At 55.6% G+C, this 232,660-nt stretch overlaps 1 protein-coding gene across 14 annotated transcripts; it reads left to right on the forward strand.

Moving 5' to 3' along the window:
• The first annotated feature begins 29,841 nt into the window (after positions 1 to 29,841).
• Positions 29,842 to 185,944, forward strand: ARHGEF10L (Rho guanine nucleotide exchange factor 10 like). 14 transcript variants are annotated; one of them, XM_059134833.1, is made up of 30 exons: positions 29,842 to 29,970; positions 84,170 to 84,249; positions 90,358 to 90,546; positions 91,345 to 91,378; positions 102,989 to 103,080; positions 104,666 to 104,749; positions 108,690 to 108,859; positions 114,658 to 114,774; positions 117,496 to 117,604; positions 120,086 to 120,192; positions 122,250 to 122,327; positions 123,260 to 123,439; positions 124,452 to 124,568; positions 125,119 to 125,211; positions 125,931 to 126,104; positions 129,811 to 129,956; positions 131,536 to 131,550; positions 131,797 to 131,978; positions 135,229 to 135,344; positions 135,895 to 136,022; positions 137,437 to 137,537; positions 145,079 to 145,200; positions 149,873 to 149,959; positions 151,529 to 151,749; positions 152,156 to 152,310; positions 155,845 to 156,030; positions 156,553 to 156,701; positions 176,636 to 176,810; positions 183,550 to 183,672; positions 184,888 to 185,944. In XM_059134833.1, the coding sequence occupies exons 2-30, from the start codon at positions 84,213 to 84,215 to the stop codon at positions 185,427 to 185,429; spliced, it is 4,029 nt and encodes a 1,342-aa protein (XP_058990816.1). In that variant the 5' UTR covers positions 29,842 to 29,970; positions 84,170 to 84,212; the 3' UTR covers positions 185,430 to 185,944. The 14 variants fall into 14 exon arrangements, with proteins under 14 accessions (XP_058990816.1, XP_058990813.1, XP_058990821.1 ...); XM_059134830.1 differs by lacking the exon at positions 29,842 to 29,970 and adding an exon at positions 48,499 to 48,633; XM_059134832.1 differs by lacking the exon at positions 29,842 to 29,970 and adding an exon at positions 57,802 to 58,075.
• The last annotated feature ends 46,716 nt before the right edge of the window (positions 185,945 to 232,660 follow it).

Genomic DNA, 232,660 nt, shown 5'->3' on the forward strand with positions numbered 1-232,660 from the left:
AGTGGGGAGCCTGCTTCTCCCTCCCCCTACTCATTCTATCTCTGTCTCTCTCTCTCAAATAAATAAATATAATCTTAAAAACAAAAAGGATGGTTTTTATATTTGAACCTCAGTTAAACAAAAATGTTACGCCCTCCCCGAGGAACTTCACTCTGCTTTCTCGTAGACCCGTGGTACAAACAAATTCTCCTCGATGATAAATGTAGGGTTTGACAACAAATGGAAGCATTTATGAAAATTCATTTTATCCCTTGTTATGTAAGCAGCCACATGGTGCCTGCAAGTGGGGCTCTTGGCTGGCCCAGCCTGGAAGATTTACTGTCTGGGCCTTTACAGAGGTTTGCGGTCTCCAGGTCTAAGAGGGAGGGACATCGGAACTCACTGCAAGTGTTGGGGGTGACGGGAGGGCATCCGGACAAAGCAGTAAAGACGCGGGTGGCAGGTCTTATGCCCCTGGGCAGGGGAGGATGGCGTGGCCAGGAGGAGGCGAGCAGCAGTGGCAGGAGGGAAGACATTGCCCCATTCCCAAAGACCGTACATGGTGACTGACATTTACAAAGCACCCGCCACAGGCCAGGGGCTTTCTACAGACACCTGCCAGGCTATGAGAGGGTTGTTCTACTCTGCTTTCCCATGAAGAAACTAAGGCCAGAGAAAGTTCTCTCAGCCAGTAGGAGGCAGCGCTAGAACTCCGTGATGGTTAATTTTTTTTTTTTTAAGATTTTATTTATTTATTTGACAGACAGAGATCACAAGTAGGCAGAGAGGCAGGCAGAGAGAGGAAGGGAAGCAGGTTCCCTGCTGAGCAGAGAACCTGATGCGGGGCTCGATCCCAAAATCCCGGGATCATGACCTGAGCTGAAGGCAGAGGCTTTAACCCACTGAGCCACCCAGGCGCCCCCGTGATGGTTAATTTTATGTGTCCACTTAAACTGGGCTGAGGCCTGCAGATAGCTGGTAAAACATCATTTCTAGAGATTTCTGGGAGCACAGTTCTGGGGAAGATTCGCATTTGAGTAGGTAAACTGAGTAAAGAAGGGGACCCTCCCCAGTACAGCTGGGCATCATCTAAACCCTAGAGAGCACGGGTTGAATGGAAGGCAGAAGAAGGGTGAATTTTCTCTCTATTGGAGCTGGGACACCTGTCTTCTCCCGCCTTCAGTGATCAGGGCTCCTGGTTCTCAGGCCTCAGGACTTGGACCGGGACTTACACAGCTGGTCCCCTAGTTCTCAGCCTTTGGGTCTGGACACTATCCTACTGGCTTTTCCAGCACACAGTTGGCAGATGACAGTGCTTCTCAGCCTCTGTGATCGCGTGAGTCAACCCTTCACAATAAATCTCTTTATTGTTCCTATATTGAACCTATTGGTTCTGTTTCTCTGGAGAAGCTCATATAGATGGTTCAATCCAAGGCTGACCAACATCTGAGCCCATCTCTCTCCTGGACACCAGGATGTCCCCAGAAAGTGGGGCTGACCCCCCAACACCCCCAATCCTGCAGAACCTCCTCTGCTCTATTTTGCAACCACAAATACTTCTTAGGTACCCGCCTTGTGCCCAAAATTATTTTGAGTCCTCAAACTCCTATTCACCCTTCAAAGCCTTTTTCAAGGTCACATCTTTCCAAAAGCATTCTCCATATACCAGTGATAACGTTGATGATGGTGGTGTAAGAAGCAGGCCCCGTGTTTTCCGAGTATTTTTGCATTTAATGCCCACAGCAGCCCTTTTGACCAGACACTGTCATCACCAACCTGTTTAAGGTCGAGGAAACTGAAGCCCAGAGAGGTTAAGGAAGTACTCCAAGGTTGAACAGCCGGTAATGCAGGATCCAAGCATAGTTCCCGGTGATTCCAGAGTCAGCGGTCTCAATCACACACACACTCTACTGCTTCTAGAGTAAGAATGAATCCTTTCCTGCCTCTGTGTTCAAAAGTTCCAAATCCCTACCAGAGTCTTCACCAATTACGTGTGCTGTGCTCTTCATAACGATCTGAGGGGCAGGTCTTCTCACTGTTACCCTTGGAATTTTGTTGGTGCTCAGAGAGGTGAGCAAGATGCCCAGAAATCACTCAGGTGGACAGATCCCAGATGGCACAGCTGCTTCTGGGGCCCCCAAGAAAACTCCCGGGGAGAGTTCTCCAGAGTAAAGCACCCCCACCGCCGCCGGAGTCCTCCCCACCAACAAGGTGGCTCCTGGGATTACCCCATCCTCTGCAGCCCATCAGCTTTCCTGGGGCCGTGTGCTCCTCCTGCCCAGCTCAGCCAGGACACTTTGGGTCCTGGCCCCTGAGAGTTGCGTGGGCTGTGCCTTCAAGAGTGCAAGGGAGGGGCCTTTGGACAGGCACCAAGTTCAAACCTGCTTTGCCTGACATGACCCTCCTTGGGCGGCCCCGGCTTCCCAGCTGCCAGCCTGGCCGTGCCAGGGCCCAAAGAGGATGCTTCGGGCAAAACCCCCTGCACGAGGGGGCCGAGCTTTTGGAAGGTGTGCCCCAGAGGGGTGGACGGCCGAGGGCTCTTCTTTTGGCCGGCAGCTCTGTCCAGAGAAGGCCAGAAAATCTCTGTCCTCGCATTCATCTTGAAACACGAACCTCAACCCCCAATGTGGACGTCCTTCAACCTGGCCACGAATCCTTACTACACCTTGCGTCAGAGAAAAGCGCCTGTCCAACGCTTTTCATGCACGTATTAAAAATGGCTTCTTTTTTTCTTTCTTTTTTTTTTTAAAAGAATTTATTTGACAGAGAATGAGAGAAGGAGAGAGAGCACAAGCAGGGGGAGCAGCAGAGGGAGAGGGGGAAGCAGGCTCCCTGCTCAGCTGATGCGGGACTCAATCCCAGGACCCCAGGACCAGGACCTGAGCTGAAGGCAGAGGCTTGACCCACTGAGCCATCCAGGCATCCCTCTTTTTTTTTTTTTTAAGATTTTATTTATTCATTTGAGAGAGAAAGAGAGAGAATGCACACAAGCGGGCGGGGGTGGCAGTGGGAGAGGGAGAAGCAAGCTTCCGCTTGAGCAGAGAGCCTGAGATGTGGGGCTCCATTCAGGGACCCTGGGATCATGACTGAGCTGAAGGCAGAGGCTTAACCCACTGAGCCATCCAGGCGCCCCTAAAAACAGCTTCTGAAGCAAGGAGTGAACAAACCACAGAACTTTTTGTCTTTAAGAGTATTGTACCTGGGGCGCCTGGGTGGCTCAGTGGGTTAAGCCTCTGTCTTTGGCTCAGGTCATGATCCCGGGGTCCTGGGATGGAGCCCCACATCGGGCTCTCTGCCTAGCAGGGAGCCTGCTTTCCCCTCTCTCTCTGCCTGCCTCTCTGCCTACTTGTGATCTCTCTCTGTCAAGTATTAAAAAAAAAAAAAAAAAAAATCCCAAGCAGACTCTGCATGGAGGGTAGAGCCCGATGCGGGGCTCGATCTCACGACCCTGAGGTCATGACCCTGAGATCATGACCTGAGCCCAAATCAAGAGTCGGACGCTTTTCCCATGGAGCCACCCAGGGACCCTGCCATTCATATCGCTTTGGTGCCAAAATTCAGTGGCAGCCATGGCCACCGTTCACCTCCAGAACATTGTCAGTTTCCCGCAGGGAAACTCAGAACCCATGAACGCAGCCTCCTGCTCCCCCTCCTCCACCCCTGGGCAGCCACCTTGCTCCCTTCCGTGAGTCTGCCTGCTCTAAGCACCTTACAGACGTGAGCGTGCTTATGTTTCCTGAACATCTATTGGAAAATGAGGGTCCCTGAAGGAAAAGTAGAGAAATTCAGGAAAGGAGGGGAAAGAACATCCAATGACGCATTACTTTGTAGAAAAAATTTTTTTTCCCATTTATAGCAGAACTTTCTGGGAACCTTCAAAGCCAGCTGCTGGGTTTGCTTCTCAGCCAGGGGCTCTAGCTAGCTGAGGCAGATAAATGATCATGGGGCACTGGGATGGCCAGGACCCAGATGCTAAGGAGAACTAAACCAAGCCACGTTCCTGATCAGTGAACAGTGGGGGTTTGTTCGAGTGTCAGAATTCAGACCTGGGGCCTCACGCGCGCCTCTCTGGGGCACTGGCTTCCCAGGAGATCCGCTTTCCAGCCCTGAACGCCCCCGACTCTGCTTTGATCAGGGACCCTGGATGTGCTTCTCTGTGGCCCTGCCTTCTGTGGCCTCCCCCTTCTAGTTCCTCAGCCAGGCAATGTTTTCTCTTGGGTGGCCTTTAATTATTTATTTTTAACACAACCAGTTATTGTTTTGGTGGATTCTGCCGAGGAGGTGGGGACCTTTAGGGGCAGATCACCTTAAATGGGGGTTATCATAGCCCTGGGGCTGGGCCCTTGGCAAACAATTTAGTCCCTGCCCCCAAGGAATCTAAAAGCTAACCCTGGGTGGGTTTTTTTGGCCAGAGAGGAAGCTGGCATCAAAGCTTGAAGAAATCACCATGATGAGAGTTAGCCTTTTTTGTGCTTTTACTAGGGGCACTTGTGTACTTAACACACATTATTTTATTCCTTCTCAGGGGGGGAGTGGGCATTGCTAACCTTCCTCCGTGGAAATCTCAGAGCCGTGAAAGGATTAGCTTTACTCCCACAGCTGGTCTGTGGTAAAGCTAGATAATGCCAGTTTATTACTATTATTATTATTATTTATTATACGTAGCATGTATCAAGCATTCAGTAGGTGCTGGCAAAGATTTATGCACTCTAGGTATATCTTATTTTATGTAATTCTTGTTATAGTCCCATGAGGTGAGGGGGGGGGTCTTTCAAGATCATTCCCTTTCTACGGATGACAAAACTGAGGAACATTCTCTCATGGAGCCTAGCCCGTCCATGGGGGAGGGCGGACTTGAACCCAGGGCTTCCACACCAGTCATTAACCTTTAGCTCACCCTGACCCCTGACCTCTGACCAGCTGGCTGACTCACAGCTGCCCTGTACACGGAAGACATTAGTAATTTCATTACAGGCAGACTTGGGGGCTGGGGTTTGAAATATTCCCATCTGATCTTGGAGGAGAGGGAGGCTTGGAGACGGGGAACCTTTGGGATGCGTCTTTGATCCCTGCAGACCAGGTCACCGCTCCTGAGAAAGGCAGTGGCCCCGCCCACCCCGCCCGGCCCCTCCCCTCCCCTCCCCCCACTCCCCTCCAGGGGACTCATTATCTCTTGGCAGAGTCTTCGAGATTGTGTGCGCTTAGTTCACAGGCATTTGCAAGTTTGGCCACAATCTCTGTTCGGGACTGGTGAAAACACAGGCCCCCATATGTGAATTTTATGTCTGCTTTCTCATTAAGAGAAGTTTTAGCTCTTTTTGGAAAGAGCTTTTTCTACCTTCCCATTCCTTCAGGCTGGCTGTGAAGTTAACCCTTTATTCTACCCATCCTTTTTTTTTTTTTTTTTTTTTAAGATTTTATTAATTTAAGAGAGACAGAGGGCAAGCACAAGCAGGGGGAGGGGCAGAGGCCGAAGGAGAAGTAGGCTCCCTGTTGACTTGATCTCAGGATGGGTCAGGACTTTGACATCACGACCTGAGCTGAAAGCAGCTGCTTAACGGGCTGAATCACCTGAATCGCCCCTCTGCCCATCCCTCTTAAAATGGAATCTTTCTTTGGTCCCCACCGCCCCCCATATTTTTTTCTTAAGATTTCATTGAGGTGTAATTTGCATACAATGAAACTCACCAGAGACCTTCAGCCCTACAGCTCAGTGCCTGGCCCTGGGATGGGCACCCCCCAGGCAGAGGGACACCCCATCCTGGCCTTCACGGAGTCAGCCGGCTAAAGGCAGAGTCAGGAGGGAACAGGTCATTTCCCTGGGTGGGGACATGGGTCACGAGACAGACTGCTCTGACAGACGGAAGTAACCCGCGGAGGGCCTTCCCGGGGACGGGGGAGGTGGTTGAGAAGGACCGGACTGTGCATGTGTCTGTAAATCCCAACCCGGACGCGGGGCGCTCTTAAAGATAAAACGATGGTTCCTGACGCTGGTTAAAAGCTGCAGGGAAGGTTATTCAAGATGATTGCAGTTGGGGAGAGACTGTCGCAGGAGGAGGGAGAGAATCGGCTGAGCTCCCCATACACCACGGGGCAGTTGGGGATTTTCAGCGGGAGCGAGGGGTGAGGGGGGTGAATGGCGTTGCTTTATCAGCGCTCTGGCTAGGAGGCAGCCGCTCGCCTGATTTATTCCTGACTTCTGTTTGCACGTTTATGTGCCCAGGGCCAGATGGGGAGACAGATATAGCACATTCTTACAAACGGGGGAACGGATGGCCCCATTTGTACACTGTTTTTTTGGGGGGAAGCTGGTAGGCAATGATGGGGGGAAGGGACAGTAGAGGGCAAAACCCACAGTTTCCCCTTCAGGGTGAAAGTGACTCTCTCAGAATGAACTCCGTCTTGCTTTCCTTCAGATACCCCCGCCCTAATGTTCTGTTCTTCCAAAGAGCCCCCTTTTGGAAGTTTTCCTTTTACAAATATTTATGGAGTGTTCGGTGAGCCAGGGACTCTTCCTGGTACTGGGGCTATGGCAGGGACCAGTTCAGACTCAGATCCTACCCTTCCAGGGCTTCCATTCTATTGTACGGAGATGCTCATTAAGCCAGACGAGGAGGTGAATGGTGGCTTGCGTCAGGGAAGGGTGCCATAGCAGGGGAGGGGAGAGGGTATGCCCACTGGATGGTTTGCAGTTGCTAACAGGGGGTAGGTAGGTTCGCTGGGAAGGAGGCATTCTGACTAGGGAGCTAGCTGGGAGACAGGAGTATATCTGGAGTAAAAACACTGGGCAGTGAGAAAAGCAGGTGCAAAGGCCCTGAGGTAGGCAAATGCTGACTATATTAAGGATCCACAGGGAGGGAGGCTGGTGGGTTAGAATGGGGGAGAGAGGTGAGGAAATAAGGTGGGACAGGTAAGGGGTGTAGGGGAGATCATACTGGGCTTCAGTTGGAACCCTGAGGGCACCCAATAGACGAGGGACACTTCTTACTTTTTTAAAAACTTTGCTCAGCTCTGTTGAGAAAGGGCCAAGGGAGGCAGTGGGGAGATCATTTGGGATTCCAATGTGACAATCCAAGTGAGAAACGAGCATGGGGCAGGTGGTGAGGAATGGTTACATTCAGGTAAATTCTGAAGGCAAGGCCATTGGATTCATCGATCATGGGTGTGGGAGCAAAAACAAAAAGCTGACTCTAATTTTCAGCCGAAGCAAATGGTAGCACGGAGGACAGTGGAGACCCACTGGGTCTAAGGAGGTTGGCATGGAGGGACAGGTCAGCCCATGAGAAGAGGGGGCCAAACCACTTGGGAGCTCCGTCTGGGACAGGGGGACATGAGAAGGCACTGGAGATCCATGTGGAGGTGGGGAGCAGGCAGCCGGCTTTGCATCTGGAGTTGGGAAGAGGTCTGGCTTGGAGGTAGAATTATGTGAGTCAGCTGCTTGGGGCAAACATGTGATTAGAGCCTCAAAACCACACAGGATCTTCTGGGGGAACAGCATCTTGAAGAGCTGCTCGCAGCTCTGCCCGTTCAGGGCTCACATTTCACAGGAGAAAAAGCGAGGTCCAGAGACGGGAGGTTTCCACTCCAAGGTCTCACAGCCCGCTGATGGCAAAATTAGGAATAAGACCTCGATGTCCCGGTCGGCAAGGTCAGCATCCTTTTCTCATCTGGCTTCTTAGTGCCTTTTTACGATGAATAAGGCTCGTAGGGCTCTAACGCTTGGTCATCTGGCTCCCATGGCAAGCTCATGGGGTCACTGGAGAGCTGGGGTGGCTTGCCCCAAGCCACATGGCCTTTCATTTGTCTTCTGCCCCTCTCACCAGGCTCTGGGCTCTGGGTCTTTGCCACTTTGTGTCGTACCGCCCAGAGGTCAGCCCCTGGCTGTGACAAAGAGTCTCGCCTTGCCCAGACTCTATTTAGTCTCCCCTGAACCCTCTTCTACATGAGGCCTTGACCTCTGGGTTCTCCCATGTTGGTCTCTGTATTGCACATTCTCTGCAAGAATCCGGCTGAGCTGACTCAGCCAGGAGCCCCCGTCCTCCATATCTGATCACCCCCCTGCCCCCTGATGTCATCCAATAGGCTTCCTCATCCCTCACCCCCCACCACCAGGTGATGTCTGGTCACCCTGGCCTGCCTTCAGTGGGGCTCCTTCTTGGCAGGTGTGATGGTGCAACATATAGTAAGAAATGTTGGGACACCTGCCTGGCTCTGTTGGAAGAGTGTGCGGCTCTTCTTGATCTCAGGGTTGCGAGTTCGAGCCCCACACTGGGTGTAGAGATGGCTTAAGAAAAAAAAAAAAAGAAATGTATTTGGTTTTCCTCTGGTTCAGGCTCAGAGACTCTGAAACTCTTGCGATTTCTTATGTAAGCCATAAAAGGGGAATCTTCTTTTGTTGTTGTGATATTTACTTCTGTCCTTGGCTCCTGAGGTGGCTCTGGAAGAATACAGGTGAAATGGGGTCTTCTAGCCACACCCGAGTTTATGTTAATGAGGGGGCTGGTTGCTGGGGAAACCAACCCAGAGTTGGAACTTTCAGCCCCGCCCCCACAACCTCAGGGAGGGGAGAAGGACTGGAGATGGAGTTCAGACCTGATGCTGTCAGCCATCCCCCCTGGTAATGAAGCCTCTGTGAAATTCCCAAAGGACAGGGGTGCAGGGTTCAGGGGGTTCAGAGAGCTTCTGGGTCGGTGGGTTTGGAGGTGCTGGTTTGGTGACTTTGGGGAGAGGGACCCCTTCCTACACATCCTGCCCTGTGCACCCCTCTGATCTGGTTCTTCTTTTTTTTTTTTTTTAAAGATTTTATTTATTTATTTGACAGAGAGAGATCACAAGTAGGCAGAGAGGCAGGCAGAGAGAGAGAGAGGAGGAAGCAGACTCCCCGCCGAGCAGAGAGCCTGACGCGGGACTCGATCCCAGGACCCTGAGATCATGACCTGAGCCGAAGGCAGCGGCTTAACCCACTGAGCCACCCAGGCGCCCCTGATCTGGTTCTTCTGAGCCGCATCCTGGTACAATAACTCCATGATCATGTAAGTCCCATTCTGTGGGTCCCATGAGCCGCTCTAGTCAATGAACCCCAGCTAAGGTGGGGGCAGTGAGCATCTCCGATCTCCAACCGGTCAGGTCAGGAGCACAAATGACAACCTGGCCTGTTGTTTCATTGGCTTCTGAAGTGGGGGCGGTCTTGTAGGATGGAGCCCTTCACCCCTGGGAGGCGAAGCCATCCCGGTAGACAGCGTCAGAACCCAGTTACAATGGCAGGACATAGAGCAGGCAGAGTGGCTTGGTATGGGGAAAATCCCACACATTTGGTGTGCCCAGAGCACAGAAGTGTTCCGGTATTGTGTGGGAAGGAAAACAAGTGTGTGTGCTTTCTTCACGGTGACTTTAGCCGGAACCCCCATCTCCCCAGCCCCCCATGCTTCCTCTTGGAAATTCTCCATCTGTCCACACCCACCCTGCGCTTTGTCTATGCCTGTCTACCTTCCCTTGCTGTGTCAGAGTTGAGGCCATTATCTGTCCCCCATGGCAGAGACCCTGTTCCGGGCCGTCCATTCAAGGCAGGAGTGTCCCGAATAAAGTCTGGCTTGCTGCTCTTTGATGAACACCGTGAGTAATTTTTTTCTCTTACAGGAGAAACCACCTTGTAGGACGGGTGTTTCTCCGTGACCATCTTTTTGCAGGAATAACCTCCAGGGCTGTGGTGGTGGTGGTGGGGGGGGGAGTGATGTACGTGCTTTGCCATTTCTGTCAATGGTGCCCGGCCAAGCCCAGCACCAGGGACGTGCAAGTGACCCAGGAGGATTTGGAAGGTGACAGGTGGATGGCCGCGACCTGTCAGATCTCATGCCACATCTGTAGCTGAAGGGAAAGGAGGCGATGTCCACTGGATTTCCCCAACCCCAAGGTCAAGGTGTGGGTTAGGGTAGGGATTTGAGCCTCTTCCTGTGGATAAACCCAGATAAGCTTGTCTTCATTCAAAACTATTCTCTTTTGCTAAGGATGTTTCCTCCCCACTTAGCTCCTGAAAATTACCATCTTTCCTGGGCGTGCAAACAGCCCAAACTCATGGGCCTGGGCGATGCAGGGTTTGGGGGCCCTATGGACCATGGGGGCTGGGCGAGCCTTCATTGTGGGGGCCTCCCCTGGCCTCCACCCGCTAGACGCCGCCGGTAGCACCTCCCTCTCCCACTTAGGACGGCCGGAACATCTCCAAATGTTGCCAGATGTTCCCTGAGAGCTGACCCGCCTCCAGGATTGTTTTCATCTGCGGCAGCAGGAGGGGGTGTTGGCGAGGGGCCCCTCTAGGGGAGGTGACCAGAACCAGATGTACAACTTTGATCCCTACACTGAAGCCTACTTTATGGCCACGTGTTTCCTATCTAGAGGGGCCCCAGAGACAGCTTTTCTTCACTGTTACACACTGTCCTGCGGTGGGACCTGGCTCCCTCCGTGCAGGGAAAGGTGATGACATGGAAGTGCTGTCTTGGTAGACGGAGAAAGAGCCAAATCTGCCAAGGGAAGAGGAAAGACGGGCGAGTCTGGAATCTAATCCTGGCCCGGAGGTGGAAGGATGGCTGTGTGACCTCAAGCTGGCCCCTTGACTTCTCTGGGTAGCGGGGAGCCCACGCACTTGGGGGTGGGAGGTGCCCGCAGGGCAGTGGGTGTGGCCTGCAGTTGGCTCCTCCCCAGCGAATGCAAATTATCCCTTTTAACTTTGGTCGTGATGCTGAGAGCATGACCACAAGTCTAACCACCCCCCAATGGGAACTCTGGAAAGAAAAAAACCAAACGTCAAGATCACCCAGCCCGTGCTGGACGTGAGGGCAAACGGATGTCAGGTAGTTACGCTGAGCGGGGCCGCCCTGGGGCCGGGACGGCGCCTATTTCTGGAAGGAAGACGAAGCAAAGTGTTAGAATCCGGAGAGGTTCTTCGGTGCCTGGTTGCCCCGTGCTGGACTGGCTCCAGGGTTCTTGGAAAGCTGGATCTTTTCCCACAAATGTCTGGGGAAGATTAAACACGCACGCGCACGAACGCACACGCGGTGGCTTTTAAAAAGAAAGGAGCTTAAGGGCCGCTTTGTGCATCCTTTCCTTAACAATGCCCGCGCAGGGTCCGTCCCCCCCCCCCGGGGGGGCCCTGAAAACCAGTCTTGGGGGTGGGGTGGGAGTATCACACCCAGATTTGCAGGTGGCACAATGACCCCAGAAAAGAGGGGACGTTGCTTTGAACGAGTACCCAAGCGAGAAAAAGTTAGGTCTCAGCTTGACTGATACTGACTAAGACAAGGGAGCCAGACCCACGGAGACAATAGCCCCCCCCCCCCCCAGGGCTGGTCTACCTGAGGCCGCTTCTCCTTTGGGCTCTGAGAAATGGCCCAATGTTCTAGTTTATTCTGGAAGAGAATGGATGTGAAGATCTGAAGAGTGAAATTTTTCCTTCCTTCCTTCCTCCCCTCCCCTCCCCGCCCCCGTGCTCCCCCCTTCCTGCCTCCCTCTTCCCGTTCCCTCCCGCCTCCCCTCCTTTCCTTTCATCCACCGGTCCGTCTGTCCATCCGTCCAGGTATGATCCAGGCAAACCCCCCGCTACTGAACCTAGTCGCTCCTGTCCAACTTCTTTGCAGATGAACCTTGAAATCAGTTGCATCCCCCGGACACAATTTACATTTCAGTGTATGAGTTATCTCTGTTATGAGAGAGCTGTCAGCCGCCTTAGAGGCCAGGAAGGTGGAGGTAGGCAGCTAGTCAAGACTGCCAGGATTTCAGTCTTTTGTGACTTTTCCCCCTTTATTCCTATTTTCCCTCTTCCCCAAGCCTGCTCACTCGGTCCCAGCCACGCGGCCTCCTTCTGTCCCTTATGCAGATTAAAACTTCTGCCTCAAAGCTTGCTGTCCTGCCTGAACGTGCTGCTCCCAGGACCCCTGAGCTCCTGGGATTCCTCATCTTCCTTGGTCTCTGTTCCGACATCACCGCCTCCAGGCAGCCCACACAACATAGCCACTCCCACCTGTTCCCTTGCCTGCTGTGTCTTTTTCTCCAGCCCTTACCAATAGCGGGCACACTCTGCATTTCCTTGTTGACCGTGTCAGCCTGTCTCTTGCTCTGCACGCTGTGGAGGGAAGGATGGAGGGACTTCTAGGTCTCGGCAGTAGGACTCACACTATTTTTAGAACTGGAAGTGGGTTTAAGATCTTTCTGGCATCCCATCAGCACAAGGATGAAGAAACCAAGAGCAGGGGAGAAAAGAGCTCGTCGCCATCGTACAGTTCCCTCACCCGGTTCAGGGCTGGGTGGCAGGAAGTCATGGGGAGGGCTGTGTTCTAGAACCTGCTGTTGGACTCAGTGACACTGGGCTGAGTTCCTCCAGCTCGGTGAGTCCCTGTCTCCTGGTCTGGAAAGCAGGTGCTTGGTGAGGGGAAAGGGAGAAAATGTTCAGCACAGTGACACTGGTATTAAGAACCCACAAAACCATGAAATAGGGGCGCCTGGGTGGCTAAGTGGGTTAAAGCCTCTGCCTTCGGCTGAAGTCATGATCCCAGCGTCCTGTTTCGGGCTCTCTGCTCAGCGGGGAGCCTGCTTCCTCCTCTCTCTCTGTCTGCCTCTCTGCCTACTTGTGATCTCTGTCTGTCAAATAAATAAATAAATAATCTTAAAACAAACAAACAAACCATGAAATAGGGCCACGTGGTTCTCAGAATACGGACAGGTTGTGTTCTCTGGAGCTCACCTGCTCATTCACTCAGTCATTCATTCATTCAGTTTTTTTTTTCATTCATTCACTTTTAAGTAGGCTCCACACCCAGTGCGGGGCTTGAACTCATGACCCAGAGATCAAGAGAGGTAGACTCCCCCCACTGAGCCGGCTCTTGGAGGGAACTAGCAGAGAACTGGTGTGTGGGAGTCTGGGGCAGAGCAGGACTCTCAGGGATGACTCAGAGCAGTGGTGCTCAACTTGGAAGAGCACCTGGGGGTTCGATGCTCTGCATTTCTAACAAGCTCCCCAGTGGCCAGAGGTGAGCAGCCACCTAGCTCCCAGCCTAACACTGACTTCTCTGTCTCCACCTGTGCTGACTTCAGAGGCTCCAACTCAGGGTTCCAGTTTCAACCTGCTCAGCCTGTCAGCCCCTCCTTCTACCCTCCCCCACCTGACCCGGGTTTCCTCTTTTGTACTCCTGCTTCTTTACACATGGGGTTCTTCTCACCTTTCTGGCCCCACTAATACATTCTTGTTCTTGTCCCTCTTTTTTTTTTAAGACTTTATTTATTTGTCAGAGAGAGAGAGAGAGCGAGCGCACAAGTGGAGGGAGCGGCAGGCAGAGGGTGAAGCAGGCAGAGGGAAAAGCAGGCTCTCTGCTGAGCAGGGAGCCCAATGGAGAACCTGATCCCAGGACCCTTGGGATTATGACCTGATCTGAAGGCAGAGTCTTCACCAGCTGAGCAATTCAGGCGCACCTGCCTTCTCGTTCTTTAACAGCAAGGACAACATTCTTGACTTCTCACGGTGGCCCTTGCCAATTGTTCTGGCCACTCAAACCTAAATTGTTTTGGCTTCCGTGAACTGAACTCCCTTCTCATCAGGCTATCCATCTCCATGCAGAGCACCTCCTCCAGGAAGCCTTCCCGGACCACCCAAGCTTGGTCAGGTATTTCTCCTGAGCCCTGTAGCTTACCCCTCTCACAGTCCATTTCCTGTGAAGGGACTGTGAGCCCTTCAGAAACAGATGTCTTAGCCTGTCACTCAGTGTCCCCAATCCTCTTGGTGTCCTTTTCACTGTAGCCAGCAGAGGGCGCCTCAGCTCCATGGTTCAGCCTTTGGGGTGCAGCGCCCCTACCCTCCTGCCCTCAGGATGCCTCTGGACAAAACGAGGCTTCTCTTATTCTTTGAGAATCAGGTCACCTGTGGTTAAGAGCCCATGACCCGAACATTCCTAACTGTGTGATCTTGAGCTTGGTGATCTGCCCATCAGACCCTCAATTTTCTCTTCTATAAATTGGCCATCATAATGCCTCTTAGGAATTTGCGTTCAATAAAGGGACCACATCCAAGCCTTAGATGAGCCTGGCTCGGATTAGTGCATCCACCACGGACTAGCTGCGTGACCGTGAACCAATGATTCCACCTCTCTGTGCCTCAGTTTCCTTATCTGTGACATGAGGATAATTTTAACCACTTCCTCTCAGGGCTTTTGTGAAAATTGAGTTAATAAGATCAGAACACTAGGAACAGTGCCACGTGTGTGGCTGTGCTATATGATTGTTTCCCCTTATTATTATTATTACTTGGTGATGAACAACTCTGCTTTTCATTTGTCACATTCTAGCTGATTGTGGGTCCAGAGGAAAGGCAGCCTCTACCTTGTGTTCCTAAGCTTCCCCAGAGCTCCTGGTGGGGCTGGGATCTGTGTCCCAACTTTTTCTGTGATGGGTTGGTTGAATCTTTTGGCCTGAGCTGCGGTGCCAGGTGGCCTCTGGAAACTTGGCTCCTGTGGGCCAGGCTGTAGCTCATTGCAGGAGTGGGAGTCTGGGGTGCTCCCAGGAGGCCCCCATGCCTACCCTCCTAGAAACCAAGGCTGCCCTGGATTCCTGAGCAAGCTCTGCTCTCTGTGTTAGGAAGGGAAGGCAGCAAGCAGCAGGTGGTGGTCAGGCTGGTGGTCAGGCCAGCCTTACAGCCAAACTGGGGAATGGGGGTGGGGCTGGACTCCCGCTCTCTCTCCATCCACATAACGGGGACAAAAAAAAAAAAAAAAAAAAATCCCACTTATCTCCTCTTTACCCTTCAGGGCAGACTGGTAATGTGACATCTCCATTGCCTAGATGTAGGCAAAAAAAATCCGTGTTTTAGAGCCTGATGGTCCGGCCTTGAACTTAAACTCCTGTCTTTACTTCCGACCAACTGTGGGACATCAGGCAAGTGACTGAACTTCTCTGAACCTCGGGGATGCAGGGAGGATTGAAATTGTTACATATAAGTGCGTTTTACTCTTGCTGTTGTTTTACATGGTAGAAGCCAAACGGGCTTCTGTGTTATCTTTAGGTAAACAAGACGAGATTATGGTCGACTCTTGAACTGACTCCCTGCTCAGTGGAAAATCTGAGTGTAACTTTTGACACCCCCACCCACCGCACTTAACTCCTAATCGCCTCCTATTAGCCAGTAGCCTTGCTGATAACATAAACGGTCGATGCACGTGTATTTTCTACGTCATATGCACTGTATACTGTATTCTTATGATAAAGTTAGCCAGAGAAAAGAAAAAGTTAAGGAAATCGTAAGGAAGTGGAGGGGCCGTGGACAGGCTGCCCCGAGAGGGACCATTTTGGCTTGAGGAGTATTTTGAGCTGAAGGCACCTGAGACCTTACAGGCTCAAGAGAAATTCTGCCCTTCCCTTAACTACACAGAAGAATCTAAGTTGGGATTTTTTCCCAGAATAAGGGCCATTAGCAGAGATAAATTTTCTCTCGGTGACGCATCTGTACAGCGGGACAGACATTCACTTACCAAACACCTGCTGTGGAGTGAATTCCTTTCCTCCGAAATCCCAGACCCCCAACCCCTTCTCCGTGGTTCGGAATGACACGGATACCTCATTTCACCTGTTTTTGGAATTTCCATGTCCGTGTGGATTCCCCGTATGCCCTCTATTACATTTGATTTTCTCCTGTTAATCTTCCTCATGTCAGTTTGATTCTTCGTCCGGCTGGAAGGACTCTTGAAGGGGGACCGGAGTTCTTGCTACCCGACAGAAGAAAAAAAATACATTTCTAGTCCTGGACTGTATTTATTAAAAAAAAAAAAAAAACACTTTTAAGTGGACCTGTGCAGTTCAAATCCATATTGTTCAGGGTCCACTGTATATTCTCCAGGCCAGCGCCCCGATGCTAGCTCTGGACCTGACCCTGAGCTTCACGTGCTCCTGTCCCTGAGTGGAGAGGTGGTTTACTGCCCTCGGGATGAAGGGGAGGCACTTGGATCATGAACGCTTTGCCCCTGTGGCTTCAGTCATTCCACAGAGCAACCGGGAGAGATGGCAGCATTATCCCAGTTTACAGGCGAGAAAACTGAGGCCCCAGGAGGTGCTGTGACTTGTTCAAGATCCCCATTTTCGAGACCAGGTGGCTCAGAAGCTGCCTCTGGGATGGAGGTGGGGCAGGAGAATGTGAGCTGTCTTCACCCTTGACACTGCCTGCCGCCCCGACGTGCTGCTCAGTGTACAACACCAGGGGGTGCTGTGGGCGCTATAGAGCCCTCCTGCGGATCCCTGGCTCCCTGGGGCTGTCCTTCCCAGCTGCTACTGCTGCTGTGTCTGACTCCTGATGTCCGTGAAGACAGTTTTGTGAGGACAGCGCTGTAGCTGGTAATGACCAATTATGTCCATCACTGGCCTCTTGGGAATCGGGCCCCCCTCCAAGCCTTTGGCTCCAGCACCCCCTCCAACTTGCTTTCTGTTTCTGCCGTGTCTTGAGCGTGTCCCAGCTGTTTGTGCTGTGAATTTAATTCCCAGGATGGCCTGAGCTTGGCGGAAGTCAGGCCCTTTAAGAACCTAATAAGTGTGTGGGTGGCCGGGCAACTTGATGTAAATAAGTCGTTTCTCCGAACCTCTCAGCGAGGCATCTCAGTCTCAGAATACTGACTGTTTCGGGGCCTGAGCTGGAAAAGGAAGAGGTTCAAGTTCAATCCCAAACGAGCATCAGTGATTTCAGCTGGGACGAGAGATTTGGAGGCCGTGATAGTGAAGGGACAGGCCTGTGTTCAAATCCCGGCCCAACTACTGTATAAGTGACCGAAACAGCCTTCGTGCTTCGTTCCTCCCAGTCTCGCGGGGTCTGTTTTTCCACTGTTTTGACCGGAAGAACATGCTGGAAGCCAGGACATGCGACTTCTACCTTAGGCTGTCAGGAGGCCTTGCCCACTTGTATTTTCTTTCAGACCTTTCTAGCATCTTGTGCCCCGAGTCTGTGCTAAGCACTAGCCGGTGAGCGCCACGTGGGGGACAGGGTTCCCGACAAGTGCATCCTATCCTAAACCAGTAGACGGCAGCCTCATGAACAGGCCAAGTCCAGGGGAGGTCACCTTCGTGTGGTTCCGGCCAGGGGAACCACACAGCTGACCGTGGACTATAATAGAGGCTTCTTGGGGCCCCTGGGTGGCTCAGTGGGTTAAAGCCTCTGCCTTCGGCTCAGGTCATGATCTCAGGGTCCTGGGATCGAGCCCCGCATCGGGCTCTCTGCTCAGCAGGGAGTCTGCTCCCTCCACACCGCCTCTGCCTACTTGTGATCTCTATCAAATCAATAAATAAAATCTTAAAAAAAAAATAGAGACTTCTTGCCTCAAGTCATGAGTGTGGGTGTGCCCTCCAGGTGGCAATCATTTGTTGACACGGCCTTTTACAGTTAAATGCTGCTCCTTTCTGAGCCTCACTTTGTTTTTCTGCAAATGGGCCTGAGAACAGCCTCTGTCTCAGAGGACCCACGTGCGGCATGCACATACATAACAGACCTCAGGTGCCCTGCACGAGGACTGACACAGAGAACTCGTCTGGAAGAGGGGCTTTCGTGCTGTCATAGAATCAATTCCCAAATCTGTTTTTTAATATTTTTGAAAGAGAGAGAGTGTGCATGCATGTGCAGGGAGAGGGGCAGAGGGAGAGGAAGAGAGAGGATCCCAACCCGGCTCCACGTTCAGTGCCAGGTCTCACATATGGAACCATCCCACGACCCCCAAGATCATGACCCAAGCAGACATCAAGAGTCAGACGCCTTGGGGCTTCTGGGTGGCTCAGTGGGTTAAAGCCTCTGCCTTTGGTTCAGGTCATGATCTCAGGGTCCTGGGATCGAGCCCCACATCGGGCTCTCTGCTCAGCAGGGAGCCTGCTTCCTCTTCTCTCTCTCTCTGCCTACTTGGGATCTCTGTCTGTCAAATAAATAAATAAATCTTTAAAAAAAAAAAAAAGAGTCAGACGCCCAACCGACTGAGCCACCCAGGCACCCCTTCCCCAACCCCCCCAGTCTTAATGACTGAAACCACAAAGGTCTGCTTCCTGCCCTTGCCACTTGTCGATGGCAGGTGGGTTGGGGGCTCCGCTCATTGTGTCTGGGAGGAGTCCCGGGCTGGTGACTGAGTGGTATGCCGGAGGGCGGGAGAGACCACCAGGAGGGGACTTCTCCTGGCAATGGGTGCTTTAACTTGGCAGTGACATACACAGCTCTTCCCTTCACAGCTTGCTGCCTCGCCCACCTGCCCGGGCGTCGGGAACGCCATCCTTCAGGCCTGGAGAGCGCTGGAAATAACAAGGGAAGGGCATGTACACATGTGAGCTCTTCTGCTTCTCAAGTCCACGAGCAGGAAACCCAGACAATAATGAGAGCCACGCTGATGGAAGGGGGACAGCATTTGCTGAGCACCTGCTCTGTGTCTGAACCCTTCGCTCCGTTTGCCAGGGGATGTGGCGGAGAGCTCCAGGACCTGGCTTGTGTCCCCAGGTTGGTGGCAGAGCCAGAGCCGGACTGGGCTTTCCGTTAACAGGGCCCACCCGTCAAGGCCAAGACTACACACTCCCGTCAGCTACAGTCGCTGTCTGTCCTTGGCACTTTCCATTCCCTGCCCCTCCGGTTTCATAACAGAACTTTCCCTGGAAAGATTCCAGTGTGGTCGGAGGTGAGCCTGGAGGTTAGGGCCCTTCCCCTTCACAGAGCCATTGGCGACCATCCCCGCCGCTGACCGAGCTCTCGCCGGAGTATACACGCCTACATACACGAGGGGCTTCCTGAGCATTTTCTTACGGAAAGCTCTGCACGGCCCTCTGGTGTCATCCCCATTTTACGCAGGTGGCGACAGATGTGCAGAGAAGTTAAGTGTCCTGTCCAAGGGCACACAGCAGGTGAGGACATGGGACCATAGCCCAGGGAGCCTGGCCCTGGGTCTTCGTGTGTAACCTCTGCACTATAAAGGGCTTTTACACCCTTGAGCCTGTCTGATCTTCCCCCCAACACACACACACACACGTGCACAGGCACACACACATCTCCCCCCACCGCCAAATGTGAGGGATGAGCAGAGCAGACTTCTTCCTCCAGCTGTGCAAGTGTGGAGTCTGAGGTCTGGGGACAAGTTCCGGGTCATAGGACTGGTCACCTGTATTTTTTTTTTTTAAAGATTTTATTTATTAATTTATTTGACAGAGATCACAAATAGGCAGAGAGGCAGGCAGAGAGTGAGGAGGAAGCAAGCTCCCTGCTGAGCGGAGAGCCTGATGTGGGGCTCGATCTCAGGACCCTGGGATCATGACCTGAGCCGAAATTCAGAAGCTTTAACCCACTGAGCCACCCCGGTGTCCCTGGTCACCTGGTTTTAAGAACAGTGCCCTTTCCACACCTGGGGGCTCAGGGGGAAACTAAGGACCAGTCACCTCTTGCTCCCTAACCAACCGCCCCCAACACGTCTTCTTTGGGAGGCTACTAGACTCCGGAATGGGACAAGGTAGAGCGGGGCTGCTCCTCTCTGCTCTGTCATGTCTGGGGCCTCAGGGGCCAGAAGATGCAAAGCTGGGGGTGACTCCACAGTTGGGCCCCGGGATCACTCGGAGGCATCGTTCCTTCCCATCTAGCACTCAGTGCCAGCCTCGGCTGGACTCGGTGGGACTGTTGATCAGAACACCTGCCAATGGCCCCTTCCCATAGCCTGGGCTTCCTCGTGTCCTGGTGGCCTCGGGGTCGTCGGGTCTTACAGGACGGCTTGGCAGGTGGTGTCCCAGCCAGCAAGACGGAGGTCACGTGGCCTGTTCTGAACTCAGCAGTATCTCTCTGCGGCAATTCTGCCACGAAGAACCAGCCTGGAGCCTGCCCAGATTCAGGCCTGGCCCTCTCCCACCATGAGAAGAGAAAATCTGTGGACATGGATACAAACTGCCCAGGGCCAGGAAATGGTGGGACAGAGTATGCAGCCCTAATGGGGCTGGGCAGAGGCTCCAATTAGCATTTTATTTTATTTTTTTAAGATTTTATTTGTCAGAGAGAGAGATGGAGAACACAAGCGGACAGAGCAGCAGGCAGAGACAGAGAGAGAAGCAGGCTCCCTGCTGAGCAAGGACCCGATGCGGGACTCCATCCCAGGATCCTGGGATCATGACCTGAGCCGAAGGCAACAGCTTAACCAACTTAGCCACACAGGTGTCCCTCCAGTTAACATTTAAAAAAAGATTTTATTTTATTTATTTGAGAGAGAGAAAGAATGAGCAGTAGGGAGGGGCAGAGGGGAGAGAGAGAGAGGAGCAGACTCCCCGCTGAGCAGGGCACAAGGCTCGATCCCAGGACCTGGAGATCCTGACCTGAGCTGGAGGCTGACTGAGCCACTCAGGAGCCCCTCCCATTAGCACTGACCCCCGGCATCCCATCACCCCCTCTTGGCAAAGCTCTGGGTCTGTGTGATTTCCCAGGAGTACATCTAGGAGGACGTGCTCCTGGTGGCCAGCAGGGGGCGCCCAGTACCTCTTGACATCCCTAGGTTAGGCCTGGAGGAGGCAAGAGGACACAGTCGCCCTCCACTGCCCAGCAGGGGCCTCCAGCTGGGTCCACACTGCATTGGCCCCATCCCCAGCCTCCATAATAGTCTCTCATGGCTCTGTGGCTTTTCCCTAGATGTGACAGTCCCGCAGCACCCCCTGGGGGAGCACCGTGGGCGGGGGTGGGGCACGGTGGATGGCACGGGCTTCCAGGGGTGGACACATGGTAAGGCTGGGCAAACCCCCAGTCTGCACTTGGGATTTCCTAGAGACAGAGGAAAGGGGTTGCACTGTAAGATCCTCTGGTTCCCAGGGAGCACTTGGATTTCTCTAGAAGCGAGGCTCCTGGAAATACCCCTTGTCTCCACTCCCCTGAGGCCCCTGCCCGAGGCCCCCTGCTAGGCATGTGGGTGCCAGGTTGGATTGTAGCTGTTGGCGGGCTTCAGGCCTGGGTCCACGCGAGGCCCTGGGGTCCACAGAGCAGGTCGGGACTTCTCAGAGGAGCCACAAGGGCAACCCCTTGCGGGAATGAACACCTGCTATGTGCCAGGCTCCTCGCTCCCCCCGTGGGGAGGCCCTGCCGTCCGGTTTCGGAGAGAGGACGTGGAGGTCACACGGCCTTTCCTCTGGTCCTCTCCGCTCTTCACTGCTTGGCCACACAGGAGCGGTGGTCACTGCTGCCTCATCCCCTCACTTCCTTCCCCGCTCCCCGGCGGGGACCCCACCAGCCGGCCTTACTCACCTTCCTGTCTCCTGCCTTCCCTCAGCCTCCCCCCTGCCATGTGATGGCCGGTGCAGCGCCCCAGGAGCACTGATGCCCCCAGGAGCATTGACTTGACATGACTAGCTGGTCGACATTTGTCTCGAGGGTGGGGTGCGGGACAGAGCGTCCCGAGGCCCCACCCAAGAACTTGCTTGGCGATAGAAACCACTTAATCCTTATTTATTTATTTTTTTAGGATTTTTTAAGATTTTATTTATTTATTTACAGACAGAGATCACAACTAGGTAGGCAGAGAGCGAGAGGGGGGAAGCAGGCTCCCCGCTGAGCAGACAGCCTGATATGGGGTCTCGATCCCAGGGCCCTGGGATCATGACCTGAGCCGAAGGCAGAGGCTTTAACCCACTGAGCCACCCAGGCGCCCCAGAAGCCACTTAATCGTTTTTAAACATTCCTTCGTCTTGGGTTTGATCTGTGATCATGGGGCCTGATTGGAAGTCTTTGAAGAAGCCACATGACTTCTTGGAAGCCCAGCCCGGCACAGCCATGAGGACACGCGGGATTCAGAGGGCCGGGTGAGGGGAGGGTGGGGCCTCCGGGAGTGGGGTGTCTGGAAGGAAATATTCTTCAGCGAATCAGCATTTAAACTTTCCAGGACTGCAGGGAGCTTTGCCTTTGGTGTAGCTACGGTGCCTGATGTCAGGGTACCTTTAGGCTCTGGGGCCAAGTGCTGCCTGACGCCAGGGGCACCATCAGACAGGCTATGTGTGTGGCACCCCTTAAATTGGGCACTGTGGAAGCCTCCCCTCCCCCGTCCCCGCCCCCTGCCCATGATCTACTGGTGCTGGTCTGGCCCGTGTGTGTGGCAAGTCTCTGCTTTCCAGTGACAGGGAGGAAGGACCCTCCATGTCTCTCTTGCCTTAGCTGTCCTATGTACCTGAGTGCCTGCCTCAGTTTTTCTGGGTTGGGCCCCGATACCCTGCTTGTCTCTTGTTGCAGAGAGCGGCTGGATCCTCTTTCCTGCCGGCAGCTGGGGAGATGGCCCCAAATCACAGTGCCACCAGTGCCACCAGCCCACCTCTTCGCTGCCATGGAGACCTCAGTCAGGGATGGACCTCTCATGGACTGACATTTGCCCCAGCCTGGTCCAAGCTAGAACAGAACAGAAGCTTCAAATCCCTGCTGTGCCTCTTTCTCTCTGCGTGATGGCAGGCATGCTTCTCAAATCCTTCTGAACCTCAGTTTTCTCATCTGCAAAATGGGCAGAATACTAATACAGCTCTACTGAGTCCGTGGGTGTGTCACCGGGATGGAGGAGGCAGATGGCAGTTGTCCTATTCTCTTTCCCCTTGGAGCCTTATTCTTCAAGGTGAGTTCTCCCCTATCTCCATGGCAACCTAGGCCTTAACTTCTCTCTTCCTCAGCTTGGGATGGTCAGTGTAGACAGGGCCCCCGAAATCCCGAGCTGCCAGGGGACCGTTTAATCTCTGCTGCACATTTTTTAATGAATGGACTTGGCCTGGTAGAGGTTTTCAGGGGATGTGTTTAAAAGATGGATAAGATCACTTGCCATTAGCCTGTCATTAACGTAAATGGAGGTTCCATTGGTGTTCCCTTTCGCTTTCTTAAATTTCCGACATTCATTTACTCATTCGGTACCTGTTAGTTATAAGCCTACTATGTGCCGGTCACTGGGTTGGGTCCTGAAGATCCTGGTGAATCAGGAAGGTCGGTTTGGCTGTTGCTGGGGTTTAGACACACTTGAGGGCACAGATAAAATCCGAGCAAACACACGGACTTATTACATAATTACAAATTGTGTAAGTCCTTTGGAGGAAACAAAATCATTTGCTTATTATAGCCTAAATGATACAAAGGTAAGTTTCAGCCCAAGCCCATGGCATCTGAGGTTTTTCTGGGATAGAGAAATGAAAATAAATGGCCACGGGACAGTCTCCGTAGGTCGCAATGGCCTGCTAAGACTGTGTATAAAAACAAGGGCCTTTATAAAGGAGCTCATTCACGTCTTACAACAGTCCTCAGAACTGAGCGTCATCATCTCCATTTTACAGATGAGCACACAGAGGTCAAGAGGCCAAGTGACTTTCCCGAGGTCACACGGCTTGCTAAGGAAGCTGGATTTGAACTTGGGTTTGTTTGATCTGGGCTGGCTGTAATTACAGACCTCCTCGGAGCCGTGTGGCCGGGCTCATGCCGCAGCGTCTGTTATGTTGGGAAGCCCCAGGTTGGGCTCTCAAAGTGGGTGACTAGAGGCCTGAGGGAGAGCAGTAGTAGAGAACCCCCTGGGGATGAGGCTTTCCATCTGAGCTAGAAGAGGGAAGGGGGGTGGTTTCTGAGACCCAGGGCTGCAGGAGCTAATGCCCAGGCCCAGGGCAGAGGCCTGTCTCATAACAGATGGGGGCCAATGGTGTCTGTGTCCAGGATACAAGCAGGCTTGCTTGGAAAAGGGCCTCTTGCCTCCACCTGTTTGCCAAAGTTGAATGAAGGTGATGGGTATGGATGGGGGCCCCCACTCTGTCTCCACCCAGCACCTGATGGCCACCGTGTCTCATGGCCTTGACTGTTCACACATTCTGGACTGGATGCAGGTGGCTTAGGAGGTTGGAATCCCTGCGCCCCGGATCTGGACTCCCTGCTCCAGTCCACCCGCGACCGGCAGCCCCAGTCCTATTCTCCGCGTGGGTTTGAGTCTGGACTCTGGAAACGAAGGGACCTAGATCCCAATTCCAGCTTTCCCACTTTCTAGGTGTATGATTTCGGGCAAGTTCCTTACTTCTCTGAGCCTCCGTTCCTCCTCTTTTCAAGTGGGTCTGATAAGATCTGCTTCTCAGGTCCTGGGAGAGGAAACAGGTGATCACTGAGACCGTGGCACCCGGCTCCGGGATGACTATACGGTGTCAGCCGATGAGCATGACGTCAGATCCTAGTCTTCCCAGAACTTGGGGTGACTGCCTCTCCCCCAGGGATGGAGAGCATCTGCAAGAGGAAGTGTGACGGGCAGATGCACTCTCTCTGATTTTGTTCTAAAGGCACAGGTGCTTATCTGTGTGAGACCATTGTCCCTCGACGGCGTCACCGATTGGGAGGTTCTTTCTCGAACTTGGCTTTGAACGTGCTCCGTGGAAGGGCTTCATGCTCCGAAGGTGGATCCGGAGTTTGGAATCAGCGAGAAATCTTCTGGACCCTAGACAGCTGACACGGGGGTTGGGGGGAGGGTTTGTGCTGGGCCACGCAAACAAAGGAGAGAGGATTACAAGGCAGTCGGGAGGGTGGGGACAGGTTTTCTGCCATGGAGGGCTCTGGAGCAGTTGTCACGTCGATGTGTGGAGCATGGTTCCATCGTGGGCTAGGAAGAGAAGCTTGGGCCATCGAGGCACGCAGCCTCCTTGGAGGCTGACCTTGGGCAGAGGGTGATGCCCTCCCAGACAGCCCATTGAGATCATTTCATCTGCAGGACAGAGCCCTGCTTGAGTCCATTTAAGCCAAAAGGGGAATCTAACTCAAGGATTCAGGCGTGTTTCAGAGACCTGGAGGGCCGCCCTGGCCTCAGGAGCCATCTCAGATGCTGGGCAAGGGCTGGGGACCCAGGCATTACGGGCCAGCTTGCCTTTCACTATTCCCCTGGCCTTTCTCTCTCTCTTTTGAATTGTGGTAAAATACACATTACATAAAATCTGTTATTGTAACCATCTTTAAGGGTATAGGTCAGCAGCATTCAGGGCATTCACCATGTTGTGTATCTATTTCCAAGAACACGGTCATCACCCCAAACATACTCTGTGCACCCATTACGCAGGCCCCCATGTCCCCTCCCCTAGGCCCTGGGTGACACCATCGGCTCCGTCTCTCTGAATTTCATACGTCTCTCTCCACCTAGCAGAATGTTGTCAAAGTTCATCTATGCTGTAGCGTGTATCAGATTATGGCTCCTTTTTTTTTAAGGGCTGAATGCCACGCTGTGGGGCGCGTTTCCTTACCCGCTCCTCCGCCTGTGGACATTGGCCTCGTGTCTGTCTTTTGGCTGCTGCGTCCAACACCGATGGCATTATTCTATCTCTGCTTCTCTCTTTGCATCTGGGACAGACTTCTTGGCCTTTCCAGGCACGTGGCAGAAGGTGGCCAGCCTGTGGCTTTGGGGTTCCAAGTGGTCAGTTTCAGCCACCAGTCCAGTCCCAATTCCACAGTTTTGAGGGTGAGTCCGTGACTGTGAGATGTGCGCATGTTGGCACATGTGCGGGTCCTTTTGACTGCTGGGCTCCATCACTGGGAGTTGGGGGGATGCTTCTTAGAAAGGCAAAAGTTGTGGCACCTGGATGGCTCAGTGGGTTGAAGCCTCTGACTTCAGCTCAGATCATGATCCCAGGGTCCTGGGATCAAGCTCCACATCAGGGTCTCTGCTCCGCGGGGAGCCTGCTTTCTCTTCCCTCTCTCTGCCTACTTGTGATCTCTGTCAAACAGACAAAATAAAATCGTAAAAAAAAAAAAAAAAAGGCAAAAGTAGTCGTTTGGTATGGAGAACCTTCTCCCTCATTTGGAAGCCAAGCCAGGGGGACCTGGGTGGCTCAGTCTGTTAAGCGTCTGCCTTCGGCTCAGGTCATGATCTCAGGGTTCTGGGATCCAGTCTCCTGTCAGCCTCCCTGCTTAGTGGGGAGTCTGCTTCTTCTTCTCCCTCTGCTGTTCCCCCTGCTTGTGCTCCGTCTCCCCCTACCTCTCTCGAATAAGTATAGAAATAAAATCCTTTTTTTTTTTTTTTTTTTTTAGGATTTATTTATTTATTCGATGGAGAGAGAGAGACGGCGAGAGACGGAACACGAGCAGGGGAGTGGGAGAAGGAGGCGTAGGCTTCCTGCCCATCAGGGAGCCGGATCCTAGGACTCAGGGATCATGACCGAAGTTGAAGGCTGACGCTTAACTGGCTAAGCCACCCAGGTGCCCCAAATAAATAAAATCTTAAAAAAAAAAAAAAAAAAAGAAAAGAAGAAGCTAAGCCAGGCCACCCTCAGATGGAAATACTCCCACTCTGATGAACCTATCTGGAAGGTTTCGGGCAGAAGGCTCAGAAAGATGCTATTTTATTATTTAAAAATTTTTAGGAAAAATCTTTTTGTATTTGCGTGTGGTTGACACACCGTGTCCCGTGAGTTTCACGTGTACACACAGTGATTCAGCTTCTCTACATTATGCCTTGACCTTCTGCCACCACGCAATGCTACTGCAGCATCATTGACCGTGTTCCCTATGCTGTGCCTTTTCCTCCTGTGACTTGTTCATTCCGTAACTGGAAGCTTGGACCTCCTACTCCCCTTCTCCCATGTTGCCCATCCTCCCCCTACTTCGAAAGATGCTATCTGTTTTAATTTCAACATACATGCATGCCTTGTGCCCTCTGGCTTCTTGTTTTTGAGGTCTAAGTTGGGGGGAAGACCGACAAGTCATCCTAGGCCCTTGATCTGGTGTGGGGACCTGTTAGCTTTGGGGGGCAGTGAGCTGGAGGTGCGGGAGGAGGGAGTGTCAGCCAGCTGCTGCTTCCAGAGCCTCAGGAACCCGAGGTCCTGGTCCAGCCCTGCCTCCGCCCCCAGCGTGCTCCCTGATCCTTCCGGGCCCTCGTTACAGTCACGGGTACCTTTTCCAGCTTCTGTTTTGTGAGTATGAGCCACTACCCATGTGACTTGGGACACTCTCTTGATATCACCAAATCCCAGCTTCTTACGGATAAAACGGCTGGGGATACCCACTCTGCTTTCTTTAGTAAGTTGGTGAGGTGGTCCCATGACGCTGATGACTGTAGAGCAGGGGTTCTCAGCGGGGGCAGCTTTGACCCCCAGGGGACATGCAGCAAGGTTCGCAGTCATTTTCCGTTGACACAGCCGGGACGGGTGGGGGCTACTGCATTAAGGGGCGGAGGCCGGGGATGTTGCTAAACGTGCTGGGGGGAGCGGGATGGCCCCACCACCAGAGGTACTGGGTCCAAAGTGTCCGCAGTGCCGAGGGAAGAGAGGTCGGTCCTGACCAGTGTGGGAGAGTCATACCCTCCGCACATCTTCACTGGGCATCTATTGGCGCTGGCTGGGGTTACAGTGGGGGTTGGTAAGGACCCAGCCCCTTCCTATAATGGGGCGTGCAACAGGGTCTAGCATAGGGTGCGCATGTCCATACTCTTTCTACATCAAAGTTTAGCCTTCGTTGGTGGACAGCCTGGCATGCCGCTGTGGCCAGATCCCGCTCAGAAAGTGCAGTGCATGGGGGCTCTTTGGGGCACGGGCTCAGCGAGTAACTGAACACGTGGCCTTGGGTGGGCACAGCCTCTCCTGGCAAACAGGTGTTTCCAATATGCTTGGGGGGCGTGGTCCCTGCTGCCTCCCCCAGCAGATGTTCCGGCCACCAGGTGCGTCCTTTGAATGGGGGAAAAGCAGGCTGGGCTGACCTCTTAGCGGGATCAATGGTTTGGGAACAAGGAGAGGAGGCAGATTTACCAAGTTTTTTTTTTTTTTTTTTTTTTTTCCTGAACTCATGGCTTCTCAGCTAGTGTTTGCCTCCCGTGCCACCTGGGCCTTGGGGTTGGGTGAGAAAAGGAGGGGCCAGAGAAGAGAAGATCCCAGAGAGCAGGAGGGGAGATTCCAGATGCCTTCATACTTGCAGAGGATGGGGGCGTGGGGGCTGGTCCGGGTTTCCAAAGAAAAGCACCAAGGGTGACCCCAGCCCCTCCTGACCTCCTTCTCTGACTACTTGAGCTCAGCTTTCTCTGGGGGTGGAAAGCCCAGGCCAGCCCTTCTGGGTGGGTGAGATGTGAAAGGCAGAGTCCCCCTGGGGTGGGGCTTTGGGGACGGGACTGCATCCTCCCCATAGTGGCAGCCCCTCTCCTGGCCTGGGCTAAGGGAAGGTGCTAGATAACAGCGAAGGAGGCTGTAGTGGACGGGCATGTCTTTGAACAAGGCCCTGGAACCCAAAGCCAGCCTTCCCGCCCCTGGGGCAGGCCCTCTTATCGGAAGAGCTCTCCCCATTGCTATTTCTGCAGGTGGTGGGGGCCCTTCTCTGGCCTCCTTCCTCTTGGTTCCCCCTTCCAGCCCTAATGATAAAGCCCAGGAAGCGTTCGCAAGCAGAGGTCTTCCTGCCATGGTCAGCGACGCTCTTCCAGGGGATTTCCATCTCATTTAATCCTCCTGTGCTCCTCCTGTCCCATGTCCCAGCTGACTCTGGGTCGGTGGCCCTTTGGGCAGGCATGCAGTCCATCAGGTCTGTGTTTACTTTCTCCGGGGGTACAGAAACTTCGGTCCTACTGGGGTGCCCTGAACCACGGTGCCCCAGCCTGTGTGCTCACTCGGGTAACTAGTGGAACCCGAGGCTTTGATTTCCCTCAGCCCTTAACTCAAAATAGCCATCTAGTGCACGCTCAATGTGACCTCGGGCAAGTGTCTTATCTCTCTGAAACCTGTTTCCCTCTTTGTAAAATGGCTTAGGTGAAGTTATGCATGGAGAATTTTTAGTGGATAGAACCTCTGAGAGCCCAAACCCAGGATTATCACCAGCACCAGCACCACCATCAGCACCACCATCATCATCAGAAAAGACCACAGTCAGCAAATATTTTTGGTTTGGCGGCCCTTACGGTCAGACTGTCACTACTAAATTTCGCTATTGTCTCTCCAAAGCGGGCAATAAGCAAATGGGTGTGTTTGCGTTTCAATAAAACTTTATTTACAAAAACAGGTGATGGGCCAGAATTGGCCTGCAGGCTGCCAGTTGGCTGACCCCTGATGTAAGATCCTGAGGCCTGATTTCCAATGCCCTGGGGCAGAATGAGGAGTGGGGCCCAGGCCAGGTTTAAGGTGAAACCCAAGCGTCCTTGTGCAATCAGCTGTCTGCGTGTATTTTGAGGGCAAAACTTTTGAGACCCATCCCTGGGTTCTCAGGGGTGCACAGTGAGGACAGAGTAGGTATTTGTGGGTGCATGACTTTTCCTGATGACCGGGCACTAAGGATCTTAATCAATTCAGCAGATACTTGGCTACAATATGGGGGCAATTAACACAGACAGTAAGAATCCTAGCAGGCCTTTTCCACATGGGCTCATTAATTCTCACGAGAACCGATCTGATCGGGACAACTGTTGTTACTCTAGAGGAGCAAGGGGGAAACCAAGGCTCAGAGAGATGAGGTCACATGGCTGGAAGAGGCAGGGATTCAAACTTGAAATTTTTTGACTTCAAAGCATCTTTTCCACCTTCCCGGGTTAAAAGAATCCCATCCCGTGGATAAGCCTCGAACCCTCTGTTGTGCCCATGCCCTGCGCCCTGTACCGGGCTGGGGGGTGGGGGTGGGGCGGGCCGCTGTCCATGGTGCACCCTTCTGCTTGCACCCCCTTGAGGCCCCCACCCTTGTTCATCCTCCTTCTCCCTTCCCCACCCTAGCAACTTCCTGGTCCTCCCAGGCGGATGACTGATTGCCGGCCTGGCCTGGCACAGCCCTGCCCAGCCTGCTGGGCCTGACTCAGGCCAGTCCTTCCTTGGGGGCGGCTAGGGCCGCCTCCTGTCCTGCAACCCACCCGCCTGGCAGGTCTGGCAGGTGAGTGACTCACAAGCCTGAGCTCTCTGCACACCCGGCTCAGGGAGCCAGTGTACCTGACCCCTGGGCTCCTGCCTGCCCTGCCAGCTGCTGCGACAGACAGGACCCTTCCCTGCCCGTGGCACCCGACCCTCCCCTCTGCGCGTCCTTCCCCGAGGGCCGGGACTGGACCACACGGAATCCAGGTCAGATCTGGGGTTTTTATACATCTCTGTCTCTTACTGAGTTGGAGGAGGATCCTTTGGAGGTCGCGGGGTGTGTGTGGGGTTTCTGCTCTCGTTGACACCCTTGGGCTCCAGGCCCAGGGACACCCTGCTCCCTCTCGGTTGGTGGCGGGGCTCGGGGTTGCCTGGGGCCAGGCTCCGCAAGGAGAGCTCTGCCGGGAGCCTCCGTGGACACGGCCCTGACCCTGGTGGCCACCTGCGGCGCAGGTCAGGGGCATGTGGGGTGAGGAATGCAGAGGGAGCCTGGCAGGGGTGTGGGTGCGGCGGGAACTTTCTCTGACTCCCTTCTCAGGGTCACAGAGTTTGATTGTTGCTGCCTACTATGACCTTACAAGACACTCAGTTCAAGGGCATTGTTTCAAAGCTGGGGAAACTGAGGCTTGGGGCACAGGTCACAGTGCGAATCGGTGGCAGAGCAGGGGCTGGAAACCTCACCCGGCTGCTTCCTCCTGGCCCAGGGTCTGTCCTGTTGCTGCCCCCAGTGCCTGCTGCTGTATCTCCCCCCATAGCCCACTCCCACCTCCTCCTCTCCTGGCCGTGTCGGAGGGAGGAAGGTCCCATACACCATTTCACAGGTGGCAGCATTTTAAAGGTCACCCTGGCAGGCCTGGCAGTGAGTCCCCGACAGGTGGCTGTTCAGCCACAGCTTGACTGTCTAAGCTTGCTGCTTTCCGAGACAGCCTCTTTCATCTGCAGGGCCGCCGGGGTCTGGCTACAGTGACGTAATGCTTGCCAGGTCCTTACTGAGCGCCCAGTGCTTGGCTAACAAAGCGCAGTCCCCTGGGTTAACTCATTTGGTCCTCCCTGCGCCTTGGGAGGTAAGTCTTATTATCATTGTCATTCTCATTTGTAGCGGAGGAAACAGGCTCAGAGAGGTTAAGTAACTTACTCAAGATTCCACAGCTTGGAAAAGGGGAGCTTAGATTTGAGGCCAGATAAGCCCTTGGCTGCCTCACTTTCTGCCACTATGAGATGCTGAGGCTTAGCGGGGTGGGGGTCTGGGCGGCCATTTCGATGCTTGTGTGTTCCTCTGGAGGCCTCCCTGGGTCCAGTCACTGCTGAAGCTTCTGTCCTCCCCCTCATTTCGGCTCCGTGGCAGGTCACTGTGGGCCTCACGCAGCCCCCCAGTTGCAGAGTCCTGCACAAATGATTTTAGTGACTTCCGGGGTGGACCGTGTGGAGGGAAGAGCAAGTGTTAAGAGCAACTGGTCGGGATTTCAGCCCCGAACACCACTGTCGTTGGGGCTTTGCCTAGAGCCCGATGAGGGCAAGGGAGGCAGGAGGCGTGGGTGGGCGTGGCAGAGGGAGCAGGAGGGGCTGGTCCTGGGTCCCGGTCCTTCTTCCTATTATGATCTTCCAGGGGGCCTCTGCTATGCTACACGCCTGGCTTTGTCTGTGGAGGGTCCTTCCTTTGGTGATTAACAGGGGCAGTGGAAGTCTGCGTCTGTTGTCCTGATGGGTCACCCACCAGCCTGGGGTGCTGGGCAGGCAGGACTGATGATCCTTGTGCTTGAGGGACAGAGGCTCAGAGAGGTGAGACAACCTGCTTAAGGCACACAGCTAACAGAGGGCAGAGTCAGGCCCTCTCTCCTGGCTCCTAACAGAGTGTGCTAACACCAGGCTGGCCTCTCCTCCTGGCTTTTCTTCTGGAGGATCCTGGTACACCTGGGACAGAAGCTTCCAAGGCAAGGCCACCTCCCCAGGGTTTGGCCCATGAATCAGGACCTCTCCAGACTCTCCTGGGGACCACCACCTCTCTTCTGTCCCTTTGAGGGCTGGGTTCCTCTGGCAGCCGTGGCGGCAGTCCTTACCCCGGGGTCTCCTCTGTCGGTGAGACTCTGGGGTCTTCAGGGGAGGTGACTGGTCTGGCCTCATTCACATCCCTACCACCCAGAAGGCAACAAGAGTCCCTGATGCCACCATCCGGCACGTCCTCTTTAGGACAATCACGTGGGTGGGAGGTTCCCAGGCTGATTCCGTTCTGTCCTCTTTCCCTCCTAGTACTAATTAATACTAATGATAATCAGGATAATAATACTAACAGCCATGTTGACGACTAGTAACACCCCCGTGACTGTGTTTCCGTTTACTGGGTGCTTACCAAGTGTCCAGCTCTATGCCAGGTGTCCTGCACGCCCTAGCTCGTTTCATCCTCTGACAGCCAGCATTTCACAGATGAGAAGGCTGAGGCTCAGAGAGGTGCAGTCACTGGCCCAGGGTCACACAGCTGACCAAAGGCACGGAAATCGTCACTCAGAATGTTGAAAGCTTGCACCTCCCAAAGTCACGTGCTACGTTCCTGGTGCAGCCACGACTGGGGCCTGGCTTGGTTGCCTCTGGATTTTAAGCTCTTCTCACTCTGTGCCTCTGGGCTGGGCCGGGCTGCATGGGAACTTGAGAACTACGGGGTCTGGTTGTTCTGCCTGTCCATGCTATGGGACTTTGGACCTGCTGCTTACCCTCTTGGGGCCTGGGTCACCCCATGTGGGTGCAGGGGCTGACAGTTTCTTCCCTGTGATCTATCTGAGGGCTGTGAGTTATAGTCATAGCTGGGAATGCCTGTAAAAACCTCCTTGACATGGTCTGGACGCAGAGAATTAGCGCGGAGAGAGTAATTACCCAAGCGGCGTCGCCAGTCCCCTCTGTGCCTGGGACAGCCTTGACATTTAATCCCCACAATTAGCTTGGGATGAGGGAACTTGAGCTGAGCTCTGCAGCGCGGAAGCTGAGACTCGGGGAAGCCAAGTGGCTCGTTCAAGGTCACAGGTAGGAGATGGCGAAGCAGGGATTTGAACCTGGTCTGTTTGTGCCCCAAAGTAATCACCACCACCCCCCCAACCCTGGCGAGAGACAGCTCCCTGGGGGTGGAGGTTCCCAAGCAAATTCAAGGTGGGGATACTCATGGGAGCAGGTCCCCAGGAGCTTAGCAGGTGGGTCCGAGGCAGGTGGAGTGAGTTCCCAGCTGCCCTGTTCAAGCCTGCTCCCGCTTTGCCCTTCCGCGGAATGAGAGAGAACTTCCTCCCCCACCATTCCTTGTCTCAAAGACAGAGGCAGCTCTTGTTCTGAGAGGAGCAGGAAAAGAGGGAGTTCTGGCGGTGCTGGGACCTGCTCTGCAGGTAACTGTGACCTCTCCTCCCGGACCAGCCAAGCCCAGCTTGGCTCAGCCACTGGGCAGGGACTTCTGATGCCCCAGCAGCGCGAGGGAGGAAACGGGGCTAGGTAGCACCCCGACCTCCTCCCACCTCCCCATCTTACCCGATTCCCTGGGTCTTCAGAACATCGTCATAATTAAATCTGACAACCATTCATTCTATCTGATAGAAGGGCTTCCAGTGTCATGGCTTGAGATAGGCGGAGGCTGGGAAGGGGACCTTGGGCTACAGCCAAGAGGCTGCCTCTGCTCTTGTTCCATTCGTCGTGCCCTGTGTGACCTTGAGCCAATCCTTTGTCCTCTCTGGGCCTCAGTTACCCGTCTGTGGATGGAGGGGGCTGGCTTGCATCATTCTTAAAGGCCCTTTCAGCTCTGAAAGTCTCTGAATCGCTCAAATGGAAGGTCCCAAGGTGCCGTCTGGGCTCTTTGCCAGCCGTCCCTCCTCCCATGGGGCCACAGGGCCCCGGAACATAGGAATGTGGGGAGGCTCGAGCGTGCTTCTGATGCGTGGCCGACTGGCAAGGACGGGAGTGACCGCCATTAAAAACCCATTCCTATTCGGTCTGGTCCATTCTGGAATAGATCTGGGATGCCTGTGTTTGGCCAGCTGCAGAGAGAGCCCTCCCGAGGTCCTATCCACCTTGTTGTTAAGGGGGAAAACTATGGAGACGTTGGGGGTCAGACTGAGTTCAAATCCCAGCCGTGTCCGTTCTGATGGGTGAACTTGGGTGCTTCACTTGGTTTCGGCTAATGCGTATGAAAGAGCAGATAATAATCTCGGACTCACGGAAGTGTTGTACAGGCTCCATGTTATCCCAGGCAGATCACTGGGCCTGGCGCACAGGAAGTGCTCAGCGAAAGGAGGTTCCCGCCTCTGACCCCAGTGCCTTCCCAATCCCCAATTTCCAACAAACTACATGGGGCTCCAGAATGGCAGGACGCCTCACTGTGCTTTCCAGAACCTCAGTGCCGTGTTCCATGTGGACAAGCAGGTGCAGCCAGGTGTGTTTTATGATGATGATGATGATGCAGTGCTTTATGGTCATTTCTTCTCCTCTTTCTTAAAATTTCTCTGGAAACTACAAAACTGGGCCACATGCCTCAGTGGCCGCTCTCTTGAGATGGCTGGGTTCTTCGTCTGTGAGTCTTGCTTCCCCCACAGGAAACTGGAAGCCCTAGGCTCTGGCCAATGCCGTGGGGGCAGGAGAGAAGCCTGCTTCCCATGGATCTCGGCCTGGAATCCAACTGGCTGGCTCTAGCCACTGATGAGAATTCACAGCATATGGGGATTGGTGGGGGAGTGTGAGATCTCTCCAATTAACTACAGAACGAGACTCCTAAAGCTTAAGGGTCCCGACGGGGGTTCCGGAATTCTGAGGTGGCACCCAGGGGTTGGCTCTGACCAGACCCCAGGGTCTGGCACAGCTCTATTCCTGGGCCCAGTCCTGGAGCCAAAGGTCAGGGAGTTTACTACACTGGGCACATTTTGTGGTTGCCCCTGATTCAGAGACCTGCGGTTTGGGGAGGGAGAAGATGAAATTCCCTGCAGAGTGGTAGTTTCTGGGAAGGGAGAACATGCTTGATCAGACAATGCGCTGCTGCTTTTGTTAAGCTGTCACAAAGCTCATCACCACATGGAGCTTCTTTTTTCCTTTCCCTAAAAATCAGTGTACTGTTCTCTGCTGTCCCTGGACTCCTGGCCAGGGAATTTTTCAGTTAGCAGAGGAACTGCATCCAGCTTCCTCCTGCTTCACTGATTGGGAGAGGTATTGTCCCCTGGTTCTTTTTTTCTTGTTTTTCAGTTGTATTCATCCATCCATCCATCATCCATCTATCCATCATTCATCATCTATCAGCTACCCATCCATCACCTATCCATCCATCCATCCATCCATCCATCCATCTATTCATCCATTCATCTATCATCCATCATCTACCCATCCATCCATCCATCCATCCATTCATCCATTCACCCATCATCCACCCATCCATCACCTATCCATCCATCCATCCATCCATCCATTCATCCATCCATCCACCCATCCATCCACTCATCAATGACCCAGTCATCCAGCATTCATCCACCCACCCATCATCCAAGGACCCATCCATCCATCATTCATTCATCCATACGTCCATCCATCTATACATGTGTCCGTCCATCCAACCATCACCCATCATCCAACCATCTATCCATCCGTTTGTCTGTCTATCCATTCTTCCATCCATATACCCATCCATCTACCTACAGACTGTTTAATGAGCATCTACTCTGTTCCAGGCACTGTACCTGGAGATAACAGCTCTGTGCAAAACAGACATGATCCTGCAGATTGTAAGATATCAGGGGAGACAGACTTTTAACAAACAAAACAGTACTTTGTGCTCCAGACTTAAAGCCTCTGTTTATCAGTTTTCTTATGTGGTGCATGGGATGATGGCAGTGACTATTTTGTGGGATTATTGTGACAATTTGATGAGATAGTATGGGTAAAGTGTTGGCCCAGTGCCTGGCATGTAGTAAGTGCTCAATAAATGTTAGCTGTGATGATAACGATGTCCATGGCCATGATGAAGATGATGATGAAGGTCACCTACACCAGTGCCTCTGGCACTAACCAAGCACGCATAGGTATCCCTGAGCTGGGCAGCCTGGCTTTCCTTAGCAGTGGCAGAAGGCGAGGAAGGGGAGGCCCCATGCCAGATTCTCAGGGTGGGGCATTGGTGCTGCTGCTGTGCCATCTGGAGGCAGGTGATATGAGGTCTGAGGCCTTCTTGGGGGAACCTGAGCCAACCTAGCTGTCTGGCTGGTTTGCCCAGTTGGCAATTGGTTGTGAACTTTCTCAGGGCAAAATAAACCATGCCACCAGGAGCAGCAGATTGCCTGACGCCTCCATTTACCAGCTCTGGGGGATGGTGGATCAGATACTTCCCCTTTCTGAGCCTCAGTTTCCCTATCTGCAAATAAGGTTTGCAATATCGACTTTGAGTCTTGTTGTGTAGATGGGAAATGGTGAAGGGCTTAGAAGGTACCCAGTAAGAAGCACCTGCCTTTGTCGTCATCCATGTATCTGGGGTGACATCCAGAGTTGTGAGCCAGGACTGTGGGACTGGGCTGATGCAGACTGAGTATCTGCCAAACCCCAAGTTGGAAGTTGTGGGGAGGGGTGGTGGGATAGAGTCAGATAGACCTGGCATCCGTTCCTTACTTGCTGTGTGACCTTAGGTAAGCTATTTACCTCCCTGTGCCTCTGTTCCACCTGTCAAAAAGGATCTTGTTTTTTGTTTTTTAAAGATTTTATTTATTTATTTGAGAGAGAGAGAGTGCGAGAGGGAACACAAGTGGGGAGCGGCAAAGGGAGAGGGAGACTCAGACTCCCTGCTGAGCAGGGAGCCCAACATGGGGCTCGATCCTGGCACTCCAGGATTAGGACCTGAGCTGAAGGCAGATGCTTAACCAACTGAACAATCCAGGCGCCCCTCAGAAAAGGGATCTTAAAAGTAGCCATTCTATAGAGCTCTTGCAAGAGTAAACGGGATCATGCATGAAGAGCACAGGTCCTTGTGTGTTGTGCATATTCAGTAAAGGGGGGTTATCATCACCAAGGGAAGGGGCTCTTTCCTTGATATGCTGGGGCTCCCTTCCAACGTGACCCATTGCAGTATGTCTCCGCTGACACTGGGTAGGTCCCAGAAGATGCTTATTTCCAGGAGGAAACCTTGGGAAATCAGGCCTTAACCTCTTAGTTTCCATGGGGCAGGACTTGAGTGATCATAATTGAGGGGCTACACGGTTATGGGGGAAGGAACACAGACTTTAGCTTTAAAACCCAGCTTCTCCACTCTCCTACTGTGTGACCGTGGTCATATCACCTAACCTCTCTGGGTCTTTTTCTTTAGTCATAAAATGACAAAGCGCCCTTCCTTGCGGGGTTTCCTGGAGGCCGAGCACACAGTGGGCCTCTGTAATGGCAATGACTTGTGCAGGCTCCTTGGAGGGCGAGGCAGTAGATGTTAATGAACGCTGGGGCTGGTCCAACAATGCAGTCTATAAAGCTCCCGCCTGCAGCTTCTGGTGCGTTGCTAATGGGAGTTTATGTGAAGGACACAGTGGGATAAGGGCCCATTGTTCTGAGTGGGGACGGTTTTATGACTCTTAGAAAGCGTCTTTCATCTGGGAGATCAGGGAGCTTATGGAACCTCCCAGCCCTGGGCGGTGAAACTGGGGGACGCTGAAGGTTTCTGGGGCTGATGCCAGGCTGCAGCCATGGCCAGGCCCTCTTGCTACAGCTGGGGCACTTGGCGGGGGCTGAGCCCACCCCCTTCCCCGAGTGTCACTGCAGCGCGTCCCTTTCCCTAGGCCCAGGACCTTCCCCTCCTGGAGATCTGTCCAGCCAGGCCAGGTCTTTTGGCAAGGCTGGAGGCTCACTGTGTCCCCTTGGGGGTTCCCCGCCTGCTCCCCCTCCTCAGCAGCCAGTGCCACGTCCCTTTCAACCTTCCAGAATGGGCCTTGGGCCCTCTTTGCTGTCAGCTGACCAGCAACTCTCATGCCTGGGAACGTCGCCTGGCACCCTGAGCCTTGGATCGGGGCCGTCACCTGACGCCAGGAAGCGAAGACCTTGTCTCCTTGTCCTTTCTGGCTCCTTGGCCCGGCCCCAAACAGTGAAATCCAACCTCCCCTTGGCTCAGCAGATGGCCCCAAGCCTTCTGTCTGTTTATCCCCAGTGGAAGCAGCAGAGGCCCTGAGGAATGGATGAGGCTGGAGTGCTCGTGTAGACTGGCTGGTGCACAGGGCCCGTGGGGTCTGGGCTGATGGGCAGAGGATCACTGCGCCGACACACATGCATTCGATGCCCCCGACCCAGTTTCTCCCAGGCTGTGACTACCTCTATCCCTCCTCTTTTCTGCTTTGGGAGGTACAAAAAGGCTAGAGCAGGATGTTGGTGGTACCTTGTGGCTTGATTGGCCCCAGAATCCCCTTCACCCTGTAGCGAGACCATAGTCATGGCCAGTGAACTCTGCCTGAATAGTAATCCCTCACAGTCTTCTCGGCTTTCAAGGAATATTATCCACTCGCAACTGCAACTGAGGGGGCTTGTAAAAACACACTGGGCCACTTGGATGGACATTCAAGGCTTTGGGCCTCAGTTTCCTCATCTTTAAAATGGGGTTATGTATGTACTTTTACGTAAGATTTTATTTATTTATTTATTTATTTACATGTACTTTTAAGTAAGATTTTATTTATTTATTTATTTAGAAAGCATGAGCTGGGGGTGGGGCAGGGGGGAGGAAGAGAGAGAGAGAGAGAATGTCCAGCAGATTCCATGCTGAGCGGGGAGCCTGATGTCGGGCTGGATCACATGACCCCAAGATCATGACCTGAGCAGAAATCAATAGTCGGATGCCCAATTGACTGAGCCCGTCAGGCCCTCCTCAAAGTGCCTACTTTATAAAGTTGCTATAAGGATAAAATGAGTAAGGTGTAAGGTAAGACAGAGCCTGCTGTGGAAAGTGGTATATGAGTATTTGCTCTTATTATCACTCTTGTTTTTATTGTGAGCATCTTCTAGATCTACATGTCTCTCTGCCTCACTTTTATGCTATACTCCTGAATTAATTTCTTTCTTTTTTTTCTTTTTTTGGCTTTCCTATGACACTTCCGGTCTCCCTGGAACCTGGATTTGAACGTGGCTGTGGTTTGTGAAGGCTGGCAGGGGCCCTGCGCGATCTTCCGGGCTCCAGGTCCACGGTCCTTTGACTGTCTCTCACCTCGCCAAGTTCAAATTCCTGAGAGAAACGTGCTGATTGATTGGGTTTCAGTCAGATGTTCATCATCTCACCCAATCAGCTGTGCTGGGGAGGAGCCTGCTGCCAGGGCTCATGGGGGTGGAGGGAGGCATATCCTGGCAGGTCTACCCCAGGTTCTCCCGGGGTACAATCAGAGAGGCAGAAGAACTGCAAACAGTGGTTTGGTGCTTCCCCCCCCACCCCACCAGTCCACAGGGGCATTCCCAAGGGGTGTTTCCAAGCCATCAGGACAAGCTTTCAGAACTGCTGCTGCTGGCACTTGGTTCACAAATTATTGGCCCATTTATAATTTGAAATAGTTGTCAGTATTAAAAATCAAGGGATTCAATATAGAAATCTGGACTTTCGCCTTCTCTTTGGGGGAAAAAAAAAGAGAAAACTCTGGGAACACCGAGAATAGATATATAGCATCTACTAGAACTGGGGTGACTGTCCTCTTTACCTGATGCATGTGCTTTCCAGGCCCTCAGGGGTACCCACTTTCCCTGTGGTACCCCAGTCTGGCCCCCTGGGCATGGGAGTTTGCCACCTTACTCTATATCCTGGAAATGGGAATTGCACAACGAAAAAGAAAAATTACCTAGTTCTTCAAAATTTTGGACTATGTATACGAACCCAGTTCTGTGAACATCCCACAAATATCATCTCATTTATTTCTCTACACAACCATGAGGTTGGTATTATTACTTTCACTCCCACTATGCAGATGGTAAAACTGAGACTCTAAAAAGACATGACGTGCTGAAGATTAGCATGAATGATCTGATTCTAGAAACAACTGTAAACTGACAGACAAGCTGTGGGTATAATGCGTTTCCCTCTGAGGCATTTGAGAGGAAATGGCTATCATATTCTTTTCCTTTGGATATGTAGTGTGTATTTCCTACGGACAAGGACATGCTCCACCACAATGGTGATCCAACCATCAAAATCAGGAAATGCACACGATGCATTCCCACCATCTCATCCTCAGTCCCTGTGGAGTCTTGCCAGCTGTCCCAGTAATGGCCTTTATTTTATACTGAAAGGGTGGCGTTTAGAACCACACATGGCGTTTAGTTGTCCGGTCTCTGTTTTCCCTCAATCTGAAAAGGTTCCTTGGTCTTTCCTTGACTTTTGTGACCTGGGCATTTTGGAAGACCTTTAGAGAGATGTCTGTCAATTTCAGGTTTTTGTGACATTTGCTCATGATTGTATGAGTTGTTGTGCACCCTTGGCAGGAATCAGGTGCCATGCTATAGTGACCTTCTCCACGCATCCCATTGGGACACTCATGGTGTCCAAATAGCCCCCTGCCGGTCCTGAGCATGTGGGTGATGAAGTTTGAGCATGTGGGTGAGGAGGTGTCTGTGAAGCTGTTCTCTTCCCCTCAGTGGTTACAAGGTATTGTGTGGGGAAGTGCTCAAGCCAGTGTAAATAGCCATTCCTAGCCTTCAGGGTACTCACTGGCTTACTACTTGTCACATCAGTATGGACTCTTGGTTTCCTCTTGTATTCAACGGGATATAAACCCTCCCAATCATTATTTATTCTGATGGTCCAATTACTCGCGGTTTGGCTCATGGGAGCCTCCATGAGCTGGTTTCTCTGTCATTGTGTGATGTTGCCATCACTTCTTGAGCAAGATATCAGGTTCTGGCCCAGCCCTAGTTTACAGGCTCAGATGGTCCTTCCTCTGAAATCAGCCGTGACTCCATGAAGCTCTGGATCGCTTGAGCCGAGAATGGTATTTAGAAGCCATGATCTGGCTGCTAAGTGTGCTCATCGCTATTGGGTGTCCGTGCTCCAGGGCCTTCATGGTGGACAGAGCTAGGCGCTCACAGACACTTCCCATTCCAGCCCAACATCATAGGGGGCCATTTGACTTTTCTCCCTTTCTGTATCTGTCATTTACTTCTCCAATGGGGGAGAATCCCAGGAATTTAAGCTTTTGACCACTGCTATACTAGCTTGATTCTCATTAATAAGAATTTGACTATTTATGATAATATAGTATCAAATAGCCTATTGAGCTAATGTCGTTAGTGGGAAGTTGAAAAATCTCTGCTAAGTAATATTGACTTGATCCTTCAAACTTTTGTGAACATAGCAGAGGCAATAGGATAATTGTTCCTACTTTGCAGGCAGTGGGACAGAGTGGAAGAGGGTGAGGATTGTTTTTAGGGTGCCACAGAGCTCTTGGGGTGGCAGAGCTCTGTATCATGACTGTGTCCAGCCCACTGAACATGACTGCCCATCCCCCTCCTGTGGGGGTTTTGGGAGAACTTTGAACCCACGTCCCCAAGACAAGGAGCTTCTCAGATTGGCCTGTCCTTGACACTCAGGCCCATGAAGTGATAGCTCAGAGAAGTCAAGTTCCCTTCTTTTTTTTTTTTTTTTTTTTAAAGATTTTATTTATTTGACAGAGAGAGATCACAAGTAGGCAGAGAGGCAGGCAGAGAGAGAGAGAGGAGGAAGCAGGCTCCCCACCAAGCAGAGAGCCCAATGCGGGACTCGATCCCAGGACCCCGAGATCATGACCTGAGCTGAAGGCAGCGGCTTAACACACTGAGCCACCCAGGCGCCCAGTCAAGTTCCTTTCTTCACCTGAGCCCCCAAACCCCCTCTGCCTGAGGCTGTGCCTTTGATCTCAGCTTGCTTCCCCACAAATGCAGGTCTTGGGGTGCGGAGGAACCTAGAAGGCTTGAAGTGGGGGTGGTTGCTCAGTGCATCCTAGACGCCTTCAAAATGACAGTCCTACAGGGGCAGGAGTATTATGGGAAGAGAGTTTCATCCATGTAAGGTAGATTGTGTCTTTCTTTCTTTCTTTCTTTTTAAAAAGACTTTATCTATTTTTCAGGGAGAGAGAGAGAGAGAGAGAGAGAGAGAGAGAGAGAGAGATGGAGAGCACAAGGAAGGGGAGTGGCAAGTAGAGGGAGAAGCAGGCTCTCTACTGAACAGGGGCCTGATGTGGGACTGACCCCAGGACACCCAGATCAAGACCTGAGTCGAAAGCTTAACTGACTGAGCCACTCAGGTATCCTTGTATTTGTCTTTTTTTCATCATCAAAATGGGATCCTGCCTCTCTTAGATAATAGCCTGGTTATGATTGGTTTGATGGTATACAAAATACTAAGGACTGACCACTTCCTGCATGTTTTCCATTCATACTGCCTGGGTGAATGTGGTATCTGGGCTTGGAAAGTCTGCTTTCCCATCTACCTACTTCCTTTTCCACTATGGGGTGGGGCTGGTGGAAGGGGGCCTGGGCTGGAACCAGAGGCTGGAGACCTGCGTTCCCATCCTGACTTTGCCATCAGCTTGCTAGGCAACCTCGGGCAAGACACTTAGCCTCTTTGGCCAGCGGAAAATACCACCCCTGTCTTCTCTTCCTCCCTCCTTCCCTCTTCCCCAGGTCAGCGGTGGAAACAAGGCAGAATAGGATTCTAGCCCCATCCAGATGTATCATTAATGGATATGCTTACACAATAAACCCTGCACCCACCAGAATGCTCAGCAAGTGGGAAATTCTGGTTAATTGAATGTTCTGGGGCGTGGCAACGTTCCCAGAAATCCTTTTTGTTCCTGTTGTGGCCATTGAAAACCATTTACTCATCTACTTAGCAAATATTTGTCTCGTGCCTGTGCTCTACCAGGCTCTGTCCCAGGCTGTGGGGAGGCACCGTGGATGAGACAGCAGAGTCCCAGACCGCAAGGACTCACAGTCCAGGAGGAGACGTGCACAAAGGCAGTGGACCTTTGAACACCTCAGGGTTTCAGGGCACTGACCCCTTTCACAGTAGAAAATCCACATACAACTTTTAAAAAATTAACATAATGTATTATTTGTTTCAGGGGTTCAGGTCTGTGATTCATCAGTCTTACACACTTCACAGCACTCCCCATAGCACACACCTTCCCCAGTGTCCATCATCCAGCCACCCCCAACAACTTTTTATTTTATTTTAATTTATTTTATTTTATTTGTTTAAAAAATTATTTTTATAAACATATAATGTATTATTCGCCCCAGGGGTACAGGTCTATGAATCGTTAGGCTTACACATTTCACTGCACTCACCATAGCAAATACCCTTCCCAATGTCCATAACACAGCCACCCTCTCCCTACCTCCCCACTCCCCAGTAACCCTCAGTTTGTTTTGTGAGATTAAGAGTCTCTTATGGTTTATCTCCCTCCTGATCCCATCTTGTTTCATTTTTTCCTTCCCTATCCCTGACAACCCTCTTGCCCTGCCTCTCAACTTCCTCATATCAGGGAGATCAGATGATAATTGTCTTTCTTTGATTGACTTATTTCGCTCAGCATAATACCCTCTGGTTCCATCCACATCGTTGCAAATGGCAAGATTTCATTTCTTTTGATGGCTGCATAGTATTCTGTTGTATATATATATACCATACTTCTACATCCATTCATCTGTTGATGGACATCTAGGCTCTTTCTGCAGTTTGGCTATTGTGGGCCTTGCTGCTACAAACATTCAGGTGCACGTGCCCCTTGGGATCCCTACATTTGTATCTTTAAGGTAAATACCCAGTAGTGTGATTGCTGGGTCGTAGGGTAGCCCTATTTTCAACTTTTTGAGGAACCTCTATACTATTTTCCAGAGTGGCTGCACCAGCTTGCATCCCCACCAACAATGTAGGAGGGTTTCCCTTTCTCCGCATCCTCACCAGCATCTGTTGTTTCCTGACTTGTTAATTTTAGCCATTCTGACTGGTGTGAGGTGGTATCTCATTGTGGTTTTGATTTGTATTTCTCTGATGCCAAGTGATGTGGAACACTTTTCCATGTGTCTATTGGCCATCTGGATGTCTTCTTTTTAGAAATGTCTGGTTATGTCTTCTGCCCATTTCTTGATTGGATTATTTGTTCTTTGGGTGTTGAGTTTGATAAGTTCTTTATAGATTTTGGATACTAGCCCTTTATCTAATATGTTATTTACAAATATCTTCTTCCATTCTGTCAATTGTCTTTTGGTTTTGTTGACTGTTTCCTTTGCTGTGCAAAAGCTTTTGATCTCTCTCTTTTTAAAAAGGTTTTATTTATTTATTTGACACACACACACACACACACACACACACACATCACAAGTAGGCAGAGAGGCAGGCAGAGAGAGGAAGGAGGAAGCAGGCTTCATGCAGAGCAGAGAGCCTGATGTGGGCTCGATCCCAGGACCCTGGGACTTAATCCACTGAGCCACCCAGGAGCCCCCAAAAGCTTTTGATCTTGATGAAGTCCCAATAGTTCGTTTTTGCCCTTGCTTCCCTTACCTTTGGCAATGTCTCTAGGAAGAAGTTGCTGCGGCTAAGGTCGAAGAGGTTGCTGCCTGTGTTCTCCTCAAGGATTTTGATGGCTTCCGATCTCACACTGAGATTTTCCCCACATCATTTAACAACTTTTTTAAAAAAAGGGTTTTATTTATTTGAGAGAGAGAGCAAGAGAGAGCATGAGCAGGGGGAGGGAGAGGGAGAAGCAGACTCCCCTGGGATCATGATGTAAGGTGAAGGCAGATGCTTAACCGACTGAGCCACCCAGGTGCCCCCCCCCGCATACAACTTTTGGCTCCCCCAAATGTAACTGCTAACAGCCTATGGTTGACCAGAAGGAAGCCTTACCAATGACACGGACAGTCGATTAACATATTTGGTACACTATATGGATTATATACTGTGTTCTTATAATTACATAGGCTAGAGAAAAGAAAATGTAATTGGGAAAACCATAAGGAAGAGAAAATACATTTTTACTGAAAAAAATCCATGTATGGGGCACCTGGGTGGCTCAGTGGGTTAAGCCGCTGCCTTCGGCTCAGGTTATGATCTCAGGGTCCTGGGATCGAGTCCCGTATCAGGCTCTCTGCTCAGCAGGGAGCTTGCTTCCCTTCCTCTCTCTCTGCCTGCCTCTCTGTCTACTTGTGATCTCTCTCTATCAAATAAATAAATAAAATCTTAAAAAAAATCCATGTATAAGTAAACCCACCCAGTTCAAACCTGTCTTTTTCCAAGGTCAACTGTACACCACACCACATGGTAGGAAGGATGCCCTGAGGACTGGTGGGTGCTGTGGGAGGCCCCGGGGTCCAGTCTGGGGGCCCTAGAGAAGAGATCCTTGACCTTGAAAAGGTGTTAGCCAGTGACAGCCTCAGAAAGCATTAGCCACTGTGTCTGGGGGGGAAGGAGCAGTCGTGGCATTCCAGGCGGCGGGAATAGCGTGGGCAAAGGAAAGCCCCACGGATCTTGAGTTGTGTGTGTGGGGCTGAGACCGTGAAGCCAGGGAGGTGAGAGAGCAGGGGTCTGTGTGAGGTGGTGGAGATGGCGGAGAGCCGCGATGTAAAAAGGTGAGGGCTGAAGGCTCATTTATGCTGAATGTGGGTTTCGTGATGTGATTCTCTCTCCTAAAAGTAGAACTCAGAGGAAGACCAAAGGAAAACGCGATTTTCCAGAGGATAGGCCTCCAAGCTGGAGGGGGTGCCACAGGGCAGGGAGGGGGGAGGGTGGCAATCGGAGAAACAGAGCTCTGCGTAAGGGGCGACCCCTCCAGGGGGCTTGCGGAGTGTGGTCCCCAGAGGGATGAGGGATCTTCAGGTTTGTTGAGAAGCCAACAATCTGGCTTTTTAAGGGAAATCCCCCAGTTGTTAAATGTGGTGGCCGATAAACAACAACAAAACCATTGAGGGCGAATCCCACGCTTCTGCAGGCTCCGTGTTTTCTTCAGCTGGGGGGTTGCCAGCCTGGGTCCAGAAGAGTCTATCTGATGATGCTTTGAGAATGTCCACTTGAAGTCTCCTATGATACTCTAACGTTGAGTGTGCCCCTCACCTGTGCTGGGCTCCAGGGGGTAGGATAGGGCCCTGGGGTATGGCCCCTGCCCTCAGGCCATCAAGCTGAAGACAGTTCTAGTTAGCATGTATGTCCAGAGCTAACAAAACAACAGAAAGGGTGAGGGTGGAGGAGGTGGTTAGGCCCAGGGAGGAAATAAGACAGACAAGGAGAGAAGTTGGAGCAGATCTGAAAGGCTGCAAATGCAGGTCTAGGAACTTGTACTTGGCTCTGTCTGTGCCAGCAGGACCCAGGCGTCTAAATTCTGGCCCAAGGCTTAATGTTGTATCACTCACTGGACATCTGAAGATGTTCTAGCTGCTTTGCTGGTGGAGGGAAGGAAAAAAATCTTCCCCTATTCTTCCAGGTCTACACGTGGACTAAGAATTAAATTTATATGAGACAGATTAACAGGAGGAAAAAAATCCCAAGGTTTTATTTATTTATTTAAAAGATTATTTATTTGACAGACGTAGATCACAAGTAGCCAGAGAGGCAGGCAGAGAGAGAGGAGGAAGCAGGATCCCTGCTGAGCAGAGAGCCTGATGCAGGGCTCTATCCCAGGACCCAAGACCATGACCTGTGCTGAAGGCAGAGGCTTAAGCCACTGAGGCACCCAGGTGCCCCTATTTATTTATTTTTTTAAAGTAAACTCTACACCCAACATGGAGCTCGAACTTAGGACCCTGACATCAAGAGTCACCTACCTGCCCCACCGACTAAGCCAGTCAGGCGCCTCAGATCTAAATTTCATTATGTGCACACAGAAGCCTAATTGTGAAATTGAGACTTAAAGAAATACCCAGTGCAGGCACTTTTTATACTTTGTAGGTCAAGAAACAAACAAAAACACCCACAAAACCAAAACCAAAACAAAAAAAACCCCAAACCCCCAAATCCTAAAACCAAAAAAATCTGTGAAGAATTGACAGGACAAAGAAAACTTAATTTGGGGGACTCTCATTAGTAATGGATTCTAATCAGAAATTGGGCTGGGGTAATATGATTTAGTAAAAAGAAAATATAAATTGGAAAAAAAATTAGGGAACAAGGGTTGTCTGCACAATCCACTCACCTCTACATGTTGTATCTCCGGTGAGAGGGGTGTCTGTTTACCTCCTGGTACAGACGGGGTAGTACCCTTGCACGTGGGAGATCTATTTCCTGCTTTCAGGGGGACAGAGGGGGCCTGAATGCCCTTCCTAAACAGATGCTCCCTTAAGTAACTTTATTTAAAATAACAAATATACCTAAGCGGCACATTTTGGGTTGGCCTGCCCTTAGCCCCTACTCTGGCAATCCAGAAAACTTTCCTGTCTGTTGTCAGGGGCCCTGTTTATTCACCCCTGAAGGGGAAGATTCAGCAGTGGGGAGGGCATGTCCCTTTTGTTCACTGATGTCTCCTGCGTGCGGAATGATGTCTGGAACATAGTAAGTGCTCAACCAATACTTACCGGCTGCTTACTATGGGCCTAGTGTTACCCCAGGCCGGGGGCTTTGGATGCTCTATGAAGGACTCTTAGGACAGGCTCTAAGGAGCTTATGTCCTCGTGTGGAGAGGGACAATAAACAAGCAAACAAATCAACGAATAAGATGATTTCAGAGAGCGTGGTTTGTCTCACTGCACTGTGGGGCCCTGTTCATTTCTGTCTCCTCCAAGCTGCTGAGAGCCAGGGGGGCAGGGCTGGGGTCTGTCTGGTTCCTTGTTTCATTCCTAGCCCCTCAGGCTGGTGCCTGGCAAAGAGGGAGTAGTGAAGAGAAAGGTTTTTGCTGGCTCTGTTGAATGAACCAACACAGGCTGACAAAGATTCCAATGTACATACACCTGTGCCCTTTGGAGGCTGCAGAACTCATTATTATCAACCCGGGAGTAATTGCTGATAAGCCCGAGTGTGAATTTCGGTGCAAACAGAGGGGCTGCAGGGCACTGTTTAATAACAACGGGGATAATCTTAATTAACGACCTGATAACTGTAATTCATTGCATCATATCCGGGGGCCCTCTTTGGGATGCTGGGAGGGAGTAGCTAGGGTTTGGCCGCTTGGGGAGCTGGAAGGGAGGCGAGGGCTAGGATCTCTGATCCACCACGTCCTTGCTTGGCGAGCTTTGGCCGTTTGCTCACAGCTCTGAGCCTCAGTGTTCTCATCACTAATCGGGCTAATCGGCGGGGTTGTTGCCCTTCAGCAGCCTGATCTCAAAGTCCCCCCGCGCCCCCCCGCAGCGCCCCCAAAGGCTGCGGTGACCCGAACCCGGGGCGGGGGGCGCACAGCCCCCCCCCCCCCCACGGGAATCTCTTCCCCTCCCCGGGAAGCCCTGGCAAACTCCTGGAAGTGAGGGAGGAGCAGAAGCGGCCGCCGTGTGCGCGGGACCTTCCCGCGGGAGACCAGGACCGCGGGAGCCGACGCGGGCGGTGAAGGAGCCGGGGGCGGGGGCGGGGGCGCTGCCCCGCCCCGCCCCCGCGGGCCTCGGTTTCCCCACCTGCGCCGCGAGCGGCCGGCCGGGCGGGGCTCCCCGGCGCGGGCCCGGCCGCCAGGGGTTAAGCGGTGACTTCAGCCGCGGCGAGCGGGGACCGGGCGGGCGGGGGCGGCGCCGCGTCGCGCCGTGCGCGGCGGCGGGACCAGGCCGCTCGGAGGCGGCGGGCGCACTCCCGGCCGGGCCGCGACCTCGCGGGCGGCGCGCGCGCGCGGCGGCGGCTGGGGCGCGGGGCTGGGGCGCGGGGCTGGGGCCGCCCGGCCCTGGGCGCCCGCGGCCGCCGGGGCAGCTGACGCGCGGAGCGGCGGCCGGCGCTTTGTGAGCGGCGCGGACAACAAAGGCGCGGCCGGGCGGCCGGAGCCGGTGAGTGCGGCCGGCTGGGCGCGGGGGGCCGGGCGCGGGGGGTGGGGGCGCGCACTGCGCGAAGGGCCGTGGGGGCTGCGAGCGGGCGTCGCCGAGGCCCCGGGGTCCCCACCGCCCCGCGTCGGCGGGGGATGGGGGGCCCTCGGCTCGTCCCTGCTGGCTGGCGGAAGGTCTCTGGGCTCCTTCGTGCTCCGGGGTCCCGGGTGTGCTTCTGGGTGTGCGAGTCCCGAACTCCGGGCCTTCCCCATGGCCCTGGTGTGAATGTGTGTCCCCAGGAGCGGCGTCTTCTGTGTCCCTTCGTCCCGGATCCTGCGTGGCGTGGGTATGTCCCTGGGTGTGTGAGAGGCCCCCGAACCTGGGTCTTCTGTCGGTGTGTGTCTGTCTCTCCTTGTGTCATTTGAGTTGTGAGTGTGAGTGTGTGTACGTCTTGCGTGTGTGTGTGTGTGTGTGTGTATTCCTTCCCCCACCCCAGTCTCTGTGTCCCTTGGGTGCCCCTTCGCTCAGCATGACTCCTGACTGCTCTTTGTGCATCAGTGTGTGTGTGCGCGCGAGAGAGAGAGGGAGAGAGAGACAGAGACCCGGCGCCTCACTGTCCAGGCCATTCACCAGGCCTTCAGGTCCTGCTGCCAGTGTGGTCCTTCTCTCCCTGTGCTGACCTTGGGGGTCCCTGGAGTACATGGAGTGGGGGGATGCTCCCGTTACCTCTGTTCCGGACTGGCCTCTCCGGCCCTGGACCCTTGCCCAGAGGTAGAACAGGGGCAGCCTCACAAAGGAGGGAGTGTGGGAGGAGAGGGTGCCCTGGTCAGCTGGAAGGCCACGGCTGCAGAACGAGGTCAAGCCTGGACACTCCTTGAGGCAGGGGAGTGTGTCGGGGGTGGGCGCCCCGCTGAGAATGAAGACTAGCCTCCAGGCCTCCAGGGGTGGTGTCTGAGGGGTAGCCCCCAGGCCTGATGTAGGAGAGTGTGGGGCTGGTACTTCCTCTTTCTCCCAGGGTGGGGCGTCCTGGGGGCAGGGGGCAGGAATCTCCTTTTCACTTCAATAACCTGAGGACCCCATCTTGGGCCACAGCAGGGAGGTGGGGGGTGGGGTGGGCTGCACTTTCCATTGGCTCTGGAGTGGAGACATCATCTCAGAGTCCTTGGCCTTCCCCAGGGACTCAAGTGGGGGAAGGCATGGACTGCCTGCCTGGAGCCCCATCTGTTCTCCGCGGATGCTGGGGAGAGAGGACAGGCTGTGTAGCCTCATGTAATTGCTCAGCCCTTCCCCGCAGGCCCCACCCGAATGGCCACCGGCTGCAGGGTCCGGCCGTCCACGCGCCCCAGCACAGCCTCCCCTCCGACCCCGTGTCCTGGCCTCAGGCATAGACTAGAAAGGAGGGCACAGTTTGGACATCTCCAGGCTCCCTGGGACTGTGGGTTGGGGGCTATCTTTCTCCTTCCTCAGGGTCTCCAAGTGAAGCTCAGAACCCTTCCCGTGGCTTGTGAGGCTCTGCTTTGTATCTGTGTCTCTCACTCTCTGTTCCATCGCGCTCCCCTTCCCGGGGTCCCCTGCCCCTTTCTCTTCTGCCAGAGAACCTTCCCCGGGCTCATCCTTCTCTCCACTAAGTTGGCCCCATCCTTCACTCTCCATTCCTTACCCAGGAGGCTCTTCTCTGGTCAGCCAGGTTGGCTCAAGAATTCTTGTTCATGGGGTGCCTGGCTGGCTCAGTCGGTGAAGCATGTGACTCTTGATTTCAGGGTTGTGAGTTCGAACTCCACATGGGCCATGGAGCCTACTTAAAAAAAAAAGAAAAAGATTTCTCATTCAGGATGCTCTTAGAGCTCTCATTCCAGTGGGGGTGGCTTGTTTATACCCCCCAGAGAACGGTAAGCCTTTGGGAGCAGGGCCCATGTCTGTCTTTGATCACCAGCCTAGAACAGTGCCTGACACATAGTAGGTACTCAATAAGTAGTTGCGAATTGAGTGGCTATGGGTGACCAATGGCTCCTAAATCGTGCTGTTTCAGGTTTTCTCTTTGGGGGAGACTAGGGAGGAGAGAAAGCTAGTGAACTCCTTGGGGCTGAAGTTCCAGGTTAGTGTAAAAGCAAGGAGGCCTACTGTATATTAGATAAACTCTAAATTAATTAGCAGATATTTTATATTTGGTAAGTGCCAGGTGCTGGGCTAGCTCCTTCACCAATGCAGTCTCTTAAAACAGGAGCATAGCAGAATATAATCTTCTTAGATCAAGTTTGAAAAGATAAAGTAGGCCAGTGTATATACATGTATAATATAAATACATGTCTTAAGAAATATATATAAACATGTAAACATATAAAATTTAAATAAGTATAAATATATTAATATTTATATAAATATATTAATATATAGTATATATAAATCTATAAACTTAAATATATATAAATATATATGTATATAAAATAATGGTATACTGTTCTTTCACATCTACTATCTCTCTGTTTCAATGGTAGTGCTGATAATTAGGCAGGGAAGAAGGGTTTGTACCCATTTTACAGATGAAGAGGTGAAACATAACACTTAAGTGTCTGCCCGAGGTCACAGTTAGTTCCTGGAGCACTCAAGCCTCAGTCTCCCTGAATGTCCAGCCCTCCTTTCTTCTGCAAGCTTACCTTCAGGGCCTTGTATTCTTGTCACCTGCTTCACAGCGGTGAGTGAGCCACTTTTCATACCCCTTGAGGGGAGTTGGGGGTGGGACTGGGGGGAGGGGGAGACAGGATGCAGTGGGCCCGTGTTTTCTTTCCATCCCACTGTGCTTCCTGGGCCCCAGCTCAGCTTCTTTGTCTTGGTAGAGGGCATCAAAGCCGCCTTCCTTTGGGGTCCTGTTTCCCAGAGTGACCTATCCTTGCAGAGCCTGTGTAGGGCCCCAACTACGGATATCCTGGAGCCAGTTCATACTGAAGCACGAGAGCTGATTGCTCAATTTTAGGAATTTTTATGAGCTGGCCGTTAAACAGCCAGTATAAAAATTTGTACTATATAAGCTTATAATTAAAGAAATTATGCTAAGAACAAGGGTAATCTATACTCAAAATATAGTACTTTCTAGTTATTTCACTGTATTTTACTATTGCCTATGTTTTTGTGGTTTAGATGCATATACATTATATGCAGGTATATACATCTGTATGTGTACGCATGTATATGTGCACAGATTTGCGTGTATATGTATAGACTGTGCACACAGCTGTGCTCTTGGATGTCTTCAGCTCTGTGTTTACTGGTATCACCTGAGTAGCTTGAAACTGGCCACAGGGAGAGGATTTACACCACAGAAATTGGTATACTGCAAGTCAGAAGTATTTTCCCCCGACGAGAGCTAATTGTTAATTCTTTTTTTGTTTTTTATTATTTTTAAATTTTTAAATTATTATTATTTTTTAATTTATTTGACAGACAGAGATCACAAGTAAGCAGAGAGGCAGGCAGAGAGAGAGGGGGAAGCAGGCTCCCTGCAGAGCAGAGAGCCCAATGCCGGCCCGATCCCACCCTGAGACCCCCACCCTGAGACCCATCACCTGAGCTGAAGGCAGAGGCTTTAACCCACTGAGCCACCCAGGCATCCCCTTCTTTTGTTTTTTGTTTTTATTTATTTATTTATTTATTTGAGAGAGATCACAAGTAGGCAGAGAGATTGGCAGAGACAGAGGGGGAAGCAGGCTCCCTGCTGAGCAGAGAGCCGGATGTGGGGCTCTATCCCAGGACTCTGAGATCATGACCCAAGCCAAAGGCAGTGGCTTAACCCACTGAGCCACCCAGGCACCCCTCCTTCTTTTGTTTTTTAAAAGATTTCATTTATTTATTTGACAGAGAGAGACAGCGAGAGAGAGGGAACACAAGCAGGGGGAGTGGGAGAGGGAGAAGCAGGCTTCCTGCCAAGCAGGGAGCACGATATGGGGCTGGATCCCAGGACTGTGGGATCATGACCTGAGCCGAAGGCAGACGCTTAATGACTGACAGCGCACCCCCCAACCCCCCACACCAGGCAACTGTTAAATATATACCAGTGTATCAAGGGGATCCAGCAGTGAGTGACTTGGGCAAGCCCTTGCCTGGGGCTCGCATTCTGGTGTGACCCCTCCTTAGGGCTAGTTTAGGGTCCTCACGGGTACAAAATGAGAGGGGCAGCCACTGGGCTGGGCCTCCTGTGCTTGTAGGGGTCACAAATCGCTCTCAAACAAACTCTACACCCCAGAAAACGAGTTGTTCTATTACAGTGTGTCCACTGGGGGTCGGGGAGATGTGATGAGGATAAGGCTCAGTAAATTGAGGGCCTGGCTTTGCCATTAATTGAATAACCACACTCAAGGAGACCCAGACATTTGGGAGGCAAAGTAGCAGTGGTGCCTGAGGACCATGGACAAGTCAAACACTCAGAGGTGGTGAAGATGTGATATCCAGGACACACACTAGGGTGACTAGAGCTGTTTGGGCCTGGCTTAGACAATAGCAGGCGTGACCCATCCCTGTGGGTTCAGGGACAGTGTGAGAGGCAGAGTCAGACTCTTGGAAGGACAGGGTTATGAGAGCTCTGGATGGGAGACAGACATGGGCACACTTACCTGCCACGAAGGCATGAGCCGTGAATAGAGGGAGAATGGGGTGGGGAGAGGGGAGGGGTCTGGATAGAAGGAACAGCATGTGCAAAGGCTCAGAGGTGTAGCTATTGGGAGATCAGCCAGGCTCTGGTGTCAGGTGAGCCCAAAGTCTGCAGGGCTGTGGCAGAGCATGTGGCAGGGCTGTGGTGAAGGCTGAGGTCAGAGGGCAATGCGTCCTCTGGGAACCGGCAAAGGGACCCTGCCAAGGCAGGCCTGCCGGGGGCATCATGCTCTGTGGATCTCCAGCCCCTGCAAAGCTTTAAAGTTTCTCAGTAGCTTCTTGGGGCACCTCGGTGGCTCAGTGGGTTAAGCCTCTGCGTTTGGCTCAGGTCATGATCTCAGGGTCCTGGGATCGAGCCCTGAATCAGGCTCTCTGCTCTGCGGGGAGCCTGCTTCCCTCTCTCTCTGCCTGCCTCTCTGCCTGTTTGTAATCCGTGTCTGTCAAATAAATAAATAAATAAAAATCTTAAAAAAAAAAAAAAAAGTTTCACAGTAACTTCTTCTTATTCCCGAAGCTTGCTGCTGCCCCTGCCTGGTATTCATTTTGATATCAGGCCAGACAAAGGAGAATCAAGAAGATGAGTCTGCAGCCCTCCCCCCAACTTCAATAATACCAGAAAAGCCAAAGATGAAAGTGACTGATGTTTAGGTTACCTGGTATTTCTTGTTGCTTCTGCTGCTTCTACCCTTGAGATAGGCATTGACTGAGTGCTTGTTTGTTCAAAGACAACGCCTGTTTATGCCTATATGTGCCAGGCGTTGTTCATTCATGCATCTGTTCATTTAATCCCCATACCGATCCTGCACTTGGGTACCGTGAGCCCACCTTACAGATGGGGAAACTGAGTCTTAGGTTGCTTGACTTTCCCAAGGACACAGTGTAAGTGGCAGGATTGGAGCCGGGTCAGGCCCCGAGATCCCTCTACGATGGATTTCTTCCTCTATGCTGTTTTCTTCTTCCTTCTGAGGAGGGCAGGGAGAGAATGCGCTGCAGGTGTGCGATCCCAGCACACTCTACTAGTCTTTATTTGAAGTTACTGTGTGTTTTTTAACCCATGTAGCCGGGTTCATCACCCTGTGGCATAGGGTCAGGGCTTAGAGTAGAACCATCTGCCCAGATGGGCGCCCTGGGCCTGATGTCAGGAAGGAGCTAAGAGTAAAGGCTTGCATTTACGGAGAGAGCTCCTAGGTACGGAGGGGCAGGCCTGTGGCTCACGGGAGCTTGTCTGGTCCTCAGCCAGGCTGCGGGGTAGGTTGTAACATTTCCATTTTGCTCCCAGTGAGGCGGAGGCCTAGAGCCAGGCAGCTGTGAGGGGTGGAAGCAGCCAGAGTTCATCTCGTTCTCTCTAGCCCAGAGCGTAGCTCTCACCCGTGTGTCCACTGTCCAGGGCCCGGCCTGGCCGTGCCTTTGGCGTCCCCGGCAGCAGTGCCCACATGCTGTGGGAAATAGGGCAGCCAAGCTGACCACTTGGCCAGAAGCATGGGCTGTTCCCACCTCTCGGTGAGAGCCTGGTGCTGACCCCCTGCCAGGGGATTTATCTTCCCACAGACCTTTCCGTCGAGTGGGTGGTCTTGACCGAGCCCCGCCTTCCACTTCTTTTCAGGTAGACCCCCAAGTCCGGGGCAGAGCAGGTGGTTGGGGGAGCCCACCCCTGGACGGTGTGGAAGACCCTGGACGAGGTGGCCTTTCTGGCTCTGGCTCCCTCCTCCTTCTGGAGAGCCTGGCCTCCCCGTGGAACTCCCCCTTCTAGCGGCTGCCTGATTGGTATGCGCCCCTGAACTCCAGCAAGGGGACAAGGGGGGGACCAGCTCCCAATACTTCCCTCTCTTCATTGTTTGAAGTGGGCAGACTTGGAAGGAGCTTTAAAAATGCGGGCTTTTTATTCAATTTCCCTAGAAAAACAATGATTTAAATTAAATAGACGAGTAACAGTTTCTGGAAATGGAAGAAAAATATTCCTGAACCCAGACATTACCCAGAGCCTTTGAATGTCTTTTAAAGTATGGGTTTGTTTTACTTGAAATTATGCATGTATTGCGTGACCAGGGAGGAGAACTTGGAAAATACAGAAGAAAATGAAGCTTGCCCTTTCTTCCGCCACCCGCAGACAGCCGCTCTCAACACTGTGGCGCGCGGTTCATTTTTCCCGTGACTGCTTTGCTTGTTTTGCAGGCCCTGGGTTTTATAAGGCCAGGCCCGTGCTGAGCGTCGGGGATAGATGGAGACGTGGCCCCTGCTGTACCTCTTCCCGCGCCAGACCTTGGGCAACCCACTTGACCCCTCTTTGTTCCCACTTGCTCATCAGCAAGATGGGGGTGACCTGGCAGAGGTGTCCCAGGGTGGGTGGACGTAGCGAGGGTGCAGGCGGCCTGTCCAGGACAGCCCCTGGCCCCGCAAAGAGCTTAGCGGTGTTCCAGTGGGGACCAGGCAGTAGCCTGGCCCTTGCGGACCTTTCGAGGTGGGGAGGAGACAGATCCCAGACCAGTCAAACGAATGAATGAAATGACCGCATGTCATGGGATAAGTCCCATGAAGGGAGCAAGATGATGCGATGTGATGGGAGTAGAGTAACTGGGGTGTCGGGTTGGTGGTGGAGGTGGTGTGTGGGGGGGAGGTGGGCTGCAGAATTTGTTAGCTAGAGGTGGTCCCGGGGTGCTTTTCTGAAGAGACACACTTAAGCTGAGACTGACTGACAAAGCACGGAGGGGAAAGAATTCCAGGCAGGGGTATGGCAAATGCAAAGGCCCTGTGGCCAGGATGGCCTGTTTAGGCAGCAGAAATCTCAGAGCCTGCAGCGGGCAAGGGAACGAAGGTGGTGTTAAGAAGGCAAGCAGGGGGGCGCCTGGGTGGCTCAGTGGGTTAAGCCGCTGCCTTCGGCTCGGGTCATGATCTCAGGGTCCTGGGATCGAGTCCCGCGTCGGGCTCTCTGCTCGGCAGGGAGCCTGCTTCCCTCTCTCTCTCTCTCTCTCTGGCTGCCTCTCTGTCTACTTGTGATTTCTCTCTGTCCAATTAATAAATTAAAAAAAGCTTTAAAAAAAAAAAAAGAAGGCAAGCAGGTAGGATGGTTAATTTAGGTGCCACGGGAAGCTGTTGGACGTTCGTGTTCCTCATTTCACATAGAGACCTTTATTAAGGAGATACAAATCCAAGATTCCAGCTGTTAATAACCCTCTTAGGAAATTTACCTTTTCCCACGTAACTTATTCAAAAATAATTTACCGGGTGCCTATTCCATGGAAGCACTTGAGTATTCGCCGTGGACTGAGGGACAGTCACAAAGCTTAGCGAGAGGAAGCCTGGCCCGCAGGTAGCCCGCAGTGCCCGCATGCCATCTGGCTGACCCAGCACGACCCGCCGGACCCTTGTACACTCTGATTTGGGAGGGGTACTCTGGCGGCCGGGAGGAGAACTGGACACATGGGCTGGGGTGGGCTGGGCCCAGAGGAAGGTTGAGGGGTGTTCTGAGTTGGAGAGCGATGGCTGGATTCAGGTGATCAGAGAGAGCTTGGCTGGAATTCCCGGTAGGTGGTTCACAGCGGGTGAAGGAATAAGAGGAATGGAGTATGTTCTAGAATCTTCTTATGAGTGTGTGGGTGGGTGGTGGTGTCAGGAAGTAAGACAGTTAAGAGAGGATGGGGAGCATGGGATTTTGAGAGTGCAAGACTCCAATCAAGGACAGGTTCATGTGAAGAGACTGCTTAGAAGTTTGAGTGGGGGGCCCCTGGGCTGAGATTTGGGCTGGGGCACCATTAGCATATAGTGGAGGCAAGTGGGAGCCCCCAGAGGGAAGGTGTGTGGAGAGGTCTGGTCATGTGGATGGAGGGGGGCTGGGAGGAGAAGGGAGTGTGGGGTGTCTGGGAAGCAGGTATGGGAGACCGTCTTGGAAAAGGGCTCTTGGTCGACAGGACTGCTGGTCACTGAGAATCCATGAGACAGAAAGTGGCCACTGGCTTTGGCCACATGGAGGCAGCTCAGGTCTTCTGTAAGAGCGGTTTTGGGGGAGTAACAGGGCGGGAATCCTAAGTGGCAGTGGCCCGAGGGCACGGAAGACCAGGAAGATGTGCCGCATACGTATAGATGGAAAGATGGGACAGTGCCTAACCCAGGCCTTGGGGACTCCAGGGGGTGTCCCAGGGAAGTGTCTGCGCCATGCAGCCAAGAGGCATTTTGGGGAGGCTTCTGGGCATGAACAAAGGCTGGGGATGAGCGTTTAGTAGGGCCCTGTCCTGCCAGGGAGGGGCCTCTGGAAGTCACAGCTGAGTTGCTCTGGGTCTCTCACTAGGCCTTTGCCCTTTATCTTGAGCACCATAGGGAGCCAGTCAAGTGTTTCAGGCTAGGGAGGGACATGACCAGAACTTTTTGTTCTGGGTGGAGCCTGGGTTGGAAGGAGGAGAGACATCAGGGAGATCTTTGGAAGCCGTCACAGGCTCTGTGATTCCTAGATCATTCTGTGAACCTTGGTGTTTCTTTCTTTCCTTTTTTTTTTTTTTTTTTAAAAGATTTGATTTTTAAGTAATCTCTACACCCGATATGGAACTTAAACTCATGACCCCGAGATCAAGAGTTTCATGCGGGAGGAGACAGAAAGTGGCCACTGGCTTTTGCCTAAACTCATGACTCCGAGATCGAGAGCCAGCCAGGCGCCCCAACCCTGCTGTTGCTTTAGTGCTTCCCAAACTCTGCTCATCTCTCCTTTCTACAAAGATTCCTGAGGCTCAGAGAGGTTAAGCAACTTGCCTGAGGTCACACAGCATAACAGGGCATCCGGACTGGGGGACTGGTCCCCTGAGTGAAACAACCAGAGTCTCCAGGGTGGAAGCAGGTGGTGAGTAACCCCTGGGAGGGCCTCACTGGGGCTTCAGTTATAGGTCACCATCTACATTTCCCCTTGTGCCTGCGGATGTTGTCCTCTTGCGGTCTCTGGGGAGGAGGAGCTGGGCTGTTGCTGGGGACTGGGAGTTAGACTTGGGAACCAGAGCCCCATGGGCTGTTTGAGCAGTTTCCTGGGGCTGGTTTCTTCCCCAGTAAGTGATTGGAAAACCCTATGGGGCTGGGCCAGGTCACGTGGGGTCAGTGACGGAGGTGGTCTCCCTGCTGGGAGGGCAGAGGCCTCATCGTTGGGGGGCACCAGGAGCGATGGGGAACCATTAGCAGAGCCCCGCCCCTTGTGAGCCCCAACACTCTGGGCAGGTGTCTGGCTTCCCTGGGGTCTTGGTTACCTCACCCATGAGGCAGGGATGGTATTAAATGTGACTGCGAAGGATCGAAACAATAACCAGTGTTTGCCGAGGCCCCAGAGTATGCTGGGCACCACGTATTAACCTTTCGGTTCTTTGTGGCAGTCTCGTGAGGTGTGCATAGTTCTTATCTTCATTTTATAGATGAAGCTGCTGAGGAACAGAGAGGGCAAGCAATTTTCCCCAAACCACACAGCTAGCAAATGGCAGAACTTGAACCCCAATCCACCTGACTCCTGAGTCATCCCTTGAAACCCCTCCTGTCCCTGTGAGACTCTGTTCAGCTGAGCCCTTCCTTGGCACATCACCTGAGAGAATCTTTTGGGGGCTCCCACATTCTGTTCATCCCACTTTGGGGCGCCCAATCTAGTCTGATCCCTTGTTTCATCATGGAGCCTTGGAGCTTCAGTGGCCAAAGTGCCTTGTTCACCATGTCACAGCTACTTGTGGCAGACTTGCGATGAGAACCCCAGCATCCCGGACCCCTTAGCCTTGCCACTCTTTTTACTACCCCAGGGCCTGAGGAAGATCACCCGGCTGGGAACCGGGCATCCACCTCTTCCTCAAACCAGCCAGGAGAACTTGGGCAACATTTCACCCCATCCCTGACTTTTCCCCGAGCCTTGATTTCCTCTTCTGGTAAATGGGCAGGTTGAGAACCTAGAGTCTCTACTGATTCTGATAATCCACGAGTCTAAGATCTCAGGTTTCTAGGAATCCATGAGTCAGACATTTGCCACTTTTCCTACTTCCTGTCTGTTGCCCAGGGAACCAGGGGAGATTGAACTGAAGAAACAACTCAGAGAGCCTGATTGAGAGCTGCTTATGATCCACGCGTTGATGGAGCACTGGGGCGTGCCCAGCAGGGAGGCCGATACCATTGGCTGTGCTGCAGCAGCGAGGTGCAGAGAGGCTGGTGAACTTTCTAGAGGGTCCAGGGATGGAATTTCCTGTGTATGAGGCAGTGCTGAGGGTATGTGTGCGGGGTACTTCCTCCTCCATGTGCCCTCACGTGGAGCTCTCTGCAAAACCATCTCTCTGGGGCTCCAGATGGGAAGGTCCACCCCGTCCATCCATGCTTGAGAAATGGCTGTGAGGGGCCCACCTGGAAATGCAAAATGGCTGTGGAGACCCTTGAAGGGACAGTGGCAGGGAGAGCAAAGTGTGCTTCGTCCACCATTGGCCAGAGCTCAGCCCTGCCTGGCAGCATGCCCGGAGAGCGGCCTCTGCTGTTTACAGGGAAAGGGACTTGGGACCAGGGAGAGGTTGTGGCCAGTGGGGAGGAAAACAGGAGCTGAGGTAGGACAACGAAGTCAGAGACTCATTTAGAGCTGGAAGGGCCTTCTGGGATCATGTAGTCCAGGCTCCTAATTTTGTGTCTGGAGACATCTTAGTCTGCAGACGGGCTGTGACTTGCCTCAGGTCTCACAGCCAATGGCAGCAGACCCAGGAACAGAAGAGGATTCGAGAAGCTGGATCATTAACCCCAACTTCTGGCTGCTCTCATGGTCATGACTTCCTGCCAGGTCCTGCCCACCCACTCTCCCTCCCATTAGAACAAACACAGCAACACTAGTAATCATTGAAAAGGAATCGTCTCGCTGAACACTGAGCATGTTGATCTCTGGAGTGGACTCAGGGGGCAGGCTCCCTTGCTCAAGTCCCACTGCTCCTTTCTTCTGCCCTGTGACATTGAGCAAGACATGATCCTCCTCTTTATTGACAACTTGCTTCATGTGTATCATGATTAAGCAGATTCTGAAACTATAGGACTTCTCAGTGCCTTTAACATGTTGAGTATTGTTAATCTTCAGGAGGGAGGATTTCTACTCTTGTTCTTCCATAGTCTTGGACCACTGAACACTTTTTTTTTTTTTTTTTTTTTTTGGCGAACCCCTATTAACATCTTTCTGGATATAGGTGTTCCTTTGAATATGCAGATTAAGAAACCTTGATGGTGGTTCATCAGGACTGTTTTAAACTTTTAAACTCAGACTCTGTGGACTAATAGTGGTGTTTTGGGGTGACATCCCCCCTGATCTGTTGACAGCCAACTCTTCAGGAGCCCACCTTGTCTCCCTGGGCTCCACAGAACCATTGCCCTCTGAGCATGAATTACCTCATCACTGTTGGTGGTAGAAGCAGCAGGAGGTTTCCATGATTGGAGCCACCGTGTCTTCCTGGGGCAGAACAATGGGCTGAGATGTCCTGGACTGGCAGCCTGTGCCCTGTGGAGGCTCTTCCCAGGGCCCCTGGCTCACCTGGGAGCAGGTACAGAGGATGCCAGGGAGGAGCAGAGCCTGCTCTGCAGACCAGGGCAGCCTGGGACCGTGAGCCTGGGACATGGCCACCTGGCTTCTGTCCCGGCTCCGGCATTCACCTTTTATGACCTTGGGCAAGACACAGCCCTCTGTGGGCCTTGGTTTCCTCATCTGTAAGACGAGAGGCAGGGCTTAGTGATCTGTTGATTCCTCTCAAGGCTGATGTTCTGAGAAATGGGCACATTTGGTATTTTTGGTCTCCTGTAGCTTGTTGGGTTTCTCAGTGTCACTGAAGATGTTCTGTCCGAACTTGCCTTTCTCAGAAAGTGAGGTGTGTGTGTGGAGGTGCATGTCAAGTGATCTTAGCACCCTGGAGAACCCACGAACTGGTGATTCTCATATAGCTATGTACTGTAGGCTTGCCTGGACAGCCTGCTAGGAATGCGGATTCTTGGGCCTTACCCCAAGAGACTCTAAATTTGTAGTTTGGACCGGACCTTAAAATCTACATTTTTAAAAAATAAGGATTTAGTTATTTATTTTAGAAAGAGAGTGTGTGTATGTGAGCATGGTGGGGAGGGGCAGAGGAAGAGAGAGAAACTCAGGCAGACTCCATGCTGAGCGTGGGAGCCCCATGTGGGGCTTGATCTCATGACCTTGAGAACATGACCTGAGCTGAAGCCAAGAGTCAGGTGCTCAACTGACTGTACCACCCAGGTGCCCCCAAATCTACATTTTTTTTTAAAGATTTTATTTATTTGTCAGAGAGAGAGAGAGAGAGTGAGCACAGGCAGACAGAAGGAGAAGCAGGCTCCCTGCCGAGCAAGGAGCCCGATACGGGACACGATCCCAGGTCACCGGGATCATGACCTGAGCCGAAGGCAGCCGCCCAACCAACTGAGCCACCCAGGCGTCCCCAAAATCTACATTTTTAAAAAAGCCTCCTCATTCATGTGGTTCTCAAGTCTGGAGTTCAAGGGTCACACTTTGAAAAAGGCTGTTAGGCTCTCTTTGAACCAAGCAGTGCTTAGAAGAATGGCCCGCTGGGGTTGGTAATGGCTTTGTCTGGTCCTGCACAGAGACATCCTCATCTGCAGTCACAGCCTTCTGTAGCCGGTGACCTCTCTTCCCTGTAAGCTAGGGTTTTCCAAACCTGGCTGGTTACTGGAATTTCCAGGAAGCTTTAGAACAAAATATGAATTCTTGAGTCACCCCTTAGAGATTCTTGGAACCAGTTAGATCTCAGCTGGGACCCAGAAATCTCTATGTGTTAAGACTCACTAGGTCTTCTGTGTGTCTATTTGTCATTCATTCAACAAGTATGTGTCAAGGCTTGCCATGGCCCAGCCCAGGGGAGGGTGTCGGGGACATAATTGTTAGGCCAGTTGCAGTCTTGGACATTATGTCATCTGTTCTGCAACCTGGTGAAGGAGCTACACGGTGATTACACGGGGATGCTTGGCCAGGTTGGGGAAACATATCTAGAAAATGGTTGGGTTGGACAAAGTACCTGGGGCAAGGCTGGGATTTCTGGGTAGTTTAGCTCTGGTAATTTCCAGATTGAAGTAGGGCCCCGAGCCCAGTGTCCTCTGGTCACTACTTGTGGACTCCTGTCATTAGTTCACCACTTATTTATCCACCCACCCATCCATCCACCCATCCACCCATCAACCCACCCACCCATCCATCCATTTACCACCCATTCATCAATTCATCATTTACCCACCCACCTACCCATCTACCCATATACCCATTCATCCATCATCTATTCATCCATTCACCCAGCCATCCATCCATTATCCACCCCTCCTTCCCTCCGTCTGTCCATCTATCCATATGTCTATCCATCTACCCACCCATTCATCCATCTTCCGTCCATCCATTATCCATCATCCATCCACCCATTCATCCATCATTCACGTCCCATCCGCCCGCCCATTTATTCATCATGCGCCCATCCAGACCCACCCATCCACCCATCATCTCCATCCACTCGTTAACTTGCCCACTTACCCATCTACCCATGAACCCGCTGATCCCCCCCACCCCCCCACCCAATCATTTATCCATCCATCATCTCTCGAATCTCTATCACGTGCTGAGTACCGTGCTGGGACCGAAATGAAAGGCATTCCTTCTGCCCTCAAGGAACTCACAGTCTGGTGGGGGGTCAGAAAACAAAGCAAATGATTCCAACCCAGTTGTCAGGTGCTCAGACGGGCAAGTGGCCAGCTCGGTCAGTGGGCACCATGAAGAAATGTCCCCACAGTCATTTTGTGTCAAGGCCCAAAATGAAGGTGGCAGTGTCCCAGGCAGATGAGGTGGGGCACAGCTTCCAGGCCAAGGAAGGGCCTTGCCCTTGGGAAGGCAGGTGGTCACGGCTGGTGGGGGGAGCCTCTTCTGCTCCTGGAGCTCAGGCTGACTCTTGTTTTCCATGCCTGTTTCCCTGTGAGGTCTGGCTGGCAGTAGGTGCTCAGCAAACGTTCATTGTTGGTCAGTGGGGAGGTCTGTGCCATGCTGAGGAGTTTGTAACCAGGGGGCTGTAGACCGAGTGCGGGCAGGGGAATGACACCCTCCTGTGCGCTCCTCCTACTGGGTGGGGGGAAGGGGGAGGGGACTGAGGGGCCTCCCCGGCTTTCACCCCTCCTTGGCCTCCTCAGCCTTTAGCCCTTTCCTCCTGCGGGTCAGAGCGCCTGCACGCTGCCACCTTGGCGAGCCCGCGGCAGCTCTCCATCAGGTCTCTCCTGCAGCTCAGGGCTCTGCCTCTGTTTGGGGGTGCTGGTGAGAGGGCCGTGTAATGTTGGGGGGTGGGAGTGAGTAGATGCTGTGACAGCTAAGAGCCTTGGCTTCCGGTTCTGATCCCCGCTTTTGCCTCTTATTCCCTGGCTGTCCCGTGTGGCCTCCGTGTTTCAGCTGTTTCCCAACCTGTCCAGTGGGGGTAGGACAGCCTCTCCCTCCTGTGGTTCTTGGACTGTTTCGGAGAGTTGTCGTACACACAGCACTTAGAACAGTGCCTGGCGCGCAGGGAGCCTCTGATGGGGTGAGCTGACACATGGGGCTCTGGGGGCCGACGGGCTGGGTGGCCTGGGTGGCTGGTTCTTTATTCTCGCAGCCGGAAGGCCTGGTTGGAATCTCACCTCCACCTCTGACTAACCGCAGAGATCTGCGAGCGGACTCAGGCTGGGAGCTCAGGTTTCTCACCTGTGAAACGGGGCTTGACGCCCCTTGGTGCTGCTGGCTGGAGCGTTGAGTCTGACAGCCCGTTCGCTGCCTCAGACTTACTATTGAAATCAGAAAACCGAGGTCTAGACCTGTAGAGTGAAATCTCCATTTGATGGTTGTGGTGTGGACAGCCACTTCCCCAGCCCACTGACTCGGGAGGCGAGTCTCACATCTGTCGGGCCACCTCTCTTGGCCCTGGCCTTCCCCTTCGCATGGCCTCCTTGGTTCCTGGGATCGTCCTGCGACCGGGGCTCTGGGTCTCCCAAGTGGGGGGCTGTGGGGCAGAGGGATGCATCTGGTCTGCAGGGGGTCCTGGGGGGCAGGGAAGATCTGTCCTTCCCGAGCCAGGCTGGATCTGGGTGCCCTGGAGAGACTGGCTCGGCCCTGTGCCTCCCACCTCATGATCCAGCTTTGTTTGAGTTCTCAGGGCTGAGTGATTCGTCATGCTGACGCCCCAAGGAGATTTGGGTCTCAAGCAGGTAAATATTAACCGTACAAATCCAGGTCTGAATGTAGATCTCTGGGGCTGGCTGCTTGGGGGCCTGCCAGGTTCTGAGTTTCCCCCGAGCTGCTGGGAGGGAGGAGCCCTCCAGAGGAAGGAAGGGCACCTGCTCCAAGTCAGGCGGCAGCGTTCGATTGCCATTACTGTCCAGTGGTCTGGGGCTGCCCTGTTTTACATGGAGGAGGGAACTGAGGCACAGAGCAGGCAGGAGGCCTCCTCCGCTTCACGCAGCTAATGGGATGGGCCTGGGGTTGGCACTGGGAGGGTCTGCCTGCGAAGCCTGTGCTTGCCGCCACCCCTGGTTTCTTCCTGCTGTTAGGACCACCCCAGGGGCTAAGGGGCGCCCTCTGGCTCCTCTGAACCTGGCCCTCAGATTCCCTCTTTGCGAAGTGGGGACAGGTGGTTTGGGGTCCCTGGCAGGCGGGACCAAGTTCAGGACACTTGAGTGCAGGGGTGCTGTGGGCACGCAGGGAGCTTCCTCTGCTCGAGGCGTGTGAGGCTCTGCTGGGACCTGGGCTGGGGTTTGGGAGTCTCCTGCTGGCCAACCAAGCAAGGCTTCCCTTGAAGACCGGGTAGGAGGCCCTGTGGGGACACTGAGGGCCCCGCCCCACTTTTTGTCCTCTTGGTACTGTCACACGAGCAAGAATGAGAACACAGATTTGGGACTTCAGACCCTGGGTTCGAATCCCGTGTCTTACTAGCTGTGTGATCTCCGGCAGGCCTTTGCCTGCTTTGGTCAGAGGTTCCCGCGGAAAGATGGGGATTGTAACTCCTGTTTCACAGGGCCATTGTGAGGATGGGGGGATGGTCTGGGCCAAGCCGCGAGGACATAACATAGCAGGTGCTCAGTGAGCCCCTGGCGTGGGGGTCTTCTGAGGCCTGAAGGGTGAGTGGAAGCCACGCCTCCCTCCCCGTGATGCTGGGAGCCAGGAGCAGGATGGGGATGGTTCTGTGCACAGCTGCAGATGGGGCAGAAGGGGGCACCAGCTCCACAGTGGGGGTGCAGTGTGGGAGCTAAGACTGGCTGGAGAGAGAGGGAGATGTTGGCTTTCCCCTTGTTCTCCCTCCCCTGGCCCTCCCCACGGAGGCCCTTCAGGCAGAGGGAGCCGCAGTGTGGCCCTTGGCTGTTTTGGCAGCGGGGGGCGGGGGGAATCAGAACCCCAGGAGAGGAGGTGACTGGCTCTGTGTGGGTGGGAGTTGGTGGTGGGACCAGGCTGACGCCCGGCGCAAGACCCACGCGATGCTGGTGCTGCGCTGCGTCCTCAGCTGCCTGGGGCAAGTCCCTGGGGCTGGTCCCTGGGGCTCTCGGGCTCCCTGCCTCTCTGGCTTGCCCCTGAGCCAGCTGTGAACAGAATATTCTGTCACATGGTTCACTAGACTGGCCCTTCCTCTACCAGGAGACTTTTTGTTTTATTTTCTTTTACTTTTCCCTAATAAGGTCTCATGTGGCTCTCTTGTCTGTCCTTTCTTGGGGCCTGGAAGGCTTATGACTTGGCCCTGGGGAGGCTGTCCCAGCAAAGCCCCACTGACAGTGGCTGGGCTGCACGGGCCCAAGTACGCGAAAGCTCAAAGGGAAGCCGAGGGGAGGCATCAGAGCTGTGCAGACCTGGCTGGCCTAGTCTCCAGCTGTGTGACCTTGGGCAAATCACCTCGCCTCTCTGAGCCTCCGTTTTTCTCACTCAGTTCAATCCAAGTAGCACTTAGTAAGGCCTGTTAGATGCTAGGTTATGGTACTAGAAGTTTCAGGCAGAGCAATGAACAGACTCAGCCCCTGGCCTCTGGGCTTGAGGTCTGAAGAGTGAGCGGGGGACTCACGTGGGGACCTGGATCTGGACCTCGAAGCATCGGAGATCTCCTGAAAAGGCACGTGAAACAACACGCAGGGCTCTAGATTTGAATGGGACCTAAGGAGTGGTAGTCATGAGAGCAGAGGCTGGGATTTCTGGAGAATGATTGCCAGGTCGATTTCATGCTCGCCAGCAGGAAAGCGGGACACTATTTCTAGAGAAACAGAGTTGATTTTCTGTGTATACTGCTGACATGAGTCAGTGTCCCTGGTTGTCACTGAGGCTGACTTGTTCCCATATATGCCCCGAACTTTGCAAGAAGGAAATGCAGCCCTGGGTGATATTCTAGAGTCGTCCATCCCCGGCATACGGTGGGCACCCAAGAGGTGTTTCTGGAACTAGTGGCACCAGAAACACATCCTAGTGGGGGTGTGATTGATGTGGGGAAGGAGGGTCTGCTCACATAAGAGGGTGTCCTATGTAGGAGGGAGGGGGCCTTGTTCCGAGTGACTCCAGAGAACAGAATAAGAACAGGTTTTAGACCCTTGTCATGTGGGACAAAGGAAGACCCAAATGTGAGAGTGTGGTGGGGGATGGGGACTGAGGCCCAGGGTAGGGCAGGTGTGTATGGAATACCCAGTCTGTCCCAGGCATGGTGCGAGGCTCAGTGAGCCCCATCAGGGGAAGGGGACTTTTCCTTGTTTATCCACTGATGTCTCCCAAACACCCGGAACAGTGCTGGGCTCGTGCAGGTGCTTCATGGACATAGGTTGAACGAATGAATGAGTGTGTTACTTAATCGGATCTCAGCAGCGTCATCACATCCAGTTTGCAGATGGGTAAACTGAGGCCTAGGGAGGTCAGGACACACATCTGCTCCAGCCGCTCACGGGGGGAGTCAGGATTTGGGGTCTGGGCTGCTGGATTTCAAAGCCCGTGCTCTGAGTCACCCCCTTGTCAGGGTCTCCCGAAAGGGATCTTGTGCTTGCTGACAGGTTGCCTTTCACTCTCAGTGACCCCTCCCTTGAGAGTGATGGAATGTGGGAAAATACAGAATGCTCGATGCAGAAACAGTAGTGGGTTAAGGCCGTGGGGCCCTGGGGGTAACTGCGGCCACGAGCTCCTGCTTGGACCAGTGGGCGCTCGTTCAAGGAACTGGGTTAGGAGGGGATATGATGCCACCAGCCCTGGGGCCCTTTCAGGCCTGGACTGAGGTTATGGTCATCGTCAGCCACAGCACAGGGTCGGAGGGCCTGCTCAGGCAGTAGCAGGCACATGGCTGTGCCTTCCCTGGCCGGCGCAGCAGGGCCTGGATCTTAGGCCGTTCCTGCCTGGGGACCTTCTCTTGGGTGGTAGCCGGATGGGCCCGGGTGAGGCCAGACGTTCATAGGAATATGTCCCTTCCCTCAGCTGGCCGCTGGGTGGATCCAGACAAGATTGCCCAGTGGACTTAACACGTTTGCCTTGGGATGCTCTGGGAGCCCAGGGCTGGGACCCGGACAGAGGGGGCTCCTTGCTGGGGCTCTGTTGGGGGGCAGTGCAGCGAGACCCCTCTCTGGAGGCCCTGGGTGAGAGCACTTAGTCTGCTGGCCCTCCAGTTCTCCTCTTCCTCCTCTCCCATGGGCTCCCCGGGGTCCCTGTGGCCCTGTCTGCTTACCTGGGGCTTGTCCCAGGCAGCAGACTGGCGGCTGGCCGGTGGCTGAGGAATGAGGGAGCTCCAAGGCACGGCCCCATCGCCAGCGGGCCTGGGTTCGGATCCTAGCCCTCCCATCACGGACCATGTGACCGTGGGCAGCCTTCGTACCATCTCCGCGCCTGTTTCCCGATCTGTAAACGAGGATGATGGTCACAGTGCCTCTCTCTGAGGGTTGTGGTAAAGACGAGGTCATGAGAGGAGTGAAGATCTCGGGCGAGCTCTGGGCCTCTCGTGAGCAGTTAGTAAACGGGAGGTGTTGGGATGCTGACCTCGGCGCTCCTTGGTGGCACTGGGCAGCCCAAGGAGCTGTCGCCTTTTGTCTGTGCCCAGGGCCTGGACCCTGGACTCCACCTGTGTGAAACTGCTTGGCATGGGTGAGTGTCTGGGCCTGGTCGCTGGGGAGGGAGGAGCAGGCCCTTGACTCCCGCGGGAGGGCTCCTACCTTCTTCCCTCCCTCTCTCCTGCTCAGACGCGCTCATCGCCGTGTGTCCCATCGCTTTTGTTCACTGAGGAGCATTAATCGATGGATAGGCACCCCCTTCCCCATCTACGTTCAGGCCCCTCCCAGGAGTTCCTGCCGCCCCCCAAACTCGCCCCGCCCCACCCCGGCAGCTCTGCCTGGTCCCTGCTCCGTTCTCCGCCCGCCAGACCATCAGCTCCACAGAGCAGGCACTGATGAGTAAGTGTTGAGGTTTGGGCTATGACCATGCGCTAGACCGGGCTTGGGGTCACATCGGGGAGTGGGGCACAGTCCCTGGCCTCCGAGAGCTCCCAGTCTGGTTGTTGCTTTATTAAGGCCAAGGTGGCTGTTCGGTGCTGACAGCGGTGCCTTGTGTCCAGGGAGGAGAGGCATCTGATGGGAGAGGTCATGGTCTGCCCTGTCCCTCCCTCTGCCTCTCCCTCTGACCCCAGCTTCTATGTTCCAGAGGCCGGGCCAGGTGGTGGGAACCCAGAGAGAAGCCGTTTGTGGTCTCTGCCCCTCAGCCTGGTGGGGAAGAGTCGCAGAGTCCTGGTACCATAGCGAAATGCAGTGTCTTTAGGCTTGTAGCCTGCATTATCTGCCATGGAGACCAGTGACAACTCTGGTCGTTGTGTCCCTGTGACTAATGACGGCCGCATTAGCAGGCCATTATCTGCCCTAGATTCTCTAAGGACTTGACCAGGTGCCCTGAGACTGGGGACTTCCGCCTTGGTACTTCTGTGGTATTGCCAGGTAATTCTGTGCCCTGGAGGAGGTCTAGCTGTGCCCTGGCCGCTACCTGCCACGTGCCCGTAGCAGCCCCCTTTCCTGCTAAGCTGTGACAACCAGAATGTCCCCAGATATGGCCAGAATTCCCCGGGGGGACAAAAGTCACCCCCAGTTGAGAAGCTGCCTTAGATGGATCCGTCAGAAGAACCGCCTGATTCCAGGTGGGATGGAAATTTTGAAATCCAATACCACCTCCCCCACAGAAAAAATCAAAAGAGGAAAGAAGTGCCCCCAACATCCTGTATTCCTTGGCTGGACACATGATCTGGTTTGGCACAAAGCGCACACATCCGCGGGGAGGTGGGAGGGCCCTTGTGGCTGGAGCAGCTCGGTGCTCTGGCCCAGGCCACCCAGCCCAGGACCTCTGGCAGGAGCCACCCCGTCCTCGCCAGGTTTGGGTGTGCCCGGCTCTGTGTGGCTGTGATGTCAGGCAGGTCACCAGATGGCCACCTGGAGGACACGGGACCTGTGTCGGTCCTGGGAGAGGAGAGTCAGAATGGGCGGCTGTCCTCTGAAACTTCTCCCTCACCTCACAGTATCTTGGTTTGTGGTGATGCGTGGATTTGTAAAGTGTGGTACGTGCCTCCTTGCAGCACTATGGGCTTCAGGAGGCCAGGAACCAGCCGGTCTTGCCCATCAGCAAATCTCCAGAAATTTCCACGGTGCCCGGCGTACAGAAGGCTCAGTAAATATTTGTGGCATGATTAAGGGGTGCTTTTGGATAGCACAGGGATCCAGAGAGATAAAGCCTGGCTTTTCTATCCCCCAACGTCCCCCCTTGAACGCTATTGATCTCCAAGATTCCCAGAGCGAGGGGGTGGCGCCCAGAGACGACCTCTCTAACACCAATGGTACACGAGTAGGTGTGTGACCTCCACCACTCACTTCCGGCACGCATCCTGATTTGGAAAGAGAGGGCATCCCTGTCCTCTGACCAACACCTGGGCCACTCAGACAAGCCTTGGGTGAGCCTGGCAAAGCCTTGGTCTTGGCAAGGAGTGGCCAGCTGTCCCTGTGTGCGTCTGTCCCTCTGGCCAGCAGTGAGCACCTGCGTGGTTCGAGCTGCAAGCAGGAACCAGAGCCGGGGTCCCATTTCCCCAGGCCCACTCTCCTTCCGTAGGTCACTTGAAGATACTCCTGACACTGTGACAAGGGGCAACCCTGGGCAGGCTGGGGTCACTGTAAGTTATGGCCTGAACGGGGACTGTTGTCCCTGAATTTAGCAGAATATATCTGAGATGCAGCGCGCGAAAGCAGGCCTCCAGACTCTTGCCTCTCTCCACAGCACTGAGCCCAGCCCGGGAGCTGTCCACAAAGGGTCTCTCTCAGCCAGTCCTGAGGCCCCACCTCCACCTGACCAGGGATTTGGATTCGGATTCGGGGAATTGGAAAGTCTCCCTGGCAGCATGCACCGACTTTTGGTTGTTTCCACATTTCACACCAACTAAGGGAACTTTGTATGGCTGTTGGGTTTGGGGATCCTCCCCTTTTCTGACTTTGACCCCATTTCCTGGAATCTTCACTTGAAAAGCATCGGGAAGCGGGTGGAGGCTGGGCGGGGAGGCTTCTACAGCTGTGTGTCCGCCTCAGGGTCAGGCAGGGGCGGCAGGCTGTCTCGGGGCACGTCACTGGGCACCCTTTGCCCCCCGTGGGGGCTGCTGCACTGTCAGACACCGCGGGAGAGGCTGCCCCCTCCCTCCCCCAACAAGCCTTGCTTGCATGGACCTCATCTCCACTGGGGCCCTGTCCTTGTGGGCCAGGTCTGCCGTCCCCGTTGAAGGAGGTCGTTGGGCATTGATTCACTCAACAAACATTTCTTGGGCACCTACTGTGTTCCAGCCGCTCAGTGAGGCACTTGTGGGCATCGTTATCTCATTTAATCCTTATAACAACCCTCTGTGGTGGGATTCTTGTGATTTTCCTGCTAAAGAGGGGGCCAGGGACCAGAGAAGGGGAATCAGTCTCACTGTCACAGCGAGGCAGTGGAGAGTCGGGACCCCCCCCCCCCCAGGTTTGATCCCAGAGGTCACGCTCCTCAAAACAATACCGGGGGCACGATCGTGGCAAAAGGGGCACCTGAGGACCCCCACCTGCCCCTACAGGGCCAGGGACTGCTTTAGAGCAATGGCAGTCCTAAGTATCGCAGCCCCGCCCCCTCCCGGGCAGGTGGCCGCCTCTCTGGGAGCGGGATGGAGGCGGGGTGGGCTCACCGCTCAGGGCGCCCCTCGTGGTTCCAGCCAAGGGCAGGCACACTGAGAGGAGGGAGTTTGGGAATTTTTTGTAGGGCAGGGCTGGGGGCTGCATCGGAGTCACCTGTTCCAAAGAGCCCTGTTACTGCCTTGGTGAGCACAGGTGTGGACCTTGTTTGAGTTGGTAATGAAGGAGGACCCGTGCTTGGATCCAGCTCCCTGTTTGGGTCAGCATCCCGGGGCGGACTCCAGCCCAGGGCAGCGGGATTCAGGGCAAAGCCATTTCGTGGTTGACACCATCCCCCAGTCTCCCTGCCCCCCATAGGCCCAGTCCAATTTCTCTGCTCCCTTCCCACAGCCCCAGGCAGCGCCTCCTCCCAGGTGTGCAGTTAAATGCGGGGGTGGGGGGGGCTGGACCTCCTGGTCTGCGGAGGGAGGGGCAGCCTGGCACCAGGGAAAGGCCCAGACACACCTTGGATGCAATCAAGGTGCTTCTGAACTTCGGACAAATTGCTCTACTTTCCTTCCTTCCAAGATTTTATTTATTCACTTGACAAAGACACAGCAAGAGAGGGAGCACAAGCCGGGGGAGTGGGACAGGGAGAGGGAAGCCCAATGTGGGGTTCCATCTGGGATCATGACCTAAGCTGAAGGCAGATGCTTAATGACTGAGCCACCCAGGCACCCCCCGCTCTACTTTTCTGAGCCTCAGTTTCCTCATCCGTATAATGGGGCTGATCCTGTCCCCTTGTGGGATGGCCTGCCCCCTCATGGGATGGCCCGCTCCCTGGTGGGGCTGGCAGGAAGACACAAATTTCTGACGCCCCCTCGCAGGTGGGGAGAACAGAGAGCAGCTGGAAGAGGCACTTTGCTAGGGGGGCGGGGTGGGCTGGGGGAACATTAGGACTGAAGTGCTGGTTGCTTTGCGAGCTCAGCCGGAGCTATACTGGGCTGTGCGGTGGAGGCCTCCGTGTCCCCTGGGACCTGTGCACGGCTCGTGTTTCCGGAGGGCCTCGGATGCTGCCTGGCCAGCTCACCCTGCCTCGGCCGGTGGGCTGAGTATTTTTAGCTCTGATTTTGCCGAGGTTTTTTCTGCCCAGACCTCTCTTATGGGACAAAACAGATGGCGCCCTCCCTGAGAGAGACAGAGCTTGGGTCTGAAGAAAGGGACTTGGAGCCAGACTGGATCCTAGTGGGCTTTGAAAGGGAGGCCTTCTCTGCTCCCCGTGGCCAGCCAGCCTGGGCAGCGGCGCTGGCCTCACCTTCTGCGGCCCCAGCTGGAAGCTGCCTGCCCTTCCTTGGAAAGCTGAGCGTGTGCCCGGGTTGCTCACCTGCCTGCGTGGGCAAGACTCGTGTGTGCACCTGCCTGCCAGAGTGGCCGAGGGGGGCGGCGCTTGGGACCCCGGGGTCTTGTCCCCTCTCCTGGCCACATGCTTCTGACTCATCAGAACAAGAACGTGGTCATTTTGGGAGCGAGTTTTTAAAAATAGTCCCAGTCCTTCCTCCAGCTCTGCCCCACCCCTCCCTGATCACACCCTGGCGTTGGCCCCAGACCTCTTCCCACACTGGTTTTGGGGAACCGCCTCCTGCCCGCCTTGGCCGGGGATCTGTTTGTGAAGCTCTCCTGGGAGGAGCGGTCCTGGCCACAGGCTGATTTCAGGGAGGAGGTAGCGCGGGCCCAGGAGTGGGGACGCCACGGGCCTCGGCCACCTTCTCCCCACTCCCCTCTCCCCCCAGTAGCAGTGGTGGGACTGAGCCCAGGGCCGGCGTGGGACCAGGAATCCCTTCATTCAACTCAGCAGGTGTGTGTTGAGGGCTGCTGTGTGCCAGGCACCGTCCCAGGGGTGTGGAGAGAGGAGTGAACAAAATGCTTAGGCTCCCACCTTGGTTGAATGCACATTCTAGTGGGAGGAAGCTGATAGAAACAGCTGAAATGTCCAGGGGCCCAGAGGCGTTAAATGCTAAGAAGATAGGGCAGTGGCTTGATGGGGATGTGTGTGTACTATTTCAAAGAGGATGGATGGGAAGGCCTGTCTTTGAGCAGAGCTCTGAAGCAGGTGATTGAGCCATCCATGTGTATGTCTGGGGGAAGAGCATTCCCGGCAGAGCAAGTGCAAAGGCCCTGAGGTAGGGGCATGTGTGGGTGTGTGAGGAGCTGCACCATAGTTGTCGTGATTGGGGTAGAGATGCTCTGTGAGGAGAGGTAGGATCTCCATTCTGAGAGGTAGTGAGGATCACACCATGTAGAGCCTTATAGGCCAAAGTGAGGACACTGGCTTCCACTTTGATGGGGTCGGAAAGCACTGGAGGGTTTGAGCAGAGGCCTAACTGGGCTGCTGTGTGGAGAACAAAGCATGTGGGGTGAGGGGTGAGGGTGGAAGCAGGAGCTTCCAGTCAGGGGCTGTTTTAAAGGTCCAGATGCGAGGTGGTGACGGTTTGGCGGCAGCCGGGGAGGTGGCCAGAAGTGGTAAGAGTCTGGACGGACTTAGAAGGTAGAGCCAACAAGGCTTGCCGAAGGATGAGATGCAGGGGTGAGAGAGAGGGGGAGTCAGGGTGAGGCGGAGGCTTGTGCCCCAGCCGCTGGCAGGCGGGTTCGGGCATCGGGTGAGCTGGGAGGCTGGGAGGAGTCGGGGAGTGGGCAAGGGTTGGTGTGGACATTGACTTCAGGATGCCCGGCCGACCATGGAGCGGACGCGCCCAGCAGGTGTGCAGGGAGAAGCCGGGATGGAGTTCCAGGGAAGGTCAGGCCGGGGGGTGTCCCTGCAGAGAGGGTGTCCCGAACTGTGGAACAGCCGAGGTTGCATGCAGGGAGGCATCTTCCAGTCTGATCAGAGTCCTGAGCCCGGAGCACCCACTGGGCCCTGTAGGAGGAAAGGGGGTGGGGTGGGAGCTGCTGTTGCAGAGGGAGGGGAGCAGCCGGGGGGGGGGGGTGGTGGTGCAGGAAGTGGAGGATGGGGCCCAAGCACGTCCACTGGCTTTGGCATCTCGGAGCGGTGGGGGCAGACACCCCCCCACCCCGACCTAGATAGCTCAGCAGAGAATGGGGGTTGGTCCTGGACAAGGGGCACAGGCAATGTTCGCACAAGGGGAGCAGGGGAATCTATCTGGTGGTGGCTTGAGCCCGTGTGGGGTTGGTGAGGTTTTTGGATATTTGATCCTTAAGAAGAGCAGTCATGTGCCATCTTTTCGTTCGCAGGGAATGATCCGGGGCAGGGGAGCCAAGGTGTCTCTGGGCTGTCTCTCTTTTTCCCCAGAAAGACACCCTCTCCTCCTCCCACCCCCAGCCTCCAGGTTCCTCCTGGCATTGGCTCAGAGTCCACGGTCCTTCATGTTGTCTAAGCGGGGTCTGCGTGTCTAAGTCGGGGGGTGCCGGCGCTTCTCCATCTGAAGGCCCCCGGGGTAAAGAGGTGTGGGTCTCTGAGCCCCTGCGGTGGGGAGTAGGAGGCACATGGCCCATCTGGGACCATGCTGGTGTCCTGTGATGTGAAGCCATCTTCCTGACTAAACCCCAAATTCTCTGCTCGTGGAAGCGTCTACACAGCCTGGGGAGGGGGGCAGTGCACAGGCCCCAACAGAGAGTGGGTGCTTACTGGGGACAGTCGGGAGCTGGGGCACTTCCCTCAGCTCCAGCCGCTGGAGCCCTGTGGTGGGGTGGGGGTGGAGAGCCAGGGCTGCCGGTGTGCAGGGGGTCGTGGCTGCGGGTCAGCTTCTATCCCTGACCTCTAATCTCCTTGCCACTGCCTGCTGTGCAGTAATGAGCCATGCCTTCTGGTGAGTTCCTGCCCATGCCAGGCAGCACTCCTTACCTCATTCATCCCTCCTCCAAAGCTGAGATACCTCCCTCCCCTTGGTGCAGACTCAGCTAAGAAGGTTCTAGCATGTAGCGGAGCCAGGACCGGAATACGGTTTGACCCCAGAAACCCAGTCCTAGGCTCTGATCTGGAAAGAAACACAGGGCCAGAGTCCACTGGGCTCCTGGTCAGCAAAGCAGGCTGGGCTGCCCACACTTCATGCTCCTGGAGTGTCCCATGGGCCACCCCCTGCCGGGCAGGTGCACCTACAAACCTGAACTTGGGCCTCTCCTTTGTTCCTTTGTCCCCGGGCTGAGCTGGGGCCCTGAGGGCAGTAGGTGTGCAGTGAAATGCTTTTTGCGTGGGGACAAGGACAGGTAAGCTCGTCAACATGAAAGCAGGGGAGCCTGAGTCCCCCGAGGTGAGGGAGGGGGACTTGGAATGCCAGAGAAGCTTATGTTGCTGCGCTGTGAGTCCCCTTGGTCTCGCCATGCCTGAGGCCACTCAGGGACCTCGGGTGCTCCTGAGGCAGGGACCTGATACCTGGGTGTCGGGGGGTGAAGCAGTCAGGCCTCAGCATCCCCTCTCCTTGAGGCTTTCGATCAGCTTGCGGCGCAGCTGGGAGCCACCCAGGCAGTCCTGGCCCCTGCCCCTGGCATCGCCTGTGTGCTGGGGGTGGCTGGCTGGCTGGGACGCGCCTCTTGCCTGCTCCCCCCACCCCTGCTTTCACTGGCAGGCTTGGCCGCCTTCCCGGGGAGGTGCCCTGGCCTGGAAGGCCCAGCTCTTCTGGCCTCTCTGCCCCTGCCTGGGCTTTTCCTGCAGGCCGGACGTTCCGTCCTTCCCCTATATCAGCTCTGTCCAGTTGCACGGAGACAGACCTTCCTTTCCTCGTCCTGCCTTGTGCTTTGCGGCAGTTGAGGCAAGTGTGAGCCTCAGCTTCCCCCATCTGAAAGGGAGAGGAGGCCCACCTCTCAGGTCTGGTTCTAGCATGGAAATGCCATGTTGCTAGAATGAGTTGCCCGGAGCCACACTGGTGCTAGATTGCCCTGGAGGGGGCTACTGGGGAAACAGGCTGGGAAGGGTTGAAGGGGTAACACAAAGTCCATACTGCCCCCCTCTGGCCTCCCGACTGTGGGCCGTGGGGCCCCATCGTGTGGACCACCCAGGAGGTGGCTGAGGGCCAATACCCTCCAGGGATGAGAACAGGACAGTTCAGCCTGTAGGAGGAGGCTTTGCCCCTGGCCCTTCAGCGAGGAACCTTTTGACCGGGGCTGTGGGGGGCGGGCGTGAGAGGAGGGAGGGGACTGGGGACCCGTCTGGGCAGCCCTGTTTTATGTACATGGCCTGGCAGCTTCTCCAGGCTGGCTCTGGTTTCCCAGGCAACAGCTCCCAGGGATCGCCCCTGGAGGGGTGCCGAGTGGGTGGGCTCTTCTGCCCAGAGGCTTTCTCCTGGGGGCTGCTCCCCACCTGTCCTGCCTGGAGATCATGGACCAGGGGCACGCCTAGGAAGTCAGTGGGGGAAGAAGGTTAGCGGGTGGGGACGCCTACTCCGGGCTGGGACAGAGCCTCCATTGTCCAAGGCTTCAGCCTTTCACCAAGCCTCACCCCTGCCCACAGCGGAGGTTGCTCCTCGTAGCCCCTCCTCCCCCCTTCCCATGGGGGAAGCCAATGGAGTGGCCTGGCGTCTAGTGGCTGGGGAAGCTGGCCGCCTTGTCCCTCTGGCATTCGGAGGCTGGGGGTCGGGTAGGGAAGATGCTTCCCTCTCTCACCCCTGCACTCACCCACCCCATGTTTCCCGGCGTATACTCCGTGCTGGGGATCCTGCTTAGAACTAGCCCAGGGGTCCTGCCCTGGTTCCCCCACTCACAGGGACTCCCCGCTCAGGAGCTGTGTGGTGGGGGAAGCTCCCTCAGTCTCCACCTCGGCGGTTGGGGCTAACAGAATTAACAAAAGGACACTGTTCAGTATGCTCACTGCATGGCTGTGAAATGGTGTCAAGAGAAGGTCACCTCGTGACCTCAGGGCTGGTGAGGGTCACAGAGGACAGCGCCGGTAGTCTGGTGGGCGGTCTGTATAGACTCAGTGGGACAATCTGCAGAATGGGATGCTGGTCCTCAAAGAGCTGCAGGAGCCGGGCAGGGAGCTAGCATGGAGTAAGACCCCCGCAGCGTGGTCAGTTGTCATTTCATTTATACCTGCACGTGACAGCTGAGGCCAGGAGGCACAGAGGGGGACTAGCTTCCTGCGGTCTCACGGGTCTCTGTCCCGGGCTCTGGCTCCTGGATGTTCGCTTCTTGCTGGAGCTCCTTGGTGTTTCCTTGGAGGAGTTGCCTTGTCTCTCCAGGATTGCGCCCCGAGCTTCCAGCGGGCAACCGCTTGCACCCAGGGCAGAGCTGCAGGTGGCCTGCTGCTGTGAGCACAGTAGCTGGTGGTCCCCCTCCCACAGGGTGCTCTGTCCACGACTTGCCTCCCTGCCCCTCCCCCTGCCTCTCCCCCTTGGTCCCTGCCTACCCCCCCCCCCGCCTCCCCCCGCCCCACGCCGGGGTCTTTCTGTGCAGGGCAGGGGATACCTGAGGGGCCTGGAGTTCCCACTTCTCACCTGTGCTGTGCTTCTCTTTACATCCGGCAGGAAGCCCAGTAGCCACAGCTGCCCCAGGCCTGGGGACATGCCCGCCCCACAGGTTCCACAGAGAGTAGGTCCCAGGCAGGTGAAGTTTCTTAGCTTCTGTGCTTAACTCAGTGCTGCTGAGGGGCTGTTGTCCTTCATGTGGGCTGGTGCTCTGGGCACAGACATGAAGAGAAGTCAGAACCCACGGAGGGGGTTGGCTGTTATAATCAGGGCTGTATGTGTCCCAGAATCACTGGGCCCTTTGAAAATGGACTTTCCCTGGCTGCATCCTGAGTTGTCAGAGTCATGGGCTTGGGACACATGTATTTTTTTCTTTTCTTTTCTTTTCTTTTTTTTTTTAAAGCTTCACAGCCAGCTTTGGGAACCATTTCATGAAATGGGTCGGGGGAGGAGAAACTGGGTCTGGGTTTTGAAGGTTAAGTAGGAGTTTGCTTGCTGGTTGTGAGCGGGAGTTCACATAAACAGCCTGAGCAAAAGGACCCAGGAATGTAAAACAGGTTGGCAAGGTTATGGGCCTGAGGAGCCTTCATGAGAGCTGGAGCAGAGTTTCCAGTTGGGGAGGGCCTGGGAGCTGCTGAGCCCTGAGAGAAGGCAGTGGAGGGGGTAGAGGTGAGTCTTTGAGGGCCTTGCTTGGGTCCTAGACCTCATTCCGAAGGTGACAAGGAGAGTCTGAGGGCCTGTGCTGTGGGATATTCACGGTGACTGCAGGGGGCTGGGGGCAGGTCAGCCCTGGGTCTGTCTGACAAAAGGCCAAAAGCCGCAGAAACATCTGGGAGGCCTGGTTGCTTGGAGGAGTCCTGGTCCTGACCAGCCCAAGCTCTGGTTCTTGCTCCCCTGTCCCCACACATTTCTCCTGGCTTCCAGAAGATGCACACAGCTGCCTCTGAGATCAGGTTTGAGGTGGGTGGGTGGGCCAGAATCTGTTTCTTGTTTGTCTCCTGCCAAGGCTGCCTGGCAGTCCCCTTTCCTGCAGCAAGGCTGCCTGACTTGGATAGGCCAACACCAGCTGCTTCCCCAGCTTCTGGGACTGCATTTCTACCTGTCTGGACCCCTGCCCATCCTCCTCTCCCCCACTGACCTCTTGCTCCAGAGGCCAGTTTTCCCTATCCTCAAACTCTGGGCCTGACTCGGGCAGCCTCCCTAATTAACAGGAGTAAATCTTCAGGCTTCCTCCAGGAAAGAGGGCTGGGGCCACTCTTGATTATGGGTGGGAGATGGCTGGGAGTGAGGTGATCTTGGGAGAAGGGGCAGGTGCAGGCAGGCACAGGGTTTCCCACTGGGCCTCTGGGCTGCATGGACCTTGAACTCTAGAGGGAGGAAGAACTGATAAACTCGTGGATTAAATTAGAGCTGGGAAGATACCTGCTCGAGTGAGCAGGGCTGCGGAGGGTGGAGGGAGGTGCTCCCTCGGGCTGCGCTCAGCTTGCTGGGTGGTCCGGATCACTGAGCTGACCCCGCTTGGGCCCACCCTGCAGGCTGGGAGCTGGGGCTTCCTCCCTGCCTCCTCTGTCTCTCGCTCTGCCTGCACGTGGCCGAAAAGTTACAGCCTCCTGCTAGCCGTTCTGCCCCGGGGTAGCTGGAAGGAGAGCCCTGCTCACGGAGTCTGCCTGTCTTGGCGGTTGTTTCCCAAGAGCTGACCCTCAAGAGAATAAAGTTGTCCATGACCCTGCTGCCCAAGCTCGGGCCAGCGAACGTCATAGAGCTAGCAGTGGCCGGTATTCGCGGAGAGCACTCTCCGTGTGAAATGCCTCGTTGCATTGGCACGGGACCTCTGCGTGGCAGGGGCTCGGAAGGGAGGTGACAGCTGTGCTGCCGGGAAGTGGAAGAGCTGGGACTGGAACTCAGATCTTGCAACGGATCCCACCCTTTGCCTGCTGCCCTTAGGTCTCTGCCTCTGCAGAAGGAGAGCCGCGGGCCCTTCCCTCCCAGGCTTGGCTTCCGCACCTGAAAAGCCAGACAGAGGGTCCTGTTCAGCGTAAAGGCTTCCTGGTTCTGACCTGCTATGATGTTTTTGCCTTAATGTTCTTATTTATTTATTTATTTATTTAAAGATTTTATTTATTTATTCAAGACAGAGACAGTGAGAGAGAGCAAGAGAGGCGAGAAGGTCAGAGAGAGAAGCAGACTCCCCATGGAGCTGGGAGCCCGATGCAGGACTCGATCCCAGGACTCCGGGACCATGGCCCGAGCCGAAGGCAGTTGCTCAACCAGCTGAGCCACCTAGGCGCCCTAATGTTCTTTTTTAAAACATGGGAATGGTTATTTTTATTGTTCTTTCTTAAAATGCTCACCTGAGCCCAACACCCCTACCGTCTGCGGGCGTTTCCTTCCTGGCCTTTTCCTCTGTGCACTTTTCAATCCACGTGGCTTCTGTACTCTGGGGACTCCCTTTGGTTTCCCACTGGCTTGCCTTCACCAGCCCGAAGGCGTCTTTTGCCAGAGACTGTCATGGCAGGACGAGCCTTTTCAGAGAGACCCTCGTTTCAGAGAGCCTCACAACACCTTTCTTCTTGCTCAGACTCCCACCTTGAGAGCGCCAGACCATGCTTAGCTCAAGGAAGACTTTAAAAAAATAAAAAAAAAAAAAAGGAAATAGCCAAGTGACTGCACCTGTTTGCTTAAGCACGTTCACGCCCCTGACCTGGCTCCTTGCTTGTGGCAGCCTGGGGGAGGGTCTGCGCGGGAGCCGTCCTGCCCATTTTACAGAGGGGAAGCCCGAGACTGTGAGAGGCTGAGGTCGCACTGAGAGGAGAGACAGAGCCCAGCCTGCAGGCGGGTCTGGCTGCCCCAGGCCGCTTTCCCCACGTCCCCGTCCCCGTAGTGAGCCTCCCCGCAACCGGGGCCCCACCCTTCCCGGGGTATGGAATCCACACACTGGGCCCCGCTGCTGTCTCCCGTTTTGGTGCTGGTAGCTTCAAGGGCGGGCATCTTGGCGCTGACTGAGCCTCCTGGCATTGTGTGGTTGGCCTTAGGTATGCTGCTGGGAGCCCCCTGGGACAGGTGGTGGGACCCCCTTTGCACAGATGAGGATACTCATGAGACTCAGCTCACCTGCTGGTGGATAGGAGACTCCAGCCTGAGTCCCCGGCTTCCCCAGCGGAGCTGTGCCCACCGCAGCCTGTGTTAGAAGGGTTCATGATGGCCACGTACCAGCGTGACCCGGGACCCTTCCAAGGGCCTTACATGTGTTTACTCTTAATTGTCTTAGTAACCTGGTGAGGTGCTATTTTTTACTTATTTTATTTTAGGGAGAGAGAGGCAGAGTCCGGGGTGGGGCAGAGAGAGAGAGGGAGAGAGAGAATCTTAAGCAGAGTCCATGTCCAGCACAGATCCTGACGTGGGGCTCTGTCTCATGACCCTGAGATTATGACGTGAGCCAAAATCAAAATCAAGAGTTGGACATTTAAAAAAAAGATTTTACTTATTTACTTGACACACAGAGTAAGCAGGAACACAGGCAGGGGGAGTGGGAGAGGGAGAAGCAGGCTCCTTGCTGAGCAGGGATCCTGATGTGGGGCTCAATCCCAGGACCCCTGGGATCATGACATGAGCCAAAGGCAGATGCTTAAGGACTGAGCCACCCAGGTGTCCCAAGAGTTGGATATTTTAACCGACTGAGCCATCCAGGTGCCTGAGGCACCTGGGACTACCTGTTAGTCCCCATTTTGCAGATGAGTAAACTGAGTGCCAGAGATGGGGGCTAAGTGACTCATCCAAGGTGTCACAGCTCCCGAGTGGGGAGACCAACATGGCGTCAGGTAGCCTGAACTTTCTCCTAACTGTTGGGCCATGAGGGTGTCTAGTGGCAGCGATGGTTGCCCTGAGAGACCCCTACTCCCTCCCCAGTACCCTTCTGAGGCTAGGGGCACATGTGTACAAATGGTGACCACAGGGCTATGGACGTGCACGGAGCTTGCGGGTCCGTGTCCTCGCCTGGAGACCTCACTGCCCCAGATTAGCCTGAAGCAAATGCCCCCAGATTCTAGCGCCCAAGTCCGGAGAGGCGGTGTGGTTAAAGGAGGGAGAGAAGAGCTTAGAGCCAAGCCTCCTGCCGAATCCCCGTGTTGTCACCTGTTCCCTTGCCTCTGGGACCTCAGGCAGATCCCTCCTTCTCTGTGCCTTGGTTTCCTCATCTGTAAATGCAGGCAGGCAGGTAAAGCTCTGGGCTCCATACATGCTGGTGTCTCTCTTCTTTCCTGGGGAAAGCCTTGGGCTTGGAACAGGGGATAGGAATCAACCCTAAAAGGTGAAGAGAAAGGGGAGTACAGCTTTCTGGGCTGGAGGGAAAGGATCCTGGGTTTCTGCATTATCAAAAAATTGTATCTGAGCAGCAATTTGCATACGGGCTGGGACTAGGCACCTCTCTTTTCCCTCCTGTAAAATGGGCATCAGTCTTCCTGTTACTTCCTCAGTGGTTCCAAATGAGCCCCAGGGAGGAGGGGCCCTGCGTGAGGAGGGCTGTGTGGCTGTTGTGGGATCTTTTGACTTGCGAGGGAATTTGCAGACATTTTTGTTTGTTTCCCAAAGCCCTTTGCCGAAGATAAAATTTTAGTCTTGACAGTTCTGAGTTCGGGGCGACAGGGCACTGCCCCCTATGTAGTGGAAAGTAATTTGCGTCCAACCAAAATGCAAATTGCATTCTCTTTGACCCAGCGATCCACTTCCAGGCTCGTGCCCTAGAGGCTCATGTATCCATTTGCTCAAGGCCCTGTGTATGGGGCACATGAGTCACTGCCTTGTTCAGATCGTCAAAACCCTGGGGATCCCTCGGCATCCAGTGGTAGAGTTACATCAGTTACGATAGAGCCAAAAAAAAAAAAAAAAAAAAAAAACCCAAAAACCCTGTACTACGCAGCCGTTCAGAAGAGCGAGGCTGATGTCTGTGTCCTGGTGTGAACTCATCACCATGGTTCTTTTTTTTTTTTTTTTTCATCACCACTGTTGTTAAGCTTAAAAAAAAGGCAAGTGGGTCACAGCAGGTGCAGTGAGCCCCTTCCCCCCGAAGTGGGAAACAAGACGGGGATGCAGGTACAGGGATAAGCAGGATACTCATGGAACATTCAGGACCCCTAAGGACCTAGTGCGGGCAGTCGCTTCGGGGGATTGGGGCAGACTGGGCGTACTTAAGCCGTCTGGGGTTTGAGAGGCCCTAGAGCGTGATGAACTAATGAGCATGGTGTTGGGGGCTCACGGCCTGTGTTCGAACCCTGGCTCTGCCGCTCAGTAGATGTGTGATCTTGGGCAACTTAACCACCCTGGGCCTCATTTTCTCGTGGTTTGGATTAATAGCTGTTAATATTTGTAAAATGCTGAGAACAGCATCTGAGCCATGGTAGGCGCTATGGGAACGTTGGCTGTTATTAATTAATTGCCATTTACATGCGTTTTACGTTTATTTAGGAAGCCAGTTTAAAAAAAAAAAAATAATAAAGCCTTTAGGATTGGAGAGGAAAGCAGGCATGTAGCCAGTGTGTGTCAGTAGCCAGTGTGTGTCAGAGGCTGATTGGACTGGAGGGCTCCTGCTTTCCCTCCAGGACTGGCTCTCCTCTCTTCAGAAAGGCCTAGAAGGACAGCCCCTAGCTCAGGATGAGGGGTGCCAGGAATGAGTGGGAAGAGCCTTTCCCTCACTGCTGGGACTTTTGGCAAGGCTGGTGAAGCCCCCACCAGGAAACAGGCCAGGAAACACTGGGCTCCCAGTCCAAGCTTTGGGATTCTGCCCCTATCTCTGGCCATCTGCCTCTCTGCATCCCTTCACTTCCTATACACCCATGTGCCAAGGCCAGTGGCCCCTCACCAGCTGGCCAACTCAATGGGGCTGGACGGGGAGAGACAAAGAGAGAGTAAATGCCCTTCGGTGGGGCTGCAGGTGGGGCTGGTGTGAGGGGCCCGACTCCGGGGGGCTGTGGTCACTGGGGGGCTGGGATGAGGGCGTGTTCGGCCACATCCGTGACAGTTCAGGCATGATCCAGCTTCTGGAACACAGGGGCCAGAGCATAAGCCCGACCTCTGGGGCTGGATTTCATCTGCAAGCCAGAAGGGAGGAAGGGGGTTATCTAGTGGGCCCACCAGGGTCCCCACGGTTCTCTAGGCACTGTGCCAAGGGAAGGTCTGTGGTGGCACGGGTTTTCTGGGAAGATGGGGTTATAGCTCTGCAGTTGCTGGTTTTCTGGGTTAATGATTTATGGGGGATGGGGGCTGGGCTTTTTCCAGTGCCTTCCAGCGCTCCGGCAGCTGCTGGGGAAGGCGTGGGAGAGTGGGTGGGCTGGAGTGCACAGACTGAGCCAATGACCCCTCTCTGCTTGTTGAAACTTTGCCCTTGAACTCCATCTAATTAGGTTTCTGGCCTTTTTTCACAGGCGAGCGGCTGGGACGGTGCTGGTTTGAGCTGGACCCTGTCTGATGGCTTCCTCCAGCCCTCCTCCACAGACTGCTACAGGTACCGTACCCCAGGCTTCCTGCGCGGCCCTCCTCAGGTTGGGCCACGGGGCTGGTGGTGGGCACTAGTGCTGGAGCAGGCTGAGCCTGCCTGTGAATCCCGTTCTGCCACCGGCTAGCTGTGCCCCCTTGGGCAGGTGACTGCCTCCTGCTGCCTCAGTTTCCTTGTCTGCAACATGGAAGTCATAATCTCCTTCTCCAAGAGGAGGCTGTAGACAAGGGATGGTTCTTCACCTGAGATCCCCTGGAGATTTTAAGCTTTTTTTTTTTTTTTTAATTTTATTTATTTATTGAGAGGGTGGGCGAGAGAGAGAGAGCACAAGCAGGGGCAGGGGCACGGAGAGGGAGAAGCAGATTCCCCACTGAGCTGGGAGCCCGATGCGGGGCTCGATCCCCGGACCTCGAGATCGTGACATGAGCTAAAGGTAGAGGCTTAACGGACTGAGCCTCCCAGGCGGCCCTGGAGATTTTAAACTTTTAAGAGCACAGCCCACAGACATGACAACAGGAGTGGCGTGCTTGGGGGTGGTGAGGGTTGAGGGGAAGGGCCGGGTCATCAACAGGGCAGTGTTGTCAGAGTTATGGGCCGCCTGTCTTTGGATCATCCTCTGGGGGCGCGGAGAGCAGACAGGTGGCCAGTAAAGGCTTTTCCACCAGCACAGCCCTGCTGTCGACACTGTGCACTTAGTCAAGCGACTTGGTGTCTGCATGGCTTTGCTTCCTCACCCATAAACATGGGGACAGTAATGACACCCTCTGGGGTGCTATCGCAAGGCTTAACCATGGAAAGTGCTGGCGTGTGGTAATCAATCGCTCCATGAACAGGAGCTGTTATGCCTGTGGGTGTCGCAGGACAGGGGGCTGATGCTCTGCTCTGAGCCCGGGGCGGAGACCATGAGGGGCCACGTCCTCCCCGAGCCTTCGTGTTCTTCTCCGAAGGGTGGGGACCCGCACAGTGAACCCGTCTTCATGGCACACGGGTGGCTTCTCAGGTCTCCTGCCTCTGGGTTGGCTGTCCCTGGGCTGGGCCAGCTCTGGTCTAGCTGCCTGTCCAGATGGGCGGGAAGGGCTCAGTTCAGCCCTCAATTATCCAGGGAGGGACCTCCTGATTTTTCCTTCTGATAAGGAGCCCTGTCTGGACGGCCCAGTCTCAGTCTCAGGAGCACGGGAACAGAGCTGTGGGGAACAAGGCATCTCCTGGTGTGTGACTGTGACTTGGGTCGCAGGAGGCTCCCTGCTCTCTCTCCTGCTGTGGGCATTTTGCACCCTTTCTCCGATTCACCAAAAAGTGAGGGGCGCCTGGGTGGCTCAGTGGGTTAAGCCTCTGCCTTCAGCTCAGGTCATGATCTCAGGGTCCTGGGATCGAGCCCCGAATCGGGCTCTCTGCTCAGCAGGGAGCCCGCTTCCCCTCTCTCTCTCTCTGCCTGATTGGGATCTCTCCCTCTCTGTCAGATAAATAAATAAAATCTTAAAAAGAAAAAAGTGAGAACAAAATGACCTTGTGATTACATCAGCTCAGTTCCATTCAACAAACATCTGACCTTTATTGTTCCAGTTGTATCTGATATTGCTGGCTGGTATCAGGTGCTAGAAACGGGCTTTCTGCCATTTGCTGATGGTTGGAGAGCTTCCTGCGGCCTTACCAAGTAGAATTCAAATTCCCCCAAACACCTCTTCATGGTCCTACGGCTGCCAGCCTCTTTGCTTATCATGTCTTCGGCTCCCCTGGGTTCCAGGCCGCGTGTTCTCCCCTTCTGCTGTGGCCGCAGCCTGGGGTACCAGCCCCCGTCGTGAGCCTGGCAGACCTTTATTCATCCTGCGAGGCTCTGTGCAGGGGCGGCCCCGTGCCCAGCGTTGTGCCAGGCCCGGCCAGCGCGAGCCCCCGGATGTCCCTGGGCATGGCTCAGGCCCTGGGGTTCCAGGATCATCTCTTGCCATATTTGCCTGCCTCTCCCTGCAGTGAGCTCCTTGACACTGAGGGGCTGAGTCTTACTCATCTTTGAACCTCCTGGCCCCGGGGTCTGCTGGGAACAGTCTCCTGGATGCAGACGTGACTATGACCGTCTTGCCTGATGTCCCTGCACACAGTCCAGGGCCGGGGGCTCTGTGGCCGGGCCTGTGCCTGGGAAGGCCAGTGTATTTCCCCCAGAGCCCAGGGTGGGGCTCGGACTCGTGGCAGTCACCATAATAATCATAGATAATGGTAACACCACGGCAGGCCCTGACAATGGGCGGGACCATTATCGGCAATGAGCCCGGGCCTCACACCTGGCTATCTCACGTTTGGCTCCCGACACCTGTTGGTTCACTCTGCCTTCTCCCTCCTGTCCCCTGTCTGGGCCTCCCAGCAACCCCGAGAGCCGGTCGCTATTCCTGTCCTCGTTATAGGTCACTAAGCTGCAGCCAGGGGGCTACTGAGACCCTGTGTTCATAGGTCGGCATCTAGGAGAGCTGGGGTTGGAGCCTGGTGGTCTGACTGACTCCCTGGTCACCACCTGATACTGGCCAGGCACATGGGGACCCCACTGCGACTCAGGCCGATTTAAGTACGAGGGACCAAGGACACTGAGGCTCCTGGGGTCAGGGTGCATCTGTGTGTGGTGTCAAGAAAATAATGGGTGGGGACTTTGTAGTCTCATTCTATCATTTTTAAACTTATTTTGCTTTGTTTTTCAAGATTTAGAGCATGTGCGCGTGAGAGGGAGCTGGGGAGAGGGGCAGAGGGAGAGTGAGAGAAGCAGGTTCCCTGCTGAGTGGGGAGCCTGACCTAGGGCTCCATCCCAGGACCCTGAGATCCCGACCTGAGCCGAAACCAAGAGTTGGATGCTCCACCAACAGAGCCACCCCTGTGCTCCAGTGTTTTTAAACTTTTAAAACCACAACCCATAGGGGCGCCTGTGTGACTCCATCAGTTAAGTGTCTGCCTTCAGCTCAGGTCATGATCCCGGGGTCCTAGGATTGAGCCCTGCATCAGGCCCCTTGCTCTGTGGGAAGCCTGCTTCTCCCTCTGCCTGCAACTCCCCCTGCTTGTGTTCTTTCTCTCTCTCTCTCTCTGTCAAATGAATGAATGAAATCTTTAAAAAATAATAAAATAAAACCACAACCCACAGGCATGAGAACAGGAGTGTGCACATACATGTGTACGTGTGTGTGTGTGTGTGTTTTCAGCAGATACTTACTGTGCACCTATCATGTGCTGCACACTGGAGTGTAACAGTGAGCAGGACAGACTGGAATCCTTCATGAGCTCACATTCTCGTTAGGACACAGTAAAATGCATAAAAGTGTCAGCCATCACCACTGACGAGGGCCATAGACAAAAGTAGAGCAGGCAGGGCCATCAGGGAGTCCAAGGGTGTCTCTGTGGGCTGTTTTGGTCATCTGGAGATGACCCAGAGTAAAGACCTGAAGGAGGTGAGAGCAGGAGAAGATACCTGGGGAAGAGCATTCTGGACCCCAGGATGGAAGGTGCAAAGGTCCTGAGGCTAGAGCACATCTGGCACGTTCCTGGTGCACCAGGGAGACCAGTGTGGCTGCTGTGGAGTGAGCGAGGGGAGAGCGGTGGAAGATTCGATACCCCCTGTAGGTCACAAAAACAATTAATCTGGCTTCCAGCTCAACCCCTGGATTTCCTTTATTAGTTCATCATCTCAGGGCCTGGTGTCCAAGGGCTCAGCCAGCTTCTGGAAGCAGCAGGGCTCAGTGGAGAATGTAGAATGGGAACGAAGACAGAACGAGCTCCGAGCTGGCTCCCCACTTACTTGATGTAAGGTTGTGGGTGTGTCACTTCACTGCTTGAATCTCTGTGGCCTCGTCTGTCCATTGGGGGTGGTCGTGAGGCTTAGACCAGGAGCTGCGTGGGGGTCATTTCAACCTTCTCAACCAGGGTTTGTGTCTCTGATCTGGGGAAGGAGCTTCAGCCACCGGCCACATCACTGCCTGTCGATGTTGGCCTGAGCTGTCCCCAAAGCTCCCAGGAGGAGAAGGGGGCCCCCACCTCAGAGACCCCCATCTGGTAGGGAGGAAGCCTGAGCTCTGGGCTTCAGCTGCACTCCAGTAGCTGGGGAAGGGGCTTTGTGAATTTGATACATTTGCACCTGGAATGTTCTGCTCTGCAAACTCCCAGGTCCTTATGGGGAAGGGATTGGATTTTTCTAGTCCAAGGACTGCTAATGTGGGATATGCTCATCTGTCTGTCAGTTGTGCCATCCAGCTGTCTGTCTGCTCCATCTACCTTCCTGCCTGCCTATTCCTCCTTCCAGCCCTGAGCACCTATGGGGGCTGAGCCCACAGATGTGATCCCGGCGTCAAGGATCCCGGCTGGGAGGGACCTTACTGACAACAGGTGTTACTGTGTGATGCGGACACACAAGGCCCTCGGCCAAGGGCTACATCTACTGGGCAGTTCCCAGGCAGGGGTGATTTTGTCCCCCAGGAGACACTGAGCAATGTTTGGAGACACCTATGGTTGTCACAGCTGGAGGCAGTACCTGCTTCTAATGGGCAGAGGCTGGGGATGCTGCTGTCCATCCTGCAGGACGCCCACCATGAAGACCCCAGGGCCCCAGAGTCAGCAGGGGGTGGTGGGTGGAGAAACCGCGACCTACTTCCCAGTTCACGTTCACCTTGGCCATATGGGGCGGGTGCTGTTTTTATTATCCAGTCTATGGAGGGAGAAACCAAGCTTCCAAGAGGTGAAGATACTTGCCCAGAACCACACGGCTGGTAGGGGGCCCTGGCAGGGCCGGAGCACGAGCTCTGCATCTTGTGGCGTGAGCTACAGTGGAACCGAAGGGGCGGTCAGCTTTGCAGACTTCTCTTTTTTTAATTTAATTTTATTATGTTTTTAAAGATTTTATTTACTTATTTGAGAGGAAGAGAGTGAGTGCAGGACTGTGAGTGAACATGAGGTTGAAGGAGGCAGGAGGAGCTGGGAGGAACGGGGGGGAGGGACGGGGCAGCGGAGAGGAGGGGCAGGGGGACAAGCAGACTCTCTGCTGAGCAGGGAGCCCGGTGCGGGGTTCGATCCCAGAGCCCTGGGATCATGACCTGAGCCAAAGGCAGACACTTAACTGACTGAGCCACCCGGGTGCCCCAGCTCTGCGGACTTTTAAAACCAGGCCACATTGCCCTTTGGTTTTGGAGCAGGTTGGCATGAAGTAGGGAGATGGCAGAGTGAACCCCTGAGGTTCTGTCCGGCCCTAGGTTTGAGGAAGGAAGTCCTCCAGGGGAGAAGACCAGGGACCTCAGCTTGGTGAAGTGGGTGGAGAGGTGAGGGCCCATTAAGCTCTTTAGGAGAGAGAATCCATTCCTTTTCTTGTTTAACAGAAGTTGCTGAGTTTCCACCGTTGGCCAGGCCATGACCCGTCCTGGCCGTGACCCATCCCTTAAAGGGGATCTTAGGGATCTGAGATCGGCCCAGGCATACAAACAAGCAAAAACACATCCTCACAGGTTATACGGGGAGGAACGGAGGCAGAAAACAAGGGGCTGCAACGGGGGGGGGGGGGGGGGGGGAGGGGGGGCATGGCGGGGGCGGGGCTCTGCTTCAGTTGAGCTTTGATGGACAGCGGGAGGGCACAGCCGGGCCGGGAATCTGGGGGCGCAGGCTCCTCGCCCCGCCCAGCAGGTCCGCGCCCTGGTCCCTGCAAAATGGCTTCCTCTGGGCTCCGGACACCCAGGAAACTGTGTTTCCTGTGGCTGGGCTGTGTGCACGACAAGTGTGTGTGCTCACCTACACGTGGGAAGAGCACGCAGGCACGCACACGAAGGGAAGGACGCACGCAGGTGTGTGCTCACACGCACACGCGCAGGTGCAATGAAAAAGCCTCCTTGCTGACAAATGGGGAAAGAGGAAACAGGAAAGGCGGACATCCAACCAGGCTTTGCTCCCTCCTCTCGGTCTACTGCTGGCCTCCTTACAACCCTCACCCACCACGGGTCACCCTTTCGAGCGCAGGGAGGCCAGCCGGCCCGGGCAGGGGTCTCCTCGAGTCCCTGGGAACTGCCGTCACGCTGTCCCTCAGGCCCACAGCAACTCCCCGTGGTAGCCATCGCCTTTGACCAAACCAAACCCCAGACCCTGCTTCTGCTAACTCCTCCCTTTCAGGAGATCAGCTGGTTCCGGGAGGCCCTGGCCCCTCCCCCGAGGCGGAGGACGACCCTGGAGAAGCTTTTGAGTTTGACGACAGTGACGATGACGAGGACACCAGCGCTGGCCTGGGTGTCCCAGGCGTTGCTCCAGAGAAGGACATCGAGGACGCCCCACTGATCCACTTGGACTCCGCCCCCATCACTGGTAAGGTGTTTTTGGGAGCCTTGGGTCCTCCCATTTCCGGGCCTCTGGGGCTACAGAAAGCCACGAGCCTGGTGGAAGCTCCAGGCTCCCAGGGATGCCTCCCAGCCGCTCCACTGTCCCCAGAAGCAGGAAGGGAAAAACCACTGAGAAGTTGCATTCCAAGGCTTCCCTCGGGAACTGGAGATTCCAAGCGTTCCTGCAGAGTCTGGCTTACTTTGACACATCAGTCATGGACATGGTGGGCCCCGTATTGGGCGCTGGGCACAGTCGCTGCCCAGGGCTTGTGTCTCCGAAGCCCCTCTTCCCTGGCAGCTTCTCCCAGGGAGTCACACCAGCTGGAGAAGCCACCCCCCAGGCGTCCCGGTGGCCCTAGGGGTGGGAGCGCCCTGATAAGGCGGTGTTAAATGGCAGCTTCTGGGCTCTTGGGTTGTGTCATCTGGGAGAGACTGGGGACTGGCCTGGCAGGAACTTCCTGCAGGCTTGGGGACAAGGGGCTCCTTGAGGAGCTGGGGGTGGGGGGCAGGGTCAGAGCAGGCAGGGCGGCTGATTCCGGTTGGAGTTGGGACGTGGGCCACAGTGGTGGGAGGGGAGGTGGTGCAGGTAGGACAGGTAGGGGAGCTTAATGACAGCGCGGTGGCGGGGGAGGGGGGAGGGAGACAGGAACCCAGCAGGCACCCAGGTTGGCCCAGGCCCCGTCTCCGGCACCCCAGGGAGGCTGGGAAAAGGGGGCGGGGATGGATCGAGTCCATAGGGACCAGCCTATGGTCTGACGGGCTCTCCTCTGCTCTCTTCCCACAGACCCAGACCCAGCAGCCTCACCACCCCAGACACAGTAAGTGAGCCCTTGCTTTGGTGGTTGGAGAAAGAGGAGACACTGGGCAGGAGGGGTGGAGGAGGGTGCTGCTGTCCCCAGGACCGCTCCGGCTTTGGCTGAAGCTGCACCAGCCCTTCTCTCCCTCTGTGGCCTCCTCAGCCAGCTGGGGGGATGGGCTGCACGACTGCGGCTGGGGGGCCGTAAAATCAGAGGCCTCTCAGGGTTTTGCTCACTGCTGCTTACTGCCTGGCTTTGGGGACCTGTGTGCTTAGAGAGTGGTGGGCCTGGCTTTAAATCCTGGCCACCGTGGCAGGGGAAGGGGTCTCCTTTGTCCCCTGGTGTGCTGAACCGGGGGGGGGGGGGCTGATTCTCAGGCTGGTGTCACCCAGTGGGAAAGCTCAGAAATGCAGTTTCCCGCCCCGGGTCCCTGGAGCCAAGGCAGATGTGGAGTCTAGGGTCCGAGTCCCTGTATTTGCCATCCAGAGTGGGTGGGCCCTGGGAAGGTTTCTGCTGGGCCAGAGATAGGGATCGGCCTCTTGTCCCTGGCAGGGCCTGCCCGCCTTCTCCTTGTGAGGCCTGGAGGCAAGGCTGGGTGTCTGGCTGATGATGGTGCGGTGCTGGGGTGGTCACTGATGGCTCGGAGAGCTGGGGTCATATCATGCTGTTATTATCAGCCCTGCTGGTCAGGTAGCTCAGAGAGTGTTTCTGGGAGAGGGGCACAGCCTCTGCCTTGAACCCAGCTGCCCACTCACCTGTGCTTGGACTCAAGCTAGGGCAGCCCCAACCCCCCTTAAAGACCATCTCCTGGCCACAGTGGGGTGTGAGCTCTGGAGGTTCAAATCCTCACTGAGCCCCTCCCTAGCTGGGTGGCTTTGGGCTGCCTGGGAACCTCTCTGAGCCCCAGTTTCCCTGTCTGTGTGATGGAAGTAATACCCATCTAGGAGCATTGTGGGGAGCGAGAGAGGCTGGTCGAAGGATGAACCAGATGTGTTCCCTGAGTTCATTTCCACTCCGCCTCCTGTCCTTACTGGGTGTTTCCAGTGATGGGGCAGGAGGGACAGAGTCCCTGTGCTTGGAGTGTCTGCCTCTCAGGCTGGGTCTGGATTGCGGGGTGGCTTGAATAAATGTACCTTTGAGTCCCCTTACTGGGCCAACCCTGGATCTTGGCAGGAGTTCTCTGGAGCCTCCCTGCCTGCCTTTAGTTTCCCAGATGTGGAGATTGGGAGCAGGACTTGTCCAAGGCCACACGGTGAGATGCTGACAGCCTTGGACTCCTTGTCCAGTGCTCTCTGTGTGCTCCCAGCCGCACCCTCCCTTCCAGATCTCTGTTTACTTCAGTTCCAGCTTCTTCCCTGGGTGGTGACTTTCCACTCCGGAGTCTTCTGGGGGAAGAACCATTCAGCCTTCTCCTTGTTATCCAAGAGAAAGGGGAAAAAAAATTGCTTTCTTTTCTTTTTCTTTTTTTAATTTTTTTTCAGAGTTTCCTAAAGGTAGTCACTAAGCAAACACTGTTTTGAAAAAGCAAATCACCCACTGGAAGCCATTTCACCAAATCTCCCTGCATTTCCCCCCTGGCCCCTGCCTGGAGGTTTAGAAGTGGCCCTGGCCTTTGCCTGGCTGCCTACCTGGCCTCTGGGGGCTCCTGATGATCCCAGGTCTTGGCAGAGCTGCAGGCCCTGGGGGGGTCTCACCCCCATCAGGGCACTCACTCCCAGCTAGGGAGGGATGCAGGGTCGGTCGCATCCCACGTCCCCACAGGTGAGCCGCCAGGCAGGAGCATGTTGGGGAAGAGAGGCCTGGAGTCTGGGTCTTGGGACACCTGGGAACTTAGGCTCCGAGCCACAGGGAGCTGGCTTCAAGTCTTCCTCTGTGCTGGCTGCGAGTCTTTGAGCAAGTGGCTGCCTGTCCCGAGCCTCACTCCTGATCAGTAACGAGGGCATAATCAGCCTCCTTTCTTGCGGGACTCCAGGAAGCGTATGTGAGTTACTAGTTACCCCGTGCTCAGCTGGCCCGAGCCAGCTGCTCCAGATGTATTTGCTGTTGTTACTCTGGGTCCTGATTCAGATGTGGTTTTAGAGGGAGCTGCTTGGTACCCTCGTAGTCAGACGAACCCGGGTCTGACCTGGTTCTTGCAGCCGGCTGCCCCACCTCTCTGAGTCTGCCCAGGGAAGTGAGTCAGCCCTGTGGGGCGGCAGTGACGGAGCTGTCACAGGCTGACTGGCCGTCCAGGTACCTCAGCAGGGGCATCGGGTCTGAGTCCAACTTTGAGGCCTGTGGACTCCGCTGTCCCTGTGCCTGCTTGGCTGGGGGAGGCAGCCAGGCTGCTGTGGGGAGTCTGTGAGGAGCCCCTGGGGTGATTTGAGGGTCAGGCCACACTGCTCAACCATCCAAGGAGCAAGCATGGTGGGGAGGTCGCGTCCGTCCCTGCTGCTGGGCAAGGGAAACCTACCAAGGGTGGCTTTCTCTTTCCGCAAGACACATCTGGTGCCAGGTAACAACAGCAACAGCAAAGATAATAGTGACGAGAATGATCATGTTTACTGTGTCCCCCGGGGCTCCGTGCCCAGTCCCACAGACGCCTCTGCTGCCACATCTGTGGCACAGGTGGGGAAGCTGAGGCTCAGGGAGGCGTGGCGGCCAGGGTTCCATACAGAGAGGGCCCGTTCATTCAGAACAGGGGCTGGAACCTGGGCCTCTGTCCATGGGGGTGGGTGTTTGACTGTGGCGCTGCCCTCCAGGGACATGCTGGGGACTCCCAGTCTGGACTCAGGACCTCAGACTTTGGCTCATGGTGGGGGAGGGGTGCGGCCGGCTGCATAGGGACCATCCGGCTGTGTGTGTGTTTCCTGGGGGGAGCATTTTGCCTACCAAGAGATTTAACTTTGCCTCCTAGTTCTGAGGAGAGTCGTTTGCAAACAGTTGGTCAGAAATCCCAGAGCAGAGTGGCCTCAGCCTGTGATCCTGGGCGAGGCCCCTTCCCTTAAAATGGGAGCAGAGTAGAAGCAGCCCCCTCCGCTCTGGGTGGAGCGCCTCCCCCCACCCCGCCCCCCACACTGGCTCCCTGGAGCGCCCGTGTTTAGGGTAGGGGTATGAGGTCTTATATTTGCTGCTGGTTTAGCACACTGCTTGGGGGAGTACCGAAGGCATCGTGTTGCATATATCACGGGCCCTGGAGGACAGACGGACGAATGGGGTCTGTAAGGCAACTTCCAGTGTCTCCATGAAGAGGAGGAGGAGGAGGAACAGTGTGGAAATGGGGTCTCGGAACTCTGGCACTGATGGGGGCTGGGATGGAGGCCAGTGGGAGGCAGGCTCCGAGTGGCCGGATGGCCCGTCCCACTGATGCTGGCGGAGTCGGCGAGCTAAGTGCACGTGCTTGTGATCCTCTTTCCCGGCACCGCAGCCCCAAGAGATGGGGTGACTGGTCTTGCTACTGGAGCGTGGCCATGGGGGGCCGGCTGTGCCCTGGGGGACTCCGATGCGCATGCGCTCAAGCACCCTGCCCTCGTGCTGGGGGTGTCTGGCTGGAGAAGCAGCCAGAGCACCAGCGGTTGCTGGAACGAGAGCGTGTGGGTCGCCGGCTTCCTGTGTTTTCCCTGGACTCGGGCCCGCACCTCTTCCCTCTGAGGGCACCGGCCCCCTCTGGAGTTGTTTGCTTTTCCTGTCCAGTTGTCCTGCCACCCCCAGAGGGCCCCCTGCAGCCTGAGTGTTTCCTGCCGGGTCAGGCTTCTGGCTCCTGTCCGGGCTGCAGGGATTCTTACCGGCTCCCGGGACGTGCCTGGGTATCTAGATAAGATGGGCTGGTCAGGGTCTCTCACCTGGGCCTGGACTCTGGGGAAACAGCTGGGCAGTGGATTCCTGGAAGTGCCGAGAAGCCCTGTCCTCTCCGGATGCATCAGGCCCAGCTCAGGGAAGCAGCATTCGGCACTGGAGGGCCTGTGGCTTCTGAGGCCCCTGGGTGTGGGGGGCATGTGGGTCTTGCGGGGGACAGCTGGACAGAGCTGGAGTGCCCCCAGCCCTGGAGGAACTTCTCGCTGGCAAAGTCAGTCACCGGCTTGTTACTCAGTGCTTTTCAGATGGCAGAGCCCCAGCATGGAGTTGTTTGCAATCCCAGGCTTGCCCTTAATCTCACTGTTTCTGCAAATCTGGAGCATTTCTGGCCTCCTGTGTCCTGTCCTGGGGGCGGTCCATGTGGGGCCCAAGGCCTGGCAGAAATCAGCTCCCGCCAATGGATTCCCTCATTGGAGGATAATGGGGACCAGGCCCCTTTAACACTAGAGACCTCTCTCTCTGGCTCTTTGCTAGGCCCCGAATTGGAAAAGCTGTATTTTTTGGTTTTTGTTTCTCTTTCCTCTTCACCTCTGGTTATGAGGGGTTTCCACATCCGAGCTGTGGCCTTTGGATCGCAGCATGAAAGGGGCAGCACTGAGGTACCCGGCAGAAAAGCCTGACACAGTGTCTCCCGAAAAAGGGAGCTGTGTGCCCATTTGATGCACTGAGTGCCCAGTCGGGAATCTCGTGGAGTCCAGCCCTGGATCTCTGCAGCCACGGGATGACAAGCCTTAGCCTCAGCCATCCCTCATCCCTAGTGCCGGGCCCAAAGAAGTCCCAGTACTAATAGTTTACGTGTGCATGACTTTATAGTTTCTCTGGTCCTTTCCACACATCTCACTGCGGGTCTCACAGCTGTGGTGGGCAGGATAATGCAACCCCCTCCCACCCCCGCACCAAGTGCCACGTCCTAACCCCCAGCGCCTGTGAACCTGTTACGGTCTATGGGAAAGGGATTTGGCAGATGCAAGTTAAGGATCTGAGAGGGGGAGATTGTCCTGGATTCTCCAGGTGGGTGCAGTGGAATCACACGGGTCCTTATGAGACAGGCAGGGGTGTCCATGTCAGAGGGAGATCGAAAGAGGCCATGCTGATGGCGTTGGGAGATAGAGGAGGGGCCGTAAGTCAGGGGATACGGGCTGCTTCCAGAGGCTGGAAAGAGTCAAGGGAATGGCTCCTCCCCAGCGCCCCCCGAAGAGCAGAGCCCTGCCAACACCTTGCTTTTACCCTAGGGAAAACCGTTTTAAACGTCTGATCTCTACAACCACAGGATAATTCATCTGTGTTGTGATTTGTCGCAGTAGCAGTGAGGAGACGAACACAGCTGGAAAGGGGTCACTGTTATGGATCCTACTGTGCAGGCCCAGAGGGGGGCAGCCCCTGGTGCGGGGCTGGTGGCCCCTGAGCTCACAGCCAGAGGACAGGGCTCCGTTCGCCCTCCCCCTGCAGCCCTCCTGGCCTGCCCAGGCTGGTGCCGGGGCCGCCCTTGGCCAGTGTTCCACTGCCTGGCTGGCTGGCTTGGAGCCCCTCGCCCTTCACCTCCGTCCTCCATCGCTCCATCAGCTTTGCGGAGAGCCTCTGAGGCGCCAGGCCCCGCGGTGACCCAGCAGACGGTCCCTGCCCTTGGGGGAGGGGGCGCCACCATTCTGTGCCTGGCTGTGTCATTTTCGTGGGCCCTGCCCGGTTCTACAAGTTCTACTTGCCTTACCTCGTTTACCCTCAGGGCACCCTCAGAGGCGGGCCCAGGGATAATGCCCGCTTCACAGATGCAGAACCAGGTCAGAGGGAACATGGTATCAGCCTCATGTCATCACAGAGCTGAGGTGAGGCAGAGCCGGGCCTGAACCCACTAGGCTGGGCTTCCAGAACCGGTGTTTAATTGGCTGAGGTCTGCCTCACCGATCTGGTTTGGATCTCATCCACCCTACACCCGAGCTCTGCAACCTGGGACGTGTGGGCGGCCTTACCTGCCTAACCCTCCCCTTCCTCCCTATAAAGTGGGACAGACCAGCTGCTGGAGCCGTCAGGGGAGGACATGAGACACGGGGACTGGATGCCCGGCCACAGAGCTGCTCTCCGTGGCTGTCCCCAAAGGGTGCTTGTATGTCTGGGGCCGACCCCAGGGCGCGGGACCCACGCTGGCCAGCGGGCTGTTTAACGTTTCCTGAGATGCGTGTCCTTCCTCTTTTTCTTTCTTGGAACAGGCACACATATTTGTTGTAGAAAAATAAGAAAGTACAGAAGATGATTGACTCACTCGAGCTTTAATCCCACGACGGTGCGTCCCTGTCGGGCTTCAGGGCTGTGCGGGTTCGGCAAGGACACACCGTTTTTTAAGAACTGTGGTTTTATCGCACGTGCTGTGTTGTGGCTCATTTTCTGTCCTCGTTGCAGATCATGAGCATTTTCCTGTGAGAACCTGCACGAATTAGTGCTGGGAGAGCGGTGCCTGCCACCATCTGACCTGAGCGCCAAGCCTGGGGTCCTCCAACGTCAGGGAGGCGCGTGCACCCTGGGGCGGAAGGCCAGAGGTGGGGTCTGGGTGGGTATCCGTGGCTGTGTGTCCAGAGGGGTGTCCCCTGGGGCCCTTGACGCTCGCTCCTCAGGGAGGACTGTGCTGTGGATAGCAAGTTGGGGGGCCCTCCCCAGACTTCCCCTGGCGTCACCTCACTACCCACTCAGGAAGTGGGTTCGTGACCATGTAGGGGGTGGCCTGGGACAGACGGACTGGGTCCCGGCACCCTTCGGCAGGAGGTGCATGGCCGGGCTGTGGCTGTGAGGCAACCCATGTGTGCAGACTGGGGGTGCTGCGATGTGCCCTCTCCCACCCCCCATTGGAGACCCTGTGCCTGGAGCAGGGATGGAGAGGAAGTAGCGTATCAAGGGCATGTGTCAAGCACCAGATCCCCTACTGAGTAGTTCAAGTGCTTTCTTGATTTCCTCCTTAGCCGCACCCTGGGAGGGAGGCCGTGTTGCCCCATTTCACAGATGAGTTATCTCGTGAATCCTCACAGTAAGGAACAGAAGCTGTTACTCACCCCTCGGCACCTGTCCTGGCAGAGCCAAGGGGCAGAGCGGTGGTTTTGTCCCCGGTCTGTCCGCTCTGGAACAAAGTCTTCACCCCTCAATCCTGTGAGCGTGGTTCTTGACCCTGGCCTCACAGCGGGGCAGCGGGGTTTAGAAACACTGATCCAGGGCAGGTACCTCCCAACCACCAGCTCAGAATCTCAGGGCAGGGGCCCAGGCTGGTACCTGCTGGGAGCTTTTTGGGTGACGGCAGACACAGCTGCTTTGAGCCATCTGACCAGACGATCTTTAAGGCCCTTCCAGCCTTCACGTGTTATGTAAACTGGAAAGCGGCCAGGGCTGAAAAGACATCTGGCAGTGGGGTTAATCTGGGTTTCATACTTGTCTTTCTTTTGTGTCTCTTGGACGTGGGGATAGTGGCAGATTTCTGGAGGGGTGACATTCTGAGTAGGACTGTCCTGGGCAAGCCCCGCTGTCCAGGCCTGATTCTGGTCCTTTCTCTTCCCCAAAGGTGGGATTTCTTCCTCCTCTACATTTTCATTCCTTGTGCTGGAAAAGGCCCTGGGATGCCCCGTGTGTGCCTGAGGGTGTCCGGGTGCATGAGCACAGGGGCGTGAGCCCAACCTGCCAGGAATCCTCAGGCTGTTCGAGTTTGGAGGGTCGTCCCTGCTGTGTGGCCCCCAGGAAAGGCACCCTGTGGAATCTGCCATCCAGAGAGATTCACTAAGAAAATGGGGCCTGGACCAGCAGCTGTGGGGTTGGGGCACGGCTCTTCTCTGGTCTGGAGCTTTCGTCTAACACAGGCTGCGTTGGGCATCCGCCATCACTGAGTGTGGCTCCCAGAATGGGGCGGCCAGGACAGAGCGGGTCCCTGCTGTCACAGGGTGTTCACTCCCCTCTCATCCCTGGCTTTTCCCTGGAGAGCAAGGAGGTGGGCACAGAGGGCACTTGGGGCTGCGTGGTGGCCTTCCAGAGTGCTTGACTTCAGTCTGGTGGACAGGGGACACTGGTCTTGGGGGATCGGGAGGCATACTTTCTTTTGTCTCCCGTCCACTAGTTTTCAGCGAACTCCCTGTTTTCTGCTCCTCTCCACGGGCTTGGCTCCTGTCCCCTGCCTTCTGGGGGCAGTGGGATCACCTTGTGAGACTGCTGTCATCTCAGTGACGGGCCTTATTCGGGTACACCTGCAAAGTGCAGGAAGTCCAGATAAGTGTGAGATAAATGGCCTCTTAATGGCCTTGTCTGGCTCTTTGGTTATCGGGAACCTTTGGGGAGGCCCCCGGAGTGTGTGTTCTCAGCAGAATTGATGCCGGGCAGCAGCTGGGAGAGGCTGCCTTCTGGTGGATGTAAAGTGGGGCGGTGGCCTCGCTGGGCAGTGGGAAGGGGCAAGGGGGAGAAGGTGCCCCCAGCCTCATTGCTTGCCCAGTCCTGCTTTCCCTTGCCTGAGAGGTCTGTCTGCAGGGGAGACACCTGCTGGGGGCTGGGGGGCAGCGGAGCCGCTTTCCAGAGCTGGGCTTTGCAGGCCAGGCAGGCGACTTGGGGCGAGGCACTTTCGGGATCTCTGTTTTCTCCTCTGTAAAATAGTCACGATAATACATGCACTGGTGCTCATGGGTCCTCCTCGGGCATTCAGCACGGCACAGTCCAGGGCAGGTACCAGCCAAGTGTGGGGCAGGGGTAGGGGGGTGGTCTGAGCCTGAGAAGGCCTGTGCACCTGTTGGCCCTGGCCCTTGCCTGCCCTCGGGGCTCCCCTTCTGTTTGTCTCAGCCTTGGAGGCGGCAGGGGCTGCACGAAGGTGGTTTCTCTGTGCTGTAAGATCCCCCACTCCTCAGCCCAGGACACCCAGACTAGCTTCTCTAATTGTGTAGCTGGCTCAGATCTACACTGTCCTCTTACAGTGGCCATTAGCCACAGGCGGCTATTTAAAATTAAATTACTTAAATAAAATAAAATCAGCTTCACTGTGATTTGGTGATGCTTAGCCTGGAGGCTCAGGTTTCAGCCACTCCCGGCTTTTAGTACGTCAGAAATTATTTCCAGATCCCTTCTAAAGCTGCCTGACCTCTCCTGAAAATACCCACTGCCCCTTGATGTCACCTTCAGAGTTTACTCAGGGCCTTCTCGAGAGTTCTCTGGTTGAACCGCACCGCAGCCTTGGGGCTGGCTGTTAGGATTTCTCCTGGACGGAGACTTGAACTTGTGCATGCCCAGTACTATTTTTCTCCTTCCCTCTACAAAGAAGAATGTCTGAATAGCCAAGCAAGGTTCAGTGGCCTTGTGACACAGCAAATATGTGATGTGCTTGAATATATAAATGCCACCTCCCTCCTTCCAGGTGGTCTGGCTGTAAGATGACAGACTTTGTAGGCAGACAGGCTGGGCCTTAGGTCCCAGCTCCCTCTGATGCACTGAGTGAGCGAGTCTGGCTAAGCAGCTCCAAGTCTTTGTAAGTCTTCCTCCGTCTGTGGGTTGAGGATGACAGTAACTGCCTCGTATGTGTTCCTGAAAATACAAAGCAAAACAAGCGGCAAGGAATAGGTGCTTCTGAATGGCCCCAGATCGTCATGGGTGACCTGTCAGAGCAAAGAGAGCCAGTGGTTGGGACCAAGCTCATGTCAACTTGGGTTGGAAGGGCTCGGCTCTGTCTGAGTGGCTGGATTCAGCACCTTCAAGATGTCCGTGGGTGGGGCGCCTGGGTGCCTCAGTGGGTTAAAGCCTCTGCCTTTGGCTCAGATCATGATCCCAGAGTCCTGGGATCGAGCCCCGCATCGGGCTCTCTGCTCAGCAGGAAGCCTGCTTCCCCCTCTCTCTCTACCTGCCCCTCTGCCTACTTGTGATCTTTGTCTATCGAATAAATAAATAAAATCTTTGGGAAAAAAAAAAGATGTCCGTGGGTTGTGCCTGGGGGATGACATTGCTGACTTCCGGCAGGAAAACCTGAGCAGAGATTTGCTCTGACAGTGGTGTAGGGCGACCAGACTGTCCTGTACGTGGCCACTAGCCACAGGTGGCTCTTGAAAATTAAATGACTTAAGGTGACACTATTCCAAATGAAGTTCTTTAGTGAGTTCCACTAATTAACTTCCACATGTTACATTCCAAGGGCGCAGTGGCCACAGGTGGCTCAGGCGATGGCACAGACAGAACGTTTCCATCTCCCACCTGAGCTGCGGTTGGACGAGGCCCTCTGGGACCAGGCAGGCTGGCATCTCGGTCTGGCTCTGCCATTCCGGCAGCGTGATCTTGGGCAGGCTCCTCTGCCCAATGCCTGCAGGTGGGAAGAAGGCAGGATCCACGTTGTCCCAGCTGCTCATGGGAGATGCTCCCCACCACCTCCTCCCTCCCTGCTCCCTGCACCATCCTGGTGTGCATCTCTCCTCCTCCTCTTGGGGCTTAGGGGCCAGGAAGTTGACTCGAATTCTTGGCAGCAGTGGCTGCTGTCTTGGACCTTTACAGGTGCCTCCCTTCTGGATTGGCAGGTATGGTCTTTTTTTTTTTTTTTTTAATAAAGATTTTATTTATTTGACAGAGATCACAAGTAGGCAGAAAGGCAGGCAGAGAGAGGGGGAAACAGGCTCCCCGCTGAGCAGAGAGCCCAATGCGGGGCTCCCCGCTGAGCAGAGAGCCCAATGCGGGGCTCGATCCCAAGACCCTGAGATCATGACCTGAGCTGAAGGCAGAGGCTTAACCCACTGAGCCACCCAGGCGCCCCATGGTCTTTGTTTTCTTTTTGAGGCTGGACTTAAAAACAAAGTCAACATTCACTCTGGCATAGTTTTAGATGGACAGAAAAGCCATCAGGGGTTCTGTATACCCAACAGCCAGTTTTCCCCATGGTTCACATCGTAGGTGACCACGGGACGTTTCCCAGACCTGAGAAAGCCGGTTGGGCACACTACCATTCCTTGAACTCCAGGCTTTCTCCGGATTGCACGTTTTTCTTCGTATGCCCTTTTCTGTTCTGGGATCGTGGGTTTAGCCCCTTCGGTGCCTCTGCCTCGCTTTGCGAGATCTTGGGAGTGTCAGGGAATAGCGGCAGGGGTTTGTAGAATGTCTGATAGAATGTCTGGGTTTGTCCTGCGCTCTTCCCATGGTCAGACTGGGGTTGCGGGTGTGGGGTTATAGTGATGTCGAGGGGAGACGCCCACTCATCACAGCCTGTCAGTGTCTGCGCGTGCAGCTGCCGGAGATAATCCACTTGGCCGCCTGGTGGAGCTGGTGAGAGCCGCCTCACTGGTTTTCCCATGGAGTCCCTGCTGCAGGGAAGCAGGCGAGGAGGTCCGGCTCCTTCTCACTTGTGGGGGGCATGAAGCTTGGTCTCCCATATCTGGTCTAGTGAGGCTTTGCATGACCTTGTTTCTCACAGGAGGCAGGGGTCCCCCAACTCTCACTCCCACTTTGTACGTGGGACGATGGGAGATGGAGAGCCCCCGTGTCTGCCCTGGGATAGGGACGGGCGCCCTTGCAGGGGAAGGCCTCTGATCCTCATCACTGTGGTCTTACGGTGTCTTCTAAGGATGGGGAAACTCAGAGGGGAAGGGGCTTGTTCAAGGCCAGCCCAGCCTGGCCTCCCCAGCTCTCTGGACTCACAGCTCTGGGGGCGAGCGACTCCTGGCCCTCCTCCACCCCCCCACCCTTGTGCCTTACATGCCTTGCCCCCTGGGTGCGGGGCGGCCAGAGGCTTCCTGGAGCCCGCTGTCCTGTCCCTCCCTGCTCGGCAGCCCCGTCCCAGTCCCTGCTGGCTCAATGACACTGTTTCTTGGCCCGCAGGGTGCCACCGGTGGTGAGCAACGGGGATGCTGTGGATGCTGCTCTCTCCGGGGTCCGGCGCTCCAGCTGGAAGTGGAAGAGCTCCCGCCGGAGTAAGTGCCCTCCAGCCCCGTCATAGCCCAGGAGGGTGGACCGGGATAACCTCAGAGCCCCTTCTTCAGGCCCAGAGGGCCAGTGGGGGCTCTCATGAGCCATCGGGTCATCCTCACTGTGTGGGCTGCCGTGGGCTTGGTGGCAGCTCTGAGAGGGACCGGCCGCTGCCCATGCTGGGAGTTGTCCCCGTTTGTGGCCTGATGAGAGCCGTGGTCCGGGAGTTGGTCATTATTTGGCTTTTTATCTGCTCATCAAATACTCAGAAGCTCCTACATCAGGGCTGCTGGGCTGGCAGTGGGGCCTACGATGAGGTCCCTCCAGGAGCGGAACCAGCCACATAGGCCAGCAGTTACCTTGCAGAAGGCCAGGTCCCAGGAGGGGAAGGTGGGAGTGAGGGGAACCCAGGAGTCCTGGGGGCAGGGAAGAGAGAGCAGGGGTTGGGAAAAAGTGCATCCAGACAGGGGGTGCCCGTGCGGGAGCCAGAGCCCCAGCCCCTGGGGGGAGAGGGGACCTGGAAAGCCACAGCCGCGGTGTGATAGAGGGTAGCACCCAAGCGATCAATGGGGGAGGTGAGGCTGCTGTGTCCCCAGCTCCTTCTGCACCTCCCAGCCATGCTTTTCTGAAGGCAACAGGGAACGATGAGAGCCAGGGGTGGGAGCGGGATGGGAGTGAAGCTGTTAGGCAGCGCCGGGTGGGCTGCAGCCTAGGGAGGAGGCTGTCCTGGAGAGGGAGGCTGATGGCAGAACTAGGGACCTGGAGAGAGAGTGAGCAGGTCTTAGAGCCACGCGGGAGGTAGAATCCTTCTAGGGGTGGCAGAGACGGGTTGAAGGTGAGGCTTGCCTGGGCTCTGGGACCGCAGTGGGGATTTCAGAGCCCATCAGGGTGGGGACTGGTTTTCCAAACCCTAGCTCTGTGCTGGAAGGCACACCTCTAAAGAGGACAGAGCTTGGGGACACGGTTTTGAGGGGAGACCTCCTTAACTGGCACATCCTCGTAGCAGCTAATGGGGGTCAGAGTGGGAGCTGTGCCTTGCTCATTGCCTGCCCAGCAAAACGTTGGTAGAGGGATGTGTTCATTTGCTGAACTTTTCACCAGTCAGGACTCTGCTGGCTGAGTTTTGGGGGGGGGGGGTGCTCTCCTTAACCCCACTCTCCAAATCCATCCGCCACCCCTCATTCCCTGTACTCAGTTGGACTGCTTTGCCTGGCCCATCTCTGGGTGGGAGGTAGCTCTTTCTGGGTAGTCCTGAGGGTCTGGGCTACTGAAGATGCTCCAGACCTCAGGGCACAGATCAGCCAGATGGGCAGGCTTGTGCGGGGCAGGGAGGCAGGTGGGGTCTGTGGTCCTCACTGGGAGGACGCCTCGCAGGGCTGGGGGGCAGGGAGAGGCAGGGGAACCGAGTCCTGGGAGAACCGCCGGCAGGGGCTCCCGAGGGGCCGGGCTCGGGCTGCTGGCGGAGCCGTCAGGCTGCGGGGCGGCGGCAGGGAGCGGCCAGCTGGTGCAGTCCTGCTGTCAGCCCGGCAGCCGCCTCCGCCCAGGCGCCACAGCCGCCTGAGCGCCCCTGTCCTCTCCGTTCGCTCCCAGTCGACCGGTTCACTTTCCCCGCCCTGGAAGAAGATGTGATTTACGACGACGTGCCGTGCGAGAACCTGGATGCCCATCAACCCGGTACGCCTCCTCCATGCTTCCCGGCGGACTTCAGGGCTGCGGCGCGGGGTCGGGGGGGGGGGGGGGGAGGGGGGTGTGGGTGGGGGGGGGCGGGTTCGGGGAGGGTCTGCTCCTGCCCTTTCGCTGCCCCGCCCCACCCGGCCATGCCCCTCCCTCTGGCTTTCGCCAACCACCACCCGCGGCGTCCTGGGAGCGGCTGGAGCTTGCTGGGGGCGTGGCCAGGCCCCGCAGGGGCTGGGCGGGGACCTCCTGGCTGCGGGGAACCCCTGGCTTCCGGGATCGCCCACTCCCGCGGGTGCGGGGCCCAGGCCTGTCATTTCACCTCCCCAAGACTGCATTTCCTGTCTCGGGAGAACCGGGAGGTGGCCCGGGCTTCCCAGGGCTCCTAGGGGAGAAAGGACAGCTCATTAAACCTGACCGCTGGGGCAGAGAGGATTGCCTTCACCCTGCTCTGGGCCCGGGAGGCTGGGAGATTGTGGCTGTAGGGGGGAAGCAGTGGTGGGGGTTAAGTCTGCCTGAGCTGGGCTGTCCCCCAGCCCCAGTATAGTCACCCAGCCAGAGAGAGCACAACCCGGATCCAGGGAGGCTTGCTTGGTAACTGTTCACCGTGAGAGCCATCTTTGCCTGAACACATGAGGCCCGCTACTCCTCATGCTTTGTTTGCTGGAATCTACTTAGAAACTTTGATCCGGGCTATCATGGCTCCATTGTACAGCCAAGGAAAGAGGTGGGGCTGGGAGTTGAACCTGGTTATTCTGACTCCCAAGTCCGCTCCTCTGTCCCCTACCCCAGGAGGGTTTGGGTGGCATCCTCTGACAGAGGATACATGTTTGGTCAAGCCCTGGAGGTCTGCAGGGTAGGGCTTATGACTCCGGGTGACGCTGGCATCAGAGAGGTTAAGCCACCAGCTGCTGATCACACAGCCTGTGTTCGAGGAGCTTCTAATCTGATGGGGTGGCCATCACCATCCTTGGGCTGTGCACAGTCCAAAGGGAGAGCCACGCAGACAACAGGAGAAGGCCCCAGGGCCCGCAGAGCCACACTCCTGACTCCTGTTCCGGGAGCAGGGACAGGTGGGCCAACAATAAACTCACCCCTTTCAGCAAGCCCGGGGGGTGCTTGATTATCCCTGCCTGTTGCTCACTTGAATCCAAGCAGAGGAGGGGAAAGGGCACACTGTTGGGAGGCAGTGAGGTCTTATCGGAAGGTCCCAGATCCCAGAGATGGGAGTGGCTTGGGGTCCACTGTTTCACCCCATTGGGCTCTTTTCCCACCTGAATCAGATCAAGCAACTCCTCACTTGGCCTCAGACTCCACTGAACACTGAGATGCCATCGTGCACTTGTCCCTAACGTGGTGAAAAGGAGGTGGCCAAGAAGTAAGCTCTGAGCCCACCCATCCCACGGCTCCCACCCTCGGGGCTGTGGGAGGGTTGAGTCCCCTGAGGCTGTGGCTGGCCCTTCATGGGTGGGTACCCTGCACAGGCAACACGGGTGCTGTTGGCATCACACCTGCCCGGGCCCAGCACTGACCTTCACGGACCGCTGGGGGCTCAGTGGGTGCTCAGAGAGGAGAGGAGGTTAAGTGCCAAGGGGCAGGCCGCACATCCAGCCCTGCCTTCAGATCCCAGCTCTGCCATGGTTGAGGGCACAGAGCTCCGTGCCTTTGGGCCCTGGCTTCTTCATATAAAATCACGATATCATCCTGACCTCACGGAATATCATCCTGATGCTTTGGGTCCGGGGGGGGGGGGTGGTCATACCAGAGAACTTCTGCTTTGTCTGTCTGGACCTCAGTCCGTTTCATCTGTAGTATTAGGGCGATAATGGCGGCATCCTCGGTGGGTGAAAATTGGCACAGAGCACTGAGCCGGTGGTGGGCCGTCCGTGGGAAGGGAAGGGAAGCCGTTAGTGAAGGCTGAGGCCCCAGGAAGCAGAGGGTGGGAACCAGGATCTCTGTAGGGTCCCCAAAGGCTGAGGATTTGGCTCAGGCTCAGGGATCTGGTGACGCTTTCTGCACTGGAGAGAGTCTTCCTTCCTTCTTTCCTTCCTTTTCTTCCTTCCTTCTTTCGTTTATTTACTTTAGGGACAGTGCAACTGTACAGGCAAGGCAGGGAGGGCAGAGAGGGAGGGAGAGGGACACGCCGGCTCCGGGCTCAGTGCGGAGCCCGATCCGGGACTTGATCTCAGGACTCAGAGATCATGACCTGAGCCAAAGCCAAGAGTTGATGAACCTACTGAGCCACCCAGGCGCCCCTGGAGAGAGTATTTCTAAATGAGCCCGGGGGATGGTAGGGTTGGCAGGCCTCAGCAGAAGGCAGTGTGGTCAATGGAGGGAGCCTGGCCTAGGAGTCTTCGGCCCCTTCTCCCTGCTCTGTCTGGCCCTGGGCAAGCCACGTGTCCTCTCCAGGCCCCTGTTCTGTCTCCTTCCTAATGAGGAGGTGATTCCTTGTGCCCTGCGGATGGATCTTAGGGCTGCGGGCGAATCCAGCCGGAGGCCTCACATACTGAAGGTGTGAGTGGATGGGAGGCGGGGTCTCCTGGAGGCGCTGGGAAGTAGGCACTCGAAAGGCTGCCTGACTTCTTCCTCAGAGGGAGCCCCAAGACCTGGGCTCCGGCCCTTTGCTCATGGGTCTTTGCTGCAGTAATAAGACAATCAGCCCAGCCTTGTAAAGGTCACAGCCTGGTCACCAGCTGCTCTAGTCCCTGGAGACATTAGTCACTATTATCTTTTGCTTAAAAATAACCTAATGCTCCCTCATCTTGAGACCCGAGTCCTCAGCTAAGCCTCAGTGTGTCTGTTTGCTCTTTGGGCGACAATCTCCCGGTCCCCCTATTCCCTGGCTCCCGTGTGGGGTGGAGGTGGTGGCCCTGGGTCGGTGGGATGACACCCGGACCGGCCCAAAAGGCCCGTGAGCAAGGGCCAGCTGCTCTTTGCTGAGCGCCCGCCACGCGCTCGGCTCTTTGCTAGAAGCTCTCAGTTCATATTTTCTTTACTTGACCTTGACCTTTGGCTTATTATTATCACCATCTTGCACAGAGATCTCCAGTAACCAAGCTCTCTGCTCTGGGCAGATGTTTTTTAATCCCTTGTGTCATATTTCTTGTGCATTGACAAGAGCATCTTCATCTTCGTGCACTTTTTGGGGTCTGGCCTCACATTTGTGGGGCCTGCAGTTCAGTCCTTCAGGTGACAGGCCAGGAAGTGCAGTCCAGAGAGATGGGAGTGAAGCCCAAGGTCTCTGCGCTGCAGCTGGGCCTCCTTGGGCAGTGGCTTTTCCACCTCCATCCTGAAGCAGCCTCTCACTCCGCATGTGACAGGGACCACGGGTGTGCTCTGGCCTTGGGGGTCCTGTCCCTCCTGGCCAATGGACTCTCAGCTCTTTGTCCTCCACTTCATCCGTGGAGCTTTGGAAGACGAGGGAATCCTCCTGGATGCTGGGCTAGGGGTGCCCCCTACTGGACCATCCCGAACCCCCATGGGAAACTCAGATTTGGGGTGAGGGGTCCGTCCCCCACTCATTTAATGGTCCTAGCAATTTCTGTGTTGCCCCCGAGGTTGCTGGGGCTGGAGCTGAGGGCCGGAGTCAGGACTTGGTTCTAGACCTTCTGTTTCCCAGGAAAACATTCCCGGAGGCCCAGGATGAGCGCTCAGATCCCAGAAGAGCGTTACGCAGGGGTGGTGGGAAGAGATTAAGGAGACCTCTGCGTGCCCGACACATTTCGTGTGCCTTTCCACGTTTCCTCGTGTCCCCCTCCCTTATCAGGTGGATGCTGGGTGCTCATCACCTCTGTTTTATGGACGAGGAAGACGAGGGGGAGCCTCAGGGCTGAACCGTGACCAACCTCCCATCCCCCACCTGCCTTCCTGGGTCAGAAACTCGGTTTGGGGGGGCTTGGCACGGGGGCCTCTGCTTACCACCCTGTCCCTTGGCCTGCAGGGGTGGAGAGGAACCTGCTCTATGAGGATGTGCACCGGGACGGAGCGCCCAGGGAGGCGGACGACCTAGGCTGGAGCTCCAGTGAGTTCGAGAGCTACAGTGAGGACTCGGGGGAGGAGACCAAACCGGAGGCAGAGCCTGCCAAGCACCGAGTGTCCTTCCAGCCCAAGGTAAGGGGGTGGGCGTCTGTCATCCCAGCCAGGGCACTGCGACCCTTGGGGACTGGCTAAGGAGGGTGGTGAGGGCCAGACCTCAGACTCGTATCCAAGCAGGGACCCCTGGGAATGTACAGTGAGCAAGGAGATGGCCCAGGTGTCCCCAAAATAGAAGACGATCCACCGGCATTGCTGTTTGACCCTGGAGAGCCCGCAGCCTGGAATGGGCGAGGTTAATACCTGGCTCAGGTCTCCCTCCCCCACCCCATTCCCATGGCAGACCCAGCAATGGACCATGATGCTCATGGGCTCAGATCTGGCCGCAGGGGCCTCCTCAGGACAGGCTTCAGGCAGCCCAGCCTGCTGATGAGAGTTGGCTCTTAGATCAGGTCAGCTAGGTCTCCCTGCCCTCCAGGACGCATTCTGAGACCAGTCCTAGACCCATACAGTCCTCTGCCCTTGGGGAAGCGAGCAAGGGGCAGGGGGAGGGGGGCTGCTGTGGTTAGGACACAGAAGGCCTCTTTCCAAGGTCTTTTAAGATGCCATCCATGCATTTGTTTCTGCCCAGAGCAGGGGTCATTCGGCTGGTTTCCGAGTCATGGAAGCCAAGAAGAGGATGGATTGTCTCCTTCCTCCTGAGATGGCCTGTTCCTCCCGTTCTATAGAAGCCACCAGAAAGCAGAGTCTAGCGGTGTGGGGTTTCATGGGGGAATAGTGTCTTACAGGCAGGCCCAGCCCCACCAGAGGTGACTGGGTTCCCTCAGCCTCCTTCTGAAAAGACACAGACAAGTAGACACCCAAAGGTGGTACAGGAGAAGGCAGGGGCCCCAGGACGAGGCTGGGTTACACGTACCTCCCGAGTCCTGCCTAGTGCCTCCTGTCCCTTTCTGAGTTTGAGGATCCCCTCTGGAGGGGAGATGCTGGCCAGGGCAGCATCTGCACTTCGACGCTTTGGATAGACCTTCCTCCACCCAGGAGGGGCTTCCCAAGTTCCCGAGAAGCCTGGGAGTTGAGCCTGTCTCCTTTGAGTCCAGTCTTGTGGCTGGGCCTCCATCGGTTGGGCCACCGAAAGTGGCCTTGACATCTTGCTTAGGATAAAGTTAAGCATCTGTGATAGCTACTGTGTGTCCAGTCATTTCTGAGGGTGCGGGCAGGGGTGCATGGGGACAGGAAGGCCCAACCCAATTGGCCAACCATTATGGTCTAGGAGGAGATACCAAATATGAAGCAACTTGCCAAAAATGAGGCCAAGGATGCCTTTCTGCAAACACGAGCCCAAGTATCTCGGGCTGCATGCGGGACACGGGCTGATAGGGCTAGTCAGAGGGGGGCTTCTCTGGCACAGAAGCCAGGGGGCTGGGAAGTGTCCCAGGCTGGACTAATGGCCCAGGAGAAAGCCTGGGAAGAATCCTGTTCCTCTTCTGTCCTGGGAAGGGACAGCATGCCCTGCTTTAGGGGAGAAAGGGTCCAGGTTATGAAGCCAGCATTGTCCCCGGGCGCCCCCCTAAGATGAGGGCAGGTGTTTGGTATACTGTGAGTGGAAAGTGCTCGAGGCCAGACTGACGCTCATTCTCAGCCTCTGGCAGTCTCCTCCTAGTTCCCAGCGGCAGCTTTGCCAATCCCTTGCCTTCTTACTGGGGACCCGGAGGGAAACATAGACATCTCTCAGAGGGCAGGAGGCAGGCGGATGCTGAATTTGGGCTCCCCAGGGTTGGTCCTCAGACTGGCCTAGACATCAGGATCACGAGGGATGCTGATTTTTTTTTTTTTAAGATTTTATTTATTTATTTGACAGAGATCACAAGTAGGCAGAGAGGCAGAGAGAGAGAGAGGAGGAAGCAGGCTCCCTGCTGAGCATAGAGCCCGATGCGGGACTCAATCCCAGGACCCTGAGATCATGACTTGAGCCGAAGGCAGCAGCTTAACCCACTGAGCCACCCAGGCGCCCCAGATTTTTTTTTTTTTTTAAAGATTTTATTTATTTATTTGACAGACAAAGATCACAAGTAGGCAGAGAGGCAGGCAGAGAGAAAGGAGGAAGCAGGCTCCCTGCTGAGCAGAGAGCCCAATGTGGGGCTTGATCCCAGGACTCTAGGATCATGACCTGAGCCGAAGGCAGAGGCTTAACCCACTGAGCCACCCAGGCGCCCCTTGAGGGATGCTGATTAAAATCACAGACCCCAGGGCCTTACCCCCAGGAACTCTGGTTTAGGGTTCAAGTCAGCCACCTATCTGCTTTGAACCAGTGCTCTTGTTCCCAGGGGATGCGAGGGGCCAGGGAGAGAAATGCGGGGGCTGGCCCTCTCCATGGCTGGGCCCCAGGGGAGGAGTCTCTGGGGGGTTGCCCATTACCTCTTATCTGTGGACCCTCCAGCGAGGGGCTTCTTCGGACCCTTCCTCGGCAGGCAAACCTTGCAGCAGGGTTCTTGAATTTCTAACCATGAGGACATTTGCCTTGGCCATGGGCCAAGGCCTGTCTGTTCCCTGAACAACAGGCTTCCAGCAAGACAGGGGCGCTGTGGTGGCGGGAGGGAGCTTTCCTCTGGCGCCTACCTCTGCCCTGAACACCCCGCTGAGCCTTCTTCGCTGTGCTCTGCCCTCCTGAGCTGCTGGGGGCCCACCTGCTCCCATGCCTGGCCCTGCACTGGCTGCATGGTTTGGGGCCGCCATTGCTTGGCTGTGTCTTGTGTGTGCTGTGGGGCATCAGGCAGCAGAGATCTGGTGGCATTTGACCCTGTCCTTGGAGTCTGATGGGGGGCCTGACTCCCTGTCCAGCTGCAGGAGAGCTAGTGTAGTCCCTCCTTCAGGGGTCTTTGAAGGGCGGCCCTCAGCTGGTGGATTTTTGCCAAAGAAAGTGACTGAAGGGTCTGCAGAAGGACCTCCTTGGAAGCCTCTGACCTAGATGTAAGCAGGGGCCTGATCCTGTTATGTTAATAAATACCTGCTGGTTGCAAACCATGGTCAGTGGGATTTTTTTCCCCCCAGTTGTAAAACAGGCTGCGTTGGACTTTTCCTTTTTCTGACCATGACCTCTTCATAATTGAGGTTACCAGTGATCCAGCTGGCCAGAAATGCCAGCTCTGACCTCAGCCTTGCTCACTCCTCTGCTCGGATCTGGCCAGTCTGCCATTGACCTCTGATCCTGGTTCTTCTAATCCTGAGAAAGGCAGAGGGGCAGTGCAAAGCCAGGCCCTTTATGATTTTATTGTGTCAATTTACAGATGAAACAGGACTCAGGATAAACCCCAACGCTCACAGCTTTGGGGAGTCTGAGTAACTCTCAGAAGGACCCCTGTTCTGCTGTTTCTTTGCATTAATAGTAATGAGCAGTTGCTTAGCATGGTATGTTTACAAAGCAGTTCATGCAGTTTTCCTAATACCCTAAAGTGGTTGGTATTATTTGCATTAAAAGTCTCATTTTATTGATCAGAGAAGTCAATACAGAAGCTTAGAGGCAAAACGATATGGTTAGGGTCACCCAGGAAGTGAGTGGTAGAGCTGTAACTCAATATCACATCTGATTTGAAAGGAAATACGTCAACCTTCTGTCCATGCATGCATGCAACCATTAATCCATCCGTCTGTCTGTCCATCCATCCATCCATCCATCCATCCAAGTGTCTATCCCATTTTTCCACCTGCCCATCTATCCATCCAACCAAGTATCCATCCAGGTATCCATCCATCCATCCATCCATCCATCCATCCATCCAGGTATCCATCCATCCATCCATCCAGGTATCCATCCATCTGTCCATCCACCCATCCACCCAACTATCCATGCATCCATCCATCCATCCATCCATCCAAGTATCTGTCCATCCATCCATCCATCCAAGTATCTGTCCATCCATCCATCTAACATGTCTATCCATCCATCCATCCATCCATCCATCCAAGTATCCATTTATCCATCCAAGTATCCGTCCATCCATCCATCCATCCATCCATCCATCCATCTATCCATCCATCTATCCATCCATCCATCCATCCAAGTATCCATCCATCCATCCATCCAAGTATCTGTCCATCTCCATCCATCCTTCCAAGTATCCATCCAAGTATCCATCCATCCATCCAAGTATCCGTCCATCCATCCATCCATCCATCCACCCATCTATCCATCCATCTATCCATCCATCCATCCATCCATCCATCCATCCATCCATCCAGGTATCCGTCCATCCACACATCCATCCATCCATCCATCCAAGTATCTGTGCATCCATCCACCCATCTATCGATCCACCCATCTATCCATCCATCCATCCATGTATCCGTCCATCCAAGTATCTGTCCATCCATCCATCCATCCAAGTATCTGTCCATCCACCTATTTATCTATCCATCTGTCCATCCATCCATTCAAGTATCTGTCTATCCATCCATCTATCTGTCCATCCATCCATCCATCCATCCATCCATCCAAGTATCTGTCCATCCATCCATCCATCCACCCGTCTATGCATCCATCCATCCATCCATCCATCCATCTGACCAACTATCCATCCATTCAACACATATTGAGCACTTAGAATTTGTAAGGTAGTATAGTAACAGTTTCCATGTTTTGAGCACTTACTAAGTTCTGAGATCTACATGTATTACCCATTTAATCTTCTCAGTAACTCTGTGAAGTAGTTACTATCCTGGCCACTTGACCAGTGAGGAATGTCAAGATACTTTAAAGAAGTAAAGATACTTTCCCAGCTAGTGAGCTAGGGATGGTGATTTGAATGTAGACCTGCCTGCCTCCAGAGTTCATGCTCTTGGTCCCTTTACTTGTCTACCCTGGGATTAGTACTGTCTTGGTTTTCTGTATGCTTTACCAAATATCACTATCGCTCACACAATTTAGGCATTTGAATGTCTATCTGTTTGTCTCTCCACCCATCCATCTTCCCAGATAGTATATAAGCTAGTCAGCTACCCATCCTTTCATCCAACTGCCTACCTGCGCTCCCTCTGTCCCTCCCTCCCTCTCTCTGTTAACCCATTCCTTCCTCCAGTGGTGTGCCAGAGCTGGCTCTTCCTCACTCACAAGATCTAGGAACCAATTGTACACTCACTTTCCAAGTCCACATTCAGTGACGTCACACCGGTAGTGTGAAATGCGGCACGGTAAGATCATTCACACCATGGAAATGCTACAAAGCAGCGCTCTTTCTCCTGGAGAAGCACCTGTTCAATATTTACCAGCACAGCATTGCTTCCATCCACCTACAAATTCCGCTGTGTCTTTATTCATTTATCTTACCGTTCACTTGTCCATTCATTTGCCCAGTTCTGCGGTCATCCAGCTGTGTTTATGCATTTGCTCACCCATCCACTTATCTGTCCGTCCAGGCATCCATCATTCATCTGTCCACCCATCCTCTGTCTGTTGTCCATTCGTCTGTCCAGTCATCTCTCCATACCTTCACCGTTTTCCTATGCATTTGCACCCCCCCCATCCTGCCCACCCAGCCCACCACCCATCCATCTCACAAACTTGCTGAGAGCCTCCTATGTCATCAGCCCCAGGCTGGCCCCTGGGATGAGGGGATGCCTGAGACACAGTCCTTATCTTCCAAGTGCTGTTCCCCTTCCCTGAAGGGGGCCTGGCCGGTCCCTTCCTCCTGTCCTCGCAGCAGCCAGGACACCGTGTGTTGGGGTGGGACCCTGCTGGAGCCGATGCCTGGTGGGAGCCCTCCCCACGCCCCACATGCCACCTCACCTGGTCTCCTTTCTCCTCTGTTGTCCTGTTTGTCTCCTCCCGTCCCGCCTGCTCCTCGCACCTGCTCTCCTTCTGCCTGGCTGCTTGGGGGCTCCAGCTTTCTCCAGACCTGACTAGGCTAAAGGAGAGATGCGCCAGGACTAAGAGAGACATCTTGGCTCTAAGAGCTGGGGGGAGAGACATGCAGGCGCTGAAGCACAAGTGCGACTGTAAGGTATTGTCCGTCTGTCCCCCTGCGTCCTGGCCGGGGCCCTGCAGAGGGGGGCCTGAGCCCCTGGAGCCTGCCCGACATGGGAGCCTGGCTGCATCTCATGTCCATGCTGGGACTGGCGCACTCCTTTCCACGTGCTTGCCTCTCTCTCTCTGAGCAAAAGCTTAGGGGTCTGCCAGCATTCCTGTGGGGTGGGGTCTGCACGCTCTCGGACCCTCCGCATCACCGGGGAGCTGACTCCTGTGCTCCGTCCCCAGAGAGGCTGATTCTGGAGGTCTGGCCTAAGGCCTAGGCACCTGCAGATTTGCGAACTCTGGCGGTGGGTGAGGGTGTGAGCGTGAGTGAGGGACACTGGACATTCCTGCCCCTCTGAGCCACTCACAGAGATCCAGGCTAAGGAAGCCTGTAGGAGAAATTACAGCACCTTCTTCTCAAATGGGACTCAGACTTCTGGATCATGGTGACATCGACAGCAGGGACTTCCCTTAATTGAGCACCTGCTATGTGCTATGGGCTTTGGAGGCCTACAGGCCTGGCTTTGGATCCCAGTCCCACCACTTCCTCTCTGTGTGATCCTGGGCAGGCCTCTTGACCTCTCTGAGCCTTGGTTTCCTCACCTGTGAAATGGGGGCATTGATAGTACCTGTCCCCAGGTTGGATGGAAGGAAGGATTAGGTGAGCTCAGATCTGTGAGGTGCTCCATGCTGCCTGGGAGGGTCAAAGTCCTGTTATGTGTGCGCCTGTTGGTTTTGTCCCCAGGGCACCTGGGGAGGCAGCTATCTCTCTCTGCTGTCATTTGGCATCAGTGAGGCTGGTGAGTGAATCAGCGGACTGGTAGTCACTGCGCTGGGAAGCGGCAGAGCTGGGATTCAAACCTGGGTCTGTGCGTACCGCAGCTGAGTGGTATCCATCCTGGGCCACTGCTGGTTCCGACCAAACCTGAGACCTCCTGGGAAGAGGGGACAGACACTATAGTGTGCAGGATCCTTGTATAGACATGCCACAGGGGGGCCTGTGACCTGAATGGGGCGGCTTCACTTCTCAGAAGGCCAAGGCCCAGAGAAGAGCCAGGAGCTCATGAAGGGCAGAGTCCACCACTGGGGTTCCCGCCCTGACTGTGACCCTGGACTCGGACCCCCCGCCCGGCCCCTGCACTGTGAAGGTGGGTGAAGGCAGCAGGCTGACTTGGGGACACCTTCTGGGGTGTTCACTTGTTGCTCTTTTTTGCCCAGGAAAATGCCAAGAGAAGACCGCTTTGGGAGTTTGTAGGACAATTTCCTGCCTCGGCTCTCTGCCAGGAAGGAAGTGGGCTCAGAGCAGAGGTTTCTAATCTGGGGGTTGTGACCCCTCCCACCACTCCCCCAGAGGAGGGTGAGCATCTTTGTGTAGTTTCTGGGGTCGGTTTTTTGTCCTTCTCCTTAGATTATCAAGGGGGTTATGACCCCCTGACCCCCACCCCAAGAGGCCAGGAATCACTACTGAAGAATTGTGCCATTGAGACGCAGGGAGTCCCCGGGGGACCTCCTCTTCCCCATGCTCATTGTTTCCGGAAAGTCAGCATTGTTCCTGAAAAGCCACCACCCTGTGCCTAGGCCCAGCACCCTGTGGGTTTTTGCAAGCCAGAGAGCCAAGCAGTATGGGGGAGGGGGAGCCGGGGCTTGTTTGGAGGAAGGTGATAGGGAGAGCAGAGACCCAGGCCCCCCCCCACCACAAGATGTGCTCTTGCCTTCTGCAGAGAGCCTCAGGGAGGAGGGAGTGCTCTGAGAACTCCCTGCTGGTTAGGACGGTCACGTGGTTGTTTACATTTAAATCAATTACAGTGAAATATAATCCGGACCTTGGGTCCTCAGCTGTACCAAGAGTTATTTGTGGCTGGTGGACCCCCAGTGGGTATTTCCATCATTATAGGAAGTTCTTTCAGGGGGCGTTCTGTCGGGGAAGATGCTGGGGCTGGGGGCTGGGGACTGAGGGGTGCAGGAATGACTTAGGGGACAGCAGCTCCGTGTGCAGGCCCCGGTCCCCCAGCACTCAGGGTGCCGGCTTCCCCCTCCCGGGTCCGCTTCCCGTTCTGCTCAGCTTGCTGCATGGTGTCTGCGGGTCCCTGCCTGCACGGGGAAGCTGCGCTCCGCTCTGTGGACACTTCAGCCTTCCCCCACTTTCCTGGGCCTCGGCTCAGTAAGAAACTTGGCTGTTTGGTGGGGATGGGGGGGTCCTCACTTGGGTTTGGCAGATAGGATGGGTGTGTGCACTCACGACCCCTGAAGTAACCGTGGGTGTGGTCGTTTTACTGTTCAGCATGCCTCCCTGGACCCCGTCTGTTAGTCCTCATAGACCTTGGCACATCTCAGTAGGGAAACTGAGGCTCAGTGAGGTTAAGTGACTTGTCCTGAGAGGTATAGCTGGGATCTGAACCCGGGCCTGGCTCTCCAGGCCTCAAGTCTTTCCCCAAAGGGAGACAATCAGGTTAAGACCCCTTTTTGCCGATTAAGTGGGTTCCTCCAGGGTGATCCCCAGAGAACGAAGGCCCCTTCTCACCTTGCCCCGGGATGTCTCAGGTGCCACTGCCTGGTTGTCCCACCGGGCTTCTGCTGGAACTGTATGGGCCCCAGGGTCTTGATGTGTGCCGCTCCGGCTGGGAGGCCAGGGTGGGGCTGGTGGCCCTTGGTGGCAGGCATCCTGGGGTGTCCCTCAGCTTCTCTGATGAGCCCTTCTGCCTTTGCTCAGATGACCCAGCTCATGAGGGCGGCCAAGAGCGGGACCAAGGACGGGCTGGAGAAGACGAGGATCGCCGTCATGCGCAAAGTGTCCTTTCTGCACAGGAAAGACGTTCTTGGTGAGGCACCGTGGGCCTGGCCGGCAGGAGGCTGGGGCTCAGCTCTGTGACAGCGGGGGCAGGTGGGCGAAGCCACCTGGGGTCTGGCATCCTCTGGTGGTAGGGGATGGGGACTGACCCCCAAATATCTTGGTTGGTCCCTGTCAGGTTCCCCTCCTCAGGCAGGTATGGCCCACCTCTTTTGGAGGGAGGTGGGGCCTCTCCCTTCAGTGTCCCTGCCCTTGGTCTCTGTCCTGGCAGTCTTGGCTTCCTGCCTCCCACACTGTTCAGCTCACCTGACTTCATCTTTGAACGTTCCCGCTCTTTCCTTTGTCCATCGCCCATCTGTCCACCAGCCAATATTTATTGAATACCCCGAAGTGCTGCACCCCATGCTGGGTATAGGGCCACCAAGACTAACAAAGCAGCATTTCCTCGGGGAGTTCTGGGCTCATATAAACAGGAAGTGACCACAGAGGCTGACAAGCAACTGTGGGGAGCCGGGGAGGGGGGGAATGGAGGGGTGGGGGAGGGAGGGAGGGACAGGAGCTTGGAGGAGCGCAATGCAAATGAGTGGTCAGGGATGGGCTGGGAGCAGGAGGGGGATGGACCCAGGTCAGTCAGGTGGCGGGGAGTGGGGCAGGAAACTGGTGCTCTGGGCGGAGGCGTCAGCATGGAGCTGGGCAGTAGGAGATGTTCAAGAAATGATTTTCGTGAGGGTCAACATTTATCAAGGATTTACTGTGTCTGGGCACCCTCTTATGATCCTTACAGTTCCTTGCTTAATCCTTGCAGACACCAGACAGTCCACAGGACTGCCCTGTTCCCATGTGGAGATGAGCTAACAGGCACAGAGAGGTTCAGTGACTCGCCTGGGGGCACACAGGCGTGGGGAGGATGGCCGGGGCTCCATGTGGCTGGAGTAAGGGGTGGGGCGTGAGAGGCTGGAGCCAGGTCAGCACAGATATTCAAGCCAGGGAGAACTCCGAGACTCTGTGCCCTCTTGAGAAGTTATGTGCTTTCCTTTCTCTGTGCTTCCATTTTCTCATCCGTGCAGTGGGGCCCCTGTGGCATCTGTCTCAAGGGCCATGGTGAGAATGACCGAGGCAGTGTGTGGACAGAGCTCCTGGCTCTGCTGTGATGCATGTCATTCTCGGGGGGCATTTACTGGAGTGGAGGTGTTTGGGGCTGGGGCGACGTCTCGCCGTTGTGGGTTCAGATCCCGGTTCCACAGCCTCCTGGCTTCACGACCTTGCATCATTCTTAACGGGGGCTGGTTCCTCATCCATGAATTGGGTTCAACCCCACCGCTGCTTGCACCTGCTCCAGCACGGAACCTTTGGGGAAGCCACCGGCCCCCGAAAGGAGCCCTTCCAGGCTTAGTGGGGTGGCCTGGAGGAGGGACAGGTTAGACAGGCTGGTCGGCTGGGAGCTGCTCCTGGTCACCCTCCCCACCCCCAGACTGGCCAGGCTGCCAGCAGGCTCTCCCTAAGCCCTCCCCACCCCGCCCGCCATCCCAGAGCCTTGCCTAAAGTGACCCTCCCACTAGCGGCGTTATTAATAGCCGCGGCAGGGCTCGGATCGCTGGCCAAGAATGTTACCCAGTGGCGCGTGGGGGAAGAGGAAGCCGCGGGGCCGGCGGCTGGGGTGGGTGCGGAGTGATGCCCGGGGTACCATGTGGGCCAGGCAGGAGGGCCTTCACCACCCCCACCCCCACACTGTGGTCCGCTGTCCCTCCTCCTCCTCCTCTTCTGTCTCCTGTTCAGGTAAGGGCCTGCCTGGGTGTCCCTGCTCCCTCAGCTCCGGCTCAAGGGTCACTGCTACCTCCTCCTTCCGAGCTTACCCGCAGCGCCCGACTGCCTACGGCCGCCACCACTGGGTTTCAGGCCCAGAGCAGCTAGGGTCCCGTCTCCCTGTGCCCGCATCTCTCTTGAGGGGACAGAGCCTTCCAAGGCCAGATCCCTGCACTCTGCCTGACCTCCCTCTTTCTCTCTGCGGGAGGCTCTGTCTGTCTCCTGCCCTCTGTCCAACAGCTGCCCCCACTCATGTCTGCACTGTCCCCTTGAACTTTTTTCCCTTTGGGTCTGTCTGCATTTTTTTTTTTTCTTTTTATGAAAAGAAGAAAACACAGCTAAATAGCCCTGTTCTTCTTGGGGCTTACTTTCTTCCCCCTTTTGGGCATCCAGAAGAAAACTATTTTTAGTGCCTAGTGATGGAGACATGGGCCGCCTGGCTTTCACCGGGCCAGAGGCAGACCGGTCTGAGCAGGGACTGTGACTTCTGGCAGAGTCCATGCTGCGAGCTGGAGCCCTGAGGCACGCCGCTTTGTGTGGCTCCGCTCGCTCCCCTTTATTTCTGGCTGGACAAATCTAGCAGAGTACAGCAGTGAGTGACCCTCTGTGGCCTCGGGACCCCGGCTCAGGGTGGTGCCCAACTCCTGGGGGCTGAGCAGGGTACGGTATCCTCACTTCTCATATTTCACCAGCCCATCTGACTTTCCAGGTGACTCGGAAGAGGAAGACATGGGGCTCCTGGAGGTCAGCGTTACGGACATCAAGCCCCCGGCCCCGGAGCTGGGCCCCATGCCCGATGGCCTGAGCCCTCAGCAGGTCTGTGTGCAGAGCTGGTTGGTGGGGGCCTTCAGGTGGAGGGGTGGTCAGGGGCCCCGTGAGTCTGGGTCTTGAAGGTAAAGTGTCGAGTGGGGGCTCCCGGTGGATCCTCAGCTTCTTGTCTCACCAGCTACACAGCCTTCCAGACTGGACCCCACTGGTGCCATGCCATTGTCCCAGGGAGGTGGGCCCCCACGCCTTTGGAGTGATTGCTTCCCAGCCCTGGGGGACCGGAGCATTCTCGCTTAACTGTTTTACATGGCAGTGTTGTTCGCAGGAAGGGGGTGCTGTGACGGGAGGGTTGAGGGCCATTAAGCTCATCCAGCTTAGGCGCATCCGGCCTGCCCTCTGTCCATGGGCTTCTCCCAGGCACTGGGGGCCTTGGGCGATGCGCCTCTTTTCCCCCTCAGTGTCACCCTGGGACCGAGACTGGGTGACCTTGCTCTAGGCCTCCCTCAGGGGCACGTTGTCACATTGGCTGTCCCAGCCACGAAACGGGGAGAGACCCCCAGCCTTCTCTGAGTGTGGGGATGCTGAGCAGGTCGTGTCAGGGAAGCAAGCACCAAGAAGGGGTTTGCCTCTCTTGGGACTGGCAGAAAATCCTGATGTTTGGCCTCTTTAGAAAACCAGGGAGATGACCTGTGGCCACTCCTTGTGTCTCAGGAGTCCGTCTGCCCGCTTCCTTCATGTCTGTTACCCCTGCCTCAGGCACCGAGGTGGTGATGCTCGCCACCGGGCAGCAAGCCCTTGCCAGAGCATTCGGAGCTGGACTCATGATCCTGGGCTCCTCCCCCTGGCGCTGGCCGGGCCTCTCTCCTCAGGAAACTCCTGGGTCCTGCTCAAGCAATGTTCATTACTCCTCACCACTGGCTCTCAGTCGAGGCGATTTTACCCCCCAGGGTAGTTGGCCACATCTGGTGACATTTATGGTTGTCACAAATGTCTGGTGACATTTATGGTGTCCTTGGAACCTAGCGGGTAGGGGCCAGGGATGTGGCTCAGTGTCCTACACTGGCCAGGCCCCACAACTGAGAATCACTGGCCCCAGGTGTCAGGGTGCTGAGATCGGGAACTCTGCTCTGGGACTAGCTCGGACCCCCAGGGATCGCAGACAATGCATCCAGCCATGGGGTTGTATGGGCCGTGGTCGGGCCCTGGGCCTGTGGGGCTTGCTGAGAAGGATGTGCCAGAGGCAGAGTGGAGGTGTCCCAGGGGAGCAGGGGAGATGGCGGCGTTGGGGACCTGGATTGCTGCTCAGGATGGCTGTCAGGGCACTACGATGGTTGGTCCCCTCCCAGCCACGGACCATGGTGGATGGGCTCCTGCCTCAGACACCTGTCCCACGACACCTTTCATGACCTCTGGCCTGGCTTTGGGTCACCCAGCATGCTCTAAAAACCCCAGTACCCGAGTGGTGCCCTGTACTGCCTCTATCAGACTATCGGGGCTGGTGGCTGCGGGGGGCAGTAGTTTCAAAGACCCCATGCGAGGCCGCTGAGCAGCCGAGTGTGCCACTGCCACTGCCGGCTCTGTGCTGCTGACCAGGGGAGGTCTGTTGGACTGGGGCTGGTCAGGCTGCGCCTGAGCATGTGTGGACTTGGGCTGAGGAGAGAAGGGGCCAGCAGGAGGGGGTGGGATGTTTGGCCTGCAGTGGAGCCCCCTTGGGGGGGTGCGAGGGCACCCTATGGCCCACCTGTGGGAGATGGATTGGTGGGGGGTGGGATCTGCAAGGCACGGAAGCTGAGATCTCTCTTCCATCTAAGAATTTCCTAGTTGCCCAGGGAGGGGCCTGCCTGACCCCATGCAGGGGAGGTGGTGATTCCTTATACCTGGATGACTGCAGGCAGAGGTGTGGCAGGGCGCTAGGGCCCCAGCACCCGCACCCCCACCTGCAGTCTGGGCTCTGTGGGGAAGTGGACGCCCGTGGCTCCCAGTGCTCCCCGGGGCGGGCTCTGGCACCGAGGCTTCTTTTCCTGGCACGCTGGGCCCGGCACCTGTCCTCACTCAGCCCGTGGGGCGGCAAGTGCAGGCGCTGACCACGCTCTCTGGCCGCACAGGTGGTCCGGAGGCACATCCTGGGCTCCATCGTGCAGAGCGAAGGCAGCTACGTGGAGTCTTTGAAGCGGGTGCTCCAGGTACGACTCCAGGGGCCTCTGGGGAGACAGCAGGGAGGACCCCAGAGGGACACTTTGTGATGAGTGTTGGGGACAGTTCTAAGGGGAAGGGGCCACAGGCCACCTCTTTTGTGGGGACAGCAGGAATTCCTGACACCTCAGTGTTCACGGGGTTCTGCATTTTGGATACAATGTTAGGGGTCTGTGAAGGGAGGCGTGTCCTGTAGGGCGGAGGGTGCCGTGCCTTCCTCGCCCCTCTAGGAGCCCTGGGCAGGGTCGTGTCTCCGAGCCTCCTGGGGCCACCGCGAGGCTGGAGCAGGTGTACCCTCTCTGGCAGTCAGGATGCCTGGTGTCACTGTGTCAACTCTGGTGCCAGCCTGGTCTGGGGTCGGCACTCCTGATGTCCTGAACCCTCTGGGATGCCCTGGCCTTGGGAGAGGCCAATAGGGAGGCCATTTTTGGGGTTGTGGGTGTTGGTGACACCCTTTTCCTCCCCTCCTGAGTTCGGATCCACAGAAGGGGAGCCCAGGCATCAGGCAGGGAGACGTGGAAATATCACTGTGTTAGCGGGTTGGGGCTAGCTCTGGGTCTAGGGGCCATGGGAGCTAGCTGGGACATCACTGCCACCTCTCCTTTGGGGGACTGGCTCAGTCATAGGCAGAGCTGGATAGGGCCAGCTGGGGCCTCAGGGCTTTGCCTCCATGGGGCTCTGTGTGGGCGTCTTCTTCCCACCCCCGTTTCACACCCAAGTCCAGGAGTAGGTGTGGGTTGTGGGCAAAGAGGGGCCAGGTGTGTTACCTCTGGAGATCCTTCCAGAAGGATGAGGAGTGAGGAAGGTCTGCCTGTGGTCTGCCGAGTCCTGCAGGGGCCTTGTCCAGGTTGCCTGCGGGGCAGGTGGGGGGAGGGGCCATGGCGGGGCTCCGGGGCACTGACCGCCTGCCCGGGCCCTGCAGGACTACCGCAACCCCCTGATGGAGATGGAGCCGAAGGTGCTGAGCGCCCGCAAGTGCCAGGCGGTGTTCTTCCGCGTGAAGGAGATCCTGCACTGCCACTCCATGTTCCAGATAGCCCTGTCCTCCCGCGTGGCTGAGTGGGATGCCACCGAGAAGATCGGGGACCTCTTTGTGGCTTCGGTACGTATCCCCAAACTCTCAGGTGCAAACCGCAGCCCTGACCTGGGTGCCATCCGGGCCGGCTTCCTGCCTCCACCTGGTCACCTCTCCAAGCCGGCAGGGGCCGGGAGCCGCAGGGCCCGGGTCTGCCTGGCCCCAGATGGGGTGGGCGTGTCACTTTCCAGTAGGTCCTTGGAGGCACCCACGGCTCTGGTGCCGGTGAAGCCTGCTTGCTGTTCTGGCCCTGCCTAGTGGCAGCCCCTGCAGGAGGCCAGATACAGTGGGCAGCCACCCAGCTGGTCCGCAGCTTCCCTACTGAGTGCTTGTGGGGTGCCCAAGGTCAGCCCTGCTGGTGCAGGCCGTGGCCTTGGCCCCCAGAGGACGCTGCAGGGCATTGGACTAGCGCAGTGGATTGCGCTCCAGGAGGCCTGCCTGGGCTAGCTTGGTTTTGTCCCCTAGGGCGGCTCCAGGCTCTCTCTGGGTTCAGGTCCACAGCTGAGGGGGCCTCTTGTGAGCCCCAGAGCCATTCATGGAATGTGAGGGGGGTCAAGTCGGGCGAACTCCACTTTGATCTGTTGTAGGTCATTGGGTTTTTCTAAAAGAAAAAAAAAATCGTTGTTTTGAAAATCCCAGCACTCAACAGATCTGATGCCCTGGGCAGTGTGGACAGGGCCTGGGGACAGGGGTGCCGTCCTTGGGGCTGGAGGGCCAGGGTGTGGTGAGGAAGGGCACGTGGTGAGGGGTGTCAGGTGTGTCCCCAACCCCGCCTTCTCCTCCGTTCGCCTTTCAGGGCTGCCCTGCTAGGGGCGGGGGAGGGTCCCTGGTCTCTTGGCACCACCTCTTCCTCCCTGGGACCGCGGGCATCTCTCCATCTCTCGGAGCCTGTTTTGCTCCTCTCAGTGGGGTGACAGGTTTTCCTGACCTCAAGGCTAATTGTGAGCCTCCGGGTAGCCAGTACGGAGGGCGGGGGTGCTCGCCACCCTTCCCCTCACGTCGTGGTGACCCTCTCTCACTGTGCTCGTGCCCGTCCCAGTTCTCCAAGTCCATGGTGCTAGATGTGTACAGTGACTACGTGAACAACTTCACCAATGCCATGTCCATCATCAAGAAGGCCTGTCTCACCAAGCCCGCCTTCCTCGAGTTCCTCAAGGTGGGCCAGCGGGGGTCGAGGGCGCCTCTCAGTGGGTTTCTTGGGAGGGAGAGGGCACTGGGACCCAACCTTGGGGGTCGCATCATTGCTGTGGCCTGGGTACCTCCCCTCTTTCCTTTGGGACAGCCCTAGTGCCATGGGAAGAAAATCGGTCCCTCCTGCCCCCCAGGAGGAGGCTGATAATGAGTTAGAGGGTCTGTCTGCAGCTTGGGAAGCTGGAGTTGGGCCAGGTGGAAGTGGGGGTGGTTTCCTGGTTATGGTGTTAGTCCAGAGGCCTTAGCCTGACTGCTCCAGCCTGCCAGGACTGGGGGGCTGTGTGGGGGGATCCCATGGCTCTGGGCTCTCTCCCAGCCAGAGAGCCCTGGCTGCAGAACCAGGGACCCCCAGGCTCTTCTCTCAGGCCCGAGGCTGAGCAGGGTCCTGGACCCTGGGTGGTGGCGGGGAGAGCCCAGGATGGGCGGCATCTGCCCTCTGGGACGCTCGGCACCCCCTGCAGATGGGGTGGGGGGTGAGGGGGGTTGGTGAATGAGTCCACCTGCTGTCCCAACAGCGGCGACAGGTATGCAGCCCAGACCGCGTCACACTCTACGGGCTGATGGTGAAGCCCATCCAGAGGTTCCCCCAGTTCATCCTCCTGCTTCAGGTACCACTAGGGACTGGCCTCTGGGGACCTGCAGGGTGTGGCCTGGGCGGGCGAGCCTCCTGGGGTGGGGGCTTCTCATCTGTCATCCACAGCCCATCTGTCTGCTGTGGATGGTGGGCAGGACCTCCAGCCCGCGGTCCCCTCTTTCTCTGCTCCCGGAGTGGCGCTGATCATGGTGGACGGCTTATAGTCCACCTCCCTGGCGTGGAGGGCTGGGCTACTGGTGGCGGGAGCCACAGTTGCAGGAAGGGAATGAGGGCCCTCGGGGGTCCTGGCAGCGGGGAGGTGCTCAGTAAGTGAGCTGACCCTAGAGAGAGCGTTAGTCCCCTCACAGGGCCCTGAGAGCTTGGGACACCTCCCCTGATGGCCGAGGGCCCTTAGTCGGGGTGAACCCCCTGCCACTGAGCTGGGCAGGGGGGCTGCCAGGCCGCGGACCCCCGTGGCACTTTCCTCTCTGTCCTCAGAGCTACCAGCTGCAGGAGGGGGCTTTCATCTCAGCAAACTGCTGATCAGTGAATTAGAGATTGAGCCATATATGTATTTTATTTTTTCATACATTAGCTATTTCTTGAGGCCTTGCTATATGTCAGGTACACCTGTCTTGGCCAAAAGCAGGACACCTTCAGCCCCAGTCTCTGCAGGGGGTAGGAGGGTCCCTGGCCAGGGGAAGGGTCTCTGGGGTGGGGTTCTCAGCCCTGGCTCTCTCGGGGTCCTGGCAGGACATGCTGAAGAACACTCCCAGAGGCCACCCGGACAGGCTGTCCCTACAGCTCGCCCTCACGGAGCTGGAGACGCTGGCTGAGAAGCTCAATGAGCAGAAGCGGCTGGCTGACCAGGTGGCCGAGATCCAGCAGCTGACCAAGAGCGTCAGTGACCGCAGCAGCCTCAACAAGGTGAGTGCCATGGTCCATCTGCTCTGAGGCCTTTAACACCTGTCTGTGAGCCTCCTCCCATCGGCCGCCCACTAGGTGGCAGTGTTCTCAGAGGTAGGGGAGTCCTTGCTTCTCTCTGAGCCCACGGACCTTACCGGATTAGAGTCTACACTGCACCCCCACATTTGTTATTATCCGTTATTTTAGGATAAAAGCTGATTTTGTCCACCAGTGTCGTTGCCAGGAAAGACACCCGAAATGACAGTCTAGCTTCATGCGTATACAAGCAGGCTCTGGGGTCAGAATCTGGGTTTGAATCCAGATTTTGCCAGTGGTAGTCACTGTGTGGCCTCAGGGGAATCACCCAACCTCTCTGAACCTCACTTGCTCCCTCTGAAAGGAGGAGAACTCAGTGGTGCCGGACCCCAAGGCTGCTGTGAGGCGAACAGAGGAGTCCTTAAGATAAGGTGCTGTTGTTGTTACTAGTGTTATTTGTAAAGAAGAAAGAGGAGAAAAATCCATGCCATGTTTTGGGGTTGCAACTCAGGAACATTCTAGTAAAAAAAAAAAAAAAAAAAAAACAACAAAACCTTGGAAAACTTGCAGATGAGTCCGTATAGAACCTTGTGTTTTCAGAACACAAAGCCGGTACTGAAAAGCGTCGTTCCCTCAAGTCACCTGTTGGTGCACTTGACGTGAGGCGCCAGAAGCCGTACCCAGATCCGGGAGGCCCTGCACCCTGGGCCGCCCCGTTTTGACCGCTGGAGGGTGGAGGTTGGTGGGGATGACTCAGGGTGAGGCAACTGCATCTCAGGGCACAGGGGCAGGGACACTGGCTGTTTGGGGGCAGAGACGTTTGTGGTGTCTTCACGGGGAGGTGTTCAAATCTTTCGGGGAAAAACTGGGAGTCTCCTGGGCCTCAAAAAGCAGAAGTAAGGCCCCATGACGAAGGCCAGTGAGATTTTAGCTACATGGGGTGGAACTTTCTGATAGTGCAGGAAGCTTTGGCCAGAGGACAACAGCCCTGTCCAGGTGGCCCGCACTTCACAGCGTGTGACACTGACCTATGCTGCCATTTTTCATCGCTGCCGCAGGTCTGCGAAGCCTGGACGGGAGAGTCTGTGGGCTGTTCTGAGCTTCAGGGGTCCGACATCTTTTATTTTATTTTTTTTCCCCCAAGGATTTTATTTATTTATTTGTCCGAGAGAGAGAGAGAAAGAGCAAACAAGTGGGGGGAGCAGCAGGCAGAGGGAGAGGGGGAAGCAGGCTTCCTGCTGAGCAGGGAGCCCGATGTGGGTCTCGATCCCAGGACCCTGAGATCATGACCTGAGCCGAAGGCAGAGGCTTACCGGACTGAGTCACCCAGGCGCCCCCAGGGGCCCTGCATCTGAAGAGTCTCCTTCCTCAGGCTACCTTCAGGCTGTACACGTGCTTTTAGGCCCACACACTATTTTTAAGAAGATGGAATCCGTTGCCGTCACTTAAAAATGGAAAGCTGTCCCATAAAATCCAGACTGGTAGGTCTTCTCGAAGTGTTGGAAGAGCCAGCCCGCCTTCCTGTAGGCCACTGGCCACCTGAGAAGCAGCTGCCCATGCTCTCTCCATGCCCAGTTCCCTCCCCGCCTCCAGGCAGGACTCCCTAACCAGCCCCATGCCAGGCCTCTATGTCGGAATGTCTCTAGAAAAACAGACTTCAGTCCAGCCCGGCAGCTGCGCTGGTATCCGAGGGCATCTGCCCTGGGAGGTGTCCTCTTCTACCCCTCACTGGGTCCCCTTCACTGTAACCGAGAAGGTTTCACCGGGGCCGGAGCCGGGGGAAGCTGGGCAGGCGGAGGTCCTCTGTGGCACCTGCTTGGGGGCAGACCCACTGTTCTCTTCTGTGCTGTCCCCCCCAGGGACCCGGGCAGTAGGGGGCTGTGGTCACTGCCTGGAAGTCAGGAGGACCTGTTTGGTGTTGGGCAAGGAACCGAAAGCCCCGAGCCTCAGTTTCTCCACATGTCCAATGGGGGGCATTTTCGAGACGTGTGGGATGCAGTTGTGGCTGTGATGTGACTGCACACTGTGCGTACCCCTGGCCTGGGCCCCCCTTGGGCAATCTCGGCCGGTTCTGAGACCGGTCCGGTGATGTTCCTCTTGCCGTCTGTCACCCAGGGAAAAGCAGAACTGAAACCGGGTGCGTCCCAAACGGAACCCTGCCGGCTGTTTCAAAATGTGCCTGCTCAGGACTCTCCAGGGGAGTGTTTGTGCAATATCCGGCTTCCCCCCCATTCCGTCCCCCTTTTATCTGCCTACGGGGCAGGGGCATGATTGCCAGCAGCCCAGGGGACTTCCAGGTTTTAGGTCATGGCACATGTGGCAGTCTTCAGCGGAGCCTGCTGTCTTCGGGGTGCCAGCGTTGTCTCTGGGAGCTGGCGTCAGCTTGCTGGTGGAGGGGGTGGTGTAAGGCAGCCCAGCCTTAGCCATGATGAGAGCCGCCCCCCCGCCCCAAGGGACCCTGAGTCATTGTTGTGTTAGGGGCCATGGGGCCTCCCAGATCCCTGTCACGCCCGGCTGGCCGCCCGGTGCTGGTGACAGTGCACACGCCTGGCTGTGTCCCGTGCCACTGCTTGGCAAGCTGCTTTACCTCTGGGATCTTGGCTTCCTCTTCTGGGGATGGGGATGGCCTCAGGGGCTGTGGAGCTGCTTAGACAGGAAGTGGGATCCTCAGTGCCCAGCGCAGTGCCCGGCAGGCAGTGGGCAGTTCAGGCCCTTGTGGCAATCTGGGACACATGGTTCTGGGGAGAATGACAGGGCCATCTCTCCCAGGGGGAGGCTTAGGGTAATCTGCCCTTTCCCAGCAGGGGTGAGGAGGGAGGGAAGGATGACTCTTATCATCAGAGTCATGGGTTTTGGGAATGAATTTTGCTGAATGTTTTTCTCCCCTCTGAAAAAAAAAAAAGTCCCTCTCAGTAAAAAGTTATTTTCCCGCTACATCCCTGAGTGGGATGGTGGTCCCGGCGCTGGCAGGGGCTTCTTGGGGTCCAGCCTGAGATTGGCAAATGCCTGCTCAGATGCCTGAGGCTTGAAGGTTTTTGGCCTCTTAGTGGGTCACCTCATTGACGGGCAGATCAGTGCTGGCAGATCAGTGACTCTTCAGTGCTAGCTGTGATGTGACCAGTGCCGTCGTGCACATTGGGCGCTCAGCAGGGCCCCACACTTGGTGTCGTGTTCTGCTGCTGTCACTGTCCTAAAATCCTTAATAATATTTGCACCAGGGCTGCATTTTCATCTTGCACTGGGCTCCGAAATGCCAGGTCCGGTGGTGCGTTATGTGGTGATCTGAGCAGTGGCTCCCCACCCCACTTGACAGCTGGGGAAGCTGGGCTGCGGGCACGCGAAGTGACCTGCCAGGGGCCTGTGTAGCTGGTGTGCGGGGAGCCAGGGTGCAAGCCAGTGTCTGCGACTGCAGAGTTTATGTCGCTGGTGGCGGCCACTGTGGAGAGGTGCATCCGGGGCTGGCGCACCTGAGAATGGGTGCTGGCCTTGGGCCGGCAGTCAGAGACCCCGGTGTGCGGTCCTCTGGCCTGCTCCCTGGTGCCTCTCACCACTCACCACCTTTCTCCTCTGCCTCTCCCGGCCCCGGTCTCTTCTGCACGCAGCGAGAGGATTCCGCCTTTTGGGCGCGGTGACGTCCGCGTGGCAGCGGGCACGTTGCTCGTGTTCACTCTGCTCTGTCTCCCTCTCGCAGCTCTTGACCTCGGGTCAGCGGCAGCTGCTCCTGTGTGAGACGCTGACAGAGACCGTGTACGGCGACCGCGGGCAGCTGATCAAGTCCAAGGAGCGCAGGGTCTTCCTGCTCAACGACATGCTGGTCTGCGCCAACATCAATTTCAAGTAAGTGGGCTTGGGTCGTAGCTCCGCTGCAGGGACTGCCCCCACTCCCGCCGTTGTGTCCCAGTTGCTGAACTGGCCTCTCTGCGAGGGACTGGCCGTCCCTGCGAGGGGCTTGATTTGGGTTTCAGACATTCTGGCTTCCTCTCCCGTCCCTTTTGGCCTGCTCTGTCCCTATTCCCCTGAGCATCTGGAGTGGTTGTCCTGGGCCACCGCTGGCCTTTGGGCTAGCGGCTGTCCATCTTGCAGAGTGGTCTGTTCTAGAACTCTGCTGGTCACTGAACAGCTTCCCAGGTTTCAACCACCCTGGGATTCAAGAGATTTTGCCACCACTTCCCCCGGGCACTGTCTCCCCCATGGAGCCTGGCCTCCTTTCTGAGATTGAGGTGGTGGAAATGCCCAGAGCTGGGCTTCCAGGCTGTGCCCGAAAGAACTAGAACCTGGGTGGGGTGAGGGCTGTTGTACCCCTGGCTTTCGTCAGGCCTCCAGAGGTCTTTTACTGGGGCTCACACAGAGAGTTCACACAAAGACTGAGACATTTTTGACTTCTCTTGAAAATTTGAAGAGCCAGCATTCCAGGCCCACCTTGCCCAGGGCCACAGGGGCCTGTCACTAGGTCACACGGCCTCCTTACTGGGTCTTGTGCTCTGCCAGCTTCTCGGTCCCCACCTGGTACCATTCACTCAGTTGCGTCCCCTGCTTGAGCCTCTGGCCAAGGGATTGTGCTAGATGCACTCCGGCTGGGGCCAGTCCGGCTGGGGCTCTTAACCCCTCAAATGGAGGAGACTCCGCTCCCGGTAGCTGACAGAGCTTTAAAAATCCTCGCGGAGTCACCAATACAAAGACGGTAACTGAGATCCAAAGGGGTGTTACCTGTACCTCTCGGCTGGAGCCCCTGAGGTCGGCTCTGCACCCAGAGTCGGCCGGGGTGGGCATGGCCACGGAGCAGATTTGGGGACAGTCCCCATGGCTGTGGCTCAGGCACCTGGAGCAGCGCTGTCCGGGGACTCCCAGGCTCACTCACCCTCCATCCACCCATCGTCCGTCCATCCATCAGACTTACTGGGATCTACCTTTCTGCTAGTTCGCAGGTCTAGAGGAGACCTGGCACTGGTAGGGGACTTGGGAAGAAGCTTCTGTCCCCACTCACTGTGGTGGTGCTTAAGGCTCGCTCATTCCCTCCCTCCCTGACTCCTGTGCTGTGATTTTTCAGGCACTCTTTCTGGAGAACACCTGCTCTGCCCCCTGCCGCTCAGGGTCTAGCCTGGTGTGAGTGGGGCAGGGCGGGCTGGCGGCCCATGTTGGGGGGTGGGAGGGATCAGCTTAGGTGACATTGGTGTGAGTCACGTGACCTGTCTGCACGTCGGTGTCCTTGTCTGGATGAATACAGGCTTCCTAACAGGGCCCTTGTGGGAATCACAGGTGACTGGAGGCCAGTGGCCAGCTCGGGGAGAAGGCCTTCCTGTGGTCCCCGATGTGCATGCCTGGCCCAGCCCCGTGGCTGGCCTCTACCGGTCTCAGCCCCCTAGAGATCACTCAGTAACAGGAATGACTTTCCTTTCCATTTTGTCTTTTTCCTCAGGCCTGCCAACAACAGGTATGGGTTTGGGGGCTCGGGGCCTTGGGGCATGTGATTCTGGATCTGGGCTGGGGCCTGGGCACCCCGGGGCTTGCGCCTCATCCATGGCTCCCTGCTCCTCCCAGCTTGGTTTGGGCCCGAGGTCTTGTGCTTGTGCAGCGAGGGGGCCTGGCTGAGTTGGTGTGCTGAGGAGCGTGTTCTGGGCTGGCCCTGGGCCTGGGCTGCTGCAGGCTCTCCAGGGCCGCCTCCTGTCTGTCCTGGCAGGGGCCAGCTGGAGATCAGCAGCCTGGTGCCCCTGGGGCCCAAGTACGTGGTGAAGTGGAACACGGCGCTGCCCCAGGTGCAGGTGGTGGAGGTGGGCCAGGAGAGCAGCTCCTACGACAAGGACAACGTGCTCATCCAGCATGCGGGCGCCAAGAAGGCCTCTGCCGTGGGCCAGGCCCAGAGTGAGTACCCAGCCCGCGGCTGCCTGTGGGACACCTGCCCAGGCCTGGGGGCCCGGTGTGCGAGCCCCGGACCGATGGGCCCCCTGGCCGAGAGGCTTCGGCCGGTTCGCAGCCCCACCACCCTACATAGAGTGCACCCAGACCCCCAGCTGCTCGTGCGCACTCCAGAGTCACGCCTTCATCCTGTGCACTGGACACTGTCCCTGCCCCCCACCCCGACACCCCCCTGCACCTGTGTGCCTACACATGTGCCTACACGAGCGTACATGCGTGATGTGTGTCTATATAAGTGCACATGCGTGATGCGTGCCTACATGTGTGCCTACACGAGTGCACACACATGACGCCTTTGAGTTCCGGAGAGGATCTTGTGTCGGTGCTTGACCATTGCCTGCCCCCATGGGACCTCAGTGGATGGCCCTGCTCTCTGTGCCGTAGTTCCCCTGTCTGTGCAGTGAGGGGCCCAGGTGACACTCCTCTAGGCTCCTCGACCCTCAGGGCCCAGGGTTGTCTGGCTCAGGGCTGTCTGGCTCCGACTTTTCTGGCACGAGAGGAATGAGAACTCGGAGGGAGGGCCTGGGCAGCCTCTCGGCTGTGCACCTCTGTCCATCTCCTTGGTGGCCGTCACCAGCACACCTGGTCCGGTGCGGGAGGCTCCTGGCTGCTATTCTTCCCCAAGTCTTTGCCCCCTTCCTCTCCATACTCCACCTTTCCCCTGGTGTGGCCACACCCACCTCTCTGTTCCCGAGGGGCAGAGCCCCTCCTGCCCTAGGGCCTTCTCCCAGCCTCCGCCCCTCTGCGGACACTTCTGCTGTCCTACTTCGGTCTCCTTTGCCTTTACTCCGCCGAGCTTAGATGACACCTCTGCAGGGAAGCCTTTCCTGATTCCTTTGGATTGGGCCAGGCCCCCTGTCCTGAGCGCTCAAGGCCCGGTTCTGTTCTGTGGTCAGCTTCCCTGGTGATGGTTGGCGGCAGCCCTCTCCTGGGGCCGGTGGGCAGGGGGTGTTGACCGCTGTTTGTTGAGTGAAGGGAAGACCCCAGCTGCAGGGCTGGCAGGGAGGAGCTGGGCTGGAGGCCCCTTCCACAGGCGCTGGCTCCCCTGCCCACCAGCCCGGCTCTGTCTAGGGTATGACCTGGGATGGTGCCTCTCTGGGCTGCGGGCAATTCTGGCAATAGAGCGGGAGGGATAGCACCGTGCAGTGTCGCTCTCTGAGGGCCAGGTTGGCCGGTTGCACCCACCCCCAGTTGCTGGGTCCCTTCTCCTGGGTCTGTGAGCAGGAAGGGCTATTTCGTGGTTTCCAGAAGCACCCTCCCCCTCCCCCACCCCCAGCGAAGGGCCTCCTTTGTCCTCCCCAGAGATGCCTTCAGCCCTAGCTTGACCCCACCTTACGGCTACCAGCCACCCTGGGGCCCCTCCATCACTGCCGTGTTTCTTGAATGAGATTACTACGTGGCCTGACTCCTTTCAAGGGAAAAAGAAAGAATTCTTCATTCTTCTTTTTTTCCCTTTTCTTTTTTAAGATTTTATTTATTTACTTGACAGAGAGATCACAAGTAGGCAGAGAGGCAGGCAGAGAGAGAGGGCGAAACAGGCTCCCTGCCGAGCAGAGAGCCCGATGCGGGGCTTGATCCCGGAACCCTGAGATCATGACCCGACCCAGAGGCTTAACCCACTGAGCCACCCAGGCGCCCTAGAAAGAATTCTTCTTGAATCCTAGTTGGCCTTGAATGATTTTTTATTCAGATATGCGCAAAGACAAGACTAGGTGTGCGAAAGTTCTGATGCTTCTATCCCTTGGACAACCATAAAACCAAAACAGAATCAGAAGTGGGATGACCGTGAAGCTACAACATATCACGATTCAAATTAACGGCATTTGTTTAATGTGGCGGATGCCGTTGTTTTGCGGGAACCCTGTTGCTCAAGACGTGGCTATGGACCTCTTCGGGGGCAGGTTCTCTCAGGGCCTCTGGAACTCTCCCCTAGGGTGCCCTATGGTGACCAGAGCTGCCCACCAGCTTGCCCACTAGGCTCACCGCAGAGTCAGTCTTTGCTCTTTGGGTGTGAGGCATCACTTCCCTGCCAGGCCCCCTCGCTCCCCGCTCGTTACTTGGAGACCATCCAGGCGCTCCTTGCTCTTGACCAGAGTCCGCTGGGGCCCTGACCCTGTGCAACATAACGTGGCCTGAAAGTCACCACATCCAGGAGACTCGGGAAGTACATCTGTTTTTCACACCGTCCTCTAGATGAAAACCCCAAGTAAGCCCTCCCCCCAGAGTTCCATAAGACCTCAGCGCGAGAGACTGGGGCCTCGAGAATACAGCCCAAAGTCTCTAGCACGGCATTCAAGGACTTCCCCTCCTGGCCTGCTGCTCCTTCCTGCTTTGTCTCTTGCTGCTTGTCTCCCGTGCCCCAGCACCACATCTGTATCATCCCCAGAGATCTGGGCACCCTCACTGTCCCCTTGGCCTGATATCTTTCCTCCTAGTGCCTTTCTTCAGTTGTGGTTGTTAATTGGTCCCCCTCTCCCCCTTCACCTAGGTCATAAGTTCTCTAAGAACAGGGATCCTGGGGCGCCTGGGTGGCTCAGTGGGTTAAAGCCTCTGCCTTCAGCTCAGGTCATGATCTCAGGGTCCTGGGATTGAGCCCCATATTGGGCTCTTTGCTCAGTGGGGAGCCTGCATCTCTCTCTGCCTACCTCTATGCCTACTTGTGATCTTTATCTGTCAAATAAATAAATAAGATCTTAAAATAATAATAATAAAAAAAGAACAGGGGTCCTTTCTGTCTTTTTTACAGCTATCTAACAGTTGGAATGGAACCTGGCACACAGTAGGTCCTCAGTACATCTGTGAACACTTCGCTGTCTGTGGGCTTCCTCAAACCACAGTCCCTTTGCATATGCTGTTCTCCTTTTATGGAAGCATGCCCACCACATGCCTGGCCCTGTGAAGGTTCCTTACTTCTTGCCAGCACAGTTGGTTCTTAGTCTTCTGGCCTCCTGTGACTCTTTGAGTGTGGCCTGGACCCAGCTGCTAGACTACCTGTGATTAGATCTGTGCCCCCTTCCCCCCTTGCCACGTAGACTGGGAACTCCACCAGGTCAAGAGCCTGGCAATGTCTCCTCCTGTGTCTGTAGTGCCATATCTCCAGGGTGACAGGTCTTCCTTTTTCCAGTGAATGGACACTTGGGTCCTAGTTAACCCCTCCTCCACCCGTGAAGTTGAGTTGGGTTTCTTCTCTGCCCAGATAAGGTGTATTTCGGCCCCCCGCGCCTCTTCCAGGAGCTGCAGGACCTGCAGAAAGATCTGGCTGTGGTTGAGCAGATAACCTTCCTCATCAGCACACTGCACGGCACCTACCAGGTACCCAAGCCTGGCCCGGTTCTGTGGGGCTCGGGCTCCTCCCTTGGGCAGTGCCCAGCCTCAGCAGGCAGGGTGGAAGAGGGCTCAGGTCTTAGCTCAGGCCCCAGGCATGCTCCTGGTTTCTGAACCCTGCAGGCAGGAGGAGCAGCTACAGCTAGCTCCCCACTGCTACCTGGACGCCTGGTAGGTGGCCTCTGTTCAGGGTGAAGCTCCGATGGGGGTTAAGTAGGGTCTGGGTGCGTGGTGATTTTTTGTTCTCTGCACAGTGACTAGTCAGCCTCGTAGCCCCTTCCTGGACCTCACCCCAAGGCTGGAGAGGAAGCTGGCTGGGAGGTTGTATCCCTCTCGAAGGAGGGGAGCCAGGTGGGGTCTGAATGAGGGCTGGGAAGCCTGTCTGGGCCTGCAGCCCAGGGGGCCATCCACCTGCCATGGCTGAGTCAGGGGTCCCTGTCGAGCTCCCCAGCTCCTCTCCCCCGGGGCCCCCTGAATGCTCTAGGCTCCTGTGTGGCTTCGGGCCTTGTGGTGATCTCACTGGCATCCTCTACCCTAGAACCTGAACATGACCGTGGCTCAAGACTGGTGCTTGGCCCTGCAGAGGCTAATGCGGGTGAAGGAGGAGGAGATCCACTCGGCCAACAAGTGTCGTCTCAGGCTCCTGCTTCCTGGAAAACCCGACAAGTGAGATGGGGAATGGCCACTGCGGGAGGTGGGGGGACGCGGGGAGGGGTCACCCGGAGTGAACCTCTTCATCAGGGTGGTCGTGGGCGTGGGTGTGTACACCCTGCGGGCCCTGCCCAGCACGGCGTTTGGCATGGAGGGGGTGTATGATCCAATGAATGAGTGAATGAACAAATGAATGTCCAGTTCGTACCTGGCTTAAGCGTATCCTCTGTTAGGAGACTCAGGACCTAGACGCTCTGCTATTGGTTAGTTCCATTTGTGCTGTAACCTTTTTCCTGCAGATGGCGCAGAGCCCTGAGACAAGGCCCTGGGTCCCCTCATGGACCCGGCCTCCACACCCCCCCCCCCCCCAGCATGGGCCCTGGCCCCAAATGCCCACCCTGGCGCTTGTGCCCTGTAGACCCTCAGCTGATGTTTATGGAATTGATGACAGGTGTGGCAGAGACAGGGCAGGCTAGCTGAACGCCAGTTTGCCGATGAGGGCGGGGAGGCTCCAAGAGTCAAATAGCCCCCACGCCGCCGGCCGCAGAGTAGGAAGTCGAGCCGGGCTCCGACCTGAAGCCTAGGCTGGTGCTGCTTGGGGGCTCACAGCCTGGATTTGAACTTGAGGATGGGAGGACTTGGGGGACAGAGAATTACAGGCACACTGGCTGCAGGGCTGGGAAGGTCGGAGCACTGTCGTTTGAGGCAAGGCCACAAGCCCAGGAGTCCAAGATATGAGGCTCCAGGCTGGAGTGTCAGAGGCAGAGGAGCAAGGCTCTGAGTTGGGATCTGGCTGCCGTTCCCCTGATGCAGCCGCTTCCTGCCCCTGCATCCCTTTCTCCCATGGAAGAGTCAGTGACCCTGGCCCCGACCCCTCCCTGAACTCCCCTCCCCCACCATAGAGAACAGGCCCCAGAGGACCCCGAGGGACCCACTGCTTCGAGATGAGAGGACAGTAGTGTGACAACAGTGACCTCTAGCTGCCCAAGCCCATCACAAGCTCATTTGTTCACATGTCCATTCTGCACACATTCGCGGAGCACCCACACTGGGACACTGGGTGCTGGGAGCAGGCTGACGGGAGCCCGTTTCTCCTGGCAGAGGCTCCCCTGTGGGATGTGTACGTGTGTCTGGTGAGGCCCGAGGAAAACTGACTGGGGAGCCCTGGAAGGGCCTCTCGAGTCACTAGGCACCAAGCCTGGGGGTGGGGGACTGGGCTGGGGAGGATGGCCCGGTGGCTTTGCGGAGAGACCGCCATGGTGGGTGGAGGGACTCTGCCCCCAGGGGACAGAGGCTTGGCTGGGGCTCCAGCCTTTCTGGCGTCGCAGTGATGCTCTGAGCGGAGCTGGTGCCACGGCCGGTGCCCGTGGCGGAGGCAACAACATGGAGCTAGTTCTGGGCCCTCACACTCCTCGCCCTCTCGCCGCAGGTCCGGCCGCCCCATCAGCTTCATGGTGGTCTTCATCACCCCCAACCCCCTGAGCAAGATCTCCTGGGTCAACAGGTTGCACTTGGCCAAGATCGGACTCCGTGAGTAAAGCCCTGGGGAGAGTGCGTCAGGGGCCAGGGGTGCGGAGCAGGGAGGCTTGGGGTGTGCATGTGTGGGTGCGTGGGGGCAGGGACACTTCTGAGTTGGAGGTAGGCGGTGCCAGGGAGGAACACGGGAGCCAGGGTCCTGAGTCCTGAGGCTCTGCCTGGTAACCCTGCACAAGTCATGGCCGCTGTCCAAGCCTCAGTTTCCCTGTCTGTAAAGTGATGGCAACCGACGATGTCGATGAGCAGTTGTCAGGGCCCTGGGGGGCTGGTCAGGGCGTGGCTGCTGAGAGACTTTCTTTCCGTGGGGTGATGCGAATGTTTCCAACCTAGGTAGTGCGGAATATGCTAGAAACCTTGATGCGAAGACTTTAAAAGGGTGGGCTTTATGGTAACCGGATTCTTTCTCAATCAAACTGTTACCCAAAGGAAAAAACAAAGCAGTGCAGGTTAGATTAAACTGATTCTCAACCAGGGCCTCTTTGTTATTTTTCTTTTGTCTTGTGCATCCCATAATGATTACTTAGATAAACAAGACAATGTTTACAGAGCGCGTCCTACGTGGTTGACGGTTTTCTAAGCATTTTATGCGTCTCTTTCTTTTCACATGGATGATAACTCTTGAAGGTAGGTTCTGCTGTGGACCCCCTTGTACAGTGGAAGGCTCTGAGACTCAGAGAGGTGCAGTGACTTGCCCGAGCTCACACAGCAGGAAGGGGCAGAGCTGTGCTCCGACCCTGGACAATCCGCCAGAGTCCACTTGGGACCGCCGTCCCTCTGCCAACCCCCACTGGGAGAATTTCTGTCTGCAAACCGCAAGTTTGTCCAGCTGTAAGGACTTTATACTTGTCCGTTAGAGCTACTAGTTCCTGTGGTGTACCAGAATTCCCGTTTGCTGCTTCTGGCCAATAACGGGGACATTTTTTGTTTCATTGTTGTTGTTTTTTCGGTGTGATCTTATTATAGGTTTTGAGATGTTTCTGGAAAGAAGTGAGGACCTTTGACCCTGGCTTTCATCAATTAAAAAATAATTATGGAATGAGTCTTTACTGTGATTTAGGGCGTGGGGAAAAGAGCAATGACAAAAAATGAAAGATCCCTGCTCTCAGGGAAGCTCTGATTTATGAGGGGCAGATAGGCATTACATGAGGAGCAAATCAGCAGGGAGAGGTGGGGCCATTTAGGGGACAGAGTTGGGTGACGTGCCTGTCACCGAGCCTGGGGGTCAGGACTGCTATCAGGGAGGCCCCCTGGGAAGGGACATCTAAAGCCAACGGAAATCTGGCAAAGCAGTCTAGGCTTCAGAATAGCAAGTGCAAAGGTCCTGCGGTGGCCAGAGCTGATGAATCACGGGGAGAGAAGTAGGCAGTTGGAAGGACAGGCAGGTTTTCCAGAAAGCCAGGGCGAGATGTAGGAAACTTTTTCTGAGCGTGATGGCCAGCTGTTTCTTGTAGTGGTGAGAGCTGGGCAGCATCTGGTCTGGTTTCCACTTGAGTGGATTGTTCTGCCCGCTGTGCCGAGAGGGCCTGTGGAGGCGGGAGGAAATGGGGAGGAGTTTGTGGCTTTGAAGGAGCCAGGGTCAGAGGCCTTCTTGATCTGGTGCTGACGTGGCACAAGCCTCTGCTGGATGTTTCCGGGCGGCCAAGAGAGCTGCAGAGGGAGGAGAGAGGATATTAAGCAGAGACAGCTCCAGCCCTGGCAGCCGACCGCTAGCCCCAGGGAAGGCTCACGTGGTTCCCCTGCTGACCCACGGAGCAGTTCAGTCTCGGGCACGCCAGAGCCCGATTGTACACCTGCTCTAAAGGCAGGTCGGTTTCCAGTTTGAGGCCCAGCTGCTCTGCCAAGTGGGGCTTGGCGTTGGAGGCAGTGGAGCCGAGTGGTGTGGACCTCTCCTTTCTTGGCTGCCTGTGACGCGCTCAGCTGCTTTATCTCCACGCGGGTTTCACTGCAGCAGAAGTTTTAATGGAAGGAGAGTCATTTGAAATCTTATTTGAATGCCTGGGTTCCCCTGGGGCTTGAATAATTTGTCCCTTTTATTTTGCCAGTTTTTTTTTTTTTTCTTAAACCTGCAGTGCTTGGTCGGGTGTGGTGGGGAATAATACGAGCCTTTTGGTAATAGAATATGTTAAAAACATTTATTCACAAAGGATGTGATTCCTTTCTTTCTTTTTTTTTTTTTTTTTTTTTTTGTTCTTTCTCTTCTCCCGACTACCACATATGGAGATCATAATCCACTGAACATTGAGGAAGGAGAGGGCTGGACTGGGGGTGCCTGGGATCCAGAATGGGGGGTCAGTTCTGCCCCTAGGGAGGAAAGGGCAGGGTGTCCTGGGGAATCTGGGGACCAGCTTCACATCCCAGCGGGGCCCCTCCAGTGCCGTGGGGTCAAGGGAGAGGCCTCTGGGAGGGGACTCAGACTGGAGCTCCGGGGGTCCTCTCCCCCTTACATTTGGGGATCTTAGGACCTTGTGAAATGGATCCAGGCTGTCTGGGGTCAGTTTTTGGTTCTGTCCCTCCCCAGCTCTGTGATCTCGGGCAAATGATTTAGCCTTTACTTGCCTTTCCCCAACAGAAAGTGGAGGTAATGTCAGTGCCCCTCTCATGGGGCTACTATAGGGAGATGGGCGTGGAAGCCCCCGGGACAGCCAGCACCTGGCCTGTGGAGGAAGCTCCTAGGACGGGAGAGCCTGCATCTCACGGATGGGAAAGTGACCCATCTACGGTTGCATGTGATTCAGTGCCGAACAGGGAGGGGACATGCCACCCTCCCACCCCTCTGCCAATTAGTCTCCTATTCAGAAAGGCTCCAGGAAAGGCCCCAGAGAAGGAAGAGGCATGGCTAGGGGCTTTCAGCACTCCCTGCCTGTGTCCCCTCACCCGAAGATCTTTGAGTGCTGTGTTTGTGGCTCTTATACCCCTGGGTCACTGGAGCCTTTCCCATCACAGCTCTCCATATTCCCTCCTTCCCAGAGGACCTGGGCTGGGCAGGCTGCGGGCTGGTCCCAAGCTCACAGGGACATATCCTCGCAGGACATGGCCTGGCCCCCCTTCTGCCTCTGACTTGGCTATAAGTCCTCCCAGTGACCCCCGTCCTTCTCCTGGTGACGATCGAGGGGAGGGTCCTGAGCGCAGCCCAGGCAGCGTGCTGAGCTCATTCTAGCTCTCTTCTCCACTGGCTCTCAACATGGGCACTGGGACCTGCCCAAGCCCTTAGCTGGCAGTGGTGGGTCACCCACCCCAGCTGGGTGACCGCGGCCATTCGCCTGGCCTTCCCCGGGCACCAGTGTCTCTCTGTCTCCACGGGCAGATGTTTGCAATGTCTGTGGCCTTGGCCAGTGGCCTCTCCGTGGCTCTGTGTATAAGGGGAACTTTGAGGGCAGCCTCGGATTTAGAAAGTAGAGAAGGGTGGCCCAGGAGGCCGCCCTTGACTATCAAAGCAGCGGTGGGAAAATCGCAGCTCCAGGCATGAGCACAGGGTCTTTGGGAGGCAGGGTAGGGTCGGGGAGCAGGGCGGGGCCGGAGGCTCAGCCCAGTGGAGGGGCGGTGGCCACCCTCAAGCCCCCGGTTAGGCAGACTCCTCAACTCCAAGACAGCGATCTCCCGATGTCTTGAGAGCCTGGCATATACTACTTTCTGTCCTCCAGCACTCACAGGGACCCTTGAATGGCTGGAATAATTTCCTGCATTTTCCGGAGGGGCCAGCGGACTCGGAGAGGTTCAGTGTCTGGCTCTGTGTCACACAGGGAGGGAACTGGAGGCCGAATTGGGATCTGCTGCAGTCGGCGTCCTGCCGCCAGTGGGGATGTGCTGAGGGCATGGAGGTCGGAGGAGTGGAAGGGGCCGTGGCCTCCAGCCCTTGAGCTCCCCCCGCTGCCCCACGGGGTGCTGCTACGTTCAGTGGGTGCTGGCAAACAGAGCTGGGCGCTGAATAAGCCCCCACTTAATGTCACCTGGAAACCTCGGCTCTGCCGACGGTGCCGGCGCTTAATGTCACTTATCCCAAACGGGCTTTCAATTTTCAACTGCAACAGCCTTCTAATTTGGTCTCAGCTGCCGTGGTTTTGTGACAGGAACAATGGCAGTGGCAGATGGGGAGCTACAACTCCATTTTCTTTTAACGCTCTGGATCGCAGGCAGGGAAGGCACCATCTGGAAGGAGAAGGTCAGATATCATAATATATATCATAATAAATCGCCAGGACTTGATAGGCTGTGGGCATGGGGGGAAGGAGAGGAGAGGGGCTCGGGCGGCGTGATGACGGAGGGGGGTTATGTTCACAGACCAAGCTCTGGGAAGGAGCCGGAGCTCCAGGGACAGCTGCATTTGAGCTGTCTGTTGGGCTCTGCGGCGGAAGGGGCCTGATCAGGTAGGGGCCTGAGAGCAGGGCAGGCTCAAGTTCCGCCCGTCTTTGTTCACCATCCAGGGGCTTGTCTGGGAGGCAGCACGGTGGTCGCGATGTCAGCACCTACCCGGGGGGAGGGTGCTGTCCCTCGGCGGGCTCTCTGGGCTGTCGCCCCGTGCTCGGTCCACTCTCTGGCTCCTGGGCCCAGCTTTTGATGTCCCCTGGCCTCCGGTTCCCCGGGTAAGAGGGGGATGCCAACTCCCACCCCTCCTGGCGGCTCTGAGGGTGAAATGAGGCCTCCCGTGGGACAGAGCTTTGTAAACTGTGAAGTGTGGTGTACATGGGCGTTCTGTTATGATGGCGCCTGTCCTGTGCTGCGGCTCTCCGTTCCGTGACGGCCTCGCCTCCTTGGTGAGCTGTCCTTTGCTGTGACTCTGCCTCCAGGACCCAGTGAGGCGGAGACCCGACGCTGGGGCTGTCTCTGTGCCCGTTGGGGAGTGAGCCCCCCGCGCAGTCGGGGGACTGCTGGCGGGGTGGGCTCCCCGGGCAGGTGGGCTGCAGCCTCTGCCAAAGCAGGCTGGTCACGTCGTAATGCCTGACATTTGTGGATGTCTTTCACTTCTCAGACAGCATCCTCTGTGCCCCCTTGTCCCAGCTCCTCCTGCCACAGCTGGCACCGGGAAGACACCTTTCTCTGGTGGCAGGGCATTGGTTAAAGCCATGTTCTTGGGGTGTGATTGACATACCTCATACCGAACACAGGTGAAGGTGGGAGCCTGTGGGCACACACGCACGTACTCTCATGAACACACACTCACGCACACATGCACTCACGCACACACGCACACTTACACACTGACACACACTCTTATGGGCACACACGCACACTCATGTACACACACCCATGCACACACTCACGCAACACTTATGTACACCTACACTCACTCTCATGGGCACACACACTCATGCACACTCAGGTATACACACAGGCACACACACACTCACGCACACTCACCCACGTGCACACTCTCATGGGCACATGCACTCATGCACAAACGCACACTCATGCACACACAGAGGAAAAAATAGGCAAACCAACAAGAGTGGGAAACTGTTCAGGGCCATGACGGGCCAACAGGGGCTGAGACAGAAAGTGGTGGAGGGGAGGGGTGGGTGGTGGTCAGCTGAGGTCACTCCCAGAAGGTAGACAAGTAACCTGAGCCTCGGGGAGGATTGGAGCCGGCCCTGGGACAGAGAGGGCAGCACTCTAGAGGGAGGGAACATGCCAGACTCGTAAGTGGCTGAGGAAAGCCTAGTGCAGTGGCCTGGGACCGAGAGATGAGGCCAGGAGGGCAGGATCAGCCTCACTGTTCTGGAAAAGTCTAGATTTGATTCCAAGAGGATAAGACTCACTGGACGTGGGAATGGTGACGTCCGGCGGAAGTTGTGGGCTGGCTCTGGCTGTCGTGGGGAGGACTGACGGTAGGGAGCAGTGGTTGGCGCAGGACCCCAGTCTGGAGGCCCTGTGGCTGGTGAGCCCCCTCGGGCAGAGCTGACCCTTGCTCGGCTGGGCCAGGGTGGGCCCGGGTCCCTGCTTCCTCCTGGCCACTGAGTAGACACGTGGGGGTGGGAGGTCTGCGTCAGGACTGTTCCGTGGCAGACCGCTCCTCCCATCCCTGAAGCTCCAGGTGCCCTGCGGCTTGATGTCATTGTGTTGAGTGGCTCCTCTCGCCCGGGGCCCCCAGTCCCATCCTCTGGCTCTCCCTCTCCAGGGCGGAGCTACCTCCTGGTTGTCCCGAGTCAGTCAGGCACCTCAATGGGGGTGGGGGTGGGGTGCTGGTTGCCGAGAGACAGCACAGGAGTCCAGCAGACCCAGGTCCCCATCTGGACTCTGCCACCAGCCGCGCACATGACCTAGTCAATTACTTCATCCCCGAGTGTCGGCCTCATTGTCCATAAAGGGAAAAATCACGCTTCTCACTGAGCTGGTTATTGTGAGAATGAGAAGCCGGGAACACGTCTGTGGCCCCTCCATGTGCTTGCGTGTGGACGCACGGTAGGTGTCTTCACCATGCCCTGCCCGGGCTGATGGCATTCCTTGCAGGCGGCCCCCCAAGGGAGCGCGGAGAAGGATAGGCTCTTGAGCAGGGAGAATTCTCCGGGAGGGATGGTGGGATGGTAGTTACCTGCTCAGTCACGCCCTCTCTTCATTTACCCTTTCAACTTGTCCCTGCTGAGCACTCACTGTGTGCAGGTAGTGGGCCGGGCACCAGGGAGACCGCGGCAAACCAGACAGCCCAGGTCTGGCTGGCCCGAGCTTACGTTCTAGAGATGTGTGCAGAGAGACCATGAACAAGGAAATAGACAAAGTGATTCTAGATTGTGGTGCAGGCTGTGCAGGGAATAAGAGGTGATCTTTAGACTGGTTTCTGAGAGAGGGGGCCATCATAGCCAGGGTGGTCAGGGAGGACTTCTTGGAGGTGGTGGCATGTGAGGGAGCCCTGACCCACGCGAAGGAGACGTTGCAGAGTGTGGTTTACAGATGCTCTCGAACACAGCGGTGTCCAGACCTAAGTCCGCAGTCCGGGCCCTTGTGCTTCTCACAGGCCCCCAAGGGCCTCAGTGTCCAACTAGACTGGGAATGTGGAGGCCAAGGACCGCCTGGGTCTCAGGGTGGGTCTTAAAGGAAGCAGGAGAGGGTCATACTCTTGACCATCGTCATCAGAGTCAAGTGTAGAGCGGCAAGGATGTGTCACCTTGTCTTCGGGCTTAGTTTTGGCCTCGAGAAGCCCCTCTAGATCTCTAGGTCAAGGAAGCAGGGCCTGGTCTGTGCTCAGCATCACAACATTTTGAAACCCTTTCTCATCGACTATTTCACTGGATCCCCACAACGACTTCAAGACAAAGGCATTTTTATGCCCCTGTCTCATGGGTGATGAAATCGAGGCTTAGAGTTGGGGGGATTTGCACAAGGCTGCTCTGCGAGAGGGTGGGCGAGCCAGGACTCAACTCTTAGGTTTCCCAACTCGCTGCCATGCACGGGATGCACGGCCATGACCATGGAGCAGGGCCGGGTTTCATCTGGGCTGGGCAGGCATGGAGCTGGGGACGGTCCCTGGGCTCGCAGGGCTGCTCACTGCCCGCTTGGTCCGCGGACTCTGACCGGCTTCCCCCTCCTCCTTGCTCTTGCTGTAGGGGAGGAAAACCAGCCAGGCTGGCTGTGTCCGGATGAGGACAAGAAGAGCAAAGGCCCGTTCTGGTGCCCCATCCTGGCCTGCTGCATCCCCGCCTTCTCTTCGCGGGGCCTCAGTCTGCAGGTGAGTGGAATGGATCTTGCTGGTGACTCGTGGGACAACTGGGACTTCTGGCCTGTACCCCCGGCAGGAGGGGGCCGGGGTGTGGTCCCAGCTTCTCCACCTCTTACGGATGGAGTCGCCCAAGATGCTTTGATGCGGTAGGAGTCCGCTTCCCCACCAAAACTATGCGGATAGATGCCCTCTGTGGGTCAAGGGAATGGAAAAAGCCTGTGATTTTGAGCTGAGAGATAGCAATGATCTCATCCGCGGATGGCATGACTCCAGCTCAGAAGAGAGGCCGCAACACGCCCGAGGTGCTCCGCCAGACCACGGGTTGGCCCCTAGCTGATGCTGCCAGGCCAGGTGGCAGCTGACGCTGGCCCCGTGGCCGCCCTCCCTCCGTCTGTCAAGTACCTACCACGTTTCCCCAGCGCTTTGCCACCACTGTCTTGTTTTGATATTTGTAAGAACCCCATGAATAGATGTTTCTAGATCTGTTTCCCAGGTTAGAAACCAAGGCTCAGACAGGTGACATGATTTTCTAAAAACACAACCAGTAGTGAGGGGTCCAGGAATTGGCACCTTGCTTAGTCCGATTCCAGCACCCACGTGCCCTACCACTGGCACGCTCCCCCCTCTGTCACCTGTCCCCGATGTCCTGGCTGCACTCACCCCTCCCTCTGGAGTCCTTACTGCCATCCTCTGCCCTAGGAGAGGAACTCATGTGAGCTCTGGGGAGGGGGAAGCACAGGCTTGGGACTTAACATAAGCCCTAAGAGACGAGCTGATGGGGCTGTAGCTTGGGGCTCTGAACAGCGACAAGTGCATGCCCTTGAGGCGTCCATTCAGCTATTAGTTCATTCACTTGTCTGTTCTGCACATAATTTTGAGCACCTACTACATACCAGGTCCTGTGCCAGACATGGGGTGTGTAGTGGGGACCCGCCCTCCTGTCGCTTTCAGTCTGGACAGAGATAGCCGTACCTGGGGGGGACGCAGGAGGGCGATGTGTGTTACGTCAGCTGGGTCAGATACAGGGGTGGGGCTTCGTGGTCACGGGGCCCGAGAGGGCCTCTTGGCAGGGGTGGCGGATGTGAGCGGCGAGAAGGCCCCGATCCCCCGCAGGCCCCGGGGGGTGAGTATCCCAGACAGACTGAGGGGCACAGAGCAGGGGCAGCCTGGGAGCTGGGAGGACAGGCTGGAGCTCAGGACAGATGGACAGGTCCTGTGTGGACGCACTGGGCCACACCAGCTTCCCGGGCTGGTTGCGGTGGGGTTTCATTCTCAGGGCCATGACACACCCAAGGATGGCTCCACGCGGGGGACCAGCACCCTGTGATGTACATTTTGGAAAGATCATCCAGTCCTTCAGGCTGTGGTGTAGGCGAGTGAACCATGGCCCCTGAGGGGACAAGACTGGTGACCGAGAGAGCCACATAGTCCTCAGTGTGGGGGTCCCGCCGAGCCTTGGCAGGACTCGGCTGCGGGTAGAGTCAGGGCCCGGCGGGGGCGAGGCGCGTGGGACAGTCACCTAATCCCAGTCATCACGATGAGTGGAATGCAATACTTCCAAAATCAAATCAGCAAATTGTGGCCTTGGTTTGGCTGCTGTTTTGGGGGGTAAGTAACGGGCTGGGGTGGGGGTGGGGCAGGGCCGTGCAGGGTCTGTTTCTGTGTGTATTTAACATCTTACTAATTGCTCATCATGAATTTTTTTGCATGGATTTTTATTGCCAAAAATTGTGTTATAATATTCCTTTGGATGCTGGGGTGTTTTGGCCCCACTCTCTCCCTCTCATCCTGGTCCTAGAGAAGGGGACAGGGCCAGGGGACATGGGGATGCATTCGGAGAGCGTACCAGGGTGGGGTTGGCCACGTGGATGGCAGGAAGGACGGACCTGGCTCCTGAGTGTGTGCACCTGGAGAAGGTGTCAGGGGTGGTGGAATGTTCCCTGTGCCACAGCCTGATTTAGGGGGTGCAGTCAGATTCCCAGCATGGCTCGGTGGCCAGTGGCCCGGGGGGCAGCAACAGCAATAGGGTAGCGAGCCCTTTCCAGAGGCATCCGTGCCAGGCTCTGCTCAAGGCGCTTCATCTTCAGTAACTCGGGTCCTCCCCGCTGCCCGCAGACCCTCAGAGGTAGGGTCTGCTGGCACTCCCTGGGGAAGGAGGGGCTTCTGGACTCGTTTCTGGCAGGGGAGGCCAGATGCTGTTCATCCCTGTAGGGCTCAGGGAAGCCGGACTTTGTTGGCCTTCAGACCTCATTGATTGATTAATAGGGAGGAGTCTCGTGTGCTCCTTCCCAGCACAGGGTGGAGGTTCCCAGGGGCCTCGAGGCCAGGATGGGTTGGGGACTCTACTCAGGTAGAGTCTGTGGGGTGGGGATTTTTCAGGGGCCACCCTGTCTGTGGCTTACCTGGCCCTAGGTAAGCCTCTCCTGTGGAGAAGGCTGACCCCAGGGTGACATCTGTCACCCCCGATGGCCTTAGTCCTCTGAAGAATACGGGACAGGCCGCTCCTGGGTGGTGAGGTCACAGACAAGCCGCTGCCTCAGGGCCTCCCTGAAAGCCACCACCACCCTGGGGAGCCGTCTTCTGCCTCATCCCTGGGGACACACGTCTGCGAAGTCCCTCATGTAGGAGGGGGAGGGCTCAGTGCAAACCTGTCCCCCTGAGCCGCGGTCCAGCCTGGGAGCCTGTCTGGGGACTGGAGCTTGGGGAAAGGGTGCTGAGATGCTCCACGATGAGCACCTCGGGGGCCGGGGGCTGCAGCCCAGACCTGCTAAGGGTCTGCTCCAGGCTCATTAGCCAGAGCTGCTCGCTCTCTGTGGGGTTCCCTGCCCGCTGGCTCTGCCCCAGCCCGCCCCTCCTGGCCTGGTGCTGCAGGTGAGACAGGGTGGCGCACGTAGAAGGCCAGCATGTCCCACAGGACGTGCCCGGCCCCGTGCCAAGTGCCGTATATCTGCCTCTCCAGTCCCCACCACCATCCCGGTGAGGCTTCAGGTTCTCCGTGACCATGAGGAACTGGCTGCGGGGGTCCCCGGCTGGTAGCAGCTGAGCTGGGACCGGAGCCCCAGCTGGCTCGCCCACAGCCTGTCTCCGTCCTCCAGCTCGAGTCACTCTCCTCTGCGCTACCCGGGGCACCTTGATTTGGGAGAGTCGGCTTCCTGACCCCGGTGGGACTCCTGGGGCCAAGGAGCCATTGGAGCTTTTGCCATCAGTTTGGCCCAGGGCTCTGTGGACAAGGCTGACATCTGGGCCCCCTGGGGTTGCCATGGAAACGTTGGACTCAGGGTTGCAGTTTCCCCTTCTGGTCCGTGGGAGGACTGGAGCAGTGGCCTGGCAGGAGGGACTGGGCAGCCTCCGCTGCGTGTGGCCCACCATGAAGTGAGATGCCGAGGAGCGGGGGTCTGAGGGTGCGTGGGGAGGTGGGGGGGAGGGCGAGGGGAGCCTCCTGCTCAGGTGCCTGCACCTGTGCTCCCAGCTGCACACAACTGGGTGCCGGGAGCGCTGAGGCCTGCACGAGGGCAGCCGGGCCTCTGGGGAGGATTCAACTCGAGTGGGAAGGGCGCTGGGCCGGGAGTGGGACTTGGAATTCTAGACCCGACTCTGCTGCCAACTTGCTGTGTGACCTTGAGTTAGTCGTGTCCCCTCCCCCATGCCCACACATCAGAATTTGCCAACTCCTAAACGAGGGGAGTGGATGAGGTGACCTCCCTGGGCTTCCTCATCTTCAACCATTAGACACTTGGTTAGGACCTCCTGCCTCGGCTAGGGCCCGCGGGGGCCTGCAGCACCAGCAGACGGCAGCACCTGCCCAGCAGAGAGGGGGAGGGGCTGGGGGAGTGGGGTGGCTGAGGTCCTCCCTGGGGCGCCTCCAGCTCTCGCTGTGGGCCTCCTTTGCCTTCCTACTGGCCAGGGGTTCCAGCAGGGTTTGAGACACACCTCGAACCACCTCCATGCACTGCTGTCCTGGCCAGAGAGACCAGCTGGTGGGGTTCAGCTCAGGGAACAGGCCCCAGAGAGCCATCTGGCCTGTGGTTTGGGGCAGCAGGTGCAGGAGGAGTGAGCAGCTAGTGGCTCTTGATGACAGCCGGTCAAAGATGGAGACCCTGGCCCCGAAGGTGGCCTTGCCAGCCCCTCGGCCTTCCGGTGCTGGCGGGCTTGTCTGCGGAATTGGTTCTGTTGTTGAGGGGGGCGGAACCAGATGTCCAGCACCCCTTCCTTCCTCCGCTGTGCTTTTCTGGAGGAATGCAGGGAGATCTAGGAGGGTGCAGGCCAGGCCCTGTCGTCCTCTTTCCGTGGCTTAGGGCATTCATGTGTCCACCATGAGCCTCATTTCTTCATCTGTAAAATAAAGCGGGGTGGGTGTTAGTGGTTTTCAGCAAATCTTATCCAGATGTTGCTTAGTTTGGGAAAAATCGGTAGCGGGCCCAGAGTATCATTCAGGCGCCTCCTTGCCAGAAGGTTCTAGGAGAGCGCTGGTCAAATGTGAGTACGTAGGCGTTGCCTGGATATTCTGTGAAACCTGTCACTTTCCGGTCTCTGAGGATTCTCATTTGGGACCTGCATGGGGCGCCCAAATGTGCAGGTTTGACAACCCCCACAGGTGGTTTGGACAGACGTCCTGCTGCCAAACATTGGCATCTCTGACACCTTGATGCTTAGCCCCCGTGTGCCTTCTGTGTCTCCGCAGCTTGGGGCCCTGGTCCACAGTCCTGTCAGCTGTCCCCTGCTGGGCTTCTCAGCGGTCAGCACGTCCCTTCCACAGGGCTACCTCTGGGTAAGTCACTCCTGAGCCCAGCCAGGGATTGTGGCCTCAGGACAGAGGCAGGGAGGGCAGCAGTGGGAAGGCGATGCTGGAAAATGCTGCCTGCTGGCCCTGTCACGTGCACCTTCACCCAGAAGGTCTTCTTGGGAACCTCCGTGCCAGGCTCTGTGCTCAGAGTTGGCAGAGGTGGGTTTACCCAAGGCAGCAGAAGACAGGGGACAAGAAGGGAGCGTGACTCTTGCAAATGGTCATGTGCCATGAAGGAAATGAAGGAAGCTGTGCAGAGTACCTGGGTGGCAGGGGCTTCACCCTGGGGGTCAGGAAGCAGGGCTGGTATTGCCCAATTCTGAGAGCGATCCCAGCCGCCTTCTCTCCCCCTGGGATTCCTGGCAGAGCCTCTTTTCATTCAAATAGACCCCCCATTGCTCTTTGTGGCGCAGACTGTGCTTTCCCAGGGACTTCCGGAGGGTCCACCTCCCCATCCCTCCGGCCACCTCCTTTCAGCTCCTGCTTATTCCTGTCTCCAGGCCCTCAGGGAGGAAAATTCTGGCTCACGCTTTAGAGTCCATCCCAAATATTCTCTCCGAGGGAGATTTGTTCCTCATTGTTTCCCCAGTATCTAGCATGTGGTATATCCATCCATCGATCAATCAGATGATTGATTGATCCATCTATCCATCAATTATCCATATAATCATCCATCCATCCATCCGTCCATCCATCCGTCCACCCATTCATCCATCCATCCATCCATATAATCATCTACTACCCATCTGTCCATCCACTTATCCATAATAATCATCCATCGGTCCATCCGTCCATCCATCCATCCATCTGTCCATCCGTCCATATTATCATCCATCCGTCAGTCCATCCACTTATCCATTATAATCATCCATCTGTCCACCCACCCATCCATCCGTCCATCCATCCATCCATATAATCATCTACTACCCATCTGTCCATCCACTAATCCATAATAATCATCCATTGGCCTGTCCATCCATCCATCCATCTGTCCATCCACCTGTATAATCATCCATTCATCCATTCACTTGCCCATAGAATCACCCATCCATCCATCCGTTCACTTTCATCTCCTCATCCGTCCATCTGTCCATGCATCTACCCACTCTTCTCCCCCTTCCTTCCATCCATCCATTTATCCGTCTGCTCATCTGTTCAGCGAGTGTATATTAAGTGCTTGCCACTGGCTAAGCGTAGCGGTGGAATGGTAAACCAGACAGAGGAGGACATTGTAAAGGGGCAGACGTATGTTCACTATTTGTTGGTTGAAATTCACTCTAAAGTTGGAGAAATAGAGAGCTGACGGGTATCTGGTCTACCCTGGCTCCTTGCCTGAGTTCCTTTGGGTCCTGAATCTAATCTGTTGCCATGGCAGCTGGGGAAGAGTGACCTTCAGGGACAGCGCGATGTGTGGGGGCAGGAGAGGGGACACTCTTCCCGATGCCTAACCTCAGTATGTTAGAAATTTGCGACAGGTCACTGGGAAGGCAGGCTCCGAGCTCTGTCCCTGCCCTGGTGGCTGTGCCTGATGGCCCGTCTGGGTCTCCACTGCAGGTCGGGGGCGGGCAGGAAGGTGCAGGGGGCCAGGTTGAGATCTTCTCCTTGAACCGGCCCTCGCCCCGCACGGTCAAGTCCTTCCCGCTGGCGGCCCCTGTGCTCTGCATGGAGTACATTCCCGAGCCAGAAGAAGGGGAGAGTGGAGACGAGAGCCGCATGGCCCCTGACCCCTCGACCACAGTGCATCCGACCATCTGTCTCGGGCTCCAGGATGGCAGGTGAGGGGCCTGGGGCAGAGGAGCACGTCACTGCTTCATTTCTTTCTGTGGCCGTGAGGCCAGCATCATTGCTCCATTCTGGGGGAGAAACTGAGGGGCAGCAGCCTGGGGGGTCAGCTAGAAGACGGCGTGTCTGGGTTCCCACTTGGGTCTGTGTGGTCCCGAGGACAGTCCTCTTAGCACCTCTGTCTGCCCCCTCTCCAGCCACCCACCGGCTCCTCCCTAGGGCAGGGGTGGGGAGGGCGCCATCCGTAAGACTCTGGGAAAGCCCAGCCTCCTGAAGGCAGAAGAGCAGCCTCTTGGGAGGGGAGGGAGGCCTCTCCAGAGGGCCTGCAGGGCAGTGGGGGCGGGGTCTCCATGAGTCACTCAGGTCTCCTACAACGCCCCCCCTGCCCCCCTCCTACAGCATCCTGGTTTACGGCAGTGTGGACACGGGTACCCAGTGCCTGGCGACCTGCAGGAGCCCCAGTCTGCAGCCTGTGCTCTGCCTGTGCCACAGCCCCTTCCACCTGTTTGCAGGTCTGCAGGATGGGACCCTCGCCGCCTACCCTCGGACCAGCGGTGAGGAGACTGGGGGTGGTGGGGGCAGCCCTGGGCACTGACTAGGAGCCTCGTCCTGTACCAGCATGGTGGTGGGAGGCAGGCTGAGGAGGCAGCTCGGAAACAAATCAGGGAATCTGGGGGTACTTGGAGATCCCTGATCCCCACTGGGGTCTCTGAGCGAACGGGGTGCTCACTGCCATGCAGGCAGCTCCCCCCTTTGCCCTGTTGGCAGGAGGTGGCTGTCTCCAGTGGTTAGCAAATTGCTTTGCGCCTGGGTCTTCTCATCTGTAAAATGGGCATGGAGTCAGTACCACGGCTCACGGGTCCCAGTGGGTTCAACAACTCGGCGAAGGCACAGCCTTGGGCCTGGCAGAGTGAGTGCTTACTGACGTTAAGCATTTGCACCTGTGATGTTACTGAGCCACCGGCCACGGGATGGGTCCAAGGGTGATGTCTGGAAGGCAAGGCTGGCGGTGTTCAGTGTTCGGTGTTCAGCTGCTGAGTCCCGGGAACATTCAGAGCTTAATGTGTGCGTGTTCTCTGAGTTCTCACCACCGCCTTCGAGAATAGCCTCCAGCTGCGACCCTGGGCGGGGACACGGCCTGTGAAAAGCATGAAGAGGGCCGCAGTCCCTGTCCCGTCCGCCAGCTCAGCTCCTATGGTTCCAAGATATGTGCTGGGGGGAGGGCAGACGCCCCCATTGTGCCCAGAGAGGGCTGAGGAGTCTGAAGCTCCCCAGCCCACAGGCACCATGTCCCTCCTCTCCCTCCCCTGCCTCTCCTCCCCTCCCTCCTCCTTTCTCCCCTTCCCTCCCCCTCCCCTCTCCCCTCCTCCTCTTCCTCTCTCCCCCTTCTCTCCCTACCCCCGTCCCCTCTCCCTACCCCCCTCCTTCAAGCCTCTAATTGCTGCGTCATCACTGCCTGTTGCAGGGTTATAAACGGATATTTGTACTGAGCTATTTTTTTGCCACTTGGCACTGTGTTGGTATTTTTAATTAGCTTTTGATAAGGCATTTATAGTTTTTAATTAAAGGGGGAAGAGGGAGGGAAAAAAATCCCTCTCATCGACAGACACTGCATGTGTGTCAGTGTGAATACGGGCTCCAGGTTTTGGAGGTTTGGATGTGGGTTTCAAAGGGACCCCCCCTTCCCTGGCCCCCCTGAATCCTGTGAGCCCGCCTTCTGCTCTGGCCTCCTGGTCCCCACTTTGGGCTGCCGTGCGCCCTTTGCCCCTCGGTTCCTGACTTGTTGCTTTGGGCACAGGGGTGCGGGGGTGAGACGGTGTCTCCGATGGCTGCGGCCACCATAACAAAATGTCACCCACTGAGTTTATTTATGTATTTTTAAAATTTCATTTATTTATTTGTAGAGGGGGAGAGCACTCGAGCATTAGCAGGGAGAGCAGCCGCAGGCAGAGGGAGAAGCAGGCTCCCCACTGAGCAGGAAGCCTGACACAGGGCTGGATCCCAGGATCCTGGGATGGTGACCTGAGCCGTGGGCGGGCAGACTGAGTGAGCCACCCTGTTGCCCCCACCAACTGAGTTTAAATAACATGAATGTATTGGGGAAAACTGGGGGAAAGCAAGGCCCAGCAAGGGACGCCTATTGGAGCTGTGTCCTCTAATGGGGGACATCTGTCCCTTGTCCTTTTTGATATAAAAATATCACTGTTATTAAATTTTACCAGTTTATCATTCTGTCCTGGAGTCAGGACTTCCTGGGGGATGTCTGAGATGCCAGCAGGGGGAGGAGCAGTCACCAGCATGTGACCCTCAGGGGTGTCAGACCCTAGCCCCTTCCCCCCGCCGCCATGACCATTCTCTGTGCCGGAGAAGTATAGGGAGACAGTACCAGGGCTCTGGTGGTCAAAACTTCTGTGCCCCCAGGGCAGAGCCCCCACCTCCCTGTTTTCGGGTGTGGTCGCAGCATCCCCAGCTGCTTCCTCACTGGGAGAGGTCACCCTCCGCCTGCCTCCTGCCAGAGTGACTCTGGTTCTGGCCAAGCACATGGAGTACTTACCTCTGGCCACTGGGAGGCGCCAAAGCCTTGTGTTTTGTGGTTCTGGTATCGGGGTTGGGGGGGGTCAGTGTCCCCCCAGTGGAGGCCTGGCCACCTTGTGGTCACTTACCGCCCTGGCTCCAGGGCCCTTCAGGAACTCTGGGAAGCTGAGAGGGCAGCAGGGGTTGGGAAGGAGGCTGGGGCCAGTCAGCACGGTTCACATCCTGCTCGGCCTGTCACCCCTTGGGTGGCTCTGCAGCTTTGTTCTCCAGGAGTCCGTTGTCACATCCGTCAGGTGGCCTCCGCACCTGCCCGCGCAGACCACTGTGCTGTGGCCAATGACACCAAACAGGAACTCACGGGCGCTGGATACTTTCTGGCCCTGTCACCGGGGCTGGTTGCTCAAACTCTGCGTCTGTTTTCTCAGCGTAACACAGGGATAAGAATAGAATCTTCCACGTAGACTTGCCGGGAGTTAGGGAAATAATTCACGGAAAGAGTGTTTGGCGCGTGCCAGCATTCAGCGGCGCCAGCGACAGCCGCTGGTGGCCCTTGCCATGGGCCGACCCTGTGTTCAGCATTCCCCACGCGGCCCCCGGCCCCACAGCCCCGGCCGCGGGCAGGCACAGTCATGCCCCTCGGACAGGTGAGGCTCTGAGAGGTGAAGCCACCGGCCCAGGGTCTGGCAGATGTTTGGGGGCCGCAGCCAGGATTCCGGCCCAGTCTGCTTCCCAGGTGCTCATGTTCACGGGCCGGGAAGACCCTATGCCCAGGCTCCTAGCTGAGCGGGGAGTCGGCCCGTTTTAAGTAGGACGGAAGGGCAAGGGGAGAACCTTGGGCAGACGGAGAGGGAAAGCCCAGGGCAGGGGAGTGGTAGGAGGTGTGGTCTCTCTTCCCAGGGCTCCTCCCAAGACCACCCCTCCCCTCCCCCCCCCCCAGCAGTGGCTTTCGCCACTCTGTTCCCCTCTGTGCCCCCGGCACCTGGCCCACGGGGACAGTCTGTGCTAGGGTTCCTTCGGAGTCCTTCCAGGGGCTGGGGGCGGCATGTGGGATTGCTGGGCGCTGAGAAACCAGCCCCAGGCTCGGTCCTCCTCTCCGGCCCCAGCCGCGGCTGCCTGTGTCCGGAGTATGGGCCCCCGGTCCCTTACCCGGCACACGGGCAGGACAGGGCAGCCGCTGGGGCTCGGTGTGGCATTGGGTGTGACCTCGGAGAAACAGCAGCCTCTGTGGGCACTGCTCACGTGCCAGGGAACATTCTTGGCACATTCTTGGGTGGACTGAGCCTCCTGGGGGTGGGGAGGAGAGAATTTTGTTCCGAGCCAGGCCAGGTCTCTTGGTGTGCTCTGTTTTCGGGGGCAGTAGACTAGGCCTCTGAGACTTCTTTTTCTGCCCCTGGAGGTGGCAGCCTCTCTGGCAGAGGAAGGGCATTAGAGATCTTGGCAAAGGGGACAGAGTGCCCCAGAGGTGGCAAGATTTCTGAGTTGGCAAGAGTCAGCCAGAAACATCTAGTAAAAATCCTCAGAGACAGTCTGGGTGGTTTCTTCCCATTTTACAGATGGGGAGACTGAGGCCTTCAGAGCAGGGAGACGCATGCTCCAAGTCCCAGTTGAGTTTCTAGGAGAACCCAGGCCAGCTCAGGGCACTTCCCACCATGCTGAGCTGCCTCCTTGGCCGGGCCACGCGGATGCCGCGTCTTCTGGGAAGCCTCTCCGGATTGCCCCCACCTCCACCCCGACAGAGGGTACTGCCTGTCTCAGCACTCCTCGCGGCCCCTGTGCTCGCCTGCTCATCTGTGCTTGGCAGCTTGGGTGGGGACTGCTGACCAGCCCCGTGGTCTCTCCGGCCAAAAGGGTTTTCTTGGAGGGCAGGGTCTGTGTCAGACTCCTTCCTGTCCGCCCCGTGCCCACACCCGGCCTGGCCTGGGTTGGTGCTCACTTAGTGTGTGGGATGAACGAAGGAACAGGATGGCAGGGGGCGGGGAGGGGGAATCCACGTGGAAGAGAGAGGCATAGAGGAGGAAGGAGAGTGCATTGGGGGGTGCAGCCCTGGGGGCATGATGGAGGCAGATAGGAACAGCCCCGTCCCTTTGGAGGAGGGAGGGGGCCGTAGAGAAGGGTGACAGGGTGTTGTGGGGCTGCTGGGCCCCCTGCTGAGGGTTCCTGACAGTTCCCAAGGGTTGAGGAGCCCTGGGCCCCTGTGTGCCATTCCCTCCCCTGCCTGCCCCTCGACCCCCTCCTGACCTGCTGCTTTCCTCTCCCTGCAGGAGGTGTCCCCTGGGACCTGGAGAGCCCTCCTGTGTGCCTGACTGTGGGGACAGGACCCATCCGCACCCTGCTGAGCCTGGAGGACGCTGTGTGGGCCAGCTGTGGGCCTCGGGTCACCGTGGTGGATGCCACTAACTTGCAGACTCAGGTACTGGCCTCACCTGTGGCTCAAGGCCGCAGGCCTCCAGGCCATGTGCTGGGCACATCCTCGCGGCTGTCCTCCCTGGCATCTCGTGCCCTCCCTGGCGTCGTGCTCAGGCCCAGCTGCGTCTCAGGGATCTGAGTTTGTTGAGAAGCACAGTGGGTCCCATGTCGCTGCTGGGCCCTGCCATCCGCCCCAGCATGCATCCCTAGGGCTGCCTGGAGGGGAAGAGTCCGACCACTGGGCTGAGCTGTGATCCGGCCCCTGGCCTGGGTCTCTTGCTGCCTGTGGGGCAGGGACTGGGAGCCCAGCCTCACACCGTACCCGGGACCCGGATGTGCCAAGGGGAGGCTGGTGGATGCAGCCATCCTGGAGGCTGGGCTCTTTAATTTCCTTTTCTAGGATTTATTTACTTACTTGAGAGAGAGAGAAAGAGGGAGGGAGAGGGAATGAGAGCAGGCAGAGGGTGAGGGAAATCTTCAAGCAGACTCGGCGCTGAGCACGGAGCCTGACGCGGGGCTCCATCTCACGACCCTGAGATCACGTGATTACAACCCAGGCCAAAATCAGGAGTGGGATGCTTAACCGACTGAGCCAGCCAGGCACCCTGGGCTCTTTGATCAGTGTGGAGGGGGATGCAGCTGGGTCCTCCTTGCCCTGCTGTGAGCTGAGTGCCACCTGTGCCTTGGCCATCCGGACAGGGCCTGGTCCCACGGCTCCCGCCCCGCTCACCCTGGGCCCGTGCCTGTAACTGACCCACAGCATTGCCTGCCCTGCTTCCCCACACTGCAGGGCCCACCCTGGGCCTCAGGCATGGACGAGGGCGTGGGTGCCCTCCCCCCACATCCCCGCACCCCCGCCGTGGTATTTTGGTGATGTTTGCATTCATTTGATTTGTTTGGATTGTCAGCATGGCGTGGCGCCTTGGTAATTGGGCCCAGAGTAGAGGTCTGGTTATAGGCTCGGGTTTGGAGCAGACAGGCCCCCGGGTGAGCTGCTGTGAGGTCACGATGGCCGTTTGCCCGCCGGCCCGTCTCTGTAGATGGGCTGTGAGCTGGCTACATGACAGCCAGGCGAGAACACCATGGGAATCCTGCCACGGTAGGATCGAAGGTTGAGGGCTGGATCAGGTGGGGACACTGAGGCCTAGGGAGCTGTGGGTGAGCCCTGGGACCCTGTCTTGAGTCTCCAGATCGTGGTGCTCACTTTCCCATGTTTGTTGGAACCCGAGGGGCAGTCCTGGAGCTGTAGGCACCTGGCTCTGAGACCCAGCATGGCCGCTCACCACCTGGTGACTTGTTAGGAAACCATTTGTGAACCCCGGTTTCCTGTTGGTGAAAGGGGGCTCCGTGTCGCTTCCTGGGGGTCCTCTCATGCCCTGAAGTAATGTTTGGGTGCCACTGTCCTGGTCAGGGCTGGCGCTGGGACATATTTGATGAGAGGATGAGAGGCCCCTCCCGGTGCAGGGCACAGAGGAGGAGGGATTACCGGCTGGCCCGTGAGCCGGGCGGGGAGGGGTGCAGGGGGAGCCAGTGCTCTGGGCAGAACTGGAGGGTTTAGGCTTTGCGCTGTCATCATCCCTTAGGCAGCAGCCTCCCCAAATGCTGTCGAGGACCAGTGACTTCACTGGTGCTGTTGGGCCGGGCTGGTGGGCGGGGGGCTTCTGGGGAGGGCCAGGGAGGCCTTAAGAGGAAGAATGTTGCTGGTCTTCTTTTTCCTGAGGGGAAGCCAGAGTTGGGGGGGGGGGGGCCCTGAGCAGCTGTAGCCACAGACCCCCTTCCCAGCCCCTGGTTTGCTTTGGGGGGCTTGCCTGCTACCCCTCCCCCCACACCGGCCCCCAAGGGCCTCTCCCCTCGTCCACCTGCTGAGAGGAAGGAGAGCAGGGAGGGTCCCCCAGGGTCTTTGGGGTCGCTGAGGCTCCTGGGTCTCAAGCCACTTGGCAGGAGGGAGGACGAGGCCCGTCCGATTCCTTGGCCAACCCCCTGCGGCTCCTCCCCCACTGTCCCTGCTTTGTCCTTACATCAGGCCCGGGTGTCTTCCTGGCTTTCTCCTGCTAGTAGTACCCTGTGCGACTTCCAGTTCTTGCGGAGGAGAGCTGCGGTGAGCACCGGGGTCCAGCTGAGGGCAGCTGGGGAAGGGGGAGGGGCCCCAGTCCTGCACATGGCAGCCTCCAGACTGACGGGGGAGACCCAGGCCTGCCCCGGAGGGCCTCCCATCTGAAGGGGGAGACACGCCTGCCCTTGAGGGCCTCCAGTCTGGTGGAGAGACACAAACTCTATTGTCTGTGGGAAGAGTGAGCCCAGAGACAGGAAGACGTCAAGAGCAGACGGAGGATAAGATGGAAACGGGCCGAGCAGGTCCGAGGCCCTCCGAGGGCCCTGCTGGCCCAAGGACGCTCTCAGTGCTGCCAGCGGGGGCAACGGAGGGAGAGGGAGGAGGCAGCTGGGGACTCTGGGAGGCAGCCGTGAACCACGAGGTCTCTCTAAAGGAGACTTGTGTAAGGAAGGGTCCAGAGGACCCAGGAACCACATGGGAGCCAGCGGCTCATGGTCGCTGGGGAGTTGTGAGCCACAGGACCTAAGCCCTGGTGCGAGCTGGGTCCCCTGTGCTCCCCACCCCAGGGCCCTGCGACTTTCTGGAGGGGTTGGATTGGGAGGCATCCCCCAGGGCCATGGCCCCCATCTCTGTCCTGGCCGTGCCCTTCTTGGGTTCCCTGGACACCCCACTCCCTTGGAGGTGTGGTTGGCTGCTGGCTGCTTCAGATGGCCCTGGCTGTGTCCTGCCAAGCTCTGAACCCTTGGACAAGGCACTGAGCCCTCCTGGGCCTCAGTGGCACCATCTAGAGAATGCGATGCTGGTAGGACCCTGCTGAGGGTTGAATGAGAGCACTTAGGTGCAGAAGGGCTGGTTCCCACAGGACCCGGCATGCGGCAAGTGCTCGGGGATCGTGCTCAGGGATCGCTGGTTGTCACTGTAATTACTTGGCCTTACATCCTTCCTTCTTCCCGTATACAGGGCTTACTTGCAGATTCAAACTCCCTTTGAGTCGGTGTTGCTGGTGGGTGTGGGGCGTGCGTCCGTGTGGCGGGTCTACCATCCTGGCTTTGCTGACAGCTGTCCTGGGAGCGTGAAACGGACGGATGAAGGGCAGGACGGGGACGGGGCTGGGGCTTGGCTCTCCCTCCCCTGCTCCTGCCGCTCACCCGCCGCAGTGCAGTCCTGCCCGGCCCCGAAGCTCAGCTCTGGCCCCACCGTCCCTGGGGCTGAGCAGCCACCAGGCTCTAGCTCGAGGCTGCGATGATTTAAGATTAGTTCTGGACCAGCTGCTCTCAAGAAGGGGATCAATATGGCCTTCTACCTGCTTTGCACGCCGCAGAGGACATCGGGAGGGCATTGGGTGCAGGGAGGCAGGACGGAGGAAGGGGTGGCGGGTCGGAGGGAGCACGCGCCCCGTCTGCAGCTGGGGAAATTGAAAAGTTTGTGTGCTGCACGGTGTGGGCAGCTCACCCTCAGTACATACCGCGTTCGGCAGGGTAACGAGGTGATTGCCATGCATATTTAATGAGGCTGCACGCCCGCCACTGCTTAGAAGAGAGGAAGCCTGCCCACCTTCGCGCTGGGGTTCTGGAAACAGCCCCGTCTGGCTGCTGCCTAATGATGCCATCCGTGGGGCCTGGCTCGAGGCTGGCCGGCCCTGGAGGAGCAGGCCGGAGAGCCGGCTGCCGTCCTAGGGCTCAGCGCACATCTTTGCAGAAGGTTTTACTTCAGAGGAAGGGCTTTGCTTATCCGCGGTGACGTGGTTCCTTCTCCCCAGGCCAGAGAAAAGCCTCCGTGGGGATTTGACATGCTAAGAGCTAACTGCTCCGTGCTCCGGGCCAAGAGGCCCGGGAGTGTGCCCGTGGCTGAAGGCGGGCCTAGCGGGGCCCTGGCCCAAATGTGGAGACCTAGGGAGTTAATCCAGGGATTGTGTTAACTCCAAGGAGCTTTCCCTGATTTTTATCACTCCCGGGAAAATCATACTAACCAGCATATACGGATCGGGGATGGGTTTTAAGTACTTTACAGGTATTAACTTGTTTCATCTTCAAATCACCCTATGAGACGAGCATTATTATTATTCCCACACTATGGATGAGGAAACAGAGGTACAGAGAGGTTAAGTGGCTTGCCCCAGGTCACACAGCTAGAAGGAGGCAGAACTGGGAGCTGAACATGGCCGTCTGACTCCTGAGTCTGCTCTCGATCTCAGTTGGCTGCCTGGGCAGGCAGAAGGCTGCGTCCTTCAGGCCGCATTTGTCCCCTGCAGTTTCTTTCCTACCACATGTAACTCCTCAGAACTCTGATTTGCTGACGCACGTGCCTTTCCCACCAACGCGGCTCCCGGCCAAGAGTTTCGGCCTGTTCATTTTCTTTTCCCCCGCGTCTGGTTTAACATCGTGGTGCTCAAAGTCAGTAGTCACGGTGGATGGACAGATGGGTGTCCTGATCCCCAGGCCCTCTGTGTGGGGGTGCTGGAGGGATGGACACGAGTATGACCTGGTCTCAGCTCCTTGGGAGCTCAGAGTCCAGTGTGAGGAGCAGACCCGGGAGGCTCAGGGTTAGCCCAGGGTGAGGAGACTGCCGGGGGGCAAGCCCACGCCCAGTGGGAACCCAGGGGAGGCACGAGGGCTGTCAGATCCAGCCAGAGGAGGGACAGGAGCAGGAGAGGTTCCTGGGGGTCAGGAGCCCTGAGCGGGACTGGCCAGGTGTGTGGCTGTGGGGAGCACAGGAGGACAGGAGGCAGGAGGATGCTCAGAGCAGAGAAGGCCCCAGGAGCTGGGTCAGGGTCAGCCCCACAGAGCACAGACGATGTTTGGAGGGTTCCCTGGGGACAGGCCTCTGCCTGCACCGCTGCCCCCACCAGCTGTCTCTATTTAGGTCCACTTGGACCCCTGCAGCCACCCCTGACCTTGCCGAACCTGCCCCCTGCGGAGCCAGCGCCCACAGTGTGTCTCCGGGTTTGACGCTTGCCCACCAACGGCTTGTTCGGCTCCTGGGTCCCAGTGGAGCAGCCGCGAGACCTGTTAAATAATAATGTAGCTCGCCAGGGCCTGTGTCAACACCGCATCCTCGTGTTCATTATCTGGTTCGGCACCTTCAAAGTCTAATCCAGTCCTACGGAGTTCATTTGAACCGATTGCTGGAGGGGAAGCCAGCTGTGGGATGATTGTCGCATCTTAATTAAAGAATAAGCTTATTGGGGACAGGTCGCCTGAAAAGTGCCAGAACACAGGGCAGGTCGTGTCAGTATCTGTGCACGGGGTGGCCCCCGTCCCGCAGGACTGTGGCGAGGGTTTATCGGGGCAACCTCTGTCTCATGAGACCCCAGCTCCCCTTGGCTGGCGGACAGGTCTGTGTGGACCACCTCCCCTCCTCCACACGTGCTGGGTCACACCGCCCCCACCCACCCCCACCCCATGACCCGCCACTGCAGCGCTGAGCTCCTTCACAGCCCTGGCCACAGCGGCACGTTGACATTTTGGGGACAGTTACCGGATTAACTACACCGAGGCTGTGTCGGGCAGGACCACGCCTGGTGGGCTCCCAGCGCACACCAGGTGCTGAGACCAGCGGGGGCTGCTCAGCGCAGGGCTGTGATGGGCAGTTTCCCTCGGGGGAGTGGGCTCTGGCAGAGGTGGGCGGGAGGGGAGATCTGGGCAGGGCGTGTGCTGTTAATCTGCTTCAGAGCTCAGAGCAGAGCCCAGGAAGGACGCTTCCTGCTTCCCGGAGTGCTGCTGTCACTAATCCCACCTTGCTCTGCTCCCGCCACACCCTCTGCACCCCGCCGCTGGCCTCCGATACCGGCACTGATGCGGACTGTCATCAGGCATGCCCGAAAAGAAACTTCCCTGGATTCCTGAACACCAGCAGCCCCCAGAAGTCCCCCTGCCGGCCCCCAGATAGAGCCGCCTTCCCCACCCTTAATTTTCACGTTTAGTGCCCAAACTTAGTTTGCATGTATTAGCTGTTGTAAATCTATCATAACAGTGTGACGTGGCATGAATAATGCATCGCTGGGCTGTATTAGTTTTCTGTCTTCTATCTTATTTATGACACGAAACTGGTGGGAATTTGCAAAAGCGAAATCTAGGCGCAAGGCTTCTTGGGTAATGGTATGCAAATTGGCGTGAGGGCGGAAAGATTCACCCAGTCCTCGGGGTGCCCGAGCCCCAGCATGTGGGCCACCTGGGCGAGCGGGGCAGGGCTCCTGTCACTGCGGGGAGTCATTCCTGTCCCACAGTTTTGTCTTAATTTTTTGTAAGTGTGTGTGTCACTGCTGCTGTCATCCTATTATGTCTTAAAAATGAAAAGTTGGCAGGTGAAACTTGAGACATTGATTGTCTAAAGGTTGCGGAGACTTTCCAGGAGGTTCAGACAAGGAGTGTTTTCCAGCAGCAGGAAGAGTTGAGGTTAGACTTGCAGAAGACCTTTCTTTCAGGAAGCTTGTGAAGGATGGGGGGGGTTGGGGGATCCATGGGGTCCCCTCCTGGGGGGTGTCGAGGAGCCAGGCATGGCTCAGGGCCTGCTCTGCTCCAGGGGTCTAGGGGAGGAGGTATGTCGATGGAGGCCCTGGGGGGGCTGGGGCTGCCTAAGGGGCAGGGCTCCAGGCCCCCTGTCTCTGCACCGGGATGAGCTCAGAGCTTTCCTGTATCCCATATTTGGTCTCCCCCTGTCCTGAAAGACTTAGGTTGGTAAAGGATTTTGTGGTGTAAAAAACAAGTGGTTTGAAGCTGTCGGCTCAGGGAGCAGGTTCTGTGAAGCCGCGGAGAAGCCTAGGGAAGTGGTGGGGAGAAGCCAGATGGAGGAGGATGTTGTGGAGGGACCAGATGGGGGACAGGAGGTGAGGGAGGGGCAGGCGACAGCGACAGGTGGCAGTCCTCGGCCTCGGAGCCCCTGCCCCCCTCCCCCCACGAGCATCTCTGGCTGTCAGTCTGTCCTTCCATCCACGTAGCTCTCCTATGTCCCCCCCCCCACTCCTCTGTGGCCACTCTCCCTTCTGAACCCTGCTACAGCGGGAGGGGGGGATGGACACCTTCGGAGCAGCTGCCCAGCCCCCTAGAAGCTGGCAAAGATACACAAGGTCATGGATGGACCCCTGAACGCCAGGCCCTGGGCTGAGCCTTCCTACAGGGGAGGCTGGGAGCCTGAGCCCAGGACAGATTGAGTGAGATCACACAGGGAGGGGCTTAGACCAGCGTCTGCCGCACTCAGACCATTACATGACAGTCCTCTCACGCCAGGCAGCCGGGCATGGGGAGGGTCTGCCCGGCTGGAAGCTGTAAGGGGGCAGTCCTGCTGCCGTGTCTGAGTGGGCTTGCATGGTGGTCAGTATGGGCTCGGGAGCTGGGCTGGCTGGCTTCGGCCCCCGACTCCACCACCGTGTGCCTCCATTTCCCCACCTGTAAAATGGGGATAATTATAGAACTGGCCTCCCCTCCCCCCGGCTAAGCAGCTGGGTGCATGTGAAGCACAACGTGTCACAGCTGTTTTACAGGGAAAGACTTGGTCAGAATCACGTGGGGCACCCGGTGGTGGGACCAGGATCTCCAGCTCCTCACTCCAGTGCTCGATCCCAAAGCCCGGGGTCCGCCGTGTCAGGCTCAGATGGCCAGAGGTAAAGGGCCAGCTGTCGGCTCCCCTGGATACCTGGGGAGAGAGGGCAGTGGGGTGAGACAGTGGCCAGCCCAAGTCCTGACCCAGAGTGGATGTCCCCTGCGCTGGTGCTCTGCTGTGGGGGCAGACATGCCTTCCACTGAGCCCAGAAGCCCTGGAGAGGAGTGACAGTGTGGCCGGGTGGGAACCAGGCTTCCTGGAGCAGGTTCAGTGAGAATGGGTATGAGCAGAGGCTGGGGGAGAGGACAGCTTGTGTGTGTGAACGTGTGTGTGCACCTGCACGTGTGTACAAGTGAGAGGGAAAATGGGTCGATTATATTCACCCCATTTAGTCCTTGGCTGTAGCTAGAATCCTGCTGACAGCATCCCGTCGGGCTCTGGAGTCCTGGGTCAAGCCTGGAATCATTCCCTGATCCCCGTGCTTCCCCTTCCCCTACCCAGCAGTCTTGGGTGCAGATCTGCACCTGGAGCTGAGACGTGAGCCTTCCTGGAGCCCCTCACACCCTCAGCAGGAGGGCAGCACAGTGACCTTGGCCGAGCCTGCTCACTTCTGCTGCTGTGGCCAAGGGGAGTCCAGAATAGTGGGAAGAGGTCATATGTGCTTAGTGACAAGCAGGTGTCATGTGGGGATTTTTAACTTTTGGGGGGGTAAGGTGGTTTTCAGGCTCTTTGGAGATGTTGGCAAAAGCTGTAGACCCTCTTTCCAGAAGAATGTACCAAAGGTGCCAAATATTTCACACTTAGTTCCAAAATGGGTTGTTAAAAGTTTGGAACAGATTGTCCTTCTTGGAGCAGGCAGGGCCGTCCATCTGTCTGTCCCTTTTCAGTACCCATGTGGCCCTGAGCTGGAAGAGGCCGGCACCAGGTCAGGTCTCTTGTAACCTTCCCCCCTCCACTTTAGAGCTGAGTCAGCTGAGCCCCAGGGACCCTGACTGAAGTGCTGGTGAGAGGTGGATGTGGATGTCACATCTGAAGCCCCCCCCCCCACCCCCGAAGTGCCCCGGAAGGACCCCACTGCTTCTGGCACATGATCCCTGGGTCGTGACCAGGTTGGACTTCAAAGGCAGGGTGCAGAAGGCCTGGGACGGAGCCCACATAAAGGTGTCTCTGTGTGTGACTCGAAGACTGGGTGTGGGCTCTGGCGTCCCACCAGGGTGACCGTCCGTCCCGGCTTGCTCAGGATGGGGTGTCCGGCTCCTGGTGCTACCACCGTCCTCCCCCCGCAAACTGGCTGGTCACCAGCTGGAATCCTGGCGCTCCCCGCTCCCCCCCCCATTTCCTGCACAGTGACTTTGTGAGTGTCATTCAGCCTCTGTTTGTTTCCTCAGCTGCGAAATGTTGATAAGAGTAAGATAGATAAAGAAGGGAAGGGAGTTGTGCCGATTGCCTTAAACCATAGACTGCGCCTGCCCACCTGCCCAGAGCAGCCGCTTGGAGGGGCATCCCCGTGTTTTCACCCCCGCCTGTCCCCTGGCTGGCGGAGTGAGCCCGCACCGCCGATCTCTCTCGTTTTTTTTTTTTTTAAAGATTTTATTTATTTATTTGACAGACAGATAATCACAAGTAGGCAGAGAGGCAGGCAGAGACAGGAAGGGAAGCAGGCTCCCTGCAGAGCAGAGAGCCAGATGTGGGGCTCAATCCCAGGACCCTGGGATCATGACCTGAGCTGAAGGCAGAGGCTTAACCCACTGAGCCACACAGGTGCCCCCTCGAATCTCTCTTGAAGCCTGCCAGTTCGATGAGGAAGGCAGGTCCCAGGCGTCTGGGGCATGGCCCGGAGGTGGGGCTGGCCAAGGGGCAGGCAGGGGCTCTGTGGGCGATCTCTAGGCCAGGCAGCCCACACGGGTAACCGAGCAGGGAGCTGCACGGAGAGCCCCTGCATGCCCACCCCGCTCTGTTGCGGCACCGGTAGGAGATGCCTGGGGGGGGAGTGTCCCAAGCTTGGAGTCTGGGGGTCAGGCCCACGCCCAGCTCTGCCCCTGCCCTGCGGTGCCACCTGGGCTCAGGGTTTGGCCCCTTTTCTCTCGTAAAGGTCTCAGGCAGGAGGAAATGCTGTGGCGTGGGGAGGGCCGGGCACCCAGTAGGTACCCAGCAGGCCGGAGCCGTGCCAGCCTTCTGCTATTTCTCCGTCAGCCCCCAGCCGGCCCTGAGCGCCCCCGCACTGCTTCCCGGCTCCTTGGCCTCCTCTTAGCTCTAATGACTTTGAGTGCTGAGCGGCTCACCCTGGGAATTGACAGAAACCGAGCACCGAAGCGTCACTTGGAGGCACATAAATACTGTACGATGGAGGCTGGGCTGTGTCAGCACGATTAGGAGCAGCGTCACTCACCTGAAAGCCTCGGTGCACGCGCCTGCAGCTGGGCGAGGGGGACAGGTGGGCTGGCGCTGGATCCCCGGTCTCTTCCCAGCTCCCTGACCAGCTCCTCACCGCAGATGGCGTGCACAGAGCCCTGGTGGTGGCCAGCCCTGCCCACGGAGCCTCCCGGGACCCCAGAGGGCAGGTTCTCCTCCTGGCCCCATTGACAAGTGAGCGAGGAGAGCCAGTTACGGGGCCAGAGTGAGCCAGGAGCTGGGCGTCAGACCCAGGCCCTTCCCTCTGGCTGCCAGCTTTTAAAAAAAATTTTAATTTTTAAATTAAAAAAAAATTTTTTGTCTCTCCCCCCAACTTTTTATTTAAAGAAATTTCAAGTCACAGTAAAGTTGAAAGAGTAGTACAATAAACACACCAAGATCCTCTACCTAATTAACCGACTGTTAGCATTCTGCTGTAATCCCCCATATGATACGCATTCTCCCTTTGCTGGCTACACCATTTAGAAGTTGGTGGCAGATGTTATTACTCTTCACTCCTAAGTCGGGAAGGGTAGCAGGGCTGTCCTGCATAACTTCTGTACATTGTGGAATTGTGTCCATAGGGTCCAGTGGAGAGGAATGGGAAACCAGCCCTGAGCCCTGTGGGCAGCAAGGTCTGGGCATCCCTGCTGCCTGCCTCCCTCCCCCGGAAGTAGCGGGATCCATGCTGCCCGCAGGCTGCCTACTCTGCCCTGTGTCCCCCAGGAGGCCCCAACCAGGACTCCCAGGACCTGGCACCAAGAATGAGCTCCTGGCGAGGGGAGGGGTCCTGGGGAGCTGGGAGATCATGGAGGAGGGAGGGGCTGGAGCGGCCGTGCTGTTGCACACGCATCGCGCCCTTTCCCCCACCCGTGGACCACTTGGCAGGTTTGCACAGGCCTTGTGTAAAGCCCTCCGGACCTGGGGGAAGACTTGTTACACCCCTGGAGAAATGAGGCTGGGTTTCCACTGCTGACTTTGCTTTTAACTGGATTCTGACAGCAGCACGCAGGCCGGAGCGGCGGCAGACTCTGGTTTTGCTTTCCGTGGCTCGAGGCCTCTGGGTTCCAGTGTGGTCTGGCCTTGTCGGAGGCCAGAGGTGCTTCTGAGCCTCCCCTTGGAGGGGGGGCGGGCATCGTGTCGCACGGGGCGAGCTCGGACACGCCTTCCTGTTGGTGTGCATGTGTGCAAGTGTGTGCATGTGTGTGTATGCCGTGTTGGAGGAAAGTCTGCAGACAAATGTCATGCAGACACAAAAGTCTGTTGTGACAAATCCCCCTTCCACCTGCTGTCCCCCCGTTTGTCCATCTGCTCATTGATGGTGGGCCCTGTGGGAAGTCAGGTCCAGCCTCAGTGGCTCACCTGTGACGGGGCTTGGTGGCTCCCCTGCTGGCCTTTCCCGGCGAGGCTGGGAGGCATCCTGTTGGGACCTGGGGCTCTGCCTGGGTCTGGGCCTGCGGGAATGTGGTCTTGAGTGCCGGCTGGTTTGGGGAGATAATCTGCACCCCACCCTGCTCCCCACTCCCCGCAGGGTTTCCTGGAAGGACTAAGGAGAACAAAGCCAGCAGGACCCGGGCTGCGGTCAGCAGGCTTGGGGGCGAAGGCCCAGCAGATGGAGGTTGCTCGTCTCCCCTTGCACCGGGTGGACTGGGCCCAGCTTGTGGAGGCTGGGAGGGGCCTGGCCTCCCTCTAAATCCCAGAGACTCACAGGCGGAGCCTCCAGGGCTGGGACTTCCCTGGGGTGGGGGTGGGGTGCTGAGGAAAGGGGAGCCGCCCCCGCCACGCCATGTGTGAGTCCCCAGTCTGAGGGAGCGAGTAGCTCCTCGTCCTCGGAATGTGCCATACCTCATACGAGACCCCCCTCCTCGCCCCTGGGGAGCCCCCACTTTGATGGAGACAACATACCCCTGCCCTTGGTGAACTTCCGGGCGAGAGGGAGCTGCAACTCCTGCCTCAGGGTCCCTCCCGGTGGGGGGTGAGCTGTGCCACAGAACCCTGCCTCCCAGGAGCAGCCTGGCACTTGGGGAGGAGAGGGTGTTGCTGGGCCCCTGAGGTTCCTGTCTCTATCAGCCTGTACCCCCTCGCCCCCTGCCGGGCCACATGCAGAGCTCAGTCACCAGGGACCGGCTGGGAAAAGCCATTGTGTTGGCTGCGTCACAGTCAGTGACCACGGGCCTGGTTCCCCATGGAGACCCCCACCCCCACCAGCCAGCTTCCTTCCCTCTGGGAAACTTCTTGGTGATCTGAGCCAAGGGGAGTCAGGGCCAGCCTCACTCCCTAAGCCGGCACAATGCCCACACCTCCAGGCCCTGCCACACCACAGTCAGAGGGACTGTCCTTCAGAGGTAAACTGGCCCATGTCACTTACAAACCTAGCCCCTGACGCACTTAAGTGCTGGTCAGCCTTCACCGTGGACAGCAGCGGCCTGGGGTGCTCCGGCCCTGCCCACCTCTCCTCCTAAGTCTGTCCCCGGGCCCCACCCTGACACCTTTCTGTTTCTCGCACCCACTGTGCCCGTTCCTGCAGGGTCTTCCCACTCCCCCACCCCAGCCCTGCTCCCTGGGACAGAACACACCTGCTCTGTTCCTGACTCCAATCTGCTCTGCTCGCTCTTTCTCCTTTTGGTTTTTTTAAAAAAGTCAAGCCCAGGGCGCCTGGGTGGCTCAGTGGGTTAAGCCGCTGCCTTCGGCTCAGGTCATGATCTCAGGGTCCTGGGATCGAGTCCCGCATCGGGCTCTTTGCTCAGCAGGGAGCCTGCTTCCCTCTCTCTCTCTCTGCCTGCCTCTCTGCCTACTTGTGATTTCTCTCTGTCAAATAAATAAATAAAATCTTTAAAAAAAAAAAATAAATAAAAAAAAATAAAAAAGTCAAGCCCAGAGTCCAAGTGAGAGGCCCTCCACCTGACCAGTGCCTGACATCCCATAATTATTTTAATTCTGTAACTTTGCGGTGCAATTTGACATCTGCGCCACCAAGCCTGTTTATTATCCAGCAGCATCCAGCTGAGCTCTGACTCTTTCTGCTCACACCCTCAAACTCCTTCCCCTCTGGTAGGTGCTTGTCTGTTCTCTGCATCTGTGAGTTTGTTTCTGTTTTATTTTGTTCATTTGCTTGTTTCGGTTTTTTAGATTCCACATAGGAGTGAACTACTGCGATATTTGTCTTTCTCTGACTTAGTTCGCTTAGTGTATTTCCTTATAGGTCCATCGGTGTTGCAGAGTGCTTATGCCATTGTTCTTATGACTGAGTAGTCTTCTGTGGTCTCAATACACCATGTCTTCTTATCCGTCCAGCAACCGATGGACACGTAGGTTGTATTGTATCACGGCTATCGTAAACAATACTTCAGTGAGCATAGGGGTGTGCGTATCTGAATTAGCTGTTACATTCTTTGAATAAACACCCACAAGTGGAATGGCTGGGTCATAGTGTAGTTCTGTTCTTAGTTTTTTGAGGAACCTCCATGCTGGTTTCCACAGCGGCCATACCCGTGTGCATTCCCAACAATGGTGCACGAGAGTCCCCTTGTCTCCACATCCTTGCCAACACTGCTTATTTCTTGTGTTTTTGATGATAGCCATTCTAATAGGTGTGAGATGAAAGCTCACTGTGGTTTTGATTTATATTTCCCAGACTAACTGGTGATGTTGAATGTCTACTCAGGTGTCTGTTGGCCATCTGGAGGTCTTCTCTGGAAATATGTCTATTAAGATCCTCTGCCCATTTTAAAAATTGGGTTGTTGGGATTTTTGTTGTTGTTGTTCTTGTTGAGTTGTATGTGTTCTTTATATATTTTGGATACTGGGTTGTTGGGATTTTTGTTGTTGTTGTTCTTGTTGAGTTGTATGTGTTCTTTATATATTTTGAATACTAACCCCTCTCCTGTTCAGCAGGTTGCCTTTTTGTTTTGATGATGGGTTCCCTTGCTGCGCAGAAACTTGTTAGCCCCCTTGTTTATTTTTACTTTTGTTTCCCTTTCCTTTGGAGTGAGATCCACAGAGATGCCACTAAGACCCATGCTAGGGAGTCTACCTGTTTTCTTCTGGGAATTTTACAGTTTCAGGTCTTACATTCAAGTCTTTCAAACATTTTGAGTTCATTTTTGTGTCTGATACAAAGTATGGGTCCCGTTTCTTTCTTTTGCATGTGGTTGTCTAGTTTTCCCAGAACCCCATTTATTGAAGAGACAGTCCTTTCTCCTTTGTGTATCCTCAGCTCTGTTGGCATAGATACATTGTCCGTATGGGTGTAGGTTTCTTTCTGGGCTCTCAGTTCTGTTCTGTTGACCTGCGTAGTTTCCTTTTGTACCAACACTGTACGGTCTTGATTATAGCTTTGTAGTGTAGGTTGAAATCGGGGAGCATGATACCTCCAGCATTGTTTTACTGTTTCAAGATTGTTTTGACTATTTGGGATCTTTTGTGGTTCTGTACAAATTTTAGAATTATTTGTTGTAGTCCTGCAAAGTGCATTTGCACTTTGATAGGGATTGCATTAAATTTGTAGATTGCTTTGGGTAGAAGGGACTTTTTAAAAAAATATTAATATTTTTATTTATTTGTGTATTTTGAGAGAGAGAGACAGAGATAGCAAGACAGCGAGTGAGAGCATGAGTAGGGAGGAGAGGAAGGAGGCTCCATGCTGAGGAGGGAGCCCAACACAGGGCTCGATCCCAGAACTCTGGGATCTTGACTTGAGCTGAAGGCAGATGCTTAACCAACTGTGCCACCCAGGTGCTCCAGATGGACATTTTTATATAATATTCTTCCAATGCATGAGCATAGAATATCTTTCCATCTATTGATGCCTTCTTTAATTTCTTTAATTAATGCCTCATAGTTTTCAGTGTACAAGTCTTTCACTTTCTTGGCTAAATTTATTCCTAGGTGTTTTATTCTTTTTGATACAATTGTCAATGGGATCGTTTTCTTATTTTCTCTCTCTGATGAATCGTTATTAGTGCACAGAAATGCCGTGAATGTTCTGTATATTGATTTTGTATCTTGCAACTTTACTGAATTCATTTATTAGGTGTAGTGGTTTTCTGGTGTATTCTTTAAGGTTTTCTATTTAGAGTATCATATTCTCTGCAAATAGTGGCAGTTTTACTTCTTCCTTTCTGATTTGGATGTCTTTTATTTCTTTTGTTGCCTAATTGTTGTGACTAGGGCTTCTAGTACTGTGTTGAATAAAAGTGGTGAGAGTGGGCATCCCTGTCTTGTTTCTTTTATTACAGGAAAAGTTATTAGCTTCTCACGTTTGAGGGTGGTGTTCACTGCAGGATTGTCATACATCCTTTATTATGTTGAGGTACGTTTCTTCTATATCCACTTTGTTTTGAGAGGTTTTCAACATCACAAACGTATATTGAATTTTGTCAAATGCTTTTTCTGCATCTATTGAGATGATCGTATGATTTTTGTCTTTCATTTTGTTAATGTGCTTTATCCCATTAATTGATTGGCAGATGTCGAACATCCTAGTATCCCTGGAGTAAATCCCCCTTGGTCATGGCATATGACCCTTTTAATATATTGTTGTGTTCAGTTTGCTGACATTTGATTGAGGATTTTTACATCTGTGTTCCTGGCCAGTAATTGGTATCAGGGCTGGTTTGGGCATAGGGGGTGATACAGGCTTTATAAAATATGTTGGAAAACTTCCCCTCCCTTCAATTTTTGGGAGGAGTTTGAGAAAGGTAGGTATTAAAATCTTCCCTGAATGTTGGTAGAGTTCACCAGCAAGGCTACCTTGTTCTGGCCTTTTGTTTGCTGGGAGGCTTCTGATTGCTGTTAAAATCTCCTTGCTCCAGTAATCATTCTGTTCAGATTTTCTATTTCTTTAGGATCCAATCTTGGAAGTTTATATGTTTCTAGGAATTTATCCATTTTTTTTCTTTTCTAGGCTAGGAAACCCATTTTCTCCAGGTTGTTCAGGGTGTCAGCACATCATTAAGTCCCTGACGATCCCTTGTGTTTCTGTGGTTTGAGCCCCACATCACCCCTCTCATTTCTGATTTTAGTTATATGAGTCCTCTCTCTTTTTTCCTTGATTAGTCTGGCTAAGGTTTGTCAGTTTGGTTTATTTTTTCCAAAGAACCAGCTCCTGGCCTCATTAATCTTACATACTGTCTTTTTAGTCCCCATTTCACTTTTTTCTGTTCCAGTCGAATATTTTCTTTCTACTAATTTTGAGGTCTGTTTCTCCCCCCTCCCCCCGGTTCCTTTAGGAGTAAAGTCATATTGTTTATTTGAGATTTTTTCCTGTTTCTTGAGGTCGGCCTGCAATGCCACAGACTTCTGTCTTAGAACCGCCTCTACGCTCCCCTCTCCCTCCGATTTTGATGTGCTGTATTTTTGTTTTCATTTGTCTCTAGGTATTTGTATTTTTTCTTTGGTTCCTTTTTCAACCCATTGGTTTTCTGGTAGCATGTTTTTTAATCTTCCTATTTTTGCGGTTTTTCTCATTTTCTTCTTGTGATTAATTTGTGGTTTTATACCATTGTGGTTGGAAAAGGTGCTTGATAACATGTTGGTTTTCTTGAATTTGTGGAGACTTCTTTTGTGCCCCACCTGTGATCTATCCTGGAGAATGTTCCATGTGCCCTTGAGAAGAATGTGTTTGCTGCTGCTTTTGGGTGGAATGTTCTGTAAATATCCATTGAGTCCATCTGGTCTAATGTGTCATTTAAGGCCGATGTTTCCTTATTCTGTGTTGTCTGGATGATCTATCCATTGATGAAAGTGGGGTATTAAAGTCTTCTACTAGTATTGCATTGCTGTCAATTTCTCCCTCTAGGTGTGTTAAAATTTGTTTTACATATTTTGGTACTCCCTGTTGGATGCATATGTATTAGGAAAAGTTACATTTTCTGGATTGACCTCTTCATCATTGTGTTGTTCTCCTGTTTGCCTTCCATTACAGTCTTTGTCCGCAGGTCTATCTTGTGTAAATATCGCTACCCCAGCTTTTTTTATTTCCATTTACATGGAATATCCTTTTCTATCCCTTTGCTTTCAGCCTGTGGGTGTCCTTACTTCGACATCAGGTTTTCGTAGGCAGTGTATAGATGGGTCTTGGTGTTTATCCATTCAGCCAGCCACTGTATGGCTTTTGACTAAAGCCCTTAGTCCATTTACATTTAAAGTAATTATCGATGAGTGTATACTTCTTGCCATTTTGTTAATTGCATTCTGGCTTTTTTTGCAGTTGCTCTCTGTTCTTTTCTTCTCTTGCTCTCTTCCCTTGTGGTTTGATGGCTTTCTCCTATTAGGTTTAGATTCCTTTCTCATTTTCTTTTGTGTATTTGCTATAAGTTTTCCCTATGTGAACCTTGAGGTTCACATAAAATCTCCTATGACAACAGCAGTCTTTAAACTTTAAACACATTTTAAAGCTTTAACTTTTATTTCTCACCCCTGATGTTTTATATTTTTGATGACACATTTTACATTTTTTGATTCTGTGCTTCCCTGAACTAATTATTGTGATTTTAGTAATTTTACCAGTCATGTCTTTTCATCTTTACAGTTGCTTTGTAAGTGATTGATTCACTATCTTTGCCATATATTTACCTTTTCCAGTGAGATTTTTACTTTTGTATGTTTTGTACTTGTAATTAGTGCCATTTCTTTTAAGCTAAAAGGAGCGTCCCTTTAACATTTCTGGCAGGACTGGTTTAGTGGTGATGAACTCCTTTAACTTTTGCTTATCTGAAAAGCTCTTAATCTCTCCTTCAGGTCTAAGTGATAATCTTGGTTGGAAGATTTTCCTTTCAGCACTTTAAATGAGTCATGCCTCTTCTTTTGGGCCTGGAAAGTTTCTGCTGAGAAATCTGCTAATAGCCTTGTGGGGTTTCCCTTGTACATAACAGGTTTTTCTCTTGTTCCTTTTTGGAGTCTCTCTTTATCCTTAACTTTTACCATCTTAATTACAACATGTCTTGGTGTGGATCCTTTTCAGTTAATCTTGCTTAGAACTCTGGGTTTTTCGGACCAAGATGTCTGATTCCTTCCCCAGATTAGGCATGTTTTCAGTCATTATTCCTTCTTTTCTGGACCTTTCTCTCTCTCTTCTCCTTCAGGGGTTCCTGTAACATGAATGTCACTTCACTTGATGTTTTTCCAAAGGTCCCTTCAGATATCTTTACTTTTCTTAATTCTTTTTTCATTTTGCTGCTCTGTTTGGGTGTTTTTTCATTGCTCTGTTTTCCAGCTCACTGATTTGTTCTGTTTCATCCAGTCTGCCACTGGACTCCACTAGTTTATTTTTCAGTTCAGTTATAACTTCCATTTGGTATTTTCCTGTATTCTCTGTCTCTTTGTTGATGTTCGTACTGTGTTCACCCATTCTTCTCCCGAATTTAGGGAGCATCTTTATGACCATCACTTTGAACTCTTTATCAGGTGGATTGCTTATCTCTGTTTCATTTAATTCTTTCTTTAAGGTTTTGTCTTGTTTTTAAATTTGTAACATATTCCTCTGTTTCTTCGTTTTGCCTTGCTCTGTGTTTATTTCTGTGTATTAGGTGAGTCACCAACCTCTCCCAGCCTATATATAGGGGTTGACGTATGGGGCCCAGAAGTGCAATCTCCTTGGTCACCAGAGCCAGGTGCTTAAGGGGTGTCCCCCTTGTGGGCTGTGTGTGCCCTCCTGTTGTGGGGGGCTGTGGCTGTGGCTCATTGATGAGTGGGGCTGGCTCCTGGCCTGGTTAGGGGTGTGCCCGTGGCTGCTGGAGTACATTGGTGGAGAGGACTCTCAGTGGAGTGCACTCACTGGCACTCACAGGTTATAGGGAGAATCCAAAATGGTGCCTGCCCGTACCCGTGTTAGTAAGGTGGACTGAGATGCTCCTACCAATGGCTCCAACCTCAGCCCACTGAGACAGCCCCCGATGTTTTCTGCCACTCTGGCAGACCCTTTAAGGTTGTGAGTAAATGGATCTTCTTCATCCGAGGTGTATGCTTTTTTCAAATTGGTGTTTTTGACTCGCTTCCAGCTTGAGTGAGTCTGTGCAATCCCTGTAAGAGTGAGTTTTCTGTTCCCTTCAGTTTTCTAGCGTTCCTGGATGTAATCCCCATTGATTTCCAAAACCTGGCATTTGGGGGAATCGTCTTTCCTGGGCAGGATCTAAGAGTTGGGGTGCCTGAGGTTGGACTTCGAATTTCTCATTCCTCAGGGGAGTTCTGTACCTTTGCCACCCCTCCCAATAGTGATGGGCCATGGTGGGGCTTCTCCCTGGGGAGTCTGTGTCTCTGCCTCTCATCTTATCTTGACGCTGTCCTTTTACCTTTGGTCGTGGAGGCTCTGTTCGTTCAGTTCTCAGGTCCCTTTCCTAGGGAATTATTCCATGAGTGGGTGTAGATTTTTGTGTCTGTGGGAGGAGGGGAGTTCAGAATCTCGTTACTCCACCATCTTGAACCCAATTTCCTGCTGTTTCTTGGTTTACCAATTTTTGGACAACATGTTGTGCATCCCTGCTGGAAAAGGCTAGGATTTGACTCCCACTACCCACCTCCCTTCCCGGATCGTTCTGTTTGTTGCACTGGTAACTTTTGATAATGTACATAAGCTGGCCCGTCCTGTTGCATTGACTTTCTGCTGACTCTCCCTTGTGTCATGGGGGTGTGGTAGAGCCTGGTGCCTCAGCTCCTGAGAGCTGGCTGTGTACTATCGCTTTCTTAGCTGCTTGTGCAATGGTGTCCTGTGGAGAGCTGGCGACGGGCCACTTAGAAGTATTTACACCACAGGAATCAGCCAACATGACAAACCAGGATTCCCTACCCGTTGTTAAACACTTGTCTTCAGCACACCGCTGCTGGGCCCCTGACAGTCCCTTCTGGCCCTGAGCCTGGTTCAGGCCGAGGCTGAATTAGCTTGCCCGCCCCCCCACCCCGGCCCGAGGATCAGCCAGCGGGTCCAGCCCAGCAACAACACCCTTCTTTCTGTGCCCCAGCAAAGCTTCGAGGCGCATCAGGATGAGACCGTGAGTGTGACGCACATGGTGAAGGCAGGCAGCGGCGTCTGGATGGCCTTCTCCTCTGGCTCCTCCATCCGCCTCTTCCACACCGAGACGCTGGAGCATCTGCAGGAGATCAACATCGCCACCCGGACCACCTTCCTCCTGCCAGGTGAGTCTGCTGCTGGGCCTCGTGCCCTGCTGTCCTGGGTCTGGCTAGGGGAGGAGCTGGCCTTCGTGGAGCACCTGCCGTGGCCAGGCAGAGCCGCGTCCTGGCCAGCCCGGGTTGTTAACCCTCATGGCCATGTCTGGCCAGCTTTGAAAACTGGGCCTCCAAGAGAGGAGGCAGCGAGGCCGGGATTCAAACTCAGGGCTGTTGTTCCCAGACCTCTCTTGCTGTCATCACTCTTCCGTCTCCCTTCCCGCGGGAAGGGAGGTTCCGAGCTCAACAGACTCTCCCAATTCGGGCTGCTGCTGAAAAGTCATACTGGGTGGGAACCCAGGCCCGTCCACACCTGCCACTTCTCAGGCCGTCCAGAATCCCAGTTCTGTCTCATGTCATGTACAGATTGTAAAGCGAGGGGAAAGAGAGAAGGCTGACCGGAGGTTTCTTTCTTTAGAGGTTCTTCTAAGAAAGGCAACTGTCTTGGTTTGCTGGCTGGGGTTTGGAGGCAGGAGCAGAGTGAAGGGCTTGGATGTCGTCCCCTCGGGGCCTTGCTTCCTCCTGCTGAGCCACTGGTGTTACTTGGAGAAGAGGGAGATCGGAGCCCACCTAACACTGCTACTCCCTGTGTCGGCCCAAGGCCCCCATGAAATTGGCTCCAGGCAACCCCCTTGCCATCTGCTGCCCAAGATGCTGCCCAGAGCCTGCTGGCTGCACTGGAGGGAGCCAGGCCAGACACGTGCTCAGGGCCCCTTCCCACCCCAGCCGGCTTTAGTGCTTGGCCCCACTTCCACCAGACAGACTGGTTTGCAAAGATACAGAGGCTGTGTCCTGTCCAAGCTGGGCCAGGTTCAGCAGCTGGGAGAGCTGAGGGGGCCCTGGGGCGAGGACATGGGGCTGGCCTGGCAGGTGGGGAGCTAATTGTTACAGGGACTCAGCAGATGGGCCACGTGGAGGCCAGGGTGACCACGTGCTGAGCTGGGGACTGATCTCCCCATCCTATGAGGCCGGGCCGAGGGCAGACATATTAGCCAGAACCTAAGGGACTCTGGGGGCCTCTGTCTCACCAGAGGCCTGGTCCCTGACTCCAGCTAGGGGACCCAGAGATCACCCTGGGTCCTGCTTCTTCCCGGCCAGTCACAGTAGCAGTCCCTGAGTCTGGACTGGTGGTGATGGGGCCGGGTGGTTGCTAAACCCAAGATCAGCGGTGGCAGTGACCAAGTGTGACGGCCATCTGCTGCACACCCTGGCCCAGCCCTGCATGGAGCTGGGCCCGAAGGTTTCAGATACGGGGTCTCACTTCACGGTAACCCACGGAGCAGGGGTGGTCCTCATGGTACACGTGTGGAAGTGGTGGTTTGCTCAGCAGGAAAACATGGCTGGTCTGTGGTCCTGCGGTGGGCCAGAGGCAGGGCTGGGAGGCCTCTGAGAGTCCTACCATGGGGAATGGGGAGAGATGGTTTCAGAGGTGGCCAGAGTCCCAGCTTAGCCACTGTAGGGCTCGGGTGGCTCTCACTGCCCCCAGCAGCTTGTGGTCCCTCTGTGGGACCAGAGGTGGTTCCCGGCGCCAGATAAATGCCTTCAGGCGTGGGAAGATGCCTTGCCCAGGCTTGGAGCATGGCAGGTGCATGAGGAGAATAAATGCACTTTCTGGGATGTGCTGTGTGGGCTCGGGAGGACCTCGGTTAAAGCTCTCATCCTGCTCTTTTCTTATTCCTTCCTAACCAACCTTCCTTCCTTCCCTCCCCTGTTCCATCTTCCTTCAGTTTCATTGTATTTCATAGTATTTAGCCATTATACAAGGTAAATCCATTTTAACTACAATAAAGATTTCTTTATATCACAGAACTATCTCCATTTACGCTGATAGCTAAATTATTTCAGGCTAGCAGAACAACAAAAAAAAGTGGGCCTTTTAAATCTCTGCGGGGCAGGGGAGGGGAGAGAGAGGATCCATCTGTTGTACAGTTGGAGGTCATTGGTGGGACTTGCGGGGAGACGCGGCTGCGGGTCCACGATCGCAGCCCCTCCGCATGGCTGTGGCTTTACTGTGTCAGCTTCAAATGCATCTGCTTGTCCACGGGCTTCCTCATCCTTGGCTGTTCCCCTTTAAGAAGGAAGGGCATCCGCTGTCCTCATGACTATGTCCGAGACAGGAAATGGAGACCTGGGAGGTGAAATGACCAGGGTTCACTGCCGAGGAGACCAGAGCCAGCATCTTAATTGCAGCCTTGCAGACTTACTGTATAGCATTCCCGGTCCTGGGCCTCAGTTTCCCCAACTATATAGGGAGGAGCCAAGATCCAAGTGAGAGCTCGATTGTGGGGTATAGGACAGACCAGAGCTGGAGTCTGGTTGGCTCTGTAGCCCTCCAGCCCCATGATGGGCAGTGACAGGGAATCCTGGGGATCCCTGGTCCCTGCGTCCCAGGGAGGTTGGGCTCCATCTGAGGCAGTGCAGGGACAGTGCCCTGCAGTCCCAATTCCTGGTGGGTGACACCACCAGCATCATCTCCATCCTCATCCTCGGGGCCATCCCTGGCCCTCCCTACACCTGCTCTGTGGGCCACACCTTGCTTCTCGGCCCCACGGTCCCATCCATGTCCTTCCACTGCACCTGCTATGTCCAGCAGACAGAAGCCACTTCTCACTCACTAGACTTCCCCGGGGCTGGCACATCGGGGACAGAGGCTGAGGTCCCCAGGTGCAGGGCCTCCCCGGTGGTCCCCAGGGGTTACTGCCCTGGGCCCCCGTCCCCAAGCCTGGCAGTTCCTAGTCAGCCACACCTGCCCGGCCAAAACCCCTGCAGCCTGAGAGGAGCAGGGCCAGAGCTGCCGCAGGGGAGGGCGGCTTCTGCACCCCCCATGCCGTGCCCCGGCCGGAGGACAACAGGACAGGAACCTTGAATTCTTTATTAGAGATATTCTAAAAAAGGCTTTTAAGTATTTTTTCTTCCCCTATACCACCAAATGAAATAATTGCATAATTAGTAATACATTTGTTCCTCTTCTAAGTGTGGATTTTTTTAAGGGCGTGTTAAAAATTTATCGCGCTTCCTTCCCCCGACCCCTTTCTTCCACTCATGTACCCGACTGGTATTAATGCATTTTTGAACCCAAACTTCCCCCTCCTCTTAACTAGACAGGTCATTAATAAAATGTTCTCTGGGAGCCTGAGCTTTCTAAAGTTGTCTGTCTGCAGATAGATGGCTTGGGTGAGTTGAACACTGCCGCATTAAGTCTCTGTGATAAAATATTTATCCACCATTAGAATTTTTTTTCTCTTTCGGACTGTTTGTGGAGTGTCTTGCTCTTTTCCTCGAGGCAGAGGAAGGGCTTCAGAACGAGGTCTGCAGATGAAGTCGTTTCTCAGTTCCGGCGCCTGCTGCCCTCCTCGGTGTCAGCTGGGTCTCGGTTGTCCGATGGGGGCCGGGGAGACACGGGGGCAGTGGGGAGTGGTCTCTCATGGGGGCTCACGGCCCCAGGGGGTCCTGGAGAAGGAGGTGAGGCAGCGTTTGCTCTCTCGGCTTCATTATTTTTGTAGGTTTATGGCTCTGATGGAGCCGATGATAAGCCACAAGCCCAGGTCCTTTCCATAATCACAGACGTTATCCCAACGGCCTCTTTTCATTGATTGCGCTCGCTGGGCTCAGAGCTGGGCCCACTGTGTGTCTGCATTACACACCCATGTATAATTCTAATAATCATAAATCGCGACGAGGTCGGTTCCTAATCCTCCCTGACAGATGAGAGAAAGAAAGCGGCTCATCAGCTTGCACATCTAGTATGTAACGTCAACACCCGCGTCCTTTGTCACTGTCCTGCTCACCTCTGTTTGTCCTGGTACTTGTTCCCTCGTGAGCTCGGCAGGTGCGTGGCTGCCCTCACCAGGCTTCCCTCTGGGGAGCCAGCAGTGAGAGGGAGATGGGGCCACAGAGACCTTGACCCAGCCCAGCAAGGAACCAGGTTGGTGGAGGGGGGAGGGCTGGCAGCCTGCGCGGGTTCCAGGAGGGTGGGGAGCACCTGCGTTGGCCTGCAGCCTGCTTGGCGGGCTTGGCGGCTTCAACTTCTGAACCTATCTAGGCGTGGGGCCAAGTCCCAGCTCCACAGACACCCAGCCCCGTTTGTGAAATCACCCTTGCTGTCCAGAGACGACCTGGCTTTTCTAGCTGGGTTCTCAGCCCCACACTGGTTTAGGCCCGCAAAGAGGGCTCTCCCAGTTTGGGCCCCGTTGCCTGGAGCATCTGTCCCACTGCCTGCCGTCACTTGCATGTACCTCTTAAGCTGCACATCTAGGCGACAATCCACCCAGGCCTGCTCCCCGATCTGAGTCCGAGCCACTGCCATGCACCCAGCTGCTTGAGACAGAGCACCTCGATTCCTGTCCCCTCTCCCTACCCACTCGAGTCTGTCAGTGGGTCTGTCCATCTGCTTCAGAATGGCTCTCGAATGCGCCGGCTTCTCATCTTCTTCTAGGACTTCTCTGCCTGGCTGGTCTGCTTGCTCCTTCCCTTCCTGTCCTCCATCACTCTGTGGCTAAAGTGTTCCTCCAAACCGGGTCACCCACTCCTCGGCTCAGACCTTCCAGTAGCTTCTCACCTTGCTCAGAGTGAACAGTCTGGTCCTTACCCTGGTCCACCTGCTCTCTAGCTGTCTGGAATTTGCTCCCATCCCCAAGCTGGGCTGGCTATAGTCTGCTCCTGCCACCCACTCATTCTTGCCCCGGGGCCTTTGCATGTGCTGTGCCCCAATCCTTAGCTGTGACCTGGCGTGGCTGCGTCTTCCTTGCCCTCCAGACCTCACCCCCCCCACACCTGCTACCCCATCCTTCCAGAAGACAGGGTGAGGCAGGAGACTGGGGAATCCTCCTGCCCACTCCTGCCCCATCCCCCATTTGAATTCTCTTCCTGGTGTCTGTGCTCCTTGTTGACATTTTCACTTCCCCTTTCCCCTCTCCGGACAGCGCTAATGCGATAGCCACTACTACAGTGAAAACTGAATGACACGAAACGTTCAGTGCCTCCGTCCACCAGCCACACTCCCTGTGCTCGCTAGCCACGTGTGGCTAGTGGCTGCAGAACTGAGCCACGTGGTCGGTAAAATTTCTATCACTAGGGAGAGTCCTAGAGTGTTTGCTCCCCAAGCCGAACTGTGTGCGGCTCCTGCCGTGCCTGCAGCCCTGGGCGCCCAGTCCCGCACCCAGGAGGCCCTGGGATGTTCTGGGGTGCCGGGCGAACGGGTCAGTGGTGGGAGAGCACACTGTGATGGACAGTGCTATGTGAACCCCAACATGGTAACCCTGGGGAGCCCCCCATTCTGCTTGGAGAAAGCCCATACCCCCACCCGTGGGGAACTGCAGTCATTTGCTGAAGAGTAGAGAGGCGGCCGCAGTGTAGACGGTCATTGGCGCGTGGGAGCTCAGCTCCCTCCCTGCGCCCGACAGCTGGGTGACCGCTTTGGACCTTAGTATCCGCCTCTGGAAAATGGGCACAGCGCTCCTGTCCTGCACACCTCCCAGCCGTCGCGAGGCTTCCGTCAGACTGGAGCAGGGGTACGTGTGCTTTAGATGGTCCAAAGCAGCGTTTCTCCAAGTGCGGTCACTGGACCAGCAGCAGCTGCGTCACATGCATACTTGCTGGAAATGCAGGTTAGGGGCTCACCTCTGGGGGCGCGGGCGGTGAGCCCAGCCAGGGGTGCGGAGCCTGCCCAGTTTGGAGGCTGCTGCTCCAGGCATCGTTTCACACATCCCGTGGCGTGGATGTGAATTTCCTTTCAGGGAGGCGTGAGCCCCTTCTGGGGCGGGGGGCAGAAGGATTCAGCCCTTCAGAAAGGGCTCGCTCCTGCGAACAGGCCCTCGCTCCTGCCCCTTCCCCTTGCCCAGAACTTTTAACAACAGGACAGCAGTAGTAGTGGCCGCTGATGCCTGTCTGCGTGCCATGGCCCAGGCATGGGGTTCAGTGGTTTACGTTCATTCATTGACTCATATAATCCTCGGGACGAGGCTGTGGAAGAGCATCACCGTCCCCTTGTGCTGCTGAGGAAATAGCAGAGAGAGGCTTAGGGACTAGCCTGGGTCGCATAGCTGGGAAGTGGTAGCACCGGGCCCTGGAGCCCACACTGTGTGCCACCCCCGCATCCCCGTAAAGAGTGGAGGGACCCCAGCGTTCTCCCTGCCACCACCCATCTCGCTAAAATGAAGAGACAGCAGCAGCGGCAGAGCCAGACAAGAGCTAATGTGGACCGACATCAGCAGTCTGCCCGCTCCTGGTGCGGAGTCGTCCGCAGCACCGGCGGGGGGCCGGGAGCTGCTGGAGCGCTCGGCCTTCACCCGGGGGAAGGACCCACGTGAGCAGGACAGTAAGCCTGCGCTGGAAATCAAGGAGCCAGCCCTCCCATCCCGCTGCTTGTAGCCACAGTGGCCCCCGCCCTATGCGTCTGCATCTCCTTCACCCTCAAAGCCATGCCCCCCAGGGAGCGCCCCCATGGGCCAGCACTGGGCTCTGTGGCTCTACCCCCTCCCGTCCTCACACAGCCCCACTGTATCCAGGTGGAAACTGAGGTTCGGGGCTGCAAGGGCCAGACCCCAGCCAGGTCAACCAATCAAGCCTGAGTCCTAACCACAGCCCCATCCAGCCTCCTGCTTGTCTCACAGAGGAGCCAGACCACGCCCCTGCCTCACCCTGAAGCCCCCAGAACCCACTGCTGTCCCCCCAGGAGGGGTGCAGCTCATGCTGGCTTCTCTCTCCACAGGCCAGAAGCACCTGTGTGTCACCAGCCTCCTGATCTGCCAGGGTCTGCTCTGGGTAGGCACTGACCAGGGTGTCATCGTCTTGTTGCCTGTGCCTCGGCTGGAAGGCATCCCCAAGATCACAGGTGAGGCTCCGGAACTGGTCTTGGCAGGGGCCGGCAGTCCGCTGCAGATGGCCGGGGAGGGGGAGCCTTGTGCCCAGAGATTTACGCTCTCTTCTGATGTGGGGACCATTCTCCAGTGTCCCCTGTCATCACAGGAGGCCCTGTGGCACAGTGGAGTTATGTCACCCCACCCCAAGGTCTCCTAGCTGCTCTCTGGGTCTCAGTTTTCTAATCTGGCCAATAGGCACAATAGCGTGTGTGGGTCAAGTGGCTTCAGGATTGGTGGAGGCCCCTGACTAATGGCTGGGCCCCTCCTGTTCCCTCACCACAGCAGCTTCAAAATGTCCAGGTTCCAGAGACCGACATAACAAGGCTCCTGGGGACGGGGTCTGCATGCAGATGTGTTCCTACGGAGCAGCGGGAGGCCTGCCCTGACGGGTGGTGCTAGGGCCAGGAGAACAAGGGTGGGATCCAGGAGGACCCAGAACCCTGGGCCCCTCTCTGCCTCTGCCCCGAGAGTGATGAGCAAGGGGTCTCCTCCAGCTGCAGGGCTGGGGTGGGCAGGGTGGGAGGGGGAAGCCCTGGGGAGGTCCCACTCAGCCAGAACAGGAGCATCCCCTCTTCCTAAATCCCAAAGTCACCTGTTTTCATCACACAGGTCATTTGGTTCCCCATGGTGTTGGTCCTTGGGTGGTAGGGAGGCATCAGGCAGAGACCATGTCCTCCAGTGCTGACCATCTGCTGGAGGCGGCCGAGGTCCAGCTTGTGGGGGGACAGGTGCTAGGAGAGCGGGTGTTCTGGGACCTTGGGGCGCAGAGACCGGGGAGCTGGGCAGGCTGTGGGCAGAGTCAAGAAGGATGTGCTGTGGAGGAGCCCGAATTGGGCTTTAGGGGATGGGGTGTAGCATCAGGTGGCTGGGGAAGGCTCTGCGGGCAAGGTCAGTGGCTCGAGTGAGGGCACGCAGATGTGCGGCTGGCGCAGGCAGGGGCTGCGGGCGCTGTCACACTGACGGTCCCCCCAGTGGTTCGTAAGGTCACTCCTGTTCCCTGTCCCACCCCTGCACAGCAAGTAGCCCTAGAGTGTGGGAGAGCCCTTCCTCAGACCCAAGGCCTTCTGGAACATTCCGACAAATGTTCCAAAACAATAACCACAGCCAGAAAGTTCTCTGAGAGAGGTGGGGTGCCTCCTATCAAGCCCTGGGCCTTTGGGCCTCTTCTCCCCGTTCCTTTCATCCAGGGAAAGGCATGGTCTCGCTCAACGGTCACTGCGGGCCTGTGGCCTTCCTGGCCGTGGCTGCCAGCATCTTGGCCCCCGACATCCTGCGGAGCGACCAGGAGGAAGCCGAGGGGCCACAGGCAGAGGAGGACAAGCTGGACGGGCCGGCGCCCGAGCCCACGCCTACGCCGGCGAGCCACGTGGGCCGAGAGCTGACCCGCAAGAAGGGCGTCCTCCTGCAGTACCGCCTGCGCTCCACCGCGCACCTGCCGGGCCCGCTGCTGTCCGTGCGGGAGCCGACGCCCGCCGACGCCTCGGCCCTGGAGCACAGTGAGGAGGACGGCTCCATCTACGAGATGGCCGACGACCCTGATGTCTGGGTGCGCAGCCGGCCCTGCACCCGCGATGCCCACCGCAAGGAGATCTGCTCCGTGGCCATCATCTCGGGAGGGCAGGGCTACCGTAACTTCGGCAGCGCCCCCCCGGGGGGCAGCGGGAGGCCGGCCCCGTGCGGGGAGACGGACAGCGCCCTCCTCATCTGGCAGGTGCCCTTGACGCTATAGCCCTTGGCCGGGCGGGCACATGGCCACAGGCTGCAGGGGGCTCTGGGCCGCTGGGGGCCCCTCCTGCCTTCTGGGCCCCCCTGCCGGCAGGACGGGGTAGACTCGCCTTCCAGGGACAGCAGGGATGGGCCTCCATCTCCTGGAACTACCTTGGCAGAGGAGAACTTCATCCTTTTTTTAAAAAAAGAATATTTCAGAGTGTTCAGGGAAGGAGTCTGGGTTTGGGGAGAGGATCCCTCTGGAGGAAATGGCCTTCTTTTTAAAAGCAAAAAAAAAAAAAAGAAAAAAAAGAAAAAACATAAAACCTCGAGACTGCCTGGCAAGGGCAGCCCCTCTCACACGGCCACGCGGGGCTCCGGGAAGGGCGTGTGCGCGGGAGTGTCTGCGAGCGCGTGGGCTGCTGTGTGGACATGTATAAATACGTACATACATACGGTGTATAATATGTGTATAAATGAGGTCTGTACATATTGGAGCTCTGGGAGATGCTGGAATAAAAGACGAGAATAACGTGAGCTCTGGGGTTGACTTTCTGTCTTCTGAGATGTGATGGGGAAGCGACAGCAGTCCGGCCACGGGGCTGTTCAGGAAGCGGGAGCGCCAGGGAGACCTCACCCCGCGGCACGGGCCCTCGAAGGAGCTGTGTGATGCCCTTGCCGGTGGCCGCGTGTCGTTTTCTACTTTTGTAATTCAAGAAAAGGAAATGAAGTCACAGATTCAGTTCCTGATCCCACAGGTGCTTCTCCAGTGTGTCTCGAAGAGCCCCAGCCACGAGCTGTGTGCCAGCCGTCCTGGACAATCAGACCTGTTTCCATCATCCCGGAAAGTCCTGTTTTATCGAGAAGAGGCTCGGAAGCTTCTTTTCTGAATAGTTTTTAGGGAGAAGGCTGCCCCCCTCCCCTGTGCTCTGGGAGTGGGGGGGGCGTGTGGAGGCAGGTAGCCTTGGCACCTGTCCCTGCTTCCCTGGGAGGGAAGACATCGGAGGGGCTTCACCTCGGGGAGGATGGGGGTCGGGGGCTATTGCTGTGGGCGACGGGGCGAGGCAGGGAGGGGGCTGGGAGAGGAGGGGGTGAGTTCCAGGCAGTGGTGGCAGCGCCCAGGCTGTGGGAGGGACGCTTGGGGCCCTGGCTTCCTTCTGCTGGCTCAGTCTCCATCCTTAGATTTCTAGAGCTTCCTTCCGGGGTGCGGTGAGGGGACAAAGTCAATACCCACCACCCAAGAGGGAAGTATTTTCTCCCACCTCCCACCTCGCTGGCATCTGTCCCCGAGTCTGTCCACCCACCCCCCGCCCACCTGTGGGGCCTCCCTTTCACGCTCACTGGGGCCCAGCTGGGCAGCTCCATGGGCTTCCATGGACGCGCTGGGAACTCGGGGGAGAGCCACCGTGGGTGGGGGGGAGGCCACTTCAGCCAGGTGCTAACCCTCTGGTTAGTCTGTCCACTGGAGAAGCCACGCCCTCATTCCTCTCTTTCACCAACCCCCTGGGCTCCCGTTCTCCTCAGACACCCTATTAGCCAAGCCGAGGGCAGGCGTCAGGGCCAGCGGCTAAGGACTTGGAGGAGGTCACGGGTGCTGCAGAGGAAGGGGAAGGGCCTCCAGGAGGGAACAGCCTGTGCCAAGGTGGGCTGTGCTGGGGCTGATTTATTTCCATAAGCAAGTGGTCTGGCATGGGTCCCCTGGGAGAGGAGCAGGGAGCTGTGTCCGGAGGTGGGGGTCGGGGGGGTACCACAGCTCTGGATGCTGAGCCTTCAGGACCTGGACATTCTGTTCCGGGTGTGCCCATCTTCTCCGGACGTCAGTTCCCCTTTTAGTATCCAAGGGAGACTCACCCGTGTCCTGCCTGCTGCTTGTGGGAGAGGAACTCATGTGCCTTGATCCCCTGAATCAAATGCTGGTTGAGACTTTTCCTAGAGCAGTCACCGGGAAGTTGCAGCCACTCGGGGCACCGAGCAAGCCTGGGGGCTGGGATCTGGCAGGTCTGCGTCCGTAGAAGACCTGTCGTGTATCTTCCAGTGCGTCCCTTCAGCACCAGGCCTCAGTCTCCTCATCTCTGTAGTGGGTATGATGACACCTCAGTGAATTGCTGAAGGCAAGTGGCAAACCTCCTCATGGCCTGTTTCAAATGACTTAGGCAGACTGTCCTGGCAAGAGGTTCCCCCTTGTGTGTAGGAACGGGTGTCTGGGAACTCTGCGGTTCTCTGAGATCCTAGACCTACAGATCGTTCAGCTGAAGGGGACCTGGGAAACCTGTCACCGAGAAACTGGCGGACTTAGCGACGATCATGAAATCATCATATCTGTCAACGGCCCCTCTCCCGAGTCTCTGCCAGCAGAGCGAGGGGGTGTCGGAAAGGGCTCCGGAGACGTGAAAACGTGTGGAGGACCTGCCTGGCACGGGAGGGACGCCTTTGCTTTAGGTATTGATTAGAGAATCAGTAACCATGGCACTTTGGGTGGGATCATTCATCCCTACCGTGCTCCCCTCGTTCTGCAGGTGGGGGACCCAGGGCTCATTCACTCAAGTAACTCCTTGAGGAAGCATCAGGGCCAGACTCTTCCCACCCAGGCCACTCCGCCTCCAAGAGCAAAACTTCGGAGAAAGATGGACCAGAATTCCCAGTATACTGTCCCCACTTACTGGCCATGTGATGTCAGGCAAAAACACCTTAACTTCTCTGTGTCTAATGACAGAACAACAGTCTAGGCCATGGGAAATGAGTGCTATTCTTTCAGCATTTATGGAAAGCCTGCTTTGTGCCTGGATAGACTGTGCTCTGGAGAGGGAACACCCAGGAGGGGAGGGAGAAATGTCGTGGAGGGGGCTGAAGATGTGGAGCACGGTGTCCGGGGAGGCCACACTGAGGAGGTGACCTCTGAGCCAAGACCTGAAGGAGGAGCAGACATCAGGCCGTAGAATGTTCTGGACAGAAGGAACAGCATGTGCGAGGTGCCGAGGCAGGAACTGGGGTTGCGGGAGTGGGGGACGGTCATGTGTTCTGGGTTGGGTCACAGAGGGACTTTGTCTTTTCCTTGGTGACATGGGAGGTTGTCGGGAGATTTTGAGCAGAAGAGTGACACCCCCCAACAATTCTTTTGGCTGCTAAGTGGAGGCTAATCTGCAGGGGGCAAGGGTAGAATTGTGGGAGCCAAAAGACCACCGAGGAAGCCGTTGCAATATCCTGGGGCACGCTGCGGCTGGCGGGGCCCAGGCGGCCACGGCGGGTGTGCTGGATTCTGACGCCAGGGTCCATAGGTCTTGCGGATGGGTGGGCAGGAAGTAGAGAAGGGGAGTCAAGGTTGACCCTAGGTGTCTGGCCCTGAGAGGCTAGAAGGACAGAGTTGCCGTTTCCTGGGGCAGGAGGTGGGGGAGATTGGGAATTGGGTTTGGGGCGTGTTGTACCAAGTTGCCGCTGATCATTTCCTGCAGACAGGACAGTGACTGAGTTTGGAGCTCGAGGGGGAGAGTCCAGGTGAGAGAGAGGAGTGAGCCGGGCCAGATCTCCAGGGAGTAGAGGAGGCCGGGGCTGGAAGCCGAGTGGAGAGTGTTGGATGGAGGAGGGGGGGAGCCATCTTCTGGCTCTGGTGCCAGAACTGACCTTGGGAGCAGCGGGGGCCTGGGTGTGGTCCGAGGCCGAGGTGGGCTCTGTGCCTTTGTCCCCTGCTCCTTGCCCGAGAAGGAAAAGCACCTTTTCTTCACCCGGATAAGCAGGCACAGTGGGGACCTGTGGAGAGGAGGCAGGTGCTCCTGACCCACCTTCCAGCTGGGATTCTGCACAGCTGCCCATGGGGACTCTCGGGCTGAGGGCAGGTGGCTCGCCCTCCACCTGTGGGGAACCCAGTCGCCGCGCCCTCCTGCCGCCCTCCCACGCGCCCAAGCCCTAGAACTTTCACCAGCGAGGGCATCTCAGACCCGCAGGCCCAGCCCTCCTCTGCCCCGCTCTCCCTCCCTGGGGGCCATGCAGGGAACACCGTACCTTGCCCATAGTGCTCTGCCCCCTTCAGGCTTCCCGACTTTCTCCTGGACTGCTGAGGGCTTCAGGTGTGGGGTGGGGGTGCCATTTTCCGGCCCAGGAGCCCCGGTTGTCCTCAGGCCTGTCCCCTCAAGTCTGTCCTGTTTCCCACTCACTGCGGAAACTGGGATTTCTTGCCTGGGAGAGGGGCTCAGCAGCCCACAGGCATCTCTGTGCTCAGACACTCTTGCTTCGTAAAAGGAAGCGGCTTGGCCTGTGTTCCCCCAGAAGCCGATCTGGAGACAAGGATTTTGATTCAAATCATTTATTAGGGAGGTGAGGCCAGGGCCTGGCAGGAGGGAATGTGTGTGGGACAGGGAAGCGAAGGGAGCCAGAACAGGGCATGCTGTGTGCGGGCCACCTGTGGAGGGGAGAGACAGTACAGGGCATGCCTCTGAGTCACCCCAGCTCCAGGGTGAGGACACGGCTCCGTGTCCCTCAGCTGCCATCAGGATGTCCCCAGTGGGGGCTTCATCGAGAAGCACTAGCTCCTGGTGCTCTAGTCTGCCTCCTGGCTCAGCCAAAGAGAGAGTCCCTGTGGCTCCCGGGCCATCGTGCACTGCCAGAGGGGAAAATGGGGGAGCTGGCTTTTAGGACTTTAAAATGTCTTCTTCTGGTGCACCTGGGTGGCTCAGTGGGTTAAAGCCTCTGCCTTCGGCTCAGATCATGATCTCAGGGTCCTGGAATTGAGCCCCGCATCCGGCTCTCTGCTCAGCGGGGAGCCTGCTTCCCCCTCCCCTCTCTCTCTGCCTACTTGTGATCTCTGTCTGTCGAATAAATAAATAAAATCTTTTAAAAAAAATGTTTTCTTCTCCAGCAAAGCCAGGCTTTGAGGGGATAGAGTCATGCTCAGACAGAAAAACATGACATTTATAACTCAACGCTGGTTTTCTGTTCTAGGCTGTACTCCCTGTCTCAGCCCGCTCAGGCTGCTGTAACAAATTACGATTTGTTTCTCCCAGGTCTGCAATCGGGGGAGTCCAAAATCAAGGTGGTGGCTGATTTGGCATCTGGTGAGAGCCCTCCTCCTGGCTTGCAGGTGCTTAGTTTCTTGCTGTGTCCTCCCCTAAGGGAGAGAGAGGAAGCTCTGGTTTATCTTCCCTTTCCTCCAAGGGCACGGATCCCATCACAGGGTTCCCCCTCATGACCTCATCACCCCTCAAAGGCCCAACGTCCAAATACCTTCACAGCGGCTGGTGGGGGGGTGTTAGGGCTTCCACACATGAACTTTGGGTGGGGGGGTTGCGGATGGCGGGGGTGGGTTCTGCAACTCGAAGGGAGCTCCAGTTCTGGAAGGGACAGGCTGGCCTGGCTTGTTTCCAAACCCTGGACCCAATAGGAGAACCCAGCTGTCCCTCCCTGGGGCCAGGTCAATTGTCAGGCTTCTGGGGACAGGCTTTTTGCCCTGTCCAAGAGGGACTAGTCCTTCTGCCACCCACAGGATTTGTGTGATTGCTGTCTGGCCCCCAATCCTGTGAAAACCGATACACACAATTACAGGACAAGGACCTGTGTCCCTGTTCTGTGGTGGTCGCAGCCTCCACAGCCTGTCTTCTGTGGGCCTGATACCTGCTTTCTTTGGATTGCAAAGTTTGTGCATGTGTGTTCACATGGATGGTGGTCACACGGGATAGAACCTGAGCTTCTGCGCAACACACCATGGGGTATTAATTAGCACTGGGCGTGCTAGTCCGATGGGTGAGACAGAGCCACTAACCTGCGACGTTCCAAATCTGATGGGGGAGACCCAGCCCTCCGCTCACAGTCTGATGGAGAAGACATAGTGTCTGCCTAGAGACAGTGGTCTGATTGGGGAGATACATTCCTGTCTTCAGAGGGCTCCCCAGTCAGATGGCGGAGACCCCCAGGCTGAAGTGGGAGATAAGTCCTTTGTCCTTGGAGAACTCCCAGTCCAAGAGGGGAGACAGGACCCTCCACCGTGAAGAGACCTAATAATGAGGCACGCAACAGAAACTTTTTAAAACAATGCCGACCTAATTACAGCGCTGCTGAACCACTCAAACTCCTCATTTACTCATTCCTGGGGAAATGGCAAATAGCAAGAATGTGTAAATTGAGGAAAATTAATATAATTACCCGAGCTATTTCTTGTCATCTTTTCATATCAACAGAAACCACAAACCTTTCCTGGTGAGAAGCGTGGCCATTACAGGCTCTCTCCTGGAAGCAGACAGCTGGCTCCCCCTCCGCAGGGAACAGGTGCTTACAGGTGCCCGGTGCACCTGCAAGCCAGCCCTGCCAGGTACGCCGGGGAGCATGGTGGAGAGGGCTCTGGGCCTGGAATCGGGAGACGTGGTTCGAGTTTTGGCTCTGCCACTGGTTTGCATGGGATCCACGGGTCCCTGCGCCTCCAGGAGCTGAAGTCCTGGCTGGTTCTAGTCCAAGCGTACTAATCCCTCTATTGGGTCAGGGCCCTGTGTCAACTGCTTTGTACCCATGACCCCAGTGAATCATCACAACCTTGCCCAGAGGGCTTCTTTATTACCTTCGCTTTACAGACAAGGAAACTGAGGCTCGGGGAAGGGAAGTCACGTGCCAAGGGTCACACAACACAGAAGAGGACCCCAGGATAACAGCCTCAATGCCCATACCCTTGACCCTGCACTATCTGCCCCCCATCCTCAGTGGTAGATCGGGGCCCGTTTCCTGGCCCTGCCCCTCCGCTCCATCCCCTGAGGATGCTGTGCGAAAACAGGGGCACGTATGCTGATCCTGCAAGCTACTGTTTGCAAACCCTTGGCCTTGGTGTGCTCTTCGGAACATGGGGATATTAAAAGCATTGTGTGAATGGGCTGTTTTGAGGATGAAAGGAGTTAATTAATATAAAAAATCAGAGCAGCTCCTGGCCCATGGTGTCTGGATCCGAGATGCTCCTCTTCAGAGTCGTAAATGGCCCAGGCATGCAGAGAAGAAGTCTTTCGTACCTTCTTTAGAGACGCATAGCTGTTTCCGCTGGCTTGGAGAACCCAACAATTTGTGCAGAAACTTCTATCTGTTCTATTATTGGCCTAAGGCACACAAATACCAATACTGCTCATCAAGCTCTTTTGGAAAATAGTAGCAAAGGGCCATACATACTGTACTGAGAAATGGGCATCTCATCGTGGGCCATTTAGTGGGTCCAGAAAACAGACCATGGACGTTCGCAGAAAATGTGCTTTAGTTTGAGCCAGTGGTCCTTCAGCAAGTGTCTGCTGCTGGCGGCTGGGTGCCGGCTTCCCAGGGCAGGGGGTGGAGCCCTGGGGCCTGTGCAGCGAATGCGTGGATACGGTTCCTGGCTTCCTGGAGTTGAGCACCCAGCCTCACAGGAACAGAGTTCTGAAAAGATGAGGTTCCACGGGGTGTCTGGGCTGCTCAGTGGGTTAGGTGTCTGACTCTTGATTTTGGCTCAGGTCATGTTCTCAGGGTCGGGGATCAATCCCCATATCAGACTCCGTGCTTAGCGGGGTGTCTGCTTAAGATTCTCTCTCTCGGGTGCCTGGGTGGCTCAGTTGGTTAAGCAACTGCCTTCAGCTCAGGTCATGATGCCGGAGTCCAAGGATCGAGTCCCACATTGGGCTCCCTGCTCAGCAGGGAGTCTGCTTCTCCCTCTGACCTTCTTCCCTCTCATGCTCTCTCTCTCACATAAATAAAATCTTTAAAAAAAGATTCTTTCCCTCTGCCCCTCCCCTTCCTTGCTTGCTCACTCTTTCGCTGTCTCTGAAAATTAATAAATAAATCTTAAAAAAAAAAAAAAGATGAGGTTCCTGCAGGTCCAATATGCAGGGAAGAGAAAACTGGTTTTTGGAGGGTCTCACAGATGTGGAGTCTCTCACTCAGTGGCCTCCGTTTCTCCAGCTGTAATACTAACACTCCTTGATCCCAGGATGTGTGTAAAGTGCTCAGCCCAGGGTCTGCTCACACAGTGCGAGCACTTTTTTTTTTTAGAGACAGAGAGAGTGAGTGGAGGGGAGGGGCAGAGGGAGAGGGAGAGAGAAAGACTCTGCAGCAGGCTCCAAGCTCAGTGCAGAGCCCGATGTGGGGCTCGATCCCACGACCTGAGATCATGGCCTGAGCTGAAATCAATAGTCAGACGCTTAACTGACGGAGCCCCCCAGGCACCCGCAGCATGAGCTCTTTCGAATAGTGATGACATTGACATGAGGCCTAACCAGCAGGGAGCAGGTGGCTTTAGGTGGATGGGGCCAGCAGAGGAGTGTTCCCTCCCAGGGCCCCATCTGGGGGGAAGGGAGATTCGGGGGGCTCAGCTTACAGGGGAACTGGCTGGTCTCCGTGGAGGCCTCCATGGAGCACTGCCCTCGGGAGCAGCTGGAGAAGGTCATCTTGCTGCAGGTACGGCTGGGCCCGCGTGATACCAGCCGTCCCACCATGGTGATGACTCCCCGCAGCCCAGTGCTGTTGGTCTCTCTACTCGGCTCAGAGGTAGACGTGGAAGGACGAAGAACCAATATCTTCACACACACGGCCCAAGTTCTATGAAAACCGTTGACCTCCCTCGGAAGGTAAGGGTGATTGAAAGGCCCAGCTTTTAAAATGGAAAACAAAACTACAACTGCACACTGGCACCACCGTGAAGCTAGACTGTGCTGGCAAACCCAGCCTGGGGGATCTTGCTTGCAAGGGTTGGGGTGCCTGTGGCCCAGGTGGCCAGAGACCCCTGAGTGCCATTCCAGAAGGTCTCCTGAGATCTTTCCAGCCTGAACCTAACTCAGACACGATGGACATGACGCCATCTTCTTCCCCTGTTGTTTCTGTTAAACGAGGTGACCAGGCCCTTTTCTTTGGCAAATCCAGGGATGTGCATTTGCATGCTGCTTTGCATAATCAGGGAATCATTTGCATCCATTTGCATGTTTCTCAGGATGTGAGATTCAAGGGCCCCAAAACTCAATGTGTGTAAAAGGAAATAAGTATGTTGAGACGGGCTGTTCAACTCCTACAAGCTGGCCTGAACCGCACAGGCTGGGACGAAGGAGCTCAGACAGCTGCTGGTCTCTGGGCGCTGGTCAGGCCAGGGAAGGCCTAGGGCTTGCTCTCTCCAGGGATGCTTGGGAGGGAGGTGGAAGGAGACCAAAGAAGCCAAAGGAGATGACACTGTAGGGCAGAGTGTCCTCATGGGCCTGGAGCAGCCCCTTGAACAGGTGCCCGCAAGGGGGAGTGATGGAAACCCTTCAGCCGCGGCCGCATGATCCAGCAGCTTCTATGTGCCAGGCACCGTGCTAGACTTCTCTCACAGGTTGGCCCATTTTCTCCTTAGAGCCTTACAAGGTGGGTTGTTGGTGACCCCTTCTAGATGACGAAAGGACTGTGTGGAGAGCTGAGGTGACCCATTCAAGACCCTGTGACTGGTCTTTGGAGGTCCTGGACTCAAATACAGGCCAGTTTATTTCTAGAACCTTCCTGCCCTGGTTAAGGAGAGTGAGAAATCCAGACTTCGGCAGCTCCAGGAGCATCTCTCTCTCCCAGACGAAGCTCTCTCCTCTTTCCGGTGTTTCAAGGGACTTTCTCCTGAGGAGGGAGCCCGAGGGCTCCTGCGCCTCCAGAATGGCTTGGTTTCCATAGCAACAGAGGTGCACCGGCCAAGTCACAGGCCGACCCCAGGGAGTGGGTGGCGGGGCATCTCCCTTGGAGGGAAGGAACTCGAGCCCCTGGTACAGACCTGGCACTGAGCAGGGTCTCCGTGCGTGCTGCTTGAGCTCATTCACAGATGCCTAGACATTAGGGGCGTCCCTACGGCCACTGTTTGTCCCATCCTCAGATGGTGGGGGGGGGTGGCCGGGAGGTGGTGGTCAAAGGTGGTGAAGATTCTTCGTCACTTCCTCCACTGAGCAGTAGAATTTGCTCAGCTTCCTCTTGAGTCCGGATTTGTCTCCATTTGGGGGCCCCGAGTTGCCACGTGAGAAGTCCAGCTACCCTGATGGAGACACCACGGGGACACACCCGTGGAGACAGACAGGGTCTGAGAGACAGTCCCGACCACGGGCGCCACGCACACCACCGAGCCATCTCGGACGCGCCGCCTGGTCCTGTCCCCACGTAACCACAGATCCGGACCACTTCTTGTCCAACAGAAGATCCACCTGCTTCCGGCAACCGGAAGAATCATGAGCGATTGTAGCAAAGCGCGTAGCGTCAAGATGCTGAGTTTGGGGGTGGCTTATTTCCTATAACCGAAGGCCCCTGCCTCTTCCAGTAGGAAAAGCAAGCTTTTGGGATGCTGTCGCACCTGCTTACCTGGAGGGGAAGGGGTGCCAGTCATAACAATACCTAGTCACAGGAGTGGGTTGGGACCCAGCCCTGGTCGGTACACTGTCTCACCCCCTGACAATAGTGACTGCACTGGAGAAAAGCCTCTGTCTCTAGACAGGCCCATTGGGGTCCTTCCCCGGGCTTTATAGACTGCTGCTGGGGAGAGAAGCTCTGTTTCTTCTGGGCTGGCTAGGCTGGGGGTACGTCACCTGGAAGCTGTCTGTGGTCCTGTTCCCCACCCGCATCCCTACGTGGGCTCAGGGTGAAGCTTGCCCAGCCACAGTGGGGCAGAAGGAGGTGAGGCAGGGACAGAGGAGGTGGCATGGTGACGCCTTTGGGTTCTTGGCGTCTCTGGGCAAGCTCTCCCTCTGGACTTCCCGGTTTCATGAGCCAATAAGGGTTCTCTTTGCTTTAAGCTTGAGTTGATTTCTGTCACTTGAACGGATGGGACACACATCACACGGACTCTATTTCCTTGCCTCATCAAACTTAGAGATAGCACGGGCTGTTCAGATCTGTGCCGCATCCCAGAGGTTCAGTTCTCCTGGGAGAGGCAAGGAAAAATACACCAGCTCTGTCCGAGGCTGCAGCACTGGGTGCGTTCCTCTCTTCTCTCCCTAAACTCCCCCCGTCGCTGGTTTTGAGGGTGTGGGTGGCTCCTGGCCGTCTTACAAGGTGGGGGCTGATCAGAAGCCGAGTGGCAGAGCCACATCGATCCTCTCTCCACGTGGCAGAGCGAGGCAGAGACCAAGGGGGACCGGGGGGGGGGGGTGAGGCAAGGGAATCCCATTAATTTTTCCATCCCTAAATCAATTTAATGGGAGCCTCCGATGGCTCTGATTTGATTTTTCATTTTCAGTATTACAATTATCAGCTGATATTCCCGGCAGCTCAGGCTTGAAATGGGCTAGCACAGTAGAGGCTGTCAAAAAGGGAATAGTCCCAGATTACACCAATTACCTAATATTTTGCTAATTAGACACCCAAAGCATCTCTCTCATTTACAGCAAGGAAAAAAAAAAAATCCTTCACATTATCATTGTTATTCTTCTTTGCTGATCGGCAGTTATCACGTACCCCAGCTTGGGGATTTTGCATCCCGAGGAGAACTTCGGTGTTCGGGATCCTGCTTCCCCACGATACCGCCTCTTGCAGAGTGTCGGGAACCCCCACTGTCTGCACTCAGTCCTTCTTGCTGCTCTCTGTGGGGACGGAGCATGGGTGGCTCTCAGCCCCCGTGGGATGGCCCTGGGCGGGGAGGCAGAACACACGGGGAGAAATTTCAGGCATCCTCAGACCAAAGAACAGGGGGCTCAGAGGAGGACCCGCGGAAGGAATGGGGCTGAAAAGGTGTCAAGAGGTGAAAGCCTGCCTTGCCTTTTATAGGTGAGGAAGGAGGCTCTGAGAGGGGCGTGGCTTGGCTAAGGGGCCCCAGACAGTTTGCTGCAGAGCTGTGCCCGAGCCGAGCCTTGGGTCTCCTGATCCCCAATCTAACACCACCTGGGGCCAGGCTGTGCTCAGTGTTGTTTGTTTCCTGTGTAGCTGCCTGGATTGGTAAGCAAAGCCGGCTCAGAGGGAACGCAGAAGCATCGGGTGTGCTCAGGAACAAGGCCAGCCCGTTGGCTCACATATCTGTGGAGGGGCCCTCCCTTTGCTTTGAGTTCAAATCTTACATTCACCACTTCCCAGCTGCATAACCTTGACCAAATTCTTCAACCCTTTGAACCCCAAAGGGAACAGAAAGCCCAGCATGAGAGGCATCTCATGAAAATCGGGAGCTGATGATTTATCTGAAAGAAACATTTCCCAAATGCTCACTCAAGGTCAGTGTGGGGAGGCTTCCATTTTTTTATTTTGGCAACATGAATAGCGGCTCTTATTTACGGAAGACCCGCTATGAACTCCAGGCTCGGCAGAAATGCCTTACGTGTATGACCTCATTCAATATCAGTGCTCAGAGGCGGGATCGTCATGCCCATTTTACAGCTGAGAAAGTGGAGGCTTTCAGAGGTCAGCACATAGCAAAGCCAGGATCCAGACCCAGCTAGTTTCCAGAGACCTTTAGGACAAGAGAGCTTTTAGGACAAGGTCCTTCAGGCTTTCTGAGGCTGAAATGCAAGGGGGGTGGTGGGCAGGGGAGGGACTATGAGCCTCCCACAGCGTTGCCTGCAAACCCCTTCACCCCTCCCCATATCCTGATTCCTAGAGCTCAGGCCTCAGGGCAGCTGCTCTCGGTCAGCTCTGCTCTGCTGAACTTCATTATCTTTATCAAATTAATTTACACAAGCCAGTGTGGCTACCTAATGAAGACGTTTCCCGGGGCCCTGTGCCGGCTGCTTAATGAGGCGGGTGCGGCTGGACTCAGGTCCTGGGTGAGGAGGGGAGGAGGTGTCCGAGTGTGACCTGACCGCTGTGGGGATTCCTGCTCCGCCACAGTCCAGGGCTGTGGGTGACTCCCTCCGGTCATTCCGGCCATTCCCCTGCCACTGTGCCCGCTTGGCTCGCCAGCTGTCCTCAGGGAGGAGGGTGAGCTGTGGTCTGCAGGGGCCGAGCTCCTCGTGGTTAATTGTGTAAGTGACTAAGATAAGACTTTCTTTGGTGCGTGATAATGGATCAGCCCTGCGGTGGAACGCCTTGGATTTGGTTAATGAACTTCTTTTCTTTCTCTAAGTGAGGTTTTTGAGATGGAAGGGCAGGGTGAGTGGGTAAGGAGGCTGTGGGGTTCTAGGTGATCGAGGGACAGCTGCTGGGGAGGGGTTGCTGAGCCTGGGAGAGCTGCTCCACAGGAGGTGGGCTGGACGGGGTGTGGGGGGCAGAATCAGGGATGGCATCCTCTTTCTGGTTTGCATAAGGGGACAGAGCGGTCAGCCTGCCCGTCCAGTCTTCCCTTCATTTACTCATTCATCCAACACACACATGCACAATCACACACACACACACACACACACACACGCGCGCGCGCGCGCGCTCCTCACCTCTCTGCCAACCCCTGGCTGCCCGTCCTGTGGACACAATCATGAACAAAACAGACCGAATCCCTGTCCTCCCAGAGCTGACATTCTAGGACCCGTCGGTCTTCACCTTGTGAACATTTAGGGTCTTAAAATCTGGAGCCCTGGGTTCACTGAATCTGAAAACCAGACTCTTCACGGTAAGCAGCTTCTGCTGAGCGAGGGCTGACCTCAGGCGAGATCTCATTCGGTCCTTGCAGAGCCCCTGGGGGTGGATGCCCCGGTTATTTCCGGGTTAGCAGGAGGTGCCGGTGAGGCCCCGGGGGGGGGCACCCCGTTTTGTGACGCTGTCCCTCAGCGGCTGAGGGCAGGATCGGCCCAGGCCTATCTGAACCCTCTCCATCCTCCCGGACAAATTGTGGGAACTTCCAGCAGACGCGCTCCAGCCTCCTAGAGGCGTGCCCTCCTGAGGCCCCCTGCGGCACGTCTTCAATACGTCGCGTGACCCCACTTGGTTCCCTGTACGTCTTGGCCTGGTCCTTGAGCCCTCAGGGCCCCTCCTCCCCGGCTCACCCCCTTCCTCGCCTTTCTACCTTCTCTGCCTCCAGCTGCTGGGGCTCTTTCTCTTCCTGTCTCAGCCAGATCCCTGTAGCGGGCATCCCCCTCGGGATGAGCACAACCCTATGGCCAGCCCGGACTGTGGGCTGACTCCGTGCATGCCCCGCCCGCCTCACTTACCCCTACCGGTGACTCCACCGGCTGGCGCTGCCCAGACTGCCGTTCTATGGCTCTGGAATCGAGGTCCAGGGCCACCCAGCTCATCAGTGGCAGAGCTGAGATTTAAGCTCACGGCTGTGGCTGCAGAGCTCACCCCCTTAACCTATGTTGTACGGAGTCAGGAAGCTGGGAGAGAAATTCTCGAGGGTGAGGCCAGGTGAGAGGACTCCGATCGGCGAACACCTGCGAGGTCTGCAGTGCAGGGAGGAGGCGGGGAGGGGGCTGAGGCGGGGAGAAGTCTAGGGCAACCTCTGATAGAGCCGTCTGCCCTGTGTCAGCGCGGACTGTGGCCAAAGCCACCTTCTCATATGGATACTGTTATGATGTCATCCCCGGGGCTCCCCTGAGCTAATGGAGGCTTCCTTCCCTTTAAAAAAAAAAAAAAAATCTTTTTTTAAAGGTTTTTTTTTTATTTTAGAAAGAGAGAGAATCTCAAGCAGGTTCCGTGCTGAGTGCAGAGCCTGACACGGGGCTCGATCCCACGACCCTGAGACCAGGTCCTGAGCTGAAACCAAGAGTCGGACACTTAGCTCACTCCGCACCCCACCCCAGGCGCCCCCACCGTGGGTTTTTATAGCGCTGATCAGTATCTAAAACTGTCAGGACCTGTTTCCTTGTTTTTTCTCCCTCTGGAATGTAAGCTCCAGGAGGGCAAGGCTGTCATCTCGTTGGCTGAATCCCCGGCACCTCTGATCCCGTGTTGGTCGCGTGTTTACCTGCACAGAGGGAGATGTATTTTCTGTTTTCCTAAAAGGATTTATTTATTTATTTTAGGGGGGCGGGGGAGGCCGAGGGAGGGAGACTCTCCAGCAGACTCTGCACTGATGCAGCCCCCAACGCGGGGCTCGATCCCAGGACTCTGAGATCACGACCTGAGCCGAAATCGAGAGGTGGGCGCTTCACCGACTGAGCCACTCGGGCGGCTCAGGATGTACTTTCTTCGAAAGAGACAAAATATCTAAGCCCCTTGACTGTGATACGGTCTAGATGTGTGCCTGCTTCCAACCGATCGTTTCAGGGAAAATGGTTACAAACGAAACAGAAGCAGCCATCCGCTGGGGCCCTGTCACCTTCTTTCCATCCCAGATCAGTGCTGTCACGAGTGTCCTCCTACCCGTCCCATGCGAGCCCCTCCCCCAGCTACGATGTCAGGGTGGCTTCCCCTGGGATCCCAGCTTGATTGGCCTTGAAATTTTACAACCTTGTTTACGCAACTCAGGGCCCCGTGCACTAAAGACCACATGGTCCACTGCACATTTATGGCTGCAAATGGCTCTCGGCATGGGCAAGGGAGGGGACTGGGGGGTCTGGGGGAGACCTCCCGGCTCTCAGTCTTGGCTGCTCCCTCTCGGAAGTCATCCCTTGGCTGACTCACTAAATCTTTTTCTCGATGGCACTTACTCACATCCCCAGGCGGCCTGTGTCTGGACAGCGTGCTGAGCGTGGGGATAGAGGGAAGCGTGGCCTCTGCCACTGTCTCGGGTGGCTGCTGGAGATGAGGATTTTGGAGCAAGGCAGGGGCAGTGAGGTCGGGGTGGGGGCTGGGCATCCAGGCATGTGATTTCAGGCAAAGCCCCACAGAAAGTGGCCTCAGCCAGATCCTGTAGGGGCTCTGGAGTGTGTTACACCTCAGAGTTGGTCCTGACCTGCGACCTGTGCATCGCTGGCCGAGGACCAGCCTTGGGGCCATGGACTCGCACACAGCTCAGCTCCCTGTAGATGCGGGCTAAGCCCACCAAGTGTCCGTGGAAGACCCGCAGGTGCGGATACTGGCCGGCCGGCTCGCAGCAGCAGTGAAAAGCCCTGCAGGGCTTCTGGGAAAACACCTGACAGGTGTCCCTACAGGTGTTGGTGAGTTCAGGGGCAGGTGGCGAAAGGTCATCAAGACGATATTGTGAGACACTCGGGGCTGCTGATAAAAACCACTCAGGATAAAGATCCTGGGGCCAGGCTATGTGCAGAACCTGGTTGTCACACCTCACAGACCTCCACAGCAGACACGGTCACCTTCATTTTACAGGTGAGGACATGGCCATGCAGAGAGGTCATGTCACTGGCCCGAAGACAAACAGCTAGTCTGTGTAGAGCCGAGGCTTGAACCCCAGAGCCTACGCCTTTTCTTGGACATTTCTGGGTTTTAAGGAAGCTTCTGTGGGGGGCCTTTAACTCAGCCTGGGTGGAGGGTCGGGGAACTCTTCCTGAGGGAGGGGGTGTCAGGTGGCATCTCCCTGGACCCTGGTTTTCCCTGTCAGTCAGTCAGTCATTCAACAATTATTCACGGAGATCTGAGAACACGTCAGGTCCTGCTCTAGGCCCCTGGGGGGACAGTGGGGAAAAATGCCTAGAAAATGACCCTCCAGGAAACAGACATTCCTGATTCTGGGTTCTGGGAAGGGGCAGCGAGGGTGTCCCGGGAGCCTCACCTTGTGGATGGGGAGGGACACACAGGCTTGGGTTTGATATGGGGAGGGGACCCGGAGACTTTGGCTGCCCTTTTTTATTATTATTATTTTTTTGGTACTAGGAACCGTCCTTAAAACAGACCGTGTTGCTTTGTCTCTGCAGTTGCTGGTGAGGAAATAGGGCTAGGAGGGGTGGAGATGGTGAGATGCTGCCCTGCGCGGCGCGGCTGGCTAGGAGCTGAGCTGGCTGCTGGGTGGGGTGCTGGGAGGGCGGAGGGCATTGGGGGGGCCTCCACGGGCCAGGGTGCAGGAAGCCTGAGACAGGAAGGAACACAAGGTCAAACTGCTTTTGGAGGTGCTGGGTGTCTGCAGATGGTCCCATATGTCCCCAGTGCTTATAAATGACCTCTGTCAGGCTCCAAGAAGGAGAGTGTCCCTGCCTCGTGTTTCCACATCCAGGGAAGCCCTGGGCCCTCCTGACCTTGGCAGACACTCAGGCCCACGCGGGGTGGTGCCCGAGGTCTCCTCTTGGTAGTGGGAGGTCAGAGTCTGGGGTCACCCAGGAAGGACCAGCAGCCGGGACAGAGTGCCTTCTAACATCTACGTTGCCTCCTGCCAGCGGGGTGGCCAGGATAGGCTGTGATCCTCTCTGAACCTCAGTGTCCTCCTCTGTACATCAGGTATCCAGGGCCTCGCAGGCCTACTGCAGCCTTACCGAGGGAGCCAGATCTCCCATCTTGGGCCTTGGAGACAAATGTGGCAACCAAACACTGGCAGTCTTGGCGCAGGTACTCATGAGCGAGGCCTGTGAGGGACAGGACCCGCCCCCCACCCCCACAGGTTCACAGCGTGTGCAAGAGTTGGGGTGAATGAGCTGCCTGGAATGGAAGCAGTGGGGTCCCAGGCCCAAGCACCTCACTGTCCTGCCCAGCTTCCCAGGAGCCAGAGAGACTCAGAGCCCTTGGCCCCTCACTCCCCGACTCTCGTCTGCCTCAGTCTCTTCTCCGCTCGTACTCCTGGCCATTTGCTTTCCCCCAGCTTTACCACTTTTTCATAAGCTGAAGCAACCATCTAATATTATGTATAAGCCACCACCAACAGTATTGACGAATGCCCTGTTAATATGTGCCTCTAAACCACCGTCCCGTCGGCTCTGGGTCTGCCTTTGCCACTTTTCCCACTGGGTGTGGCACTGGCTCATCGGTACTTTTCACCAACAGGAATGCCAGCTTATGGGCTCTGGGGTCCTACAGACCCAAGTTCAAATGCTGGTTCTCCCATGGCCCCTGTGGCTCTGGAGCCTTCGACCTCCCCATCACCATGGGGGTCCCGGTCTGTCCAAAGAGGAGAATAGTCATGACTTACTCTTAGGTGTTATAATTCTTAGACTCAGGCCTGATGATTCACTGATGCATCAACAAGGGATTTGGGACACATGGCTTACCTACCCACCCCCTGCAGGGCGCAGAGGTGGGTCCCAGCCCTGCTTTTGGGGAACTTGCCTCCAGGCCCAAGGAGGCAACATGCAACGTGCAACCAACAAGCCCACTGTGATTCAGGTTGCTGTAATAGACACACAGGGCAACACAGACTTGGCCTGATGCCCAAGGAGCTCACTGCCAAGCCTGGGAGACAGGTAGTAATGAACATTGCTGTTAAAATAATACCGTTAATAAATAATAACAGTTTGTTAAGTATTTACGATGGACTGGGGCTTTCAAGTGTTTCTGTGGATTTTATTTTAATTCTCACAACAGCCTGAGAAGGCAGGTGTTACCGCCCTCAGGGAGGTGGAGCTGATTGAAACCCCATGGATCTGTTCTGTGCCTCTGTGTACAAGCTTCTTTCTGTTCAGGAGGCAGGGGTCTCCTGAGTGCCCTCTGTGAGCCAAACCAGGCACTTTCCCTGCAGGAATGCACATCTTCAATACTGTAATTTGCATTACAAGTGAGCTTAAATAATAAAGGGAATTTATTGGCTTACAGAACTCAAAATGAGACAGGGCCTGTTTCAGGCAAGGTTTGATCCAGCCTCTACTCACTGATTGATAGGCATAGGACCAATGCATTTTCCCTTTATCCCTTTCTTGGCTCCAAGTCCTTGGTGTCTCATCATTTACCTCAAACCTGTCCCTCAGCCTCTGGGATGACTGCCAGCAACTTCTTCCTTTACATCTGTGAGTAGACAAGAGGCTATGTCACCTACCAGCTCAATCCAAGTCCCAGAATTGGGCTTGTGGGCACTTGGGTCCTGTGCTCACTCTTGCACCAATCACTCTCCCAGGGATATGGAAGACATTGATCCGTCTAAGCCAGTCAAACTCTCCCTTGACCAAACCACGTTGCCAATGGGCGGGAGAGGGATGAGGAAAGAGAAAACCAAGGACGTAGACTGCACATACACACCCACTACTTCCTTCCTACGGGACACACGTCATTCTCCCCACTTCATGGATTCGGAAACTAGGATCAGAGTAGCCCAGTGACGGGATGGTGCTCTCTGCGGGGGGAGGGAGTGTTGCCAGGGTGTCTTATGTCAGAAATCCTGTGCACACACACGTGTTTAACAAGGTTCGTGTAACCCGATCTCTCTGCCTTTCCCAAAGCGCCTGGGATTGGGGAGACCCTCACTCTACTAACCAGAGAATGCAGATGGAGACAATGGCCCAGTTAGTCTTTGTCCCATCAGATTGGCATAGGTGGACAAAATGATGTCCCTTGAAGATGCAGAGTGAGGAGTGAGGCGGGCTGTTTGTCCCTGGCTGGGGGCGGGGGTAGCAGCTGGTCCAAGCTTTCTGGAAGAGAGTGTCTATAGCTAAGATCCTGGAGCGGTTAGTCCCTTTTGACTTCAGCCATCGCACTTCCAGGGACACATCCTTGTATGATGGGAGACGGGCCTCTCCGATAATGCTGTTTCCTGGGGCAGGGGAGACCCCGCGACACCAGAATCTCAGATTTTTACACCTGTTCCTTTTTGTTTGGAGGCATCTTGTCCACCAACGGCAGCGTGAAAAAAACTCAACCTTCTTTATTGTTCTCAAAGTGAGCTTAAATTTCGATTTCAAGTTTCCATCCAACCAGGGGCAGAAACCTAATCTCTGTTGGCTCAGGCTCCCCATCTCTCCCCCCTCCCCGCCACCCCTTTCCTTCCGTGGGTTGTTTGTCTTCTTGTATGGTTGTTAGTTCACGATCTGTCTAGTCACTGCCTTTCCCTCCCCGTTCTGCTTTCCTTTTTAATTTTTTTTAAGATTTTATTTTTATTTTAAGATTTTAAAGATTTATTTTATTTTAAGATTTTATGTTTAAGTCATCTGTACACCCAGCCTGGGACTCAAACCCACAACACTGAGATCAAGAGTCACATGCTCTACTGACTGAGCTAGCCAGGTGCTCCTCTGCCCCCCATTCCTGATCCTACAGGCTCTCCTGGCCTTTATGGGCGGGGAATGCTCTCCTTCTGAGAAGAGGTTGCCTAAGAGACAGTAAGCTCAGGTTTTCTGCCTGGACCCTGCGGGCAGGCATTTCTTCTGCTCTCATTCTGTGTCGATGTAGGGAACTCGGAGTCTCCTTGCCTCCCCGAAAGGGGCAGCACGGGCCTTCCCTGTTCTTAGACCCCCCCATACTTTGGTGGGGGATCCAGCAGAATCTAAGTCTTCCTGTCCTCTCTGATACTCCCAAGCTTAGCTCAGAGATGCCTTGGCTGGTCTCGGGTACGAATCCTTGCTTTGATACCCTCTGCTTTCTTCCACATCTTTGCCTTCTGTCAGAAGCCCAGGCAATTAGCACCATTGCCCGGACACGATGAGGGGTTTGGGCAGGTGCTGGTGCACGAAGGAGGACTGTGGAGCGGGGGAGCCTTGGGTAGAACCCCAAGTAAGGACAGTGAACACGAGGGGCGGTGGCGCCTGGGTGGCTCAGCCAGTGAAGCGTCTGACTCTTGATTTCAGCTCAGGTCATGATCTCAGGGTTGTGAGATCGAGGCCCCCGGTTGGGCTCTGCGCTGGGCATGGAGCCTGCTCAAGATTCTCTCTCTGTCTCTCTGCCCCTCCCCATCTCTTACAAAAACAAAACAAAACAAAACAAAGCCAAAAAACCCTCCAAAACCCCAACAACGAAAAAACAGCTAATATGTATTGAGCATTTACTGTGCTGGACTCTACTCCGAGGGGGGTAAGCTCCCTCCCACTTCTGACCATGCCTGTGAGCCCTGCTGCAGCTTCACAGAAGTGAGGGGTCAGTGTCCTCCGCGCTGGGATGTGGCCCCCGCATGAACCTGCTGGAAGCAGCAGTGGCTGGAGAGGGCTGGAGGAAGGTGGGGGATCTGGAGGATTTGCGGAGACACCGAAGAAGTGTCTGCTACTTCCATCTCTGCCTCACCTTGACATTCCCTGGGGCACCGAGGGGGGACCCTGCTCTGCCAATGGTCTGGAGGCAGAGATCATGGCTGGGCTTCTGTCATTTTGTGTCTCTCTTCCTGTGCGCCTGTTCTGTTCCAGGCTCTGAGCTCAGTATTTTTTTTTTTTTTAAAGATTTTTATTTATTTATTTGACAGAGAGAGATCACAAGCAGACAGAGAGGCAGGCAGAGAGAGAGAGAGGAGGAAGCAGGCTCCCGCTGAGCAGAGAGCCCGATGCGGGACTCGATCCCAGGACCCTGAGATCATGACCTGAGCTGAAGGCAGCGGCTTAACCCACTGAGCCACCCGGGCGCCCCTGAGCTCAGTATTTTAACATCTTATCTGGTCCTCATAATTCTACAGGGAGGCACGGTACTTCCCCCGGCCCCCCCGCAACAGGCTCAGAGAGGTGAAGGCGTGTGCCCCAGATCACACAGCTGGGAAGAGTGGGGACCAGGTTGGCAGCTGGAGCTCTTTCCTGCTGCCCCTGTCCATTGGCTGGTGCTGACTCCCTGTCCCTGCGGCTCAGCCTTCTGGGTCTGCTCCCCTCCCCCGCATCCCCATCCTCCCTGTGGCTGGGCCAGACTTCCCAGTGGGAGTCAGGTAATGGATTTTTCTCGGGAGGAAGCCACTGGGTTGGAAGGAGGTGAAGTGGGGGGATGTGAGAGAATCCGCCAGGTGGAGTCACGTCCTCCCTCTGTCCGGATCCCATCTCCCCGCCCCCCACCTTCACCCCCTTAGTCTCCTAGAGGGAGTTTTACAGCTCCTCTAGTCCAGGCTTTCAACAGACTCCTGGGAAGTCATGAGAGTCTTTGTAGAAATGACATCAGACTTGAACTCCAGCACATCATGCAGATAAAAGCGAGTGGTCTGGGGGCAGGCTAGGACCCCACTTTCTCTTCCTCCCCATTAGCAATGCCCCTGAAGCCCCTTCCAGGGAGCTTTGGGGGTCCCAAGGATTGCACTTTGAAAACCCCTAATCTCAACCATACCCTTCTTGAGCAGATGGGGTAAAGGAACCCCAGGGAAGTCACCTGCCTCGCTCAAGGTCGCTTGTGGAGTCAGAGGCAGAGGCGAGGCCTGGACTGCGTGGCATCCGTGGCGTGTGTCCTCTGCGTCCTCTACGCCGCCCGGGGCTCCGCAGAGCCACCCCCAGCCGCACTTTGTAAGATTCCCTATGCAAATGCCACGCGTACCCTGGCGCGGTGTTTGCTCAAGGCTGCGGGGGCTGGCGTTGGCAAATCCTTATCGCTAAAGCAGGGATCGTCATTCTGGGCCTCCCCCCACCCCGCTCTCCAGGCTGAGATAAGGGGCATTATCTGTCTCGGAGAACGGAGCTCCAGGAGCGGCAGAGGTAATAAATGGTGTTTGCTGATCAGCACCGTGTTTGGCTGAATCTCCTTGAAGAAAAGACACAGAAATTGCTCAGCGGGCCCCGAACGCCCCAAAACCTGACTTGCCCCGGAGATGTGGGGCCGTGGCAGCAGACCCCTGGCATGGCTGGGCCCCCTTCTCAGCAGGAGCCTGTAAGGAAGCCTCAACAACTCCAGGGTGAGCTGGGTGACCAGCATGTGGGGAGAGTACCCCGTGTCCAGTCAGCCCTCAGCCAGCTATGTGTTCTTAAGTCTCTGCACTCCTGTGGACCTCAGTTTCCCCACCTGTACCAGAAGCAGCTGGTCTAGATCATCCTTCTAACCCCCAGGCTGGCTTGGGCTGCCCACGGTCCTGCATGCAGGTGAATCCCGTGGGCTCCCCAGCCTGGCCTGCTTTCCTCATCTCACACCTGTTCCCCTCCTGGAGGCCTGACTCTAAAGGAAGCCGGTCCTTTGTCAGCAGAGCTCCTCGCCTGGCAAAGGGGCTTTCATCTCTGTGAGCAGGACTTCCTCTGCATCAGCAGAAACTTCTGGCTGGGGAAGAAACTGGCTCTGGCTTCAAAGAGAGGCTCCCGGGATCCCAGCCTCTTGTCCTCTGGAATATCAGGGCTGGACCCGGTGGCCGGAAGCTGGCCCGCTGGTGTGGCTCAGTGCATAAGGGCATGGACCTGCGAGTGAAACAGACCTGGCCTTGAATTCTGGCTCTGTCACTTATTTGCTGTGTGACCTTGAGCCGGTCGCTTCATTTTCACATAACAGCTTCCCTAACTGGATCCTGGGGGCTGAAAATAGGGCCGAATGATAGGAACGGTTCAAGAAATAAATAACAAGTATAAAATATTCAGCACATTGCCTGAAACTTGGTAAAGACTCTGTTGTGATAAATCATTAACAACTCCGATGTTTTCAGACTTCCTTGTACCTCCGCCCTTTGCAATGAGACCTTGCAGCTGTCCCCAAAGGTGGAGTCTGCAAATGCCCTCCCTTGTCCCCTCTCGGGCTTTGTGATCTGCCTTGGCCAAAGGGGGGCAGCACCACTCCGGTTCCAAGTCTGCATCTTGCACATGGCTCCCTTGCTTCTGCCTTTGTCACAAAAGCATATCCACCCCCCCCCCCCGTCCCCCCCTCTCCGCCTCCCCCCACCCCCACCCCTGTCCCCTGGGCTAGCCCTCCAGAGGATAAAGACATGCAGGGAGGGATCTGCACTGGCCTGCTTGCTCAGCCGATCTCGCCAGCCGACCTCAGACACAGGAGCCCAGCCAGCCGCTCGACTGACCCACAGGCTCATGCGCTAAACACACCCTTGTTTCAGGCCACTGAGTTTGGGGATGGTTTGTTACACAGCATTAACGTGACACTCGGTATCCCCGATGCAGGGGAGCGTATGATTAAACTTAGAGTGTCCCAGGTAGCCGTGGACTCCCTTGCTGTGGGGCTTTGGGGAAGTTCTGCCTTCCTGTTGGCTAGGTGGTGGCAAAACCCCCCAGGGCTTTCGTGGTGACAGCTGTGGCGTACGTGCTAGACTTAGGCTGAGGTTTGAGCCCTAGCTCTTCCGCTCTTTCTTCCCTCTTGTCTTCTTTCTCGCCTCCCCTCTTCTCTCTTCTCTTTTCCCTTCTTTTCTTTTTCTGGAGATTTTAGTTACTTATTTGAGAGAGAAAGAATGAGAGAGAGAGAGAGAGAGAGAGAGAGAGCGGGCATGGGGAGGGGAGGGTCAGAGGGAGAAGCAGACTCCCCGCAGAGCACGGAGCCCCGTGTGGGACTTGATCCCGGGACCATGACCAGAGCCGAAGGCAGTCGCTCAACCAACTGACCCACCCAGGCACCTGCCCTTCTCTTTTCTTTTTAAAAAAAATTCTTTGCAGTGTTATTTGTCACAGGATTCTTTACTCCCCTGACTTTCTTAACCCCTGACCTTGAAACACTTGACCTGAGCTTCAGGCTCTTTCTGCATTGAGTACAAACCCATCCCAAGCCTGGCTCAGTCTAAAGAATGTGTGACTCCTGATCTCGGGGTCTTGAATTCGAGCCCTACACTGGGCAGAGAGATTGCGTGCATAAGTAAATAAACTAAAAAAAAAAAAAAAAACCAAAACAAAAAACAACAACAAACAAACCAAAACCCATCTCAAAAGGATTGTCATGAAGATTAGAGCTTGTACCAGAGGTTGAACTTATATCAGGGATTTGGCACATAGGAGGGACCTGCTTTAGGTTATCTGTTGCTTCTTCACAGAACATGCCCCATTTAGAGATTAAAACCAATTGACTATCTCACTTGACGCCATGAACTGACAGATGGGTTTTTCTGCTCCATCTGTTTCTGGCAGGGTGACCACAGCAGGGGACATGTTTCTGGTAGTGGGACTTCTCTGGGCTGAAACTAGGAGGGTGCCAGGCAAACTGAGCTGAGCTGGTCGCTGTTGCTGTCTGGGTCGCTCACACGGTGGTGGGCTTGGCTGGCTGGGACGTCCGGGTTGGTTTCACTCACACCCTGGCTGGGGGCTGGGAGCTCAGCTGCGGTTCCTTGCTGGGGCTTCTAGTTTCTTCTTGGTAGTCCGGGCTTCCTTTCAGCCTAGGCGCATCAAGGTAGCCTTCTGAGAGGGGGTGTCCCAAGACAAAAAGCCCCAAATTGCAAGGATCTGTAGAGCTTCTTCTCTCTCATCTTTGCTCGTGTTCTGCTGGCCAAAGCGAGGCACGTGGCCTAACCCAGAGTCGGGGCAGGAGGGATAGAAAAATAAGGCAGGAACACCAGGAGCCGTGATCGCTGGGGGCCGCCGGTGTACTGGTCTACCATGGGCTTGGTGGTGGTTTGGGTCGTTGCTGTGATTCTTACAGATATAGCGAGAGGCCTGGATTAATGATCGCTGAGGTCCCTCGCACCACCTCCCACCGGCTGCCGTGTTCTGTGACCCGGGAGGATGAATGACTCGCCCAGGGCCACACAGGGAGGTGGGGGGCAGAAGCCGATAAGTCATGGAACTCACGTAAGCGGCACTATTGATAAAGCAATCAGAAACGACAGAAACATAAAACATCATCCACGGGAGCATTTGCTAAGGGTTTTCAATGGGGCAGGACCAGCACGGGGCCAAGCCCCTCTGTAACCCACTTTCTGGCAGCCAGGGAGGGGTTGGGGAAAAAGTCAGGGGAGCCTGGGACAATGTGGGGGGGGGGCGACTGTCACACAGACAGGAGCCCCCTTCCCCTGACTGTGTAGACGCCGCGCTGGAGGGGCTGTGTTTTTAAATGGAGGCCCAGAGAGGTCAAGTCACTTGCCCAAGGCTGCATAGCTAGGACATGGCAGAGCAGGGATTCGAACTAGGACTGTCTGGTTGCAAAGCCCAGGGTGTACTCGTGGAGCCATGTTGCCTCTGGGCTTCGTACCGTAGCAGCCTTTCTCCAGGAGGCTGCATCAGGACCGACGGTTGGTGTTGTGGGGGTCCCAGGCTTCTATCTCTCCTCTCTGAAAAGAGGCCACGAGGAACCCCATCCAGTGTGTCTCCGGGTCAGGAAATCCCAGTTAATTGCATTTTTGACCGTGACGCCCTTCTAGTCAGTAGTCCGGTGGGTGATTAAGGTCAGACCCTGGATTGGGGTAAGTCCCTTACTAGCTGTGGGACTTTGGGCAAGGACCCTAAGGCTAAGGTCCCTGGGCCTCAGTTTCCCGAGACAGCCGTAAGGATGAGATGAGACAGTGCACAGTGAACCCCGAGCCCGGCGCCTGACTCCCGCAAACCCCCTGTAGAGCTCGCTGGTATCCTGCATCGAAACTCTGAGATCCTACCTGGCTGGGGCGGAAGGGACAGGATGACGGATGACCGGTCGCTCCAGGCCTCCTTCAGACAGGACTCTCCCCACCAGGCCCAGCAAAGTGAGTGCAGACACACCCGCCTCCCCCAACCCCTGGAAGCCCCCCCCCAACCCGGGCCGGCACATCAGAAAGGAACCATGAGCGAAACAGCACGGTTGGTTGGCCAGTGGTGCCAGCTGCTGATTTATTCTTGGGAAGGGCCCCGCGTCCCCTGGAACGGTGACCTCTATTAGTGTTGACATGTTCAAAAGCCACATATTGGGATGCAGCGCGCCTCTCCTGTCCCCTTAAAGAACCTGCTGTTCAGTTTCAAAGACCCTGGCCGAGCGTGAGTAGTGTCTGCGAGTGCAATTCCTCGAGGAGGAATCTTCCATCAAACGCCGCGTGATAAATGGGGGACCGAGCCACCGTAGACACTCACTTTGGAGGAGCGGAGACTTCACTCGCAGGGATAAAAGGAGATTCATTCCAAACGGAATGGCTGAACAAACAGCGGGGGGCTGTGTGCGCCTTCCGCCTCCCCCTCCTTCAACGCAGCTCCACCCCCTCCTCCCCCCTCTCCCCCGCCCCTGCGCAGCTGGAGCAGACACCATGGCATGTCCTGGGGGAGGGGGCCCTCTGTGTGCCCAGGATGAGCGGAGTGCCTTGCACACCCCGTCTCCGTGCACTCCCACCACTTTCGGCCTGAGGGGGAGTGACCATCCTCCTTCTGCAGAAGCTTGAGGAGCCCAGAGGGTTTGGGGACTTGCTTGAGGTCACACAGCCCAGGAAGCCAGGAGCCAGGGACCTGGGTCCTTGTACTGCTCAGAAGGCCAGCTCCGGGTGGACTCTTGGAAGCAAAGCTGTACCAACCACAGCACCCCATGGCGGGGAAACAGAGGCCCAGATGGGGGAATGTGACTTGTCCAAGGTCCCATGGCCAGTTTGGTAGAGAGGATTTTTCTAGAAGTCCGCAGAGAAAGGAAGGGGAGCTGCTGGGCCGTGGTAGTCACTTGGTGCAGTTCTATTTTGTGGAAGTCTTATTTCCTTCGCTCTCTGCCTCCCCTTCTTCCTCCTTTCTGGAGCCAGGGCCAAGGGAGGGAGGAGGAATCACCTGACGGGAGAGAAAAGTCACGAGGTGGAGAGAGCCTCTGGGTCATCCAGCTGCCCTGGGGTGGAGTTGGGTTTCGCTGAGTCTCCCTTTCATACACACAAGTCCTGTGGACAAGAGTCAGTCGCTGGGAGTGGGGGCGGGTGGTGGTCCAGAGCGGTGTTCTGTGGGTTCCCCGCAGAGGACATGTGGCTTCCCGAGGGCTAGGCCCCAGAGCCCCGGAGCATGGGTGGGTGATCGGTACCACCCGGAGCCCAACTCGCCCTCTCTCCCCTCTGTGACCCGTCCCGGACAGAAAGTCTAGAAATGACTTAAAGTGCCTTTAGCGCTTTCTCATTGCTCACAGGAGAACATGGCAGGGGATGTTGGGGGGGTCCCCCTTTGCCGCTGAAGGGCAGCCACTGGTCACCGCACATACAGCTGGCTCCTTCCCTTCCCACCCCTGCTCACGCTGCTCCCCGGACAGGGTCGTCTCCCTCGCTCCCTGCCTGAGGCCTACCTCAGTGCCCAGCATAGGGGCTGCCCCCTCCTCGGCCCTTCACCCAGGGCCTGGGCCCCTCCTCTGGGCTCCTGCAGCGCTCGGGCTGTCTTCTCTGAGAGCCCTCATCCCCGGGCAGTGATGCCCTACTCTGCGCCTCTCCTCTCAGACTGGACTGTGAGACCCTTGGGGGTCCGTTCACCTCGGCGGCTCCAGGGCCCTGCACGTGAACAGGTGTTTCGTAAACATCAGGGGAGCTCCACTGCGTTGGGACCGTCACCCCTCCACTGGCAGCTGTCCATGGACATGGGCGTGGCTGCGTGAGTGTGTGAGGGTGCAGGGTGTGTGTGTGTGTGTGTGTGTGTGTGTAAGGCCCTATCGTCCCAGCTGCTTCTTTGGCAAGAGGCCCAGGAGTCATGGTTCAGGTCTGATGGTCCTTTAGGTTCCTCTCCCGAACCCTGTGCAGGCACGAGTCCATGGGGACCGAGCCGGGGTCGAGACCTGGTCCCTCTGGCCTCCGTTCGTCACACCCCTGAGCTCCCCATCCAACTGGCTTCTAATGTGCCCAAGGATTGATATTCTTTTCTTGGCCTGGCCAAGGGCTGGATCGATTCTTGTCTTAAAGGCACCAGCCTCCCTTCAGAGCCCTCAACTGGGCATTTTGTGGAGGTGGTTATTTAAAAATACAGCACCTTTCACTTTGTTCTTGACTCGGAAACCCCGCAGGCTCTCACGCGCTGTCCCTGGGTGCAGGGCTGCACGGGGCTTGGTGCTGCCAGTGGATTATCTCATTTAATCTCTCGATGGCCATTTGAGATGGGTCATGATGACCCCCTTCTGGATGGAGGCATGGAAGCTTACGCTGATGCGGGAAGCTTGTCTAAGGGGTGGTGTTGGGACTGGGACCCCATTTCTCTGACAGTGGGTCCATAAGCGTGGTGTGGACCAGACCCCGCTTGGGCAAAACCGTGTTGCTTGGAGGGGATGGCGCTCTGTCCGGTCGTGTTCAGGAGGGTGGCTGTGAGGTCTGGCGAGACTCCTGCCAGTCTGTGAGCTCCCGCCTGCAGAGGCAGGGGCTCGTGTGGGACCTGGCACAGGATGGCATCCACGAAGGGAAACACGGAATGGCTCAGGATCCTCTTTGGCGCCTGGTTCCTCCTAACTGTGGTGGCGAGGAGGGTCTGCTTTGGTGGGAGAGGAGTTGGGGGGGGGGACCCTTTTCCTTGTGAAAGGAACCAAGCTGGCCCTGATGCTGAAGGTAGAAGAGCAGCTGAACTCTGCAACCTGGGCTCTAGCCCAAGATGTTCTTTTCTGTGGCTTGAGGAGGTACGGGGCTTGGAATCCAGAGTTGGCAGGACTGTGTGGAGGCCCGGCTCTACCACTTGAAACCAGTGGACAAGGGATTTGCCTTTGTTGAGCCCCGGTCCTCCTCTGTGAACCGCGGCCTCCAGCAGGAGTTCAGACGTCGTGAGTTGATGGAGAGGACACGAGTCGGTCTGCGGCAGGGTATCCAACAAGCCGAAGTCGGTGTCCTGTAAGTGTTGGTGGTCATTATTTCATTTGATCTTTACATGAGACAGCGGCAAGGGGTCACTGGGAAACTGGGGATCAGAGACGGGGAGTAACTGGTCCAGGTCACACAGGGGTCTGGAGAGAGCTCCGAACCCCAGAGCCTTGCGTGGTGCTGCCTCTCTTGAGGGCAGGGGCCCAGGGCTGTGGCTCTCCCTTTAGTCTCTGACTCATCCCATGACCTTGAACAAGTCCCTTCATCTGGCGGGGTCTCCACTGTTCCATCTTTAAGATGCTCATATTCCTTCTGTTGAATAAAGGCAGTTGGCTTGATTTGACGGAATGGATGAGCCTGGAAGAAATAATCCAGTCTCCTTCTGTTCTTCGTGGTCACTGAAGCCCAGAGAGCAGCGTTTCCAGAATCGCACAGCACTGAGGATTGAGCCAGAACTAGAAGATTCCACCTTCCAGGGCAAGAGCCCAGGAGATGATACCCAGTGGCCCTCCCTCTGGGTGGGTGAGTTCCAGGTCTGCCCCAGCTGGCAAGGGTGTAAACCGCCCTCCACCTCCAGCCCCCTGCCCAGCTGCAGGCTCCCTGCTGCTTGTCCCCGCCCCCAACTTTGGCCTCTTCCTGTGGGTCACACCTGTTAGAGGCTGTGCCTTTCTGCGGAGGGCTGGGGTTCTAGTGCCTTCACCCTTGCCCACCTCGTCCCCACCCAGAGCTGGGATGCACATCCCTGCCCTCCCCACCAAGAACCAATGTTCTGACTGGATCGTCATGAAACAGGTGCGCTGACCAGGAGGGAGACTTGTGCTTTGCCAGGCGAATGCCCAGTCCTCGGAGCCCGTCAGCAACATGGGGGGCAGAGGAAGAAGCGTTTTGGAGCCTATAAGACCCCCACCCACCCTCTCCCCACGTCTCAGGGACCTGAGGAAAGGCCTGTGGAACAGGTTTCATTTGGCAAATGAGATGGGAAGTACGGAAAGGGCTCCCACAGGAAGTAGAGAGAAATATCTGGAAATAAATGATGACCTTTCCGACCAGATCCCGAAGAGAAGACTGGAATCCCACCGCTGGAGATGGCGGTTCCAATCCTGCTGGTCTCCTGTGGATCCTGGGTTATTGATACCCCAGAAGGTTCGTGTCCTGGGAATACTGATATTTAAGGGTCACTGGAACCCCGATCTCTGGGGACTGTGACTGTGACCATGTTAGTCATCCAAGAATACCACTCTTCAGGGACTGCTGGGTCTCCCATTCCAGAAAGCCTACCTCCCAGCGTATTAGTTCACTGTGTTGTTGATGGCCTAGGAATGGTCTTTTCTCACGCCCAGGCTCTCAGCCTCCTGGCTTTCTTGGAAGCTCATTCTAGGTCTGCTGGCCTCCCTGTGAGAGGTCTTCTCCCTGGAGAGGTTTTGGAGAAACTCTTCTAGAGTGTGACCCTCTCCATGGGCTGATCACAATCCCCCCCTCCCCCACCGCCGGCAGTGCTTCCTAAAGCACACAGCGAGGGTGCACCCCCAGAATTTCAGACGCAGCAAGTCTCAAGGCCCCAGCATTTACCTTCCTCACAAGTTCCCAGGTGACATGCATGTTACGGGTCCAGGGATCGCACCGTGAACACTGCTGTTCCAGAATTTAGATGCTGGGTCCAGGGCCCCCACTCTGAGAAATTGATTCAGTTGAGCTGGGATGGGGCAGGTAATTTGAAAAGTTCTCTAGGTGATTCTAGCGTGAGGTCAAGAGATGAGAACCACTGGTCTCAGCCAGACTTGGGGCAGAGTGAGTGAACGGCAGTCACCTTCTGCTAAATATTTCTGAGATGGGAGAGAGACAAACACATTCCCTGGAGCTTTGGGGGAGATCCTTGGCTTTGCTCCCACTCAAGGTCCAGCCCAGACTCAGGGCCCAGGCAGCCTCCCAACCTTCCTCTTGGAGCTCCTGGGATCACGGCTCCTGGATGTGGCCCGGCTAGGGGGTCTGTTCATTCATCCACCCATATTCCATCGACATGTATTGGGCACCGACTAGGGGCACTGTTTAGACCCCAGAGCATACAGCCGTGGATGAAACAAACCGAGATCCCTGCCTTCAGGAACCTCATGTCCCAGTTCACAGCACCGATGCAGCAAAGTGCGGTCCAAATTGCCTTGGCACCTGAGCATCTCAGTTCATACTCATGACTGGCAAAGTGAGGGGACCTGAAGATTGACCAGGCCATGGGGTCAGGGCTGCACACAGGGGCAGTGGGGGAGGCTCCCAGCACTCCGTCAGTTGTAGTTTCTCCAAAACCTGGTCAAGCAGGGGGTGGCAGTGTCAATCTCTTTCCAGGGTTCCAACTCTCTTGGCAGATCTTGGCTCAGCATCTAGATGTAGGCATCTCAGGGCCCTCCAGGGCTCCCATCTGCATCCAGCAAAGTTGACACCTCGACTTGTTTCCCTCCTTCTAGCCGTGGATGCTGAATGCCATCCCTGGCCAGGGCGTGCAGAGCAGACGGTGAGTCCTGACTTTAGGCTCCTGCTGGGGCCCGAAGGTGGGGTGGGGAGGACCTACGCAAGGGTCAGAGTCTCCGTTGAGCAGGCTCCGATCTTGGTTGGGTCAGGAAGCCCAGCCCTCTGGTCTGGTTAGGCTGGTGTTCCTGGCTCGTTCTCTGACACATTAATTCAGTGAACATTTATTGGCTGCTTATGATGTTCCAGGCGCTGATATGGGCAGATAAATAAACCATAGTCCTTCCTGTAAGGACTCAAGTGAATAATGTTTAAAGTGCCATCCATCGACCTTTCTGTTTTTATTTATTTATTTATTTATTTATTTGTCATTTATTCGCTTATCCGTTCATTCATTCACTGACTACTGACCACCCAGGGTGGCACAGATGCAAGGGGGTATAGGAATGAACCTGAGAATGGCTTTGCCTTCCAAGTCATCCCTCCCATCCCCCAGTGGGAAAGACAGATAAGCAAATGGACAGTTAAGGGGCTCTGAGCTCTGGGCTCTCCCTGAATTCCAGACCTAGGTGGCCAGACCTCTTCTTGAGCTAATCAGGAGGTAGACTAGGTAGGCTGGGGAGGGACAAGCGCCACAGGTCTGGCTCAGGGACTGGGTGGGGCTGCCCTGACCCAGGGGTGTGGAGGGAGCGTGGGGGGTTGGGAAATGGTCTCTGTGACCCTGACGTGCTATCAAGTCCCGCTGAGCTGGGAAAGGGTTAGGAGCTATGGCCCAGACCCTGCTCTAAAATGTGCCCCTTAACGCCTTGATGATGTGCATAAGAATGCAAAACGCCTGCCATGGGGAAGGGGAGGAAATCCATTTCCCAGCTAGGAAATTATTGAATATTTAGGACCCAGAGCAGATCGTTTAGAGGGGGAAATGAATTTCTCTAGCTTCCTCTGGCTGAGATAAATCAGCCCAGATGCTCTTGTGCTTTCACTTACCCCCATGGAACGGGTCTGGATGGGTGTTTATACAGCGTGAAAGTGATCGTTCTTCCAGAAGTGCCAACGACTGCTTCCAGAGCTATCAGCTCCCTCTTAACGCTGGTGTGGCGGACCCCACTGGTCAGCCCCTCACTGTGCACATCCCTGAGCCCAGGAAGGGAAGGGTCGAGGCTGGCTGTCCACGGTACCTTCTTCCCTTCCGATGGTTGGGGTCTTTTAGGCGTGAGGGGGTGTTGAGCAAGATCCAGGTCTCAGCCAATAACAATGCGAGACCCAACCAAGTGCCCAGGGTGGAGCCCAGGGTCTGAGCTGTGAGGCAGGAGGTTTGGGGCTGTGAGATTTAGGTAAGTTTTAAGGAAGGACTTATGTTGACAGAGAGTGATTGTGGTATTGGTCACCTTGGGTGATTGGTCGGAGCAGAAGAGACCATCATCTATGGGGAAAAGAGGCAGAGGACGGACTGAATGGCCTCTGAATCCTGAAAGACCCAGTTTTCTGTGATGTCCAGATTACCAACCTGTAAACGTCTTAGAGACTCCTGCCTTGGCACTGGACACTAACTTTTCCTTCACAAAGTTATGTTTTTCTAGACCAGGGCAAACTTTTTGGAAGGGGCCAAATGGTAAGTATTTTTTATTTCTGTAGGCCATACAATTTCTGTCACAACTACTCATCTCTGAGGTTGTAGGGCTAAAGCAGCTATAGACAATACAAAAGGAATGGGGGCCGCTGTGTTCTAATAAAGCTTTATTTATAAAAACCGGTGGACCCCTGCCGTAGTTTACTCTCTCCTCTCTAGACCACTCAGTTGTCAAACAGATGGGTTTCTGGTTCTCATCTGTTTTTAAAATAGCTCTGTCTCATTTCCTGATCCGGAAAGTAATGTTTACTTACAGTGGAAACGTATATATAATATATTAAAGGGTGAAAGTCATTGGTAACCCTCTTCCTTCTCAAAAACAGCCACTGTTCACAGTTTGGTGTCTGTGTATATTTTTATGCTTAACGTTGTATTCTTTTTAAAGGTCATCTTGTGCAGACAGTATTTTTTTTAAAAAAGATTTTATTTATTTATTTGACAGAGAGAGATACAGGGAGAGAGGGAACACAAGTAGGGGGAGTGGGAGAGGGAGAAGCAGGCTTCCCGCTGAGCAGGGGAACCCCCCCCCCCCCAATGTGGGGCTTAATCTCAGGACCTGAGATCAAGGTCATGATCAGGTCATGATCCCCTGAGCCGAAGGCAGATGCTTAATGATTGAGCCACCCAGACGCCCCTTACGCAGACCTATTTAGGGAGTTTATTATATTTTGAGTTCCAGGTTGACTTGTGTTGACAAGAAAGCTGGAGACCACCACTGGCAGGTGAGCCCAGAGAGATAGGAAATGGACCATGTGGACTTTTCTTTCTGGGAATGTTCCCTCCTGGGAACTGTGTGGTGTTGGTGATGCCTGCTGTGTGCCAGGCAGAGGAGGGGAAGAACCAGGGTGGGGGGTGGGGGGAATGGGGGAGGGAGCCAGGCCGGCTCTGTCTGGCCAGTGGGAGGTCTGACATCCCTCAGAAGAACTTGCTGAACCAGAAGGAATCCTGAGCCATCCAAGGTTCAGCTCCTTCGGCTGCTCCAAGGGGTTCTCCCGGATGGGGACGCCAGGACATGGGTTGATCTGCCCACTTCCACAGGAGCAAGAGTGTCCTTTCCAGAAAATCCCTCGAATACGGGGGGAAAGCTCCACTCCTCACCCTCGCCTGTCATTCCCCTTGAGTAAAAATACATTTAAAAATGGGAAAAAATGAGACTACAAGGAGGGAGAGAGAAGTCTGGTTTTGAATAAGGGCTGCCGTGGTCCCCCAAGGCTCCCGTGCTTCTTGGGTTTGGGGGGACAGGGAACCTGACTCCCCTTGTGCATCCTAACACCACCTGATCTCTGAAATAGGAACCCAGATCCCCAAACGCTGGCTTTCTTCAGCTTCCGTTCCACGGAAGAGAAAAGGTCCTTTCGCTATAGTGACAAGATGGAGATGAAAGGCGAGAACAAAGTGCCACTGGGAGAGCTGTGCACCCTCACTTTGCAGTCAGGGCCAAGGCCAGACTAGTGCCCACCAATCTCCGTGGCTACCAACGCACATCCTGGCCCTCACTCTCATTCCTAGTCCCAGGCGTTCTGGGATCACACTCAGGTCTGATCCGGGTGTGGGGAAGGGTCCAGGGCACCACAGTTCTCTGTGAGAGGCAGAGCAGCCTGGTGGTGACGAGAACAGGTTTGGGGATCACTCAGGTCTGGGTTCAAGTCCCAGCTTTGTCTCTTTCTCACCATAGGCAACTTTTGTCCATTTGAACCTCAGTTTTCTCATCTGTAAAATGGGTATAATATTTTACCTAAAGATGGGATGGATGATCCTTGTAAAGTGCCTGGTGTGGGTCTTGTCTTTTAGTCCTTTGATAATATGTCATTAGGGACACTGGCATAATCTTGCACTAAGTCTTGCGCTGATAGGTCTGGGGAAAATCCTGACCATGAACAGTTCATCTTTTATTTTATTTTATTTTTTAATTTTTTCTGTCTAGAATTTTAAGAGTCTCAGTGAGTAAGTCAGATGGCAAACTCCCTGGACAAAAACCCTGGCTGGCTTGCTCTTGGCTGCCTCTCCACTGCCTGCCAGGGCCCGGCGCCCAGAAGGTGCTCATAAGCTGTTGCAGGAAGAAAGAAGGCATCGAAGGTGCCCAAGGAAGTGGGTTCTCTGCAGCCGGAGTTTGAGAGGCAGAAACACTGAGCGGAGACCTCAAGCCCCCCACCCCCACCCCGCCCTGGCCTCTTCTTGCCTCTCTTTCCCTGGAAGCCTGAGGACTTAGTAAACAGTATAGTAAACTTGGGTTTACTATACCACCGAGTTAAGCCACAGATTAATCTCTGGTTGGCTGGATCCCATTTGGTCCCCAAGTTTAAAAAAAGGAAAAAAAAAAAAAAGGAGGTATAATTGAAAACCAGTAACAATGGAACACAAGTTCAGCTCTCTGGCCTGATTTTCCACAGAAGCTGGTGATGGGGAAACCAGAGCAGCCCTCCCCCTGGTTCCGGAAGCTGCACCAGCAGCGGTCCCAGGGCACGTGCAGTGAAAAGATACTGAGGCCGGATGCCTTCCCCCACCCATCTGCCTCCCCACCTCTGGGATGGGTTGGCTGCCCTCGCAGATGGGCCAACCCTTGTTCCTCTGTGTCCTGTGGTGCTGAGTCTCTGGTTGACTCTCTGCAGCCTTGCCCCACACTCCTTTCTCTATGACCGGGTGCAGCTGCTCACCCCCAGCCCCTCCCCTGCAGCAAGGCTTTCCACCTGCTGGTCCCAGGTCCCATCCCCTGGAGAGCTCAGGGCTGGTAGTGGGGAACAGGAGTGGGCGCCAGCCCATCGTGATGGCAGGTGGTCACAGTGACCTGCTCCTGCGCACCTGCCTCGCGCCCACTTCGCCTCTTCCTCATGATGCTGGGAAGTGGGTGCTGCTGTACCCTCAGCGTTACAGGTGGAGAAGCTAAGTCTTGGGAGTTGCGAGGTGCCTTGTCCAAGGATGGCAGCTAGGAAGGGGTTAACTTGGCTGTGACTATGGGAATACAAAAACAGGGAAGACAAGACCCCTGATTTCAAGGAGGCCCCCTGGCTAGCTGAGGGGATGGATGGATGGACGGACAGATGGACAGACAGACAGATAGAAAGCCATATTCAGAAACATAGAGAAATGCAACAAAGAGAGGCTGCCTAGGAGCCCCCTTTGTCCTCGATTTGATAGGCGACCAGTGAGCAGGACTCTCTGGCCCTGTCATTAGTTTGCTGTGTGACCTCAGTGATCCATTTAACCTCTCTGAGCTCAGTGGTACCGATTGCGAAATGAAGGCTTGGATGACACAACCTCCAAACTCCCATGGGACTCCAGGGTTCTCTGTTTTGGCCATGTCTCTCGACCCCACTGTTGTGAATCCACGCTCACACTGGAGAGGTAGCTGTGTGGTGGCGGCAGCGGACGAAATTTTAATTCTAACTTGCTGAAATCCTCCGCAAGCAGCAATTACAAGCTGGCAGCTGAGAGTTAGACACTTTTGTTCATGCCCATAAATATTATTTTTCCCTTAATTAGCAGCCAGCCTTTGAAAATCGGGCAATTTTTCAATTTCCCCAGCCTCGCAGGGAAAGAGTCGAGCTTTACACTGAGCCCAAAGGGGTTCAAATCCCAGTGCTGAGTTTTACGAGCCGTGAGTCTTTGGAGGGGAAGTTCCCGAAACTCTGTACTTCAGTTTCCTTACCTACAAAATGGGGATGATAATAGTACCCACCTCCTGGGGTCTTTATGAAGACGAGATAAGCTAACATGTGCAGAGATCTAGAATCGGGCCCAGAGCCCTGCGAGAGCTGTGTAAGTGTCGGCCTTTGCTACCATTGTATTTTTTTCTGTGTATATTAGCGTGCTCAGGCTGCCGTAACAAAACACCACTTGTTTTCTTCCCGGTTCTGGAGGCTGGAAGTCCAAGGTCAAGGTGCCTTCAGGGTTGATTACTCCTAAGCTCTGTCTCCCCGGCTTGGGGAGGGCCACCATCTCCTGGTGGTGTCACGTAGCCTTTCCTGTGTGCACACACATTCCTGCTCTCTCTCTCCCTTCTCACAAGCACACCCATCCCATAAGATGAGGGCCCTGGACTTATGACCTCATTTAACCATGATTACCTCCTTAAAGCCCTATCTCCCAGGACAGTCACATCGGGGGTAGGTCTTCAGCATGTAAATGGAGGTCGGGACACCATCCCATCCGTAATACCATGTGCTAGTGATCAGAGTGGGGTGGCTACCCTACGTGGTCTGTGTGGGACAGAGGCAGTGCCTGGGGCACCAGATTTTCAGTTGTAAAATGAAGCAAACCACGATGAGCTGGCACCCAAGTCCCAATGACAGCTGCTTCCTCCAGTGATTTTCTCTGCCTACCTAGCCCCTGAGTTCGGACCTTGCCTCGGAGGGACACCTGGGCCTAGGAAGGCTCATAGGAGGTGGGCAAAGATGGCAGCAGGAAAGCTTCTTGGCCAAGGGATGGAGAGCATGTGGCACTGGGGACTCCGGGAGAGTCTGGACCCTGCAGGGTTAAACCTACCTCAAGACAGAACATCCGCAAACACCAAGGGAGGGAATCAGCAAAAGCATTATCATGATTAATGTTATTTCAAAGACTTAATTCCCCCCCCCCTCTTTCTGAGCTGTGTGTGTGCTGTTGTGTCGAATGCTGTCTCTTGATTCTGAGTGTCCTTCCCCTGGAGTAATTTGGAACAAGGTCAGTGTTTACCAGGCAGGCTTCCTCGCCTCTGCTGTACCCGCTGACAACCCTGTGAGGCTGGGGGGCTGTGAGCAGCAGGAGGCAGACTGATGGAGGAGGAATGGACCAGGTTTGATGGCAGAGGTGACGGGACCAGGCTTTTGGGCTGGAACCTCGCCTCACCCAGGGGCAGATGGAGTCTCCCGCCCAAGGGGCAGGAGCAGGAAGGGTGTCAGGTGAGGATCTAGACCTTTATTCTGTCTCTGTTCCTGTTGGCTGGAAAATGTCCTACTCTCTGTTTTCTCACCTGCAAAATGGGGCCAAGAATGGTATTTCTCCTTCCCGGATGGTTGTGCTAGTTCTTGGTTCTAGGGAGTTTGCACGCTTCTCAGACTCAACGGTGCATGCCCATCCCCTGGGGCGGGAGTGGGGGAGAGACCATGCTAGTGCGCATGGGTGTCCACGCTGCTGGACCAAGGGAATGTAAGCTGTTAGCTCTGTAGGATGTGCTCCAGGTACATGCCGCCTGCTGTCATCACTCCTATGACCACTGTCATCATTTTGTCTCCTTCGTCTTTGTCAGTGGTATCACCACCTTCTTCTTTATGATCCCTGTCCTCACTTGTATCACACTTGGAACCATTGTTAGGTCTTATCTGTGCGCTGCTTCCTCCAATTCTCCAGAAGAGGCAATGAGACCCAGAGGTGGCTTGAGACCAGGGTTGAAGGCTGCCATGTTGACATAGACAAGAGCCTGATGGTTGGAAGTCAGGGGACAGATTCAAGTCTCACTCTGTACTTTGCTAATGAAGCCTGGAACTTTCCACATAGAAGAGCCCTTAAAGATCACCTGGTCTGACTTCTAACACCTCTAACCTTTGGGGAAACGCTACTGCCAGAGGGAGGAAAGGCTGCGAGTGAGGGTGTGCATGCTGCAGTTAGACAATCCTGCCTCCAGATACCCATTGCATCACTCGCTGGTTGTGTGACCTTGGGCAAGTCACTTCATCTGAATCTCGGTTTCTCATCTGTAAAATGGTGTGTGAGAGCCAGTTTCCATGACGGCCTCTAATGATCCCCATCTCCTGGTGTTGATGCCCTTCTTCAGTCTCCCCCGACCCTGTACCAGGCTCAGAATGTGTGACCAACGGAATATGGCAGAAGGCCTGGTGTCCACTTGCGAGGTTAGGCGACTGGGTTATAAAACATGCTGTAGTTCCTGTCTTGGGTCCTCTCTCTCTCTCTCTTCCTCTCTTTGATGAACAGCTCTGGGGGACGCTGGCTGCCATGTCCTGAGACTACTCAGGCAGCCCACAGAGAGGCCCAGGTGGTGAGGAACGGAGGTCTCCCAGCAGCCACGTGGCCGAGCTTGGATGTGGATGCCCCAGCCCCGGTCGAGCCTTACGATGGCACAGCTGCCCTGCCCACCAGCGTGCTGCGACCTCATGGGAGACCCAGAGCCATTAGGCTCAGCCGCTCCCAGGTTCCTGTGCCTCTGATACAGCATGAGGTGACAAGCGTTTGTGGTTTGAAGCTGCTAAGATTTGGAGTAATTTGGTACCCACGAGTAGATAAATAACACACAGGGAGGACAATATCTGTCTTGTAGTTTTGTTGTGAGGATGAATTCAGGTAAGCACTTTGCATAGTACATGACGCCTGCTAAAGGCCTCATGATAGGTGACAGAACAGCGACATCATAAATGACAGTATCATTGACAACCCCCAGGGTCTCATGGCAAGGGTGAGACGGAGCTCATGATCAGGGTTCCTAGTTGCTCAGTTGTAACCATCTGTGCCCCCTGAGCCTTACTGACCTTGGTGGGCACTGAAGGCTTTGCCAGAAAGGAAACAGCTGGGGCAGAGGGGGGAGAGGCAGAAAATGGCATGGTGGTGGGGACGGTCGCTGGGCTTCTGGGAGAGGGAGCAGCCATGGCCTGCATGGGGAGGTGTGGGGCTGAGACCCAGGATCATTGTGTGTGTGTATGTGTGTGTGTGTGTGTGTGTGTGCATGTACGTGTGTGTGTCTGTCTGTGTGTGTGCGTGTGTATTCATGCACATGTACACATGGGTGCGTGCATATAACTGCAAATATGGACATGGACATGTAGAACACGCACATGGGTGTACCACACGTGTGCACGCACGTATGGGTGCACACAAGGATGTGTGCATGCACACACATGTGCAAATGTGTTTGTGTGCACGTGTATGTATGCACACGTGTATGTGTGTATAGGGTGTGTGTGTGTGTGTGTGTAGGTTACCTCTGTAGCCCCTTCAGTCCAAGACTGGCTGACTCCCTGATTTGCTGCTTGTTTCTGGGCTCGCCGTCTGAAGAGGGCTCAGAAAAACCACGGCAACAAAGGGCTTGTTAGTGAGCGGGCTGGAGGAGGCCAGGAACCCGGGGCATCTCGGAGGCCACAGAAAGAAAAGTTCAGGGGGAAGGTCCACTGTGGTCTGTTTCCCTGGCCATGGCCCTGTGGGGCTTCTTCGGTGGAGAAATATCAGAGAAGGTCTGGCTGGGAGAAAAGCCCCCTGAACCCCCCAGCCCCCATGGGCCAGGAAGTATGGGGCTCTTGTTGTCCCCAAAGACAGCTCCTTTGGGGTCGTCTGCTCCGAGGGCCTGGGCTGTAGGCACCGCAACACAGTTCCTCTCCATGGTTCCCTCAGGCTCCAGGGAGTCTCTGACGTGAACCATGGAGACTCTCCAGATATAGTCATTGTAGAGACAAGAGAAATGGAGATACAGAGAGCTTCAGGGACATGCCTTGGGTCACCAGCAGGCTGTGAGTCAGGGCAGGAATCTGGTGCTCCTTTTTGATCACTCTGTTCCAGGGCGGGACCTATGGCATCCTGGGACATGCTGGTCCAGAGGGGTCCTACACTGGCGGGCCCCTTCGGCCGGCAGATCGCCTGCCAGGAGAGCCAGCCCACACTGTCCCCCTGCAAGGACCAGATGGGCAGCCCTTTATCCCTGGTGTTCCCCACCCTTGCCTGTATCACAGGGAATAACTGGGGCAGAAAATCCTGGGGGAGCAGAAAGTCCACCAAGCTTGAGCCTGGCACCATCCAGGCTCCCGGTTGCCAAGCAGGTTGAAAATAGAATGGGTAAGAGGGGGCTTCTGGTGGGGGGGTGTGTGAACCACTGGAGCAGCTTGGCGACTGTCTCTCCTGGCTCTTGCCAGACCCTCCATCCCGCCAGATCCTGCCTACTGTGTGCCAGGAACATCTGGGAGAGAGTTTCTGGCAGGTTCTGGCTTGCAAAAATGGGTTATGGGGGGGGGGGTCTCAGTCATGTATTCACTCACAAGGACCTGGTCAGGAAGGCGAAGCAGTGTGTCCTGAGTGCCCGGTAGCTCAAGGCACTGAATAGAGCCCCTGACCCCCATCGCTGCCCCTCCCCTCACTCCTGTGACTTCAGAGCCCCTTTCACAGGTAAGACTGAGGCTTAGGAAGTGGCAGGGCTGAGATCTGAATCCAGGTCTGTCTGACTCCCAGTCCTGCTCTTTCCATCTCTAAGCATCTGTCTGAGTGTTCTCTACACCCACTGTGTCCAGGGATTGGTCCGGATACGGAGATAGAGAGATACAGAGATAAATGAGCTATGGGCCTTGTCTTCAAAGCACATACAGTTTCGTGGATGAATTAGCTGTTGCTGCTCTGTCAGTGCTGCAGAGAAAATAGCACCCCCAAACCTCCGTGGCTCATGAGCAATTACTCCTCTTGCTCGTTGCAGTTGGGGCTGCGGCCGAGGGGCTTGGCTGCGGGCTGCAGGTAGCAGCCCGCTACCCTGGTCTCTTGCTCTTCTTGCACCAGTGACTATGCAGGGCCTGCTTCCATGGCTGGGCAGAAATACGTGATGTCCCCTAAGGCTGCATTTTGGAAGCAGAGCACTGTCCCGCCTAGCGCACATGCCCCGGGTCGCTCCGCCAAGCCCCACGCTGGTGGGAGGCGCTGCAGTCACGTGATGAAGGCAAGGCTGTCTAACTGTCTGACGGGGAGGCAGGAAGAATAGGGTACAATAATCCAATTGTCCGCAGCAGGGAAGACAGACAGCGATGATAATGCTGTGGTGCATTTCATCAGATCCAACAAACCATCAACTGTAAGACACACCGTTAATTTCGCACGCCGCTAAGAAAGAAAAGCAGCTGCCAGCTAAAGTATGCCGCGACGCTTTCCCAGCTCATCGATTTTTTATTTTATTCTCACCGAAAGCTATCCGATACTTCCTAAGACGTGGAAGTGCCAACAAGACGAACGGTGTTGACCAGGTTCGTGCCCCCACGGGCGCTGGCATCTGTGTCGTGACTGGCGCCGTCTGGGGAGATGGTGAGATGTCATTGACATATTCTGGTTTCAGAGACGTTTAACATGTGAAAACGTGTTTTAAAGTTTTAGAATTGAGGACATCGCGTTGTTTACCCACGGTGAGCGCCTGCTCCGGGATGGATGCTGGGCTAAACATTTTCTGTGGGTCAACTCACTTGCACCTCCTGACTATGAGGGGAAAATGTGGTTCTCCCTGTTTCAAGGATGGGTAGAGCAAGGCTCAGGGTGATGTCTGAGACCCACACTCAGCAAGCGGGAGTGTCGGCATTTGAACCCAGGCAGCCTGAGTCCAGAGACAAAGTGGTTAAGAGCACAGACACTGAGATGAGCTGGATTTTGGCTTCCTCATCTGTAAAATGGGGATGAGAGAAGGGACTCCTGCGTAGCTTGTTTTGCATTAGGGTATACCAGAAACATGGTCAGGTGCAGAACACTCGAGACATGCTGTATGAGTACGGGGAGTACTTTTTGCCCCTTAGAAGCTCACATCAGTATCATAAAACTGGTCCTGAAGTCAGAGGAGGGAGTTATGGGAATCCGGAAAAGCAGGCCAGCATGGTGCTCTCCCCTGATCCACGAGGGATCCATTCCCAGAACCCCCGTGGATGCCTGAAACTCTGGGTAGTACCAAACTATCTCATACTTACATGCAATAAAGTTTATAAATTAGGCACAGTAAGATACTAACAACAATAATAATAACAACTAGAACAATGATAGCAATATGCTGTAATAAAAGTTTCACGGATGTGGTCTTTCTCTTTCTCTCAGAATGCCCGATTGTGCTGTACTCAGCCTTCCTCTTCGGTGACATGAGGGGAGAAAATGCCTGCGTGACGAGAGGAGGCGAGGGGCACGATAGGGGCGTCGTGATGGAGCGTTAGGCTGCTGCTGGCCTTCTGACAGTCTATCAGAGGGAAGGTCACCTGCTTCTGGACTGGCCTTGACTGTGGGTGACCGAAGCCACCAAAAGTGAGATGGCAGATGGGGGACCCCCCACAGCTTTGTGATTTGGGGGTACCGTCGAGCGGTTTGATGTGAGGAAAGCAAAGGGTGCGTGATCCAGGCCTGTATTTATTGACTAAACGTATTTGTCTACCTATGAAGGTATCACACAGTGACTGGATTTGCAACCTTGGGGGGTAATTTTTAAGAACTGAGTTCTAATTCGTCTCAAATGTTCAGTGTGCAGGGTTTTCCCAAATGTCTACACCTCTCTTACCACCGTCCCACTCTCAACAGAGAACGCATCCCTTACCCCCCAGAAGGTCCTGTTGTGCCTCTTTCCAGTCAAACACGTCCCCCCTTTGCCACCCTGTTTGTAAATTTCTATCCTTGCAAACCGGTTTGCCTGTGTTTGAACTTCATGAATGAGAATGGACAGAATGTGCTGGTTTTGAGTCTGGCTTCTTTCACTCAACCTAATTATCTAGAAGATTAATCCATGTATCAGTGGTTTCTTCTTTTTCATGGCTGAGTAATATCCCATCGGGCGCTGCTTAGCCCCGCCCCATCGCCTTTGCCACTCCAGACAGGTCCTTCCTGCCTGCTGGCTGGAAATGGAGCTGGGCCCTTTAAATTTCTTGCCAGCAGCCTGCTAAGCTCGGTCACTAGAGGGCGCTGGGGAGCCCGTGCGGCCACACGGGGCCCTGCTTCCTGGTTCAAGGCTCCCAGGCCCCTGCAGCTCCTGCAGCCCCTCCAGCGCCCAGCTCTTGCTTGCACAGAGGCCCGCAGCTCCCCCAGCGCCCCTTTGGAGGCGCTTTTCAGGTCAGGTGTCTCACCAGAGGCGGCTGTGCGGCCTCCCCCAGGGCAGATTTCTGGTAAGTTTACCTGGGGTGGTTTTCTAGCAAGTTCCACAGCTGTGGCACCAGGCCAAGTGTTTGCCATGTGGTGGGCCACAGGCCTGTCTTGTTCAACAGAGTCTGGTTGGCGGCCCTGGCTCTGTGTGTGTGTGTGTGTGTGTGTGTGTGTGTGTGTTTGGGGGACTCTTCCTCGGCTCAGGGGTTTTTCTAGGGGAGTTGTTTTCTGCCTTAGGAGGGGACACTTTTGGGGGGACCTTAGCTCAGCCCTGGGTGGGAGTTTCTCCTTGGGAGGAGGCTATCTCAGCCTCATGGTGGGGGTGACTTGTAGGGGGAAGGGCTCTCTGTCCGCCCCAGGGTTCTCTTTTTTGTGGTTCTCTATCAGTCCCGGGTGGGGGTGGGGCTCTGCCTGGTGGGCTCTACCTCAGCCTGATGTGTATGTGTGTGGGGGGGTCTCTTCCTGAGAGGCTCTACTTTGGGAGGGGTCTATCTTGGCCCCTGAATGGCCCCTTGTCGGGAGCTCTACCTCAGCCTGACGGGACTCTTTCTTGGGGAATTTATTTCATATCTGTGGGGGGGGGGGACTCATCCTTGAGGGTCTTACCAAAGCCCCTTGAGGAGGCTGTTCTTGGAGGCTGGTGGCATTCTTAGGGGCTCTATCTCCGCCCTGGGTGGGGGGTCTCTTCCTCAGGGGCTCTATCTCAGCTGTGTGGGTTGTGGCTGCTGTTTTAGCGGCTATTCTTACATTAATTATAGTTCTCTTTATTCTTTATTAGCCAGTGCCACATTCATTCAATCCCCTATTAGAAGTTAATAATTCTTCCTGTGGAACTTTCCCTGTTGGAATCCCTGGGTGGTTTCTTTTTCTTGATTAGGCCCAAACCGACATAGAACTGGTGTCAGCAGTGATGCCGGGAGATGGGTTTGCCGAGATGAGGTCTGCGGGCTGGTTCGCGTGGGCTGCAGCGTGGTACCGAGCTCCTTGCCGATAGGAGACGAGGTGCTAGTCCCCCAAAGCATGCGGCGGCCCTGCGGTTAACCAGCTACCTCCTCCGAGGCACGTCCCTTGGGAGCCAGAGCGATGCTCCCGCTCACCGTTCATGGCAGTGGTGATGACTCTGAGGACTGTAGGGGGTGGGACGGATTCTTTCGAGGGTTCTAGAGCTTACAGTGAGGAGAGGACAAGCGCAGGTCCATTGGCTGAGCTCAAGTCACAGTCCGAGGTCTGGAGAGCCGTCCTGACAGCCTTTACAGGAGCTCTTATTTTTATTTTTATTTTTATTTTTATTTTTTTCTTTTAACAGCAGCAGGGCTGGTGTTTGCTGGAAATCGAACATAAAATTTAATTGTGTTGGTTGCCGAATTGCAACCACAATGGAATTCACGTCTTAACAGATTTCTTGGGTAAAAATTGGGGCGTTGATTGGGAAAGAAAGGGGCCCTGAAACATGGAATGGGGACGTCTCTTGGTCCCTGATGAAACTGACGCTCTTAAACTCCGTGTGGCTCTAGGCCCCCCACACTATTGCTGTTGGTGGCCTTCCCGCCTGTGTCTGAGGAGGATTGTTCCCCTCTGCTTAAAAACCCTGTGATTACCTTGGAGTGTGGGGGGGACAGGTCTCTTAAGAAGGGGTGCTCATTCTCCTCGAGACTTAGCAAGACTACCGTTGTTTGTTAGAAGCCTCTACCAAAGGCCGAGACCTCAGTAGTCCCACTAGGACACGAGTGGAAGCACCCCAAGACTGGCAAGACTTTGCTAATACACATCAGCAGAATTCCAGGGACCATGCATAGGAGTGGATTTTAAGGATTTTATCTTTTTTTTTAAAAAAAGAATTTATTTATTAGAGAGAGCATGCATGAGAGCTCGTGTGTGCACACACATACTGGGGGAGGGGTAGAGGGAGAGGGAGAAGCAGACTCCCCACTGAGCAGGGAGACTGATGCAGGACTTGATCCCAGGACCCTGGGATCATGACTTCAGCCGAAGGCAGATGCTTAACCGACTGAGCCACCCCAGTGCCCTGATTTTAAGGATTTTAGACCAAAGAGGGCAGGATATAACACTAGGTGGGGAAGATTTCATTGTCATTGATGTACTTCCTGTACTTCCTTCCATGCTAATGACCTGGATTTGGTTATTAGCATGTGCTGCTGACCTTGGCTCGGACAGCTTCCTTGGTTGATTGACTGACATCTGGGCCCGATAGTAGCCCAAGGTTAATGAAGCTGTGATGTCATGATGAGGAAGAATGAGTTCAAAGGCATGGGGAGGCAGGAATGCTGGACTGAATGTGTGATGTGTGATCTGTACCGCCTCCCTGCCAGCTGTGTTCCATGAGAAAGAGCGGAGGACAGAGGCATCGAGAGATACGTAGTGGGGGAGCATCCTTGAAATGCTCCGTGGCTTTTGTAGGCTGGGTGTGGCTTGAGAGGCTGCCTCCGCTGAGATTACCTCCCTGATTGCAGTGGGTATCAGGGCATCCTGGAGGTCTCTGCTACTCCAGGATGGCATATCCACGGCCAGGCAGCAGGGATATATGGGCAATCAGAATGCCTTGCCCCCTAGGGATCTCCGCTGGTGCCTGGTGGATCACAGTGTCCACCATCCCTGGAAATGAAATAAATTACAGCCTTGATAGATATGATATAAAAATCTCTGGGTCTGCTCGCCAAAACCTGCCATGCATTGCCATGACAGAGGGTCTTTGCCTCTCCTCCAGGTTCCATAGCTGTCAGCTCATAAGCCTAGAAAGCCCCAGGGCGGCCAAGTCCCCCTGCAGAAGAAGCCTTGTCACTGCTGCTGGTACTTACTGTAAATATCCCTCCAAACCTCCCCCGAGGGGCCTGGGCCATTTATCAGAGTGATGTGGACTGAGAAAAGGGAAATAGGTGGGTCAGGGATCAACACTGATTCCTGGGAACCCACAATGCCTCTCTGACCCTGAAGTCCACAGGGGGCCATTTGGCGGTCAGGTGATAGAAAGTGGAGCCTGATGCACAAGGTTCCCCATGGCCCACGGACTCCCCCCCCCCCCAGGTCGTCCCCCCAGTTCCTGAATAAGTAATTCAGGAGGTAATTAGGTCATGAGACCTAAATATACTTAGCCAAGAACCATTCTCTCCCCTTTCCATTTATTTATTTATTTTAAATATTTTATTTGTTTGAGCGAGAGCAAGCGAGAGTTAGAGCATGAGCAGGGGAGAAGAGGAAGAAACAGGCTCCCCGCTGAGCAAGGAATCTGACACGGGGCTCGATCCCAGGACTCGGAGATCATGACCCGAGCCGAAAGCACACGTTTAACCGA

Source organism: Mustela lutreola, chromosome 10, assembly GCF_030435805.1.
Source record: "Mustela lutreola isolate mMusLut2 chromosome 10, mMusLut2.pri, whole genome shotgun sequence".
Taxonomy (NCBI): domain Eukaryota; kingdom Metazoa; phylum Chordata; class Mammalia; order Carnivora; family Mustelidae; genus Mustela; species Mustela lutreola.

What these genes read in the sequence shown, in the direction of transcription:
- ARHGEF10L (XM_059134833.1), top strand. Translation starts at nt 84,213, where the DNA reads ATGGCTTCCTCCAGCCCTCCTCCACAGACTGCTACAG. An exon ending in ACCGCAGCAGCCTCAACAAG is followed by an intron (nt 126,105 to 129,810) that starts GTGAGTGCCATG and finishes TCCCTCTCGCAG; the next exon opens with CTCTTGACCTCGGGTCAGCG. An exon ending in TTCCACAGGGCTACCTCTGG is followed by an intron (nt 149,960 to 151,528) that starts GTAAGTCACTCC and finishes TCTCCACTGCAG; the next exon opens with GTCGGGGGCGGGCAGGAAGG.